This window comes from Podarcis tiliguerta (assembly GCF_965153285.1).
Source record: "Podarcis tiliguerta genome assembly, chromosome: 4".
NCBI classification, from domain to species: Eukaryota; Metazoa; Chordata; class Lepidosauria; order Squamata; family Lacertidae; genus Podarcis; species Podarcis tiliguerta.
This window is the reverse complement of record NC_139537.1, coordinates 56,284,749-56,573,106: the sequence shown is the minus strand read 5'-3', so window position 1 is coordinate 56,573,106 and position 288,358 is coordinate 56,284,749. Positions and strand designations below refer to the sequence as shown.

Below are 288,358 nucleotides of genomic sequence, written 5' to 3'. Positions count from 1 at the left end.
GCATTGTCTTGCTTCAACCCCAACCTTTCCCCACTAATTTATATATACCAGCCTTCCTCAATGTGTGCTGTGCAGATATTTTGGACTACAAGTCCCATCAGCCTCAGCTATTGTAGCACACAACGACCCCCTCCTCAAACAAGAACATCCACACACCCATAATGCAGGGCCAAAACGGAAGACCCATTGACACTCCCCCCCCCCACGAAGACCCATTGACACTCCCCCTCCTGATGCGTACACAGACAGACAGACAGACAGACAGACACACACACACACACACACACACCTCAACACATTTATTTGTAAAGGGCATAAAAAGTAGGCAATATATCATTTGAATACAAAGGAATCCTAAGACTGTATGATCAAAGGGAAAATGAGCATCCTTTCCAGTAAAAGCAAATTGTTTGTCAAAAGTAAAACTTCCATGTGCAGAAATTGTCTATCTGAGGTTAGGTTTTGAACTGGATTTATTTGGTCACATGAGCATTAAAAGATTGCCTTTCCATAAGATCAGCCAAGACCCTCTGGTTTCCTTTTATTAAAAAAAAAAAAATCCCATTCCTCTTTGAGGCTTTTTGCCACCCACCCCTCTTCTTGGTTCTGTGCAAATCCTTTTGACATGTAAATTTACTCCTGAATAAGCATCAACAAGATTCCTTTCCATTTTATTTTTGTTTGACTACTCATTTCAGGAAATGATAATTTTGTATACATTTTAGGTTCCATGTAAGGTGAAGAAATGCTTTTTGCGAGTCTAAAGTAGAAAGTGCCCTTCCATTACAATCCTAATGCAGCTGGAATGACCGGAGCTTGCCAGGCAACTGTCTTTGGCAGGAAAAATACGTACTCACATACCACATTTTACCAAATTCCTCGCAAGAATATCATGGGGGACTTTGTCAAAAGCCTTACTGAAAACATTTAATCCAAACAGACCCCCACACCCACAGAGAGAACACACATATTATAAGCAAGCAATACACCAAAGTGCTCATCTTGTGAACTTGCCATTTAACTTGTTCAATTCTGACAAAAGCTCCTGTTTCCAAAAAAAAAAAAAAAAGGACAGGGTGAGGAGATCTGATCTCTTCATTATCACTTTTAACTGATGTCTGAGACCTGGAGGAGAGGGGAAAGGAAAAGGAAAAAGGATATTTCCAGGGTTGGGTCCCTTCCTACTCTGCAATTCCATGATTCTCTGGCAAAACCAGCGGGGATCTTGTCTTCCGCTTCACTTGGGAGAGCCGCACAGCCTCTCCAGATTTTCCAACTCTCCCTCTCCCAGCATCGCATTGTAAATGAGCCTTTCTCCGCTTCATGGGGAAAGGGGAAGGACGGAGAGCTCAGAGCTCGCTCTCCAGCTGAAGCCCAGACATGCTGGGAGTCTGAATGCCACCCCTCTGGAGGCTTCACCCAGGGCAGAAACCCTGGCTAGAGTGACCCCGCCAACCCCCCTAGGGCTCTGCATAATGAGACTCAAATGTTAGGCTTAGGATTTGGGAGATTCTGCATACTGCCCACTTCACCAAGTGATGAAAAGTTTCAGGGGCAGCTTTTATCAGTGTTTGGCAGCCTTGATTGCTAGAAACTTGAGGCATTTTTCTAATCTTTGCATGTTCAGACCCAGAAACTTCCCCCCTAAATAAATTCACACGACTCAAATGTTGGTTTGGTTTTGGCAGAATTTAGGCCACAACTTTATTGATTACAGAAAGTGACTGGTTGCATAGGCTCTGGTTCGACTAGCTGCCTGCCATGCAGGTAGTGCTGACCCAGGGTTCTAGCATAGGTCAGCCAAGGGTGAACACCTAGATAAGCGAAAAGCTGGGAACGGGCTAACTCCGCCACCCAAATGTCCCCCTGGACTCAGGCACGGACACAACTGTCTCTCAGAGGTTGACCAAACCATTGAGTCCCTGGATTCCTTTAACAGAATACCCTTCACATAGGGATGGCGAGAGCGTTCCCCTATTCCTATCACCTGAACCAGAGGCTATCCGCAACCTTACAAATTGTGATGATTTGCTACGCAGCAGGCGAAACCCAAATGGCAACAGCCAATGAGCCAAGTGGGGGAAATTCCTGCCGTGCCCCTGTCCCAACGACAGACGATACACGATGGCATAGCGAGGTCAAGCACAAACCCTAAAAGTAGGGAGAGGTGGGTGGGTGTTCCGAATGCATGTGCCGAAAGAGGAAGATCTGGGTCACGTGCATGGGCATAAATAGGTCCCTCTAACCGTTTGGACTTTGTCCCATTGGCCAGATTGCACCCAGCTTCGAGGGACCTACCAATCAGGTGTTGTGGCTGACCATTCGTACCCACCCACAACACAGGGTGTCGGTTTTTCAGGTCTCACCGCAATACGTGCCTTTTTTAAGGGAGGACCCGATTTATTTACAAGCATACATCAGGGCTGGGGAACCTGTGGCCCTCTAGATGATGGACTACAACTCCCATCAGCCACAGCCAGAATTGCCAATTATCAGGGGTGATGGGAATTGTAGTCCAACGACATCTGAAGGCAACTACAGGTCCCCCCATAGAGAATAGATCATGGGTCGGCAAACTAAGGCCCACGGGCCGGATCAGGCCCAGTTGCCTTCTGGATCTGGCCCACGGATGATCCGGGAATCGCAGCGTGGATCGCCAGCACATGCGTTCTTTCCCTCTCCCTCACACGGCACCGGTGCCAGCGCCTCCTCCCTCCCACCTCCTGCCTTCTCCCTGCTCTGCCTAGAGAAGGAAGGGGGCTGGGCTTTGTTGGTGCCAGCAGCAGCAGTGCTCGATCGGCTGCCATTTTAAGCAGCCCCTCTCCAGAGCCCTTTCGTGCGCTGCTCATCGTCCCTCCGCTGCTGCTGCTGCTGCTGCTGCTGCTGCTGCTGCCACCCCCAGCAAGACACAGGTTCAAATCCCCACTCTGCCATGAAGCTCACTGGATGGCCTTGGGCCACTTACTACTCTCTTAGCCTAACCTACCTCTCAGCGTTGTTGTAAAAAAAAAAAAAAAGCGAGGGTGAGGGAGAACCATATACACAGCTATGTGCTCCTTGGAGAAAATGTGGGATAGAAATGTAATAATCTGAATAATTTCTGTAAGCAGCAGATCCATCCCCACAGCAGTCTCCACAGAGGCAGCTCTGCACGCAAGATGCTTTCAGTTTTCCACTTACTCTGAAACTGAAATTTCTTTCTCCCAGTCCCCTAAACCATGGGTAGGCAAACTAAGGCCCGGGGGCCGGATCTGGCCAAATCGCCTTCTCAATCCGGCCCGTGGATGGTCTGGGAATCAGTGTGTTTTTACACGAGTAGAATGTGTCCTTTTATTGAAAATGCATCTCTCGGTTATTTGTGGGGCCTGCTTGGTGTTTTTACATGTGTAGAATGTGTGCTTTTATTTAAAATGCATCTCTGGGTTATTTGTGGGCCATAGGAATTCGTTCATTATTGTATTTTCAAAATATAGTCCGGTTCCCCACAATGTCTGAGGGACAGTGGACTGGCCCCCTGCTGAAAAAGTTTGCTGACCCCTACCCTAAACACTTCTCTTGTTACCTCTATCATACAGAAACCTATCATCCCCTCACCTCAGTAGGGAATGGGAAAGGCCCCGTTTTTTTCAAGCTGAGGCTTTCATATTCCAAACAAGCAACTGAGTTTTCATATATCCCTGGCCATTAACAAGTAATTTGCCTGACAAAGGGTATGGTGGCAGCCAGCATTCATAACAATAGTTTCCATAAATCTACAAAGGAAACTCTTGACAGCCCTCAGTTTATTAATAGAAAACTAGTATATTTGTCTCCATTAGGAACCAGATCTTATTAAGCCATGTTCCAACCACTTGCAAAGACAGGTCCTTATGTGGTCTGGCTGGTACAAAATTCCCTGCTAGGCCCGTGTGTGTTGTGGGTAGACCACATTTCTCCAATAACTTAGTAGCATGATGGCAATTTCACAGGCAATGCTTCAGTTGGTGGTCCCACATTTCTGTCAAAAGTGTGTTTAGGGGTGCTTCACCTTGGCTGCATTCACACAGCTGTTTATTCCATTTCCCTCAAATATCCCTATCTGTTCATTATGCTGAGCTTTCAGACAACATAAATGCCACTTCCAAAAATCTAGCAGAAGACAGTAGAAACTCAGCTCTCGTTTCTGTGTTATTAGCTTCCAGAAGAAATCCATTTGTAATCCCAGGATACGACAGCCATGCTGCTGGCAAAGCAGTGGTACATCTGCCCCCCCCCCTTGCACTTACCACTGCTCAACCCAGCTGCTCTAGTGAATTAGATTCATTCACAGAATTGCAGAGTTGGAAGGTACCCCAGAGATCATCTAGCCCAACCCTGTGGAATGCAGGAATCTCAATTGAAGCATACATCATTCAACTAGTCAGTCATCTGCTGGAGTGTGGGGACCCAGCAAGATTCTCTTCTTCATCTTCTTTTAAGTAACTGTGAAATTAACCAAGTAGCCATATTAGCATGGGCATATGCATCTCTTGAGTTACTGGTGTTAGAACCAGTATAATTTCCATGCTCTCTACGCCGCTGTAACTGGTTCCTGTTACAGGTGTTCTTTGATGGCAGCGATAATCTATTTATGGGTCTTGTGCTTTATTTGTCCTGTTTCTCATATGACAAATAAATAAATAAAGAGCATTTATTTATAAATAAAGAGTCTATGCTAACAGGTACTTCTGATTCATCCACAACTAAACTAAAGCCCTTGACACGCAAGCAGTCCTCATGTTCATCTTCCACCATTGATCAAAAAGTTGTGCAGATGTGCTCCTTTGTGAAGGCGTCATGCCTGGTCTGTGCTATTTAAACCTTTTGCTATAATCAATGTACACATGATCATAATGGTAATCTTAGTCTATCAATATAGCCACTAGGTTGCATGACCAATGAGTGAAATTATTGGCAAAGTGCTTCTTATTTATTCTTACACTTATTTATTCAATTTACCCGTATTTTTCGCTCTGTAAGACGCACCAGATCATAAGACGCACCTAGTTTTTGGAGGAGGAAAACAAGAAAAAAAAATATTCTGAATCTCAGAAGCCAGAACAGCAGAAAGCAGCAATCCCACTTGCTGTTCTGGCTTCTGGGATAGCTGCACAGCCTGCATTCGCTCCATAAGACGCACACACATTTCCCCTTACTTTTTAGGGGGGGGGAGTGAGTCTTATAGAGCAAAAAATACGGTATATAGTGCCCTTTATCAAAAGATCCCAGGGTGGTGCACAACATTAAAGACACATTGCAGAACATCAATGATAAAAAAGCATATTGACCGACAGCCTAATAATAAAATAGTCATCATAATAACAGTCCACTTTCCCACACTTTCACAGGCCATAGATTATTTCATAGCCATAGGTCTGGGTAAAGAGGAATGTTTTTGCCTGCCTGGCACCTAAAGACATGTAATGATGGTGCCAGACAAGCCTCTCTGGGGAGAGCATTCCACAATCTGGGAGCTACCACAGAAAAAGCCTGTTCTATTGTTGCCACCCTCTGAACCTCTCTGGGATGTGGGACATAGAGAAGGGCCTCAGATGACAAGGGTCCAGGTCTGTGGAGTACAGGTTGGTATCTGTGTGTGCATAAAAAGAGCCCTTTTGCTGGATCAGAGCAAAGGCGCTTCTAGTCCAGTGGCCAACCAGATGTCTCCAGGAAGCCCACAAGGAATAGCCCACTCTTGTTGCTTGTCCTCTAACAGGTGACTTCAGTAGAGTGCCTCTGAACCTGGAAGCCCTATAGAGCTACAGCTGAGAACGACCATAGATATTATTCTCCCTCTGCATGAATTGATGTAATCCTTGTTCCAGCCTTAGGTGCTAATAGTCCTTGTCACATCTTATGCCTGTGAGTTTCATAAACCAATTAAACATTATGTGAAGAAGTCCCCATGGATGACCCAAAGTTTTAGTATTAGATGAAAAAAGCTCCTCTTCTATCTACTTTCTGTCCAAGCCCTTGATCATATTGGCTGCCTCTTTCCTGCTCCTTTCCTAGCTGTTATTATGTCATACAATTCACTTAACTGCACAGGGAATGCATGAAATGAGAGGGCTGTAGCTGCAATTGTCTATTAGGCTGCCCACATTTCTGTTCCAGCTATTCTGCAATGATACCCTTTCTTCTCCAGACACTTCCCCCCACCTCTCTCTCTCTCTCTCTCTCTCTCACACACACACACACACACACACCTCACAACATTCACATTACAGGCTTCTGTCTCACCTTCTCCCCCTTCCTCATCTCTTATAGGCTCAGGCCAGAATAGGAGAAGGAGCCAAGAAGTGACCCCAGGAAACCAGACCAGCTGTGGATTCAGGTGGGCAGGTGCCTCTTATTTTGAAGTAGGGAAGGCAGTTAGCTGGGATGACAGCTCAGGGTATAGGATGGGGGACAGCCAGGGGCATAGCTAGCTGCTCCGGCCCCTGGAGTGGTGGAACCAGGGCGATCTGCCCACGGGGGTGGTGGAGCGATCTGCCCAGGGGGACACTGCGGCGAGCTGCCCACGGAGTCTGCCTGGTGGATGCATCACTCCCAGTGGCTCAGGCGCACTGCAGGCCAGGCCCCGCAGTAAGTGCCACCCCCCATGGTGTGCCATTTTGTCACCCCCTCAGGGATGACACCCGGGCTGGGCCGCACCCCCTGCGCTCCCCTTCCTACACTCCTGGGGGCAGCTAGGAAGAAGATTTTTTTTAAAAAAAAGAGCCTGCTGAATCAGACCAAAGGCGCATCTACTCCAGCATCTGGAAACCCAGCACAATGGCCAGCCAGGTTTATGAGATCCAGTGAGGACCATATTGACTGATAAATAAGGCATTGTACAGAGAAGGGTGCAGAAAATAACCTTTTCTGTACTGCTACACATTTTAGGCTCCCATTCTGTCCATGTGGTGTATGTTTTTTCAATGATAACTACCATACAGTGCTTTTTTGCCATCTGTTAACTACTCTGTATATGTCTAATATAATGCAGACGCTTCTAACAGGTCATTCACTAGCACAAAGATTCATCTGTTTTGCGTGTCTGGCTGGACTAGAGTGTGGGAATTGGATAGACATTTTCATTCTGGACTACTCAGCAAAACCATTAAAGGGGAAATGTATGCAAGATATTTTTATTGCTTATTTAGGAAAAGTGTAGTATAAATATTAAAAATGATTATAATTATCATCACTATTATTACATATGAGAGAGCGACCCTGTTTCACATTTGGCAGCTGGTTTATGTTTCCGGTACACCTTTACATGCAAGCAAGAGTGCTGAGACAGCAGCAGCTGCACCTTATCAATTCTCCGGTGTTTAATGGTTTGTGACTTTACAATATTCCAATTCTGTCCTGTCAGAGAAATAATCAACAATATTTACCAAGGACTAAAATGTGCCTGTTCAGGAAGAAGATAATCTTAATTAACAATACTGATTATAAGCCACTGTCTTCATTTAAAATATTCTAAGTTGAAAATGCAGTCTTCAAAATCATTCTGTGACTAGGGAGAAGGAGAAGACCGAAGAGAAGACATAGGCTAGTTCAGACATAATGCTAAACCAGTGGTTACCAAACTTTTCTTCCCATGGTTGCTCAGCAGTCTTGGAGGACCCTGTAATGAGTTTTCTGCCTGATCTAGCAATTCTAATGCACTGTGCAAGCTGCTGTATGATGTTTAATTGTATTTTTGTTGCTTCTTTTATTTCTTATATTGTACTTAACAGTGTTCCAATTTGCATTCCATATGTTTCACATTGTATACAATAAAATACAATATAAGAAATAATTAGAGGTAAAGGAAATATAAAGGTGCCTTTCCAATAATCTTGAAAGAAAGAGATAGTCAAGTGTGAACTAATTTAGGATTTAAGGCACAAAAGCTTTAAAACTTTCCTGGTTCTTATGCAACTACATGGAAATCTCATAAGAATCCTGTGATCCTATAACATTTTTTATTCTTAGGCTGCAATCCTATGCACCCTTATCTGAGACTTAATCCCACTAAACTTAATGGGACTTACTTCTGAGTAAACACACATAGAATTGGACTGCATAGCTCCTATATCTCTATGCCTTAGATCCAATTCACATCACCTTGTTCTGGAATATAGGAAGGTGCTTTTTGCTAGCTCAGACTATGTGTCCAGCATTGACCAGACTCTGACTGGCAGCTGTTCTCCAGGATCTTACATCACCTGTGCATTTAACCGGAGATGCCAGGAATTGAACCTTGAACCTTCAACATAATTTCCTGGTAATCTTATGATTGATATTATAATTTTTTGGAAATGGGCTGACGTGACTTTGGCTCAACTGAAAACCAACATGAATCTAAGCCTTTGCGGCTTATTCCAACTTCAGCCTCAAACCCCAAATCAAACTATTGCATGACAGCTTGTCCAGCAGACATTCTACCATAATCTTCTCTCTGTAGGCCAGTGAATGATTTTCTGGAGAAGAATTTTTTGGCACATCACGTGTCACATTTTCCTGTAGTGGTGGCAGAAAAGACCACAAAGCTATCAATTTACTTCTAAATCCATTATAAACCACAAGCTTTAGAGAAACAAAGCGTTGTTCCAGTGAAGCCAGGCAAAAGAGGCAGGCCATTTTATTTATGGCTTTAAGCTGAACGTACATTGAAATAATTACAATGTGCATTGAACGTGTTGCTTTCTTTTAGTATCTGTTTGCTTACTTCCAAACACACGTGGCATTGGGATTCAAAATAAAAAGATAACAATTGTGACCATCTGCATGAGGCGTGGGTGTCAGATTTCCGACCCGCTGCTAATTGTAAATCATTGTTATTTATTCAGTGCAATAAGTGTGCATCCGTTAGTCGTGATTGCAATACATTTAAGAAGAGTGATCGTTCCCAGCAAGTGACGTTTTTATGGTTAGCAAGCAGGGGGAGGGAGGAAAAACATCGGACTATTTGCTTGGGGAAAGCCACAAATAGGGTTGCATTTCAGACTCGACAATACATTACGTTAGTTTAGAAATAGATCAAATGCAATAACGTTCTCAACGTTTAATCATGATATATAGTTGTTTAGAACTGGAAGATCTGTAGGACTATAGCAATGTCAAAAGTTGACATTATAACCATTGCATTTTATTTGTTTGTTTGTTTGTTTACCCAGAGCAGCTTGCATAAGATAATAACAAACGAGGCTCCCCCTGTCCTTGCATTTACTATCCAAAATAAGATTGGTGTGATTGCTTTGTGGTGCCACCTGTATTGTTTGATGTGCATTCTTGGGCTTGTTTTACACTGTTTTATTGGTTTTTAATATTATATTATGATATAGTTGTAACCCACCCTGGAATCTTCTGCTGAAGTGTGGGTAAGAAATATCTTAAATTAAAATAAATAAATGATACAACATAAAAGGAAATGGCCAAAAAAACCTTGAGAACTGCTGTTTGTTAAGGGTGCTGGGAACTATAGCTCTGTTAGGAGACCTCCTAACATCTGTCAGCATCTTTAACAAACTACAGGCCCCAAGATTGTGAAATGATGTTTTTTGCATGTCTTTATTTGCTATTACATTGTAGTTTTATTATGTGACTAAGGAATTGTTTTTGAGGTGTTTTCCTGTTTTCTTTACTGTAAGCAACTTTGAAAGTGATTCTTTTTGTGGAAGAGTGGCATACAACCAGAATTATGAATGAATGAATGGCTGTTAAAGTGGTGTAGGATTGATTTAAATGCATGGTGGGGGTGGGGACACTCTTTCTCTGTGCCAGCCAGTGGTGGCTGCTCCTCATAGGATGGAAGGCAGGGAGACCAACAGCAGGTGGAGCCAGAGCTAACAACATGCAGAGCCAATTCCTTCCAGTTTTTAACTTGTGCTCCTCTTTGCTGAGTTCTATAATGGGGCGCGGGTGGCGCTGTGGTCTAAATCACCGAGCCTAGGGCTTGCCGACTGGAAAGTTGGCGGTTCAAATCCTCACGACTGGGTGAGCTCCCATTGCTCAGTCCCTGCTCCTGCCAACCTAGCAGTTCAAAAGCATGTCAAAGTACAAGTAGATAAATAGGTACCGCTCCAACGGCATTTCCATGTGCTGCTCTGGTTCGCCAGAAGCCTCTTAGTCATGCTGGCCACATGACCCGGAAACTGTACACTTCCTCCCTCGGCCTATAGAGCAAGATGAGCCCCGCAACCCCAGAGTTGTCCGCAACTGGACCCTAATGATCAGGGGTCCCTTTACAAGGGCAACACCCAGACTAAAGGAGGAGGCAGCTGACAAGCAGTGGCACCCTCTGTGCAAGTTGTAAGTCGGAAAGCAGGCAGGTGGGCCCTGGCTGAGGGCAGACTGAGATTGGTGGAGAGCACTCCATTCACCCGATTGGAGGATCCTCCAGTGCTAGCAAACTATCTCTCTGTGTGTGTGTGTGCTCCCACCCTCCCATTTCTCCCATGAATACAGGTGAGAACCGCATTCCCCCTTCTTCCCAGTTTACAGGTGAAACCTTCAAAAAGTACTTATTCATTCTGTGCATGTATGTTTGTGAAAGTGCAAATCATAACATTTCCTCACATTCTTAAAGCTCATGCACTTACTGATCCCTGTATCCATGTGCTTTGACTATTTTGAATGACTTTTTTTAAAAAAGGAAGAGCATTCTTTTAGGTATTTTCCACAAATGCAGAGACACCAGCAGAATTTTATCTCAAAGGGGCGCAACCACAGCTATTAGCTTTGGCTTTGGACTATACTAGATTTGATGTTCAATGTGTTATTTAATTTAATAGGCATTTTTTTAAAAATGAAAATCGCCCCAGTGGGGAAACCTTTCCCACTGCCATAATCCTAACAAAAACCCCTCCCCCAAAATCACTATTTGAATTTGGAGTAAAGCTCTCATTAGTGCTTGACCTTGAGGGATCAGGGTGCCCTGCCCATGCATTATCTGAGGCCAGTTCAAACTAAATTGTCTGTAGCAGAAACTCTCTATATTTGGGGTGAGAATTAGGTTATTGCTTAAGGAACATTTGCCCAGAAATGGCTATTGTGCCTCTGTGCCTGGCTTATTGCATGCTATAAAGATGTAGAGAACCCTCTAAGTGCTCCTTCTTTGCTAGCACTGCCAAAACGTGCAGTTTTAGGCAGGGCTTGTGCTGCATGATTAACAAACTGGGCTTGCCAACCTAGGGTTGTTGCCGTTGTTTGTTTTATGAGGCAAATCTTCTTAATATTATGACTGGTGCTGGGTCCCAAACACAAGTCTTCAACCAGCAGCTTCATCCAGCCAGTCCACAGCAGCCAAGCAGCCAATCGCTGCCCTTTACAGCAAAAGGCTTGACCATGATGTTTGCAGCAACAGCAGAGGTCCAGCGTTTTCAAAGCAGGTGTGTATTTGTGAGGGACTGACTGCAGTAGGAAACAAGCCGATGGCACAGAAACGGGGGGGGGGGGGATTGCTGAGGGAGGCAAAAGTGAAAAGTGTGTGTATGTGTGTCAGTTTACAGACTAAAGTACTGAATTTGGGTCTAGTAGCCAGATGCAGAGACAGGGAGACATCTAGAAAGAACGGTTGCCAGGAGACAGGAGAAAACCCCATGCAGACAGCAACTTTTGTCTTCAGCCTGGCCCAGTTGTGGTTACTCCTCTGTCGCACACCAAGCGCACTGTCTGGCTCATTCACCACAAGCAGAACCTCACAGTCTTGTACACCATCTACATTGCCGTGGGATGGTGGCAGCATGCACAGCCAACACCTTCAGCTTCTGACAAATGTGTTAGATTTCCATTCGTCACAAGCAGGGACCCTCAGCACACTGAAGAGAGAAGTAGAAGCAGCTGCCACACAGAGAGAGAGAGAGAGAGAGCGCTGCCACATGAATCGGCTTTGAAAAGCATTACTCACAGTACACAGAACTGTTTCATAAGATGAATAAGTCTTCGGTCTCATTGCCAAACTGTTAAGAGGAGGGATGGCGGTCTATGGTTTGTTTATTTATAAGTTAGAAAACTCTCGCAAAAAGCGGAAAGTTCTGAGGCGTGCAGGGAGGGTTGCACAATTACCAAGGCCTAATTCTCGCAGCCACAAGACCAAACCACACGGCGCAGAGCAGGGCAGAGGGAGGATAGAAGTATGAGCACAATTAATTTAGGTATGACAAGAAAGATGAACCAGACAGTACATGGAGCGAGCCAGCAGTCATTTCTGTAGTTGCATTTCCGCATCCTTAACCAAGAAAGCATCATTACAGGACTAGCAGCGGCTGAATCTGTGCAGAGTTAGATGCACACTAGCATTCCTCACCCCCACCCCCAAAAAATGCATAGTGATGCAGTCAGGTAATTTTAGACTCTGGACTTAATGTTCTTATGGGAGGGTGGAGGGGGCTCATTAGATTGCAGTTGTGTGCCTTCACTTACTTCAAAAATGTGGTGAGTTGGTTTTGCTGCATCTGGGGAGTCCTCATGCTCATTCTGCTGGACCTCTGCCCTAAGGGCATCGTGGCAGATGCGTGGCAAAGGGGCGGAGTGGGGCGGGGGGACAACGACATAGTGTACATCAGGGATTCTCCTGCTTATTGGGACTGTGGACCCACACCAAGTTAGAAAAAGCCTGCCTGCCCGCCCTGTGCTCTTCTTCCCAAAGACACAGCTAGGCTGAACTACTTGGAGAAGACCAAAATAATGTATTTTAATTTAAGCCTTTAAGCCACAAGTACGGTATGTTTGTTTGCAGCTTTCAGTCAGGTCCTCAATGGGACCCAGTATGTCAACTAGATGACTCTAAGATTTGTTTTAGGAAGCCAATGGCGCCACAATGGCCTTTTGAATCACCACTCTTTCTGCTTCTTCCTTGAGCTGCAAAAAGCTGCCCGTCTCCTGGAATAAATTACCCACTGTTTCTACTCTCCGAACGCTCCTTAGCTATTTCTGCTCTGGTGGGGAGGTGCAGCCAGTTGAGTCACATAGACCTGACACATTGCTAACAAAGGACCTGCAGAATACATAGAGGCCATTGGTCCGCCTTCCATTTGTCTGTGTGATCCAATTGTGAAGCATACAGTTTCTCATGACCTGGTTAGCAATGATTGTTGATCCATCTGAAACCGAAAAGAATCAGGCATAAGCAATATTGTTTAACCTGTAAGAAGTTTTACTATCCTACTGTGGTACAGAGACAGTAATCATTTCTGGAACACAAGTAGAGATGCTATACAGAATCCAGAAGTATCCCCAAATTCTGAACAACAAAAAGAAGCTTACTCACTATTCCAGAGCTTGTCTCTTTCTAACGAAGGACATCTCTGTCTCACCTGGATTAAATTAGGCTATAAAACACTAGGCCCATGATTGGTTTTTGATGTGTGTTTATCAGACACTTGTTGTCAATTCTGCCTTTTTTTGTGGTAGCTTTCTGATAATAGGCTAATGAAATCATGAAGAGTGCTTTTAAAATACCCATAATGGAAAACTGATATATCTTTGTTAACCCCAGAAATGAAGTGTGAGATCTAAACCTGCCTGTTTGGGAGTTTCAAATATTGACCATTTTAGTATGAATGATTTTTTCCAATTACTAAACCTTTTGCCCATTTTCCTGTTTGTTTTTGCCAGGTGTGAAAACCAGTCCCCCTTTTTTAAATTTCCCCCAGCTCCCTTTCAAAATGGTCATCTAGACTTGTTTCCAACTCTATGATTCTATGTAAGAGTTTAGTATTTAGCCTGGAGAATATCAAATGGTGGTGGCAAGGTGAGGGACAGATGGGCATGCAAGACAGCAGTCCTCGAAAATCTGAAGAGAAGTCATGCAGAAGATAGAACAGGCTTATCTTATGTCGCTCAGGACTAGAAGCAGTTGGTGAGCATTGTCAGAAAACAGATTTTGTCTAAACATCAGAAGAAACTTACTAATGGCAAGAGTATAACAAGGGATCCAAATGCCTTGGGAGATGGTGGGCTCTCATTTGCCAGAGATATTAGCAGAGAGAGGGGAAGCCATCTGTCAGACATGCCGTAGTTGCATCCTGCATTGCATGGGGTTGGAGTCAATGATCCCCAGTATATTTCCCAACTCTTGTGTTTCCCTGATTCCATGAAACTGGTGTATGCCATCAATCTGGCAATGAAACAATGTGGAGCAAACTGAAAACTGTATAATAAACATACAGTCCCTGCATATTTTCCGATTGCCTTGATTCACATGACTTTGGTTCACCACACATGGTTACATTGTATATTATCATGAGGAATCAATTATAGAATCAACCAGTTGCATATTACTGCATGACATTATACACCAAGGTCATTTCCAGTCATGAAAACAATGAGCACTGTGGAAATTGTAGGTGTGGTCATTGTTGTTTTCTTAAAAGTGCCAACTATGTAAACCAATACCAAACTTTTCAACACAAAAGGTCAATATTTTGTTATTCACTTTTTATTGAAGGTTTCTCATAGTAACAAATAAGATTTATTAACCATTCAATAAATTATGTTCATCAGGTTTTTGCATGCTGTGATTAATACCAGTCAAACAATAGGCCTTAAATTCTTTTTTATGCAACCATGGGTATACTGTAACATTACCCACAATCCCATTGTCCCTGGGAGATAACAGTTGTTTTTCAATAGGAGCACAAGACATTCACAAACACACACATGAATGTATTTTTCAAGGGATGAATTTTCATACGGAAAGCAAATCATTATGAAAATTGGCACAAGGTCTTTATTAACATGTTCCAGTTCCACATTTTTGTATCTATTGCTGCTCATATATACACCCTGGTTCACAATTGGATATTAATTAGTATAGTATTATTTACTTATTCTGTTACTTAATTAAAACAACAAATGTCTCAGACACGGCCACAGTTCTGGTATTCTTCTTAGGTACAAGGGTTCTGTAGCTATCTGACTTTCTCAGTAATCCTCCTCAGTAACAATATAAAATGAAACTATTTAAAAATAAAGGGACATTTACATTTGCCAAAGATTATTGATATAAGCGCAACAACACTGCATACTAAAGTTAACATTCTGTTTCATCCTGGGTTCAAAAACTGCTTTATAGTCACAATTATCAGTCTAATATAGTCTAGGCCAGAGACCACACTGCTGCGTATGTAAAGACCAGCTTTTGTGCTGACTAGAGGGAAAGCAGAATCATTATTCCATTTGAAACTTTGCTGGAGAGGGGAAGGGTTAGTTGTCTCTCACTGACAGACTGATGAAAAACATAAACATATCTGAGGTTGTTTCTAGACCCCTGCCCGTGGTTAATTGGCGGGTTTGTGCCTGAATTAATAAACGTACCTAACCATTTCACAGTGTTAAGAATCCACAGGCCTTTCTCCTGGTGGGCACAGCGTGTGCTAACCAAGTGTGGATTTTATTAATTCCCATATGCAATCAGTTGGCATCCCAAGCCCCTTGAATCCGGCAAGTTTATCTGATTGGAGTGCAGCGCATCCGAATGTACCCTTCATCCTGCTTCTTCATGCTGTGCATGTTCAGAGCGCTTTGCAGTAATACCATAAGCCCCTGCAAACTCGCAGCGTGATAGGAAGGAGCAGAGTAAGAAGCGCTCCCTCGTGTGCCACGTCGCTTGGAGCAAGGTGCTGAATTTGAATTGCTCCTGCCCACTGACCCAGAATCGGAATGAGAGCTTATTTTCATTTTCTTAAAGCATTCTGCTGAATAAACTGATACTAAATCACCAGAGAACTTCTGAATGAGGCCACACATTATCAAAAACGCTGGCAAGTTATAACACGGGGGGGCGGAGAGGCATCTTTCACCCGTGGGGTAAATGCCTATCAGTTCTTACCTGACCACACACCCAGTGGGGTTACTCACAGGTAGCCAGAATTATCAGGGCCCATCAGCAGGTCTCTGTGGCCAAGTGGGTAGCCCCCAGCGGTAAGGGCACAGCTCTATAGACACTACCAACTGAGCTTAATTAACTTTGGTATTATATAATTGCTGGTAATAATTCCTGCAAGATACTTAATGACCCATGCATCTCATTATCACTGGAGGTAATGTTACTCCTGTGTGTCGGGGGGGGGGGGATTGTATTCTCCCTGAGCAGCTCTGTTCAAAGTGCATGCAGGCTGAAATAAGAAAGAACGCTGGTGCTGTTCTCTCAAGTTACCAGCAGGGATAGTTTGGCCAGCCATAAGCAACTGTGCCTGCCATCATGTTTCAGTTTCCAGGATAACAAACAGTAAAGGTTAAAAAAAAAAAAAGGTAAAGAACCCCTGGACAGTTAAGTCCAGTCAAAGGCGACTATGGGGTTGCAGCGCTCATCTTGCTTTCAGGCCAAGGGAGCCGTCATTTGTCCGCAGACAGCTTTCTGGGTCATGTTGCCAGCAGGACTAAACCACTTCTGGCGCACTGGAACACCATGATGGAAGCCAGAGCGCATGGAAACACCACAGCAGTACCTATTTATTTTTTTGGACTGGCACGCTTTAAAACGGCTAGGTTGGCAGGAGCTGGAACAGAGCAACAGGAGATTCAAACCGCTGACCTTCCGATTGGCAAGCCCAAGAGGCTCAGTGGCATGCTCACTCACTTCCCAACATTATCTCCTCACAATGTTTTGGAAAGCTTCAGTAGAAACACTTTCACACACAAAAACCCCCCATTTTTACTGTACCATTTTAGTTTTGACAGAAGGTGAAAGAAAGTACACTAAGATCTGCAAACTCAGTTTTTCTAGTCAGCTTCAGTTTTGCTATGGGCTGGGAAGGAAGGAGCATAGTGGGGGGGGGGTTCCTGTTGAGCACTGGAAGCCATACAGAGCTTTGGCTCCAGTTTCAAAACCTGCAGCATGCATACACTGCTTCTAGTGTGCTTGCTTCAGGTTGTTTCGCTGCAGCCACGAGAGCTGATGTTCTCATGCTCCTGCTATGCACAGGGCATAGATTTTGTTTCTCCTGTGAGCATGGCTACAGCCTTGACTCAAAAAAACTTTTTGATGCAACATATTGGCCATATGCCAGCATCTTTCCACTGGAAACCTGGGCTCTGTGTTTTAGGGCACCATCTAGGCTTCAGTACCACCTCCTTGAGCACTTGGTCCGCTGGTCCCAAAGGCCAACCAATCCCTTTCCAGTAGACTCTATAAAGCCCCAGGATCAGAGGGTGCTCCAACCTGTCTCTTGTGTAAGGCTGCTTGAGCTCCTGTTGTCTTGCCCTGATTGCTTCCTCTCCTGAGCCAGAAACAGGCAGGCCCTCAACCCCCTGCTTGGTTTTAACTATGCCCCTCTTCTGGCTTCATTGGACTGACACCCAGTTCCCTTCCCCAGTTCCAGATCCTGACTGCCTAGGACCAACAGGCACATAAGGGCTAGTTAACCTTGCATTTGAGAAACTGCAGCTCTTGGGACAGAGGCCTCAATTCCAAGGTGCACACACATACACGCGCACACACTTTGGAATAGCCCAAAGGCTTTCACAGTCCACTGGGAAGCTGGAGCTCTTAGGAACATTCACTTGCATGCCAGACCCCAAATTCCACACTGCCCTTTTCTTCTGCATTGTATGGCTCCCTCAAATACTATGTCAATGTGTACACTGCATCCTGCTATTAATTCTAGTTTGCAGGTCCTATGTTCTTTAAATAATGTAAACTGGTGGTATTCAAATCAGATTTTCGCAAAAGTGGTCTCTTTTCATGGCCTTAACACCAAATCCTTTTTTACTTTAAAAGCCACAAATACAAACCTTGTTTGTATGCTAAACACTTTCCTAGCATCTCAAGCCCCTGGTTGAATTCACTCTGAACTTTACCCTGCCCTTGGTGATTTTTGACATTCGTAAGTATTCCTACAGTATCGCTAAGTATACACTGCTTAGCAGTCATGATAACCAGCAAGTTATTTGCTTTCAGCAAGGACCACAAATGATCCCCATAAGCAAAGTGCTATAAAAGCAGTGATCACAGGTGGTACATGCCCCTCAGAATATTTATAGGCTCTCTAGATGCAATCCTACTTGGCTATTCTGGGGAAATACCTGGGCCACAATAATAACTGGGTTTTCCCTTGCCTATGCAGTTGCTGCTCATCCTTTGCACAGGATCAAGGTATCTTCCCTCAAAAAAATATTTGTAATTATGTGTCCTTTGTATTTCTCCAACATTCAAATCACACTATATTGGTGCAAAACAAGTTTGGCCCTAGAATCACTGCAATTTGGAGTGTTGCCTTAAATGTGGTTATGTTCTACTCCAAAAGACACATTCGCCACCTTCCCCTGCTATGACCTTAACAGGTCCTGTAAAAATGGAACTTGTTCAGGAGCTGAAATCTTCTTACGTCAAGGCAAAGTTTACAGGTGTCTGTTGTCCTAGGCACAGCAGCCTGTGAAGAGCCCTAATGTACTTAGAAGCCTCCGAGTGCCTGTAGCAGCTCTTGGCTCTGTCAGCTACTACATGCACCTCTGAAGAGAACTCTCAGAGCAGACACAGCGTTGTTTTCACTCACCCACTCATCTTCTAGGATTCACTCACCCACACATCTTCCAGCGTTGCCTTTCTTAAAGCACCAGAAAGAAACAGATTGCAGAAAAAGGAAAGTATTCAGGGATATTTAGAGAAGCCTTTTTCCCATTGCAGGGTGTCATTTTCAGTCTACATGTGAATGAATTGCCCCCCACCACTGAGTTGCTCAAAGTCAGAGATTATTAAGCACTGGGCATCTATGGCAGGCAACAGTTGCACAAGGACTCTACTAGTCAAAGAAAAGCCTGGATTATCTGAATTCACCTTCAGGTGGCATTAGGCAGGCATGGTTCTGTCTTTTCGCAATCAATTCTTGAAAAACTCTCAGCCTAAGAGTTGCATATCTAAAATCTCCTATCTCCTTTTCCTTTTTCCTTCCTTCCTTCCTTTTTCCTTCCTTCCTTCCTTCCTTCCTTCCTTCCTTCTTCTTTTTTTGCAACTGACAAATTCTGTAGCTGTAGCACAAAGTGGAATCCAACCTGCAGGTAACCATATCCAGAAACACATATGGCCTTTTATAGTTCACATTGATCCTGCCAAATTTTACAACCCGCAATGCCTCCTCACTGTCATAGGCATCAGGTGGTATTTATTTATTAGCTTTCGCCATCTTCCCTCAGCATTTTTGTCATGTTAATCCAGTGGTAAACCTCCTCTAGATCCTTAAACACTAGTAAATGTCTCGTTCAATACAGATCTCAAGGATCTTGAATATTATTTTTTTAAGTTAACATGCACTGATTTGTAAGAGCATTATGACTGTTTAGCACACACAGAAGTGTAATAACAGCCTTCTAACTTGGCTTCCACTAAAGTATTTTCAAGTAAAGGGATGTGTAGTAAAGGCTAAAGATAGCTTTAAAATTGCTCACTCCTGCGAATTTTCACAAAAATACAATTTAGGATTTAAGGGAAATTATAAGTTACTTTAATAATCATTCTATTAAATAGTAAATTGTACAGGAAGTTTCCGACAGTTTCCCTCTGCAGAGAACTGCCCATTTAACTACAGTCTATTTAGAAGAGTTTGCAGTTATGCTAGAAGGAAGTAAAGGTGAAATTATCCTTGCAGTGGAAGAGGTAACAATTCTAACTGTATGATGGGAGTATGAGAACTATCCAGACCAATGAACATCTTGGTACTTTGCACACATTCCAGCTTGCCAACATCCTTCTTAAACTGTGGTGCCCAGAACTGGACACAATATTCCAGGTGTGGCCTGACCCAAGTCAGAATACAGTAGTACTGTTACTTCCCTTGATCTGGACACTTCTGTTGATGCAGCCTAGAAAAGCATTAGCTTTTCTTTGCAGCTGCATCACAATGTAAATTGCAGATATAGGGTGTAGAAACCTGTGGCTTTTGTGTGGCTGTTGCACCAACCTGTAAGCCTGCTCACCTGGGCCTCTGACCCCACCCACCACTGGCACATGGTGCCTCAGAAGGTGGCTTGTGAAGGAATGCAGCTGTTAGGCTGAAAAACTTTCCCCATCCCTGTCTATAGGGGGAATTATACTGCCAATGACACAGTGGTGTTCAGCTGCTACTGGACCTGGAGGTGTGATATTAAAACATGGTCTGAATGCAGTTGTATCAACCGCTGAGCTTAAGCTGGTTCACCTTCACCATTCTTGGCAGCTGCCATAATAATCAGGGCTAATAATTCTAGTGAGAAAGAAAAGTGTGGCTTTGCGTTCTTCGGGGGGGGGAGGGGAAAACAGCATTTCATGGTTCGTTTCTATAAAGCTCAATGCATAATGCATTATCTCATTCAAAGGTAAATAGAGGATATACACAGGGATGAAAGATTAAATCCTGGAAATTCTAAACAATTGAAGGGAAGCATAACCATAGCAAATTGATTCTGCTAGCTGTCTACAAGAAGAAATTGGGGAGTGGGGGAGTGTTTGTGTATTATTTAATCACAGGTAAGATTTAAAGTGCAAGTAGATAAATAGGTACCGCTCCAGCGGGAAGGTAAACGGCATTTCCATGCGCTGCTCTGGTTCGCCAGAAGCAGCTTAGTCATGCTGGCCACATGACCTGGAAGCTGTACGCCAGCTCCCTCGGCCAATAAAGCGAGATGAGCGCCACAACCCCAGAGTCGTCCACGGCTGGACCTAATGGTCAGGGGTTCCTTTACCTTTACCTTTAAGATTTAAAGAAAGCCTTTAGAAAGCTAGGCCATAGCAACATATTTTGACCATTGGAAAGTTAGGTAGGTTAAGCAGGTTTTTAAAAAAACAACATGCAGTTGTGTGTATGTGTGTGTGTGTGTGTGTGATGTCTTTCGTTGTCTGCATAATAGCAGTGGCGATCGCAGTGGGGAAACGGAGTACCTGCCATCACAATACCCTTCTCAATAGCACTGATGTAAGAGAAGGAAAACAGACAGCACATGGAGTGCTGTTCAAGGGAAAAGAAATCCTTGAAGAAAATTGTATTCCCCCTTCATGGGGGGGGGGGAGAAAGATTAATTTAAATACCTAGGTGGTCTTGGTTGATTGGTTGGTTTTATGTCAGCATTGACCCTACAGTAACCCCAGTCTTGCTGATCAAAGGGATTATACTACAGACTCCAGGGTCGAGTTTGTTGTCTATGAGGTTTTGCCAGCTCTCCATTGGCTCACAGAGAACTGCTGTTCGCCTCCCTTTTGAGGGCATGAGCGCTCATTACCTGCTGGCTTTTATTGACCTTCATTTAGAGTCAAAGAGAGGTTTTGGCTGTTGATTTACAGGCAGGGATCATCAATAAACTAAATATTCTTTTGTGACAAACAGCCAGTGGGAACAGGACGTCACGAGCAACAATAATACCGTTGAATGCACACAGCGCCAGGCGAAAAAGTAACGGCCGTGGAAAGCAAGGGGAGTCATTATTTTGGCACCAGCACAGATTTTAATGTCAGATTGATCAAGCAGGCAGCCTCGGAAAACTGGCCTTCCCTCTCCTACTAGAAGGTCTTGTGAATCTTGTGCTGTCCGTCTATGAGCAGAAGCCACAGCTTCGTGGCAGCATGCTCTGGTGGTGGAAGCCTGAACTGGATCCAGGAGACCTCTGCTGTCGATTAGTACGTAGAGGTCTTTGGTACGTCACCCCAATGAGGCTCGCTTTCACATCTGTGTGCAAAGTAGAAATCTTCTACATCCTAGTGTTCTTGGGAGATACATTTCCTCAGGACTGAGAGAACTTGAGGCATTAAAAGTGCTACAGAATTTGGTATTGGTTGTTATTACTGTAAGAACTGCAGTTTGCCTGTTTGCTTCCAGGCTCAGGTCAAGGTGCTTTCCTTGAAAGCTTTCCTGGGTGGAAAATACCATTTTGGCCCAGAAGGCAGAATCACATTGTGGTCAACCTGCCCAAGTGATATCAATAGGACCTCTGGCCAAAACCAGTGCAGCTTGCATTCCATGCCAAATTTAAACAGTGCCAAATGCAAACTCCTGATTGTTCCCTTGCAGCCATGGCTTTATCTGTTGCTCTGCTGACATCATATGACATCAGGCAAATGACAGCTGGGCATGGTCTGAATAAAATAGCCTGATGGGCCAAATTGGGAGGCCAGGTGAGCCTAATTTTATTTATTATGATGATTTATTGATTAAATTTGTATACCTCCCTATAACTGCAGGTCTCATGATGGTTACAACATAAAATCACAATATAGAAGCACAAAATACATAATAAAAACAAGCACAACCCAATAATCCACTCCCCAAAAATCAATACTGTAACTTGATTTGTGGGTCAGAGCCTCCTCAAGCATTCCCTGCATGGTTCAGAACCCAAAACACCTGAAGAACACATCTTCCTAAACTGACTGGCTCATGTCTTCAGACCTTCTGCTGAGGCCATGTTCCAAATGTCTTCCATACTGGACAGACACTATATATTTTTTAAAAGGATAGGACTTTTTCAGTGGTGGCACCCCAGCTTCAGATCACTCTCCCTAAGGAGGCATGCTTGATAACTACTTTACCAGTGTTTGAATGTCAAATGAAGCTATTTTTATTTACCCAAGCACAGAATAGCTCAGCACTGTTTTGTGATTTCATTGTTGTCTTCTTATGATTCTGATCATTCTGTTTTATTCCACTGTGATCTGCATATGTTCTACACCACCCTGGAGTATGATTTGATGAAGCGCAACATATACATGTTTAAAGCAAACAAATAAATTAGTGGAGACCCACAACAAAATGCGACAGTCTGTCCCAAAGCCCCTAAGAGCAGGGCTGCTATTCAGGGCTTTAGCCAGGCTTGAACATGAGACTGGCAGTATTATATGGGGCTCATAAAAGAAGAGAGGGGGGAGGTTTGCACATGGAAGGGGGACACACATTTTTTTCTTTGTCACCCTCCTAAACCCTTCCTCCACTGTGTTCCAGTGCTCAGTTTCAGATGGGCTGACAGCCCCAAACCTGAGTGCTTGACTGTTTTATATAATGGGTAGCAAGTAGTTTCTGAGAAGCAGGAAAGTAAAAAAGGCTTGATTGTTGTTTGGTTTGCTAAGTTTGTATTCCACCTTTCCACCCAAAGGGTTCAAGGTGGCTAATACCGATAGGAAAAATACAATGAAAATTAATTCACCCCCTGACTACATTCTGAGAAACAGACAAAAATGGTGAGCTGATTCTTGTTTTATTATTTATACTCAAGCAAGGTACAGTACAAAATACATTAGGTTGTTATCTAGAATGAAGGGCGTGTGCATGTAAAATTGGTGTTAACCCTGTAAAATACTCAGAGGCTGTTGTCCTTTTTCTGCACCCTACTCTCTTCTGAAATTTCCTGATATAGCATGGGGAAGAATATTTCGGCCTTGTTGCAAGTATCACTCCACACACCTAATCTCCCCCTCCAAGTTTACTGAAAGATGTTGGCTGCTCAAGCCCCCAATTCTATTTTCCTCCGCTCCACACACTTTCCAGCTGACATCCTCAACTTTCTGTGGTTCAGCTGTCCTTAGCAATCAGTAGATCCTGAAAATAGGTTGTCATCAGCTCCACATGGTAGGTATTTTAAAAATCAATTTACAAATTAATATATTTCTGCATGGATGTGAAGGCTTTGGAGAATGCAGAAACCACTATCTTGTTTTGAGTAGTACCTCTCCCCTTCCAAACTGAGAGGCACAGAGGACTACCAAAATCCAGCATTAAGATGGAACAATTATTGTTAATGCAGCTGTTAGGAGATGAAAGATGAATTCCTCTCTTGTTCTTTCAGAGTTCAATATACAATCTGTGAGTTTTTCAGCCGTCTCTCTTACCATGATGGAGAACTGCATGTTATTTGTCTCTTACTCATCTCCACCATCTCCATAGTAGGTAGATCACTGAGAAGGGGGTCATTGAGTTCACCACCATCACCACCCACAGGACTGACCTAAAAAAGAATAAATGCATCTGCAAAAGAGAGAGAAGAGAGAGAACAAGAGGGCACAGATTTGCATTCAATTTGAACCGGGCAATTTCTATGTATAGATGCAGCATTTGGGGGGAAGACTATAATTTAAATAGGGCTACATCCAGGGGAGGCTGGCCCATTAAGGTGAATGGAGAACTGCCCCGCCTGTCTGCCTGCTTTCTTACTTACAACAACCAGTCCAGGAGATGGCACTGCCTGCCAGCTTCCTCCTCCTTAGTCTTCTTCTTGCCCTTGTGGAACTCAGCAGGGAAGAGGAGGATGGGACAAAAGTAGAATCAGTTGGCTCAGCTTCCACTTAGTGTCGGCCAGCATGCCCTCTGCCCTGCCACTCCCAGTGGGCACCAGTCACCACTTAATACATCTCACAGTAGTCATGAGCAGGTGGTCTGTGAACCTGCTCAGTCTGCTGCCCAGGTGCTTTCCACCAGCAATTTCAAAGCCTCCAACTCTTCCTGCCGGTAGTTCTTTGTTATATTTAAACCAATCAGCCCTTCAAATAGAGGGTGCCTTTCAAAGGAAAGGCTGCATGGCCATCCTAGCTGAGGCTCTGCATCCTGATCATGGCAGAATGGAAGTGGACAGAGATGGAGCAAAATGTAAGCCAACCCAGTGCATGGCCAGATCAGAAAGGCTATTGCCCTATGACTGTGTGCTCCCCTCTCTGGTTGGCTGTCACACTGTAGCCTCAGGAAGGGAGGGAGATTACAGTAAGTGATTGGATGAGGGGACCCCACTTGGGCAAGTCTGTTTTTCCACAACAGTCAAGCTTTTCAGCAAGTTCCTTTTCTAGTGGCTGGGATCCTGGGTATGATGCATGGGACTGGGTAGAAGAAGCAAATTGTATCCTGTGCCTGACCTACAAGAGGCCTACTAAAGCCTCGTCACGGGTCTTCCTTTTTTCACTTATATAAGTAAGGTGTTGTTCCATGGAGCAAAATTTCAGGTGGTCTTCCTACTGGAAAACATGAAAAATGCGGTGGGTGTTTGGGGGAGGTTGAGTCTCAGTGGTGGTGGTGGTTTTTAAAGAAAGCACTGTTGTTGTTTAGTCGTTTAGTCGTGTCCAACTCTTCGTGACCCCATGGACCAGAGCACACCAGGCCCTCCTGTCTTCCACTGCCTCCCACAGTTTGGTCAAACTCATGTTGGTAGCTTTGAGAACACTATCCAACCATCTCGTCCTCTGTCGTCCCCTTCTCCTTGTGCCCTCCATCTTTCCCAACATCAGGGTCTTTTCCAGGGAGTCTTCTCTTCTCATGAGGTGGCCAAAGTACTGGAGCCTCAGCTTCAGGATCTGTCCTTCCAGTGAGCACTCAGGGCTGATTTCCTTAAGAATGGATAGGTTTGATCTTCTTGCAGTCCATGGGACTCTCAAGAGTCTCCTAGATAACCCCAATGCTTTCTTGTTGTTTTTTTTATAAAAAGGAATTAAAACGTAGAGATGCATTTAGTCTATGAGTGGACTAAGGGTCAGAACTGTTGCTGCTATTATTTTACTGCATCTATCTCAACACTTCCTCCTCCCCCCCCCCTCACAGAGCTGGGCTTTGAAATTAAAAGCAGTGACTCCTCCTGCCCCAAGAATGTGGAACAACTGGCGTGCCAGACCTTGACCTCTCCATCTCTCCTCCCTCTACTCAGTCACTAATTTAGTGAAATTCTTTCAAGCACATGGTTAATGCACTTAGTTTATTGGAGCCCTAGCAAACAAAACCTCCATGGTGGCGGTCACACAATTTTAAGAAAATTGCTGCTTCAGCTAAGTTGGTTGGCTGCTACAAGCATTCACTGTGCATGAGGGAGGCTACAAGGCCAGCTGGGAGAACGGACGTTTAAAGACAAAGCAATTGAGAGGTATGATATTCTGCCTTTAGTCAAGAGTGCAATGTAATTGTGCAGACTGTAAATGTCATGACACTTCAATCTGACGAACAGAACCTAGAACTCTTCCCACAAATCAGCACAGGTTTGGAGTATCACTTATGTCTGCATTGTTATGATAATGTAGCATAGCATCTGAATCATTCCATTATTGTAGCTCAGTGATAAGCAACACACAACAAGCAACATAAAGAAAGAAAAAAACTAATTATTTCAGCTGATGTGTCTCTATTGACAGGTTTTAATGGCTGGTTGGTACCCTAAATAAATAATGAACAGCATTTATTGTTTTTGTTGCTGCTAAAAAAAAATTTTTTTTCAATGAAGAGATGCAATCAATCCTTTTTCCAACATAAGGTAACTTTCAGGAAGTGGGACACATTGGGATTCTGTTCACGACAGGAAAGGTGCCGCATAGATTTCTATGACAAGGTAACTGCTTGAAAGACACCTTGTGGTAGAAAATGTATCAGCTCAGCCTCATTTGTTGTGTCATTTAGAACTCCTATGAGTACAATTGCTGCAAAAATGAAACCACTGGTGGCCAATCTATGCAGTCATCTTGATATGTGGAAAGATACCAATGACTGCCTGGCTAGAATTGGGTGTGATTTTTGCCAACAACAACAAAAAAAAGGTTAGGGAGTGGACAGCTCCAACGGCTCCTAACTTAGCGGGCCTCCAGCTACCAGCACCAACATCCACATTGTCAACAATAATGTGATAGAAAAAGAGTAGAGCAGTTGGGTTTCACAACTGAGTTTCAGCAGCTGCAACAGCAGCCCATGCAGCTCAAGCAGAATGATCAAAGACAAGTTGGAAGGAAACCACAAGAAGTGGCAGTTGAGCCTGATTAGTGCTATAAATCATCAAACTGGCTTCAATTCCAGAAGGTCCCTTTCTGGCTGGCGATGTGCCTGCCTCTGGCCTACTTAGCTCAAAGATTCTGAAAAGCTTCTGGCGCATGCGTGGGAACACCCGTCCCCATGCACCGAGAGAAGAATTTATTAAAACAAATACAACTTACAAAGCAAACTTTAATTCTTTTCCATTTAAGTACTTTCCTTGGCTCTTTGAACTTTGAAGAGCAGAATAATAACATGCAGCCGAAGCTGGAGGGGTAATGGCCTTTTAAAAATACACTGCTACTCTCTAAAATGGCTAAACGTTCATTTGCATTTGAATCAGAATAAATCACAAGCAGGTTATTTTGTAAAATGACTGCATACTTCTGAACTATAGGCAATCCTTGTTTTTGCATGGTGATTATGTTCCGGACCCCAATGCATGACCCCGGGGCCTGCATAAAGTGTTCCATTCCAGCCCATCCCAATTCCATCCTTTTACTGATATTTTAGTGATGTTTTGGGGTCACTTCCGGGTTTGGCACCATGCTCACATGAGCAATTACGCATCAATCAGACATTCATAAATCTGGATCTGAAACACAGTATTCTGGCTACGGAAGTCAGTTTCTTTCAAAATTGTTCAAGACAACCTTTCTAGGATGCAATTAAGCCAATTCATGGAAGACTGATGGATCAACAGCTATTAGCTTTGACATACAGATGAAACTGCCATAGATTTAGAGTCAGGTAATCTCTAAATATGTGGACTGCTTTGGTTTGCTGTGCATTGCTCTGATTTGCCAGAAGCAGCTTAGTCATGCTGGCCACATGACCTGGAAGCTTACACCAGCTCCCTCAGCCAGTAAAGTGAGATGAGCGCTGCAACCCCCGAGTCGTCCGTGACTGGACCTAACGGTCAGGGGTCCCTTTACCTTTACCTTTAATCTCTAAATTGTAGCCTTGAAAACCTGATGCTGCCGGGACAGAGGGTTGTTTTGGCTGTCCACTGCTAGAAACAGGGGACTGGACTCAATAGACTTTTCATCTGATCCAGCAAAGTTCTTTTCTTACAGGGGAACATTTGCTTCAACTTGCTGGGGTTTCCCCTCTGCTGTTAACACTGTGACTCTGAGGAGAGATACCTATGGGATTTTTTAATGTATAAATCAAATCAAAAGGGAGGGAGGGAGGTGGAAGCAGAAAGGGACAGGGAAACCAATTTCTCTGAGTAGATTCTATGTGTCCACCTTAATCAATAGGTAGCTGTGGTCTTTCGTCATTCCAGAAAACGCTCAAGAGCCGTAATCAGACGGACTGGCATATCTGCTTCAGAGAGCTGACAGAGATGCCAACCGCCATGCTTCCTCCCAAAGAGTTCAGCCCACACAATGGCAGTCAAATACTAAGCGGGCTCAGAGGAGAGAAAAGATAAAATGCACTTGGAATAAGAGATTTCTTGTGGCCAAAGTAGACAGTACAGCAAATCCCTAGCTGCCCCTGAAAGCAGCAGCAGCCTTTCATCTCTTTCCCAAGGTATCATTCAGTGTAGGAGTAGAGGGCCACATTCCCGCCTGGGCAATTTCCAAGGGCCACATGCCAGTGGTGGGCGCGGCAAGAGGCAAAAGTGGGAGGGGCAACACATGTAGATTTTACCTACTGTAGCACAGGCTAGTTTTTACAGACTAACACAGGGCTCTGTCCTCCATCCAAGAGCATACCTTCTAACATTCCTGATATGAAATTAGGGACATATCTCACTCCCCCACAACTGACCCTCCTCAAACCCCCATTTTTTGACCCCCTGCCCACAGAGCATTTCCTATCAGAAGAAGAGCTAGTGCCACCACCACTCCATCAATGGGACACAGCAGACACACAACAATCCAGGTTCAAGTACATAAACACAAAGCAAAATAAGAGATAACTGATTATTTGGGCACTGGTCTTCCTGCCTGGCCTGGCTTAAATACAGTTCAGAAGGGAGCAGCTGTAAGTATCCTTATTGCAAATGGGGCAAGCGTCCTAAATTCTCAGGCTGTTCTAAGCCATATATATATATATATATATATATATTTGCTTTCGTAGATTTTCACGGGTACAGGAATGCAGGTTTTGGTGTCCTCGGGTGTCTTCCCGTGTAAAAGTTGGGGTGTCTAGGCGACGTTTCGACGAGGTCTCACTCGTCATCTTCAGGCTGGTGCTTTCGGCTTCTTGTTACTGGAACAGAGCAGGATCTCAGTGTTTGAGTTCCTATAAATACTGTTGAGGAGGTGTGGTGTATAGCCTCCAATGTTCTGGGCAGAGAGGAGGTTCCCAGGCTAGTGTGCCTTTTCTTCTTTTGTTCCTTAATTACTTGAGGGATATCTTGAGTGATTTCTTGAGTGATTTCCTGAATCCCACTTAGGTGGGTCATTAGGTGTGGATTAGTTGCTAAAGCCTTCGTGTCTTGAACTCTTGAACTTTGTGAAGAGTTTTTCTGAGAAGATGGCTGTACTGCACTTGGTTGTGCTCTGGCTTGGCTTCGTGTATAGGGGCGAGCTGTGGTTTTGTGGCCTGTGCCAGCCAGATCTGTGTAGGGATTGCACCTCCGGATGCTGCACCCCCCTGCAATCCCTACACAGATCTGGCTGGCACAGGCCACAAAACCACAGCTCGCCCCTATACACGAAGCCAAGCCAGAGCACAACCAAGTGCAGTACAGCCATCTTCTCAGAAAAACTCTTCACAAAGTTCAAGAGTTCAAGACACGAAGGCTTTAGCAACTAATCCACACCTAATGACCCACCTAAGTGGGATTCAGGAAATCACTCAAGAAATCACTCAAGATATCCCTCAAGTAATTAAGGAACAAAAGAAGAAAAGGCACACTAGCCTGGGAACCTCCTCTCTGCCCAGAACATTGGAGGCTATACACCACACCTCCTCAACAGTATTTATAGGAACTCAAACACTGAGATCCTGCTCTGTTCCAGTAACAAGAAGCCGAAAGCACCAGCCTGAAGATGACGAGTGAGACCTCGTCGAAACGTCGCCTAGACACCCCAACTTTTACACGGGAAGACACCCGAGGACACCAAAACCTGCATATATATATATATATATATATACACTTCTGTTTTACAATTTAAAATACTCATTTAAACATTATTAAAATATCAGTGACTTCCCTACTTCTCTTTCCATGCTTCATTTTGCATATCATAAATGCCTGCATATTTTACAAAAACTAAACCATTCAGTATTCCATTATTGCATCCATCAAAACTTATTTACACTGTTGAATTTATCTTAATGCTTAATTTTTTTCCAAGTGTACACAATTTCCCTCCGTATATGCAATAAACGTTTTTCAGTCTTCTCTAAACCTATGTTCTTCTTGTTCTCTTATTCTGTATGTTAATGTTCCAAGCCTTTAAGCTCCTGTCTGCAGCTTTTGTCCCAGACTCGCAGACTGGACTCTTCCCACAGGCTCAGGCATGCCGTTTCAAGTCATACCTCACACCCTGCCTGGCGTTTGCTTCAGCAAATGCTCACCTTGCCTTAAGAGGTAAATAGTCTCATCACTTCCAGCAGACAAGCCAGGTAACCCCTGGCGGAGGCATGGCGACTCTCAACTCTCAGCAGCGTTTTGTGGCATCTGTGTGGCAAACGTAGCTTTTGGATAGCTCTGAGCTACTGACCATCAACTCTCATAGCAACAAAATTTCAGAGTCTACCATGCATTTTCACCCACCATGTTTAAACGCACAACACTGACTGACCTGCATATTATGCAAACGAACATTGTAATGCATCCTGCTGCCTTCCAGGCATTTTGACTACAACTCCCATCAGCAGGCTGGCTGGGACTGATTGGAGTTGTGGTCCAAAACATCCAGAGGGCAGGGGAGAAACTAGGCTTTATTTCACCCGGGTCTACGACAGTTTGGCACCACCCCATGCACATTTGCATACACACACACAGAGGCTGGGAGCCTCAAAGGTACCCCTCTGGAGGCTTCACCTGGGTGGGGGGGGGGAACCCCAGCTATCCGCCCCCACCCCACCCCCCGTAGCTACAGCTCTGCAGAGGGCACCAGCTGGAAATGTTCTGTTAAGTAATCAGAGCCCAATAAATGCTAGTTTTACAAGTTTGTGGAAAACCTAATGCCTGGCCCTTTGTGCATCTTCTCCGTGCATTAAATCAAATGGAGTTCCTTTGGGGAAGAAACGACAAGTGGTCTTGTAATTAAAGATGGTATCATAAAGTATATGCATTAAAGTGGCGCAAGTAAGGTTGCAGGCAATTCTAATTTTGGCATTTAGTAATTTTTTATTGGAAGACTTTGCAGCCTAAAGATCATACATTTTTTTTATTTTTAAAAAAGTGTGCACGTGTGCATCATTCTTTACCAAGATTTTAAATTAGAAAAATAATGTCTAAAAAGAGGGGGTTGGGGTGGAATGCCTGTCATATTAGGTGCAACTGTTAAACCACCTAACCCATTAGTTAGCCAGCAGCAGGAGCTGAACTCTAAATCTTCTGGCATCTCCATCAATGTGTAAATGACAGAAGCTGCTTGTATTCTCTAGTAGCAGAAAGCTGTTTCTACAGACGGTGAAAATAACAAATGGGTGGTCAGAGGTTGGCATTGGCTTCATTTCCACTTTGGGGAGCTTGAGAAACCAACATGCTCTTAAGCAAAACGAGGAATGAAAGAGCTACCAAGTTCACGCGTAAGGCCTAGTTATTTATGAAAAGCTCGTGTATTCTCATGATTTGGCTTCGAATACTGCAAGTCTCCGGACAGATCTAATGTAACACCCTACACATGCCAACTTCATCACAGTTCTTCTGGCATGTTAAATCACAGCGGCCTATCCCCAGATTCAGGCTTGGTTTCAACATCTAACACTCACAGGCTGTATAGACTCGGTAAGGTAAGGTAAGGTAAGGTAAGGTAAGGTAAGGTAAGGTAAGGTAAGGTAAGGTAAGGGACCCCCGGACAGCTAAGTCCAGTCAAAGGCAACTATGGTGTGCGGCACTTGTAACCTCTAGGGTAATGTGTTATATGTTGGACTACTTTTGAAGACAGTTCAGAAAACACAACTAATACAGAATTTAGCAGTCAGATTATTGGCTGGCACCAGACGGTCCTATACAAACCAGCCTGGACCCTGCAGTCTTCATCAGAGGCCCTTCTCTATGTGTCCCATCCAAAGGAGGTGTAGAGATGCAAACAGGCTTTCTCTCTCTCTCTCTCTCTCTCACACACACACACACACACACGGAGGAATTCTCCGCTAGCAATGCTGAAAACACTGCCCACCTGACAGATTAACCCCAGGGGAACTCATCCCTCAACTTTCGTCATCCCTATCTTAGACGCTGTTTGGACAAGCACTCTCACCCACCCTCCAGGGTACAGGTGGCCCAATTTACTCCTCTCACAGACACCACAAGAATGCTTGCAATTTTTGCTGCAGCACAAGCAAAAGGAGCTTCCAGACAGGGCTTAATTTGCCAATGGGTCGTAGGCAGGTTTTTGGCTTTTTTTAACTGATCATATCTCTCTCCACTCACAAAAACACCGTATATATGCAGACTGACTTTTGATGTCAATGGCATTGCATGGATGCTATAAAAAATAAAAACTTGGGTCTGCATGAGGAACACAGATCCCAAAATAAGCACCCATCTGGAAGCACCCAGCACTGCAACCTTGCTGGGAATTGTTTTCATAGTAATTGCTGGATAGAGTTGGATAGAACCTTCCAATCCCTCCCCCACCAACAACCCCCCCCCCCAAAAAACCCAGGTGCCCCATTTTAGGAAACCATGCATGAAGGCACCTGGCCAGTCTAACAAAACAATCAGCTGTGCTTTTCTCACCTCGTCTATAAATATTCCTGTATTTTTATTTTTATGCAGGTGTTGGCTGCTTGGAAGAAAAAGCAGTGCCTTCAAACCTTGGTGTTTTGCCTTGTTCACACTACTGTATTGTTTTCAAAGGACCCCGTTTTGCTGTCACCCACTGAGTAGAACCAGAAATCAGCATTATAGGTTTTAAGGGTACCATATATACAGCCCCTTTGCTATTCACAGCAGAGAGGGGAAATAGATTTCTGGCTCTTAAACCTTGCATGCCTTTTGTGAGCCACTAATAATCTTGCTGTTTTCCTGACATGAAGCTCACTTGGCACCATTTTCAAGGTTTACAAAAGGATTGTCTATTAACGGTCTTGTGAAAACAGTAGGGGGAACTATGCATCTAAGGAGGGGGGGAACAGTCCTGGTTGGAAGATGCAATTTCATTAGAAGGCACTTATTTGTAAAGCTTTATGAAGGTGGGAGCCCCAAAATAGAATTACATTATTACACTTCCCCAATGCAATGAGAGATGGACATTTTTGCTTCTCCCCACCTTCCACACATCATTTAAATCTAAACTACTGCAGTCCTCATTGATTTTCTTCTTTTTGCTATAGTTAACAGATCCAATGCATGTGAATTGCAGTCCAAATGACCAATATGGCAAAATCATCAAAGAACGTGTTAAGAATATATGTTATATATTATTACAGCACGCACACACACATATATACATGCTGCTTGTGAGATCTGTTAGATCTTCAGACACAAGAAATGGGGGTGCTTTGTAGCAGTAGTCCTGAGCTGCTGGAATTCCATCCCTAGAGATACACTGGCATTTAAACAGACCCTCAAAGATTTTTATTATTATTATTATTCAAACTGTTCGGTTTTTTAAAAAAAAAATGATGATGATGTGCTATTCTGTATTGTTTTCAACTGCAGCTGTTTTAATGTCATTTGGTTTTATTTTTATGTTGTGGTTTTATTGATCTACCATGTTGTGGTTCTTCAAGCCAACTTGAAGAAAAATTTGCCCTGAAAGCTGGCATATATTTATCTATTTCTGACATTCGTTGGCATCCATCTATCTCAAGAAACAATGGAGGTTTTTGGGGGTGAAATTAAATAAATAGCTGTGCACAGAGAAGTTAGGTTGGCATTTATAAACTGTACTATAATGGAACGGCAGTGCAATGTTTCTGTAGACTGCCTCAGCATGTTATGAAAATTACAGACCCTAAGGCAGGGCTTTGTTACCCTGTTCGATAATCTAGTCGTAGCCTCAATTTCTTTCATGGGGTGTGGGGACAGGGAATCAAGTGAAGGACCAAGTACAGATACACTTCAATGTTTCACATCTTTCTACAGACTGCAAGGTAGGAACTTCTGCTGGGGAATTTCTGTGCTGTCCCTGAAACTTACCTTTAACCAGGGCTTTCCTGAGGCCCAGTAGAGTAGGAGGAAGCTTTTTAAGTTCCTACACTTTCTCCAGCACCCATTGGGGTGAGCTCCCGTTGCTCGGTCCCTGCTCCTGCCAACCTAACAGTTTGAAAGCACGTCAAAGTGTAAGTAGATAAATAGGTACCCCTCCAGTGGGAAGGTAAGCGGCATTTCCGTGCACTGCTCTGGTTCGCCAGAAGCGGCTTAGTCATGCTGGCCACATGACCCGGAATCTGTATGCCGGCTCCCTCGGCCAATAAAGCGAGATGAGCGCCGCAACCCCAGAGTCGGCCACGACTGGACCTGATGGTCAGGGGTCCCTTTACCTTTTAAATAAATTGATTTTCCAATTCAAAGTTACAGGTTATGAGGAGCAAAGGCAGGGGGTATTTCCCCCCCCCAAAAAAAAAACACTTCCTTGCTCTAATCTGACAGTCCTAGCAAGAAAATGTTTATCTTCACTATTTAAGGTGGTGTCCCTAGAAGATGGCATTACCTGAATGAGAAACTGGGCCTTCTAAGCACATTTAGACTCTAGACCCATTAGCAGGGCAAAAACCACAGCATAGGGAACGCTTTGCACAGCTCAAGCCAATCTGCAGAGGCCAAACTGTAAGGAAATAGGGAAACTGTTTGTCATGCAGAGTACAGTCCAGGGCAAGTTTCTGAAGTGGGCCTGAGGCAACATGAGGCCCAGACAGGGCAAGACTGAAATTGAGAGTCAAATATTCGTGCCAGATGAGGAGGTGTCAGGACCCAGACTTGCTGCAAGTGGGGGGCAGGGAAATCAAGCTAGATTTAGTCACCAAAGTGTCAAGCTAAGGGGGCAAAGAACAGGATATGGCTCCCCCAAGAAGAGGCTAAGCCCATGAAAAGGAGCAGGACAGATGGAACAAATAAGTTAGGAGGAAAAGGGTGTCAATTTCACACTCAATCCAGGAAGCATCCTGTGGTGGAGTAATAGCTTTGCCTTGCAGCCTGCATTCCTGCATCCATGGCTAGTCAAAGGAATACAACCAGTCTCAACACAAGAGGAGGAAGTCTAGTAACTGCTTACTAGTGCAATGGATTATCAGTAACCCATTCCTGCTGTCTCTGTGGCAATGGGGATGTTAGGGGTGTTGTTCAGGCCGTGGCCTTAGGCCCTTCTAGTGGGCCCGATTCCCTGCCCCTTCCTCTCCTCTGTAAAACTTGGTTGCTTTTTTTTTTTTACTTTGCTTACAGGTATAGCAGATGCACTATAAAGCACAGCTCCTGTAAGACCCTGACACATTTCATCTTTATTTGCCCAGGCACAGTTGTTTTAAGCTTTTAATATACACAAGGTCCACATAAGTGCACTCAGCTCAAACAAAAAATAAATCCTGTTGATACCCCATTGTTCAGAATAAGCTCTATCAACCACAGATCCCTCCCCACAACTTGAAAATTCAGCCTTAAATTTGCATCTATAAATTAGCCTATGCCAAATTTATGCAAAGTTTTACCATGGCCCTGTACCCCCATGTCTTTGAAGTACACCCCTAGCAAAACCCTGCTATATGGCATCCTGCTTTCAGTCTGGAGGTGGGCATGGCTTCAGGCTCCAATACGATCAGACGTTGTACATATCAGGCTGGAGAGCTGGAACAGTGTAGTGGCTAAGACACTAGGCTGTCCATCAGGCAAATTCTGATTTGAGTATTAGCTCTGCTGTGAAATCCCTAGGCTGATGCAGAAAAGCCACACTCAGTGCTTTTTTAAAGAGAACAAAACAGTGCTTTTTTCATTTTTAAAAAAGGTGCTCGTACTACTATGAAGTTGTTACAGTAAGTGCTATACTACTTTTAACATTGGGGGGGTAGAAGGTGCTGCTACTATGTACCCCTGAGTACCCCCAGAAGAAAGCACAGTTCAAAAATATGTATTATAATGCAAAGCCTGCTATATGAATGGGCGATTTTCAAAATGTTAGTTGAAGTTGTACGTTGTTGGCAGAGTTTCTGACTAACGCAATGAGTTTGTTTTTAGCTTTTTAATGGTTTTTGTTATATGGCATTGTGTTTTCGTTGCTGTAAACTGCTTTGATATATTTTTAGTGACACAAAAGTATAGAAATGTTTTTACAAATTGTTATAAGAAAAAACTGCTCCTTTTCCCTTATGGGGTACCCAAGAGCCCGTATAGAGTCCTTATGTAGGTTCTCTATTGGTAGGAGAAAATAACAGAGGTAACCAGAGAATATTGAGAAGCAAAGCAGCTAGTAAGCCTGATCTTTATTAAACTGTTGCAACAGGGTGCTCACACACCCCCACGCAGGAGGAGGAACCCAGAGCAATGGTGTGCAAGCCCTTATACAGACTATTGAAATTGCCACCCTGTAGCTCAAGACCCCCCCCCCAAATACATCATGTTTTTTCTTATAACAAAATAAATATTGGGATCCAGGACTGCCTGTGTAAGTGCTTGGCTGTTCAGTCTGAGTATTTGTAAACAGATATTACAACAAATAAACTGCCTGGGATTCTCATACTTACACACACACACACACACACACACACACACACACACTACAGGCCAAACTAGAGAAACCTTTCTCCTCACCACATCACATTTCTGAAATATTTTCGTAAGGACAGCGGCAGTGGGGGGAATTAAACTTCCCCTCCCCCGACCCTGGAAGAGTGGAGAATGAAGCTTATGGACTATGCAGAGTTGGACAAACTAACTGGGAAGATTAGATACCAACGGGATCACAAGTTCATTGAGGACTGGGGAAAATTCACAGAATATCTGAAAAGTATATGTGATGAACAAACAACGCTAGTGGGATTTAAAGAAGTTTTGTGAAAGTCAGAGAAATATTGTTTAAAAGAAACAGGATAGTAAGGGTATGCTAAAAGGCAATATTATATATTGGAAATGCGTAAAGTATGTAAAAATATGGATGATTTGCAGAGAAGCTGATGGAAGTCTAAAAAGTTGAAATTTGTGAAAAATTTGTAATATGCTAAATTTGTATAATGGAAATTTGAATAAAAATTATTATATATAAAAAAATAAACTTCTCCTCCCCATCCCCTGTGCAGGTTTCTCCTGTTTACATATCAAAAAATGTGCATTGACACAAATAGTGCCACATCTAGTTCTCTCTTCCTCTTTCTGAATCTCTCTGCCAAACAAAACTAGCCCTGCCCATTTGCCCTCGACAAAAGAGCAACTCAGGGGAGCGCATATGAGTATTTAAGATGCCAAAACTAGCTTTCCAGATTGCTGCCACATACACAATAGCTAAAGTGCATTACCCACAGTCCTCTGGGCTGCTGAAAGCTGCCCTGAAGGCCAATTTGGCCACTGGCGATATTGGAAGGGGCAGAGCGGAAGGAAGCCAAAAAACAAAGCGGATTACGCTCCTTTTTTTGCAACCAACGACTGGGCTGTGAGGTGGGCCGGCCCCTGGTCCACGATCAACAGCCCTGGCTGACCCGAGGTCCCGCTTGCTCGTCGGAAAAGCCGCCGGCTAGGCCTGAATTTCCATCCGAAGCGGCAATGGAAGCTATTTTCATCTTCAGCTGCTACAGATTTGTTCCTGCGATGTTGGGCGCGCTGAGCGGCTGACACAGACCTGGGAATCAATCAAAAGTAATTGAAACAGAAGAGGCTTCGCAATCAACCAATTAGGTTGCTGGAGCCAGAAGAAACGGAGGGAGGGTGGACGGGGACTAACACACGCACACAAACCGTATAATGTATATATAAATATATAGAACTTTCTTCCTGCCAACTTGATGCAGGAAGGACGCTTTTGTTATTCCTTCCGAGGCGGTAGGAGGGCTGATTAGCTTTCCTTCTGTGACGAGGAACAAAGGGAAAAGGCGGCCCATTAGCGCGCACCGTCGCCAATCAACATAATCTGATTTGCTCGTCTCTCGCCTGCGAGCGAGTCTCGGCGTCTGCTCAGAGAAGCCTCTGGAGGTGCTGCCTTTTGTTTTCTCCTCCCTCTCCACCTCGCTGCTCCTCGGTAGCGGAACCCGGCAATTTGGAGCAACCCCGTCCAGTCCGCTCTGCCGCCGCCGCCGCCACAGTTTGGCTGCTTCCTTGCCCCGCTGCCAATCCGCTAGAACGCGAGCCAAACCCGGGAGCCCAGGCGCAGCAGGGAAGCCGCGAGGCCGAGGTAGGCGACGGCAGCCTTTCTCGGCTTGCTCGATCTCGGCCACGCTTGCGCCCTGCCTCCCTGGTTTCTGCCTCTCACTCTCTGCAGCTACGCAACCTCGTGGCTGCAACTTCGAGGGGATTTACGCAGGAGACCTTACATATTTCACCACCTCAATCATTAGAGGGATCAAAGTTGGTCTGTTGCCATGGGAGGGAAGGGAAACTCCACGTCGAAACTCTACGCGTCTCTGAGAAGGAGCACACAAGCCGCGCAAAGTGGTTTGGGGCGCGGGGGGGGGGGGAGAAGCCCTTTCCATTTTTAATTGGTGAAAGGGTTTGGTGCGCTTCGATAGGCAGCCGCTTATCCGACTGTATTTGGAGGGGTGTCAAAAGCTCCTCCCCACCCGCCCCCTCGAGGACGTGGGCCACGTGAGCTGCTCCTTGTAGGGTGTCAGATGCGGAGAAGAGCCCAGCACCACCACCCAGGCTGGTCGAGGCAGAAATTCCCGACGACCTGTTCTCGGTGGCTCAAAACTAAAAACAACATATTGCCATTTCCGTCTCTTAAATGGCACCCCAGTTTGCCACCTCGAGCTTTGCCCCCACAAATCCAAGAGACTGATCTCTCTCTTTGGTAGTCTGCATACCAGCCATGGAGGAGTGGGAGAGTGCTTTGCAGGGGGTGGGCTAGATGATCCTTGGGGTCCTTCCCAACCCTACAATTCTAGGAGTGTCTGTGCTTGGGCCAGATCTTGAGCTTTTTTTGCACTGGAGCAGAAAAGTCAAAACGATGCCACTCCACTGTTGTTATGCAATAGTGTAATGGTAAATGAAGGGGACGCGGGTGGTGCTGTGGGTTAAACCACAGAGCCTAGGGCTTGCGGATCAGAAGGTCAGCGGTTTGAATCCCCATGACGATTCAAAAGCAAGTAGTGCAAGTAGATAAATAGGTACCGCTCTGGCAGGAAGGTAAATGACATTTCCGTGAGCTGCTCTGGTTCGCCAGAAGCAGCTTAGTCATGCTGGCCACATGACCTGGAAGCTGTACGCCGGCTCCCTCGGCCAGTAAAGCGAGATGAGCACCGCAACCCCAGAGTCGTCTGCGACTGGACCTAACGGTCAGGGATCCCTTGGTAAATGAAGTGCCAAGAACTCATCATGATCGCCCCCACAGGAAAGTAAAAAATGCAGGCAGCTGTGCTGATCTGCTGTACGCACTCATGTATAGTGTAGGTACTTGCTGGACTAGGAGTTGGGAGGCCACGGTTCAAGGCCCCACTCCAACATGAAGCTCGCTGCATGACCTTGGACCAGCCATTGTTGCTCTCAGCTGAACAGGGTTGTTGTGAGGATAAAATGGGAAGGGGAACCATGTAAATAAAAACACATCCCAAGCACTATATAGCATAATACTCCATTTATTAGGGTTCATGTGCCTGCAAACCTGTGCACAGTTTCTTGAAGAAGCAGCTCTTCCAGAGACCACAGTGACCTGCTTTATAAGGGACAAGGCAGTCTCAGGTTATGTATTGTGTGTCACTTGTTCCTGTTCTGAAAAGAGCTCAGTAGCTGCACCTCCACTGCCCTGACTAGATTATTGGGAGTAGAATTTTAGTTAAAAATGACCCTGGAGGACATCTAGCCTGACCCCCTGTTGAATGCAGGAATGTTGCAACTGGAGCATCCTGGCAGATGGCCACTCAGCACTGAATGCCGCCAGTGGAGGAGAGGCCCCTCTGCTACACTGCTCTTTTGGAAGCCACTGCTTAAAACACTACTTGACAGGTCAGGGCTTGCTTGAGGGTTTTTTGTGGGGGCCTGGGCAACAGGTCGGTTTCATTGCCAGTGAGAGTGTGCCAGTCACTTGCTTCTGTACCTTTTGATCCGCCTTATCCACTGATCTTCCAAGCACCACAAGAATTGTGAAGCATGTGGATTAGAACAGTGCATGGTCCAGAGATTGGTACCTGGGCCTTTCGAAAATCCACAGGCCAGAAACATGCACACAGAGCTTCACACAATTTGGCTTCCTTTTTCCTGCCATTGCTTCTAAGATGAAAGTGAAGAGAATGGGGCGATACTGTGCAGACACACCAGCGGATTCATTCTACTACTGAACAGCTCTCATCAGACACGCTGAGCCAATCTGATACGATATTTCTGAGTGAGTGACTAGCCTATAATCTTCAGTGTAGGAGAGAATAAAAAATTGTAATTAAACCTTATCAATTTTAGCTGTGGTGCTTAGTAAGTTCCGTTGAAAGCGATGAGATGTACTTCCAAGGTAATGTGTTTAGGGGTTGGACTGTGTGTCTGTTTTTAATTGCTTTGGGAGCATTTGAATTTGTCTTCCCTTCCAAAAATAGTCATCTGAAGACACGTTTATAAGAGTTTCCAGCATATGTCAAGTAAGCATGATGAGATTTTATTAGGGTATTTTCAGCAATTTCTCCCGACTCAGAAATTGAAACTCTCTCAAGAAATTCCCAAACCCAGTGATGTGCATTTTATGGACATCTAGGCTAACTCCAAGAAAAGGGTGGAAAATGTGCTGTTGTGTTCACTTTCATAATATTATCCCAGACTATATCCAGGAACAACTTTTTGTTGGCTGCCAACACTAATACTGCACCTGATCTTTTCCAGGAACAACTCTCTGAGAGACTTGGCTTGAGCTAAGAGTTCCTCCTCCCCATTGGTGCGGAAATATATTTAACTTTGTGCTTAGGACTTGCTTTTTAAACCATGGCACACATTGGCTGCAGCCCTAAGAGTTATCGTTTAAAGCTGTTTAAACTCGAGATTCCTCAATGAGCTTCTTATTCTGTCCTAAAACCATGGAGATGATTGACATAGTTTACTATGAAGACTACTTTGTTATATATGTAATGTATTCTGACTATTAGTGTCTGTTTGGGCAGAATGGGGGGATGACTTTTGTGGCCTTAGCAAAAATTAAACGTGTTGGCTGCTCTTTCTCAGTCCTTCCATACAACATTCTTAGCTGTAGTTTTATTTGTCATAGCTCTGCATAGGCTTCCTGCTGCTGCTGCTGCAGCAAACAACCTGCCTTGATATGTCAAGTCATAGGAGAGGCATTCTTGAAGGACTTACAGAAACCTTCCAGTGAAACATCCATCCTCTGGAGAAGGCGACAGATGAGGAGGCGCTTGAAAAGATGGGTTGGCATTGCATTTTTCACACCACCACCACTACCACACTTAGCAAAGATTTAAAAGCAGAGTAAAACATGTTTCTATAAGATGGTAAATGTCTGTATCTCCCCACCGGACAGAATATGACTGGTCAAAATGTACAGGGTTCTTTCATCAGAAGTGCAAAAACAAAAAACCCCAAGCTTTTTTAAGATTAAAATTTCTTCTCGCTCTCCTCACAACAAAGATAACTTTCTTTTGTGGTGCCAAAAACTTCTGCCAAAGTTCTAGATGATCCTGGGGGTGCCTTCACAAGACTAAGATTCTACAGTACAATTTGCCTATTTCACACACAGCCCTCAAGAACTTTCTATACAATACAGATAAAGAGACAGGAGGGAAATCTTTGAGAAACATCTAACTTACATACGTATGTTTAATCCCTCTATTTTAAGTACAATGCAACACTCTTCTTTCTTCTGGCATTGCTAAAGTTCTTGTTAACTCCCTCATAATATCTCACCGTCTCTATTGTAACATCCTGTTATTTCTTGGTCTTCCTGCTTCTTTCCTTAAATGTCTTCTGCTTTGAACTCATCTGCATGCTGGATCTATCATGCTCATCACTTTGATCACCTTTCTTCTCTCTTTTTGTTCTCCTCATCTGCTTTCTCTTTCTTCTGGCACCCTCCTTTTGTTCGGCTTCAAATGCCCCTATTGAATCTAGAATCACATCTTCTGTCTCTTGATTGTATGAGCCTTTCCTGTTCCTGGCATCCAGCAATAGAGGCAAGAAGCACACACATACTCCCTTTCCAAGCCAGGTAAGGGCAAAGAGACTTAAGGAACAACCCAACCCACCCAACTCCTGCCCAGAACAAGCGGGGGGGGGGGTGTTGCACCAGATCCCACTCTTTTCCCCAGTGCCTCTAGGGGTGGTGCAAAAAATCAGGCCGGCTAATAATTTTGGTGATCAGTAGGCAACAGAGTCAAGGGACGCGGGTGGCGCTGTGGGTTAAACCACAGAGCCTAAGACTTGCCGATCAGAAGGCTGGCGGTTCGAATCCCTGTGACGGGGTGAGCTCCTGTTGCTCGGTCCCTGCTCCTGCCAACCTAGCAGTTCGAAAGCACATCAAAGTGCAAGTAGATAAATAGGTACCGCTCCGGTGGGAAGGTAAACAGCGTTTCCGTGCACTGCTCTGGTCCGCCAGAAGCAGCTTAGTCATGCTGGCCTCATGACCCGGAAGCTGTACACCGGCTCTCTTCGCCAATAAAGCGAGATGAGCACTGCAACCCTAGAGTCAGCCACAACTGGACCTAATGGTCAGGGGTCCCTTTACCTTTAGGCAACAGAGTCATCCCTAAAAAAGAGCCCTCCTTGGTGCAACATTTGGTAAGCAGACCACAAAAAGTCCTGTACTGGCATAATGATGGACAGAGCCATGATTCTTCTTTCCAGGGGTTGCTGCTTTGGGGCATTTAAAAAAGTTTTTTAGTAGTAGATTTAAGAAAATGCAGCTCAGGAAGCTGAAATCAAGAACAGAGGGGTGGTGTAGTTTAATATAGTCCCTTGCTACCATTTGTTCACTCTACACCAGCCCCTCCGCTGCTTTCCCACATATATGGGGAAGATAGGGGGACCACATCCTTCTTCCATAAGGAACAAAGCAGCTGAGAGGTGAGTTTGAGCATAAAGAAAAAGCAGGTGCAGGAGGTTACTTGTTAATACAGGTGTCATCCCCAACATGTCACCCATGGGCATGCATGTGCCCTCAGATTCTCCCTGGCACCTCTGGGATCCCCTCCCTGAAACTGGAAGAGACTTGGAAGACGTACAGTGGGCGCTTGGGTTGCGAACATGATCCGGTGCTTCTGCGCATGCACAAAACGTGATTTAGTGCTTCACATGCGCAAGCACCAAAACCCAGAAGTAACCCATTCCGGTACGTTCGGGTTCAGCATGGTGCGCAACCCAAAAACACACAACCTGAAGCGTCTGTAACCCAAGGTATGACTGTATTCTACTGTATCCTGTAGAAAAAGGTGGGGTGGGCATGGCAGTTTTTCCAGTTTGCAAATGGGGCAAAAAAAGTTGGCGACCTCTGTGTTAACAGATAGCAAAAAGCAATCCAAAAACAACACTGCTTAGATAGCACCCTATAGCTGGCATGCTACAGACTGACATCAGCAAAACCCACAACAAATAAGAACCTTCCCCAAAGAGCTTACAATCTGAATTTTACCAATTAGAACGACAACAGAAGGAAAGGACGGTGGGGTTAGCACAGGAGAAAATTATAAGGGCTGCACTATTGATTTTAACAAAATGACCTTGTGTTTATTGGCTATTGTGGTATATTCAACACTCTATTTGAGCACGCTTGCTACATTCTAATAACGTAGCTGTTTTATTGCTCCGCGGTCACTTCCAGCAGCTTTTCACAGGCTGCAGAACGGGGCTCGTGGTCATGAGTTCAAGACAAGACTAGTTCCTTTAACCTCAGGCCACCTGATCTGAGCCACAGACATGATACTCAGCTGCAGCAACGCTGAGGATAGGAGGAAGGCGAGGGCAATCTGCCTTGTGCATTACTGTCCCCGGTAAATTATCCAACGAACAAGAGTGATAGAGCTGCAGACAGAAGCTGTGTCTCCGCTAACATTTGCGACCCACGTAATGCGGCAACTGATGAACGGAAAGCAAAGCATCTATGGGTGGGAAGCTTTGGGGATTTTGTGGGAAACCCAAATTGGAAGCTGTTGTTTCTTTCCAGTTGCCTGAGTTTGCATGGTTGCACAGAATATGAGAACCTTTTATTCTTCTTTCAGGGTGGGGGAGGCCTGCATTTTCTCTGTTGCCATGCCTTTTTTTTTATTAGCATCGTACATTATCTCTGCCTTTCTTTTCCTTTCGCAATAAATTGCTTTTCCCCAATCTAATCTGCGACAAGGCAGAGGGAGACAGACCGCACATCGCAGGGGCTCCACAACAGACGAATCCCATTCACACAGATGACACCACTGTGTTGTTTTTCATACCTCCCCTGACCTTAAAGATCAGAGGGCCTTGACCACACTGCTTAGGCAGGGAAAAAGCACCAGTCCTGCTGGACTTGCAGACTGGAAGAGAGAGACAACCACAGGCACTGGGAAAGGAGCTGTCAGCCTTCATTATTAATATCCCACTGTTAATATTTAATGTCATAAAACTGCAGCTCCCTCTGCGGCAGAATCATCAGACATGCAGGGGTCATACCAACCAGAATTCTTTAGACGGAAAATTCAGCGTCCCTGTTCTGTTGCTTCATGCTGGGACTACTAAAGATGCTCTAGATGGAGATGGTGCGGTGGGTAGCTTAATAAAGCTCTCTTTAAAAAAATAAAAAAGGGGGAGGGGAGATAGAGAAGAAAAAGAAACCTTTTTGCCACGTGTACTTGGCACTCTCCCTTTATTGTTATCTCTGTTTTCAATTATACTTTTCAGTAAACAAAGTGCTCTGCAATTTTTGTCCCATTTATCTTCACAGCACTCTGGGCAGTAGAAAAGGGCCACAGCCCTTTGCACACCAGGCTAGGGTGCATTTTCAAGCATGGTTGGTGATGGTCTGATATTGTGCACGGCTGCTTGTCAGTTTCGCTAATGCCAGTTTTCTTCATTCTTTTGTCTCTGGAGGAACTGACAAGCCTTATCAATTTCACCGATGCTTTCTTTGAATATCACTACGTGCATCAGCTCTAGAAGAGGACGCTATTCTTAGACTGTGTACACACAACATATGGCTTTGGAATCAATGAGGACTGTGTACTTGGGGGTTTTTTTCTATGTAGTCTACCCACAATCTAGATCGTTGCATGTATATTTTTCTCCTGAAAAGTGTTTCTTGATTAACTAGTGCCTGAAAACAAAATCTCATTGCAGATTGATTCTGCATTAACCCGCAGTGTGGCCAGATGCATCCAGATGTGGGCAGCCACAGCAATAGTGGGTGTATCCAAACTTGCCCAATGGCATTTTAGGGTAACATGTACCAAGATCTCAATCACCGTTTCCTTTTTCATTCACCTGGGCATGTGCAGGGAGGAAGAGGTATGGCTAACCTAAGCAAGGAGAGGGGTTTCAAATGCTCACCAGGTGTTATGGAGAGCAGGCTGTAGAATCAATCTGGGCTGGAAACCAGCATATTGAGGACAATAGCGAATTAACTTGGATTGAGAGAAACTACATTTTTGTACTACAGGCAGGTTACTGTGCATGCAGCCTTAGTCTTTTCATACCAGTGAAATTGGCAAGACTTTGTGAATTTCACCAGAGAGAGTGGAAAAGTAAAAATAAATGACTGTATAGCAGATTCCAAAAAGAATGGAAGAATCAGGTAAGGGAGCCATGACGCGGGTGGCGCTGTGGGTTAAAGCCTCAGCACCTAGGGCTTGCCGATCGAAAGGTCGGCGGTTCGAATCCCCGCGGCGGGGTGCACTCCCGTTGTTCGGTCCCAGTGCCTGCCAACCTAGCAGTTCGAAAGCACTCCTGGGTGCAAGTAGATAGATAGGGACCGCTTACTAGCGGGAAGGTAAACGGTGTGTCCGTGTGCGGCTCTGGCTCGCCAGAGCAGCGATGTCACGCTGGCCACGTGACCCGGAAGTGTCTTCAGACAGCGCTGGCCCCCAGCCTCTTGAGTGAGATGGGCGCACAACCCTAGAGTCTGTCAAGACTGGCCCGTACAGGCAGGGGTACCTTTACCTTTACCTATAGCAGATTCCAAAAAGAATGGAAGAATCAGGTAAGGGAGCCATGTCTAGTAATAGTGGTCAAAAATACACTTCTGCACTGGGAGGAATGTGTAAAATGTAAAAAGCCATTCCAAATATATATACAACTCTATGGAGAAAAACATGGAAGGAGAAGTAAAATTGTGCTTCGGACAGACTGCATCTATTCACAAAAGAAAATACAGGAGGTTGAAATGCAGTTGTCAACACAAGAAGGTGAATATACACCACACACTCAATGCAAAAGTGCATTTTAAACTGCATTTCTGTCTTTCACGTCTGAGCACCAGCGGTGGGTGAGAGGCCCAAAAGCACTTTTAAGTGTTACGTGTGAAATCTCTCAAGGACTGAGTCCAACTGAAATCAGTGGGGCTTCCTTAGGAAGCATGGTTAGGATTAAGGATACCAAGGATACTAGCAAGTCATGTTGATTTGGATCTAGGCCTCCAACATCTACACCCATGCTGTCTGACTCCCTTATCTATGACGATAGAAATTGCATGCAACAACAACTCATTTATTCCCCGCCCATCTGGCTGGGTTTCCCCAGCCACTCTGGGTGGCTACCAACAGATTATTAAAAACGTGATAAAACATCAAACATTAAAAACTTTCCTAAACAGGGCTGCCCACGGATGTCTTCTAAAAGTCAGATAGTTGTTTATTTCCTTGACATTTGATGGGAGAGCATTCCATGGGGTGGGTGCCACTATCGAGAAGGCCCTCTGCCTGGTTTCCTGTAACCTCACCTCTGGCAGGGAGGGAACCGCCAGAAGGCCCTCGGCGCTGGACCTCAGTGTCCAGGCTGAACGATGGGGGTGGAGATGCTCCTTCAGATATACTGGGCCGAGGCCATTTAGGACTTTAGAGAACTCTGAGGGTACCAGATACATCAGGGTGGCACTGACACAGTAAAGCAGGCATTAACACAAATCCAATATCAGTTTAGAATCCCAAATTGTGCACAGAGGAAAGCAACATTTCCATGCCAAACACAATAAAGAGGAAATAATAACAATTGCCTGGAGTGTGGTGATGCAGGAAAAAATGTGGTCTTTTAAAAAAAACCCAGCTGATTGATGTATTCAGTTTTGGCATCAGCAGAACACTGCAAAGCCTCCTTTACTCTCCAGCTGATCCTTTTGTGTTGCAAGCAGGGAGGAGAGGGAAATGCATTTGTTTCTACCTGGGTGGGTGCCGGGAGTGCGCCTTTGAAGAGCTGCTGCTGTTTCTGCTTCACAGAAAGGTCACACACAAGTGCTGTTAGCGCAGGGCAAGTTGCTTCCCTCTAGCCAGCAGACTTAGCAGCACATCACCTCACTTGGCTCCCTGCCCAGGATCCTGAGTCCACTTCACAGGAACGGGTCTTTCCTGTTTGCAGCGTGCTTTGCCTTGCCAATGTGCCGCTAAGCTGCCTTACAGCACTTGCTCTTTTCAGGCATTCTCTCCTCTGGGCATAGATTCAGCTTCAGCTCCAAAAAACCCCCCACAAAAAAAAACCCTTGCACAGTAGTTTCAGAGGAAGCATTAAATGGCAAGGAAAATGGCATGAAAACGATGAACACACGTGGCATCCCCAGCCTGTCACTTTAAGGTTGCCCAGTTTCTCAAGTTCTCCATCATGTCCAGGCAAAGAAGTCTGTACCATCCTGCAATTTCCTGGGCATAGCAACCTGCCGCTCTGAGCCACTTGGCCACAAAAGACCATAAATATTGATACGGTCCCTGTATTTTGCTGTCCATCTAGACTCCCTCCCCCCAAAGCTATCATCACCAGAGGTGACCAAGGAGAGCAAGTTTTGCTACATTAGTTTTGCCTGGTGTGGGATCAGATCAGGGACCTGCCACCGCCACCAGCGGTGCCTCTCTTACTTGCATTGTGCAGTGACACCCATGAAACAGCAGCAGGGGTGCCAACGTCCGGTGAGATCTGCCAAGATTTTTGTGAGATCTTGGTGGAAACCAGAGGTGCTGCCAGCACCACTTCTCCACTAGTGAGGCAGGTCACCTCTTGGACTTCTGCCACTCAAGGCAGAAGTCTGCCACTCAACCTTCCTCATCAGTGGGCCAGGCCTGGATCAGTTGGACCAATGTTCTGCTTCAGTGGACTGGTTTCTGGACACACTCAAGGGCTGGTTGTCCCCATCCCCACCCCACTGTCTATGTTGCTGGGACCTTCTGGGCTAAGCTACTGGTGGCTGAAGTACCTGGGATTGCTGAAGTTACCAAGCCTGAATTCCGCCATTTCCCTTCCCCTGAATATACCACTGCAAGGTAGTGGAAATAGCATGTTCTTTGCCTTGGATGACATTTATGCAGGTAGTAGCAAGCAGACAGAAAAATAGCATAGGGCATCTGTCGCTGCTGGGCTACACTACAAGGGTGGTGCCGGAGCAGGCTGGCACTGCCCACAACAATGCACCATAGTGTTGTGACATGCAATTATTGTGATACAATTTCCATCATACTACTAACCCTGGTCTTATTTTGGCTCCAGACAGAGTGAATCATGGTAATTTTAAAACAAGCAACATGTTTTGCAGGCCTTAACGCTTTTGCTTCGTCACAATCTACTGTTTATTTGTTGTGATTCCTATTTTTAAGACTAGGCAACTTCGTCTGAGATTCAGGTATTTGCCCCATGTTATTCAGTGAGAGTCAGCGGACATGGTTAGTTTAGGGATTGGTAGCTCAGTAGAAAGCAGTGTCCTTGTTCCTAGAGGGGGACTGAGCAAGAATTGGATTTCAGATTGTCGCTGCTCATATCCGGCATCATGCATTATAATCATGATAAAATGTGTCATGAATTGGTACACTAAAAATGATTTGTCTGTGTTAAATGGGAGGAGGTATTGGTTCCTTCACAACAAATGACACCCATCTCCTAACCCCTACCTGACCCTTGATGTAGAAGATGTGTTAATTAAACCTATTGCAGCTTATGGAAACTAGCAAGTTCTGATCAGAGCTACAAACTAGGCCAACAGGAGTACTTCACCAGTTAATTATAGTAAATATTTACATAATGGCAGGGCCCCTCAAATTTAGAAGGAAGAGTTAATGCAAGGACGTGCCCTTTAACTATCCCATTTTATTGCCTGAACCACTAGGGAGCCTGGCATACCAAGATTTGCAAATGAAGTGTTTGATATTGGCTGAGACATTAAATTACTTATCCAGTGCTATAAAATGCATAGGTCTAGTATATCATCCTTGCACAGAAATTTCATCTCCACATTTCCCAGTTAACTCTTCCCCGGCACTGCTCCACATTGTATCTCCACATTGTGCTCTCTCCCACACTTGGCGGAGGGGGTGGGGAGGCACCCACTAGGGCTTGCCTCATATCAGTCTGCAGCGGTGCCCTCTCAGGAATATTTCCTGGTTTGTGTTGCTTCCTGAAAGGTTGTCTATCATCCTTCTGGAGACATCACAATAGGTAAAGTAATGTTATTGTATTGGGTTGTATGCAAAGGAATGCAGTCTTTCAAATTTTGTATAACTCAAAAGCCTTTGTGGTTTTAAATATTTTCAAGCTGGTCTACTAGGAACTGATTTTTATGTTACACTGCCCTTGAGCGGCAATGGCTGATGTTTTTTTAGACTGGTAGGCATAGCTGTCAAGTGTCCCTTATTTGAAGGGACAGTCCCTTATTCCAGCACCATGTCCCGCTGCTGTCCCTTATTGATGGATGCCCCTTAAATGATGTCCCTTAAATTTCAAAGGAAGCAGCTCCTCTTCCTCCCTCCCTGCCAGCCAGGGAGGAGGGAGGCTCCAACTGTGTTGCTTGGCTGTGTTGTTCACCCAATAAGAAGTCTAAGAATGACTGGGGGGTGGAGCTTGCATGCCTTGTGTGTGGCTAGTTAATGCAAGCTGAGGGAGTTTTTGAATGCTGGACGCCATTTTGTTGCATGTGCTGCTGCAAACTTTGCAGTGCAAAGCCAGGCCGGGGAGCCATCTTAAGTTGAGGCTGCATAGGCCTTGTGGTGCATGCGATTCAGATTCTATTCAGTTGAACCTCTGGTTACAAAGTTGGTTGAACAGTGTTCTCGAAGCAACCAGCATGAGTTTGACCAGACTGCAGGAGGACAGGAAGACTGGAGTGCCTGGAACAGGTGAGGCTGCGGGTCCCTTATTTTCAAGGCTGCTGGTCCCTTATTTTCAAGGCTGCTGGTCCCTTATTTTCAAATCTGTAAGTTGACAGCTATGCTGGTAGGGTGGAAAGGAGAGACGCCAGCAGAAGCCAGAGGCAGACCCAATGAGTGGCAGAGCCAACAAATGCTAGTCCCACCCCCCTCGAATTCTATGAGAGGCAACACTGAGGAGGAGGGCAGGCAGGCAGGTGGCTGACTGCTGGCAGATTGAGGCTAGTGGCGCAGTCACCCATTTGTCCTAATGGACCAGCCACCACTGGGTTGAGGCTGCTCCTGAAAACACAAACCAGGAAGGTTTGTAAGCACCTGAAAGACCTGCTCCATGGGATTGAACAATTTCAAACACACCAGTCAAATACTTTGGGGAGTGGGGGCAGTGGGGAGCTGATTTTGCTGGCATCGTACACTGACACAAGTCTCATGGGAGTAATGTTCTTAGTGGCAACCACATCAACATAATATAAGAATGAAGGCAACAACAAAAAAGTTTTGGTCAGGTCTTGGGGAACTGCTACAGCAGCAATGCTATTGTCTCAAAGGAATTGACAGTTTCAAAGGAAATTGGAGCAGCCTCAAAATTCCATCTTAGAATCATGAGTTGTGACAAAAATCCCACAAGTCACTCCTGTGATGAACACAAGAACACAACTGGAATCATCTCGGGAGCCTGATGATTAAGTATGACAATATTTTTCTCAGATCTCTGCAGGGCTTGGCTAGCTCCTCAACATTTGAAATATTTTCCAGCCCTACTTTGAGAATTTATACCTGTAACTTCTCGCACATCAGGAATGGCTCTTCCAAGTCACTTCTACACTCTTGACTTACTAACCAAACTTGCCCCAGAAACCAATACAGGCATGATTCCTTCCTCATTAATAACTCTTATTATAATAAACAACAATAATATTTCCTGCTACTGTCATCACACAATATTACAGGACTACACTTACAACCAACCACAGAACTGTCTTCCCAGCAAGAGTCCTAAATTTTTTCTTAAATGCAGTAGCTTGTTAAGGTGCTCAGAGGAGGCTACCCTAGATGGCTTGAACACATTGCAAAATCTGTCAAATCTGTCAAACAGTTCAGGGCTGACAGATTTTTAGTATACTGCATCCAAAATATTCTGCAGGACTCTTATAGAACTATAAAACTGTAGAGTTGGAAGGGACCCAGAGGGTCATCCCATCCAACCACCTGCAATTATTGTGGGTGCAAGGGAGAGCAGTTCTAAGATGGCCCCATGCATGTGTGTTGCACACATTTCCTAGGGTACAACAGCATCTCTAGAGGAAAGGCACCTTACAGCTGTTCTAAGGTGGTGTATTTTGCACCTTCTTGGAGATATGAATGTGTCTTATACAAAATCAGACAACTGGTCCATCTGGATCAGTGTTATGACAGTGCTGACTAGCAGATGATCTCCAGGGTTTCAGATAAGGACTTTTCCCATCTGGAGATGCTGAAGATTGAACCAAGGACCTTTTGTACCCACCACATGTGCTCTTCTACTGATCTCTACCCCTTCAAGTTATCAGTGGAAGAGGAAGCCAATGCAGTACAGGGACCAAGGGAAATGTAACTAGCTAAGGTAGGTCAGCAATTTAGCCTTTTCACCTGTGGCAGTGAAAAGACTTAGGCATGGAAGCGTATGCAAGCAAAGCATCACTGAACACTGAATAAAGCAGGCTGTTTTTGGCACTGTAGAACAGACCTGGGAGTGGGGCTGGTTCCCTAGGTAAAAGCAGCTGCCTTCTTTCCTGGAGCACCTCACATACTGATTGCAAGGAGCTAGTGCTACACAGCCCAGCCTGTTTCTGTCTCTTTTACAAGCTTGTGGGGGTCTGAAACACAGCGGAGCAGCTCTGGACTGTGGGGATGAGGAACACTGAAGTGGAAACTGCACAGCAAAAATGTGTGACAAAAGTCAAGCACTGAGAGGACTAGAACATACTGTATTTTCCCGTGTATAACATGCCCCCGTGTATAAGACGACCCCCATTTTTGGGGACTCTAAATGGGAGGAGATTGACCAGAGTTGTTAAGCTTTTTGGGGGGTATTGCCTAGAGTTGTGGAGCTTTTTTGGGGGGGGGGGAATCACTCACCCACCTGATCGACACTGCCAATACCACATGTCGCAGAAGCCACCAATCATCCGCCCGGTCGCAGCAAGCAGCCACCAATCAAACACACTCTTGCAACAGCGGCAGCCAAACAGCAGCAGCCCTTGCCGCAGCCACCAATCACACGCCAAATCGCCGCTGACAATTGCCTGCTGAAACCAATCACCCATCTACCCTATGCACTCTCCGTGTATAAAACAACCACCAATTTTTTACATACTTTAAACAAAAAAAGAATCATCTTATACACAGAAAAATAAGGTATATGAACAGTCAGAGCCACATCAAATTAAGCAAAGAATAAAAGACAGCTTAGAAAAATAAACAAATATAAGGTGTCCTTTCCTTTAAAGCACACTTGACAGGTATGCCTGGGGTAATAATTCCATGCTTTTCTTGTTATAACTCTCCCGATTTAATTAAAATTTTACTGGTAGCATCTCCACTGAGGAAAGTATTTCAACTCCCATTTGAAAACACTACTGGTTGAATTTCCTCCCCTTGTATATCAGTTTTTACTCATCAAGAGGCAGTGCCTGTGCTGAGGCAACTAGCACCCCGACCCCAAATACAGTTCATAGAAGTAAGTTCTGTTGAAATTACTGAAGACATATTTCTATGGCATGTTTTTTGGATGGGGGTGTAAGGCTCTTCCTTCCTCTGAAGGAAAAAAAATTCCCCTGCAGTAAACTATGCTTGGCACCCAAGCCTGGATCCCTATATTATAGCACTGGCCTAGCCACCTATTATTTCCTAACATAAATTTATTTTATGGAGGAATAAAACCTGCCATTCCGAAAAGGTGGGGGAGTCTTTTCATACACCTGCTTCTCATCGAAAAGAGCCATGATTTGGCATCTCAGGTTAGAGTAGGAAATTATGACACCAGAATTGACTTTAGGTGTTTCTGATGCCTCCTTGGATGATTGCGTCTATAACTTATAGAGACAGTGGAGCTTTTGTATACAAGTGAGCACATAAATTAATATCCATATATGAGAATGATGCACTGCGAGCCAGGCTGGTTTGAAGAATGGCTTTTGTGCTCAACACTTGTATAAGTTGTGCCCAACCCAGTTCGCCCGGTCTACTGAATGTGTTCCAAAGGGGAAGGTATTTTTGACTTTGAAAACACATTAGCGAGGTGCTTAGGGCAGCACTGGGGGAAGAGATCAAACTGGTGGAAACAATGGTCATTTCTGCAGTAGACAGAGACAGATAAACAACAATACTCACTGCTGCATAGTGCAGAACTCTGTCTACATCCTCATAGAATTTAATTAACTGGGAGTATGTCCATCCTGCTCCCTGAACTCTGAATACGGCCATGGTTCCAGCTTCTCATGAAAAGGGAATGGTGTAATGGCCATATTCCCAGCTTCAGGGAAATTTAACACCCTGGAAACCTTCCAAGCATCATAGCACAAGGAGCAGAATGGCCTGTAACCATGCTGCTGATTAATGTGTCGTATGAAATGCTTGTTTGACGTGCTAAATGCATTGGGATTCAGCCACTGCCTACGTGACATGGTGACTTAAGTATATTCACAAGTATGATTTTTTTTTCAATGTTTTTTTTTCAATGTTTACAGCTGAAAATGCTTCTTTTCCATTCTGCCTGATGAAGAGATCTGCGTAAATCAAAAGCTTGCACGCTCTACTTCAAAGAGCAATTAGCCTAATTAAAGGACTTTGACTTTATTAAGTTGTCCAAAGCAGCTGGACGTATAGCTCGAGAGGACAATTCCAGTCTCTTGACAGGATTTCACTTATTTTCTGCATCTGTAACTTGAGTAGAATGTACACTGGATTTTAAAATGGATCTCATTGGCTATCTATCACAACACTTGAAACATTCATACCACGCCCAAAAACAGTAGAAGAGAGGTTTGAAGGAAGGTGCTTTTCAATATCATGTGAAAAGGCCTGTACAGTATTGTCAGCGATAGTCACCATCTCATCCTGTATCATTCTTTAATCCCTTTTTGAGCTTTTACACAATATCACTATGGGGCAGAATTTGCAGATTGTTTGGTAGACTTTTCTAAACAGCGAGTCTACTGTTTGGTTGTTCCTGTTGCCAAACCTCAGCACAAAATGGGTTTTGGCTCTCATCTGAGAGTGTAATTAAATTTATTAACCTTACCACCCCAATTCTCTACAGGTTTCCTCTGTTAATTGTAGCAGAGTGGAATGTTATCAATGGCTCCATATAATCGCATCTTTCCCTGTTAAAGAAGCTTATGAAACAACCGTGAAAAGATGATAGATAGTTGTAGGGAAGGAGAAATTCTCAGCCTCTGGATGAAAAACCTCTCCTATAAATTTAGTCAGCCTGTTAAAAGACAAAAGAAAATTGAGAACCACGTGAAGTTCATTATGATCATTGTTTTTCTTATTGTGTTTTATTTATTTTGATTCACATGCCTGGCCTTACCAGGAATGAACTTGAAGCAGTTGCTTTAGGCAGCATATTTCAGAACAGTGTCATTTCCCCATTTCCCTGCCTCTCATTCCTGTGTGTCATTATAAAAATTGAACTCCCATTGGGAGGGGGAAGAATGAAAAGAGGTAATTTTTACTTTTTGCTTCAAGGGCAGAAGTGTAGAAGACTAGTATTATTGATTCATATTGTGTCCTGCCCCAAAGATCTAGGAGTCCATACCACAGCATTTTAAAAAACAGTTATGTTTGTTGTTTAGTCATTTAGTCGTGTCCAACTCTTCGTGACCCCATGGACCAGAGCACACCAGGCACTCCTGTCTTCCACTGCCTCTCGCAGTTTGGTCAAACTCATGCTGGTAGCTTCAAGAACACTGTGCAACCATCTTGTCCTCTGTCATCCCCTTCTCCTTGTGCCCTCCATCTTTCCCAACATCAGGGTCTTTTCCAGGGAGTCTTCTCTTCTCATGAGGTGGCCAAAGTATTGGAGCCTCAGCTTCAGGATCTGTCCTTCCAGTGAGCACTCAGGGCTGATTGCAAAAGCCAATACTTTCCTCCAGATGCCCAGCTAGTGCGGCAATATACATGTGTGGGTTTTGGTGTGGTTGTCATGCGTGCCTGAGAGATCAAGCTCAATACAGACAGCACATTCCCCAGTCTCTATAGAGGTATAGGGATGAAGCTTTTAAAAAGACGGGCATTTTAGTATCTAAATGAGTACATTCTTTCTTATCGCAAAAGCACTTGTTCAGCTGCCAACCTTTATCAGCAATTTCCCACCATTCAATAATATGCTCTTTTTCTTTCCTTCTTTCTTTCAAGTGTCATGGAGGAGTGAAATTGACTAGGCAAGGGGTGGCTTAGTCAATATACACTCCACTGACCTGTAAAGGACAGGGGGCATGGCTGCAATTAAGGAAAAAGGAAAAATTAAAAAAAGCAAACTGACTCCCACCCCCACAGCAAGGCTCCCTTTTCCCTCTTCAGTTACATTTGTTCAGGACTGGGGCTTACTAATCAGTAAACACCATTCCAATTGGGTTTTTCAAAATAAATAAATAAACTTAATTTGTACCCAGATACTAAAATACCCAGCTAAAGCAAGGATGACCAACATGGGTGCCCTTCAGATGTTGTTGAACTCTAACTTCCATCAGCTCCAGCCAGTCTGGCCAGTGATCAGGGATGATGGGAGTTGTAGACCAACAACATCTGGCAGGCTAACCCTGAGTTAGGGCATGGCTACACACAAGGACTTTCTACATTCCAGTTTGGTGCTTTAGTACTAAACTGAAATATTGGATAAATCCCTGAACAGCAGAAATAATATGGCATAGTGGAAAGAAAATAAGGCTGATAACGTTTTTTTGATGGTACAAACTGTGCTGTCCAAGATCTCTTAGTAATACTTTGGCCACCCCACCTGTCCACATTACTGAAAGGTGTTTGATGATGGGCCAAGAAGATTTGCTGGAGGTTTCCATGGTCTACCCCACCCAGCTGCTGGAAAAAATCACATGTACCATTAGGATTTATCCCTAAGCTCTTATCACGATGAGCTTTCAGCCCATTTGCTCTCAGAAAGACAATCAAAGCTGCATAACACACTTTCAGTCTTGCGGTGCTGTTAGGTGCTTCATGAAGAATGGAAAACAGATGAAAGGCTGTCATGTTGGCAATAGGTTGTTGACAGGGATGGCAAGAGCAAGAGACGGGGGGGGGGGGAGCCTTCTCCATTTTCCACCGGCAACATCTAGCCTTAGCTGTGCATGAGCAGCGTGAGAAGGCTGACAGGCCGCAGCTACTCTTCTCTCAGCCCACATATTCCCAGATGAGGGAAGGAGAGGACAGGAGTGTTCCACAAAGGCTTCTTCTCCATGATCCTGTTCCTACATAATTGTTTTATTTGTATGCCATCTTTTCAAAATTAATACCATGCTCAAGGCGGCTTAAAACATACTACAAAATTACATAACTGAAAATCTAACAAAAGTAGCCATAAACAAAACATCAACAAGTACACAATCAAACTGAACAATTGCCACATAAATTATAAGGTCCAGAATAAAGGTGCAAAAAAACTAACAACAGCAGCAACAAACCCCCTGCCAACAAAACTTCGTGATTCTGTTCAGCAGCCTCCATTTTTGTAGCTGGAGTCAGTCAGGCCCTGCCCTCCCAGGCCAGGTGGAAAAAGGCAGGAAGCAGGTCTTCCAGGACTCACAGCAAGATGAAATAGTGGCGCTCTGGAATGGGATCTCTTCTTCATTAGGGGTACTACTACCATTTTAAACATTTTTTGCAAGAGCACCAGAGGGAGGGAATCACAATTAATGCAATTAACATTTTTCAACCACATATTTTAAAAAGCAAAACCAGGCTTCACAAAATGGCAGAGTCATACTGTAAATCAGCCAGAGGGGTTAGTGCAGGCTGCAACATCAACCACAATTTATTATTATTTATACCCCGCCAATCTGGCTGGGTTTCTCCAGCCACTCTGGGCGGCTTCCAACAAAATATTAAAAATACAATAAAACATCAAACATTAAAAACTTCCCTAAACAGGGCTGCCTTCAGATGTCTTCTAAAAGTCAGATAGTTGTTTATTTCCTTGACATCTGATGGGAGGGCGTTCCACAGGGCGGATGCCCTCTGCCTGGTTCCCTGTAACCTCACTTCTCGCAGGGAGGGAACCGCCAGAATGCCCTTGGAGCTGGACGTCAGTGTCTGGGCAGAACGATGGGGGTGGAGACGCTCCTTCAGCAATGAATGGGGCAGCACCTGCCGCTATTCACCAGGGTTGTGGTTTTGTCCGTCTGGATGCAATTGCAAGGAATTGTGATGGACGGCTAACCTGAGCACTCCTATCGGCTTCATACTGCTAAAGTCAGAAAAACAAATCTTAAAATGTTTGAAAGCCCTTGAGGCCCTTTTTCTGTTTCAAAGCCCGGATGAGCCCAGATGGAGAGGGGAGTGTGTTACTAATGACAAGGAATGCCACGGGCACAACCTGGAAGCGACTGCCACTCTGCTCCTACAGCTGCATTCACATAGAAGTCCGATCAGCAATGCCAATACCAGCTGGGAGGAGGGAGAGAGTCACATTTCCCCAGAAACAGCAAGCTGCACTTTTGAGTGCGACATGAAAAGAAAAACGGAAACGCAACAACATCAAGACTAGTTGTTCAAAGAAAGCTATCAGAATTCATTGCATAGACTAGGGAGATCAGATTCGTCCTGGAGTATTTACGAGCATAAGCCGAAGGCCGGTAGGGCAGAGGGGCGGAGAGAGAGACCAGTCACTATAATTCTTTTCCTTTGTATCATGAATGCAAATTCTTTCTTGACTAAGGTAATAAAATAAAGCCCAGGTATGTCCCACGAAGCATATCCATCCCCCACTGGTGTCACCAGGGCAGGACTTTGGGGCAAATGTTTTGGGCCTCGCTCAGCAGAATGAACAGAAGGACCCTCAAACCATACCTTCCAACATTTCTCCAATGAAAATAGGGACGTCCCATTCCATAATTATAATTTTACTATTTATACCCCACACATCTTACTGGGTTGCCCCAGCCACTCTGGGTGGCTTCCAACATATATATAAACAGTAAACATAAAAAACCCCAACTTTCCTATACAGCAGAGCTTTCCAAACTTTTCACATTGGTGACATACTTTTTAGACATGCATCATTCTGCGACACAGTGGTTCAGTTTTACCAGCAAACTAGAGGTTAAACTAACCCCTTTCCAACCCTGGGAGGAGCATGGGAAATGTTCACACTACACACTGCAGCCGACACACTAACGTGTCGCAACACATAGTTTGGAAAGCTGTGCTATATAGGATTGCCTCCAGATGGCTCAGGGGTTAGTTAACTCCATACCCTCCAACAGTTCTCCAATGAAAATAGGGACATCCCAAGGAAAAGCGGGACATTCTGGGATGAAATCAGCAACCCATACAGCTTCTCTAAATCATGGATATCCCTGGAAAATAGGGACACTTGGAGGGTCTGTCGAGCTAGTGAGGCAGACACAGCACATTTTGAAATAAGAAGTCATACATGTTACCAGCTAAGGAAGAACACATCCACCCACCCAATAAAACTATTAAGTGTGGAGTCCAAAATTACCTGGGTGACAGCTGTCTTTACCAGCTCTGTAATCCATTCTCTGCAGGTGTTTTAACCCTGTGGTCCCCAACATGGTGCCCATGGGTGCCAAGGTGCTCCCAGGCATCCCCCTAGTCATGCAAAGAGGTCCCTCCCCTTTTAAAAAAAACTATTTGAAAATGTATTTTTTTCTTTCTTTTACCTTGGATGGTCCAAGGACACCCAATGAACTTCATGGCCAAGTGGGGATTTGAACCCTGCTCTCCCAGGTCCTGGTCTGCCACTCCGACCACCGTGCCACACATTCGGAAAGCTCAGGACCAAGAGCATATTTTAAAACAGATGTTAAACCATAGGTTAAAAGTGCACATGACAAACTAAGCTCACCCATCTCCATTGCCTCTTTGCCCAATTAAGAAAAATCTAGTCTTCAGAGCTCTTTCCTTCTGGTGGTTTCTTATTGGTGGGTCTGTCTCTTTGTAGAGTATGGAGGACGTAGCAGAGGAGCGGTGCTTTGTAAATTACAGACACAAAACAGCTGCTCAATAGATTGAAGGCCTTCCATTTGCTGTAGGCTCTGCTACATAAAACAGTGGTAGTAAACTGGGGAACGAACCCAGGTACCTTTGAGGTGCACATGGAGGAACCATAGCACTGGAAGGTCCTGGCTGTGCTTTCTAGTCGAAACCGGCTGAGCTGAGAATCCTCCTCCTGTTTCGCAGATGTGCTTTGGAGTCCTGACAACATGTGGGAACTGAGATTCTTGGAAATTTCTTAGTAAGGAGGGAAGGTGCTTCTTCCTAAAGGCTGCTAATAGAAGTGTTTCGCAAAGTTCACCTCTATTAATGTGAATGCAGCCACAGTTAAAGGGAGAGGGGGTGCAGAGAGATGCCAAATCATGTTTCAAATCAGTCCTGGAATTGCAGTTACCTTATTTGTGGGAGGAGCGGGTATTACCAAAGTCAGTTTGCTCTTTTACACTGGGGTGAACCCCTAATAAATCTTCCACACAGATCTGGAGAGAGTCACAAGTGTTGTCAGCTGGCAGCCGCCAGAACTCTGGTTGCCTTGTCTATTGGACATAATCGAATTATTTTAAGCTGAGAGAAAAGGACGTGGTGTGATCAAGTAATTCCTATCTGAACACAAGATGGCAGCCTTAAATACATGCAGCCCCACACAGCTTTTAATCTTACACATCATTAAATTCCTAATTTACACATTATGTTTTCGTGGGCCTGCCCATAACTCATTAGCGTTGAACTCACGAGTTGTAAAGATCAGCACACATGACAGGTGCTGGTTTCTCTACCTGTTTTCACCTTCGATGGTGCCTTGTCTTGCAAAAGGAATGCTGCTTTTAATTTAGCCGGAGGTGGGTTTTCACATTCAACAGCATTTTATTTTTTTTAACTTGTTCCTTTGTATTTTGCACAGCACTTTAAACAAATGTAAACATTTCTGTTTGGTTTAAATTACCCATGAATTTTACTGACGGTACTAAAATGGAGACTATGGTAACTAGCAAGCTTTTTATTCTGCTTAGTTCTGGGTTTTCTTGAAAGGCAGCATTCAGCTGGATAATTTCAAATATGGAATGAAGATGGGAACTAAATAGACAAGTAATGGACAATGCCTAAATTGTTTAATTTCTTCATTCACTTTAATGTATCACTTGAATGTAAGATTAAGTTCATTCACCACATTCTTATACCCAACTTTAATCCAAGGAGCTCTGTGGGTGAAAACTGACATTGTCCCATTTTATTTCCACAACAACCCTGTGAGGTAGGCCAAGCTGCAAGACTATTGTCAGATGCCACCTAAAGACTTATGTGTGTATGTGCAACAGCAGACCCTCCAAGTGTCCCTATTCTCCAGGGATGTCCCTGATTTAGTGAAGCCGTCCCGGTTTCTGATTTGATTCCAGAATGCCCCACTTTTCCTTAGGATGTCCCAATTTTTATTGGAGAAATGTTGGAGGGTGCACAACAGCTTGGGAGCTACACTGCAGACTGTAGCACAGCTGCATCACATACGGCTGCTTTATGTTTTGGAATTTATTCTCACCACCACCATTATTAAGTTTATTTGTTTTTCAAGAGCCTATTCGGGAAATGTAGAATTCCCCGAGCCCAAAAGTCATATACCTGAAAGCGCAGACTGCAAATTCAGAAGGATTAACCAAAAGGCAGTTTGGTATATTTTTGTGTAGATTATCTAATCGTTAATGCAGGGCCCAGAACCATTGAACCTGTATGATGTTTTCGGCGAAACTTCATGCTGTTCTTTGGAGCAGCATGAAAAATGAGCATTAGAAATGGAGCAATTTGCCCTTCAGCAGACAAATAAGAAGGTTGGGGAGTGAGCAAAAGCAGTAGAGACAAGAGTGACAGCACCAGTCCTCTTAGACTTAGACTAAACTCAGGGATTGTATGCAATGCCATTGGGTGGCGAGTGAGGGCTAATTCCCTTCTGGAAACCTGCTTTGCCCATCCTTTGCCCTCCTTAGCTGGCAGAAATCCATGGCAAAGACAGATTCCCAGCCATGCTGCTTGTCTTGGCGGCGGCTGGCTGGAACTTAGGACTCTGGCAGAATATATTAAATAGTTTATGAGCTCGTTCTTTCGAGCCCCTTTGCAGATAAATGACTTGGAACATTCTGCCTGTGTTCCAGCCAGTTGCAACAGCTTCCTCCAGGCGCTGCGCAGATTTGTGCAGAAAGGGCGTTCGAGAAAAGGGGCCAAGCCACTTCCTCATCGGATGCTTGGCACAGTCTGCGCGAGGAAAAGGCGGGAGAAGGAAGCACAGATGAGCTGGAAGCAGCAAGGAACAGAAACGTCTCAGTTGCCAGCAAGGTAATAATATCCCAAACTGAGATCCCAGGGACTGTCTCCCCTGCTGCAGCTGTGGTTTAAGATTACCTTGCTTTGCTTCGGTTTATTGGTAGCTTGCCTTGGAGGCTGCCTTATCATCAGTCCAAGGGCAAGACAAAGGGGCCTGGAGGGGCCACATTGGGCTCCTGGACCTGAGATTCCCCAGCTCTGAACATCAGCAAACTGTTGCAGGGAACCCCCCTGCCCCCAATCATTTAGTTTGTACAAACTCGACACACACACACAACATACGCGATGTTTCTGTTATAAATTCTTAGAAAATCAACCGTACATCGCATTTACACCGGTCCACTTTTATTTTGCTCCATGAAGGAAGGACTATCAAATGGGGATGGTTTGATACAGGAAGGCCATAATCCCTTGAGCGTACCGACACGTGGCATGCCAACCTTGATGATCCTAGACAGAAGACCATCAAGGACACAAAGAACTTGCATATGGGAGTGGATTCAACATGGACTGAAACAAAGGACAGTGATCAGCTCTTCCCTCTGGGGGCAGGAAACTGCTAGCTCCCCTTTGTCCTCTGGAAAATACTCATGGGGAGGGGGGAAAGGAGGGACCAGCCAGGTGACAAGATACTCAGGTTACCTCCACAAACCCCTCCCACAGCCCCTCCTTTTTGTGATGTATCAGTGATATAGTCATGATGGAGTTGTGATGTAGTTCTAGGGGTTTAGCTTGGGGAATTAGTAGCTAATAAAAGTTGGGGTCTTCTTTTGTTCTGGGCTTCCATATTGTTTCACCTGATGGCAGGTGGGAGTCCTGTCGCAACAGTCTTCAATAAAGACCAAGCCTACTGGCTGCTGTTTTGCTCTGGTATTCCTGGCTGGTGTCCTTGTTTTATTTTTCCAAGGGAGCCCTCAGATTTCTCCGTTAACATACAACTCTAGCCATCGTAACCATATATGCAAAATCAGTTTTCCATCATGCATAGGGTTTGCTGCCATCAACATACTTTAAAGCGGCTCTCCAACCTCTTGCACTGCCAACAAAAACAGTCAAATAAAGAGCCAATTCTCATGATGATGGCACAAAAACTTTACACATGCACTATGACAGGCATATCCAACAGGTAGACCGCGATCTACTGGTAGATCGCAGAGTGTTCCTGGTAGATCTCTGGCCCCTCGGTGATCTCCTTCTCCCCCCACCCTGGAAAAAGCTCAACAACCTTGCCTTTCCAAAAAAAAGCAGCATCTCACACCGAATGTAACTGACTTGTAAGTACCTTTGTTATCCATGAAAATCTTTCAATAAAACAAATTACACACACACATATGCACACTTTAAAGGGAATAAAAGGTATAAACCTGACCACTCTTTGAATCCAGCCTCAGAGCTTCTACTTGTGTGCCAGAGAGAGCAATTAGATTGGAAGGCATGTGGGGCAGAGCCTTTTCACCTGTGGCCCCACAATTGTGGAATGGTTTCCTGACTCAAATCTGTAAAGACTTACCAATTATCCCGAAACAGACCAAAGGTTCATATAACTTCTGAATACACTGACTGGAAGCAGGCCACTGAAAAGCAGATTTTTCAGAGAGGGTCCTCACCCCCGCAAGTACTACCTGAAGAATCCAGGGATTGAATGTGGTCATGCTCTGCTACTGAGCTACAGTACAGCCCTTCTGGACTCAGATGTTTATTGGGAGAAAACACAAAGGGCACTTCCAGACTGTCACTATTTTCAAGTGGGATTTAATCACATACTGTACTGGCAAGTTCAGCCTGCACAATTATAGTTGATTGGGAGGTCCTGCACAGCAAAGCTGCTTCCCCGAAATATCAGACTTTTTACCATAAGGAAAGTCACCTAACCAGACCTTGGCATCTCAAATTTCAGCAGTGCCTTTTGTGACACCTCTCCCCTTCTGTTTGATGCCATTGCTGCAGCCCCTGATGCAGCACCCCAAAAGCTCTGCGCTCGGTGCAACCGAACCAGCCACACTCCCCTGGATCTGCCTTTGACCTCACCTGCCCACAAACAAATCAGAATGAATGTTAAGTCAATACTCAACATTGTCTATTCTCCCTGCAAACAAATCAGGATGAATGTTCAATAAACAGATCACCTGGAAGCATCCAAAGTCTCAAGTTGTTCCAGGCTGAATACAGACTAGTGAAGGGCGCAGTCTTGCATATATGGCTGTGTAGATGAATGTTTATCAACCTTTCCTCTCCACATGGCCCCTGAGAGTCTAGTTTGCCCCTTCTTTGTCCACGCAAATATAACTGAAGAGGATGTGCTGCTTGAGAGACTTCTCTTAGCAATGTGAGCGGCAAGAATGAATGAACTTCCCACTGCACTAAACATATAAAGCATCAGCATGCCACTTTGGGTAGTCACAACTGCCTCCAAAGAATCCTGGGAACTGTAGTCCGTTAGGGGGGCTGAGCATTGTTAGGAAAGCCCTGTTCCCCTCACAGAACTACCATTCCCAGAGTTCCCTAGGAAGAAGGGTTTATTGTTTAAATAGTTCTGAGAATCATAGCTCTGTGAAAGTCTCCTAACAGCTCTCAGCATCCTTAACAAATTACAGTTCCCAGGATTATTTGGAGGAAGCTGTGACTGTTTAAAGTGGTATGACTCTGCTTTCAATGTTTAGTGCAGGTGGAGCCTCAGATTCTTGCAGATAATAGCAAATAATGAGTTCAGAGACAGTGAAGAGGGAAAGGAAACCCTGAACAACCAATCTGCCAGCAAACATTCAGTTCAGCTGATGATCAGTCTTTCCTGCTGTATAATTTTTCTGCTAATGGTTGTTGGAGAAAGAGTATTTTAAATAATTTTAACACAATGTTATTTTAAATCTGTTATAAACTGGCCTGATAACTTGGCTATGAACAATAACCGTGATGTACTGTTTCTGCCACCTGTGAACCCGCACAGTCTTAGGCTGGCACACAAACCCTATTTCTATATATCAGATGTTGCTGAACTACAACTCCCATCAGCCCCAGCAAGCATGGCCAATAGCCAGGGGTGGTGGGAGTTGCAGTTCAGCAACATCAGGCGGGGCAAAATTTCCTCACACCTGCTAAAAATGAAACATCCGACTCTATGCTTTAGTGTGTGGTGTCTTCCAATCTGAAACACACAGGTAAGGAGGAAGGAGGGGACTAATAGTAAGGAGTTGATTGCGAACACCAGCCTTTTTACATCATCATGAAGGCACCTTACATTTTAAAAGCAGCTTCTGTGTCACCTGTGAAGGCTCCCTCAGCCACTTGAAAACAAACAAAAAAGACTTCTCATCTATCAGCTTTGGAGAACATGCTCTGCTTTAAGCACAGCCATGCAGGAGAACAAGAAAGGTGTCTTGGTGGTTGTCACTCAAAGAAGACCCACCTCCCTGGGCATTTTTGACCCCAAACCGCAGCAGCAGCAAAAACCAGACAGGCATGATGCGCTGGACTTATGGTGTTGCAGTGACAGGGGAAGAGAACTCTGCTTGGAGCTGTCAGCAGAAGGACATGATGGGTAGGAGAGGGCAAATGCGGGAAGGAAATTCTGAAGGTAGAGGACCATGTCAAGAAGAGAGGGAAGCAAATGGCAGGAAGTGAAAAATGTTTCTCCCTCCTCCCCACGGTGACAGCATAGATACCTGGCAGCCAGTTACGTGATTTAAGGAGGAAGAGAAACCCCAATTCTTCGCAGCACCAGGGGATATCTAGGCTTAGCTGAAGGTGGGAAATGACACCTGAGAGTGGGGGAAATTGCTGGTGAGCAATTGGATCTGCTAGGCTCATCTTTCTAATTAATGAGCCCATTTGACCTGGAGAGTGGAAATAATAGTGGAAACAATGGCCTTAGCACAGGGGTGACTGTGGCACTGAGTAGGGGGCTTCCCTACAAAATGTAATGGCACTTTGAGGAATGTGGCTGCTGTTTGCCCCGGAGACCAGCAGCGTGTTAACGGTGGCATCTAGCCTTCAGCAACTTGAGGAATTGGTTGCTTAGCTGGTTCAGGTGGGTTATTATTTTGCAAACTGGAAACATTTGCAAGCGCTGATATTTTCCTCCTGCACGGTGAAAACAGCTCAGCCTACTCTGGCAGAGTTCTTCTCTTAGAAATAGATATGCATAAATTGTTTCTAATGAGACCATCTGCCTTTTATAGCCCCCTTGGAAATAAACAGTACCCAAAGACCACTCTGTCTTGTACAGATCGATGGCCCAAAAGCCTGCTCTTGCCGGTGGGGGGAGGGGAAGGGGGAGACATGAATTGGATTTGCTGAGAGGGAACACGTTTTGATTACTGCCATGCAGAATGGCTGGACTGCAGCGCATGGAACAGTGGGAGGGAATTGCTAAACATCACTGGACATCCGCTCTCGAGAAACAACATCTGGTGAGTCTTCTTCAAAATTAGACAGTGTCATTAATTTATAGCAAGTGGAGGAAAATAAAACATCGTATTGTTCAATGTTTCCCCCTTAAAATAAAATAAAGGGGTTTTGAAAGAACATTTGAAATATATTCTGTTTCTTATTAATGGCTCAAATGTTTAACATAAGTACCTTTAACATGGGTTTTTCTGGGCTTTCAAAGCCCCCATAGTGTACTGCAATGCTTCATAGGAGATTAAGGATGCAAAGCTTTAGACCAGTGGTTTCCCTAAGTGGGTGTTACTGCCATCTGAGGGCAGTGAGATTACTGGGGGGGGGAGACGCTGAGGGGCAAGGGGGTAGTAGGGGTGTGCTGAAGGTTGGTAAAGCATGAGACTCTTAATCTTAGGGTTGTGGGTTCAAGCCACATGTTGGGCTAAAGATTCCTGCATTGCAGGAGGTTGGAACAGATGAGACTCAGGGTCCCTTCCAACTCTACAGTTCTATGATTCTATTTTCTTGAATTCATCGAACTAAATAGTTCTAACTGAATTTTGAATAAATGGGCAATTAATTGTTAATACTTTGAATTTTAATGTGTTATTATCTTCCTTAGTGTGCAAACCGCTGTTCTGAATAATTCTTTGTATCGAGTAAGGTAGGAGCCACTGGGAATGAGTTTATAGAACCAGGGGGCCAGTAGCCCGCAAAAGTTGGGGAACTATTGCTACAGTGGAACCTTGGTTTTCGAGGGTTTCGGAAGCCGAACAATTTGGTTCCCGAACTCTGAAAAACCAGAAGCAATTGTTTCCGTTTTTTGGAAGTCAAATGGCTTCCAGTGAGTTTTTCCTTCTTTTCTCACCATTGACTTCGCAGCCAGCCCATTGATTCTCCGTCTTCGAATGTTTCGGAAGCCGAACGGTCTTCTGGAAAAGATTAAGTGTGAAAACCGAGGTTCCACTGTACTCACCTGAGATTAAGTCCCATTGAACACAGTGGGCTTACTTCTAGTAAATATGCAGAGGGTTGCATTGTAAAGCAGAGAAGTCCCTTCCCAGAGGATCGTTGTTGCATATGAGGAATTTCAGGGTACAATTTCCAGTCACCATCTCTTGTTTTTAGATAGTGAGTGTATAAATACCTTCTTAGCTTTAGGCATGTGCCAGAACTTTCTAGCTACACTACCAGTGATCTATGAGGAGATGGGATAAAGAAGAGAATCAGAGAAGAACATTCCAGGAAGCTGGGTGGTGTTTTCGGAGGCTGCAGGGAGGTTAAGCACCACAACTCCGTGCCGTATTAATTCTCTTCCTCACAGTCCATTGTGCTGGATGATCGCGAAAGCCTCTCCAGAGAAATGGAATTGCACAGAATCTATTCCCACTCACGCAACTCTGGCAAAGGGAAGCCTTACACAAGCACTCCAAGATTAATGAGATTAATGATAAAAATAAAAGCACCATGCACCATACTGAAGATTTTAGGATTTATAAATTTTTATTTTAGTTAACGAAGCAAATCCTGTAAGGCACATGAGTTTTACACACAAATGTATCCCACTTGCTTTATCCCATCATATTAGAAGGTGAGCCAAAAAAATGGTGACAATGAAAGGAAAGGTGCAACCACAGTGCAGCTTCGCATGTTGTTCATTCTCGTATGACCTAGAATGATTTTTCTCAACAAAACGCTTTGCATGTGAGAGAATTTTTTCCCCCGGGTATAAGACAACTCCTATTTTTTGGGAACCCAAATTAAGGAAATGGGGGAGATTGCCCAGAGTTGTTGAGCTTTGGGGGGGGAGGCATTGCCAACAATCGCTCACCCGCCTGGTCGCCACTGCCAGTCGCATGCCTCACTGAAGCTAACAATCGCCTGTCCATTCACTGCCAGCAGCCGGCAATTGCCTGCCCAATTGCCACAGCAGCAGCCAATCGCCAGCAGGCCTTGCCGCAGCCACCAATCACCCACCCAATTGCCACTGACCGTCTCGTGCTCACAGCTGCCACCAATCGCCAGTCCCCCCTCTGCACTATCCGTGTATAAGACAACCCCCCCAAATTTTAACATTTATAATAATAATAATAATAATAATAATAATAATAATAAATAAATGATCTTATACATGGAAAAATACGGTAACTTGTATTGGTCATTAGAGACCAACTAATGGAATAAAAGAATGCACAGAGATAATTGCCATCTCTTGGCAGGAGTATCAATATTCTACACTGGAATATGCTCTGCCACCAACATTTCACACAGGAAAACATTAAGTGGAGTGTACTTAATAATGAGCTATTTGTGTAAGTTTGTATCTTATATAGAAAACAAAATAATATTTGGCTTATAGCCTGAGAGATGATTCAGTACACAGTGGTACCTTGGGTTACAGATGCTTCAGGTTACAGACACCGCTAACCCAGAAATAGTACCTTGGGTTAAGAACTTTGCTTCAGGATGAGAATTGAAATCGCATGGCGGTGGCGCAGTGGGATGCCCCATTAGCTAAAGTGGTACCTCAGGTTAAGAACAGTTTCAGGTTAAGAACGGACCTCCAGAAAAAATTACGTTCTTAACCCAAGGTACCACTGTAAAGGACTTTGACCAGGGAGACCTAGGCTCAAATCCCTGCTTGCTCTCCTGGCGGGTCTTTTCATGTTCATTCGGGATAATTTGTAGTCTTGACAAAATCAGGAGAATCATACACACTCCCTCATCCAAGCGAATTGGCATACTGAAAACTTTAAGGGCAGCCACATGGCATCATTGGCAATCGCTGCATAGCTTCCTGCTGAAATCCTGTAGCTTTTCATACATGAAATACTATATAGTGCTAGGGTGCCCTGGCAGTGTGGCAAATTAATTTGGCTTCTTTGTGATGTAGTCACTCACACATACTTTATCTTTTTGTAGAAATGAGCAAAAGTGCAGTGCGGCAAGTACAGCCTGGACGTTAAAAGTTGAAATAGGGTGATGGTGGGAAAGTGCAAATAACTTATGCTTGGGGGGAAAGAGGGAAGAGCTTGTGCTAAATTCCCTGGCAGTTTTGCAGACTTAAAATGGCTGCATTGCTGCTGGGCATGCTGGGCCAATATATTTCGCTGCTGGGTTTTCAGGCACTTGTGGAGCTGGCTAGCAGGTGGGTGGGAGGGCAACAAGGAAGGGCCCTGCAGAGGAAGGCACAGCAAGGGTTGTCTGTGTGCAGGTAGTGGAGTGTCAGAAGAAATCAAGTGAGTAGTGTTATGTACTGAAGTTCTCACCCTGGGCCAGCAGGGGGATACTATAGATAGTTTTCACTCAGGTCCGCATATGCAAATAAGGAATTGAAAGTGACATTCAGTGATTGCATAGTTACAGAAAGTTGTTACTGTTGCTTTGTAGTTGAACGCTATATAAGCAGGTTGGTTGAACCCTTCAGCCCAGTTCCGTTCTGGCCTGCGAATAAACAAGAGCTGTTTGAAGAATCGCTGTGTTGTCTGATATGTTCACCCACAACTTAACAAGTAGCAGGGACCAACCAGGTAGCTTCTCCCCATGCTTTCTTCCTCCCTTTCCTCTACGCAGGACTGGAATGATATGTGCTAAGGCCCTGAACTACGTCAGATTTAATGGAAAGTACAAAGAAAAATGGAAATAATGAAATTTTATATTTGCACGTATGCTGATAGATAGGCAAGGACGCAACTAAGAACTTAAGAATCTAACAAGTTAACATACAACTTGCAATACACCTATTTGCATATGAAATATTTTTCAAATGAAAATACCCTACGAATTCTCACTTAGCGTAAATGAAAACTATATTATAGTTATCTCTGCACAGATTTACAAACAACATGACAGATAATTGTGCAGCCATTGGGTGTATTTTTGTCATATCAGAATGATAACATCTGTTTTAGAGTCTGTTTCCCCTTTATTTTTTAACCAATTATGTAAAGCTCGAAATTTATTTATTTATTTTCTTGTATTTTGAGGCCCTTCGTAATTGGAGGCCCTGAATTGTAGCTTACTCAGCTTGTGCAGAAAGCTGGCACGGCCTCCTGGAGGGGCGCCAACTATAGTGGGCTCTGGGTGCCCAAGCACCCACAAAAACATTGTTGTAAGTGCTCACCACCCACATCGCAAGGCCCCCGCACAACTTCCAAGGTCTCGCAAGGCCTTGGACAGCATCTCTTGGGCCTCAAGAGACCTCAGAGATGCTTTCCATGGTCCAGGAACCTGACTTCCGGTGGCATCGGAAGTCAAGTTCCGAGGCCGGGGGGGTGCGTGTAATGTCATGATGTCACATCACAACATGATGTCATGCTCACTGGGCACCCATAACTTGGGGCCCAAATGGGCTCCCCTGGCCTCCTGGGTCTGGGTCTGCATCTTTGCAGGCTGGGGTGGGAGCAACCAGGCTGAGATTGCTCAGTAGGTAGAGCTTGATAGGGCAGCCGCATGAATTCACTTATGAAGCTTTCAGAAATTTCTGCTATTCCAGCTGGGCTAGGATAAAAATGGTTAAAGCAAAGGAGCAGCATGAATTAAATTGAGGGAAGGGAACCTGGTGCTGTACACTCCCCTGAGCACTTCTTCATTTGTAACAAATAAACCCACCCCTGCTTTATATGCAGAGAGGGCAGAAATGTCGATGGCTTCCTTGCTGGCCCCTGACCTCTCTCGTTTGGCCCTGAGTGTGCCTTAGCCAGCAATGCTTCTCTTAGACCTGTTTCCAGACCCCTGTTGTCTGCCTCCAGCCTGATTTCATGAGGGGGGTTGTTGTTGTTGTTGTTATCTTCTTAACTGGGCATGAATAATACAAAGTTGTATGCAAAATGTTATGTCAGAGGATGGAGTGAGAGCTAAAGCAAAAAAATCTAATCTAAAACCAAGCAAGGAAACAGAGAGAGGGAGTATCTGGAGAAGAAATTTTGTCACTGCGAACATCTCCAAGATGAAAAACTATACACACAACAAGCAAACGCATTTGAATTCACAGCAGGTCTCCCGAGATCAAGTTGTGAATTTCTGAAAGCGAACGCCTGATCAAAATTTTAAATATGGTAATAAAGAAGACACTCATAATTAAGAAGGCAAAAACAATTAGAGGATCTTTGTTTTATGGAAGTTAGAAGTTTTCACAGTAACATCATCATTCTTCACCCCCCAAAATTATTGACACTCCACATTCAGTTGTATTAAAATGAACTAAGGGCAGCAATAGGCTGAGTTGTAGCTGTTTTTCTTTTCTTTTTTTCTTTATTTTATTTCCTTTTCAGTTCTAACTTAGTTCAAGATGAGCTCAGTTAGGCCAGTGCTTCCTCACAAACACTTGTGCTCCAATGAAGATTGAGATATACAGTAAATACTTTAAATATTGCCTTTCGCGGGGGCACAGGACTCCCATGCTTGAAACAAGAGGAATGTTCAGCTGGCCAGTATTTTCGAATTATAACGCAAGCCTCATAAAAGCTGCGCCTACTGAAATTCCCGCTTTTACGCTGGAGCCTTTTAATCATTTAAGGCTTCTTCATTTGGTGAGTGTCAGTTCTTTTGAGGAGCTGGCCCCCCCTCTCCCTTTCCCTCCCCCAATCTCCTCTAGGCCCTCCTTGAATCTTGCTCAGCATGATCCTGCCTTCCCAGGAAGAAGCTGCTTTGCTTTTGCTGTGATAAGGGTTGTTTTCTGCTCAAACATTCCACGGGCAACTACTATACTGCTGATTTCCCCACCCCTACTCCCAGTTTTGATAATGTGCATCGACTCTCTGAGATTCCTCTCTCCTAAAGTCCTGCGGTCCTTCATTTTTCACCTGGAGTGACTCAGAAAAGTTCAAGCCTGATTCAATATTTTGACAGGGAGGGGGGGAATCTTGAGATTTTAAAAGGAGCCCAGGCTCAATTTACTTTTCGTTGGAAGCCATTGAAAAGTTAACATTGGCAGAAATATCTATCTGAGATTTACTAGTGCCTATATTTGCATAAGTGGCTTCCTCGACTAAGATGTCAAGAAAATCTGTAACCTGGGAAAGTCAACTGTTTGTCTGACACATCTGATTCTATTAGCAAATAGTTTTCACATATATGCTTTTGCTTCAAATACTATGTCCACTGTCTGAGGGCACTTCCAGGCTGTCACTGTTTTCAAGTGGGATTCAATTATATACTGGCAAATTTAAATTTCACAGAGTGGAAAATTTCCAGCTAAAAAAATAATAAAATTAAAATAACGGCTTCCAAGAGGAAACAGCTTGAAATGAATGGGTCTTTGGAGTGTGTTGAAGGCCTGAATTGATTATACATATTGGAGTTGTGGGGCTAAACCTTAAAAGGCTCTGCCACGCATGTCTGCCAGTCTAGTTGCTCTCTCTGGCAGGCACACAAATAGGAGATTAAAAGCTGTTTTCAAAAGTGTAATCGTGCTTTTTCCTTTAAAGTATATTGCTGATAGTGTACCTACGCAACATGCAAAACTATATATGCATGGTTACTGGGGCTAGAGTTGAATGCACTAGATCAGAGGTAGGGAATCTCAGATCTAAGAGACAAATTGGGCCTACCAGGCTTCTCTATCCGGCTCTGAAATCTTTCCTCAGGCCACACACCGTCCTAAGCCACATGTCTAGTTTGTGATGCATCACATCTACCTTGAGTGTTTTTGTCTGCCTAAAATGTGTCACTGAACACTCATAATGCCTTTGTTTGCTAGGACGGATGACAGAAGCTGCATACACACCATACATTTTTAAAAAAACACACCCCCCCCCCAAGAAAAAAAATCTGGGCACTGTAGTTTGTCCCTCAGAAAACTACAATCCCCGGCACCCTTAACAAATCACAGTTCCCAGGATTCATGGTCGGGGTGCTTTAAATATATGGGATGAAAATTTGTGTTGAAGCTACCCTACTGTACAAATATAAATATTACATTTTCTGCCCCACCTCCTTTTGTCTCTGGCTCTGCCCACTGCTAGATACCAAAAGCAAACACAAATGCAAACAAAGGGATGCTAAGACAAAATGTGAGAGCATGTGGCAATGTAAAAAAAACAAAGTTGTGTTGAAGAAATGAGATAAAGCTGGTGTGGTGGTGGTGGTGATATAGTCTACCTTTCTTTATAAATGTGTTTTAACTGTTTTTGATTCTTAATTTTAAATTGTTGCAACCTGCCCTGGGACCTGCTGGTGAAAATAAAATAAAAATACTAATAAGACATGCAACAAGTTAAACAGATTAGCAAATAATGAAACAAAACATATAATAACAGTGGGAAGAAGCATGGGAAATAGAAATACCCACAAAATACAAGTTTCCCCCTGGTGCTGGAAGACATGGAGTGCTGAGAGTAGGCAGTGCCACCATTGAGAAAACATCTCTCCTGGGGACAGGAGGACTTCAGGTGTTAATTGGGCACTCAAGGGTATGACACTCAGGGAGAGACAGCTCTTCCAAGTTTGTTGTTTAGTCGTGTCTGACTCTTTGTGACCCCATGGACCAGAGCACGCCAGGCACTTCTGTCTTCCACTGCCTCCCGCAGTTTAACTCATGCTGGTAGCTTCGAGAACACTATCTAACTATCTCGTCCTCTGTCATCCCCTTCTCCTTGTGCCCTCCATCTTTCCCAGCATCAGGGTCTTTTCCAGGGAGTCTTCTCTTCTCATCAGGTGGCCAAAGTATTGGAGCCTCAGCTTCAGGATCTGTCCTTCCAGTGAGCACTCAGGGCTGATTTCCTTAAGAATGGATACGTTTGATCTTCTTGCAGTCCATGGGACTCTCAAGAGTCTCCTCCAGCACCATAATTCAAAAGCATCAATTCTTTGGCGATCAGCCTTTTTTAGGGTCCAGCTCTCACTTCCATACATCACTACTGGGAAAACCATAGCTTTAACTATACGGACTTTTGTTGGCAAGGTGATGTCTGACCAGGACTTTATAGGTAAAATCCACCATCCTGAACTGAGCCTGAAAACTAATAGATAACCGCTACAAGTATTTTGGAACAGCTGAGGTTCCTGGGTGTGTCTCAAGGGTAGCAGCATGAAGAGTGCATTGCAATACTCAAGGCAGGAAGCTACTAAGACATGGGTAAGTGCGAACAGATCTGACCTATCCAAGAAGGATGCAGCTGGCATGCCAACTGCAATGGAATCCAAAGCATGAACCCTCTTTTCACTATATCTGTCCTTCCATAACAACAAGGCGTCCAAGTCATGTGGCCTGAGCTTTATATAAATCCTTTAGATAGTGCTTTCCTTGGGCTGATCCTGTCTGGCAGGATAGCAAACATCTCCTGAAGTTTACACCTTTGAAAGTTACTTCCACAGGGGAAACAATGTGTGAAGTACCACTATGCTGTGTATGCATGAAACACAAGGAAACCCAGAACACACACACAGAGAGAGAGAGAGAGAGAGAGAGAGCGCACTGGCTGGTTGCTCACATGCTTTCTACCCTGTCATTACCCCGGAACGCAACATAAAAATGGACAGTTTGGGACATGCTTTTGTCTGGGTAATCTCTGCCTGTTACCTTCCAGAATGGAACCTGCTCCATTGGCATGTAGAATAATGCTATGCTCTTTATATGTAAGTTACTGAAATGGGTTTTAGTATGTATATCATCAAATGTAAAAGCTAATTAGAATATACTGGTAGCTGTAAAAGCTTATTTCTCTCGCTTGCTTTATGTTGAACCATTTAATAAAGTTGACTGGCTTGGTGCTAGCTTAGGATTGGTCTCACCCATGCAGCTAACCAGCTTGTATTTGTGCTATAGATTTGTAAGAAGCAATAAATGGGAATAACAAGGCTGAGTATGGCTGACAGCAGCAACAGGCTTGAAAAATGTTATTTCCCTATATTCAGAAAGCCCCATAGATCTGAAGAGCTTTGGGCTTCAAAGCCAGGGAGAGCTCAGAGTGGTGGCAGCAGTTGAATATTAAAGAGATATTCTACCCGGGATAACCTACCCGTTTTTCACACCAGTTTAAGCTGGTAAAAGACATTCCTAGTCACTGCTGCCATCTGAGTTTCTAGAGGAAGAGTGGAGAATCTGTAGACCTCCAGAAGTTGTTAGGCTCCAATCAGCCCATCAGTTGTAGTCCAACAGCATTGGGAGGGCCTAAGCATCCCCATCCCCATACAAGAAGCAGTGCCATATTAAGGAGAACCCGCAGGCTGTAAAACTGGTTATTCAGGAAGAATGCAGCCCCATTCAGTTTGATGCCACATTCTGGAACCAGAAACTCCCACCAAGATCAGTACTTCCATGTTATCTGTTTGTTGCTCCCCATCTAGTCCCTCAATGCCCTCTCACAACTATTCAGGCTTCCACTACCTCCCTAAATTCAGCTGAAAATGAGAGATATTGCTGAGTGTTATCTGCATACCAATGACTCTTCAGACCAAACTGCCTGATTATTTCAATCAAAAGCTGTCTGGAGAGACATCTGTGGTACCCCATTGGCCAAAAGGCAGAGTTGTAGTCCCTCAACACCACTTTCTGGGAACTATGGTCACAGAAGAACTAGAGCCATGTCAACATAGTGACCTAAATCCCATCCTCATCACATGGTCCAGAAGGATACCATGGTTGATGCCCCTGAGAGATCTAGGAGAATCAACATGGTCCCACACTCCCTGTTCATCTCAAAGCACGAGTTATTGACTAGGGCAGCCAAGGCGGTTTCTGTTCCAAAACTGGGCCTAAAAGCTGACTGGAATTGTGCCACCATTATATGCTTAAGCATATTGCCCAAGAATTGAATAGTAACTATTTGGTAGTAATTCACCAATTCAGAAGGGTCCAAAAATGTGTTGTCCCCCCCTTTTCTTAAATTCTGCTGTAATCTCCCCAACTCCCTCTACCACCTCTGAACTTAAAAGCAGCACTGTGCAGCTGCCTCTTTCTCTTTTTCTGGGAAGTTACATAAGTAACCATTTAATTTCTGTTTGTTATACTCTTCCAATACAACGTTTATCTTCTGAGAAATAAGCTTGTCTTGGTTGCTTTCTGAGTACCTTACTAGAGCATTCTTGTACCCAAACGAAGCATTATTAATGCTTAAAAATGCTAGCTGAGCCATGATAAAAGGAAGTTGTAGACAACTTAAGTCCATGTCAGCAATTTTATCTGTAAAGTGTTTTGAAAATTGGTTGAAGCTAGCTTCCAGGAATTCCATCATCTCCTGTTGAGGCCCAGCTCTAAAATAGGTTTCTCACTGCTTAGAATAGCTCTGCTGGATGACACTGAGCAAATGGGATGGTTGGAGGAAACTGTTTGCTGCCATTTCATTGCAAAGACGTTCTAGTCTGTGTTTGGTCCTCCACTGTCATTTGTCCAATACCACTCTAACCCTTGGCTCTCTTCTACAACACTTCTAGCTCCATAGTAAACCAAAGAGCCATTTGTTTGAACTCTACTAAAAATGAGAGATATTTAGGAGATATGGTGTTGGCTGTCCAAGTCTTCTGTGCCTTCCAGAGACTAACAAGATCATCGACAGAAGAGTCGGTCATGGTGGTAGGAAATTCTCTTAGCAGTGGCGGACTTTGGGCTCACGAATTTCAGTAGCAACTTGTGCAACACTAGAATTCGGTCCGCCTTCCCCGGCCTCTCACGCTCCATTCTACAGCATGGTTGTGGCACCCCCTGCAGCAAGGCTCTGTACCAGTTGTACTACCCTAAACCCACCTCTGCTCTTAGCACCATTAAGAAGCTATTTGATTCTATCAGTTTCTGGGAGTCGACAGTTCTAACTGGTTTCTCACCACTGGCAGAGGTGGCTCATCAGTGAAAGCTGCAGTGATCACATCAAGGGAATCAAACCAACAGTCCAGACAACCAGATAATTCTCTCTCTCTTTCCCCCCCTGCCATATCATTTTTATTAATTTTACAATAATGCTTTCCATTACAACCTCTTCTCTTATATTATACAATTTGGCTTTTTAGGGCCATGACTTCTTTCAAACCTTCCTTATGATTTTCTACCTTTCATTTAAAATTTCTGCATTTTCACTACTTAACCATTGCTTTCAAATCAAAAACATCAAAGCATCATATTTTCTTCTTCTTCTTCTCTGCAGTGATTTTTATACCTTTCCTTACAAAGCTTCTTGCAATCCTACCAACGTGTTTGATTGACTACAATTGTTTGGACAACCAGATAATTCTCATCCTGCCCATCCCATACAAAAAACAAACAAACACACAAATCAATCAAGGGTATGACCTGCCATATATGTGGAACTATGTATCTGTTGGCAAAGGGTCATGGCTGTCATGGGAGCCTTGAAATACTGAGTAACACCAGACTAGTGGGGCATTTCCATGAATGCTGGCATCTCCTGCGACAATAAGTCTTGGGGGTTCCAATACTGCAGCTGAGATTACCTGAATCAATGGCACCAGGTACATATACTTCAAAATGGCAGGCTCTGGGACAAACTTTTACCTGAAAAGCCAAAGTTGAAGCCCTTTAAAAGGTAACAAAATCTGGATACTTTTTGTTAACTTTATAACGTTGATATTCTACAGACAAATGTACAGTGGTGTCTTTGTGTGCTATCATTACCAAGGTATGATTAATGATTTAACGTTTTAAACTTTTAAAAATGCATAGACCACAAAGGGAAAATGGTGCAGCATAGAATCAGCATGATAAAAATAGATCATGCCACACTAACGTGATATCTATTTGCAGGGAAGGTATTAGAGGTGAAGCGGATACAAAGTGACTTGTCAGCCAGAGAGATCAGGCTTGCATGCCAAGGTTCTTGTCACTCACTGAACTCCTTATCTGAAATGGAAAGGAAAGTTTCTTCAGTGGATCACATTGGCCACTGTGGCCTGCGAGTCTGTGTGTTTCTCACCTTCCTTCCTTCCTTCCTTCCTTCCTTCCTTCCTTCCTCCTTCCTTCAGCATGTGGCATAACACATTTGCTTGAGCCATCTGGATTCATTTTACTATTCCTATACTGTATCTCGTTTTACAGGTATTTCATTTCCCTTTGCTCTCTTTGCAGGACTCTGTGATCAGAATGAGCCAGACTAGGCTGTGTTCTATTAGGTGGGCTCAATCTCTTAGGAGTGTGTGCGTATGTTTGCGTACTTGTGTGTACCCTTTATCAATAGGTGCTGTGTGAGCCACATCAGTGCCACCATCCCTCTCCAACTAAACCCCTGAGTTTACACCTCTTGCCCTCCCAGCTCCCATAGCCCCCACATCTTTTGCTGGTCCCCATCCTGCCAACTCCTATCCCTCGCATATTTCACTAATGCAAATAATTGATTTATTTACTGCCTTTATACCTCCTCACCAAGGAACTCAGGGTGGTATACATGGTTCTCCCCCTCTTCATTAAATCCCCACAACAACCCTATGAGGTGGGTTAGACTGAGAAGCAGTGACTGGCCCAAGGTCACCCAATGAGCTTCATGGACCAAGTGGGGATTTGAACCCTGATTTCCCAGGTCCTAGTCTGACGGTCCTTGCACTACATCACGCTGTCTCTCTATGTATGGTATCAAAGCCAGTGGCAGAGCTTCGTGCTCCGGCACTTGGGGGCGGAGATAGAATTCATAGAATAGAATTCATAGAATAATAGAGTTGGAAGGGACCCTGAGGATCATCTAGTCCAACCCCCTGCAAGGCAGGAATATACAGCTGTCCCATACAGGGATCGAACCTGCAACCTTGGCGTTATCAGCACCACACTCTAACCAACTGCGCTATTTGTGGGAGTAAGGCAGGTGGGACTGGCACGCGGCCTGCGGGCGTGGTGCCCATCGCAGGCAGGGGGGCAGCCACGATGGCACCCCACCGGGATCACGCTGCCAGGGCCGGTGCTCTCACCCCCGCACTCCTCTTCCTCCGCTAGTGATCAAAGTGACTATGCTGGCTGGGACTCGGCTTGTAGCAGCCATCATGGCGAGCAGGTGCACAGGGCAGGTGGCAGCTTTTGCAAAAGCAGGTGAGGCTAGTTCAGCCCACAACTGAAAGGTACCACAGTAGTGCATACTCCTTTCAGATGGTTGAGCTGAATCACCTTCAGACTCACTATATCACTGTTTTGACATTTTGTGGTTAATGCTGATCAAAGACTGAAAGGGGGAAAGGTTAAATCACTGTTCATCTGAGCTCCCTTTGCCCCATCCTCAATTGCAGCGACACACTTTGTCCCACAACAACCCAGTCCAGATGGTAAAATGCTTGTCATTCTAACCATTTTTCAGATTTTATGCAGCTGCTACCTGGCACTAAACCAGAGACCTGCTAAGCCTCTTCTGCACCTAAACACCATCTGAAACAAATACATTTTTTATGCCCCAAAGTCAAATATTTTATGGCTTTTGAATCCCATACCAAAAAAGAAGTCATTTCAGCAGACATGTGGCCTGCAACTGGTGCAGAAAATAGCTGCAGATGTCTCTTGACACAGATTCATATTTTTATACTAAGGAAGGTATCCCAAACATTTTATTTTTTAAAAAGATTTATACAATGTCCTACAACAAAATAAACCAAGGGCTCTGTGTTAAATTTTTGTTTTGTTTAACTCTGCCAGCTTCTAGCACAACTTCTCAAGCACCCAGAAGTTTTCAGAGAACATTTAACTAAAGTCAGAGGAATACCTGTACTCCCTCACTGAACCACCCTCTAATTCTTCTTCCGGTTTTTTGTTTTGTTTTTAATCTTCGTTGAATTACTACCAAATGCTCTTGAGTTTTCTGAAGCTCTCTGTCTCTCTGGCTACTGTTGCACAACCACGCTTACAGTCTCTTTACTTCCCCCATTCAACTGTTGCATGTTCCCTAAAATACTCCCACAAGAGGAACCGCCTTAGATCTTTGTGCAGGCTTGAAGAAGAGGTCAGCAAAGGTCACAAAACTGTGCCTCTGGTGTTAATTTGCAGATTGGCACAGGATAACTGTTGCTTCATCATTATTGCTATTCTAGTAATATTGTTGTGCCTTTATATAGAGCTTTAGTGTTCAAATCACATGCATTGCATGAAGCAACTGATCAAATGATGCAACTGATCTTATCACCCTAGAAATTGCCCCTGTGGGGGTTGTTATGGGGTGCTGATGTCAGTTTATTTTCTGTCTTACCTGTACTTTGTTGTCTTATGTAGAAACCTTCACTGAATCTGTAATGTTGCCCTATGCCCTGCAGTGCCAGGAGACACCACAATGCCCACAGCGGCCTCTGGGAAAATCGGGACATCCCGGATTGGGATCAGAAGCTGGGGCAACTTCTGTAAATTTGGGACGTCCCAATTAAATTGGAACAATTGAGGAGTCTGCAGCTGTGTTTCAGCATTTGGGGGAATAGCTTGATGTTGTTATGATCTGGTTCTGTACCTTCTAATGCCTGTTTAACTTGGGCCAAATCCACACCATACATTTAAAGTATTTCCAAGGCACATTTACAGCATATTACTTCCCCATAAAGAATCCTAGGAACTGCAGTTTCACCCACAATTTCCAGCACCCTTAACAAACTGCAGTTCTCAGGATTCTTTAAATGTACTGTACATTGGATGTACTTTAACTGTAGGGTGTGGATCTGCCCAAAGTCGTTCAACAAAAGAATACAAAGACTGGACACCATGACCACAATCCAGTACGGAATTAAATGCACAGAAGCCCATTTATTTCCTTGAGCTGGATCTATCCTTCTCACAGAAGAAGCTTCCTTGTATGGAAGAATACTTCTGTGAACTGAAAGGGTTTCTCAGTGGACAGAAGGGTCCCTTCCATGATTGGAAGCCGCTTGAGTAGAATGCAGCCTTTGGGCCCAAGCCACCAAGTTTAAGTGGGTCTAGCTCTATGTGGAATTTGTCATGAAATTCTACTCAGTATTGATCCAGAGTAGATTCCAATGTATAGTTAGCAGAGTAAAAACTTAAACACATTGCAGGATATCCCCCCGCCACCGGGGGGAAAAATAGATCAGAGACCATTGTATTTCATCCAGCAGAGTTTTATTGATACTGAAGGCAAATGAGCATAATGGTCACAAATCCAATGCATTCAGGATTGGCACTGTCCATAAGAAATCCAATTGCAGTAAACTTAACTTAAACCTACAATAACTTGTAATAAGTCTAAACCTTAACAGTAAGCATACTATTTACAGAACACCACACCAGAAGGAAAAGAGATAGAGAAAGTGAAACCCAGGCTTCTTCTGACCTTACTTTTATAGTCAACATGACCTTGACAAAACAGATAACAGAACCAGTTTAAACCAGCTGTACTCAGCTTCTCTGAAGGTATATAACCCAAACATCATGAACCTTCTGCTTGTTTCACACAGAGAAGCTTCCAGAACCCTCTTGAATTAAGTAGTTCTCTGCACATCAGATCAATACTTTCTGCACTAAGAAATGCAACTAACAGAATTATGGCCTGCATGTCTCCAGCAATCTCTCCTACAGAGGTGCTCACAAGCCCTGTGGATGGCTCAGTTGGCAGAGCATGAGACTCTTAATCTCAGGGTCATGGGCCCCAAGTTAGGCAAAATATTCCTGCATTGCAGGAGGTTGGACCCTTGTGGTCCCTTCCAACTCTACTATTCTAATGGAGATCCCTTAGGTCGGAAAATGTGTTTCAGTTTACTCTCTGGCAAGGATGTGCCATGAGATGATCATTCAGAAGGCTTATTGAGTTGATATTCATCAACATTTCATACCAGGGCCATTTGGGGCCTCCTTGGGGCAGGAAATGTGGTGGCACTGCCCCAAGCACCAGCCTTTTTAAAGGGGTATGCTAATACATAGGGACAGATATTATGCCAGAGCATGTTCTTGGCAGTGGGCCACTGTGCCAGAAGAATTTCCTAGAAATAGCATGCATCTGCCAGCCTCCTGTTCAAACTGTAGAGCCTGAAAATCACACTCAGTATCCATCCATTCATCAGTGGCTCTGGGAATCTCTTCAGCCTTAGTCAGTCCCTACCATGCAGCAGGGTGAAGCACATTGCTTTGGCAGCAGGAAGTTTGGGGGAGATGATAGTGACAGGAACCAGTGTCTGACTGGTGTAGTGAGATTCTCTAAGTTGTTGCCTATAGCACACAGGGCTCTGATTTAAGCAGTGAAACATATTGAGCCAGTACTCAATACCTTTGTGAAAATCAAGAAGGAATGGCAGTTACGGTAATTATTCTTTTTTTAAAGCATTCACAGTTCTAAGCTGACAGGGGACTTTTGGCTCTCCAGAAGTTGTTGGATTCCCACTCCCATCTGCCACAACTACTACGGCCACTAGTCTGGAAGATGGGAGTTGTAGTCCAACAACATCCAGAGGGTCACAGATTTCCCATCACCACTTTGTGGACCGCAGTCCTACTCTCTTAGCATGCATGGAAATGTTATTGGTTTTTATAGGATTCGGGTTGTGGCAATGGCCATGGATTAAATGGCTTTCCAGTTCTGCACAAGCTATCCTTAAGATAAAAGGGATTCATAAGTTGGCAGTCAACTTTAGGATGGACAATGATAGCAAAAATATTATTGACCTACTTGAGTGAAATACATTTCTCTTAATTTTTTTAAGGGAAATAAAAGAAGTCTAGCAAGTGATCCCAAGTGGTAAGAGGATAAGAGTGTTGCATTTGGCCAAGGGGAATGGAATTCAGGTGCTGCTCACTCCCATTACTAACTGGTTGACCTTGGGTTATCCAGGCTGCCTTTGCCACACCTTCCTCACAGGTTGTTAAGGGGATAAATGAGATTAGAATGATAAAGCACCTCAGGCTGAGATAAAGTGACACAGAAATGATTAATAACAATAAAGGAGGCAACCTCTCTTTCAGTGGAATATGGTTACCATGCTAGAGTTTTATCACACTGCTGTTACTATTATCATACACCAAATCATTAAGTGCCCATCCATAGTTTGTAAATACATCTAATTTTAATTACAGTGATTTATGATTTAAATATTAATTTGCATTTGATGAGCCAGCAGCACTGCAAACCTCAAGGCATGTGGAATAAGAAATGCTGTTTAACTAAGGCGTTTGTGTTCCCTGTCCCCAGTGGACCCGGGCATCCTATTGGAAGCAGTTTCTTTAACCCTATGCTGTTCAGAGTCCCTTGGAATGAGGGGGAAGGTAGATGGGTAAATGAATTCAAAAGGACCCTCAATAAATAAATAATAAAAAGTAGTTGTTTAGCGCCATAAGTCATTCCATGCAAAAGAAAAAGAAAGTGCTGGATTTCACCCAATTTAATTAATAACATTTGATAAAATGTATTGTCCAATGATATTATCATCTAGGCATGCTGCCTGCATATGTGGGTCTTTTCTTTTTAATTCTCTGTGGGGTAGGTTAGGCTGAGAGAGAGATGCCCAAGGCCACCAGCTTTATGACCGGGTGAAAATTTTGAACCAAGTCTCCCCAGTCAACTTCCAGTTCCAGTTCCACTGTGACACAGGTGGGAAAGGTGACCCTCCAGGCCTTGTTATCTGGCTCTTGGAACTCTTCCCAGGCCAGTCAGCGGCCCCACTTCTGACTCAGAGTGTTTTTACCTGGCTGGAGAGTGCTCTTCAGTTCTGACAATGCCTTTTGAATGGCTGGATAGAGGAAGGGTGTGTGTGTGTGTGTGTGTGTGTGTGTAGAAACTAGTCTCCTGTGCAACAGTAGAATCTCCATCCTTTCCTTTGTCCACATTTGCCTCTGGCATGTGGCCCCTAGAAGGCTGCCTAGAATTGAATGTGGCCCTTGGGAGGAAAAAAAGGTTTCCTACTCCAACTCTACATGAAAAGTAGCTTAGGATGCTGCAACTCTGCAGGTATTTCTAACGGGAAGGCATAAATAAACCTAAAACCCTGAGGTCAACAACTTCTGGTCTGTAGTATTAGCAGGGAAGAGGAATCTAGGCTTCTAGCTCAGTTCCTGGAAGTTAGCCCTCCTGGTATTGTGGGGTTAAACAAATACCTGATAAAGAAATAAACCTGTCAAATAAATTTTATTTTACAGAAGCCCTGGGCATTGGAGAGGTCTATGGTGTGCATTGAAAATAATCTCTTACAGGTTTGTTCACATGAAACACTCTATATCACTTTGGGATGCTTGTGACAGTGACAAGAAGTTTAGTACAAGAACTGGCCACAAATCGCCAGTGAAACTTCTTTCATCCAAATGGCTTGAGAGACTTCGTTTCAACTACTCAATAGTTGGAGAGGAGCTATTGACATGATTTCCACATGACTAGATCCCTGTATTCGGGAATATGAAAGAACATGTGAGGCACAAATTGTGTGCAGTGTGTGGGGTTGTATGGAGGGGTGGCTTACACTCCAAATCATTGTGCATTGAGTGTGAGGGTCTACAGGGGTATTCTAAGTACTGTCTATAGGGGTATTCTAAGTACTGTACTAAGTACTAAGTATGAGCGGGACATGGGTGGCGCTGGCCACATGACCCGGAAGCTGTACGCCGGCTCCCTCAGCCAATAAAGCGAGATAAGCACCGCAACCCCAGAGTCGGCCACGACTGGACCTAATGGTCAGGGGTACCTTTACCTTTACCCTTTAAGTATATGCGAACAGGAAACAAGCAAGTTCACTTCATTATAAAAATGAAGTCCTTTATCTTCTTCAAACATGGTAGCAGACACATTTCCTTTCTTCACTGGGCACTGTAGTTTGTTAAGGATGCTGAGAGTTGTTTGGAGACCCTTTTTCCCCTCAGAGAACTACAATTCCCAAGCAACCGGAATTGATTGTTGAACCACTCTGAAAATTGTGGGGGCTTCCTAACAACTCCCTTTAACACCTTTAACAAAATACAGTACCCAGGATTTGCAGGAAGCCATGGCTGCTTAAAATTGTATTATGCTGCTTTAAATGGTTAGTGCAGACAGGCCTAGGTCTATAAAGTAACACTATAGATAACACCTTTGCCTTCACTTGTATCAGCTGGTCTTGAAGTGATTCTTTTACATAGCTCTGGGCCCAGGGCTTTTTCAACAAACCACAGACTGAGAGGCAAAATGCATATGGGATTTAGTTGGGTCCAGATCTGGGGAACATGGCCCAGCAAAGATTTACCCAACTGCTCTGCTTAGTAATATTTAGCAGGAGAAGCTGGAAGTGATTTTATTCTGTGAACTGCCCTGAAACCTGTGGGTATAGGAAGGTAGATAAATTCAATAAATAAAAATAAATAATAGTAATTTTACTCTCTGTACTAACATTTTCAATATTATACTTAATTTAAAAAAAAAAAAAAAATTGCTGCAAGAGCAGCTTTACAGTGTTATAATCCAACCAACTTCTCCATGCTGCTGGGCTTATAGCTCTTTTCTAAGAAAGGGTAGCTTCCAGGACCCTTGCATACACAGCCCTATCTTGGTAATAAAGTTTTCTAATCACCTCCTAATCTTGCCAATGTTTTTTAATCCCTGCTGCAACTGCAACAGAGGCTGTAAATTAGCACAGAAGCACAAATATTTTAACAGCCCGAGGCTCAGATGGATATATTTTTATTTCATTCCAGTGTAATTTGTTTATTTTTCTTGACAAACCATAGCGGCAGATAAACAATTTTGTGTGGCTGGCCTGAGTTACCATTGTTTCTAGATTAAAACTAGGGCTGTTGTGATATTCCAGGTATAAATTCCAAAACTGTGTTTTTTCAGCTGTGAATTTGTCCATGCAAATCCTTTGGTAGGTGTCCAGTCTCCTTTCAATATCCTTTCAATATCTCCCATACAGAGAAGAGATAGGATTTTGAAGCAAGCAATAAAAGTGATTAAATGAGCTTTTTATAAAAAAAATTAAAATTTCTCGCTGCAAACTGCAAACAAATTAGCTGCTGGGTAAATTTCTTTCCCTATTTTCAGCCCAGTATATGTGTAATTGGACATGAAGAGAGGGAGGTGTCCAGCTATTTCTGAAACTGTGATTTAACTCTCTCATTCAAAACAATGATGATACGCTTTTCTTTTGGCTCTTGGGAGGAAGGAAGGAAAACAGGCTTCTAAAATAAATCTCATAGGATACTGCCCAAACAGTCCATTTCCATCTTGCATACACCAGAAGTTTTCAAACTGTAGCCGGTGAGTCACTGGCTAGGGTTCCATGGGATTCATTGGGACAGTCTGTGGAAAGGATTTGGAGCAGGCAAGAATATCCTGGGAATGAAGCACAACAATGGCATAGTGCTTCTATGCCATTCTAGCTAATGGAGACAGTAATCCTGGGCTAGCCTCCTTACTGGGCTGTTGCAAGCAAGACTGAGATAATGTAAGTGAATCATTCATATATATATATGAATGAATATATATATATTTAAAGATTTCTTGGTTTACAAAAGTATATGCAAGTTACGTTTTCTACAGATCAGTTTCATTTGTTGTGAGACATTAGTGTTACGTTAGGAAGAAAAGGGGGAAAGAGGTGGAGGGGGGAATGGTGAGTGGGGTGAGGTTGGGTGGCAATGCTTCTGTTCTACTTAGTGTATGTGTGTGGTTTCGTGTCAGCGTCACTTGTGTGGGTTCTCTTTACTATTCACTTGTATTTCTTTGGTGGTGAGAGAGGTTGGGGTGGTCTAGGGCGTGGTTGGTTGTCTTTGATTGGCTGTAGTGAAATATGTTTTCATGTGTAAGGGGGGAGTGTTTGAATCAGGTTAGCCATACTGATTTGAATGCTGTTGTTGTCATCTTGTTGGGCTGTGTATGTGATAAAAGGGAGCCATACCGGGGTGAAGGCGGCATCTTCTATTGGTCCCCATGTCAGTTTCAGTTTGTTGGTTAGTTTTTCTAATAAGGCTGTTTCCCATACAGTGGGCACTTGGGTTATGAACGTGATCCGTGTGGGAGGCATGTTCACAACCTGCAGCGTTCGCAACTCACAGTGCCATGTCTGCGCATGCGCAGGTTGCGATTCAGTGCTTCTGCGCATGTGTGACTGCCGAAACCCAGGAGTGGCCTGTTCCAGTACTTCCGGCTTTTGGTGGGTCCGTAACCCAAAAAAACGCGACCTGAAGCGTCTGTAACCTGAGGTATGGCTGTACTATTTGATACCATTGGTCTATGCTTGCTCCTGACAGGTCTCTCCAGTGTCTGCCTATGATGTTTCTGGCTGCTGAAAGTAGGTGGGTTATGAGCTCTTTGTGATGTGAGTGGGCATTATTGTCTTGGAAGATGTTTAGCAGGTCCAGTTCTGGGGTGACTTCTAAAACTTTTTGCATATTTCTTGTATATAAGTGAATCATTTTGAATGTTCAAAAGCCACATAGAATCACAGAATTGTAGAGTTGGAAGGGACCCTGAGGATCATCTAGTTGAACCCCCCTGCAATGCAGGAATATGCAGCTGTTCCATATTGGAATCGAACCTGCAACCTTGGCACTATCAGCACCACGCTCTAACCAACTGAGCTATCCACACAGGCACACAGCAGTACAGTGGTACCTCGGGTTAAGAACTTAATTTGTTCCGGAGGTCCATTCTTAACCTGAAACTGTTCTTAACCTGAGGTATCACTTTAGCTAATGGGGCCTCCTGCTGCCACCACACAATTTCTGTTCTCATCCTGAAGCAAAGTTCTTAACCTGAGGTACTATTTCTCGGTTAACGGAGTCTGTAACCTGAAGCATCTGTAACCCGAGGTACCACTGTATTGTTGTTTCTATGCTCTGGCAGCTTGCAACAGAATTCCCTATGAAAGAGCAGCATTTTATTCCTGCCTTTGTTTCAACTCCTTGCTCTGACTCTCCCCTCCGCTCTTGCTCTTGCCGTGCCACCTCACGGCCAGATGTTGCAGAACCCATCCCGAAGCTCTCTTTTTATCACCCTGAGCCCTCCGCTCTCGGTTTTGGTGGCTGCGCTTGTTCAGCTGCCGTCAGCAGCCTAGGAGTGCTGATCCACACACGGCTACTTCAAAGGCTGCAGGCTCCGGCAATCTAAAATAGAAAAGAGCACACACGTTTGTCAGGGGGAGTCTAAAAATAGGCGCTGATAAAAACGAAAGGCCTTTATGAGGTGAGGTCGTTTGGAAACTCTCTTCGAAGAGTTGATCCTGTATCATTTGACAGCTCGGCCAAAAAGGAAAGGATCAGTGAGAGGAGTTTTGCAAGGTGCCTTCTGTGGGCTGGGAAGGATGAAAAGAATGCTTAGCAGCCCTGTTCCTGCTTGGGTCCAGGTTCAAAGAGAAATAGCTACAAGATAATTTGAAGAGACGCCAAACAGATTATGACTTGGGACTGGGCCCTCTTGAATAACTGTGGGCCTTAGCTGGCATGTTGGGGGAGATCCATGCTTGGATAACCTAGTATCCCAACACTTAAAAACAGCTCCAGCCAGGGATTGAGGTGCGGGGACCAGAGATATTTCAATCAGGGCTGTGGTCCTTTCCCTCCTGCTGCTGCATTTTCTCAGTTCTGACAAAGGGTGCTGTATACCTTTTAAAATAAAATAAAGCTCCCTTGAAGCTTTGCCATAGAAGAGGGAATCCTTTTCTCCACTCTGTGGCTATTAGCTTTTAAGTTTTTCAAATTGGTGCAGGGGAAAGGATAACCCTCTCTCTGCTCAGCACTGGGCACTTGGTCCAGTTTCGGGGCCCCAGGACTTATGATATTGGATCTCCTGCATTGTATCTTGCCTGACCCTTAGTGTCAAACTCCAGGTCCTAAGACTGAATGTGCAGTGGGTAGTTCATTAGGGTTTTAACCCTTATATACTTATGGACTAGACCAGGGGTGGCCAACTCCCGAGAGACTGCGATCTACTCATAGAGTTAAAAACTGGCAGTGATCTACCCCCTTTTGGGGGGTTCAGGTCAAAGTTGCTGAGTTTTTTCAGGGAGGAGGTAAAATGTTGAGCTTTTTTAAGGGGAGCCACAGTTGTTCAGCTTCTTTGGGGGGAGCCAATAATCTACCAGTGATCTACCATAGACGTCCATTGATCTACTGGTAGATCACAATCTACCTGTTGGACATGCAGCAGATATAACTATTGGAAAGATTTTGTGACCATATAACTTTATCTCAATTAATCAGACATGGGGACAATTTTAAATCTGAACTCTTGCAACCTGAATTCAATTTTCTGTCAGGGTCTGGTGGGCTGATAAATATGCCCCTGAAATTTGTGGGGCTTCAGAATACTGCCCTCTTTTTCTCTCTCCTTCTCTCTTGAAATGCTTTCAGATCCTACAATATTAATGTACAATTTATTAGAAAACAAACTACTGGTATGTACAACTTACTATCTACAGAACCACTGGACTTTGCAATTAACTATTCCAGTTCAGAAGACTGCAGAACATTTTCCCACTGAATCTATAAAATTAATGACCCTAGATTTGAATTTCAAAGTTTATCCACCCCAAAATGGCATTCCAGATACATTGGGGCCTATTAAATTAAACCAGCTGAGCAATAAAGATTATTAGAGTTGCTGTGAAGATTAATAATGGCCATTTGGTTCACTTGTTTGGGGGGGGGCATCCTAAAGTAGTACAGTTTTGGTCCTAAATTAGTACTACGTTCTTTGGCGAGCCTTCTCTTTGTAAACCTGGGATATCTTTCTGTTTAGAGAGCATCAGATTCAAAGGTGGCCAAAATGATCATTTTGCAGTCCGGAAGTCCCATGTTTCCCCTTTGGCGGTACTCTGTGTTAGTGGTATGCTCAATGCTTTTGCCAAGGTAAGCATCAGCTAGAACAGGGAACCTAAGGCCCAGGGACGGATGTGGCCTAATTGCCTTCTCAGTCCGGGAATCAGTGTGTTTTTACAGGAGTAGAATGTGTCCTTTTATTTAAAATGCATCTCTGGGTTATTTGTGGGGCCTGCCTGGTGTTTTTACATGAGTAGAATGTGTCCTTTTATTTAAAATGCATCTCTGGGTTATTTGTGGGGCCTGCCTGGTGTTTTTACATGAGTAGAATGTGTCCTTTTATTTAAAATGCACCTCTGGGGTTATTTGTGGGGCATAGGAATTCGTTCCCTTCCCCCCAAAAAATATAGTCTGGCCCACCACATGGTCTGAGGGATGGTGGACCGGCCCATGGCTGGAAAAGGTTGCTGAACCCTGGGCTAGAATCAAGGGACACCTCAGCACCTTCCTCTGCACATGGCAAGAGATATATATTCTCTGTCTCCATGTGCTGCTATTGTACTTCCCTTCTGCCTTTCTCTCTTCTTACCTTGTTTCCCTGATTTGTACAAGATCAGTACAAACCTTAATGAAAGACCATTTTTCTGTGTGCCTTTAAAGAAAAAGAGAAGCAGATATTCTTATTCCCGGAAGGAACGCCTCACATAATGATCCTTTCTTCTGTATAGATATCCTATAGTTTTTCTACGTGGAGATCAGTTGCGTATAGGAAATAAGATGAGCAATGCATGTATGCCATGCATGAAGAACGCACACGCAACTATTTTACTATGTGCATTATTTATTCATTCATTCACTTAATTATTTAATGTAGGCATTTATATCCCACCTTCAAATTAATTCTGAGGATGACTAGGAATGTGTACACATTTTGGGAAGCTATGGTCAGTCATGTCAACTGGATTGTTTAAATGATTCTGAATTTTTAAATCACAGGTTATTTACTTTTTTTCTTTAAACCAGATGCATCTATTAACATAATAAAGAGAGAATGAACCATCCAAGGCTGTGTGATGTACTGTGAAGCATTACTTTGGGCACTTCCTAAGGCCAGGGAGATCTTGTTTGTTTAATAAGTTACTCATGAATATGCAAATTTGCATCAGCACAGCACCTCAGTTCTGTCACAATTAATGAGTTGCAAATTAATGTGACAACAAAAGGAAAATCTATTTAGTGGCAGAACTGTGGTTCATACCTAATGCAGTGATTGTGGGTGGCTCTTGCCATAGGAAATACCTGGGCATTCTGCAATTTCTTCCTTTCTCATTACTGCTGCTCGACATTCTCCATAGCTAATCTTCTACAATGCTCCTACAATTGCGTAGGTTAAAAAAGGTAAAGGGCAAAGGACTGGATGGTTAAGTCCAGTCAAAGGTGACTATGGGGTGCAGAGCTCATCTCACTTTAGGCCAAGGGAGCCAGCGTTTCTCCACAGACAGCTTTCCGGGTCATATGGCCAGCATGACTAAACCGCTTCTGGCGCAACGGGATACCGTGATGGAAGCCAGAGCGCACAGAAACGCCATTTACCTTCCCGCTGCAGTGGTAAATCTAAAAAATGTAGTATAAACACCGACAACTGGGAAACACTGGCTTGCGAGCGCTCCAATTGGAGAACAGCCTTTACCAAAGGTGTCATGGGCTTTGAAGACACTCAAACACAGGACGCAAGGGAGAAACGTGCCAAGAGGAAGGCATGCTTGGCAAATCCACACCGTAAACAACTCCTGCCCAGAAAACAAAGTCCCCACTGTGGAAGGACGTGTGGATCCAGAATTGGCCTCCACAGTCACTTACGGACTCATTGTTAAGACCGAGTTTATGGAAGACAATCTTACTCGGCTACGAGTGATTGCCAAAGAAGAACCACCTATTTATCTACTTGCACTGGTGTGCTTTCAAATTCCTAGGTTGGCAGGAGCTGGGACAGAGCAACAGGAGCTCACCCTGTAGAGCGGATTCGAACCGCTGTTTCTGCAATTGCGTACTAAGTTGTAGAAAAATAATACTCTAGGTCAAATAGCCAATGTGGTGCCCTCCCAATGGTGTGAACTCACACATAGTTCCCTACCATTGACCAGCCGGGCTGGGGGTTCTGGGGGTTGTAGTTCACATTTATTCCTGCACCGCAGGGTGTTGGGACTAAATGACCCTTGGGGTTCCTTCCAGCTCTACAATTCAGGGGTGCCAACTTGAATAAAATCTTGGGGGAGGCCTAAGTAAGCCCCACCTCACATAATCACATGACACAGTGCATGCTCACCATTTGAATGACAATGCCATCAGGTTTGGGAGGCTGTCCCCCTCAAATATTTTGTGGGTGGCAAAGCCCTCCAAAGCCCCTAGGGGCTGGCTCCTATGCTACAATTCTATGATCTGGAGAGCAACACAATGGCTACCTCTGCTCTAACACTGCAGCAACCAAGCCGTACATTAATCTGAAATAAATACAGCAAAGTCACTGGGACTAGTCTACAGCCAATTGCGTGGTTTTCTTAACTTAAGCCCTGCTTCAATGGAAATACCCAATAATCCAGGTAAAGTTTCCCGTTAGCTTAAGTTTAGCCTGAATTAGTACATTGTAAAACAGAGAAGCACATGTTTACATCCTAGATAACCTGTACCATTTAGGAAGGCAACCCTGCAAGCAACTAGTTGGGGAAGGGCTGCCGCTCAGGGGCTCCTGCTGCCAAAAACTCCCCCCTTGGTCTCTAAGGACTCCCAGAGCAATGCAAAGAGCTGAACGGAAGACAGAGGTGCACAGACACAGTTTTGAGGCTGCTTGGGAAACATCCAGGAGAGGAGGAGGCTTAGAGAGGTGTGGAAGTTGAGGACCTTCAGTCCTGGCAACTGGTCTGTAGGGGCAAGGCCTGTTGGGAAGTGCTGCTGAGGCTACTAGGCTGAGTGTATGTTCATTTCCTTGAACAGTTAAAAAACTTCACTGACAACAGAGATCTGCTTCCTTTATTGCTAACCTGCATCTGACTCCAGCCCTGGCAGCGTGGCCCTGGGGGCAGCACTTCCTGTCTCCGCTGCTGCCTTTTGACAACGAAGGCTAAAAGGTACCTCTCCTTCTGTCACTGCACTGTGACCACCAGCAGTTTTGAAATTGCAACACTGCCCAGTTCTGCTCTATTCAAAATGGTGACAAGGTGTTTTTAGAAGACAAACCTGTACCATAAGGAGCAGCTAGGGGGATATGGGAAATTTCTGGTGCAGCTTTACTCCTATGAAGGCATGGGTGGCGGCTGGGGTTGGATAGGGCCCCTAGTTCACTTGAGGGTCATGCACAAAACCAAGTTACATCAATATAGTTTTCAACAGTTTTATTGCCTTTAAGGGTTTTTTTTGTAAAATATAAATACAAAGGCAGAAGAATTTACTTACAAAGTTAAAACACGGATCTCAAACATAAACACACAATTCAGAAAAGATTTAGCTTCTGTACAGTTTTAACCTCAACATATGTTAGTTTTCAATATTTTACAAGATACAGAAAAAATAGTTCAAAGTCTTCTTTTAAATAAAGAGCATCAAATGTTTAAACATACATATATATATATAAACAATCCAGTTTGCCTTGTGAAAACTAAATTTCACATCTTTTAAATTAAGATATAAAAGTTCACACAACTAGCTGATGCGCATGGATATGTTTTAAATTTATATTACAGTCTATTGAATTATATTCAATAGGGTTTACCTGGCCAAAGCAGGCAACTTTGTAAACAAAAATGAAAATTTTATGAAGTGCCTTACCCAATACAGTCTCCCAAGACAACCATATGACTTTGATCACACTGCCTGTCACAGGCATCTCCTGTGAAACCAAAGCTTTGTGTGAAGCAAAACCACTTCCTTTATTTAAAAAAAAAGTCCCAAGTAAAAACAAATTTATACCAAAGTTTGTGTGCATTTGAAGGAATATTATATAACAATTTGTAAAAACTGAATGACATCTCTAAAAAAAAAGAAAAAGAAATCTTCCAAAAGTCCACCCATCTGGAATTTATTTATATATTTATAATATGTATATAAAGGAAAGGTATCTTATTTAACAGTGTCCTTTATTTACAGAACTGGTGGCATTAACACATATACATAAAGACATAACTTTACAGAGAACTGTACATTAAAGCGGCCTGGAAGTTCACCAATGATCCATATCCTCATCTGGATGCAACCACTCGAGTGAAGCTCCCAGCAAAGTCCGTAGCTCACTTGTATATTCCACCAAGTCCAGCATTTCCTTGCCTTCCGGGTTGAAAGCTTCTAGATCCTTTTGGCAAGAGAACAGCTGACTCAAAGATACCTGTTTGAAAAATTCCGCCTCCATGATGCTGACAACTTCCACGCTTGGGAAACTGCTACGAAATATCCGGGGCGACATTTTCAGCCTCTTTGCTGCATCAGAAAGCAGCAACCAATTCCGTGGTCTATAGAACAAAGTAAAGAAAGAAGTTCAAATTACCAGTAAGATGGCACAAAGGCTTCAGCCATTTCAATTATGTCAGTAATAACTGCGTAACTGGCCACATTCCCTTTTTTTGTGATATTGACGAGAAAGAGCTCTACGTCAGGCAGCCAATGCTGTATACTTTACTTGGACCTTGCAAAAATGTGAAAAGAACTCTTAAGTAGCCAGTTGACAGGAATGGGGACATTTAATAACAGTTCGAAATACAGGAGTGGATTTTGTTCTGCATGTAGCTCTAAATCAGCACACAATCCATGCAGATACAGACACACAAAATCATCACAAACAATTTCAATGGGTGGATTGTACCCTCCCAGAAGCTGAATATAAATAAAAAATGCAAGCCAATGCCCATTTCCGCCAAAACCAATGACAAAAGAATCACAAAGCTCATTTAGAGAAGCTACATGAAAATTACAAGACTTCACAACTACCTCAAATATTTATACCATCTCCATTTCCTTACCCTTGAGAAAGAGACACTTGGATGTTATAGCATGGCAACAGAGGTACATCTGAAAATTCAAACTCAAAGATGTCACTGAGACCATCTTCATCCTCATCACTTGAGCCAGGTGGATTAGATAGGATGTCAAAACCTGTTTCCCCCTTTGGCTCTATTTAAAAGAAAAAGAGAAAAAGAAATGAGAACCAGCGTGAAACATACAGTAAAATGTGCATCTTGCGTGGCTTTCCACCTGCACCTCCTATACACCCACCCACACAAAAAACCCCATGCATAATACAAAAAAGGAATGTTTGCTCACCGCACACAGAGCTGCCATAGAAGTCCCAGGACAAGCCAGGGTCATCGACACTTCGACCTTGCAGGTCAGTCAAGTACTCTAGGGGCAGCAACAATAACAACAAATTTAGTCAAAACAAAATGTCGGCAAGTTTTGCAGACAATCTTGTCATAAAGCGTCACAATATTCATACTCTAAGAAGTTTTGCTTTTGCAAAGCTCTCGAATACAATGCAATCTGTTTTATTGATCAGACCACTACAGATGCCCAAATGAGACATTATCTCTCATCTTACTTCCTTTCTAAAACCCTTCTCCTGTTTCCACCTACTTATCTCTTCTGTCCTTTTCCATTCCTGTCCTCGGCATTCTCATTTGGCACATTCCTATAACAGCCTCTGAACACAGAGGCTACAATGACCTTAGATTAATCTTGCTATAGATTACATGTGCTCTATATGAACTCACCCAGCCTCAAAGACACTTTTCCAGACATCCCTACATTATTCTGAGGTTAGAGGAGTAGCTACCAGAGAGGGGACCTTTTCAGTGGCTGTGCCCAAACTTTGCAAGTCCCTCCCCAGCACATGTGCTTAACATCTTCCTTATTATCTTTTAGGTACCAGGCAATATCAAGTCATGTTCCTTAGGCTTTTGAACAGCATCTGATCTGACCTTTCAGAGTATCAAGTCCTTCTGCTTGTACCTTGTTTTATTGCTCCAGGCCTGCTTTTCTTTGATTTTATACTGCTTGTTATTTATTTATTTATCATTGCTGGTTTTGATTAGGTTTTATTATTTTGTTTTGTTTTAATTCTTAACTGCCTCAAAAGTAACCCTTGGAACCCTAAAAGTAACCCTTTAAATAGGCAGGATTTTATTTTATTTTTTAAAAAAGGAAAGGAAACAAAGCCTATTACAGTGAGCTGGGCTGCTCTGTAGAAAACGGTTCAAATACTCCCAGCTGCATGAAGCTTTGCTAGGCAGGAAGGAAAAGAAGCATATGGACCATAGTAAATCTCTGCCTTCTTGCTGTAAACTCCCCTGAATTTTGCATTTCATCCCACCAGAGCCCCAAAGGATTGTAATTTTACCCTCACCACTTTTGCCAGATGGGTGGGAAAGACCCTTTGACCTGCTAGCAAGACCAAGTTGTTGATACTGCATCTTTTAATGCAGCTAACAGCACAATCCTGGGTCTGGCTCTCTCATAAATGTATTGATGGTTGCAGCCTAAATCCAATGGCATATTATTATATAACATAGTGGTTATGTTTTCATAACAGTGCTTCTGAAGTCCTAAAAGACCTGTATTTCTGTTCTAAACTAGCCAATTAATGGACTAAATTTTACAGCCTGAGTTTGTATTGCTGTTCCCTAAGATGAGTCATCGACTTTGGTAGAAAATTATTTATTTACCTGTTGCATTTATTAGTTGCGTTTTTCACCAAAAAAATGACCCAAAGGGACTCACATCGCAAAGCAAACATTAAAACAAAGTAGAAATAAAAACCTAAAGAGCACACCATGTATGTGGCAGATGAACTCAATCCACTAAGATGAGCAAAAAAGAGAGATATACTTAATACCCTCCATATTAAGAGGCAAAAAGCTTGAGTGAATAGAAATGTTTTTGCCTAGCATCTAAAAATGGATACTGACAGCATCAGGCAGGCCTCCCTTATGACAGCATTCCACAAGCAGGGAGCCACCAATGAAAAGGCCCATTCCCGTGCTGCTACCCTCCACACCTCCCTCAGAGGTTTGCCTCAAATGTCAAACACAGGCCCAGGTAAGTTCCTCTACAGAGAAGCAGCAATTTGGGTACCGGGATCTTGAGTAAAAACAAGCACTTTGAACTGAACCCAGAAACTAATTGGTATCCACTGCAGTCATACCAGAATTGCTTTTATAGGCTTCAACTGTCTTGCCCTGGTCAGTAGTCTGACCGATGACTTCCATAAACAAAGAAACAAAGTAATAGTGTTGCACACCTGTTAGAAACGTTTCCATTAGTTCGCTGTGTGTCATTTTCACAATCGTTCGACCAGAGTACGTTGCAAGCGTTGGATCAGCACCATACGAAAGTAGTAATCGGACAATTTCCAGGTGATCATTTTCCACAGCATCATGAACAGGCCTGGGGGCAGGAAGGGGGAAAGGAGACCTTCATTTAAATTCACATACTGTACCAAGACACGTTTTGTTTCCATCTGAAGCAAAAACACCATTATCTTTATCATAAGGTATGGTGGGTGACCATCTACTAATTGCTTGTCTCAACATTTTAAAATGAAATGTTAACTTCAGGAAGTAAACAAAGCTTACATGGCAAATGAATACACATACTATATTAAATGGCATGCTCCCTTAAAGATAGGCACCAGAGATGAATCCCTACTGTGATCACTTTGACCAAGTAACTTCAATCTCATCTTTTAAACAAACTCCAATTTTTAACAACCACCGAATTCTATTCAGCTTCCATGTTTGGTACCTTGAGGTCACTTAATAAAATTGTTGTACAGGGCTATGCAAGGTGGTCTGGGTGTGGGTGTATGTGTGTACAGGGTGCATTTGTGTATGTGTGTATGTATATGGCCATGATCATCAGTGTTAGACTTGGATATGAAGCTGGCTGTGATGATACAAATGCAAGGGGAAACACTTTCAACACTCAAAAAAACTTTTCTTAGTTTTCCCCATATGTCTGATAACAAAATAGGACTGGAAGGCTCTACTGCCAGCCTCCTTCCTGCACATAAAAACCTGGAGCTAGCTTAGGAGAGCAACATTCCTGAATTCATAGAAACATAAGAGTTGGAAGGGACTACAAGTGTCATCTAGTCAAACCCCTTGCAATGCAGGAATCTTTTGCCTAACATGGGCCTAACTTATGACCCTGAAACTAAGAGTCTCATGCTCTACCAGCTGAGCTATTTCAGAACATAATGTGCCAACTCTAAATGCACAATAATTCCTAAGATTTTCACACACACACTTTTATTTAGGGCTGAGGTCTTAAGCTTCAAATGCACAGAAAGTAGGAAGTTATGAGCTATATACAGATTTGCTATAAGCAGAGCAGCACAGGTTTTGAAAGCCACCAACTAGGGAGACAATAAAATTCCTGCTCTTGCTGTTTGCCTAGGATAGTAAAAACGGGATTGTGAAGAACTTGGCAGGCAGCATGCAGAGCTGGGGGGCTGCATTTGTTTGGGAATGGCAAATTGTTCAGGGCTGCTGTGCACTGAATATACAACTGTCTTCCACACATTTGCTGTATAGGAGGCAAACGCAGCAGCACAGGGAGCTAAGCAGACAACCTTAATGGCCTGGCAAAGCATCTACACCAGTGCAATGAAGCAGCAACACACGTATTTTGCACAAATTCCCCCCAGAAGTGCATATGGGCATCATGCCATTCAGAGACAGAGAGATGCCTGCAACCTTTAGATTGGTGACCAGCAAAACAAGGCCGACGAAAGCAAAAACTGGATGCCCCTATGAACTGGGGAAACGCTTTAGAAATCCCAGTCCTTGCCACTTCTAGAAAGGGCAAAATTTATCCAGCAAATCTGTGCAACTCTGATCTAGCGAGTGCTTTCTCCCAGTTTTAAACGAGAGAGCAGGTTTTTTTCTGGTACAGAAAACAGGAGTACCTCAAGACCACAAGGCATGCACACCTGCTCAGGCTTAAGAGAGGGGGAGATACTGAAAGACCCCGCTGTGCTCATGGTAATTCCTCTGGGGGAAGACTTGGCCTGAGTTCCCATTATGGCTGCGGCACACAGAGTCGGTTCTACTGCAGTCGCTCCCCGGCTCCCTGCCTATAGAGATCACATCACTCTCAACAGCAGCTGCCTTTCCTAGGCTGTAGCTTCATTCATCCTCCCACCAGCCTCACGACCTGCAAGAACTGCTTCCTATCTCAGCTGTTGCAGGCAGCCAGCACAGGAAGCAGCTGCTCTTCAGGCCTCATAACCCAATCTCTCTTAACACACACACACCAACCAGTGGCTAACCAAGTTGTCTGGGTTTCCTGACCCCATTGACAGGCTCCATCTTAGTGTATGAGAGCCAGAGGACAGGAAAGAGGCTACGTAAAACTGAATGGGGAGCAAACTTAGAAGTAATGGAAAGCGACAACAGGAGCAAGGAGGCAAGGGAGAGATTATACTAGCAAACATTTTATATATCCAGCAAGTAATAATAAAGCCACCCTAAAGTAAATATAAGACTAGTTAATATTGGACCACATAGCTAGGTAAACTCATTTTAAGTTTCTTAGTGGTTGAGATTACATGCACAACACCATCTTTTGGTTCATTTAATCTACAGCAGCTACCAAGCACCAAAGAAGCACAGTGGTATTTTGGGGCATCAAACAGGACAGGGCAGCTTCAGTATCAGGTTGCAGAGAAGTTAAATATCCATACAGAAACAGAAATTGAGCAATGGTTGTGCGAGTGGGATGCAGTTCACCATAGTTTAAGCTGTGGGGAAGCTGAACCTTTTGATCTAGAATCCAAATATATATAGTGGGAGAGGGAAGTCACGGAGTGCTAAGGGAAAGGCACTCTGCATATGCTCAGATGCCATACCTTTAATTACAACTTCCCATGCCCCTGGCATCCAAAACAAGTTTATCAAGCTAGGCCCTTCCCATGAAGCTCTACACACACCACTAGCTAAATTGCCCTGGTCCATTTACCGGACAAGATATTTCACATGACATAAGTGACCTCTTGATTTGGTTGGCGGTTTTTAATATCTCAGTGCAAGGCTTCCCCTGAAGAACATTAGGTTAGGTGTAACCTAGTGGCAATGTCCCACCCCGCTCCTCTCATAAAAATTAGCTGTTACAGGATGTCAGCTCATGAGCCAGCAGACCTACAGTAAGAAAAAAACACGAAGGTGTTTTGCCATGTTCCTCTCTTAAAGGAAAATGGGCTAAATCTATCTGCCATCATGATTGCTGTGCAGAGATAGTAACATGGAAGGTCAGGGCAACAGGATAAGATAAGATAAGATAAGATAAGATAAGATAAGATAAGATAAGATAAGATAAGAATATAATATAATATAATTATGAGAGGCATAATAAATGGAAGAGTATTGCCTAGAAAAAATATATACCAATATATAAAACAAGTCATACATAGTTGTAAGTAAATAGAGTATGTATACTTTCCTGTGAAAAAGTCTAGTTCCTTGGGGTGGCGTGGGGTGAATTGAAGACACTTTTATGATGCCCAACTTTTAAGGTGAGACCTGCCCCCCACAAGCTGCTTGAAAACTGCCCATTTAAAAAATCACATTCATCTTCCTAACCCTTAACACACACAGCTGCCAATCACAATGTGAAAATGGCAAGATGGAGGCTGAAGAGGGAAGCAGTCCCTGACTCTTAAGATTTTTTCCAAAACGTGCTGCTGGGTTTTTGCTTTGGGTAGATTTTGTTTTATATGGCACTGTGTTGTTGTTTTGTATTGTATAAATACTAGTTTTTCCCAGGTTCGTTGTTTGTTATATATATACATGCTGTCATTTGTTATTTTGTAAACTGCTTAGAAACTGATTTACTATTAAGCAGTATGCAAATATATGAATTGATAACAATAGGTTATTTCACTGATGAAATGGGAAAGGAGAGAAGGAGAAGCCGGTGGGTCAAATGCAGCCAAAGCAGCTCCCCTCCAGATGTGTTTGGCAGCTGCAAGAGGGAGGGACAAGGCGGCAGGGGAGCTCAGTGCGGATGCAGATGTTCCTGATGCTGCAGCCCACACCACACACACATACACACACGCCTTGCCGCTCCTCTTCTCAGTAACTGGCAGTGAAGTGCAGGGTTTGGAAGCAACACAGCCCTGTCCTGCCAGCCACAAATGTGTTTTGGACTACAACTTCTGGCTGGGGCTAATGAGTTTTAATTCAAAACATCTGGAGGGCACCAGGTTGGGGGAAATGAAAGGCATAAGTGGCCTGGCATGATGAGTCGTGGCTTTTCAGCATCTGTAGCCACATCAATGTGAATCTGAGTGAGATGGTAGCTCATTCAAGCACATGCATTTGTTACTGTGAAGGGAATTAGGAATTTCATAAAAACAAATGCATCTCAGCAGCAAATTTTAAAACCGCACGGAAGGGGAGTGGGATTGTGAAAGTAGGGAATGAGAAGCTGGGGTCCTTCCACTTCCCACTCTGATAAGTGCACGAAAGGTTCAAGATTACAGATAAATAGAAAGACATCCGATGAGAACTCTCAAAACTCTCAAGGACACTTACAGAGGACAGATCAAGTTGCACGTCAGATGGAACAGGGCAGAAAACCCTACTGGATTTTCTCCCAGCTCCTATATGTGGATGATTTGGGGATGCAATCCTACACACGCTGTTCAACACACCAACCATTTTGGGGCTTATCCAGACAACAAGCCACGTCTCACTAGGAACATGGGAGGGTGTTTCTGCTTCAGCATATCCTTGGGGCAGTGACAAATTGTTGCGAGGAGCCTGAATTTATTTCCTGTTTCTTTAAAATTCAGAACAGTCAAGGACCCGATAGATTCTGATTGTATTTTATATACATAATCTCTGTTGAACGAGTGAATCTGATTGCATTTTATATATATAATCTCTGTTGAATGAGTGAATTTGTACTATCTAAAAACAATCGAAGTGCAACAAAAGCCATACTTGGAAGACCTGTCTCTAAAGAAAGAAGACAGCCTTGATCTGCTCCTTCACAGACATTCCCCCTTGAAATGATACTAGCTTTTTAGTAGGGTGGGGCCTCTTTGGCAAATCTTGAGAGAGAGAGAGGAGTGTTTGATGGGCCTGCTGGGCCCAAGACAAAGAGGACTTAATAGGTCAAGATAAACTGACTACTAGCAGCTGTTTGAAGGCTAATACCGATGCCTTTCTGTGCTACACTGCTACACACTTAAGTCACAAATATGAGGAGAGGTGCCAGCCTGGAGACCATAACATGCTTGCTAGGCTCATTCTCAGGAGACGGCAGCTCCCAGAATACTATAGTTCCAGGAGAGTAGCTGTTGTGGGGATGGCATGTGAATCATGGAAGACAAACTCTCACCACTGAAAACAGCGCATGGACACAGGATTTCTATACCACAGCTGGTGAACGTACAAAACCTTGCAATGTGGTTTGCACCAAGTGGTCCCATTGCATGGATTCTACAGCAGGCTTCCTCAAACTCGGCCCTCCAGATGTTTTGACACTACAATTCCCAGCATCCCTGACCACTGGTCCTGCTAGCTAGGGATCATGGGAGTTGTAGGCCAAAAACATATGGAGGGCCGAGTTTGAGGAAGCCTGTTCTACAGAGTTGTGCTGAGATCTCAAAGTACCCTCTCCCCCTGTTTTAAATTCTGTGGTTGCTGGGATCCCCAATTCAAACATGCCCACTGATAATTTGCATTTCCTTTCCTTGTCAACATCAAATTACAGAGTTTGCACAACCTCGTTCTATGCAATGCTAGCACTGCTGATGCCATATTCACTTTGCCATAGGATGGTTCATACATTGGTTTTCCATAGCAAAGCATTGATTTACGGTAAAAAAAAAAAAAACAGTAATGCAGAATACCATTGCATTGCTGCTTGGGGGCTCTGAATCTGCGCCTGCTACCTTGATAAGAGCACCGTTAAACCCAGACATACACGTGCACTTCCTTCCTGCTGTCGCCTGTGTCACTTTCGTGATGGAGTGGGGAGCCATGGAAGTCACGTTCAAATACATGGGAGAGGAAAATGTAGAGGCAGAACATTGCGGATTTGATTCTCCGGTCCAGCAGGAAAGGGAGACAAATGCATCTGCTGAGCTCCACTTCACAGCACATCATGCGGCAGCAAAGGATGGAAATGGAAGGCCCATGCAAGGAGGGTGGTGGGTGTGTACTTAATCCAGTGGTTGCTGCTCCTACATCGTGGGAGGGCAGGTAGAGGGCACCCTAGCACTAAGCAATGAGAGATTCTGGTGCTTGGTAGGTGAAAGGGTATGTCAACCTTCAGCCATGTAAGAAATGCTCAGGAAGCTGGTGTTAAGAAACAGTGCTAATGTAGAAGCATAAGAACCCGCTGCCTTACCCAAAGTCAGGCCATTGGGCCTATCTAGTTCTGTATGGTCTATGTGATGACCAGCAGAAGCTCTCTGGGGTCTGAGACAGGAGGACATTCCCCGTCCTACCCGGGGGGTTGAACCTGAGACTTTCTGCATGCAAAACAGGTGCTGTCTACCGCTGAATTATGGTCCTGGAGCTTTGCACATTATAGAAAAGAAGCGGCTGCCGAATCTCCAGTTTTCAAGGAGATACAAGCACCTTCTTTTTATGGTGCTAAGGAGGTCTGAGTGGCTTGACCCGCTCAATAAAAAACCCCACACAGGGGGGGGGGCTGCCCAGCCTCAGAGATTTAGTTAGATGGGGAGAAGGGACAATGCCACCCACCTGCTTGGGCAGGCCTTTGACCCACCCTAGGCCAGAGAGGACAATGGATGGATGGCCAGGGGGTGGGCCTAAGACCAAAGGAAAGAGGCTGACCCCCTTGTCCAAGCCTCTTTCACTGTTCTTCCTTCCAGGAAGCATGTTCCTATAGACCTGATAAGGTGATAATGACAGAGTGCTCAAGAGTAATAGGCCACCTTAACCAAGATTAAATCTTTGGTGTGTTTCTTGAAATCTTTTGACTATTGCAAGTTGATAGGCAAAGACCAATAACTTAAGAGCTCTTGGCTCACAGACATGCTAATTTAATGTCCTTGGGCTATCAGGTTTGGTGGTAAATGATAAAACATTAACATGGAAGAACTCTAAAAGGCACCCTTCATCTTGTATCTTAGTACAGTAATTTAAAAGCAACAATTATTTAAAAGCAACAATTATCAACATTATGCACAGAAATGTTTAGTGAATCAAAAAGAAAAAGAGGAAGGACTTAATAATTAGAAAAAGACATCGCCATTTGAGGGCAGGGGTAGAAGGATAAAAAGTTGAAGAAAGTGATTTGCCTGCATATCACTAAGAATGAGTAAAATTAAGCAATGTTGTACACTAAATTATAAGGTGTGTGTACAAATTACTTGCACTTTTGACCAGTTTGATATTTTAAAAGATATTTAGAAGTATAAGTAAGATATAAACAGGACTAAAAAGTAGTATCTTACAACTGTTCAGTAAAACTGCAAGAGATCCTATTCCTATAACAATTATAGCCACAAACAGTTTCCTAATGGAAAAAGAGTTAGGCACATAACAAAGAGAATTAACACAGAAAATTAAAGCGTACAAGGTAGGGTGAGGGGAGGAATATATCAGAAATTCTTAGCAGAATGCTATTGTCCAGTATAGTTTCTCGAATACCAGAACAAGAATTGTGAGTGACTAGCCACCTGGACCTCCCACAAAACCAGGCTATATTGTTTCCAGTAGGATTTAAATGTGGATAGATATGCAGCCTAAATTTGCAAAAGGAGGACACAGCATTTTTTGAGGAACCCAATTTTATGCAGTAGAATGCAATTAGCAAGTTCCGGAAGTTTGAGAGACTCCAGGCCTCAACTGTTGGAGAAAAGCGACATTTCTTTTAAACATAATTTCAAAGCCATTGGTGACATCAACCCAGCTGTGTATTAATGCGGGACAAAAGCAGTGGCCATTTACTCTTAGTAACTGAAGTGTTGCTAACCTAGTTCCATCCTGAGCGCTGCAGTTCACATCGGCTCCATATTCTAGGAGATGTCGCACAATGCTCAGCCAGCCTCTGGCACAGGCCTCATGCAGGGCACAATAACCAGCATTGTCACGATGATTTACATCACAGACTTTGTTTTCCAAACAATACAGAACCACTTCCTGGAAAAGAGAAGCAAGAGAAAACAGACCATGTTGTTTGTTGCTGTGGAGACATGCATACCTTTACTTTAACATGCTGGGAATACCCTTCTCATTGGGCTATTAAGGAGTAACAAAAGGAAGAAGGGAAGAAACCATACAGCTCTTCTCCCCGCTGAAGAAGTCGAAACTTAGAAAAACAAAACAAGCCACTAGCCCCCAAAGGAAGATTCAGAGAACCAAAACAGCTCCGCATCTCAAGCCATTTATTTATAAGCAAGTCTCAGGAGCAGAATGAATATGCAAATAACATACTTAAGATTGTGATGTAGGGTGTCCACATACTACAAGTAACTTTCCAAACTAACAGAAGGGTGCCTTGGCGATGCCAACATTTTACAGCTGCTATTGTAACCCTGAATATTTCCCCTATGGAAGAATGGAACGTTGTTAGCCGCTGAAAGTATAATGATAAACCTTTCTCTTCTTTTAGATTCTGAAGAAAACAGGTCAGCTTCTACTTTTGTTCGACTAAACCTCTTTGCAGCATCCTGTATATTAACTACTGAAATCTTAATTCCTTCCAAATAATGTTAGAGCTGATCTATACTTTAACTTATCTGTGCCTCAACTGCTCCCTGGGGTCACTAGTTTCACCCCAGAGCCACAATGTGTACAAACACCATGAAGACATGGAGCAGCCATCATGTTGTGAGTTTCCCTGCCTCTGCTCCATGCCAATGGCAGCCACTAGCATGAACAAAGAAACACAACATCATGATGCTGGACTACACAGGGTATGGTCTGTGCACATTGCAGTGCCAGATGGAAATTTGCCATGAGGTAAGGTAAGGAGTAAAGGTAAAGGGACCCCTGACCATTAGGTCCAGTCGTGGATGACTCTGGGGTTGCGGCGCTCATCTCTCTTTATTGGCTGAGGGAGCCGGCGTACAGCTTCCGGGTCATGTGGCCAGCATGACTAAGCTGCTTCTGGTGAACCAGAGCAGTGTACGGAAACACCATTTACCTTCCCGTCAGAGCGGTACCTATTTATCTACTTGCCCTTTGATGAGCTTTCAAACTGCTAGGTGGGCAGGAGCAGGGACCGAGCAACGGGAGTTCACCCTGTCGCGAGGATTCAAACCACCTACCTTCTGATCGGCAAGCCCTAGGCTCTGTGGTTTAGACCACAGCGCCACCAAGGTAAGGTAAGGACTAGTCTAAATACTGTGGCCTTTGTATACATTTTTATCACTGATTTGAGATGCCTTTATGGAAACAAGAACGACCAAGATAATTGATTGGGAGTGTGTGTCTCACATACACACTCCTTACATTTTCATAGGAATGTAGAGTTGGGAGGGATCCCAAGGGTCATCTAGCCCAACCCCAGGATTTATATCTTTCCTTTCTTGCACCATGGAACCCAAGGTAGTGCTTTGGCAATAGTGATAACACAATCAAGCTCACAGGCAAATTTCCCAAGCTCTTGACAGTCATGGAAACATTTCATTAGTTCTTTTATTAAATAAAACGTGTATACCGCATGACTGTAAGGGGGGGTGGGGACCAAAGCGGTTTTGCAAAAATGAGACTGTGATCCTTCAGTCACCTGGAACAAAGGCCTGGGGTAGCAGATCCTGTTCTATTGGCCCTCAGTAGGTGACAAAGTGCTGTGAAAGGAACCCGATACAAATGCTGTCAATTTAGCAGGACCCTTCACAAGTTCAGTTAACCATTTTGTTCTCAAGTAAAGGCAGAGAGAAGAAAAGAGAATAAAGAGCATTGTGGCGCCTATTTTATTACGGCATAAGCTTCCACGGACTAGAGTCCACTTTGTGAAATGCAGGAAGCCCATTTCCCCAGCGCCGCAGACTTATCCTTGCAGTTCCAAATCTGCCGGAAAGCCCACAGTAATCTGCACTCTTCACATACCCGACCTGAGGAGTTGGTAGCTAGGATACAGCATGAAGCTGTTCGTGTAGCAGGCCTTTGCTAACCAGGTTAAAGTGGATCGCAGGAATCTAATGAACTGGCTGTCCAAGCTAAAGAAAGAAGTCCAGTCATATGACTTTTAGGATTACTAAGTGCTTCAGCCACATACTATGAACAAGGTCTGTCTTGTCAAAATGGGGAAGACTTAAAAGGCTCTCCCAGATAGTGTTCCCTGCCCACCCCACCCCACCCCAATGCCAGCCATGATGGAATCTGTCAGTCTGGTACCCAGGCTTTTCTCTGCTGGTCCAAACAGCAGGCTGGGATTAACAGCACCGACATGAGCAATATAATTCAATTAAAATATAAAAATCTGGGGAAAGTTGTTTCATACATTTCCTTCCATTTCTGGCTTGCAGAAACAGTACCAAATCATCTGTGAGTGGGCAGTTTGTTAGTACAAACAACTGCCACTTGTTTAATTTTAAACTGAACTAAAAAAAGGGTGCTTTTAAACATATGAAACTGCCTTGTAATGAATCAGGCCATTGGTCCAGCTAGCTTGCATCATCTACTCTGGCTGGCAGAGACTCTGCAACAGAGCTAAGCTCGACAACTAGCTCTTTCTCAGCCTTGCAACCCCAAATCCATTGCCTGGAAATCCCAGGGACTGACAGTGTTGTGGGATCAATGGAGCTCATCCATGCAAGCAATTCACAGAGGCCACACAATGTCATTGGCATCTAATTGTTCAGCCCTTATTTTTCTCCATTTAAGCTGGATTTATCCCTTCTGCAGAAAATTCATTAAGGTTGCAAATGAACCATTTGCATGTCTAAATGATCCATTTGAGATTGCAAGACCTTATCTAGATGCACCCTGGGCCTCTTTCTGTGCCCAATCTATGCATTGTGCCACACTGAGCTGTGGACCATCCAGAGTTTTGGCTTTCAAACAAAAAACATTAGCACAGAAAACTCGGGACTAATTCCGAGTTTTAAATCAACAGGCAATAAGCATTTGCCTATATTTAAGTGACACGTACGTCAGAAATTGTCAGGGCTAGTTGTCATTCCCCCAACCCCACCCCATAAACCCCCAGCACATGCCTTTGCTTAACTCCCATTCATTCAATCTGCACGAAGATCCCTGAAGGAGGGCACCCATTCTGCATACACTCAGCCTCTTGCCACAGAACTAGAGAAGTTCCCAGTGGATTTCATCCAGTGTCATTAACCATGAGATGTAACAATGTAGAGTTTTATGGTTAATTAATTAAATGCCTCATTAACTCTTTAAACATGATTTATTCAATTCATAGAAATCTCAGCCTTCTCTGTCGAATTCCACAACATGTGGCTGATAGCACATGACTAGTTTGGATCTGAAATTGGGAATCCTGGAAAAAACACATTGCAGAAGCTTGTGTAGAACAATTAAGATTGATGAATATAAATATGGGTGTAGCCAGGATTTATTTTAGAGGGGCAGGCTTTATGTTTGTGGGGGCGGGCAGAACAGAATTTTCTGTGATGCAATTGGCCAGCTAGTTAAGTATTTCTATTTATTTACCTGGTTTATTTACTCCCTTGGCTATGCCCATTAATTCCCCAATTCCCCATTGTGATGCCCTCAGGCACCATGATGCCCACTTGGTGACCACCATTGCACCCGACTCTCCTAATTTTTTCTATTAAAAAAAAAAGCCTTTTTCATTACCATTGGTGATGCTAAACTGACTGGAAAGCCACCCTACCCTGGCTCTTTTACCTCCCTTTCCACTAGGAAAGCCTCTGGGTCCCAAATGGTGGCACTTTGCCAGAATTTTTTTTTTGTTTCTTGGTGTGTGTTTCACCTGATTTCTGTGTTTGTATGTTGGGGTTATCTGCTTTTTGGAGGGGACTCTGTGTGTTTGTGGTACGGACTCATTGTTAAAACCGTGTTAATGGAAGACAATATTACTCAGCTATGAGTGATCACCAAAGAGAGAGAGAGAGAGAAAGAGAAAGAGAGAGAACTGATTTTTCTTTTGCTTGGATGCAGATTGCCTTGCCTGGTTTTGCCGTTGGATTGTGAGCATTTTGCTTGGGAGAGGGAGATCTCAGCTTTTTGTGTTTTATTTGTTTTAGGAAGTATGTGGGTTATTTGTCGGGTTTTGGTGCATCACCAGCTTTTCTTCTGCAACACGTGTATTTTGTCATCACGTGGCAGTTTCTAACATTTTCCAAATGTGCCCCTGAGCCCAAAAGGGTTGGAAACCCCAATATAGAGAATTTAAAACTGCATTCACCATGACACCTACTGGCCAGTTCTAGCCCATATGCCATTTTCATGCAACCGTGCGTTGTTATTTATAAGATGCATAGTTATTTATAAAGTCATCTCAGTTTCCACCAACCAAAGCACAGAATTATTTTCAATGCTTCCGTGACAGCTAGAAAGTGATGCATTCTAGCCTAGTACAAATGTGAATCCTATTTAATGTGTGTGTCTGCGTGTGAGAGGGGTGTGTGCATGTCTCATTTGCTGCTTTAGTACGTGTGGCAGGCTGCCTCTCTAGATCCATGTTCCATGAGTACGGATCCACAGAGCATTCTGTGCATCATCCTCCGTCCAAGCCAGCAAAGGAAATCACTGAAAGAATAATGTGCCTAAAGTCTCTTTACAACGCAACAGCCAGCCCTGTCATAGTGATTTACATCACAGACCTTGTTTTCCAAACAATGCAGAACCACTTCCTGGAGAAAGGCAGGAAGGGTGGAGAAAAGAAACTGTTTGTTGCTATGGAGATATCTTTAACACCAGAGGTTATCACTTAAAGAAAACAGGAGGGAGGGGCACAATTCATCTGGGAAGTGTTTCAATTGGGGAGGGGGAAGAGAAGAGGAATGTTCCAGGGGGAGTCCTTCTATAAAGCAGTCAGATAAGAAGGGCATTTGGAAACGCAACGCGTATGAGCAAATATCCCTCGCAGCCAAAGTATCATGGCAGACAACAGACTTTCCTAGGCTGAGGCCTGCAACACATTCTACCAGCAAAACCCCATTCCTCTGGGGAAACCATGAAGAAAACCTCGGATTTCCTGTCTACAACCCTATCCACAATGCACACACCCGCCCCCTCACCACCGCTCCCAAATTCACTGACTTTTCTAGCATGTTCCTGTACAATAACAGAGGGGAAATGTTGAGAGCACACACTTGGGTGAGAAATTTTATTTTTAAAAAAAACAACAAAAAAAAACTAGAAAGGTCATACAAAAACCACCACAAAAAAAACAAGTTATTTTAACATCCCTCAAGATAATATATTCCCTGTCAATTTATATTTAAGAGATGAAGAAAACAAGTTTGTCAACAAACAAATCTCAAAACTTTGTTGTATTGTGGGTCTGAGACACTTTTCTGGCTGTCTTATGGACTACAGCATTTCAGCTGATTATGCCTGTCACATGAGAGAGGTCATTTGAAAGGTTGACAGCTGCACACCAGTGCAGGGCCAATCTAGTCCTGACAACAGTTGTGCGTGTTGTAAACACGTAAACTGTCCAAATCACAGAGAGAGAAAAGAGTGTGCATGCCTGACTTTAAACAATGTACAGGTGTTGAGTACAGACTTTCCCTCACCTATGGCTTATCTGCCATTAACTTCTGCCTACACATCTGCAAGGTGATGGGTGGGAGGCGGGGGAGAGAGTGTTAATTTATTACTCCAAAGAAATAAATAAAACATAGCTAGCATCAAACTAGATCTGTTGACTGAGTAGTGGCAAAGAGACCTGGGTAGATATGGCCTCTGGGAAAACTGGGCTCCAGGTCTATTTCTCTGTTGTTTTTCAATTTATACATCCGACTTTCTTCTAGGCAACATCTTTCCACTCAATGCTGAAACCTGCAATTCTTTCCCTACTCCTTTCACACACCTCCAGCCCTTAATGAATGGCACTGCTGCTATAATCAATTTCACAACCCTCCCTGCCAGCTGCATCTCTCTCTAAAAAAATAAACCGCACACACCAGGATAGCACTGGACAACATTTGAGGGTTGACGTGCACTACACAAAATCCCTCCAAAATAAGTGCAACAACACTTTATTCCCCAATCACAGCTACACACAAATGCTGAATAAACGCATTGTTTTCTATAGGGCAGCAACCCCTTCTCCACCAAAATAAAAGGTGGAAAAGTGAAAAGCAAGCGAAGGTGTTTCTTCTCTAGAGTTTCCACAATCGGGCTGCACATTTTGCTTCACAGCTTGGGTTCTAAAAGTGCCATAAACTTTCTTTTTCTTTTTTTCCTTAATGAAAGTTGGTGATCTGGGCATTACGGTGCATCTCTTGCCCGCCCCAGCCCCACAGCCAAGCTCTGAAACACAACCAAGCAAAAAGCTTCTGGAGAGAAGGTCCACGAAGAGGTAAGCAATAGGCACATAGTGGAGTCGGCACCCAACCTACTACACTCACATTGCTATTAAAATCCTCCTCCTACAGAGTGTTTCAATACACAAAACTGAGCTGAAACAATCACATCTCATTTGGCCCTGAGCAGACATGATGAAGGGAAAGGAGACATGTAACTGATATCTCCGAGTCAAGACACAGAGAGTACCACCTAGGAATGCCTCTCCCTTTCCCCCTCAAACTGTGCATTCAGTACAGCTGTTTCAGGAGGAGTTTTAATCTGGTATTTGCCGCTGTTTACTCTGGAAAGGGCCTTCAGCACTGTCCTTATTTGTTTTCCTTGAAGCCTCGTGGAATACAGTTGGAATTAATTAAGCTATGGGACACCTCGTCAAAGTCAGAGGCAAGATTCCCAGTGGCATGTGGTAGCTATAAAAGCAGAACGTTTCCAAGGGCGTCTCATGTAAAATGTTGTTACATATATAAATAAGGTGGTGCTGAACTCTTGTTGTTCGTTCTCAATGTCCATCCTCAGAAGCCCAATGTGGCTGAAGAACAGAGGTTCAGAACTGTCTCCACTACTAACAGCTATAGATCCTACAGAGACAAGTGGGTCCTGCAACAAAATGCTGCAGCATGGGAGTGCTCCTAGTCAGCCAACCATTCCTTTTCTATTCTGTTCCTACACACCCCATCGACACTCAGCAGACACAACTAACATACATAAAAACAGCTCCAGATCCACCACACCCTGCTAAAATTAAGATCCCAAGGCCTAGGTGAATAAGAATGGCTCTGCCTGGTACCTAGAAACAGGCACGGGTGTGCCTCCCTGGAGAGAGCACTCCACTTACAGGGGAGAGGGGCCACCATGGAAAAGGCTCCTTCTCCTGTTGCCACCCTCCACACCTCCCACAGGAGGTCACACAGAGTAGGGTCTGGGTTGCTTCATGTGGGGAGAAGAGGCCCTTGAGGAATTGGGGTGCTGAGCCACATAGGTCAAAGCCACATAGGTCAAAATCAGCACACGCCACCCTCTGAAAACAACCATCCAAGTCAGATTGGTAGTGGTGCTACCTAACCCCAGCTCAGACAGTCATTCCAGAAGCATAGAATGACCAATGGTGTCAAAAGCCCTTGAGAAATAAATTAGCGGCAACAGGAATACACTCTTCTGTCTCTCTCCTAACAGGGTCGCCCAAAGCAAGCCTACATCCCAACTGAAATGGAACTAAAAGATTGGTTTCACCCAGGATACCCAAGATCTGTCCTGCAACCCCACAAGAACCTTGCCCAAGAAGGAAACATTAGTGACTGACCAATTTCTATTTAGATTTTCTGAATCCACAGAGTGTTTCTTAAGGAGTGGTCTTAACACTATCTCCTTTTGACAGGTGGGGGGCCCACCCCCTCTTGCAAGGAGGCTTTAATCACCTCTCTGATGTGGTCAACCCTGCTGTTTTAAAAAACCATGAGCATCAAGGGAGAAGAGCAGAAGTAGTTGCCCAAAGCAAGTCAAGCACCTTGTCCATGTCCATAAGTCTTGCTAACTGAAACTCATCCAACACAACAAGACTAGAAAGTGCTCCATGATGCATTGGAGAATGAAATTGTCTGTTGTGACTTTAATCACTGGACTTTTCCCATATACAAGATGCCACATTGCCCTACCACACAAGAAGTTAAATATATCACCACTACCCGTATTTCAGTTGCCACATTGCTATCTAGCCCCTCAACAAAGGCTTCAACATACTGAACTGATTCTCTTCTCTTTTTCATCAAGGAAAAGGGGTACAGCAAATTGACTACTTCTTGATTAAGGATCAGAACAGGTAAAGTTCTGATTGACTTGTGCTTGACTAAGCTCTATAACCACCACTGGAAGCAAGTCATTCCCATCATCCCTGCAGTTTATGGGAGCTGGAGTCCAGCAACATATGGAGGGCACCGGTTCCCCAGTCCACACCCCTGCTTTTGAAGATCTCACATTTTATTGCTACAGGTAGAAGTAAACAAAACCTTTCCATAGAACAAAATCAACAGAAGGATTCGTCAGGACCCATCCCCCGCCCTCTTTCTCTCTCTATATATAGCATTTTAAGGATGGCAGCATTCTTACAAGCAATGTCTAAAAATGTAGAAAGGAAAATAAACCCAAAGACACAGGCACCTATAGAGCTGCTTTGCTAATAAGTCTGATCTCCAAACTATTTGTACATATGACTATTTTCACCTGAAGTCTGTAAGTCCCAGTGATTTACCAGCTCTAAATGCCAGTTTGTTTTTCAAATATGGGAATGCATCACAAAATATATATTCATAACATTAAAATGCGAAGTTCAAAAGCAGCCCTGAAATGAAGCGTGTCCACACTCTGACGCTGCCAAAGCTGTGCCGGTAATTAACCTTCCTGAAATGTAGCATATATGTTAACTTTGGCTGTGTATCGGGGTATCTCTCCCCATCCCCCACTACTTACTCACGATCCCCATCCTGCAAAGCACATCAAGAACTGATTTCTTATTGAAAATGACTGGCGCCTATTCAGGCTCAAGGTTATTAACTTACAGGGGTTTATATTGTTTCTTTCCTAGCCCTGCTCACAAAATATACTAATTGCACGCTTGAATAAAGAAACAGAACAGAGAGCCTGGAGATATTTCGACATGTTGAGAAGGAACACAAAGAGAGACTCCAACCACGTGCACAGTTAGAATTATGTGTGACACCAAGCATCTTCCACATTGTAATTCAGAGTAGTGAACTTCAGAAACAATGCTTGCCTCGTATCCCAGTCGGGCTGCCCTTTGCAGAAGAGTTTCTCCAGCATTCTTATTGACAATAAGCCTTCGGGCTTCTGGCGGCATGGGACGACTTGGGGGAGTCTCCTGAGGGGCACTTGCAATCTGCAGCTGTGAGGGCTGAAGAGACAGGCAATAATGAGGGACTCTGCTGCTGCAGGCGATTGTACAATGCCTGCTCATGTGATTTGACTGGCGAAGAGTCACAGTCTGAAGGAGCCTCTGGTCGCTTCCAGATTCTCCTCATTAACTATGACCTGTCAAAATCATTACTGGATTCCACACCCCACCCATCCATCCTTAATAATTCATTGAAAATCCATTTTCCTTTCTCTCTCTTTTTAAAAGTGTAGTAGTGTCGGCTTCTAGATTTATACCATCTAAAAGTTTTAAGATCAAAATCCTGAAAGAATCTGAGGAGCCCTCACAGATTTGTCCTGGAGTAAAGTGGATTGAGCACTGCAGAACAATACAATGTGTTTTAAAGTAAACAGAAAGGGCTTGGAAGGGCCACTACATAAGACAACAAGCTAAGCGTTTAAAGTGGCTGATATTAGCCAAACCTGAAATATTAGTGGGACAACTGGGTTAGAATAAAGATACCTTCTCCTCAGCACTTTCGAGATCAGTGACATCATCTCCTGTCAGGGATGACCTCCTTCTCCTCTCCTGCAGTGCCAAATGTTTTGTTTTACACTGACGTTTCCCTGGTGGCTTCTCACAGTCGCCATGTTTCTGCAGCAGGGATGCAGCTTGAAAATCTTCTTCCTCGTCTGTGCACAGCACATCTGTCTTCCAGTTTTCTTTAATTTTCTGCTGCTTGGCAGCCAACCTTGAAACTGGAGTACAGCTTGGCTGGGCTTGCCTTTTGCTGTTTATATTGGTAGATGAAAGGGTCTTCATGTGCGGAGATGCTGGGAATGGAGGGATACCTAAATGGGGAGGAAAGGCATCGTACATTGCATAGTGTGTTGAAAGGAAAGAGAACACACACACACACACCTAACACATGACACATTATTTTAAAACTTTTACATTTGCATTAAGCAATTCCACATTTGGACTATAAGCGATAAAAACTAATTGTAATGGGCGGGTACATCTGCTAAACAAAGTTTGCTGTTCCGAGATCTAAGCACAGTAAACAACCAAACAGTCTAACACTGCACCATCTAAGCATAGTAGCAAAGTAGATATGAATCAGGCCTCCTTCTCAGTGTACTTGTTTATATGGATGCAGATGAGAGAAGAGGCTTCCTTACCTGTAATGACATGCTAGCAAAGTGGGAATATACTGCTCTTTCAGGTATAGAACTGCTGAAACCTTTCCACCTCAGGAAACCCATTTTTGCTTTTTGTAGAGCAGAGTGGAGTGTAAAATTCAAAGGACACAGCAACGGCTTCCATAATCAGAAACGCTGGTTGAGTGCCCAATTTCCCATTTCTGCCTTTGAAAAAGTCTCCCTTTGTGCACCAAAAATGAGGAAAGCATTGGGTCTGTTTCTTGCAGCATTCTGAAAAAGGGATTCATAGATCCAAACAGCAATTTCTCAGTGTTGTATGGCTCTTAACCATTAAGCAGCTGTCTCTCCTGTTTGCTGCATTGCAAGGACCTAACTTTCAAGAGTTGCCTTTTGCAAGGATGTCGTGTACAGAAACAGGATATATTGACCCTAAGTGACCTTTTCAGCATCTCTAAAATACCAACAATGCATTTCTCATAGCTTCAATGTTCATTCCACTTTTGTAACATTCTACTGACCATGCCTGAAGAGAGAAAAGGATTCCCTAAGACATGAAGGAAATGTAAAGAAAGCAAAGAGGTTCATGATGAGTTTGTTTACATGACAATTTTCAGGTAAGAGGAATCAGAACTAAACTTCTTCAGAACCCAAAAGGGACCAACAGAACAACTAAAATGAATAAAAATGAATGACTAGCTGTGGTTTTAAAGTAAGAACAGTACAGTGGTACCCCAGGATGCGAACGGGATCCGTTCCGGAGCCCCGTTCGCATCCTGAATGGAACACAAAAGACGTGACGGCGCGTCTGCGCATGTTACGTTTTGCCGCTAACGTGCATGCGCGTGATGTCATTTTGAGCATCTGTGCATGCGCGAGCGGCAAAACCCGGAAGTAACACGAAGTGCATTCAACTCAAGGCATGACTGTATCTGAATTCACAGTGCATCAGATCAAGGTTTCTTAAATTCTGTTTCTGTAAGATCAAGCAATGTCTGAATGGAATAGAAACCAAGGGCTTGACTCATGAGTCTGATCTGTCTATCTAATGAAGGATTCTCTCTCTTGTCTTAAAAAAACTTTTTAAAAAACGTATAAGAAAGTGGTGAATCCTCTAGCTGTTGTAGACTTAGGCCTAGTTTTCACAAGGGTGAAACTTGTGGCTGGACTTTTCAGGCAGGAAGTAGGGGCTTGCACTTCCATGCTCCTCTGTTCCAAAAATAAATAAATATCCCCATACCTGGAAAACTAGCATGTTGCAAAGAAGGCTCATTTTCCATATGATTGCTTTCCGGGCGCAGGGAGTCTTTTTGTATGGGAGAACATTCAACGATTCAGATCTCTGCTCTCAATAACAGAATTTTCTCCCATATAAAAACAAAAAACCAAAACTCTGCCTATCACGGTCTGAAATGGTAGAGGCAAGCTATGTGTTACATTAAATGCATGATTTGATTTAATATGTTTCAGGTTTTGTTTTTATTTTAAGACACAGCAGCTGCGATCTGGAGTACAGCACATGGGAAGGGCATTGACCCTTTCCCCCTGCACCACGGTCCTGATTAAAATCCCTCCCTTCTCCAGCTGCTATTTGCTCTTACAGGGAACCTGCTGTTGGTACCTATAGCAGCTCTGAGGAGTGATGTTAGTCAGAACAACAGTGCAAGGAGAAAGGGTTAAACAAGAATTTAACATAACATATAATTTGACCCTCAGAAGCTCTTTCCCAAAGACCTGCTCCCAGTTGGAGATGAAATCTTATATTCCAATGTTATAGTGGGTTTCTATAGACTTTTATTGTGTATGACAGCTACGTTGCTTGTCGTTATATTTAAATTGTCATTTTATTTCCTGTGAACTGGTTTCCAGTACAATCTATGTGTAGAAGATGCATTATATACAAAAGTGACGACGACTAATTAGGAAAGAGAAGAAAGAAGTGGTAAAGCAGGCTAGGTAGAAGAACTCAGCTAGTCTGCATTTAACCACAAAGCAGAAAAGATTTGGGGAAAGACACCTGTGCACCTTTCCTGGCATAAAGAGAATGGAACACAAGGAGGCCTCTTCCGTCCCTCCAGCTTTCCAGAGGAGGGAAAAATTAACTCAGAAGTTCAAACCTAATGGAGCAGTGAATTCCCACACGTGGTTAAAAGACGCAGTACTCTTCATACTATCTTCCTTAATCTACACTCATTCATACGTGTCAAAAATTGTTATGAAATCAAAATCATTCCTGACTGGTAAAGATGAGGGGGGGGGGACTGTTATGAAGTCAAAAACTGTTAAGAATATCAAAAAGCAAAAATGACCAAAAAGAACCTACAGACAAAAATATTTTAGGTTTTTGGTATTCTCTTCCCCGCCCCCCCAATTTGTAGCGGGGAGGGAATCACACGACACAGACAGCACACACATCTAGGATGTGGCATTAAAACACAATTAGCACCACACACTACAGATTTGGCAAAACAAGCATAAGTGGTTTAATAGTGGCACTTTAAGTCCTTTATATGATCATAGTAAAATTTTATATTATATATAATATAATATAAAACTTCTACCCAAAAAACTACTGACAGCTTCTTAGCACTGGTGGCAGCATGCGTCACTAAGTAATGCTAGATTTCCCTAGTAATCTCTGCATACCTTGTTCATTGTCACTTGTTTTGAGGGACTCTTCAGACCAACTTCTATTGCTTTTGACCTCTGACCTTTTCTTGGTGTGCCTTTCTTCTGTGCAGTCTTTGACCTTTGCAGTGGCCTCTGGCTGAACAGCCTCAGCTAAATCTTTCCTGCTTTGCCGGCCCAACTTGCCGGGTGGGGATCTCTCTGGTGACACCTGCTGCTCCCACAGTTCCCTAAGATGCTGCAGGTGACGCTGCTTTTTGGGATGGAGCCCTGTTAATTCAATGCACACCTTCAGGTTGGTCACCTCATTACAATTGGGCTCTTCTAAGTGGTTAGAGGAATTGTTTGTCATTTCCCTCTCAGGCCAGTCATCTAATGGAAAAATAACTAAAAATTAATCAAAAGGCCCTCAACTTGAAACAAAAGCTATAGTTCACTTGTGGGGCAGATTGTTTCAGCTTCACCACCACACTATGCATTTTTAAAAGATTAGCTCAGGAGGGGTTTGCATGCACTACAGCAATTTGCATTGGCCAAAGATTACGTTGTCCAATGACTATTCTTGTACCTTGTAGGTACCCAAACATAATTCAGGCGAGGATTTGGGATTGGCACAACACAGGTCATAAATGGACATAGGTTAATCCAAAGAGTGTTCACTTCACAAGCCATGCCTTAAAGAGTGACCAACTTGGCCGGGTTACCTTTGGAGTTCTTCCTCTTTTTTGCTTTTGATGCAAATTCATCTTCCTGCTCCTCTACAAAGCTTTCTTTAAGGCTTCCATCGTTCTGCATTTTCTCACCAGAATGTTTACGCTTCCTGTCCTGTTGGGGGCACAGGGCCTGGTTGACATCTTCTGCGGACTGGTCGCTGGCCTTTTCATATACAGTAAGTCTTTCCACACAACTGTCTGCTGGAGGACATTTCTCCTCAGGAACTTCAAAACCGTGGTCCTGGGTGCTCTCTGTACTGTGAAAATCACCTTCATTTAAAACAAAACAAAACAAAACAAAAAGGGTTACCACATCACTAACTCAACGGGCATCTCGCACAATTGCTTCCATCTCTTCAGAGCAATTGTAGCACCAAGTGCATGCTTGTAAAGAGAATTTACGAAGTAGATGAAAAAGTTTAGACACAACTATGGATTTTTGTAAGGATGAATATTATTACATCAAGGACTAATAGGAAAACTAGACATACACTAATATTGCTGGTATTTTACTAGGAAAAGAAGGTATGATGCAAAATATTGTTTTTCTCATCATGCAAAATAACCAGTAGCCATGAATTAATTCTAGTGGCTCCAAGTCAAATTTGCAAACCCAGGGAATGAAAGGCTACAGAGTGTGACGATACACCATAACCTGAACTGCTGGAAACACTTATTGCAGGGATGGGAAACCCTTTTCTGTTGAGAGTCACGTTCCCTAGAGAGTAATTAATCAGGGGCCACATACTGAGGGCCAGAGTGAAAAGGGAGAAGGGCCAATCTGATTTGCTCACTCTCTCTGCTTCTCGCCCCTGAAACCTGCATGAAATTAGGCAGACGTTGAAGGTGGCCCTTTCTGACCTATGACACCACCATTATCCACGTATTCGGGGATTTAGTAGTGCAGTTAACATATTGCAATGCCACTCGTCTTCAAAAAGTCTACAACTTTCTTCCTTTTGTGCAGCAGGCCTTGAAAACCTGGCTGACATTTTGTATCCTCAAGGTTATGCTTAACCTTAGTCAAGGATATATACAATATAACAAAAACCAGTCTTCAACCAACAGACAAACATTTCTGAACTAGACCTAAAAAAAATCAAAGTTGTATATCAACAATGCATAAGGATCCCACGCCTTGAACCTGAAATTTTTAAAATTTTTAAACTCCCCCCCCCCAATGCAATCCTGTTAAAGCTTCTTTGCCCTTCCCACATTATCTTTCTCTGCAGATAAGGACTTTTTTAAAGGATGCAGCCGGAGCCCTCTTCTCATGTATCTGCCTCTGGTCTCCTTTGTTCCCACCCTCCCGCACATTCCTCCTCTAATTTATCCCATCAATCTTATCACCCGCTTAACTTCCTCCTCTTCCATTTTGCTGCCTGCCTTATCTTCTCCTTCCATCAGCCCCCTTCTTAAAAGTTTGCCTGACACCTGCTACTTCAAAAAGCAGACTGAAATGAGTTTTGAAACCCAGCAAAGGAAGATTATAAAACAGTGAGGGTTAAACTGAGCCAATTTACAGGAGCTGCTCGTTTACATTGAAACTTGATGATGTCAAAGCACAAGAATCTACACAATATTTAGTGTTGTTGCCATTATTACGAGTTAGATTTACATGCAGATAAAACTGACAGCAGATTAATAGGACTAGGTTACCCTCCTATCATAATATTTTTAGTTACATTGAAACAAGTTTTGCCTGGGACTGGTTTATAGGACGGGTTCAACATGTATTGAGATTATAGGGTGAAGAGAACAACATCATGCTCCAAACATTAGCTTTGATGAACTCATGATGACCAGCAATCTAAACAGGTGTTTCCCTTAACAGAGTTCTAGGCGGTTCTTAGTGTGATTTATTTTTTTAAAGGGGGTGTATATCTCAATATGACACACATGAGACTTCCTATTTTAGCATGTGTGATTTTGCTGAAATATATGATCTCTTACAGATAATGAAGAAAATGAGGTATAGAAATTTGTTTGAATTCAAAAATGATTAGCAAGGCACACAACACTGGATCAAATCTACAAAACGTTTGGATTTGCAAACTTGGAAAGAAGGAAAATACTACAACTTATTTTTCCTCTGGTATAAAGACTTGACTGGTGGTGTTTCATAGTCTTTATTATTTGATGCTCTATTGACTGGATGCTGGAAGAAAGCATCCGCTCTAATTTTGTATAAAGCTTCATTAGTGAATACTAGCAAGGTTCTTGCAAATATTTAGAGGATTGGGATGTTGCTAGCCCAGAGAAAAGTCCTTGTTTTGAAGATTATAAGTATACCTGAAATATGACTCTAGAGCAGGGGTCAGCAAACTTTTTCAGCAGGAGGCTGGGTCCACTGTCCCTCAGACCTTGTGGGGGGGCGGACTATATTTGGGGGTGGGATGAACGAATTCCTATGCCCCACAAATAACCCAGAGATGCATTTTAAATAAAAGGACACATTCTACTCAGGTAAAAACACACTGATTCCTGGACCGTCCATGGGCTGGATTTAGAAGGTGATTGGGCTGGATCCGGCCCCCGGGCCTTAGTTCTGGAGCTTATTCTTATTCATAGTTAAATAAGAATTTTGCAAACGAAGCTTAAACCAATAGACCAACCATTTAAAGGAAACACTAAGGCATACAACCATCAAGCACAGCTCCCATATAACCATCATTAGTTCCAATGGGCCTAGAATAACAAGAGCTCCAGTGGACCTCAGATGGATTACACTCCAGGCTGTTAACCTGCTTTTGACCTGAACCATAACAAAAATCTGCTGAATAGGTTCTCTACCATTTCCTCTGATGCCACCACCTTCTCACTTAGGCTGATTCACATCTCTAACCCAAATCCTAAGTCCAGTTTCTAAAACAAGTTCAGGTGTTTGGACCAACCCCTAACCCCCATTCTATCAGCAGTGGATTTTTAAAAAACACATTATGCCCACATGTATGCTACACTTGCAGTTCAGAATCAGCAGTAACAGAAGGGCCCAGAGGGAGTGGGGGGGGGGGCAGGAATACACACAGGGATTTGGTCAACAAACCAGTCTCTATGTGAAATTGAAACAGGGCTAAAAACAAAACAAAACCCAACTGACTGATAAGTCCAGCAACTAAGAAGTCAAATATAGGGGGAAAGTTTCTGCTCTACCACAAGAGCCTGATAGAAGATGACTTCACTAAACTTTTTTATTAGCATTCCGTACCAGTTTGCTACCTACTGAGAATCTGTTTGGGGAGGGAAGGAGCTTTAAATCAAAGACAGTTCTTCTTGCAGATAAGAAAGCACACAGGAATATCAGCCTACAACAAGGTCATTTCCCTCCTTTAACAATCTGGGAATTCCCTACATCTAAAAATCAGGCAAAAAGGAGACCCTGAATTTACAGAGATGGTGAAGTCAAGTAACCATCCGCTGCATGTGTGTGTTTTATGCAAGCTTTCCTTACAACTCCTCAGGATAAGGCCATTTCAGGTCTTTCTTGCATTCCAAATCTACCACCACAAAATTGCATGAATCTTCCAGCTTCAGTCCAACCATGATAACACAGAAACTAAAATATGACCTTGCATTCCACAGCAAGAATGAAAATAGTCTACTTCAAGGACTATTTGTTGCCCACAGTACACTTATCATACTTGGAGCAACAAATAATTTTTAACTTTGCCTTAAGTATACGTGAAGGGGACGTGGGTGGCGCTGTGGTCTAAACCACAGAGCCTAGAGCTTGCCAATCAGAAGGTCGGCGGTTTGAATCCCCACGACAGGGTGAGCTCCCGTTGTTCGGTCCCAGCTCTGCCCACCTAGCAGTTCGAAAGCACATCAAAGTGCAAGTAGATAAATAGGTACCACTCCAGCAGGATGATAAACAGTGTTTCCGTGCGCTGCTCTAGTTTCGCCAGAAGCAGCTTAGTCATGCCGGCCACATGACCCGGAAGCTGTCTGCGGACAAACGCCGGCTCCCTCGGCTTATAGAACGAGATGAGTGCCGCAACCCCAGAGTCGTTCACGACTGGACCTAATGGTCAGGGGTACCTTTACCTTTACCTTTACCTTTCAAGTATATGCGAACAGGAAACAAGCAAGTTCACTTCATTATAAAAATGAAGTCCTTTATCTTCTTCAAACATGGTAGCAGACACGTTTCCTTTCTTCAGTTTAGTTCTGACCCGGGGAACTTCTTTAGGAAATGTTATTAGACCACCCAGACTCTAAAATTATCCAGTGTCCTCATCCAAAAGTATATCACAATTGGCAAAAGCCAGCCTATGTTAGTCACAGCTAAGCCCAACTTAGACTACATTCCTATGGGTCTGAATTTAATGGAAGTTACTTCTCAGGGAAACTTACACCAGAGTAAATACCCTAGGACTATACACCATTCACATGCACTCTTACCTGCACTGGAAATAAACGGGACCCAAACTGCAAGCCTATGACACTTACCTAGAAGTAAGCCCCATTGAACTCAATTGGGTTTACATCAGAGTATGCACTGAAAGTCACGTCTTATCTATCAAATAGTTATAATAAATATATTACCCAAGTCTAGGGAAAGGGGAGAAATTTGTTTGGTAATTTTCACTTCCTGAATCCGTATGAAAACCAAAGCACAACTACTCATCAAATTTCATGCTTTTCTGAATTTTACAGTGCAGCTCTCCAACCAAAATATGCATACAAAAATGTGTATTGAGAAAAGCACAAAGAAAAATGCTTATGTTAGTGAAGATAACATTAAAAATGTATTACCTATGGGAAAAGTGCTTGCAAAAAATATGTATAGTAAGATAACTTATTTCTTGCAAATTAAAAAAACACACATGAATGACAACAGAAATTGGCCAAACAGAATTTAAGACTGGAAAAATAAGAAATCGAAATTGACAGAGTAATACATCCCTATTCCAAGCCCTACATGAAGGGATACAAACTATCAGCTATCCTTTACTTCTGCCACATGCAGGATGTTTCCACCTTTGTTTATTTCTTCCTCCACAACAAATCATGGATTTGGCTTTTTTTATCACTGGCAAGCATGCAAGACAAATAAATGTTTGTCACTTTGCATTTTCATTGTGCTTAACAGTCTTGTTCATTCTGAGCAATCTCCCCAAAATGGCCTTGATCTTCCCAAAATGAGATAAATGAAAAGTATCTGTCAGAGCAATGGAGAAACACTGAATTAGTCTGTTCCTCCCAAAAGAATGAACAACTTCTGTGTATGTCTCTTCCTCATGAACCTTATAAAGCAGCAGAAAGAGAATGCCAGCCCTGGAAAAATATTCCTAGACAGGTTGAACTTATTGTAGAATGAATGGAAAATATCAGAGGCACAATGTCAAATGTAAAGATCATAATTTAGTTCCCACCCACTCACCCAAATCTCCTAAATTCTTGGGTTAAAAATAAAGAAGTTTGGTTTGAGGAATCCAGATATTTCCAACATGCTACGGATTCATTCTCAATATAATTCCTAACAGCCTGACAGATATAAGCATTTCTCTTCTGCTTGTCGTACATTATACCCACTGTTCATAAATTCATTTTAAACAACAAGTGCATTTTAAAATCATCTACTCCAATGTTTTCTTACATTCTGGTAGTTGAACAACACTTATCTCTTGAATTAAAGTTGATATACATCACCCTTATACCTGAAAAATGTAGAGGTTGAAGGCAGGAGTAACAATTATCCCCCTCACTGGAAACTATGCCTTTGTCTCAACAGGGTCATGAAGCCAGCGGTGTTTCTTGACCAGAAGGGCCAGCTTAGAGCAGCAACTCTTGCAAAGATGCAATTGGCAGCCTCCTCTTGAGCTTGAGTAATGCTGCTGAATTTCTGCATGAGGAATGATTGGAAGATCCAATGACATCTGAAGCAGAGGTGCAAGAGGATCACTTGCCAATCAGCAGAGGCTGATTGGAAGGAGGCAAGTCCACAGCAGGGAATCATGCAGAGACCCAGCCAGAGCTTCCTCTGCAAATGAGCACTTGGTACTTGCAAGAGCTTTTTAATTGGTTAATTTATTTCTTGCAGCAGACAGGTAGTTTAGGAATCATCCTATACTTCAGCACTCTGCTTTCCAAAACAAATAGGAAAAGGGTTATGGATCTCACTGCTTTTGCTACATGGCCTGCGGGGAAGATTCATTGTTCCACTAGTTGTCCCACTTTAGGTTTCTTTGGTGCAGAACGGTGGTCATGCTGCAGCAGCTAAAGCCTTAAAAAGGGTCAGGTTGCCTAAAAATTATAGTATTTATCAAAGAACGAATGACACTTCCTTTTAGCACTATTAAGCCGCCATGCCCATTTCAAATGGATCCATATACCAGGCTGCTTAAATCATTCCTCTGCTGAACACATCCCATAATTTATCACATTTGTGGGAAAGAAGCTCTCCATAGCAACGTTTACAAGTCTCCTTGGCAACAAAGCAGTTTTTGCTATGGCTCTCCCCGTTCCTCCTGATTTTTAAACTCCCTGGAAAAAAGAATACAGAGGCTTGCCTCTCATTTCGGTTTTCGCATTTTCAGGTTGGATGTACCTGGCACCGTTTGGCCCTCTACCAACCCCCCCCCCCAAATTATGCAATTCACCGGTAGAGAATTGCTACGCATTTTCAAATGCAGTGGAAATATCCTGGGGGTCAGATGAATCATTGGTTTTAGGAAACTTTCTCTCTGTGCCTCAATTCTAAGTCTGCTTCAGTACAGGTCGATGCATGGATAAAAATTATTTAAAATGAAATAAATTTGCACCAATCCGTCTGCAGGCAGCACAATGAACATTGCTGTAATTTGTTTTGCACCACTGCACCAGAAAAAACATTCAGAGCACACTTATGAGAATGAAAATAATTAGCTGATTATTAAGGACGAATCTAGAAAACAGAAATTAATACTTTGACCAATCCTATGAGAGCCACTGCTTTTATTCAGACCATTTAAACTTAGCAACCAGACCTAGTAGTTGGGCATTGCAGAAACTTGACTCAAACTGCCGGCAAGTGTTACAGCCTTTCTTCCACTATATTAGGCATGTTCTAGGCTGCACTTGAGCAGGCAGATGCTTCTACCTCCCCAGCATTTTGCTTGCTTGAATGAGACTCTACCTGAGTGTGGCAGTTCCATATGCACACCACAAAAGACTCCACTCATATAAATCCACAGTAGCCCAACTACTCTTGCTATAAGGAAGAGAAGTACAGACAGTTACCTGCAGACATGCAATCTCTTCCTAGCCTAGACTTTCCCTCTCACCATTTCAGGTCTGCTGCAGTGACCCAGGTGGCTGGCCTCTAGCACCACCTAATCCTAGATGCTTGAGCAAGTGGCTCCCCAAAGGGTTTACTCAGCCAGCACAACTCTGCACTGACAAAAGGGTTCCTATGGAGTTTTTTAAAAACCACCCGGACCTCATAGGTTCCCCGCCCCACTCACTAATAACTCACGTGGCTGCATGTATGGAGTGGGCCCACAAAAGGGGGGGGGGACTACCTTTGTTCAGATAATTAGCAGCACTGAGAACCAATAGGGCATCTTACTTCTCCACAGACTTCCTGCTTTGGCAAGAACCTTCCCTCAGAGAACTTAAGACATGCCAAAGCCTTTCATGGCCTCAGCTAATTCCACTTCGGTCAGAGATAAGGAAAATCACCAGTACTCAGTCTTTTACTATCACATCTAACTTTGTTTTGCTGGTATTTGGGGGGGAAAGGTGAAGAAAAGAATGCTTTTTACCAGGATTTTTTTTATTTTTAACTTGGGTTTTTTTAAAGTAATGATAATAAAAGTTTGCCATAGGTATGTAAGAGCCCCAAAGGAGGCAGCTAACAGTTCCCATAAGGGCCTGAGAACATTCTGTCCAATCTCAGATCTATAAACGAAAAAAGCAAAGCAAAGAAATCTACCAATCCAGAAGGTAACAGGCAGCAGAATTAAGTGGTAAAGTGGACTATAATATAGCACTTCAGATGGCAGGTGAGGTTACCATTTGTAAATGCCCCCACCTCACGGGGGGGGGGGACACTAACATAGTAGAGAGAAAGGATCTCACTGGCCTCTATAGTTTTCTAATTGTAGACGGTTGTATTTGAGGGTCTTTTTACACATAGAAAAACCTTCAAAAAAGAAACCTCACCTCACTATAGTCTGTGTACAATCCATTCTGTTGTATGTGTAAACCCCTTTTCCAAGTCACATTGTACATAAGAATAGTGAACTCTCAGGACCCGTCCTTAAGTTGCCAAAAAGAACCACCATCCACACACAAGAGGGAAGTATCAAAAGGCTTGTGGAAGCCCCAAGATTTGTGGACATATAACAAAAAATATTTAGGGGGTGGGTGAGGAAGCGAATGGAAAACCACCCAACAATGAATGTCTGGCGAGAGGCAGAAAATTGGGGAACAGCCAGAATGGAGACCATTGGGAGAGACATGGCTGGCTGGAATCCTGAATAGGAATACTCCACACTGCAATGTTTTGTTAAGCTCCCAGCTATGCTACTAAAGATCAAAATGTTATCCAGATTTAAGGCTCTCAAGACTGACTATAAACGTGGTAACATTAGATGTAAGATACTGATCAACTGAATAACAGCAACTCTCCATGGGAAAAGCTGAACCTGAAAACTTTCTGACCACATCAGGTACTTATGCCAATTGGCATGATGAATGTCAGGTGCTTAGGTTCAAAATGCCCTGAAGTACCAAAAACCTAATGCTAAAGGCTGTCTGCTCAGCTGTCTTTACTAGCTGCTGTTGCAAGGAGCAAAAAGTGAATAGACGTGGCAAATTTTGTAGTGATGCTGTGAAAACTTTCCGTGCTTTGCAGGCATAGTAGCCATAGACATCACCACATCAAAGAAAAATGCACTTTTAAGCATCTCGTCTACCACATTGGTATTAATTTGTTTAATAATTTTTAAAAACTTTATGCAATCAGCCTTCCTTTGCCACCTTCAGACGGCTTAGTCTGCAGTAGTCTCATTCTTTCGTTTTGCTGAAATCAATACAGTCATACCTTGGTTCACAAATGCCTTGTGAGTCAAACGCTTTGGCTCCCAAACGCCGCAAACCCAGAAGTAAGTGTTCTGGTTTGCAAATGTTTTTTGGAACCCGAATGTCCAATGTGGCTTCTGCGGCTTCCGGATGGCTGCAAGAGCTTCCTGCAGCCAATCAGAAGCCGTGCTTTGGTTTTCGAACGTATTGGAAGTCGAATGGACTTCCGGAACAGATTCCATTCAACTTCTGAGGTACCACTGTATGTCTATTCCCTAAGGCCTAAGCTGAACAGAATTGACAAGATTCCAGCCTTTGTGTGTTGAAACTTTTTTGCAAAGCTAAGCCCTGTGATGTGCACAAAACTTTTATTTTGTAAACACCTTATCAGTCCACACATAAACAAAAATCACAAACTGCCACGTCAAAGTAACCTGAAGTTAATCACATTACACGCAAGTTAAGAACCGAGCTATATAGGACAGTCACTGTGGGGATCAACAACCCTATGGCACCTTTGCCTCCCTGCAGAGATAACATTTGATAGTATTTACTGTGTGCATCAAGATAATCAGGTAGTGAGTTGTCCTGCCCCTCCCCCTTCAATGGCCACCAATTGTGTGGAGCTGAAGCAGGAAAATTCTCCTGATGGCCCTGATTGATGCAGTGAGTAAAGCTGAATCTAATAGCCACAGGAAATGAAAACCTTGCCACAGGATGCCAATCCCCTGGCAACAGCAATATGTAATCTGGCTCCAAGACATAGTGTAATCCATTTTATCAACTATTTGTTTCTTGCGCACAGGTGTTCTAAATACTGCAAATTTTAAAGAACTGATAAAATCCTGTTAGTTCAGCAAACCTAAAAGTGCAGATACTCCACCCCGCTCACCTTTTGCAAAAGCAAATGAAAATAACAGAAAACATACAATGCCCATTTTCATTTTCAGGGACCCTGTTGTACGCTCCATCCTCAAGAGAGGCTAGATTGGTGCATCCTATTTGTGGCACTCACTCCCTAGTTTTAGGCAGGCTATAAAAACTGTTTATACTGCCTGGTGTTCATTGAGTTTGAATTCCACTGATTTTGTTTTGGCCACTCCTTTTTTTTTAGAGAAACCACTCAATAATAAAAAATAATAGTAATAGCAACTACTGAAATCTTTGAGATGTTGTTGGTGTTGTCAATAATAAAAAATAATTTTAATAACAACAACATCCCAAAGATTTCAGTGCCTTTGAAACAACGGTGCCTTGAAGAATGAGGCATCATAGCAGGGAGTAAATGTCAACTTGGAAGAAAAAAATGCCACTGCTGGATAACGTAAAGTGTCAAGTTACGCTCAATCTTACATAAAGCTTGACACTTGCATGCATACAAGAACAGTTGCAGTGGAGTAAATAACCTGAATTGTGTTCCTAGATAACCCATTCCAACAGAATTCGTCCTCACATCCGCACCCGCAGGATCACAGCAACGTGGTGCTCCCTTCACAAAACTTGTGTTTGCCTCCCTGCAGCATGCTATGCACCCAATCAACCTCCATGTTGAGAGACCTTTTTGTCTCCTTCCTTCTTTTATTCAAACCCTGATTTGTCCTTCCCTCCCTTCCTCACACCATTAGTTTCTTGGGCTGCAGCTGCCTCTGAAAAAGACAGCTCTTCCCTTCACCCTATTGCTTGATGAGGATGTGTATGAATCGCCCCTCCACCCACCGTATCAGCTGGGGGAATAGACACAGACTGCAACTGCTTTCCTTTTAACTGAACAGCACTTTTGAGTTTTCAGGGCTCATGGGGAGTGCACTGAAACACAAGCAGTTACTGAAACTGAAGGAAGCCACAGAAAGGAGGAGGAGGAGCAAGCAGAATGGGGCATCAGGTCTCCAGGTTCAGAAGGAAGCCTAGGATGCATTCTTCAACTACCTGAACTCTGCTGAGCATAGCTGAGAAGAGAAGACTCTCTTCAAGAGTCTTAGCCTAGCCAAGCGCTCCCCAACCTTGTTCTATGCTGGATTAACAGTGTTTATCAAATACAGGCAACAAAAGGGGTTACGTTCCTGCCTGCCCCCCCACACACATTGCTGAAGCGCACATAAGCCCGCTCCACTCTGTTATGCCCCCACCCTGCCCCCTTTTCCCAGGCACGCATGCGCAGTTGTGCGCCAATTGGAAGCGCACAAATCATTGCCTGTAGATCTGAATTTTATAGATGAATATATGAATTTGTGGCTAACCCATTATGAGATGGCAACTTAGCAACTTGTAACTAACATCTCTTATTGACTCAGTTTACCAGCCATGGCAGACCAGCCCAAACAAAGTTACACACACTCTAAAGAACACCCATTTTTCTATTAGCAAGTTTGTGGGAAGGGAGAAGTAATAGGTTATCACATCTGAAGAGGTTTGGATACACTGAGGTGACAAACCCTCCAATCTTTTTGTTCATTGCACACTTACTGCTGCTGAAATTACTAGAAATTAGCAGGTACTTCTTCCTTTCTAATGGTGGGAAGAATACAGCCAAAATAAAGAACAAACCACTCCCAATTTTACAAGGTAATGGGCAGCTGTTGGGGCACTAGATTGGCTCCACCAGTATGGCCAGGCTGCGTTGGCGTCACCACTGCCCAGCTCCCACATCACCCTGGTAAGCAGCAAGCAGCAGTGCTGGCAGGAGTTCAGAACTACGGTGCTGCCACACCAGCTGGCCCTGTTGATTCATGGCATAGTTTTATTCTTTACTGGTCTGATGGAAGTTGACAAGCCTATGAATGGAAAATATGTGCACAGAACAGTTTGCTGATATGGAGGGAGAGGGCAGGCTTCTACTACACAATACAGATCACCACATTGCAGTGGCTTTCTGCAAAAAAAAGCAACAACACACACACAATGTTAACGTTCACACTCTTCAAATAACTAAATGGAAGGTTTTCTGATTATATGACTTAGCTCAACCCTCCCATTTCCTGTCTTCCTTTCTCCCTGCTTAAGACAACAGAGAACCCACACTAAGACTAACACAACTTTCAAGCTACACAAAGGACGAGCTGCAGTTGACAAATGTTTACATGAAAGAAACTTGTTTTCACTTCTTGTCAAGGGAAACTTAGTAGGCGATATGCAACATTAGTCATATTCAGAGAAGACCCACTGACATCTACTGTTATCAAATGGTCTACTCTATGACTAATGTTGTATATCACCCAGTAGGTATTGCTATGACTGTGCAGCAGCTTTTTGGAGCTGAATGCTTTAACATCTACGTACAGTGGTACCTCGGATTAAGTACTTAATTCATTCCGGAGGTCCGTTCTTAACCTGAAACTGTTCTTAACCTGAAGCACCACTTTAGCTAATGGGGCCTCCTGCTGCTGCTGCACCGCCGCCACAGTGTTCTGTTCTCATCCTGAAGCAAAGTTCTTAATCCAAGGTAATATTTCTGGGTTAGCGGAGCCTGTAACCTGAAGCGTATGTAACCCGAGGTACCACTGTAATGGCATCGCCATGTTTTGCTCTAAATGACTACAGGAGGCACACAGAAATTTCAAAAAGGCATATAAAAACTTTGCTTACATCTGTCATTGTCATTTTGCCCAGCAATGGCATCTTCCAAAGTGACAGACTTAGGTTTCTTTTCATTATTTCCTTTCAAGTTTTCCCAGTCTGCTTGGTTGAATCTGCAGACCTCCGGGTCTTTGGTTGCTACGTGGCCTTCTCTCTCTTTCATCTCCAACTCTGAGAAGCGCATCATTGCACGCTAGAAAGAGAATTGATATGGGGAAGAAAGACACCTCACAATAAGAGCTACTTCATTTAGCTTACCTTCTATGAAAAGTATTTCCAAAAGAAAATATCTGCTCAAACCCAAGGTTTTGAGATACACGCAATTCTATATAAAGTTTTAAAATGCCATGTGTTCAATATGCAAGGCATGTAGTATCTATGCACAAATGATATACAGTTCTTCCATATATAAAAGTAAATAACATTATATATATATATATTTATTTATATATGTGTATTAAAAAGCATTGTCTTTTGAGAGGTATAACAAAGAAACAAAACATAAACTGCACAATGAATAAAGACGACCATGGCCCACAACTTCCCTTTGTGTACTTGGAAATGAAATTTTAACTCAAAGGTTTATGCAAGATTCTAGTAATAAAAATTTGAAGAACTGACCTCACAGTAAGCAGCAGGTAGACATAAAATACTGTCCTCTTGTAATCCTTCCATCTATGTAATTAAAATGGGCACTCAATGGATCATTTAAATTTTAGATAATTTCATCCATTTTTATAAGCATCAACTAATTCTTTCTTTTTTTAACAACGCAAAACAATTTGGCTTAACTCATTCTTTCACAAATCTAAAAAATAACCTACAATACTTGCCATCATTCAACGTCAAATTCACTACAGCTTCTATTCCTTTAAGCTACATTTCTGCTTGGTAAAGACGTTGCATTAAACCCGCTAACATATGGCTGCTACTCCTTTTTAATCAAATGTCCTGTATGAAATAATCATCAGAACTTCTGCCTTTCCTTTGGTATTTAATAGTGCTAGCCAAACACAGGCAAGCTATAGCAAACTACCTTTAAAAACAAACATGTCATGCATTCTTCAGCTTGCTTTCACTACTATATGCTATGCTTATGAGATTAAATTATTTGTTACACCAATTAACTACATATAATTCTTATCTATTAATGCTCCAATACCCCTGGCTTCATAGCAGAACCCGAATATACACAAGATTACCACTGCTAGTTAAGTTCAAGATAGACTTATAGAGTTGTACATATTTCATTCTCAACTGTGAACTGTGTTTTTTAAAAAACTGCTTTGGTAGTTAAGCCTCAGAACTCACCTGCAGAGCCCGCTGTTCTCGACTAAGTTGGCTAGAATCTGCATACAGTTCTGTCGTAACACACTTGAATCGATCACCTACATAACCAGCAGAGTTTGCGATTCTCTTTGCCAGGTTAGATGGCTTAGGTTTCAGGAATTTGCCATCATTAGGTTCCGTGCCCTCAGTTCCCTCTTTGGCGTATGCCTGACTGACTTCCATACTTGACTGCGTGTTTCCCATACAAAGCTGTTTAGCATCATCTGGCATTTTGCAAAAGGACATAGCTAGACCATCGTTTCCGTGAGCAGCCTCCAAGAACACAGAGGAAGTGGGAACCGTTAACCTCTCCCTATTCTGGCTTAAGGAAAGGTCCTCTTTCCTTAAGTTGAACATCGATGGGTGTGGGCTCTGGGCTTGCTTGAAGTTATAAACTTCATGGAAATTGCTTCTCCCACAGTCTTCTCTCATCACAATGAAGTCTCTGTGGGGGAAGCCTTGTTCTACCTTGTGCTTTGTGGGGTCGCTTGCTTGATTACTGCTTTCAACAGGAAAGCTAGGTTTCGTCAGGTTCGTTTCACCTTTCACATCTTGCTCCTCTCTCGGTTCTGCAAACAGGTGCTTGTCACTTTTGGTAGTATTTTTACCATGACTTGAACTTTGGTGCAATTTCGCGTTTCTGTCTGCAGGTACTTCAAAATGTAGTTTTGTGCTGGTTTCCAGCATCTCGGGCAATCGGTTTCTCAAGGCAGGGTCTTCGTAACGGAGCCGTTCATGCGATCTAGACCTCCTTTCCGATTTCTCATCTTTCAGCTCCAAAGCTGTATGGGGTAAGAGCATTGGGTGCACCATGCCCATACCCAAAGCATCCTGGTAGGTCATGAACTCACCTCTGCTGGCTGGCAGGCTGTATGGAATGGTAGGTTTGGGAGCTAGATGTCCAGGGAAAAGACTCCCATTGGGTAACAGAACAGGGTGAGGATATACAGGTCCTTTCCCATGTAGAGACAAAGGGCCTATAGCTAAGCCTTCTGGAACTGGATATGGGAGATAGCTTCTCGGATAGGGCAATGGTGGAGATCGGAATGCATCATTGGGAGGGAAAAATATGGAAGTTGGTGCAAGGGTGTTCTCATTTGCTTTGAAGATAGGTTCTGGATTATTGCATTTAGCTGCCTTATTACTATGCTTTGAAGATGCTGCTGCTGCTAAAGGTTGTCCTATGTGCTGTATGACAGATGCAGTGGTCTCTACTGAGCTAGTCGTCTTAGGGCAATCGACATTGGCATTTGGGGCAGGAGAAGCAGATGCTGGGCGACCTCCGCTTGATACAGACCCGGAAATATTACTGACAACTGCTTCTGTACCCCCCATCCTAGGGCAAGAAGAACTCCGCTGTTGTGGCGTCACCCAGTCCAATGCTTTGTTTTTCAACTGCATGTTTTTACCACCGTTATCTTCATTGGGTCCTGGACCAGGAACAACCCAGGAGGAAGGCGCCGTGCTGATGATTTCAGGTCTATAGACAGGGCAACCGCTTCCAGGAGAAATGGTTTCTTTTGGAAGATCACCTCCGGGTAAAACCAAGCCACTTCCGGCCCTGCTATGAACCAGCACAGTTGGCGCCATTTTCTTAACATGATCAGATTTGGTTGTCTCCATGTCAACAACTTTTGATGACAAATCCAATGGTTTGTCTATAATCTCTTTGGTAACAGTTTGTTGTTTTTCTAACAGCGGAGGGGATCTGCTGTCCTTCCTGTCGTGACCTGTTTTCCTTGCATGCACTGTAGGCTGCTGAGAGATTTCGCCTGTCTCGTGTGTTTTAGGAGCTTTCCCCCCAGAGACTCTTGGAGGAAACTCATTGCTTACATTCACGTATGGCTTTGGGAGTGTAACTGAAGAAGGAGACGTCGAAATCCTGGAAAAGTGTTTCTGAAACTCCGAGTAAGCGTCCCCAACCTGCGTCGGGAGGTGAACTCTAGGTGATGGTCTCGGTGAATGAGACAAGAGAACAGTGGGGTCTGTTGGCATATTACTAGCCGCTGGCTTTGCAGAAGGGACTCTGGGAGGCTTGCTATTCTGGATATGTGGATAGGCATGAGAGTCCACAGGAGTTCCGGGACCGACTCCCATCTTCCAAGACAAGCTCTTTTCTGGACAGTGTCCTAGAGGGGGAATAGCTGGAGCTGCGGTTGCAGCAGAGATCCTCATTGGTGAAGCTAACGATGACGGAATGTGGGGAGAAACGTAATGAGAAGGTGGCAAGTATAAAAAACGTTCACCATTTGTACATACAGGCGAGTAGGTCAGATGCTGTGGCAAGCTGTAATTGGACTGCTGAGGTAGCAAGGCCTTATACATGTTCAACGAATACTTATTTGGTGATTCGAGAAAAGGATAAATAGCACCCTCCATGTAAGGATTTACCCAGGGTAGCCTTAGGTAACTAGCACCATTGACATTGAGAGGACTCGGTTTGTCGCTTGAGCTTCTGTCCAAGCCTAAGGTCTCCCCAGTCGGAAGCGAACTTTTTTGTATTCCAGGTGGCGTTTTGTACATAGCACTGAAGCCATTTGGGGGTTTTCCAGCTGCATTTTCAATTGCTTCAGTGGGATTAGACTTGAACTGCATCTCTGGATTTCTTTCAGGAGCAAATCCAAGGCCAGCAATAGCACTTGTAGTGTCCCGGGGCTTGTCTGAGCCAAGTCCACATAAACTGGAATAGACAATACTGCTGGGGACTCTAAGCCCTTCCCGCATAAGTCCAGACCGGTCCATGCTCAGAGCTGCAAGGCTGTCAATGCGATGCACTGCCGTGGCATCCACCTTTGTGAAATAAGAGAGAGGTGACTTTGGCATTTAGTCAAGTACTATTCAAGACTACAGGTACTTAAAAAAAAAACATTGTGGGAAACAAAAGGAAGCAAATACATTGTTTTCATTGTGAAAAACTAATGTGGGCTGATTAAACTGATAAATGCAGAGGAATAAAGTAAATCAAATTTTAAAATTTTAGCCTGCTTCATTCTTCTGTCTGTGGAGTCTGAGTCCTGCCAAGTTTGATTATTATTTTTTAAGTAAGATTAGTTTAATAGGTCTCTAGATCCTTTCATACCTAGCAAAACATCTACATGGATTTTAGGATAATATCCTTAAATCTTTGCTACTCAACCAACTGTCCCATTTTAAAAAATTGATTTCCAGAACCATGTGTGTACTCGCTTCCAACAAGGGACATTTCATAAGGTATGCTTCCGGGGGGGGGGGGGGACCCTCAGATGCAAAGTTATTTATATTCCAAAAATCATTTAAATCAAATAATGACACTGAGTCTTTTTTTTTACTTCTGTTCCTCTGCTTATTGATAGCCAAAATAAGTGATATTTAGGCTGCAATCCTATATATACTTACCTGGGCGAAAGTCCCACTGAACTCCATGGGGCTGACTTCCAAGTAGACACATATAGCATTGTGCGTTAATAACTTTCACAGGCCAGCAGAGGAGCTAAACTACTGCCTTTCCCAGCATCCTCATATGAACAAAGAGGAGCTTGCGGGAAAGGAGATCGCGTCATGTAGTTGTATTACAGGAGACCTCTGGGTATAGGGTGGTGTATAAGTTGGAAGAAGAAGAAGAAGAAGAAGAAGAAGAAGAAGAAGAAGAAGAAGAAGAAGAAGAAGAAGGGGGGAGGAGGAGGAAGAAGAAGAAGAAACAGAAACACTGGTCTCTCCTCTGTTCCAAATGTTTGCTCCTACACAAGATGAGAGAAAGTAGGCTACCCAATTCTAAGAAGCAAAACACTACAGTGAAAGCAGGCAAAGGCCTTGCCTCCACAGTCCTTCTAAGCCCCAAGAAAAAACAGCAGCCCTGGGCAGTGCTTTTTCCCGGGGTACTCAGGGGTACGCAGCCCCAACACCCTTTTTTTCTAGAATAAAAGCATTGGCCCTGGGGCACTTTCTCTCCAATCTCATTCCTAAACACTCAGCCAGCCCTAAACTGCAGATTGTACTACTTCTAGTTCTTCCAATTTTCTTATATTTATATCCCACCATTCTTTCAAGAAGCCTGTGACATCTTTAGGATCATCTTTAGGTGGTTCCTCTCTAGACACTGAAACTATAGCAAAGGCTCACACACCCCATTCTGTCCACCCAAGGCTACCAGCTGTCAGTCACTGAAATTCTCAAAAGGCTAACTGAAATATGCCAAGCAATGTTATTTAGAGCAATCATGACTTAGAGTGTTCATGATGTGCTGTTAAGCATATGACGAAGTAAAAAAATGCTTAAGACTCAGATACTAGAAATATATACAAAAGGATGCAACCGTAACCCGATATTTGAATGCCACCTCTGGTTTAACAGCAACTTTCATTAGTCCCAAATAGTTATTTGAAACTGAAGCCATAGCACAAAAATCCAGTGAAAAGCCAGTGTCATCAAAACGGAACTATCAGTTTCTTACCACACTGTGGTTCAGGTGATTTTCTTCCCTTAATTCCAACCTGCTTTTCGAAGCATCTCCATCATTAACTGGGATTTTCCTATTTTCAAGAGATATTTTTAAAAAGTGACTTACAGACACAATGTTAATGGTTTGACATTTTGATCTGACTGCAGTGTTTCTATTAAATTACCTTTATCAATACATCAGTGCAGAAGAAAATTAACAGATTTGCCCTCTAATTGGGCTTTTTCTCTATAGAGTTCAGGGATGAAAAAATGTTTTTGGACTTTATTTCCAGTTAAGGAGTTGGTAAATACTCTTTATTTATTTGTTTGTTTGTTTGTTTAGAAACAAACAACCCTGTATATTTTCATTTATATACATATATATATATATGTACACACACACACATACACACACACACATATACAGAGACAGGAAAAACCCACACACTTCTAATATCATACAAATGTCAGCTGTTCAGTGCTGAAGAAGGAACCATACATCTGTGTGTTAGCAGCGTAGCAGCTCAGGGACTTGTTATCACAGAAAACACAGATAAAAGAATGCACCTCAGTGCCAACTTTCAAATCCCAGGGACACAATTGCTGACATACAGCAGAAGGGAAGTTTCATCATTACCCAGAAGGATATTTAAAGTGGTGGCACTATCAATTTTTAAAGCAAAAGCAACACCCACATTTTTGCCCTGTTTCCAGCTATTATTGTTACAACCTACACCTACTGGAATAGCCACAGGATGCAATTGGATAGAAACAGAACAATAGCATTTTGCTCATGTGCACCTCCTTCCTTGGACATTTGATAACAATATACACAGCCATGGCATTCCCCCTCAGTGTCTCGGAACTCATAATTTTCAAACTATCTGAGAAAGTTATTAAATGACCCGATGGTGTCCTGATTTTATTTTCTATAGCGCACAACTCTGACCAAAAGTACTTGCAAACACAAGCAGTGTGCTTGCTTCATTTTAATAATTAGAAGTAAAGAATTATAGCATTGTCCACTATTTTGTAAAGTCTCTTTAAAAAACTGTATTTGGTGTGCTTTTACAAGGCCCCAATCCAGAGAAAGTTAGCCCTGCTTCAGCCTCGTTGCAGCGAATGTGGCTTAGATTAATCATGACTAACTTGCCCCATTCATTTCAACGAAGAATGACGAATGGTTTCTGAACTGGGGCCAAACTCTGACCTTTGTGCTAGTTTATGGAAAGTTATAGAAATATCTAATTGCTGGGCAAATTATCTTAAGTTGCAGGCCACGTAATGCAGACCAATTAAAATTAAAAACCTGAATCCATGTTGTTCTTGTCTTTTTCACAAATAAAAATAATAAAATAATTAACTTACAGGGACAACCTTAAGCACGCATGCCATGAAATAAGTTTCATTAAAAATCACAGACGTTTGCTTTCCAGTAAATACACTGAAGATTGGGAGAGAATGCATGTAATATATGTGAGGAAGAGGTGACTTTGGGAGCTAATCTTTTATAAGCCCCCTTCTGGTTTCCTGAGCAACACTGATTGTTAAAACAGTACACGAAGGGAGAGTCTGCGGCCATAACATCTCTCTTCTCCAACTCTTGTCTCATAAAAGCGCCCTCCATGAGTTATCTCCATGCAAGCTATTAAAAGAAAGCTATACGCTAAGACAAATTAACGCTGAAGCCCCCCCCCTCCAGAAACACCGCGTGGTTTAACTTTCCTGAAACTTAAAATATTTACCTCTCTTCGTTAATCCCACACATGCGGACTCTCTCATTGCTCATCCAGCTATGAACGTTGCCATACAGGGGAGTTGCAGAAAGCATGACTTCACCTTAAAACAGAGGCTTTTCTTCACACGTGTGTATAATCTAATTGGTGGGAAAGAAAAAAAAAGAAGTTGAGAAGATTGACCGCGGAGGAAGGGCAGACATCATAGTGGAATCACCGGTCTCCCTCGAGATAATTAACAAGGAGTATAGGCTTGGTACAAGGTCGTGAGCAGCCAGAGTTAAAACACATGTAACAAAAAGTAGGAAGTTGAGGGAATGCACTGCTCAGATACGCTATAAATCTAACGTTGTGCGGGACGGGGGAAGAATGTTACTCCCATTGAGTTTAATTTGAAATAAAAACAATTGCACGCCCATCAGCAAAGCACACCTTACTTCTAATGAAGCCAGAGGTATTTGCTTGATACTCAAGCAAATTACATCTCAGGAATTCATGGTGCACACAGACAAGCAAATGAAAACCAACTGGGACATGATAGCATTTAGTTACCACACTACTGATTAAAATTGCTTAAGGTGGCATACAAAAAATAAGAGACTTTTGCAAAAACAAAAGCATACACACAACAATATACCCATAAAACTTAGTAAAGAAACAGGACCAGCAAAAACCCACCCAAAAGTAAATGCTTTTGCATCCTATTGATTTCACAGTCTAGCACATTGTTGTGGTGAGATTGTCTGAGTGGAACCTTGGAAACCGAGGTTCCAATCCCTACTTGGCCATGAAGCTCACTGAGTGACCTTGGGCACTCGCTTTCTTATCTCACCCTAACCTACCTCACAGGGTTGTTGTGCGGATTAAATGAGAAGAAAGAGAACCATGTATATACCACCTTGAGCTCCTTGGGGGGAAAGGTAGGAAATAAATGCAATAAATAAATAAATTCACTGGGAGTGTTGGGCATCTGTGTAACTTCTACAGGATGTAAGAGTACTCGACTTTGGCGGCATAATTCTGTCTGTGTGTGTTTAACCCTTCGTAAGCAGCAATGTATCATTTTCTTTTCAGTGGATTTTCTTTTCCACGTGTAGCACAACCAGTGTGTGTGTGTGTGTGATCCAGCGGCAATTGTGACACCCCCATCCCTCTGAAATCAATGGTACCTAGTGTCACTAAATGCACTTTTTAGCCTGATTGTCCCCATTATGTTGAAGTAACTTTCAGTGAAACTTTAAATCCAAATAATAGGGAAGATCCAACCAAAATTAAGCAGGACAAATTCCCGCAGGTTTGCATTTATTCACAAAGCAGGGCTCAACATTGGCGGGATCTTACCCAGTGCACAAAAGAACTAGGTTGTGTTTGAAGAGATAACTTTAGCAAGAAGGAAATCCAAATATGAAAACACTGCCTGGGAGTGGGAACAGGGCCAGACTAAAGGCACAGAGTGATATCCTAACATTCACTTTTTTAAAAAAAGCAAGGTGTCAAATGTCAGTTTCCACTTCAAATGAAGTTTCTAGCGTTTCTATCTCTGAAAACAAGCTTTAGTAGAATGCCAGAGACAAACAAGAGCTCCTATTTTTAATAGGGCAACCATTTTCCTAGAATTTCGTCTCCCAGCCCAGAAAAGGGTTAAGGGGAGGGGGAAAAACCATTAAGTTGGTTGGTGAGATCCCCAGCCCTTGATTTGATTAAGTAACCCAACCCTGGTGGCTTCCACCATTGGAGCTGCTGTTGTTGCGCCGCCGCCGCTGCTGCTTTGAGTGCTTTCAGTAATTCAATGACGCCTGCTCACTCCAGGGAAAGAAATCATTAGCGGGCTCACTGGAGAAGCATTAGCAGTCCGAAAGGATCGGCGCTGCGTGCAGCAGGGAAGGCAGGTGAAAGGCAACCGGATTTTCGCGTCCAGCAACAGAAGGGCCTCGCCTGCCTTTCTTCCCTCCCGAACGCGCCATCTCCGCCCGCGTTAAATTCTAGTTTGCTGCATGAGTGAAGTGTCAGGACAAGCTGCGTTTTATTAACACGATTATCGCGGCGCGTGATTTATTCCAGTGCCGGATTTTAATTGCTCTTTGGAGGTTCAGTCGTTTCTTTTGACTGAGCTTCAGCCTGCATCCCGCTGTTAAATGCTGGGTTAATAAGTAGGGGGAGCCTTTAATGCACAGGATACCCCTTCAGCTCTTCCTCTCACCAAAATGGAAAGAGGGGAGGGGAAAGTGCGCGCAGGCACAAAATGCCTCGCCAAGCGGAGGAACGGCGAACGCGGGACGCGCCGCGCTAAATTGCTTTTCTGCAGAGAAGGGAGGCTTCCCGGGCTTTTTCGGGTTTTTTTAAACTATGAGACGTACTAGGGCGCAATCCTTAACGTAGCTACCACCGAGGAAGCCGCCCGCACAAATCGGGACCCATTCCTAAGCTAAACGCGTTTAGGATCGCGCGGAAGGGATGGAGACCTTAACCTGTGTATACCTAATAAGGGGCCATCCTACACACGGTTAATAACTTGGGGATATAGCATCACTGAAACTAACGCACTATCCAATATAAGTATGCGATTAGGATCGGGCTCTACTGCTGCAGCCCTTCAACCCCTGTGGCTCAACCAAGCCCAGTGGGATTACCCGAGAGTAAACGGTGCAGGAGCCCCGGGGTCTGGTCGGACCTATCCACGCAGAGGCCAGTGGAGAGCGCCACGCACGCACGCGCACGCCTCGCGGTTTAAAAGCCCCCGTGCTCCTAAACAGACGAATTAACCCTTAAAACAGAAGCGGAGGCAAAACCTAGGGTGCGTTTGCGCACAAATGCTCCAACCACGAACAGAGGAGGACCTCCGTATAAGCGCCAAAGAAACCCCTGTGTTCTCTCAAGCATTTCATGAGCCCTTCTTGTTCCCCCTCCCAGCTCCTTGAAGAAGCCTTTTGTGCAGATCCCCACGCACGGAACATATTTTACTGAAACGGCACCGTCCCCTCCCTCCCTGCCTCCCTCCGCAGCAGCTAGCTTGCAAGAGCTGACCCCAATTGCTGTCAAGGAAGAGGAGCTGGCCCCTTCTCCTCGCACCGCCCCCCCCCACCACCGCCCCAGTAAAGGCTAGGACGAAATATCGCCCTATCATTCAAAAGTTGTTGTTCCAGGGGAAAGACGGGTTTTGCTGACCAGATTTAGTGTTTTCCAGATGCACGGCTCGTAATGTTTTCAAATGGAGCAGCCGCAGCCTGGAGAGTGATTGAGAGTTTTACATACGGTTAGTAGCCGCCCAGAGCGCTGCCTCATCTGTAAGGAATGGAGGGGACACAAAGTCCAAAGAGATAGGGCTGTCTGCACGGAGGGAGGGGACGCCGCTCCCTCTCCCCTTTCCCCCACCCCTTTTCTGAAAAGCAGGAGACATGCCCGGGAGCCTAATCTTGCTTTTTATAGGCTGGAACTGAGCTACGGCTCTGGGTTTCCTCGCGGGGAAATGTATCGTTGGTTGCCATCGGCTGGTGCTCCTGAGATCTGCAAAAGTCGACCCCAGGAGCGCGATCTGAGTCGACCCCAGATACTTGGGGCGCTGTGTGGGGAGGGGGAGGCGTTGGCTTCCAAAGGCAGATATGCAAGCGAAGCTACGCCCTGAATGCAAAGGTTTCCTAAACTGGGAAGAGAGGAAGCTCAAAGGCAAATTGCCAAATAATCGGCCCAGATTATGATAGCTCCCAAAACGCTACAGTGCGTATTTAAAAATAAAACAACAAAACAAGGAGAAAAGGAAAACTATGTTGCCTTCTGCTGCAAGACAACCATCTCTCTTTGCTAGTCCACGCCGCGAAACTCGCCCCGGGCAAAGGTGTTTGCACAGAAGGGGCCCAGAGCGAGGCTGGGATTGCTTAAGGTCTGCCGCGGAGCTTTTGCAACAGAAGAAGTTGCCAAATTCCCCTTTGGAGCGTCGCCGCTGCATCTCAGCGACACGAGGCGAAAGGGAGGCGGGATCCGCGAGCTGGGAGAGAAAGGCCTTTTCGGAGGCCCGGAGAAGAGTTGCAGCAGCCGGGAGCGCGCAGCGCCTGAGCCGGTTCTGTGCAAAAAGTACAACCGAGCGCCCGCGATCCCTTCCCGGGAGGTGGGCGAGGCGAGATGTTTGCTCGTTTCTGCTCGTTTTCAGGGTCGCGCTTCCCAGCGCATACATACGTTGTTTATAATCACCGCCGCCCTGATGAACTTTTTGTGAACTGTTTAAAAGTGGAGGTCTGTTGAACAAACAGCGGCGCCACTGCCAGCCATAATTTCATTGCAACAAGCAACAGACTTTTAACCCTTCGGGCTCCAGGAGGAGACGTTGCTGGCAAAGCAGCAGCCCTCTCTGCTTTGTGGCTGTGAGCCCCTGGAAGGTTACATATAAGCAACCACTCCGCTTACGGAGCAATGGATCCACAGCTCAGTTAAGCCCGAGCATTTGGATCTAGGGTCCAGAGCAGGCTTTACCCGCAAGTCCCAGTGAAATCAAAGAAATGCGCTCAAGGCTGCAATCCTACCCACTACTCGTTTACCCGGGAGTAATCTCCAGTTAACGCATTGGGACTAGAGTAGACATGCACTGGTTTACCCTGTAACTACCCAAACCTTCCTTTACCCTCTTACCTGAAGGTAAATCCCAAGAGGTCCACTAAAACAAGGATGGGGGACCGGAAGCCCACTCTCCTTAGGCCGCACCCCACTGGCCCTGCCCCCACAAACCCTTCGGAGCGCTTTTGTCTGGTTTGAATGTGTCCTTGGCCGAAGATAATGCCTCTTCGCTTGCCTTGACGCACTTTATAGAGAAATAGAACACAGAAACCTTTTGACTCTTGCGCGGTTAGAATGTAGGCTACCGTAACATCCATGGAGCCACCGCCGCCTCTGGCCTCGCCCACCGCCGGCCCCGGAAGGCTCCTTCAGGTGGGACCCTCAGGCTGAAAAGGAGTGGCCCCCCCCCCCCGCACCGAAATAAAGACAGACCCAAGTCCCGCTTGTATTTTGCGAGGCCTAGTCCCCAGAAAGTGCACGCAGAATCGGGGCTGTTCAGGACTACTTGTTAGCTCTAGGTATTAATCGCCTGCCTTGACATGCTAATAAAAGGCGACATATATAATGCACAGTGTAAATTAAAATGCACAAGCGTCTGAGAAAGTCACGCTTAGAGAAACTGTCAAAAAGAAGTGGGGTTTGGGCATAACGAGGGCGCGTAGGCCGTGGCTGCTAAAGTTTGTTAGTGTTTATTGCGATTATTTCCCACCCCATCCCCAAAAAAATCAGTACGTTGAATTGGTGTGTATGCTTTTGCTGAGATTCCGGCTACACTAGAGAGTTGGACTAAAGACCGCAGTTTTATCTAATTCGTCCTGAAAATTAAATAAACCACCTCCCTGGCTGTTTCTCCGCCTCCGTGGAGCGATTCAGGGCTTGGCACTTTGCTTTTCCGAGTCCCCGCAAGTCTCCTTCTACCTTCGGGAATCTCCCCGTTATGTAACACTCTTTTGCTTTATACATATAAGGGGGGCGGGCGGAGGGGACGTAAGGCAGGAGACAACAGAAAATAACAGAACCGCACATATGTCACGATTCCCCCCCCCAAAAAAAAAAACTTGATTAAAAAGCTCTCCTCCGTGCCTCCCCCTCCCGCATGCTACTTTGGAGAGCACACCCGCTCCACCTCGTTTATATGCTGCTAGCACATGCCCAGCACCTCGGCCAGAGTTGCTAGAAGCTGCCATAGCTGCAGCAGCTTCCGACCGTACCAGCCCGCGACGGAAAGCAAAACCTCCTCCCCGGGGTGGGGATCGCGCCGCGCCTCCTGCCGAGCGAGGCGAGCTCGCTGGCTGCGCGAGAATGTGACCTAAGGCAGCAGCAGCAGGCAGGCTCCGAGCGCCAAAGAGGCCACGCGGAATTTCCTCCCCGGAGGTGTCCGGCTGACAAATCCGTCAAGCTCGCCTGGGAGGAAAAGGGGGGAGCTGCACGGCGAGGGTTTCGCTGCAAAACCTGCTCGGTGTCCGCTGCCGAGAGGAGCCTCCTCTCTCTCTCTCTCTCTCTCTCTCTCTCTCTCTCTCTCTCTCTCTCTCTCTCTCCCCCCCCCCCCCCATCAAGCTGCTGCGCTCATGTTACAGAGCAGACTCGAAAGGAAAAGAAAAAAGCGGCCCCGGCGCTCGGCGTGTCTGGCTGAACACCCAGTTCTCCGGGCACCACTGGCAGCCGCCGCAACTCCACATCATTGGGTGGGAGGCAAATGCATTCACGCAGCGCCCTGCTTGGCTGTTGGATCCTCCTCTGCCCTCCCCTGTTCTCGTTCTCTCTCTCTTCAAAAAGGGAACCGCTTGCATCGCCCTCGCAACGGCAACAGACTCTTGGCAGCCACTGGAGGCGGGCGCAGGAGCAAACTTTTGCTCGCACGCTCCTGCCTTCGCGAACTCAACAAACCTGGTGCCCGCGGCCAGGGGAAGCAGCCGCAGCGCTTTGCGCTTCGCCTCCCCGGGAAGGAGGGTCCGGAGAAACCATGCCGAGAGCGTTGGCGGCCTCTCTTTCCCGCCATTCAAGGTGGCTCAGGGGCCTTTCTTGCCAACCAGGGCACGAAAAAGGGTGCAAGCAGGAAAAATAACCAAGAGAGTAAGCCCCAGCCGGGCTCCAGCGAGCCAGGAAGGAGAGCGAATGCCGCGAGCGCACACGAGTTCCCTGTTGGCGCCTTTCCTCTTTCCACCTCCTGCTCCTTTTGGCAGCCGGCCACTTTCCACTGCATAAACCACAGGCCCGCCGTCAGCTGCACGGCAGGCGGGTCGGAGCCGTAGAGCAAGCGGACGTGGATGGCGAATGTCAGGGGGGAATGGCGCTAACCCAGCGGGGCTTTCGCGTTAATCAGAGAAGGCCCTCCTCTGTAATCAAAACAAGACCACGCATAGTTCGCCCATCTCTAGCTCCCTGCCCGTTTCAGGTCTCCCCTAAACAAGCTGCAGAGCATCTCATGGGGAGGCAGCCTTTTCTCCTATATTTCAATAATGACGCGACGTACACTTAGCCTATTCATGAGCCTGCACATGTACTCAAGCCTGAACTCGGGGGCAACTACACGCTTTCTGGCTCTACATTACTGGAAATGTATTTATTGCATTTATATATCTCTTCCAAGGAGGTCAAGGTGCCAAACGTTCCCCAATTTTAGCCGCACATCAATCGCGCGAGGTAGGATCAAAGGAAAGGGCAGGGCGAGTCAAGGTCACTCAGGGAGCATCTTGGGCTGCACTAAGCACTACACTGTCCTGGCTTCCGTTTAAGTCAAACCACCTTTTCTTCCATTTACAATTTGAACCAAGCCCCGCTGTGTTAAACGGGCCTCGCCCCACGGTATTAGAACTGTAACCTTAAGATATTAGTGCAGTTTGCTATTTTAAACAAGGCTGCAGTCTTGTGCACACTTGCCTCGGAGTAAGCCCCCTTGAACACAGAAGAATTTATGAATAAGCATGCACTGGGTCGTGCAAAATACGGTGGCATAAATTTGAACACGCCGTTGCGCAGAGGTGGCGGGGAGCTACGTTGTACGAGAGAGCTTGAAGCACGTTTGTTAAGCGAAGTAGGAAACAGCAAACTAAGTATCCACGGCTGCGAGGAAGGCGGCTGACCTTTAGCCGCGACGTGTGGCATTTTGTCTGGCCACAAAGCTAAGCACAATGTGCCTGCGACGTCTCCAACCCGATTTTCTCATGTGCGTATCGGAGGCGCGCAGAACGATGCCCAAGTTTGCCCAAGCAGCGCGCGGAAAAAGAGAAGAACCGGTTGGGTGGCTATTTCAGGGGCTTTTAAACTTCCTCTTTCTTCTGTCTGCGCACGTTCCTCGGGAGGCTTCCTGCGCCGTCACGTGCGCCTTCGCGATCCGGACTTTCTTCTCATGTAAACAAAGCGCTGTGCAGGCATTACGGGGCGGCCGCGATCGATTGGGCACAGGCACAGGCATCCGGAATGGGGGATTCCGGACTCGAGACTCAGATAAAACGGGACGAGATGGAGAGAGAGAGAGAGAGAGAGAGAGAACGATCTTTCCCCGTCTCCTGTTTTCCCTTGGCTTTTGTAAGGAACAGGAGCTCCAAGCCTCGGGGAAAGGAGCCGTGTGCATTGCAAAAGTGAGGGGTGAGATGTCGAGAGCAGGAGGACGAGGGGAAGCGAGGACTCCACAACCCCAGCCAACTGCTGTGTAGCCGCAGGAAAGGAAAGGACTTTGCTGCCGTTTGCCAGGGAGACCCTGCTTCGAAGGGAGAGAGTGGCTTCAGACAGCCTTTGCCTTCGTTTCCCTGGAAGATCGGGGTTCAAAGGGGGCGGTGCACAGCCCGGCAGCGCATCCAAAAACCTCTGGCAGCAGCCGGTCGTTTCCTCCACCGCCGTGCGCAAGGCTTCGGACCGCAGCAACCTCCTTGGCACATCAACCGCGAAGCAAAGCGCAGTGACTTCGACTCCTTACCGCCATTTGCCAGGAAAACTTGTGAATAAGTGATGTTCGGGGACGGGGAGGGGCGGGGAGAGGAGGAGGACGGAAGGCCGTCAATAAGGGAAAGGTAAAATGGCTGGCGAGCCTTCAAATAACCCTGCCCGCCGTCTCTGTCTCTCTCTCACTCTCTCCCTCTCACACGTCGTCTCTTGCCGACGTTTTCTGCGCGGTGGAGAAATAGCGCCCCCGCTTCTCCTAGTACGAGACCCGGGGGAAGCTGTGGGGCCCGTTTGTTCCACCCAAATGAACTCGAAGGTGGAGCGGCCACGCGGGGGGGATATTGGGGGGTCGTCGTGCGCCTTAATAATCTGGTCCCTCGTGAAATAGCCCGGGCACACGGGACGTTGCAGGAAGCAGAAACGAAGGCAGCGAAACAGAATGAAGGGGAGAGAAGTATTTCTCTCGCGACCTCGCGTCTCTCTCTCCCCCCCACCCGCCGTTTGATCCGAGAAAGTCCCCGAATTGACTTGTGCCATTAAGGCCCAGTTCCCGCACTACGTACACGGCGAAAAGCACCTTCGCCTCGGGCGCCGATGTGGGGGTCTCACCCCGTCCCGTGGGGTCCCCTCCTCCACCCTTCCGAGAGGATTATAGGCTCGGCAGCACCGTGGCGAAGGGCGCTCGCCTGGTCTGTACCGAGCGCAGGCACCTCCTCGCGCTGCCGCCCCCTGCAACTCTCCTTCGCTCTTTCAGCCAGACCGAATGAGTCATCCCAGCCCGTTTCGTCTTTGAGATCCCCGACCGGCCGCGCCATTTTAGGCGCGCGCACAGACACGGGCTCGGTTTCCGCTGCTGCTGCTGCTTGGAGAGACAACAAGCAGGCGGTGACAGAGGCGGAGGAGGGGCGGCGGCAGCGGCAGCAAGGGGCCAGAGGAAAGGAGAAGGGCCTCCGTGGAGCCTGCCCGCTTGGCACTCAATGGGTCTTTCAGGTACCTAAGCGGACGCTGCCTCCCTGAGTATCAGCCAAGCGAGAGCGGGGGAAAACGCAGGCAAGGCCCCGTCGGCGCCTGCGGCCCATTAACCCCTCGCACGCCCCCCAGCCGGGACAGCAGCCAAGCTGGCTGGCTTGCAAAGACAGAAGGAAGAGGTTCATCCCAGCCCAGTTTTGGTCTCACAAGGGTGTGCTAAGGATCCAGTGACTTCTTGGAAAATCCAGGTTAGGGAGGGAGTAGGCTGAAAGAAATTATTTTTTAAAAAAAACCAAAACCGTGTTTGCTAATAGGAAAGTTTAAGAAGGAAAACCAACACAAGTATCGAGCTATGTGCGTGACTGGTACACATAAACAAACTAGCCCAGACCCAAGGTCGGTTGCTGTGAAGACCAGGATGAAATGGTAAACCCGCCTGGTCCACACCCTCTTGCTTTTTAAGCCCCACGGTCTACAGCAGCGCGCGTGCACGGGGGAGGCGCACACCCACAGCCGAGTTTCTCCCCACCCCCTTCGTGATGAATGCGCTCGCCGCCCTTTCTCTCTCCCATTGCCTGCCCCGCTTGGGTCGGCGCTGCCCTTTGTGGCTTTTCCGGCCCGGCGGCCGCGCTGCGAGAGCCCAAAGGAGGTCGGCGTCGGCCCCCGTATTCACCGGGGAAACGAGCAGATATTGATCACGGGCGAGTTGATTTTGCTTAATTGTGGCTGACAGTGCCTGTGGTTTCCTCATTTACGGAGCAACAGCATCGAGGGTCTGATTGATTGGGAGCGCAGCGCCTCCCACTCCCCGCTCTCCCTCCCGGCAGACACACACACACGGGGGGGGGGGAGCGAGCAGCCACCTCCGAGAGGAGCCTGTGTGAAGGCGAGTCCCCCGGGAGGGGAAGGAGCAGCTTCTCATTATTCAGCAAATGGCCGGCGCGCCGGCAGCTAGAGATGCAGCTTGGTTGGTTCGCTGTCGAGCGCTCGGGCGAGCTTAAGTAGCCTTAAATCCTCCCGCTCCCCCCGCAGGACCGTCTGCCTGCTTTTGCTTGCGTCGTCGGCCCCTTCGCCTCCACCGCCGCCGCCTCCTTCTCCTCCTCTTCGCCCGCCAGCAGATTGGTCCGCGAGTTAAGCGCTCGCGAATGGAGAGCTTTTAACAGGGCGGGGGGTTGCAATCCTCGTCGCCTAAGCGCTCGCTCAGTCGAAGTCCCCACGCCGAGGTGGCGAGCTCGTCCCCCGCAAACTTAACTCAGGAGCAACCTCGCTCTCCTTTCAATGAAATGACGCCATAGCAAAGCAGCTTAAGGCGCAATCCAGCGCTCACAAGCCCCGGTTGAAATTAATTGCTAAAGAACAGCAGCCGCTCCCTGCGCAGCTTTGTCAGCCGGGCTTGCGCAGGAGACCTTCCCGTTGGCTTGCGCCCTTAGCCATCTTCCTGCGGAGAAGAAGCGAAAATCCAAACCACCAGCACCATCACACTTCGTCTGTACAACTCCTACCAGTAAGGAGTTTTGGTGCCAGCGCTTTCTGGAATATGTACATTAAACGTGCCTTTTAAAATAAAGATGAGCGCAGCAGACTTAAATGTCAGAAAAGGAGCTGTGTGGCAACCATCTGCAAGCCGCTTGATCCAGGATGACTTCACAATTGCCCTGCGACCCTTTTTATATCTACTCAGAAGTAAACCTCGTTGAGCTGAATGGGGCTTACTCACAGGTGAGCGCGCATAGGATTGCCGCCTTAAATGTGAAATCTGGGCCCAGTCCCTAAACCTGCCTATCAGTTGCAGGAGGGTTTCTTCCACGAATCATGTTCTCCAATCCAGATTTCCCTACATTAGCATTTCTAGCTAACTGTCCCATCCCAAGTGCTTTCCGCTCCTTTAACTTTTTTTAGCCCCCCCCCCCTAAAGTGCATTCCTGCACCCCCGGGGTGGGTTCCATCGTAAAGCAAATGAGCACAGGATTGCAGGCGGCCCAAGGCTCACCGAGAGGAAGACACAGAATACACAGCGACACCTGCTTCCAGGTAAACATACATAGGATGGAGCCGAAAGACAATTTATGCGACGACTAGGGCTTCGGCATCACTCATAGGAACAAAGGCTTATCATGAACCAGACCATGGGCCTATCTTGCTCATATTGTCTACACTGACCGGCAGCAGCTCTCCAGGGTTTCAGGAAGGCCTACCTGGGGACGCCAGGGACTCCCCAAGTCCAAACAGGGCCGCTGGTGGGGATAGGAAGCGTTCTTCAATTCTAACTGTACATCGCCTAGCACCTTAAGGAAAAACCCTCCGGTCTCCCAGAGGCTTCTTCAGCAGAATCTATCCCGCCTTTACTAAAAGCATCGTACGTGTCCTCAAGCAGCAAGCAGCGATCTAGACGAATCCTCCGGTTTTAATATCCCAGCAATGCGCAGGGCCAGAACCGGCCGAGGGAGCACAGAGCAGGGCCTCGCGGACAAAGTTTCACGGCGCAGCTGGGATTCCTCCTCTGGCTGCGAAGCTGCGCGCCCCCTCGGCCTTCCTCGGAAGACTTAAGGACCCCGGCGCAGCCTGCCTTGCCATCTTGAAGTCGTCGGCTCCGAAACGGGAGGGAGGCAAGGGGGGCTGAGCGCGGAAGCAACTGCGCTGCAGATGGGCGGCTATGAAATTTTGCTGCTGCTTCGAGCCTTAATTACTGGCTCTTGATCCGTGGGACTACGACACGACACCGCCAAGGTTAAAATGCCCGGAACAGCTCTGAGCAGATGTGAGCGAGTTGGCAGACGCGCAAATGAGGTCTGCCTCCAAGCACGATAACAAGTGACTAATACATTGCATATCGCTGAAAGAAAATTATTTTCCTCTCATTTGCATTAGCTCTCTCTCTCTCCCCCCCCCCCTTTAAGACCAAAATAAAAAGCCAACGACAGCACCACCACTCGCGCGCCCCGCTCAGAGGCAGCAGTCTAATCCTGGGGTGGGGGTGGGGGGGAGAGAAAGATGCTGGGTGACTTTTAGAAATTTGTGGAAGCAGGAAAAGATTTGCCAGTGTTTTGGCAAGGCAGCCGTGTTTATCTTTCCGCCTTTGCTCCAAGGCAAAAGTAGTTTCGCAAGCAACATTCCTGCAGAAAATGGCAGACGTCACGTTAGAGCTCGATTTATTGCTCTGGCGCTTAATGAATGACTGCTGGGGGTATCTTCCACCCAGAGTGCCTCGTGCACAGAAACTGGAGAGTGACAGATATGCCGCATGAGAGTGACGAGGAATGAAATTCGATGTACAGTTGCCAGTTGCCCTGAAACAAGCCGGCATTGCCCAAAACAGAAATTCTATTCACAAACAGAAGTGCTCGGATTGAAGACGATGGGCGCCACAATCCAAAACAAAATAGAATAATCCTTATTCCCAGGTTTTATATGACTTGCCTCCCCGCTGCATGCATGTTAATTCCGAAGCAAGTCCCACAGTGCTGAATGGAGCTCATCCGCTTCCAAGCAGGGTTAGAGCTGTATCGCTAATGGCTTTCCGTTGAAATCAAAATGACATATTTCCAAGCTGTTAAGGGGGGGGGGGGCATTTCAGACAGGCTGACCCCTCACTTTAGCGAGACTAATCATCTCGGTACTAAACCAGTTTATTAAACAGATCCCATTGAAATCAATTGAACTTCCCTTAATGTGAATCGTACTGGGATCACAGGTTCCTCAAAAAGCATTGAAAGGTTTAACTGCCAAGTGTAAATCTACTTTCCTGCATACTCGCAATCAATTTGAAAACACTAGGACATTTTCACACAATATGTTACAAGTTTTCTTTTCTTTTTTGTTTCCCCCACATCTTTAATTCAAATATAAGACCTAAACAGGCTACAATGCCTGTTCATTTTAAACATGGCTCTTTTTCTCTCTTTGTCACACTTTAAGTGTTTTTGCAGCCATTGTGTATCAGTAGTGCAAGAGAATACTCAGAATTATATTTCATGTTGTGTGCATGTGCCCTTATAGGTCTTTCCCAGATGCATTCAAATGGCACAAGTGAGATGGAAAAAACATATTGAAAACTGCTTCAGCTTCACTTTATGATGTGTGGGAATTCAGACACACTTTTGTACTTCCAGATTAATGTGTGAAACAGGAAATTGCACGAGTGAGATGCACAGGAAACATATGGGGGGGGGGGGCGGTTCATGTATTCCATGCAAGGAGAAATTGGGTGTATTCTTCACATATTACACCAAAGCATTAAAAGACCCCTTTGCCATCATGCCTCTAGCCATTCTGGGTTATTAGCAATAAGGCCCTGATGCACTTTCCAAGGTGGGAAAGCTGCATAAGCTACTAATTGGCTATATTGATATAGCTGATATACAAAGAAGTGCTCATTCCATTACCTACATAAAGGTAAAGGGGACCCCTGACCATTAGGTCCAGTCATGACCGACTCGGGTTGAGGGCTCATCTCGCTTTAATGGCCGGCGTACAGCTTCCAGGTCATGAGGCCAGCATGACTAAGCCGCTTCTGGCGAACCAGAGCAGCACACAGAAACGCCATTTACCTTCCCGCCGGAGTGGTACCTATTTATCTACTTGCACTTTGACATGCTTTCGAACTGCTAGGTTGGCAGGAGCTGGGACTGAGCACCGGGAGCTCACCCTGTCGCGGGGATTCAAACCACTGACCTTCTGATTGGCAAGTCCTAGGCTTTGTGGTTTAACCCACAGCGCCACCAGCGCCAAATTTCTGTAGCAGAATGATTCCCACCTAATCTGAAAAGTTTATGAAGAGGAGTGAAGCTACCTCACTCTGCTAGGGGGACAGGAAGGCTGTGGCAAAGTAGAGTGTTTCTTGCGCATGTGTGATCAAAGAGCCACTCTGGATAACAGGTTTCACTCCCGCTGAGCCAAAGCAAAGTCTAGGAACCATGTCAATGTGATGCAAGTAAAGCAACAGTCCAGGCCACAGTCCCTAACTACATTTACCTGTAAGTAAGCCCCATTAAATTCAATAGGATTTACTGCAGAGTAGACAAGGTTAGAATTGCACATTGCTAAATTTCATAGAACTGTAGAGTTGGAAGGGACCACGAGGATCATCTAGTCCAACCCCCTGCAAGACAGGAATCCTTTGCCCAACCTGGGACTTGAACCCACAACCCTGAGATTAAGATTCTCATGCTATACAACTGAGCTATCCCTCAGGGTTTTGTTCTGTTTACTGTTATGCAAATGTTGGTCACATTGAAATAAGCATTGTGTAACCACCATTTTTGAGGTCAGTATGCCTCAGTATATCAGTTTCTGCTATTAAACGTATGGCCTGCTTTCATGCTTCCCATAGATATCTGGTGGACCAGTCTGAGAAAAGGATGCTGTACCACATGGGCCATGCCCCTGATTCAGCACTCATTTTCTTATTAAACCTGACTCTCAATCAAGAGAATCAGGAGCCGGATCACACAAACAGGATGTTGTTGCCCCTAACAAAATTGGTGTACCTCGGTCATTGACATTACTGTTTATGTAAAAGCAGGGAGAAAACCTGCAAACAAAGCATCATGAGATGATTCCTTTTGCTGCAAAAGTAGTTTTGCTCCACATTTTAACACTTAGACATTGTGAGAATAGCAGCCTAGTTTTCTCAGAATAGATTCAGTTTATTTCAGAACTTGATCGTACAATATTTAAAAACAATGGAAGGTTAACAGATTTGTTCACTAAATACAATGGAAATTTCCTCACGTTACAAACAAATCTAACTCTGTTTTTAATTACCATGCAAATCAGAACACACTAAACACACTGTGTGTAGCCCTGTTCTTCTATTTCTCTCACTCACTATTTCTCAAACCTTATCTTTCTTCTCCTAGGAAAGCTAGGCAGTTTTGACTCAGTCTTCAGTAAAAAGCAGTTTTCTCCCGCTATTTGCAAAAGGTATGCCTATCTTGAACTCCTCTATCACTTTTAATACCAGTTTGATTATTTCAGAGTGATTAGAACACAGTAAATTCATGGATTTCACTTGTAAGCTTAGGATCACAGCCCTAGACCTCACCCATCTTGGATGAGCTTTCCTTGGTATTTTTTATGTTCTGGTTTCAAACAAAGCCATACTCATTTAGCAAGGGGTGTGACTGCATACTGGAGCTGGTCTTGTGCGAGGTGAAATACTCTTTAATCCTGAAAGAATGTGAAAATTTACTTCCCACTTGCCTCCCACAATCTAATTCTCCCCTTAATAAACCCATTTGGAAATATCAAATGTGAGATCTGCCTAAAATTGTGCAGTTTATACTTGGTTTTAGTCCTGAATTATGAAAAGGGTTTAATTTGAACCAGGAATTTCCCTTTCAGTGCCTGCATATATAAATTGCATTGACATTGCTAATTGTGCCTTGGTATCTGCTGCTAAAGGAGAAGGTCCCAGGCATGCCAACTCTTATTCCAGAAGGAGATACTGGAATAGGTTGGTTCCTACCCAGGGTGGGACAAAAACAGCTTCAGTGCTTAAATTCAGATAGGACTCTCCAGGGCAGAAACCTAGTTGCATTGACATCTGGAGCCAGAATCTGGTGAGAGTCATTTTTCTTTGCACCTGCAAGCTGCCTAGGGACTACAGTTAGCATACATAGAGTGCACCTGGAATGAAAAGTGAGGCTTTTGGATCAGAGAGTTTGGCTACTACAATTCCTGAGCATTGGCAGACTATGCACTGGAGGCATGTGAAAGCTGAAAGCATTGGGGTATTAGTACACAAGTCACTACCTACAGTTCTGCCTTCAAACCATTTCCTCTAGAATTTTTAAGAACATTTCTATCCTGCCTTTCCATTATACAGTGTCCAAGGCACTATATAACTTAAGATCCACAGAATGTTAACACCTGGATTTCTTCCTAATGAACCAATATGGTTATATATCATACATGTATAAATGAACTTACTCTAAAATCTATGGCTCGAGTATTGCAGCAAAAATATCAAGAAATCAGTGATCATCCAGTCCTGCTAGTATGTCCCTCTCTGAATTCAGTTTGAGACACCTAGACTGCAAGTCACAATTTGTGTGTTAGAAGGTGGAGCACAACTATTTCCACAACAGAATGAATCCTGCCTAAGTGCCAGACATGCCATGCTCACTGGCAGGAGGACAAGCAGAGCCTCCCCCAGAGATCTTAAGGCACAAGTTGGCAGGTGTTAGTGAAGGTGCTTTGGCAAGTACTTGTAATAAATCATACAAGTTTAACAAAAGCACTTATTACTGAACTATTTAGACTGTCTTGAACAACTTTCCAGTATCCTTGACGGACAGGGGCCTTCTCTGTGGTGGCTCCCAGATTATGGAACACTCCCTCCCTGTAAAGTTGCATATGTCTCCCATGTTGGCATAATTTTGCTGACAGTTGGGTGACAAGGGTTGGCAGTCTGTTATTCCTTGCCTGCTGTGTTGTGAACCAAAACTGTTTTGAGTATTTTTATATAGAAAATATATGGAGGTGGGGGGAGGGTGCTGAGCAGAAAGCAAAAACACTTCCTTTACTATGTGTGTGTCTCCATGGGCTCCTATTGGAAGGAGGACAGGGTAAAAAATATAACAGTTTGGGGGGGGGGGGAGAGAAAATATTGTGGGATGCATTATTACTAGAGCAGTCAAGTACAACGTTTTCTTGTTGCCTAGAATGGACGCACAGCGGAATGTGACTCCAGACAGGGAGAACTTCCTGTCATACCTTCTCTGGAGCTTCTTCCCTCTGTGTGTGACCCTAGCTGACCAGATAAAAGGGCAAGCCACGCAACCATCTATCTCTTGCTCTCTTGGACCCTGGCTGTCCTGGCTCTTATCCAGCGCACAGCTCAACCGTCAAATAGGATGGAACCCAAAAGCAGAAAGTCTGAGATGTAGCTCAGACTTATTTTAACTGTAGCCACAAGATAAAACCTGCCTTCAGATTGCTGCTGTGAACTGAATGTGAGTAAAACTTTATTCTTACTTTTAAAGAAGACTCTGTTGTGTTATTCTTATTTTAAAAGGGAAATAAAGGGGAAACTTACCAGGAACAATCCAAACTGGACAAGCCAGGCTGGATTGCTTAATTAAAGGATTATAACGAATCATCAACCTGCTTCCAATAAGTTGCAAAGGGAATGTGCTCTGCTGTTTACTCGCTAGCGTGAGTGAGGAGGGATAATATTCAAACAATATATCCTCTCCTACCTTCCTTAACATTCCCACAAATCTGAAATATTATGTGCCATTTTTAAACATAGTGAAACAAACAGGAATCAACTGTATCCTCAAGACAATTATCCTGGAGAATAGTCCAATGGGCTTCAAGGAGAGAATCCTGAACTAAGCCATTTGTAGACTGGAAATTGTGTGTACAAAAGTAACTGAAGCTGTGGTCCTGAAAACACCTGCAAAATTGTGCATCTTCAGATTTTTTCTTAGATGCAAGTGGAATGTGTCCTTTGGTAGGCCCCCCCTCTTCTGTCAGTGGGCCCATGTGGATTTATCTGGCTGTGGTGGGCAAGGCTCCAAGGAGAAGCACTGTGTCTAGCCTCTGTCTTAATTTTCCACAATTGCCCGTAACAATGCTAGGTAGGAATTATTATCATAAAAGAATAGCTAGATCCAGGTCCCCGGCACTATTTTGAATGCAAGGCTGGGTAGGTGGGTAGGTGTGTGTGTGTGTGCAAGGGGCAGGCATCAGCAGTGGGCCCTGCCAGGTACTTGGATCCTAGCAACTGGATGTGGTTGGGGAAGGGCCATAGTTTAGCGATGAGATGTATGCTTTGCATACCCAGGTATGTCCAGGTAGGACTGGGAGATCCCTGACTGAAGGAGAGTAGCTGCAAATCTCTGTAGCCAGTGCAGATCTAGATTTACCCAATGGCCATATTCAGTATAAGGTAGCTTCCTATGTGCTTCTGCCATCCACACCAGGAAGAGACTGTAATCCCTACTTCCTAAAGAACAGTGTTCCTCCCTGGCTTCAGGTAGGTGTTCCAGGACACTGTGTACTCCATGCAGGATTATCTAGCCCAGGGGTTCCCAGAGTGTGGTCTGCAGGTTTCATTCAGGTGAGCTGCAGCATGCCCACATTAAATATTCATAATGATTTTTACTGATATTTTTTATTGCTTCTTTTATTTCTTATGTTGTAATTTATTGTATTACAATCTGAGTTCTATGGAATGTGAGTTGTAATATAATAAAATACAGTATAAGAAATAAAAGAAGCAATTAAAAGGCAATTAAAGATCATACAGCTTCTAGCATGGCAGAATACAACAGCTACAAAAGGCAGAATATCTTTAAATGGTCTGTAAAGACCATCAACAATTTTCAAGAGGTCCACGGTGCGGGTGGGATTTGGGAACCAAATATCTAGTCTGGCCTAGGAGCAGGCCAGTTGTTTGTTTTTAGGTGAGTAAATCTTTCAAAAGAGTGAATTCACAGGTGTGTGTTCTCAACTACATGACCTCAGTATCAAGTGTTCAGCCATCACAATTAGAATCATAGAATTTTAGAACTGGAAGGTACCCCAAGGGTGGTGTAGTCCAACCCCCTGCAATGCAGGAAGAGGACACACAGCACTTCCACGATGGATGCTTTTCAAAGGCGCAGGTTCACACATTTTATCGGAGGCATGAGATAGGCAGAAGTGTGTGTGCATGTGTGAATCAACCCTCAGCTAAGCTGCTTACAAGGAACTCTGTAACATCCTCGCGGGGGCGCATACACCCTTTCCCTACTTTCAGAGGAATAGTATGCAGTTGGGGACACGCGTGCTAAATGAATGTTGCAGGTGAGGGTCGTGTCCCCCCTCCTCTAACTGGCCCCCAAAAGCTCATTCCTCCCAGCAGCCCTGGGAGGTGGTGTTCTTTCAGCTCAGTTTTGTGGTTCCGGCAAAACCACCGGGCACACTTACAAAGGAGTAAGGGCCATTGCACCCCGCAAGACTTGAATTTCCAAACAGGCTTGGTTGGGGACTGCGCCGCAAGCTATTCGAAGGGGGAGGGGAGAAAGGGGGAGGGCGGGCCTCAAAACCCCATCCCAGGAAATCGACGAGGAAGATGATGCTGGGGTGGATTTCTTGTGTTTAATATTTGTTTTGTTTTTCCCTCGGGTATGCTCGCTACTTTCTTTACTATGGCCCGGGGCGAAACCGTTGTCCCCTGTCGCCGCGCCGCCCCCTTTAGTTCTCTCTCCCTCGCCATAGAGAGAGCTTTGTGTAAAAGCCGAAGAGGCGCTGGCTGCTCGCGCTCCAACAGCTGTCACATTATTTGCACTAGTTGTAAACAGCCTTCGGGGCCCCCCCTCCGCCTTTCTCCCTCCCTCCCCACACCACATAGTTAAATCCAGACTAACAATCCACAGTTAGAGATCAAACCAACAACAGCAGCATTGTGTCTGCCCTTCCTTGCTCTAGCATCACTCCTGCAGCTGGTTTACTCGAAACAAGGAGCCCCCCTCTCCCCTCCCCCGCCTCCCCCCAGGCCAGGGAACTATTTGTATCAGCCGGTCCCTCACTCTCGCGAACTCTCCTTGGGCAATAAATGGGGTCTTTTAAAAAGTAAGCTTTCCTCCGCCTCCCCGCGCGCCACCCCCGTCCTCTTTTTGCTCTTTTTTGACGCGTCTCTCTCTCTCTCTCTCTCTCTCTCTCTCTCATTTCCTCCCCAAGTCGCCCTCTCCCCGAAGGGCCAGGTCAGAGCTGGAGTCCTCTTCTGCTTGCCTCCAGTCCAGCTGCAGTAGCTTAGCGCGCCCCCCGCCCGCCCGTGCCTTTGCCCGGGTCTCGCTCATTGTGGCTCTTAGAAGCTTTAATGCCTCTCGTTCCGCAGGAGAAATTCCTCAGCTGGCTGCATTTGCAAGCGCGGGCGTCGGTGGGGGGGGGGGGGGCGCCGAGCAGAGAGCAGAGACTGTTGCTTTCTTGCCGTGCTGCTTTTAACAGTTTCTTTCCCTCGTGGTCCTTAAGAGACGCACCCCGTCGCCGCCGCCCCCCCCCCCGCCCCCAGCGCTTCTCATCAGCTCCCCAGACGCTACAGGCCCCGGACAGTGACGTGGACCCGATTATTTGCATTGAGTGACACGAAGAGACGCCGTGTCACTCAAGCGAGAGGGACGCGGAGGGAGGGGTGGTGGTTTGAAATCCTCTTTTTTCCAGCGCCAGCCGCACCCGGCGCCCGCTACCTGAAGCGAGCACTTGCAGGCCGGTTTTCTGTTCCCCGCACCAGCTGAGGCCCCAATACTCGAGTCGTAGCTGTCTGGAGAACGAACGAGCTGCCAGAAAGGGCGCCCGGGGGTTATTCTGATGCTGGGAAACTTCCACCCGGTAGAAGAGATAGGGGTTACTGGGTCGGTGATTGTCGGGGCGAAGAAAGGGGTAGAACCATAGAAGTGTAGAGTTGGAAGGGACCCTGAGGGTCATCTAGTCCAACCCCCAATGCAGGACTATGTAGCTCTCCCATATGAAGGTAGGAAGCAGGGCGTCCACATTAGTGTAGGCGCAGCTCATGGCTGCCCATGACCTTGCCTGGGTACCACCTTCTGGCTTGTCCCAGTTCAGATGAAAGGGGGCCTCGCTCAGCCCTTAATCCCACGTCCCACACCCTCTAACTGCTCGACAATATCCAAGTTGACTCGGTCCTAAATCCCTGTGTTCAGTTAGGGTTTGCTCTCAAGGCAAGTGCATATAATATTCCCCCTGTTAGAGCGACCCAGACCCACTGGATATTGCTCCCGGACATCCTTGCTGCTGCTGATACTCCGCTATGGCTTTGGCCAAGCCCCGAGCAAAAAACGGAAATGGAAGATCTTATGCCGCATGACAGGAGCAACCTCAGTGAGGCCTGCCATATTTTCTTGGACTACAATTCCCATCAACCCCTAGTCATTGTATCCAGCGGCTAGGGATTATGGGAGCTGTAGTCCCTGCCCGACGGTGATCCCAGCGAGTGCCCCTCTCCCTCACACACACACACACACACACACACACGTGTCCTCCTAGGCACCCTATATGTACTCATTGAGCAATTGAACTATTTGCCTATCCTTAAAAATAAAAAACCCTGCTGCGTAAAATACAGCTCTTGTATGCCAAAGTCCTCAGTAGCCGGAGGAACAGCTGCTTAGGTGTCCTGATCTTTTGGGCAAATAGCTGAGAAGGAAGCTGCTTTGGTCTCTCTGGGCCAGCGGGCAATTTGCCACCAACTACTTGTTCAAAGCCCAGGCGACCCTCACCGCGGAACAAACACACAGCCTTTTACTTGGGAAAGGGACCCCGGTCCAGCCTGCGGCTTTCCTCCTCTCGAGTAGCTGGCCTTTAGGTTCAGTGCAATTCATCTCGATTTTGACGGGGAGACCAGGTGGCTGGAGCTGTGCAGGCCGAGTCTCAGCTGCGGTCTCCAAGAGTGCAGCTTTGGGAGGCACCAACAGCCGCGAAAATTAACTCTTGACCCTAAACACATTTACATGGCAGCCGGCCCTGCTCAAGTCAAGAAGGCTGGCTGGCTCCAGTGTGCAAATGCAGTTAACTCTGCAAAGGGAGTAAATCTCGTGGTTGTACCTCCGTAGACCCCTGGCAACTGACAAACAGGCCTGTGTCATAAGCAACCACTTAAGACCGTTTCTTTTTGTTTTCCATTTCGCCCGTTTTTTATTATTACTGTTTTTATAAAAATATTTTTTAAAAAAAAACCTCTCGAAAATACAGTTGAAAAACTAGGATACGAAAGAGGCGCAGGGAAACTAAAGCGGGTGTGAAAGGAGGAAATTGGCGGCGCATTTCCTTACTTGCCAACTCCTAAATTTTATTAAACCATTGGGGCTTACTCCTAAAGTGTGTCAGAGATGGCAGCCTAAGCGTCTTGCTTCACCTTAGAAACTGTAACAGCTAACCCGATGCAAGATTACCCGCCGGAAGCAAAACGCACAAGAGTCCTTAAATGGGCCTTTCCCCCACGTTAACTGCGCGTGGGGTCGCAAACGTAGACCGCAAGACTTCTCTGGAAATAAGTCCCATTTAACTTACTTCCGAGTAACCACGTATTGGATTGGGCTGCCGCCGCGGCAAAGGATTGTTTGTGCCATCGCCGCCACAGAAAAGCAGGGAACTTGCTCCACTGCAAGCCGAAACCCCAGGCGACATCTCACCCCAACCAAGGCAAACCAGTAAGCTCGAGGGAACTTACTTCCGAGGGAGAAGGCATAGGATCGGCCTGCGCGGGTCTTTGGATCTGGGGCTCTGCCTGTGCTCGAGACAGCGGGAGGCGCAGACTCCAGCTCTAGCTACTAAAGGTTAAAAGGTTTCGCTAGCGCAGCTCCTGTGTCTCCGACAGACGAGCCGCTGCCTCCGCAGCACCCAACTTCCGAGCCAAATTCTCCCGGGCGAGCGATTCCAAGCATCCGCGTCTTTGTAGCCCTGCTGTGGTCAGTTACAACCGGTGCCTCAGCCGAGCTGGCAATTTATTTGCTTGCCGCTGTACAAAGTGGGGGGGGGGGGCGGGTGGAGAGAGGAGGGAGAAAGAGAAAACCATTGCTAACAAAATAATGTCAGCAAAGGCTGCAACACATTCTTGCGAGAGAGCAGCGCTTCGTGCCTACCGAGGCTCTTTCAGCACAAAGGCTTTTAGAGAGGAAGACGGGAGGGGGCGGGGGAGGGAGAGGAGGGAGCGAGAGCGCTCTCGTATTTCAGGGCTGTTGTCCCCCTGGGAACCAAGAACCAAGTGTAGCTTCAATCAAATGCTGACTTCTCCTTCGGGAACTCAGCAGGAAACCTGATCTCACAAGTTTATGCCTGCCTCCATCTACACGGGCTGGGCTCCCCCCACGCCCCCATCCGCCTTCCCTTTCATACCAGCAATTTGTATATAGAGACGAGATCCAATATTCCTGATTGAAAAGGAGATGAGGCGGGAGGGCGGGGAAATCAGGTCGGGGACTCTCCGTTCTTGCCAAAAGCAAAACAGCCTCGAAACATCCACGCAGGGCAGCCTCGCGTCGCATCCACCGGGGCGAAGCCGTTGTTCCAAGCTCGCAAGCCGTCTCCTCCTCCCACCCGTATTCTTTATGCTCTTGATTACACGTACAAGGAATCTCCGGCGCGTAAGGCTGCTGCAGCCCTCTCGGGTAGACTTCCTTGAGAAGAAGTCCCACTGAACTTAGTGGGGCTTACCTCCAAGGAAATGTGCCTGAGAGCGGACCTTTGGATGTTTGCTTCCGCACCCAGATCATCGTTACTCAGCAGTAAGCAAGGATGCTCAGCCGATGGTACCGGCTTCCTGGCCATTATTAGGAGGGCTGCATCACAGCCCGAGGACCCCCTGCAGGATTTAGGCGCGCTCAACTGTGTGTAGGATCGGGCTCTTTGGTCAGGTATAGGAAGCCACTGGAAACATATTTACGGTTCGCTTCGTTTCGACCCGAGACCAGATTAGCCGAACCACTTGGTTTCACGGATCCGGTTAGTTCCACTAAAACAATGCAACCTGATCGGCGTAATAGTTTAAGCTCTGTCTAGAACGGGAGCCCAGGCATGGGTCAGGTGGAACGCGCCCAAACAGCAACCTTGTGGCGAGAAACAATGCTCTCAGGAAGGCCACTGTCCACCCGGGCCACCCCATCTCCTCCTCCTCCTCTCCAATCAATGATCAGGAAGGATTCTTGATGGGGAACTGCAGCTTCTTGTGCAAGACCAACTGCGAGTGTGGTTTACACAACCCGCCCGGCCAAGAAGCAGCCAGGAGGAAAGGGAGATGACAGGAACCGAGACTCAGTGGGGAGGAAGGCGCACCAGTCACTTCCTGCTCTGAGGTTCCTGAACTGGGGGGAGGGGGCGTTTCAGCCACTCCTCTCTCTCTTTTTTACAACTCTGCTTGGCTTCTGCTTGTAAAGGGTTCCTGAAACTAACAACCCATGGTTCAAGTAACATCTCAGCTTGCTCAGAGCACAGGGGACAAAAGAACTCTCCCCTGGCCTACCCGAGATAGCGGATACCACAACAAACATATCAGCCTGAAAGCACCACCAAACCCTTTGCTTATTTTTTTGTTAAACCAGAGTAGAGTCCTTATGCATGTCTACTAGAAAGTAAGCAAAATAAACTTACTCTTCAGAAAGTGAATAGGATTATTGCCAAATACGCCTTTTTCACCACCCCCATATATATTTTTTTCCCAAGTGCTCCCCTTCTCTTTAATGTTGCAAACCCGGAATTCGCTTAATTGCTTTCTTTTGGCCTCCCCCAGCAACTTGCTCCTTTTGAAAATGCTGTAGGCACTCAAAATCATGCACACTCTCCAATCTATCACTATGTCAGGAAAGGCCTTGCAGAGGTGGCATAGAACTACTGAGCAAACATAGCTCATGGATTGCAACCACACGTCTTATTTTGGGTTTGGGGTTTCCTTCAAGGAAGCCAGTCATCCTCCTGATAAGAATTTGCCTATGCCAATTATAATGTGCAAATGGGTAACCTGAAACTGCATGTGTATTCATAAGTGAGCCTCAATGAGTTCACTGGCACTTACTCCAAAAGTAAGTATAGTATTCATCGTATTGCAGCCATTACCATGTTGCCCAAGCCACAGTAATCCAGAATCACTTGATTCATTGATTGATTGCTTTGAACTCAGTGTACCTAGAAGTACATGCGTTAAGCTCTGTTGCCACAGTGCACACCCTGATAACTGAATCCTGATCTACAGGTTAAAGTTCACATTATGGAAGATGCCAGCATGGTTAAAGAGCAGTGTAAACAAAGGTATAAAAAGGTAAGAAGGTTCCCCTATTCCAAAATGAAAGTCTTGTCCTAATTAGGTGGTGGGAATTAAAAACACACAAGTTGTGGCAAAACCAATGTGCTGGGTAAAAGAAGCCAGCACAGCAATTGAGAAGCAAAATTCTAAGTGCATATAACAACTAACATTTATTAAAATGATATACGGCTTTATAAGGCTTTGGGCTGGCTGTCCACCAGTATGCAGATGATACCCAGCTCTACCTCTCCTTCAAATCAGAACCAATGAGGGCAGTGAAGGTCTTGTGTGAGTGTCTGGAGGCGGTTAGCGGGTGGATGGCGGCTAACAGATTGAGGCTGAATCCTGACAAGACAGAAGTTATTGGGGCACAGGGGGCAGGTGGGTGGGGGGGACTCCCTGGTCCTGAACAGGGTAACTGTGCCTCTGAAAGAACAGGTGTGCAGCCTCGGAGTCATTTTGGACTCACAGCCGTCCATGGAGGCACAGGTCAATTATGTGTCCAGGGCAGCTGTTTATCAGCTCCATCTGATACGCAGGCTGAGACCCTACCTGCCTGCAGACGGTCTCACTAGAGTGGTGCATGCTCTAGTTATCTCCTGCTTGGACTATTGCAATGCACTCTACGTGGTGACCCAGAATGTGGCAGCTAGACAGGTGACTGGGAGTGGACACCGGGACCATATAACACCGGTCCTAAAGGATCTTTACTGGCTCCCAGTACGTTTCTGAGCACAATTCAAAGTGTTGGTGCAGACCTTTAAAGCCCTAAATGGCCTTGGCCCGGTATACCTGAAGGAGCATCTCTGCCCCCATTGCTCAGCCCGGACACTGAAGTCCTCATCTGAGGGTCTTCTGCTGGTTCTCTCACTGCAAGTAGCGAAATTACAGGGAACCAGGCAGAGGGCCTTCTCAGTAATGGGGCCCTCAGTAGTGGTTCCCTCCCTATGGAACACCTTCCCTTCAGATGTCAGTGAAACAAACAACTATCTGACTTTTAGAATACATCTGAAGGCAGCCCTGTTTAGGGAAGTTTTTAAGGATGTTTTTATTATGTTTTTAGATATGTTGTAAACCACCCAGAGTGGCTGGGGAAACCCAGCCAGATGGTAGGGGTGGTATTATTATTATTATTATTATTATTATTATTATTATTATTATTACCATCCAGACAAGTCTTCTTAAGGATTGGTAACTGATTAAAGTATGAGTAGCAGAGGGTACAAATAAAGGAACAATTTCCTACAATTGAGAGAAATAAGCAGTGGGGTAGGATCAGACTTGAGACGTGTAACCCACCCCCACAGACAATCTGAAATCCAGGACAAGTAACAAGGTAGCCAGGTTTATGGATAACATCCAAATCCTTCAGATTGATAAAATCCCAAGTAAACTATGAAGAACTCCAAGATGGGCAACTGGCCGACAAGATGGCCAACAAGATTCTATCTAAGTGCAAAGTGATGCACACTGGGGCACAAAATCCTAACTTCGTATGATGGGAGCTGACCTAGCAGTGACCAACCAGGAAAGATCCAGGGATCATGGCAGACAAATCAATGGGGGGGGGGCAGACGGACCCAACTCAGTCAGTGTGCAGAAGCACAGTGGTACTTAAGAACTTAATTTGTTCTGGAGGTTTGTTCTTAACCTGAAAATGTTCTTAACCTGAGGTACCACTTTAGCTATAGGGACCTCCCTCTGTGCCGCAGCAGCGCAATTTCTGTTCTCATCCCGAAGCAAAGTTCTTAACCCATGGTACTATTTCTGGGTTAGGGGAGTCTGTACCCTGAAGCGTCTGTAACCCGAGGTACCACTGTATTGAAAGAGGCAAAGTCAACTTGCCACTCTAGGTCATATCTGGACAATCATACAAGGAGGAACAGAGACAGGCTTGCAGGTCTTTGCCCTCTCCAGTACATCACCTTTATCCTTTTTGCAGCCCTCCATGGACTTGAGGGGAAAAGTCTAAAGCAGGGAACCCTCCTCCATGCAAGAAGGCTCCCAGCATGACGTAGAAACGGCAGGGTTCTGAGCTGTACATAAAGCCTCCATGAGTAGATAGGTGAGGCTCCCTGCTTCAGACTTTTGCCTTCAAGTTTGTTGAGGGCTGTGAATAGGCTGAGGTGACACACCAGCCTCTACATCACTGTTTACATGCAAGCGTGCCGAACAAACAGGGCTAGAAGTATAAGCCTTTCAGCCTTTATGGATATTTGTGGTGTGGCCACCTTGGGAGCACTGCATGCAATTCTATTGCCCCCTCTAAATAAGGAAACTATAGAATTGGAAAAGGTACACAGAAGGGGGACAAATTCCTTACCAGGATAAAGACTTTTAAAGTTGTGAATAGTTTGAAGAGGGTGCATGTTTTTTTAAAAAAAGTTTCTCCACTCTCAAAATACTAGAATTTAAGATTGCCCAATGAAATGAATCAGAAGTCAATTCAGACCTGACAAAAGTAAATACTGTACAAAAGTAAATTTATGGAACTCACTGTCACAGGATGTGGCAATGCCACTAAATAGGATGGCTTTTAATGTGTTAAATAAATGCATAAAGATGATATCACAGCTCCATCACATGATAGCTAAATGGAACCCCCATTTTCAAAGGCCATTGTACCAGAATATTTTCTGCTGCCAGCTGGAGACCTACTTTTTCACCCAGGCATTTGTGGGTATTAGTGCCAGTAAGACTCCTTCTATGCTATCATTTGCGCAGAGCTGCTGGTTGTGTTGATTTATTATCTGCTCCCCTTTTTGTCTTATAGAATACTGCAATTTTTATATATTATTAATTGTATCTCACACTGGGTTTGTTTGTCAACGACGAGCAGGCCACATATATTTAAAAAAATTATTATTACATAAATACCAGAGTCTGGGGACAGCTGTGTTGCCTTCCCGCCCTGCTTGTAGATTTCCCAGAGGCATCAGTCTGGCTACTGTTGAAAGAGAATGCCGGACTAAACACATCTCCCCCCACCCCCAGTCTGGTCCAGCACTGCACTTCTTAAGGTCTTATTATAGGCTGTGCATGCTCAGATCTATATATACAGACATCAGAATTGAAACCAGCACAGCCCCAAATATAGTGCCCCATCAAACAGGGCCATTACAAGCCCCCAGGAATCTGTCAATCCCTGTCAATAATCTGGGCTCCAAATCTCACTTTCTATGAATGTGGGTTTAATGTGGCTTACATATCCCTGGTTGAATTTATGAAAGGGAATTATTATAAGCTACCCTGTTTTTGTTTGTTTGTTTGTTTAATGCTTGGATAGTTTCAATCCATCCTAAATATTTACTCTGAAGAAAGCCCCAAGGATTTTAATGGAAACTACTTCCAAGGAAGTGTGCATAGGATGGCGGATATGACCTACTTCCAAGCAAGCAAGTTTGCTTCTCTAAGCCTGCACCCCCTCCTGCATTTAATAACACCACTGAAGTCTTCTGAAAAGCCTAAGCAAGATTGTCTTCATCTAAGCCTACAATTCACTTCCTTGATGGAAAGCACAACCTTGCAGTGCAAAAATAGACAACATCCGCTTACTTCTCCCCCCCCCCCCCACCAAAACAAGCACAAAGTAAATATAGCCTGAACTCTACCAATTCACTTTCCTTCACTTTTCAAGAGCCTCCCATCCTAAGGGCAGCTACAACTGCAATTTTGTTCAGATGTGGGAAACTGATTTTATTCCTGATCGCTAGAGCTGTACCCCTCAATACAAACATTAAGTCGGCATGCTCTCCCTTCTTAAACAAAAGAAATAGCAGCAGAGTATTCTGTTCCTGAAGTCTGACAAGTATCCCAGTTTGTGCATTTTTAGGAATCTGAAGTTGCAGTCCTTTGCGCACTTCTTTAAGGAGAAGGCTTAACTGAGCAAAGTGGGCCTAGCTTCTGAGTAAAACAGGATCTTTCCGTGCTGCCGTAGCCCCCGGACTGACTAATAGCAGAATGCTTTCAAGTTAAACAACAACAGCACACAAATGAAAGCACTGAGGTTTAAGACATCAGCCCTAAAGACTTGGATGGAAGCCCCAGTTATTTTAGCAGGCCTGCCTTCCAACTAATTTGTTTCGGATTTAGGTGTTAGAGGAGTGGCCAGGTTTTTTGTTCTGTTTTTGTTTGTCTCAGTTTACGGTAGTCAGGCATTACGCTCAAGGATCCCGCCTAAAGCTAAAATCGCATATAGTCAAAACATATAGGGTGCAATGGTGGATGGATCGCCAAAGTCTTTCTGTCTAGACACAGGCACTCTTTCCACCCCCTTTTAATTCCCACACACCCACCTCAAATTTTTGGCTAATCTTAATGCCCACAAGTTAAATGTGCTTAAATTGCAAGGTAACTGAGAAGCTAGTCTCATCGCCTTAATTAAAGCTTACTCCCAGAAAAACGTACACGGGACTGTAGCTTTAGACACTAAGTAAAGCAGGTCAAAGCTGCAATCCTAGCCATACTTATTTGAATGAACCCCCACACACCCCAATGAACAAGCTTGCATAGGATCCAACTGCACAGAGAACTTTTGCGAAGAGAAGTGCCCCCAACGCTGTTTCGTGGCTTCTTTTGCACGCGTGTTCCGGAGAGCGGCTGCAGCGCACTTTGGGAGGAAGTGGGGTGCCTCCCCTCCCCCGCCCAGCTCTCCTGCTGCTACTAAATTAAGGCGATACAAAGTGCACGGAATGCTTTCCTCTAAGGAGATGTGCCGCAGAGCGGAACAGTCACCCACCCCCTTTCCTAACGGTTCGCTGACTACACTCAACTCTCCGCACAGCCAGTTTCCAGGGAAGCGACTGCTGCCGGATTCTGTATTTTTCTCCTCTAATTGCCTTATGATCAAATTAAAACCTTGTCCTTGCCTTCTGGAAGACAAGACTCACTCGCGATCCAATATATTCTTTTTACTTTATAACGTATGAGAGGACACGGCCGAAATTCCATCAAGGGTCGGAACTCTTCCAAGGGACTGGCGCGGGTTTCCACGGTGGGATCGCTCAGGATTCCCACTCTCGCTCTCTGTCTGGAGCAGAGCCGGATAACGTTCAAAGCGACCCAAGCCACCTCCCTCTTCCTCCAAGTTCCAGAGTTCTAAAAATAGGCGCCTAGCTAAGAACCCAGGAGTTTAGCAGGTCTTTTACGTTTGCGCCTAGACATTAAATTTAGTTTAATTTAGCTTCCGGTGTTTAATTTTAGCCAGCCTTCCCCTTCCCCGCCCCCTTCTCTCCCTCTCATGCAAATCAATATGGCAATTACCATCTAAAAGCTTGCCCAGCCCCAGGTCAATGTAAATTGATCATTGTCCGCCTCCTACAAAATAACACCGGGAGCCTGTGGTGCATAATGAGATTATACTGGAAAGTGTCTTGCAGATCACGAAATTATATTTCATGCAGCCAAAGGGTCGTCTTCCACGCGGGCTTCCTCCTACCTGCCCTCCTCACAGCACCGCAGCGGATGAAATGGGCCAGGTGTGTGTGCATAATTTAAATGCAAGCGGAAGGGCCAGGAAATGAGCTGCTGCCGCAGCTATCACCGCTTTTCTGCCCTGGCTTTCTAATCTTTGACAGGTAACCACGAGGCAAGAACCGCGCGCATAGGTTTCTCAAGTGATGAGGAATTTTACTTTAGCCGTGTGTGTTGCCTAAGCTGCAAAGTACTTCGGTTCCCTAGCAAATAAGGAAAACGAAGACGCTTCAAGAGGACAAGCTGATTTTCTACGCGGTGTGGATGGGGGGTGGGTGCTGCTCGCTCCTTCGACTTGGTGGCCTCCTTGCTTTCTGCCCGAAAGTCAGCTCATCCATTAAGGAAGAGTCACCGCGCACGCCAGAGGAGCCCTTGTGAAACATTCGTTAACTTTTGCCAGGAAAGCACGCCCCGGCTGCTTGCTCGCGATTCAGGGCCCGACAGTTGAACAGGGCCGAGGAAAAGGGAGGTCGCTTCAGCGTAATTCTTGTTTATCAGCCCGGCTTGGGGGAAAGGACACACAAGGATTAAACGCAGCCAGCGCTGCTCGCGGAAATGGGAACTCCCCCTGTCTGCAAACGAGGCCTCCGCTCCACGCTCGAGTCAGGGAGGGCTCTAGCGTTCTTACTCCCTCCCACCCCACCTCCTTCGGATGTAGTACACACACACACACACACACACACACACGAACGACGTTAGTCTGGCTCTCTGGAAAGAATCTGCTTGATCTATTTAACTGGCTAGTGCAACATTGCGCGGAGAGGAAGGAAGAGGAGGAACATACGCACCCACCCACCGCCTCCCCTCCTCCCCACCTTCTCTCTCCCACCCTCGCTACCACTAGCATTTATTTTTAACAAGCAAGCCCAGCAGGCGAAAGCACCGGAGGCTGCGGTGCCGATCGTGTTGCATGGCTGTTTGTGAGGCCTCCCTGGAAATGGAGGGCTAAACGCGAGATGGTGCGTTGCGCCGCGACGCCTGGTATGTAAACCAAGCAAGCAGCCGCTGAACAGAAGCCGGGACAAGCCTGCTGTACAGGATGGATAGATAGATAGACAGATAGAGAGGGGGGGCTGATCCAAGGGGGCTTCTAAAATGCTTCAGTTCATTTCTACATTCGGTTAACACCTTCCAACCCACAGCAAAAGCCAGACCATTAAAAATAATAATCAGAGAGCTTATTTTAAGAAGGAGGGTTGTCTCCAGCCTAGTCCCCAACTCAGCTATAACTAAATGCCTTTGCCCCAGCTGACCATTAAAGCCTTTATCAGAGACGTATCTTCCGGTGGAGAGCTGGTGTTGTGTAGAAAGGAGTGTCAGGTTGGAAATCCTCTGCTCAAATCTTAGCTCACCTAGTAGGAACTCACTACTACACATATCATGCCTTAAAAGCACATATGAAGTGCCCACTCCCAAGTATCCTGGGAATTGTAGTTTACCCTCTCAGAGCTACAATTCTCAGCAGTTTTAACAAACCACAGTTCCCTGGGTTCTTGGAGGTGCGTGCCTTAAATGTATGTTGTGTAGGCAGCCTAGGTGACCTTGGGCAAGCCAAACACAATACTAGCCTACAGAGGTGTTATTAAGGAATACTGAGGAAGTGCTTAAAGCACTCCCGATGGTTCAAAATGGCTGCGCAGGTTGCCTCTGATAAAATGCACAGGACACTTTAGGAAAGAGGTCTTGCGATATAAGGTCTTTTGGGTTTCTCATCCTCCCTCCAAGGAGCGAATAGCTAAACTACTACAGTGGTGCCTAGGGTTAAGAACTTAATTCGTTCTAGAGGTCTGTTCTTACCCTGAAACTGTTCTTAACCTGAAGCACCAGTTTAGCTAATGGGGCCTCCTGCTGCCGCTGCGCCGCCGCTGCACGATTTCTGTTCTCATCCTGAAGCAAAGTTCTTAACCTGAGGTAATATTTCTGTGTTAGCGGAGTCTGTAACCTGAAGCGTATGTAACCTGAAGCGTATGTAACCCGAGGTACCACTGTATGCTGATATCACCTTCTCCTCATCAGGCAGATAACCGTATACAGAGGCGGAGGGTGCCCCGTCAAGACTAAACTGGAGAAATTAATTTTCCAAATTTACATGGGACACACCAGCCGCTAAACCAAATGTGTTTTGAAGCCGGGGTCTTTTGACTGGCCACAACAGAAAACAGGCGTTGGCTGGCCTTGAAAATGGGACTTGCTCTCTTCTTCCTGAAGTTAGGCAAGCCACGCAAAAAAATACGCCCTGCATCGTAGTGTCTGTGGGGAGCTCCCTTTTCAACCCTCCTGTTTACAGAACGATGTAGGAAGCCTGTGGCGATTGCAACAGGGACGTTTAAATTAGAAGTGCAAACTGGCCGGATGAAGGTGGGGGGAGGAGAGAGATGTAGCGGGACTCTAAGCCCCATGCCCTGAGCCCCTAAACACCTACAGTAAAGCCAGAGATTGCTCGCTGCTCCTTCAGTATTTCTGCAGCTGCTACAGTTATTTAGAGCCAAGGGCATGCGAAGCGCTGTGGAAAACACTGAAATAAAGGGGGGGGGCGGGAAATCCCATTAGAGGGAAAAGGCTAGGCTGGGAAAGAGGGAGCGACATGCTCCCAAAGCAAGTACTTCGAAGCAGCGCCACGTTGGACTGCCCACAGCAGGTTAGCCCTTAGATCCTAAACAGAAAGAAGTGAGGAAGCCATCAGATTTCCAGGAGAGAAAACTTCCACAGGCACAACCCGAGGCCCTGAAATGGACGGGGTTTGCTTCCATCTACTATCTTTAGAATCCAGGCGCTAGCTGCTCCGCCGTTTACGACTCCCTGGAAAGGCTTCCTGTGCCTGCGATCCAGGAGGCGCTTAAATTCCGTCTGTGCAGCGAGGCCCATTAACGTCGCAAAGGGAGCTTAACCGGCTTAAGCGCAAGGGTGTGGGAAATGCAGCCGCAGGGACTGAGGCTTGATTAGATGATCGGATTCTCACCCCCCCCACACACACACCCGCTCCTTCCCATCCCTCGCTCGCTCTCCTAGGTGTATATATTTAGCTAGCAGACACCCAGAGGGGTTTAAAAAGACTCCGAGTTCCCTCCTCCCACAATCATGCAGCAAACACGTTCAAGAAGAACTGCTTGCAGGCAGCAGGGGAGCAACCGAGACTCTCATCTGCGTGGTTGATTACAGCCCTAAAACGGACGACGTGTAATTTCAGTTCTCGCTCCAGATCGTGGGCTTGATTTCCAGGGGCCCACTTATCCGAGGGAGGGAGGGAGCAAGCGAGAAGAGGGGAGAAAGGGGAGGAGGGGGGGGGAGAGACGCTGTAGGCTTTATTTGTCCTCGTCCCTATTAGCTATGCAGCCAATCTATCATTTCCGGCGGTGCTTCCATCTAATTACCGATGTATTTAGATGTGACGTGCAAAGAACTGTCGAGCTGCCTGCTTGGCTCTGCGCGGACTCCTCGTCGGGAAGCTTTCCAGCGAGGGCTGGAGCGCTGCGAGCCAGGGCTCCAGACAAAGAGGGAAAGAACTGAGCCGCGTCGCGGGCAAATCCAACGCAAAGCAGCTTTCCTCCGGGGTGATAAAGGGCCAGAGAACCTCATTCGGGGGCAGCCGATGTCTGTGGGAAGGGGGGGAGGGGAGCTCCGAAGGCAGGCGCGCTTATATTCCGCAGAGAAGGGCTTTGCTCTTCCCCTCCCAACCACCAGCCTTTCTCACAGAAAGGAGACCCCAATCCGAAGCGCTCACAGACAGCCAGAGCCCCCGTTTGCTTCTGTCAAGTCTAATGTGTCTCAAGGCAGCCGCAGGTAAGTTTTGCCCCGGCTCTCTCAGCTTATATATTGACCAAACACAGGTGAGGCTCGCCCAGCCCCGTCGTATGGAACAAAGTCAGTCCCTACTGGACACTCAAAAAACAAAGCACCCACACCACCCACTCCCCATTTCTAAGAAAGGGAGAGCTGGATTCTGCTCCTAAGGTTGTTCGCCTGGAGGTCTTTGGCCGGAGTGGCTCCGAATTCTCCGCTCTGGCTTTGTCCTTGTGAGCTATCCCTCCCTCCTCCTCCCTCCCCCCTCCCCAGAATGGAGAAGAGAGCGCTGAGTGGATCTCCTGCTCCAGCTCGACCCCCACCCCTTCTTCTTCCTCCACCACCACGCCTGGCTCGCCTTGTGCTTCTCTGTGCTTGCCTGGCTCTGCCCCAACAGGACACGGGGTTAAGCGCACTCAGCGGAGTTCCCAAACGACGAAACTTCTGGGAACGGAAGAATCTGGCACTCGGCTAGAAAAGGAGGTTCCTGATGGTGGGAAACTGATCTTCACGGAGCATCTAGAGCAGCCCGAGGGATCGCGCCTCGGTCTCTCCCAACTTCCCCTCCCCCTGGAGACAGAAGATTTCTGCAACTGCCAGCCTCAGCCCTTCACGCGGAAAAATCTACCTCGGTTTCTGACTCCTGAAGGGTTAACACACACATCCACACGCACCGAATCTCGCGGTGACCTTTTCCTTTGCGACTCCCCCACTCTCCCTTTCAGGCTCCGGTTCTTCCGCTCGCAGGGAGCTTGGACGGCTGTCTAGACCGATCTATCACAGGCGAGCGAAACAATACCGGGGGGGGGGGGAGAGAAAAGCCGCCTTCCCTTTTCTCTCCTCCTCCTCTAGCACCGCACCTCACCTTCGAGATGAAATGGGGTAATAAAGAACCATCATCCGCAGTACCAACAGCTGGTGGGTTTGCAGAGACCCCTGAAACAGCCCACCCTCATGGCTGACAAACGGGGTTTTGTCTGTCCCTGTTTAGCGCACGCTAAATGCGCGCGGCACGTTTCGTGTCCCGCAGTTGCCCTGGGCGAAGGGCCTGGGCTCCCCTCGGAGAAAGTGTGGGGAAAGAGGCGGAGAGGCGAGATTCCAGGCCTTCCAGAGAGTAGAGAACTTAATCATTGCGTCGGGATGGCTGGTTCCCAGATTCCACTCTTCTTTGCTTGTCCAAAAACTCCTTGACTCTATCTGACCCCAGCTCGAAAACGAGGCAGTTTCCGGCTTAGTAGATGGAAAGGCCGATTCTGCAAAGAGCTGGGAAATAGCTAATGGGATGTGCGACTCATTGATCCAGAGGATACTTCCTAATTAACTCTCAGTCACCAATTCAAAGATCTCGTCTACTGTGGCAAACCTTGCGGGATGGAGAGCGGGGAGGAAATTCCGAGTCCTGCTTTTTACGGTCCGCCGAAAAGCCATTAAGGTTGTCTTGTTCGCAAAAAGACAAAACCCACCAGCTGCCTCTTAAAACACCTACATAACACCCCCACAAGGCTGATAAAGAGGAAACAAACAAAAAGACAAAACCTTAATTGAGCCCAGTCCTCCTGGCCTGCTTTACTCCAGAGCAGTCCCACTGGCCTCAATTAAGGGAGCACAAGGCAAGGGACGGAGCTTTTATAACCACCAGGCCCTATTGCGAGGGCACCGCATCCCGCAGGCATGTCTGCCAGCACCAACGTTGCCTAGACGAAACTGTGTGTGTGTGTGCGTAAGAGAGAAAGAGAGCGCAAAGCTGGAAGCAGCCGCCTCCAGGAGCGGGACTCCCAAGATTAACAGCATGCAAATATGGCGGGGGGGGGGGAGTGGGAGCGGATCCACTTCGGCAATGCTGAATGTAGACACCACCCCCACTCCCCGGGGACAACTTAGTTTGGCCTCGGGGCTCTGTCTCCAAGGTCCCAGGGCGATCGTGCAAGGGCGCTTCGCTTTACTCCCTTTACAATGCGGGAGGGGAGAAGTCTCGCTCTCCTTATCTCTGCTGGCAGATAGTCTTCGTGGGGCCCGTCTAAGGAGCCCTTTGGCCTAGGCCTCATGGAAAAGTTTACAAAAGCTTGACAGATCCAGCCCGCGCGACCAGAACGAGCGCAGACCGCCCTTTTGCCAAGGGAGGCGAACGCGAAGCTGCGGGGCTTCCACCGAGCAGATGGAGAGCCGAGGAGGGAATTGCTCGGGAGAATTAAATACGGAAACAAGCTCCGAGGCGATTGCCATTAAAACACCAGCACGTATTTCCCTCGCAGCTTCTGATTCAAGGGGTTTTGGGGTTTTCCGATCGACGCTTCCCTCCACTCTCTCTCCTCCCCCCCCCCCCACCGCTTCCTTCCACCCACATACCTCGCTTTTCTGAATCTGAGACGCAGCCGGCGAGGCAGAAACGAAAGGCGAAGGCTTCGCAAAGCTAGAGATCGCCCCCGGACTGGCTTCGCAACAAACAAGCTACGTGCCTCAGATGCCGAGCACAAGCAACCCCGGAGTTGGCTAGGGTTTTCCAGCCAACAGCCTCCGCCATCCGCTCCTGGGAGGCAAGTTCTCAACCTCCCCGGAGCCAGAAATGAAAGGTGCAAAGGACGCCCGAAATTCCTAACGGCGGCGCTGGACCTCTTCCCACCCCCACCCCAGACTAGCAACACAAAGTCTTTGAACTGGAACCACCAGCTCTAGAACATCGCCTCTCCGCCGCCCCCGAACCTTCTCGTTTATTCCCCGCCCCCCCAACCCGCCCAACCGACTCCGACACCCCCCTCAAAAAAGTGGCCTCGAAAACAACCGGGAAGAAAACCTCCCACAGCCTCCGCAGTCTCTTTCCAAGAGCGTTCAGAAAAGCAACAAATACGCCCCACACACGCACCGAAAACGAGAGCCTCTTTTTACCTCAATCACGTTGGCTGTCTCTTCCCGGTACTCATCTTTGAACTTCGCTGCCGGTGGGCCAAAAGGAGAGCCAAGCAGCTCTCCAAAAACGCTCCTTTCCCCTCCACCCACTCTCCCCTTTCCCCCTGGGAGCCCAGAAGTGGCGGCTGCCAGAGGTGGGGCTTTTATAGCCCTTTCCAAATCCGAAAGATAAAAGAGGAGCGAGACGCCGGGAAGCCTCTTCTCTCGATCCCCCTCCGCCCGCCACCTCTTTCCTGCCGGAGCAGACAGAGCGCGACCGGCAGCTTCCCCTTTCCTCGTCGCTCGCTCGCTCGCTCGCTCCCCCCCCCCCCCCACCTCGCGCCTCTCTTCACAACCCTGCAAACTTCAACAAACCCGCGCAACACACCCGCCCCTCGGAGCACTCCCCCCACCCGACGCCTCCGCGTCCCGCCTCTCCCCGGCCAAGGCGCATTCAGGCGGTGACCGCTGTTCTCGCGAACATCTCCCTCGCCTCCACGCCGCCCTCCTCCTCGGAGCCCGGATCGTTTCAGGTTGAGAGACATTCTGGCAACGATCCCAACCGAGGAGAGGCAGGCTGGGACCAACGCGCGCGCTCTCTCTCCTACGCACACACACACATATACGCACACACACAGAGAGAGGCGCACCCCAGCCAGGTCTGGGGGCGGGGGGTGTTGAGGAAAAAGGTCGCCTCGTCGAGGTCCCCCCTCCCCACACACGGGAGAAGTGTACCAAGACTCAAGCGTACCGCATGCGATCGTCGCCCTTTTTGGTACTTGGCCGTCGCGGCGTTTCCGCAGAGAGAGAGAAAGAGAGACGAGAGAGAGAGAGAGAGAGAGAGAGGAGTTCAAAGGGGAGAGCGCTGACCTTAGCCTCGGCTCCGGAGATGCCGCCGCGGAGTCGCTCCGGCGTCGCTTATAGCGTGTCCTCTCGCCACTCTCAGTCCGGGTGAGCGAGAAAAGTTTGCCAACCTCCGAGCCCGGAGGGGGGGGAGAGACCCGGGCTGCCCCCACGTCGGACAATCCGGCCGGGCAGCTGGGGCTGCGCGGGTTGGAAGAGACCTACGGTCACTCCGCTTGACTATCGCTTGGGCTCAGCACCCCGCCAGCAGCAGGCTCCCTCCGACTGCCCTCCGGCTCGGCTCTGGCAGCGCCATGTTGCTGGTGTGCCTGCTCCGGGCTGGGCTCGACGGCTCCTGGCGACGGCGCCTACATGCTCTTTCTTCCCTGGCGAGAGCCCCGCGTCCTGGCGGCGGCGGCAGCGGCGTGTGCGTGTGTGTGGCTGGGCTGGCTCTGGGGATTTAATCCACCGGGAAAGCCGCTCTTCCTCACCTTGCCGCTGGGAGAGCAGGCTCCGTCTGCTGCACGCTGCCCCCCTTCGCCTCCTCCTCCTCCACCGCCTCCTCCTTCCCTTCCCCGCCCTCTCTTCTTTCCCCTCCCCTCCCCCCGGCGGGCTCAGCACTCAGGGAGCCGCCGCCAGTAGAGGCAGCGGCAGCGGCAGCACAGCCACCTCCACTCCGCTCTCCCAAGCAGCAGCGAGGCTTCTCTTTCCCCCGCGCTCTCCCGGAGCTGCCTCTTTTCTTTCCTTTTTTTCCTTTCTCCAAGGCTTTTCGCTTTCTCTCCTTAATTGATTCCCCCTCCACTCCGCGGCGTTTCCTGGCTGCTTCCCCCCCCCTTCCCCCTTCGCCTCTCTCTCCTCTTTGCTCTGCTTGCCTTGCCCTGCCCTGCCTGAGGGCGCCCTGAGGAGACTCCGCTCTCCTTTTTGACCAGGCGAGGTGGAAAAAAGGGGGGAAAGTCTCTTCCCGCCCCCTCGCCAGACTCCCTGCTCGGCTCGGCTCGCTACCCAGAAGGCCAGTGGAGAGAGAGCCGCAATTACCATAAAGCTCCTCTCCCTCCGCTTCGCCAAGCTGTCAAAGCCCCGGCAGCAGCGGCAACGGCAGCAGCAGGCGCAGCCAGACCCCCGCCAGCCAGCCCGCCCGCCCGCCCGGCTTCTTCTCCTTTTTTCGCCCGCGGCAGAAGGCTTCGCTCTCCCCCTTCCGCGACCTCCTCGCCAAGCCGAGCGAGCGCGGGCTCTTCTCCGCCTCAATATCTGCTTCTCGCAAGAGCACCTTCCCGCGTGTCGCGTGTGTGTTGTTCGTGACCCCTTTTCTCCCTTTTCTTCAGCCCTTCATTAAGAGTCTTTTCAAACAGGGGGGGTGAGAGAGAAGGAGAAGCCCTCCACCTCGTAATCGGCATCCTCATAACCTTGTATGAGGCGGAAGGAGGACGGCGCTGCCTATCCATTCCCCCTCCCCTCACGCGCCTAATATATATATATATAATATATCTCCTCAGGTGTGGAAACCGGCGCTCTTCCTCCTTCCCCCCACGTTCATCTGCCTCTCTTTGCATTTCCCTGAGAACCCCAAATGGGCTGTTTCTTTGTTCCCCTCCCCCTCCCTCCCCTTCCCCTCACCCGCGCGCGTTCCATTGTCGCGCACAGCCTGCCCAAAGTGGAACGTCTTCTTCGTGTTCTCTCTCTCTCTCTCTCTCTCCCCCAGTCTTATCTGGCCACCACTCTTCCCCTGGGGGGAAAATGCCTCTCCAGCCCTTTCTTTTCTTTCCTTTTTTAAGATAACTGTGTGGTGTCCCGCTTTCATCCCAACCTGTATTTAAAGACTCCCTCCAAACGAGCAATTTCCCTTTATCTCTCCTTTCCAGAAGCACGCAAGCCACCGTTCCCCTCCAGTGTACCCCTTGCACCCACGACTCTTCAACATCCTTCATTTTACCACCAGTCGCTGTTTTCACACTCCGACGTTTCTTTCTCGCCCCTTTGCCCTCGAGCCTTTCTGGGTGAGGAGAACCATTCGGTTCTCAAGAAGCTACTTTCCGGAGTGCCCCCAAAACCGATTCCCTCCCCTTGGTGTCTAAACAAGGTACCTCGTGGTTCCCACCTCTGAAACTCCCAAACACGTTTTTTTGTCACGGCGTGTGAATCGCTCGGGAAGGTGGGGCGAGAGGGGTCCCCCCCCCCTTCGCTGTAATTCTAGTACCGGCTGGAGATTTCTCTGCCGGCCTTTTGATCTCTCGTTCGCCGGGATGGTCGTTATCTTGCGTATCTACTTACTTTGGTAGCGCTGACTCGGCAGGTCAGCTAGTAAATGTCGGGTTCAGGACGCCCATCTTGACTGATCCTCGCTTGTTCGGTTCTCCCTCGCACAGCGCGTGATTCTTTATGGCTTTCCTAGCGATTGCTGGAATTAACAGCAAGGCGCCGGCTACAAGATTTAACCCTATAGACTTCGGGAAGTGGTGGTGTGTGTTGGGGGTGCGCGCTCGCGATCGCGCGCCCTCGCTCATTCAGGGACACTTCTTTAACCAGGATGGTGTGTGCAGCATCAGGGGGGGGGATCACTGGCTCCCACTGCAGTCCTCCTCTCTGCACGTTTACTTTGTAGTAAGCCTCACTGAACACAGTGGAACTTGCTTCTGAGGAAACGTGCCACAGGATTGCGCTGTAGAGGTATCGGGTCCCTACTCGCGAGAGAGCAGCTTCCACTGGTAATCCGACAGGGCTGCAACCCTAAACATGCTGGTCAGGAAAGTTTGGGGTCCCGGATTTATCTGATTCGGATTAGACGTGCCTAGGTTTTTAGCTATAAGAGGAGGGCGTGGGGGGAGGGGAGCACAAACCAGCCGGGTGGAATTGAACGGAATTTTATTGTCACTGACGACAGAGGTGATTATACCAAGCCCTCGCTCTTAATTTTCGCTCCAGCGTCCTTAAAACACTCTTATGTTGCCTGCATAAGCTGTTTATACCTAGGTAAGTATGCTAGGAGCTGCGGCATCCCGAGCGATTAGCTATTTCAACGCCGACGAGCGCGCCAGCCTGTTCATCGCGAAGTCCAGGAATCTGTGGGAAAGAAGGGGAAATGTTTAAACCCGGTCCTTAGCAACATTTGCCTTGATTAAAAAAGTTGCTTACTCAGTATGCAGTTTCCTTCTTTAATTATGCGAATCTCTTACGTTTTAATGGAAAGCAGGAGATTCTTAAAAGTAGAGTCTGCTAGAAGGATTTGGAAACCTAAACCCCAAGTTCTTATCTCATGAATAATCGCTCGATTGTTTTGATACCTATTTCTAGCCAGAAAGCTAATATTCTGTTGGATTTTATTTTTAGCTTGCATCTATACAAGAGAGAGGGAGGGGTGGAAAGCCTCCTCTTCGCTTTCAAAGCAGAAGTGAAAGATATCTACCGTTTGTAACCCGAAACGCTGGGCACACAAGCTTTTCAGCTTCTTAAAACCAGCTGATAGAAATGGCAAAAAGGCATCGCTTTCCCAAGCTGGAGGGTAAATACTCTTAAGGGGGAGGGGAGGGGAGAGTAAAGAAACAAGTTGCCAATGAAGTGTGTGCATTGCAAATGCGTCGGGAAGGTTTTCCCTCAGAGGTGCCTGGAAGTGGAGTTTAAAATCCGATATGGAGGGGGGTGGGTTGCATATTGTTCCCAGTTTATGAGCTTTGCATCTGAAAACCATCCTACACGTTTTTTCAATCTCCGGCATCGAGTGCAAGGACACCTGGCCCACTACATTGTAAAGCTATTTTTTATAAAGACGTTTTAGGGCTAGACATTAAAAGTTATTAGACGGAGCACACGTGAGGTACAGACATGCAGCTGGATGGCGGTGGGGGTGGAAGGCCTCTGTTAGATACATATGCATTTCCCCGGTATCCAGAGATAAAAAAGGGAAAACTGGGAGAAGGAAGTCCTTGTCGAAATGTCCTGCTTTTACTTTCACTTCTTTTTTTGGACAAGCAAGGGTAGATGTATGCTTGCAAAGTGGGTTGATTCTGTATTTAAAACGGTTTTAAAATCATATCCGTTTAATTTTCTGAGGAACCTTTGAATATGGTCACGACAGTATGTGCGGCGACCCTAGCCAAAAAAACCAACACATTCTGAGTCTCTGAGTGTGTATGGTCGAGCCTTCAGAAAAGGAAAGGACAAATTCCTTAAAAATAAAATAAAAAATACAGTTGAAATACTGAACCTGCCTGCCGAGCAACACAACTGAGTCGAAGTCCTCGGATTGTAAGACTGGTTTCATTAACGCCATTGTTTAACCAGTTTATGACGGACTGAGCTGCCTAGACGTTCCGCGTCTCAGAGACCCGGAACATTTGCTGGCGCAGGGTCTTTCCAAGCAAGTTCTTAGCGATCACACGGGTTGTTTTTGTTTTCAGATTTTATTTTACGCTCCTTGAGTGCCTGTCTTCCCCATCCTCACCCGGTGAGGATTCCCAGAGGTTGCAAACGCAACGCCTCCCCAGCTCCCCAGGCATTGTGTGTGGGGGGGGGGGGGGTCGTCTCGGTCGCTAAGTCTACCCCCTGCCCCGCGTTCACCCCGCCTGTGTTTTGCTAAGCAGAATCGCCGAGGGAGCCTTCGCCGAAGGAACTGAGGCCGCAAATCGCCAGGCCTCTTTCCCTCCCTTCCTCCCTCGCCTCCTCGGAGAGCTGACCCTCGGGTCAGGCCGTTGTGCGTTGCGCTGGGGTGGGGGGAGAGAAGAGGAGCACTGGAGAGCGAGCGGAGCCAGCGAGCCGTAGACGCTGGTGCTCCTCGGGACCGAAAGCGTCGGAGAGGGAAATCCACGCCAAAAAAACAGCCGCTGCGGGCACGCCGAGCGTTTAAAGACCTCCTGAAGGCAGCGCTGCTGTGGAGGACGGGCCAGAAGCGCCTCTCTGCGGAGCTGGGAGGCGAGGGGAACCGCGTAGCTGCAGCCTTTCGCCTCGCTCTGGCTGTTTGGCGCGACAATGGATTCACACGGCACCGGCCCTTCTTTTCTGAACTCCACGTGGCTCCCCGCTGGCCCCTTTTCCAGGCAGCGCTGCATCCCGAAGCAGCAGGCCAGTCTCTTGGCAAGGCACGTAATCAATCACCGGAGCCGCGCCGCGCTGGAGGCCCCGGGCCTGATCAACCTCGGCCCGTGACTCAGTCCTTTTCTCCTTCCTAAGGGTGTCGCCAGGATTAAATTCATTAGCGGTCTGCTCGGCTACGGCGGCGCACAGCGCCGAGGAAAAAGCCTATAAATAACCCGGCGCTCTCCCGAGCTCTGAATGGCCCTGCTTGAGTGTGCGTTAAATCAAGCCGTTGCCGCCGCTTCCTGGGAGCCTGCTTTAATGGGAGTGTAGAAATCTGAATAACAAAACAAGGCCACCTTGGCTTGGCCTTAGACAGAGGCTCTGACCACTCTTGCACGCCTGATTTCACCATCAGGAAAACAAAAGACATTGAAATTAAGATTTTTCCCCCTCCCCCCACTTAAAACACACACACACCTGGCGCGGCAGCAGAAGGGGGGCCGGGGCTGGAAGTCCGTGCTGTTTTTCTGGGCCAATGGGTGGAGGAGCAATGCGTGGCTTTCTGCTGGCCCCAAAGTGATCGAAATGTGTGCTCGCAGGCGAAAAACCTCTCCGGCTGCCGCTGCCAAGTTTCTAACAGGGATTGTGTTCCGTCCTGGAAAGTCACACACTTGGGCTGCAATCCTAAACAAACGGACTAGGGAGCAAGTTCCACTGAAATCAATGGGGCTTACTTCTGCGTAAACATAAGTAGGCGTGGGGGGACGACCATGTTTTCAACTCTCAGCGGTTGCAGTTGGAGTGGAAACGTCGGCCGGCGTTGGCCCTGGCGCACACAGAGCGCCGGTGCGCGCTCGGCAGACAGGAAAGAACATGTTTCAGATTTTGTGAGGCATGTGACACAGATGCAGCGCACCGGCAACTGAGAGAGAAGCCACAAGGCCTCGACTTCTAACCCTGGAACGTTAAAAAAAGAAGCAGCTATGAAAGGCAGACGAGTCACAGATAAAGTTCTGCCTCCTCTAGCTTAGTATGCATGTAAAACACTCTCAACCCTAAAAGTATACGTATACTATTGCGAGGATTCTTTTTATTCTTCTTCTTTCATGAGGCCTAAACAAGAGCCAGATCCATTCATTCAAGCTAACGTCTTCTCTCTGGTTCAGCACCACAACCAGATAGACTGGAGCGAACCAAGGCGAACCTTGGATAGCTGAGGAACAACTGTTTTACTCTGCTAGCCGTCACAATTATAATACTTCCTTTTATCTGGATACAAGGAGTCGGAGAGGGAGGGGGGAGGAGGAGGAGGAGGAGGAGGAGGAGGAGCAGGGGAGGGGTACACCCCATGTACAGATCTACGGGTCTGTTGCTTGCTTTTTGCGCCTGTGGTGTACGGACCCTGTTCCGCAGGTTGTTGTGAGGCTGTCCCACAATCCACTCGAGCTTCCTAGGGAGAAAGCAGCCATTCTGTCTGCAGGAGACAGAGGCAACCTCATAATGGGTGAAAGTGTCAATGAACAAAGGGTTCCGGAGTGTGTGGGAGGGGAGTATTCCTGTTTCACCTACATTTTCCAGTCTCCTCCAGGCCTACTTCTCACAAACAGCAGATTGTGTCGCTGGCAATCATTTGTCTTGATTTCAGACAGTACCTGAGGGCTCGTTTGATGGAATGCTTCGAGACACCATCACCCTGCTAACAATAATTTTAAAAAACCCACCTATTTCTATACCATGTATTTAAAGTACATAGCTTCCCCCACGGGGCGCGGGGGGCGCTGTGGGAGGGGACGCGGGTGGCGTTGTGGGTAAAACCTCAGCGCCTAGGACTTGCCGATGGCATGGTCGGCGGTTCGAATCCCCGCGGAGGGGTGCGCTCCCGTCGTTCGGTCCCAGCGCACCCCCGGGTGCAAGTAGATACCTTACCAGCGGGAAGGTAAACGGCGTTCCGTGTGCTGCGCTGGCTTGCCAGATGCAGTTTGTCATGCTGGCCAAGTGACCCGGATGTGTCTGCGGGCAGCGCTGGCTCCCGGCCTAAAGAGTGAGATGAGCGCACAACCCTAGAGTCTGTCAAGACTGGCCCGTACGGGCAGGGGTACCTTTACCTTACCTTTACCTAGCTTCCCCCACATAGTCTTGGGAACTGTAGTTTACCCCGACAGACTGCAGTTCCCAGGAATCTCTGTGGAGAACCATGCACTTTAAATGTGCTTTAAACGTATTGTGTATAGAGCCGCTGCAGGATAGCACGTTAAGGAGAAGGCTACACAGAACCTCTGTCCCTGACATCTGGTTGCGCTGTTTTTATTTTCAAGGAGAGGGCATTCAGTCAAGCTGGGTACCAGACCTGCAGTGCTTAGTGGGGCAATTCAGGTGTCGGTTTAGCACCTCATCTGCCATTTGTAAGAAAATGACTTAAAGCATATTAACAATTGGGTATTTTTGTTGTTGAAATCGGAATATAGGGGTTTCTGTGGACATGGCCATAAACCTGCATTGGAAACAGTGGAGTGAAACCGCCCCTTTAGCCCTATTGGAGACAGAAATTGGTCGTGCCAGGAGGCCAAAGCAAAGGAGAGAGCCATTTCCAAACAGCTCATCCTCATCCTTCCCTCCGATAAAGTGGCTCTCCCACAAAGATGCAGTATCGGATGCTTCGAGGCATATATTTTATTGAAAGAGCAGAGCCTTTCAACTACACGGGATTTTTCTTCAGGCAGATCTACCTGAGGAAGATTTCCTTGCATTGCAGAAACTGGTTCTCCGCCTCAGGCAATGCAGCCCATCCTGCCTGGTGTGCCAGAAGAACTATCGGGGATCTTAGGTTTCCTACTCTTGAGGTAGGAACAGGAAACACTTTTGTTAATTGGGAAGGCTTTAGATGGAAGGAGGCTCAATTTAAGCCCGCTTTTGAAACACCAACAGCACCACCACCACCACCATCATCATAACAATAACAACAACAGCAGCAGCAGCACACCGTTGATCGAGGGCTGAACGGCAGCCACTTGTGGCTGTTTACTACCTCGGCCATTTTGATTGTCTTGCATGCTGGGGCTGGAAATCCTGGGAGTGTTTCCAAGGGGACTCGCCAAGAGCAGCTCTTCCCAGCAGAGCGCACACCTCGGCCTCAGCCTGTCTGTCACTTCTGGGGTGCAGTGACATGCCTTGCAGGGCGGCTCGGAAGGGGGGCGAGTGTAGGACAAGCCTCGCGCTGCTCTGACAGCCAATCACGGAGCGCTGGTGACAGTCTGTGAAAGGGCTACTGTCTTCAACCCTGTCCAGTTCTCCTCGCAGTCAGATGCAGCTGCGACGCAGGGCCCTGCTGTGCCGTGGGGTGGGGTGGGGTGGAGGAGGCGGAGAAGATAAACAAGGAGAGCGCAAAAGGATCACCTCCTCACATGTCTCGACCTTTGCCTCTCAGCAAAAGGCTCAGTTCCTGCAGAAACAAACAACAAAAAACATCTCCCCACCCCCCTTAAAACAAAAGCAAGAGGCCAAGATGCCGAACAGCAAGGATGGCTGATCTGTGCCCCCCAGCTATTACTACTGGACTTCACCAGTTCCAACCAGCACAGCCGATGGTCAGGGATGATGGGAGCTGTAGTGCAAAACACTTGGAAGGTCCCACAACCACCACTGTCACTGTGAGAACAGGATACTTGACTAGATTAGCTTTCCTTGGGTTCATAAGTATTAAGTAGAATCCTGTTAAGCTGGATGGGTCTTGCTCTCAGGGAAGTGTGTATCGCAGGGCTGAGGAACCTCCTCTTCTACTTGTTGTTGGACTACAGCTTCCATCCTCCTTGACCACTGGCCATGGCTAGGTTTGATGGGAGCTGGGAGTGTCACTAGATCTGGAGGATGGGAAGTTCTTCAGCCCTAATGAGTAGGACTGCAGCCTTTATCTCCACATCGAGTAACCTCTGACTCACAATGTCTAACTGAAATCACTTTCGGCTTCCCCTCCAGCTTAGACTGCAGAACCATCCTAACAGTCATTACTTGGAAGCAACTCCTACTCAGAGCAGCCCAATCTATTCTTGTGCATGTTGAGTTGGAAAATAAGTCCTGGGGAGTTCCATGAGATTTACATCTCAGTCCGTAGAGCAGAAGACTCTTAATCTCAGGGTCATGGGTTAAGCTCCATGTTGGGCAAAAGATTCCTGCATTGCAGGGGGCTGGACCAGATGAGTCTGTGGTCCCTTCCAACTCTACGATTCTATACATATCCCTCAATTTGTGCACAGACAGGGCTCCTTCGAGAAAGCAATCACTTTGAAGTTGGAAGCATTGTGAAAACCAACCAACCAACCATGGGCTGCCTTGCACATCTGGAAATAATGTGCAAGGCAGCCCATGGTTGGTTGGTTGGTTTTCACAATGCTTCCAACTTCAAAGTGATTACTTTCTAAATGCCTTATTGTGTGAACTTTATGAAGCGGGGCTATGGAAAGTATAGGAAATTTATTTGAATCACATATTTAGTATCTGAACCTTCACTGACATGTGAGGGATCTCAAGGAAGGTAGGAGCATTTGCCAGCACAATGGACGGGACTCATTTTGAACCAGTGGTCACTTTTACCCTGCTCTCAATGTCTGCTGCAGCCCTTCACCACAATAACTTATGGGGTGACCCTGAACTTGTGCCAAGTGTATTTTTGGCATTATCCAAGAGTGACCGTAGTTAGCACTACTTTACAGGCTGGAGAACAAAAACCTTCAATCATAAATACCCTTAGAAATTGGGAAGAGGCTACAGCCAAACTCATAAATGTGCAGTCGGCTGGGAGGGGGGGTGGAGAGAGAGACAGCCCTCACCCCCTCAGGCCAGAGCCTAGTTCTCACTGTGATGGTAAAATGTCTTTCTGGGTTGTGCCACTTCACTCTGGAAAATACAAAATGCTCCGTCATGGAAGCATATTCTGTGCACCTAGAAAACTAGCACGCTAGGTAGAAATATAGGCTAGAATCCTTCTCTATGGCATGCTAGTCTTCTGGGTGCAGGATTTGTGTGTGTTCTGTGAAGGAGCATTCGACCGCTATCTGCTCTCTGAGGTGACACAGCCAGGCACAGGTTTATCACCTCACTGTGAAAATTAGGCCCGGAAACGAGCCATCGTGATCCCTCTACCAAATTGCATTCTCAACTCCCGGGAAAGGGAAATGTTGTTAGTTTCCAGAGAGGGTTTCTTTCCGCCGACACTGGCTTTTGTTTTAATTATTGGATGCAGGCGATGAATCATTCTCTGCCACCTTCTGCTTGAAAAGGAGGGGAGGAGGAAGCCATTTCTTTTCCTGGGCTGCCCTTGTGTGCAGCTGGTTCTCTGGAGCCACCATGGTGGTTGTATCTGGGCTCCTTTTTATTGAGAACTAAAGGCGGCGGCGGCGGCGGCGGCAGAAGCAGCCACAGCCGCAGCAGCAAGCAGGCCGGAACACCAGAGAGAGAGAGAGAGCGCTTAGCGCTGAACAGTCCTTGTGGCCAAGCTGGATTTTCCGTTCATGCTGAGGAGCTCACGCAGCAACAGCAAATTTTCTGGCCTGCCTGAGCACGAAGGAAATGACAATGCGGATTGTTAGAGCAGGGCCGGAGAAATTGTGTGAAGTGGATAAAGCCTTCATTTCTTCAAAAAAACAAAAATGTGTTTTAAACAGTGTGCTAGTTAAAATAAAACCACTGGTTATTTTGAAGCTTTTAACAAAGACACTTCCTGGCTTCTTTGTGTGTGTTTTTAAGTTAGAGAGGCAACACCAGTGTAATAGCCTATTAGCAAAATGTCCTTGGGAACTTTCTAAAGTAAGGAATGTGTCATGTGTGAATGCCATTATTTCTAGATACAAAACATGGACATTCTTTTCAGAACCTTACAGGTCTAGGGATGCAGATGAAATAGTTTAGGTAGTCAGTGGCTACAATCTGGCCTACAGTGATAGAAGGGACCCTGAGAGTCATCTAGTCCAACTCCCTGCAGAGGGAAGGACTTAAAGAAAAATCAACATGGGATTAAAACCAAAATATGTTTTGTTACGAGGAGAAATTTTTTCTGCTTCCTTCCCCAGTCTAAAAGCAGCTCAATACACAGACAGGTTAACAAAGAATCCCATGGAAATTCAACAGAGCCGCATGGACACAACCTCAGCTGCACCCTTCTTAACTAGGTTGTGAGTTTGGCTATGAATCAAGCACACTGGCTATCCCTGGAAAAACATCTGCTTACAAGCACACTCCTTAAAACCACAAGAAACACGATCTAAAATTTCAAACTCCTTATGCCTGATTAATCCTGGCCAAGCCAAAACGTACCCATTTCCTCTATTCCAGGCCATAACTGGCCACATTAGGGAGTAATGAAATTACAAGGATTTGTTAATCTAGCCTCTGGATCTCTGAAACACAGAGACACAATAGCCAATTTCCAGAAAAGCTGTGCAGAAAGTAGGGGAAGGGGCTGGTGGCTTGATCACTTTGTAGAAACTGTGTAGGTAATTCTTTGTCCGCAAGGATCCTGTGGGAGTGTTAGCATGTGGGGACTGCTTACAGCAGAACTGAGGTCTCAGAAGCCATTATAAAGGAAACACCTTTCCTCAGGCACCTGGGACCTTAGGTATGCTGAGGCCCAGTAGCTTCTTCACTCAGGGCCAGCCCAACTCAGGAGGCTTGGCAAGGCAGTCACTGCAGACAGCAGGATGGGAACAGCTGGGAGGGGGCGGCAGATTCAGGCCCCCCAAGGAACGTACTGCTTCCTGCTTCCTGTGCATTGTCACCTACCTTCTCCCCACCCCTTCTCTGGCCTCTTTTTCCCCCTCCCCCACCTTCTTCAGCACACTGGGCTTCTCCAGGCTGCCTCCAGTCACCTCAGGTAGAGGCAGCACGGGTGGCAGAGGAGGAGGTTGGGGGCACATTTTCTGTAGCAAAACATATTGGGCTGGCTGGTCCAGCTTTCCCTCTGCTCTCCTCATCTGAACTAGAGTTGTGAGGTAAGGCAAAGGCAGCTTCCTTCCCAGTACCAACAAAGAACCAGACGCGCAAATCAGAATTCCTCTGCAATTGTGGTTACCTAAAACCCTCCTCAGAAGGATAAAGGACTAAGGAAGCAGGACCATGAAAAGCCAAGCTTGGAGGTTGTCCGCAGACCTCTTACCAAGCTGAACCTTAGATGCAATACTTTGAAGTAAAGCCCATTTGTTTCAAACTCCGGTGATTGTACTCAAATGGGCAACCAGGATAAAAGCACAGGTATGTGTCACTTGCTTTAAAAAGTGGATGTAAAGGCCACAGTGCTCCACACATTAAAAAATGTAGCCCAAGCAAACTTGCTAGTGAAATGAGGTGGATGGAAGCCAATATTCACATTGATCTCACTGTCACACGTGAGGGTATCACTGTTGACTGTGAAGTCATAATTCCAATACTTTCCAACGTGAAACCAACAACACAGATCAAGCATACAGGAAGAGCCATAGCTTAGTTGTAGAGCATCTGTTTTGCATGCAGAAGATCCCTGGTTCCATCCATCCCTTGATCTCCAGGTAAGGCTGGAGGAGACCCTGCTATGAAATTGCCAGTCAGTGTAGGCAGTACTGAGCTAGATAGACCAATGGTCTGACTCTGCATAAGGCAACTTCCTATGTTCCAAATGGTTTCCTGACACCCCCTCAAAGACAATGCTTTTCAAAGGAGGCAGTGAGGTACACCTTAAGTGAATGGAATGAGCCTTCAGACCTCACACAACCACCACTCCAGTTGTTTTTAGCAACTCATTTTTACTGCAGCTAAGCTTCCTCTCAAGGACAGGGCTGTGATAAAAATATTATTTTGAAAGCACTGCCCCATGTGCAAGAATAATAGCAGATTTTATAAATTCCATATAATTCAGCTGATTTCCACAGTATTCCTTAATGTTGAGGTAGCAGGAATCAGGTACAAAGTGCTTACTCCAGATCAGAATCTGGAGGATTACAGTTATAACAATTAATAAAGCAGGCCAGGTAGTCTCTGAAGACATTAAAGTCAACTGAATATTTGTCCTTAGCTCCAATGTGGAGTGAAGGGGCCCTGAAGTGTCAAACTCTGGCATTCAGAACCTAAAATCATTACTGTGCTTCAAAACAGGTTCCACTGATGTCAGTGAGACTAAACAGGAGGCAAAATAATTCTAGATAAATATGTGTTCATAAACATGCTCAGAAAGGCATTCTGCTGCCTGAGGAAAGGTCAAGATGGCATCCCTCCCCATTCCACATAGAGAAAGAAGAAAGCCAAACTGGAAATCAGATCTTGCTTCAACACTGGGAACAGATAGCATCCACCACACCTGAAGGAAAACCTTCCATGACACACACATCTGTCCCCTGACACCAACACCTGCATCTATTCCCCAACACCTACCACCCACTCCCTGCCCACCCTCTAGCATCTGCTGCCTGAGGCCGCTGCCCCATTCTTCCTAATGGTAGTGCTGGCCCTGAACATGATAACTCGGAAGGAAATGTCAATTACGTTTTCATGAGACATCCAGCCATGCCTACTCTGTGTTGAGAAACTAAATGAGGATGAAGTCCGCATCAGTGTACATGAGATCTAAGTCTTAGTGTATAACACTGGTGTTTCAAACACCTCTGATCGGTAGGTAGACCAGCGAGGCTTCCTTCCAAGTAAGTGTGATTAGGGATTGCAACGTAGTATGGACGCACATCGATTCAGCTATCTTCTTCTTTGACCGTGTTCCCGCATCGAGGATTGCAACCCTAAGCACGCTGCTGAATAAGCCTTCCCCCGCCCCCCCCCCCCCGGAGTACAGCGGGAATCGACTTCCCTGTAAACAGGCGTAGGATGGCACCGCATGTGTTAGCCCTGCTGCCTGAGGGCTTTTGCTGCGGCACAGCCAAGCCGCTGGCAGGCGGTGAAAGTAAACCCTATTAAAATGAGCAGGAGTCTGCGAGGAGGCAGCAATTCCAGAGCCTCCCTCTTTAGGCTGCAGCCCTTAAAAACTTCCGAAGTGAAAGTGTGCAGGAGAGAGGGTACTGCAGAGCAACGAGCAAGACTTTGCGCCCGGGTAAAGGGCGTCCGAACAGGCTGGCAGCTTTCGCCTGAGCAGCTCCGCGCCGGAAGAGAGCCGCTCACCCCCCTCCCCCGATCTCCAGGCTCTGGCCTTGAGCTGCACCTTTCTCTCCGGGGTTGGCGAGGGAATTTCCCCGCGGCCCAGACTCGGGCTCCTGGCTGTTCGGCCTTCTCAGAAGCCGCCTGTCGCAGCTCCTTTCTTGGAGCAAGCGGGGTCAGCAACTGCGGGTGACGAGAAAAGAAAACCCTTGTAAACCCCAGCTTGGCGTGCGATTAGTCATCCCCAGAGTTCCCCTAAGTCAAAGAAAACTTGGCAATCCCCCAAAGCCGGAACCGTTAGGAGGGGCTACGCCTCCTGTTTCCCCATCACCACCAGCACCCCCCTCCTCCTAGGAAGGGCACGGTAGGGGCTGGGGAGCCGGGGGGGGGGACAGTGTGCGTTTCTGCCGCCGCCGCGTGTGTCAAAGCTCCTGCCGTCTTTCAAACATTCGCGAAAGGTTTTCATCTTGGCAGCCAGATTAGCAACTAACGAAGTTCGGCGGCTGCAGCCCACACGACTTTAGTTGCCTGCGTTTATCCTTCAATAAAAGCCGATTCCTTTATTAGAAACAGGAGGCGCGTCTCCTACCGCCCCTCTCAAATCCCAACTGGCGAGGCGCAGCCCGACACCTCTCTACGCGCCCTCCTCGCCCCTCTGGCAAAGCCACCGCCAAGCCCTCCCGACGCCGGTGGCTGCCCCTGCTTCCACACCGGGGCCGGCCAGCAAGGCACACGGAGCCCCTGCCAGCCTCTCCTCCCTGGTGCAGGGAGTTAGTAACCCACAGCACACCCTCGATCGCGGGGGAGGGGGGCAGCCAATGGCTCCCTTGAAATCTCCCCTCGGGGGAGGCAGCCAGCCCGAATCTGCAAACTATTAATCCCTTTCTCACCGGGGGCAGCCAAACTACCAGTAGCAAATCCCCAGCTTCCCTGGGGCAAAGGTTTGAAATCCGTCGCTCCCCCCCCCCGCAAAAAAAAACAACAAAACCACCCCCCCACTCAAATGCTCTTCCCTTCCCCCATTCTCTCCCCATAGGTATAACCAATCTATTCATTTCTAAGACCATACAAACACACACCGCTCCCTAGCAAGGCATCCAACACCTCCATCATCCTAACCAGCCCCCCCCCCCTCCGGAGCACCTTCGTTCTTCCTTCGAGAAAAGTCGCTTCCTTTATTAGAAACAGAAGGCACGCCTTACCCCCTCCGCAACCCCCTCCAATTAAAAAAAACACACAAAAAACACCAAACCTCGGGCGCAACCGCCCCCGCTTTCCCACCCCTAATAGCAGGGGGCCCTCCCCTTCTCAGGCGAAGCTAACACGCCCTTCCCTCTCCCTCAAATCCCTCATTACCAGGCGCAGCCAACCTCCCTCCCCTCCCGAAGCGCAGCCAACCACCCATCAAATCCCCCTTCGCCAGGCGCTGCTCCCGCTCCCTCCCTCCCTCCCCTCCCCCCGCATCAGCAGGTCTGAGAGGCAGCAGCAGCAGCGACGTATTTGCTTGTGCTCGTTCGCCAGCGCGGCCAGATTGAGCGAGCGAGGCTGCGAGGTTTTCCCGGGCGCCGCCGGGAGAGCTACGCTTGCTCTGGATGCCAACGGGCTCCCTGCCTATCCCTCGCGCTCTGCAGCGCGCTGGAGGCCCTGGGGAGCTTGTCGGTGCCAAAGCGAGGGCAGAGCCCGAGCCGCGGCTACACGGCCGCTGTTGTGCGAAACGCCATTCGGCAAGCTGTGCTCGCAAAGCAGGCAGGTGATTCTGCCGAGCACAATGAAAGAGACCCTTTTCCCGGTTTAAACGGCGCTGAGCTGAAGCGGCTGGCTGGCTGGGGGCGGGGAAGAGAGCGAAGCGAAAGCGCTGGGAGGCCAGCTGCGGTGGCGATACCCTCCGCGAAGCGGTTTGGCCACGTCCCGGGGCGGCGGGACAAGCGAACTGGGGTTTTCCTGCGGGGAACGCGGCGGCTCTCGCCGAGTCCTCCTTGGCGCAGGCCCCAGAGCTCGCGGTACAGCGAAGCCTGCCCCGAGGGCGGGAAGAGGCGCGAGGAACAAAGCCCGGCGGCAGCCACCTCAGCCGCCCCAGGGCTGGCTGGCTGGCTGGCTGGCGGGGGAGGGCTAGGGAGGAGCACTTGGGAAACGCCACCCGGGCGGGCGCGGGCCTGGCAGGGCTTCCGAGGCCTTCGCCGCGGGGAGCGAGGAGACCCCTTGCTGACGGCCAGGCTGAGCCGGGCAGGGGGAGGAGGGCGCGAAGACAGGCCTCTCCAAAGCGGGAAGTTGCCGCTTGGCTGCCCTCCCTGGCGCGTCGCCTCGCTCCTCTCCTGAGGCCAGGGGCCTCCGCCGCCCACGGTGAGAACCGAAAGGGGCCAGCCGGCAGTCTCGGCAGCGCGGGGGTGGGAGAGGGGAAACCCAGCCACGGCGTCTGGAGACAGCGCTGCCTCTAGGCCTCCCGCTCTTCTCGCCGCAGCGCTCGCTAGCCCAGCTGACGAGGGCGAAAAGAGCTGCTCTGGAGAAGCGGACTCGCTGCGCAGCTCCGCACCAGAAACGGCTGGGAGCGGGAGGCCGGCGCGGGAGGCTGGCGGAGCGGCGGCTGCCGCCTGCTCTATGCCTTGCGCAGCCCTGAGCTTCCACCTCTCGGCCTGCCTAAGGGCGCGCTTTGCAGAGCGAGCGAGGCAGACACCGCCGCCGAGTGAGGCAGTCAGTCTCTGGTCCTGCTGCGTGACACGAAAAGATGGCGCTGCCTCGTCTTCCCTCCCCCTCCAGCAGCCTCCTTCCCTCTCGGCTGCCACTTCCTTCCCAGCCGCCTCGCCGGGCCGTTTTAAAAGGCTTTCCCTCATTTTTTATTTTTATTTTTGCAGCCGGACACTGGTGGATCTCTCTTCTGCCTTTTCTCCCTGGCTCAGTGTCCTTGTTCCCCGCTCCATTTGGCTTGTTAACTTTCCTTCTCTTGCCCCTCCCCCAGCCCGCTTTTAATGTCAAGCAGCTTGCCGCGTGGGGGAGGGGAGCAGGGGGAGCCGGTGGACAAAGCCCGAGAAGCGAGAAAGGAAAAGTTCCGCCGCGGCCTCCCTCCCTCCGTCTCCGCTCTCCACCCTCCTCCGTTTCCTCTCCCCCTCCGCCCCCCCCCCCGAGCCACCAGGGCGGGGAGGCCAAAGAGCTCGGAGCGGGGGGGTGGGGTGGGGGCTGCTCGAGACTCCCCGGGAGCAGGAAGGAAACCTCGCCAGAGAGTTTTGGCTGAGTTTCAGAGACACACACAAACAGAGAGAGAGAGAGACCCGAGCAGGAATCAAAGCCTTGCGGATTTGGGCTTCAAGCTGCTGCGAGCGCATGGAATAATGCGTCAGATTGGATCTGGGAACAGGCCGTCGATAAAGTGCCCTCTCCATCAGGTCCACCCCTACCGCTTCCCATTAACTGGGGACGGGGGAGGCAAAAGCCACCACACACTCTTCCGGTCATGGCAGCCCCCCCCCCCCCGCGGATCTTGGTGTGGACTTCAATCCAGGGGTTCTTCCCTGCTTAGCGGAGTTGTGGACTAGAGGCTGCCGTGGGCCCAAGTGGCTCTGGTTCCCCCTGCCTGCCCGCTTTTATGCGTCTGTGCCTCCCACCCCCCACCCCTCTCTCCGTCGTGCTCCTCTCTCCCCCTCTTCCCCCTTTCGGTTGTTTGATGTTGTTGTTCACTTCCTCCCCACCCATCACCTTTGCTGATGGATGGAAGGGGGTTGGGCTGCTAGAAGGGAAAAGAAAAGAGTTGATGCGCCAACGGCGCACTACAGATGTCACAGCCGTCGGAGAAGTTTAACTGCCTGGAAATTCGGTCACAAAAGGGAGAACGAACGAGCAGCCCTTTGAATCGGTTCCAAACTACCTCCCCCCTCGCCCTGCTGCTCAAACCCCAGAAATCCCCCGCCCCCCGTGTACACGCAACGCAGTCAGATTTGCCCTAAAGTGCTAAGAAATTTTTTTGTTTTGTTTTTGTGAAGACTGCAAATGAAATTCAGCGTGGCGGTCGCCTATTTTAAGGGCCTGATAATTGCACGTCGTGGTACTGGGATGCTGCTTAGAGAGGCGAAAAGGCCTCGCGTGCTCTCTCTTTACCAGCCCCAAATATGCGGACAAGTCAGCGGTGAGATCCGACTCGCTCCCCACCCCACTCCCTCCAAATTGTCGCATAAACATAATACATGAGATTGTAAATCTGCTGGTTTACAGAGGGAGTGTGTGTAAATTAAACGTTGCCAGAGCTTTGCCTTGTCTGCCAGCGCTTCGTAGCGGTCTGTTTTAAAGAAGAGCAAATATTTTCCTTTTGGGATAGAAAATGCAAAATTAGGAAAAGACTGCCACCCAGAACCACATCCCAGTTAATTAGAAATCGATAAATCGTAGCAAGAATGTCTATAGTAACTGGGGGGTGGGGCGCGCGGTTTGCATACACTGATTTCAGTGAGATTTACGTACTTCTAGGGAGTGTGTTTTGGATCCAAGCCGGTGGTGCAGTTTTGTTCCAGGCAAGTGCCCATCGTCTCTAAAGGCAAACTGATTTCTTAATTGTTTTTGCTGCTTGGTCTGATTGCCAGTTAAATGGAGTATCCATCGTTGTGAATGTGCGTACAAAAGTGGAAGGAGCCAGATTTGGTTGTTTGCGACTGACAAGGTCAGGAAAATTCTGACCTCTGATCAGATGCGCTCGAGAGGCGCATGAGTGACGTCCGCCAGCATGTTAACATTTAGCAGTGAGTGGAGCAAGTCTTCCATTTGTGCTGAAGAAATGGGGCAGGAGGCTTTCAGGAGCTCTATGCTTCTTCATTTCGAGACGATTGATTTTTGCTGCCAAGGCACCCGGGTCGCAAGCGCAGTTGCTCTTTCACCTCCAGACACACGTAATGAGAACCGTGTTAGTCGAATCCCGCCACCCGCTCAGAATGCAAATGTAATTTTAGCCTGATTTCCAAACAGAAATTATCTCGAGAAGCCTCAGGGGCTGCGGTCCTCAAGTACGTTGTTTGGCAAGAAGAAAGGCGGACCAGGAAATATCGTATTTCCTATTGTTATTTTGAAGTAGTTATCTGATTCCTAGCAGTTTGCAAAGGGGGTTCTGTGCATTAAACTCTTGGGATGACGCGGGAATTCCGTCTTGTCTCGAGAGAAATAACGTTTGTCCTTCATATTCTCATTTGTTTTTTGTTTTCTCTTTATGTTTGCTTGATCGTGGTCAAATTTGAGGAGCGAATTCAGCTTTGCATGGTGATTTGATAGTGGGAATGCGGAGAAGCGTCTTTCTTGTACCTGTTATCTCGCTCCGGATTGAATATTAACAGACATCAGCCTCCTGCGGTCGGTCCCGAGGCCTTGCCTTCTAGACCTTTGTCTGCTTTTCTAAAGGCAAGCAGGCACCAGGCACTTTCCTCTTTAAATGCACTGGGGCTAATCGGATTACAGTGGGGCCGATGGGGAGGAGGAGGAGCGGGAGAGCCAATTCTGACTATTTAGAAAGCGGGTGCAGGGGTCCCCAAGGCCACAGCACCTACCTACGCGGGCCCGTGGTTTGGCCGAAGGTGTTGATTTCTTTCTCCAGCGGCGTTTGGTTTGACTTCCTAACCCAGGAGGGTTAAAGGACTTCCACCACGTGCTAATTAAATCGCAAGTTCTTGCTGGCACCCTTGCAGCCGAAACGCATTCACTGGAAAGCCCGATCCACCACTCTGCTAGATGAAAGTCCTGAAACCTAAGACGCCAGAAGCCTCGGGTGGCAAACCCTTTTGTGTGGAAGTAACTCTTATTCATTTCAGTGGAATGTAAGGATTAGGGGGAAATACTTTTTTTTTATTGAAATGAATGACACTTCCAAATAAATGCGGCGTAGGCTCTTCCTGCACTCCAGCAGCGATCTGTCGAAGTTCTCGGACTTAAATGGCTTGTGGATCGTTGGGAGGCAGTAACAGATGAGCAATGTCAAATAAATACCAAGTGGAGCTGTAAAGTAGAAGTTTGGAAGCTCCTTCCCAGGGCCAATTAATCTTACTGATGGGGGCGGGGGGGGTAGAGAGCACGTACCCGAGATCCCTTCAGGACTGAATTTGAAGCAGTGCTTAAAAACGGCAGCACGTGTTTTCAATATTTGGGCTCAGATCTGGTGCGTATGAGCTGGAGACAGATGTTTTCTTCCTTTTAGTCTTCTGAGGTCTGGAAGCAGGGCGATAGAATCTTCTTTCTTCGCGGGTGCGCACTCGTTTCTCTCCCACCCCGTCTGAGCCTTGTGCCAGTGCAGACAGGTTTTTCAGGTTTTAGCTGTGCTTTGTCAAAAAACCTGCAAAGCCTGTTTGACCGGTGACGATGGTGCGTTCGCCACGGAAGGGTGGGGGTGGGCTCTTTGGTGCTACCTTGGGCTCCTTTAAATAAAACCATAGCCTAGCTCCAGGCTAATGGAGAAAGCTGCTTTTATTCCGTCCTGCTTTAACCACAAATCTTCTCCCTACTCGCTATGCAAAGCACACCCGGGGCTGGGCACAAAGGCTTCCAGATCAGAGGGTGCGGCTCTCAAGAAGGACGGAACCCCAACACCTTACTTCGTGGTAAACAAGAAGGACCGTTCTAGTGGACTAGTTATCCCCACGATTAGGACGTCAAACGGAGGCTTCCCTGCTCATTTTTTCCCTTCAACATATGTTTAGCAGCGGTGTGTGACTCCAAACGGCCTGTGCGATTTGAGGAAGGGAGGGGAGGGGTGGTGGGAGAAGCAAGTATTCTGAATTAATTAATCCGGGGCGAAAAGGGCGTGATCCCCTCTGCACCCTCGCCGAGTCGGCCTGGTTGCCAAGTGCAGGGGAGCCCCCAGCTCCCGGGCACGCTGGTGAAAATAAGAGCCCCCGGGCCAGCTCTGCCTAGTAAACAGCGAGCGCGTTTGTGCAGGCGCGCCGAGTAAACAGTGCCTGGCAAACAGACCACCGGCTTGGCTGGGGCTGAAGCAGAAACCTTCCACTTCTCAGCACTTAGCAACCGAGCCAAGCGTTGCTCGCCCGCTCTTTCCCGGAGCCAGGCAGGCAGGCTCGATTTGATTTACTTTCTGGTTACGACGCAGAGATTTCGCCTGGCAGTTCAAGGGCAGGACAGGAATCGTGGAAGCGGAGTCTTGTGAACGGAAATCTCTCATTTACAAGGTTCTGCTCCGCCACCGAAAGCCACCCTCGAGCACATTTGTTCCGCACGCAGCTCCCTTTTATCTTCTCCACTCGCTCCTTCTTCCCACGTCTCGCACGGAGGGGGGAGGGAGGGAGCCGGTGGGGAACCGCAGCGCAAATGCTACAGGAGCGAGCGAGCGAGCTCTGCTTGGCCTCTCGTTTAGGCCCAGGGCAGGCGGAATGTAAATAGGAAAGCGAGCTCCGGCTCCACGCGTAGACTAGATTCTCCAAGGCCAGACAAACACAGCAGAGGCACGTGATCAGGCTGCCCTACGAGCCTGTAAAGGCAGCAGAAGATGAGAGCCAAGGATCTCCCCGCCACTTGGTGGGCTTAGAGGAAGGTGAGGGATGAGCAGGAGGACGTGCGTCTGACCAAGAGAGCCTGGCTGGCCTTGTGCAGACCCGAGAACTTGGCGCGCTAAATGAACACTTTTCGAGCCCCCCAATCTGGCTGTTGGGTTGATGGGAATAGAAAATGGAGGCTTGGCATTATTGTGGTTTTCACTCAAAGGACTGCAGAGTCGTGTCAAAAACTTGTAATTAGGCCCTGCACTCAAACAGAAGGATAAGGTATTGATCTTAAAAACAGGAGCGGGAAGGCTGAGATAAATGAAACATGTTTTCAGTCCTCTCCTTAGGCGAGAAGCCTTGGATGTCATGCCCTGTGGAAAGCCAGTGGGCCTTCACTGCCAGTGTTTATTAACCCAAATGGATATCACAGAAAAAGAAAACTGTAGAATGAACTCTCTATCAGAGATTAGGATATGAGGGTATGTTTTGCCTTGGCTTCCATATTTGGAGTTCTGAGATCCTCCAATCCTGCCCCCCTCCAAAAGGAAGTTTCAAAAAGCCCTCTAGCACCTTTGTAAGGTAAAGGTAAAGGGACCCCTGACCATTAGGTCCAGTCGTGGCTGACTCTGGGGTTGCAGCGCTCATCTCGCTTTACTGGCCGAGGGAGCCGGCGTACAGCTTCCGGGTCATGTGGCTAGCATGACTAAGCCGCTTCTTGCGAAGCAGAGCAGTGCATGGAAACGCAGTTTACCTTCCCGCCAGAGCAGTACCTATTTATCTACTTGCACCCTGAGGTGCTTTCGAGCTGCTGGGTTGGCAGGAGAGCAGGGTTGTACCTGGTGCTTATTAGGTGGTGAATGCAGGTTTTTTTTTTAGTGTTTCTGGAGTATGAAACTGCTAGGTAGTGGTAGTTACTCAATACAGTGGTACCTCGGGTTACATATGCTTCAGGTTACATACACTTCAGGTTACAGACTCCGCTAACCCAAAAACAGTACCTCTGGTTAAGAACTTTGCTTCAGGATGAGAACAGAAATCGTGCTCCGGTGGCGTGGCGGCAGCAGGAGGCCCGATTAGCTAAAGTGGTGCTTCAGGTTAAGAACAGTTTCAGGTTAAGAACGGACCTCTGGAAGGAATTAAGTACTTAACCTGAGGTACCACTGTAATGGCTATGGCTTTTCCTTTAAAAAGAGGGTGGGTTGAGTTTCGAAACCCTGACTGATTACTTGCCCCTTTTGAATGGCCCCCAGTAATTCATTTTCATTCATAGGCTCCCATTGTCTTTTTCTCTGTCACATGCTTTGGGTGAGGAGACCTATCATTTCAAAGAGCAAGTTGAGAATAAAACTCACAAACTCAGTGCATATTAATTTCTTTGCATATTTTTTATTTTTAGCCTACAATTGTGCTCAGGGCCATGTTAGTAATTTTGGGTCTTGCTCAAAAAACCCATTTCCATTGGGAATCCTGCCACATAGTTATGAATACTTTGTACCATAGAGGAAAAGCAGGCTGTGTGAAATCACCTCCTAATTTTCCTTCTACAAACAAGTGCTAAAGCAATGGGGTCTTCTAAGCAAGAGAGAGTTTTAAACTCTACATAACACTCAATAAGCTAACAGTTTATCCTCAAGTCTTGAAAAGTTTATTCTGCCATCATTAAAATAATGTGCCTAGACAGGGCATTATTTCCCCCTTTTCTTTTTAAAATGAGACTGTGTTTAGAGACTGGCCACATAGTTGGTTTCACACTGCCTAGTGAAGATCTATAATACAGATTCATACAAATATGTGAATATACCACATAACCCAGTTATAGGAAGTTTTAAATTATTTGCAATTTCTTGGGAGGAAGCTGTGCAAGTCATAGGTGTGCTAAACATGGTGTATGCACATGTCACATAATTAGAGCACTGTGCAATCTACAATAGTACCTAATGAACTATACAGAGGGAGAAAAGGAACCAATTTTGCCTGTCCACTAGCACCTCTGGCATGTTCTCTGTCTAGGCTAGCCATATGACTTACCAAAATGGTCTTTACTTAAAGGTAAAGGTAAAGGTACCCCTGCCCATACGGGCCAGTCGTGTCCGACTCTAGGGTTGTGCGCCCATCTCACTTAAGAGGCCGGGGGCCAGCGCTGTCCGGAGACACTTCCGGGTCACGTGGCCAGCGTGACGAAGCTGCTCTGGTGAGCCAGCACCAGCGCAGCACACGGAAACGCCGTTTACCTTCCCGCTATAAGCAGTACCTATTTATCTACTTGCACTTAAGGGTGCTTTCGAACTGCTAGGTGGGCAGGAGCTGGGACCGAAAGACGGGAGCTCACCCCGCCACGGGGATTCGAACCGCCGACCATACGATCAGCAAGTCCTAGGCACTGAGGTTTTACCAACAGCGCCACCTGCGTCCCTGGTCTTTACTTAGCTTTTGGCTAAATCCTGCATGACACCTTTCCATATGCAACCTTTTGATTCAGAAGAATGTGTGTGTGTATAAAAGCATTCATTGGATGCCAAGATCCAAGTTTGGAGAATGCACTCTTTGGTGAGAGAACCCCAGCAGATATTTAAAATCACGAAATATGTAGCAAAGCAAAGCATGGAAATTTAGGCAGTTAGACCTTTTAAAAATGCCTTTCCAAGTGAGTTCCGAAATAGTCTCCTCTTCTGCCAATATAGGAAAATACCATATGTTTAGTAAGTTAAAAATGGTTTCCTTACAAACTCTCTAAAGGTCAGGTTCATGTGCTTTTCCATACATCAGTATGCGCAGTTGCACAGACAGTAAAATTTAGTTTAGTTCCCAAGTGGTGAAATGATTTATATACAAACTCAAGAGTGGCTTGTGAAAGCCATCCAATATGAGCTTGGACAACCAGCTCAGACTTCCTCACACATTGAGCTTGTTAGGTAGACTGAGGGGAACAAATGCTTGAATACCTACTCCCTCCAAAGGTGAGCTGAGCCTGGCAGGACAGTTTGCTCTATGCTTTTAACCCTTTCATGCATTAATTAGACTTAAGCATGCTGGTTTTGTGACAGTTATCCTACATAATTGGGTTGAGGGGCTGATGGGAAATACAGGGTGCGTGCGTGCTAAAATAGAATCATAGAATCATAGAATCATAGAGTTGGAAGAGACCACAAGGGCCATCGAGTCCAATCCCCTGCCAAGCAGGAAACACCATCAGAGCACTCCTGACATATGGTTATCAAGCCTCTGCTTAAAGACCTCCAAAGAAGGAGACTCCACCACACTCCTTGACAGCAAATTCCACTGTTGAACAAAATATCATGGATTAAATCTTGCCTCTCTTCAGTTCATTGTCAGTTAACAACACCAGTTTCACCACAGTTTTACCCATAGAGTAGAGGGCATGCTGGAATTCTGCTTTTTGTCTTATTTAATCTGAAGCACACTTACTAGGAAGGAGTAAGCCCCAAGGGAAACCCCTAATATGTGTGTTTAGGATTGCATCCTTAAATAAAATAAACATTAGTGGTCCCATCATGTCCTTTACTCCATAGGGAAAGACTGTGACCAAACCGAAGGAATTGCCACTGAATTTAACCATAGTGGGGCTTATAAACAAAGGAAACAAAAGAAGCATGCAGTATGGCCTTTTATCTGAAACCATTTGAACTACAAAAAATAGCATTACTGTTGCAAACCAGGTGAACTACAACATAAAACTATCAGCTGAACTTGCAAGAATTTAATCATTCAGTGTAATGTGAGTGTGGTATGAGACAGCTACTGGAGAATAACCAGTTGTGCTGTCCCTAAATCACCACCTTAGTCCTCAAATCTGTTACTTTGGAATATAGTATTGTTGAAACGAGAAGACCCCAGAGTCAGCAACTTGCAGGTTTTCTCCCTACCATACCTTCTGACATCAGAAAAGCTTGTATATTTGACCTAGAGGCTTTTCTTCTCCTGCAGCCCTGTTTATAGTTTAACTTTCCATCCAGTTCATTAACAAGAAAAAGAGCTGCTTTTTCAGGAAAGGCAATGTTCCTAAGGACAGCAAAGTCCTTCCTTTCCCTTCTTGAAAATTCTCTACTTACAGGCAAGGCCATTCACTGCCTAATGACCAGAGTTTTTACCATAAGGCTGTGTGTGCTCCAGAGTTGGAAACCGCTAGCTAAGCGAGTCTATTTTTAATTCTTTTTGTCACAGGAGGCCTGGGTTATTTTTGTAACTACCACATCTCCAAATCCCCCCTCTCTGGCCTCCAAGAAGGTCTTGGAGCATGTCAGTAAATATACATCCTTACCCTAGATATTAAGATGGGCAGAAGTCCTAGATTTATGCCCAGCTTCTTAAGCAGCCTTGGCTTCTTAAGCTTTGAAATGCTGCAATTATGCAAATATTTGTGATGCTGTCCCCTTTGATCAAAACTTTCTCAAAATGATCCCTTTCCATTATGGAGCAGGAAAATGTATTTTGGCCATGTAAAGTCAGGTACGGAGCCCCTTGAACCTTTTTTTAAAACAAAAAACCAGAATCACACTAGTTTCTCATGCCATGCATTCCCACATTCCCCAAAGTTGAATGATAAAAAGGTGTCATTCTCCTCACTCTTCTTCAGGCCTCAGTTTTATCACAACTAATATGCAAAAAGTACAGGAGGTTTACAGTCTGCTTTTGTTTTCAGCTGAGGTTATCTAGTTGATATACCCTTCCAAGGGATGTATTGGGTGTTAGGGGTGGGGTACTACCTTTGGTCCCCACCCAGCATTCAACTCTCACCTGTGGCTCCTAGAAGCTGTAAGCATGAGACAGCAGCTACACCCGGGGACATGGCTTCGACTGGCTAAACCAGGTGAAGGTAGCCGATGGGTGTCAAATCCCTGGCAAGTTAGGGACTTTCCCTGCATGGAAAGACAGGCTCTGATGGATTGAGAGGAGGAGAACAATAGTGGGTCCAAAGGTCAAGAAGGTGGTTTTTGTACATGCTGTAGAGGGAATTGAGGGGCAGATGGGGCTCATCAACCTGGGAAAGTAGCACATCCAGGAGAAGGAAAACTCTGACCCTAAACCTCTGCTGCCTTGTGAAGAACAGGCTAAGGAGAAAACCCTACACAAATCTAGAGTGGAGTCCCTAAAACGGTTGGATGGTGCCTTGTATGCCTCCTTCCACTGATGTCACTGAGACTAAACACGAGGCAAAATAGTTCTAGATAAATATGTGTTCATAAACATGTTCAGAAGGCCATTCTGCTGCCTGAGGACAGGGGCAGAGCTACCTGCCCTGGCACCTGGAGTGACGTGGGGGCAGGGCTAGCCGCCCGCGTGGCGAGTGTAGGGGGTTTCTGCTAGCTGCCCATGTGGCAAGCATCCCTAGCTGCCTGCCACCCACACGGCGAGCGTGTGGTGGGGTTGGGGATGGCATGGGGATGTAACCCGCCCTCACAGCTGACACCCCCCTCACCTGCCTTCCTCCACCAGTGCCTGAGGAAAGGCCAAGATGGCATCCCTCCCCATTCCACATATAGAAAGAAGAAAACCAAGCTGGAAATCACTGGGAACAGATAGCATCCACCACACCTGAAGGAAAGCCTTCTGTGACTCACACACATCTGTCCCCGACACCAACACCTGCATCTATTCCCCAACACCTACCACCCACTCCCTGCCCACCCTCTAGCATCTGCTGCCTGAGGCCGCTGCCCCATTCTTCCTAATGGTAGTGCTGGCCCTGAACATGATAACTATGTTTTCATGACGCATCCAGCCATGCCTACCACAAGCTTGTATGCCTCCTTCTGGCAACTGCTGTAGCCAAGCTGGTGTCAAATGTATTTCTCTGCTTTCCTTTGGACTACATAAGTGAGACCGAGAGTGGGGTCTTGTTGTCTGGGCAGCCCAGGACCTTCATACACACTGCCTAAACTTGCACTCTGGGGAGGTCATTTCGGTGCTACTAATGCAGTTGTTTGACTTCCCCCTTGGAAGTGCAATCCATTGTCTCTTGAGACAGACAGGTGCCAACAACATATCCCTCCAAGTGCATCACTAATAGATGTAATCCAATCCAATAAAGCTATTGATGATTCAACTAAATTTAGCAGGGCTATTGTCTAAATGTGCTGAAGAGTTATGTGACAGAACCAGACCACCTTAAGTCCACCATGCCATCTTAACAAGTTTCTGCAGTAGCTTTAAAATGGATTGAATGCTGATTCAACTGGTTTGCTGATATTCTCTTATTCCTTTTCTGATTGACAAGGTAGGAAGCAGTCAGAGAAAATTTCCTTCCAACTTTCTTCTCAGGCATACAGCCAACCTCTTTATCTAGTCTTTAGACTTACAAGGAGTGTTGAGGCAGTTGCTAGGTGCCATTTGCAGTTGTGGTACTGCTTGCTGCAACCAAGCCTCAGCCTACTGGGATGATTTTACTAGATCCAGGAAAGTAGGCTGCTGTGTTGCATTTAGCAGGTGATGATAGGGCACAGTGCCAAAAGCCCCCACAAGCCAACTTGGAAATGCCTGTGGAGCCTATCCAGAAGTTGTCTAGAAATCACAGTGCACATATTTATTCTAGGATCCAGCAAATAGCTAGGGCGAAAATGTGGCTGTTTCCAAGAGCAGCCAGAATTGGAGTGTGTGCATCAAGGAAGGTGGAAGGAAAGAAGTAAAGATAATATGGGGGTGGAGGAAGGCACCAGGGAAAGGATCTTATGAAATATAGGCTCATGAATATGAAAACATGCCAGAATGCTATGTAGGCCTTCAAGGTGCCACAGAGCTCTTTGTTTTTGTAACAATGGACTAACACATCTTCTGTTCTGCTGAACAATGCTACATGTGCGTCATACTTTAACCACAAAACACATTATATAGACTTGCTTTTTGGCTAAATGACAATTGGAAAGCTTTAAAGCCACCTCTTGCTAGCTCTGTGTTACTTTTTGTTTTAAACTGACAATTGCTGGCCACAGTTGTTGGCCATTAAAGTTTTCTTTTAACTAGGCGTGGGTATGTTTGTACTGTATAGGTGGATGCATGGATTTAATAATATTTCCGTCCTACCTGTTGGTGTAAAATGGCCTCAAGGTGACTTATAATAACAAAGTACAATAAAGCTAATACAGTATAATTAATGCAATTACACCAACCAAACACAGAAATCCAGTAGATAAAGGGCCATTAAGTGATCACATATAGCACTAAACACCCGAGATAACGGGCTGGACTTTACTTGGTGCCTAAAAGGTAAGAGTTGATGCTCACTGAATGTGGGTTCCATAACTTGAGTGTCACCCGATAAAAATCTTCTCCGTTATTCTCCCATTCAACTTCAGAAGGTGGGGAAATGATTTCTACGCATTATTTTGCTGGCTGGCAGGTTCAAATGCGAGAAGAAAAACCATTTTTATACCCCATCGCCACACCATTGAGGACTTTGAAGGCCAAAACTAGAACTTTGAACTGAACTTGGAAATTAACTGGGAGACAGTGAATATATTTTAACATACCATGTGCACTGTGCAGTTGGCTGTGACAGTAGAACTTTCTAGATGTGTTTCAGAGGCAGCATTACAATAATCTAGCCTGTATATTACTAGAGTTGACTAACTACGGTCCAATCATCTTATCTCCAAAAGGTGTACGCTCAATCAAAGTTGGTAAAAGTTATGGATGCCAACAGCAATTGTACATTTCATTTGTTTTCAAACAAATTATTTTCTGCTTGAGCCTTCTAGGGGAGATACAAATTTAAATAAATATTGAATTGCAGATAGAGAGCATGCTTGCTGTTTCTGTTACTTCCCAGGGAGAGGAAGGCAGAGCAATCTGGCGTTTACTGGGTGGGAGACAAAACTGAAACACTCCCAGGGATGACACCACTTCTGGGGATAACTAAGGAAAGGAAATATTAAAAATAAGCTGATGAAGAATGGTAGTATCTCACTATTACTGAGAAAGCACCCATACTGAGACCCTTTTCATTCAACAAAGAATCTTGTGACATGTTAAAGATTAACAGATTTATTGTGGCTTAAGCTGTTAGTTTTATTATTGTTAGTCTTATTGTGGCATGATCTATTTGTCTTTAAGGTGTCACAAGTCTCTGGATGCTTTTGCCGCAACAAACACAACTACCTTGCTAGACATCTTCATACATTCATTATTTATTTATTTTTATTCATTTGGGGTGCAATACTATACTGGCTGAGAGGCTTTCAGATTTGTGAAGCTTCAGAAAAACAACAGCAGAATAGCTGAAACGGGGGCAGTCTTTGGCTGAGATGCACAAGAAAGGAACACACTTGCACCAGATCCTATTCTCTCAATCCATGGCCATGCCCCCATTGGTGACAAAACTTCACTCTTCCATTGATCTCAGTAGGAGCGGCGCATGTAAAAATAGCTTCCCTTGCACTGATGACCACACTGCTCACACCTCAGTGACAGAACACAGGATATGGTATAACTCAACACCCCATCACAGGTCACCACAATTGGTATATAAGCCCCACACAGTGAGACCATAACTCAACTATTAGGCATGTGACATGGGAATATACCTCTCTGGCCTTATGCCATACATGCTGAATGGGGGGATCTGGTTGTCCAGATTCTTGTGAGAACAGGATGCTAGACTAGATGGGCCTTTGGCCTGATCCAGCAGGCCCCTTCTTATTTTCTCATACCCCATGGTGCACCTGATTGCTTTCTGCCGCTGTGACTGAGTGGTAAGATTATCGTACTCCATATGTGGGCATTTGATTTCCTTGATCTGCAGAACAAGTGCAGATCTTTTTACAAATGCCTCATAATTTTTATTCTACACATGCAAGGAGCCAATCTTTCAGTGTGGTAGGACCTAGACTCTGGAACTCAAGGACCATTTGATATTAGGTGAGTGTCTTTGCTGTGTATTTTTGGCACCTGCAGAAAAACAAATTTTTTAGGCGAGCCTACCCAGAAATGTACACTTGACAAGCATTTTAATATGTAATTGTATTTTATCACAGATATTTTTAACACTGCTGATCTTACTTATATTATATATTTTTTATGGTCAGCTTGTTCTTAATGTTTGGTTTTTATCAGTATATTTAATGTATCTTTTATATAAACCAATTTGAGCAGGTATGGGGATCTTAGTGGATCCAGGTGTGGCTGAACTACAGCTCCCATAAACCTTGACCATTGTCCATGCTTGCTGAGGCTGATGGAAGGTGTAGTTCAGTAACATCTGGAGGGCCAAAAGCTTTCCACTTCAGGCTTAGATGATTAACTGGTATACAAACCCCGTTAAGTAGAAATCCCGGGAGCTGCTCTATGGTATTTCCAGCGTGAATTTGAGTCCGAGGTGTTCCCTCTTTTTTGCCCATAACATAATTCTCCCCTCCTCAGCATGGGAAATATGATTGGGAGTATTGAACTCCTATCTCCTGCTTCCCAACTGGTGTACCATGCAGTGAACCACAGCAGGCTGTTGCTGTCAGTGTGTATCTACCCTTGTTGCATGTCCTGGTCTCTGCTTTCACCTGTTTGTTAAAAAAGACCTTTCCCTTCCCAGGTGGATCTTGAACCCTTATGCCAAGAAGCGTTGCATGTGTCTCTTTCTCTGTGTGAGTTCCATTCAAGCCCCTTGCCCAGGGAGCTGTGTGGGTGCTGTGTTTTGTGACTTCTCTTAGGATATGCCGTGCTCCACTGTAGTAACAAATAACATAAGGGGTTCTAAAGCCCCTGACTTAGAGGAATGCCTGGGGACTGGCAGTAGAAAGCCCATTTCTAGCTGTGTCGTGGGGTCTGATAAAGTGAGGGTGCTGTGGCATCATCTCTTGCGTATACAGTGGTACCTCCGGTTACGAACTTAATTCATTCCGGAGGTCCGTTCTTAACCCCAAACTGTTCTTAACATGAGGCATGCTTTCGCTAATGGGGCTTCCCGCTGCCACTGCGCCGCCGGCACAAGACCTCCACTCGCATCCCAGGGCAAAGTTCACAACATCTACTTCCAGGTTAGCGGAGCTCATTACCCGAAGTGTTCGTAAGGAGGACGGTACGTAACCCGAGGTTCCACTGTCATGTGGTATGTGTACTGCAGGTGTTTCCCATCTTCATGAGTTCATTGGTTGTCTTTGTATGTGGGTGGTTATATTTCCCAGTCCTGCATAATTTAGGTATAGAATAGATCTGTATGAGGTGCATATCTTATCCTTACACTTAAAAAAACCCAAAAAAAACCCTACCCAGAGTGACTAACAAATAGATATCAATGGTTTCTATGTCACACATGTATGTTGGGTGAACCTGGAAAATATATATTCCAGCTTTATACAACATACATGGTCAGTAGCTGCAAAGAAGGTAGTACAAGAAGGAATCTAGCACCTCTGGCATGAGTTTACTGTCTGCTGCATATCTCCTACAGTGAGAGGTATGACTGGAAACATTTAAGAGTATTTATCAGAAGCAGTAGGGATGATTTACAAGGCTCTGAGAGCTAGCTGGGTTTTTTGCCCATTTAATTTGCCTTAAACATCCATAATGCATTGAAAACTTTGCCCCTTCTACGCAGTCATGACAGAAGCGGTGTGCTTTAGCAATGAGTACCTGAGCTTAAATACCTGAACTTTATTTGCCCCAAAAGCTTCAGATTGTTTAAACTCTGTGTAGGATTGATTCTCGTTGTTCAGGTGACTTGCCTAGAACATTACACTTGATGCCATGTGGCTGCTTGTTTGTGTCTATGTGGGAATACATTGTGGGAGACTGCAGTCAAATACAGCTAGCAAGCATAGTGCATGAAGGGGTAAAGGACCACAGAATTGTATTGCTAGATAGACTCAGGTCATGCCCCCTTTCTTCTGGAAAGGAAGGAAGTGAAGCATTTCTACTTCCTCTGTGTGTGTGTGTGTGTGTGTGTGTGTGTGTCATGTAACCAGTGAAAGAGGACACGTGTAAGCTTTCTCCTGAGCTTACAGCACATGTTTGGAACTATATTCTGTTATTTTCTACCCAAGCGTATTTTGCCTGTATTATCCTTGCTGCTGCATGGAATCATGCAAGACTGAGACTGTGAATCTGTAAGTAAAGCTTTTTAAACATACTTAACAATGTGTGGTCTGCTCATTGCAAGAGACGTGGAAAGAGGTCAGGTGCTGTGTGCATCTGAGTAGGATAAAAAGGTTTAACAACCCGTATTCCTGATGCTATACTGCTACTTAACTTTTGTGCATTAAACTTTGTGAGTTAAACTCTGCTACCGGGGCTCTCTCCCCACAGGAGAGTGTGCATAGCCCCATGTTTTGAATCCAGGAACCCAGCTATTTTCTTTGGTTGTTCACCTACACATGTGGGTCCACAGAGATTCATATATTAAATTCCCCCACATACATTTTTGAACAAAGGATTGTGGAGAGCAAAAAAGAAGATTTTGGGGGGGGGGGTTTCACTTCCAAAGATCAAATCTCATCTGATCTGATAAAACTACAGTATGTCTAGAGAACTAATGTTTTCATGATGTTGCAAGACTTAGCACAGAGCAGCTGATAGAAAAGTTAACTGTTTATTGCAACTGACAATAGATGGTCCCAATAGTGTGATTCAGGGGACCTATTGCATGATCTGTGAATCCAGTGACCTATCAAGTGGTAGATGGGCAACAAAATTGCCTCTTAAAAATCTGAGGTGAGATGGGGATATGATTCACCATCCACTTACAGTGGAAGATTAAAATGGCATGCATCCAAATACTCATTCCTTTGTGATTCAGACTATTAGCCACCAGTCAATTGCCATCTGGCACCTTGTCCTCCAAATTTACACAATCTGAAATTGGCCTTGGGGATACCCTGTGCTAGGTTGATCTTGTGCCAGTTTCCTGAAACAGGGAAAGTACTTTTGGAGAAATGTTTGCACCAGCACGAATCCCCAGTGTTGTGTGTTGGCTGCTTCCTGGTGCACATCAATGTGCGAAATCTAAATGGGCAGACCATTGATTGGCTACAGCTTATACTTTCTTTAGAGCTGTGTTATGATTGGCTTATTGCACAGCACATTTTTTCTTGCTTAAAGAGGTGCCATGCCAGGGAGGGAAGGAAGAGAGATGGCTTTAGTCTTGCATGCTTATAAGATATTAAGATCCAGTGCCTAATGAGATCATTGGGAGGTTATCTACTGAGTTAAAACATTAATGTAAGAAATTATACAATGTACACATCTTATGACACAGATAGCAAAGCCCAGAATTATGAGAGTTGTATTATTAAAAAGAAATATAAAGCGGTACATGCTACTTGTTTTGGCAGAGGGGGGTCACGTTTAGGTTTTCTTTCCACATGACTCTCTTGCACTCTCTTGTCATTTTGGGGTCATTACCTGATGAAGTTTGAACTAGTAGCAGCAATCTCCCTCTCTAAGGGTAGTGGACCCATTCACATTGCCCACCCTCAGAGGCTGATGCAACTTGAGGGGTTCCCAAATGCTTTGACGGATCTTCCAGCTGATAAAGCTGATGATCCTGTTAGAGCTCTGCTTTCCCTATGGGATAGCAGGATGTAATGGGCAGTTGACACAATCACTCACTCTCCCATCTTGTAGAGCCAGAGTGGCTCCTTGGTACTCCGGAGAGCTTCAGGCTATGAAGCAAGTTGGGCAAAGGCTAGAGTACAACTGGCATAAGTCTCACTCTGAAACCCAACAAACACTGGTTTGGGCGTATAATCATGCCTACCATATGGCAGTGCAGACTATGCAAGAAGCCTCATTGTGCAGCTCATTTTGCAGCTTCCATTGCATCCTCTAGCAGCCAATCCATGGAGTTATTTTGGATGACTCCCACCATGGGTGTGAGATCTTTGGGACGTTCAAGGGCATTCTTTGCCCAACTGGCTATACATTTTGAGGATAAAATTGGTCTACTTCTAATGGATTTTTTGTGTTATTTGTTCCTCATGATGCAGTCAGACTTTCTAGACATCTTTATTCAGGACTTTCCATTGCCTGGGCATCTATTAGGTAGAACTCCTTATTGAAGCTAATAGCTTCAAAATTAGATATAAGAATCTCCACTCCCATAGCTTGAACAAATGCAGTGCAGAAAATTGCCACAATCTAGTATTGGAGGGTGGTGCTTGTCTGCCTGTGTGGCCATCTGTTCCCAGGCCCCACTCCCTTCATATAAGAAAAAATGCGGGTCTCTGGGAAGTCATAATCCACTGTTCTGTCATCTAGCGACATCATGTTCTTATAATAGGCAGGCACTTCCTCTGGCTTTGAGCTTAACTGGAAGAAGGAAGATTGCTGCCATCTCCCCGCCATTGGCATGCAATTCTATATTACGGTATTTGGTAAACACAAACAGCTCCCTTGTTTATTCCCCCTTCTCAAAAGTTCTGTCTGTCATAAATCTGCAGATTCGGATTTCAGACCATAATATGTAAACTGAATACGTTTACATTTCCCCCTAAAATCATGCTCAATTCTTTTTATGATATATATTTCTTACCTCAAAATATTAACAGCCCTGAACATAGCCTTGTATTTCTGCTCCCCTTCTGCTCATCTGTGAATGACCAAGATCCCGCTCTAGTCAGGTACAGTCAGTCACTTGCAACAACTAATAGGTCCGGATAGAGATGCGCATCCTCATCTGCATTAAAAGCTCCTTTCAGCCATTTTAACAGGGCCCCTATGTGTTGCGTGTAGCTCTCCTGGTCGTTTATCTAGAGACCAAACAGGCTTTTCTTTTTTTAGAGCTAGAAACTAACAAGAAACAGCAATAACAATAAACAGTGGATACATCTTATCACCTCCAACTGCCCGTTTGTTCTGACCCCATTTGTCCCTCAGCATACAGAGATGTGTCTCTACCATGGCATGTGCAGATACACATCCAGATTCACATCTCCATCTGTACTAGCTGTGCATGCAGAAACCTGGTTCTGTAAGCAAATCTCCATTCCTGGATCAGAGGGCATTATCAGTAATTTAACTGAGTATCAGAAATGAGCTGTGTTATGCAAAATGAAAGATGTATGTACAGTGGTGCCTCAGGTTAAGTATTTAATTCGTTCCGGAGGACCGTTCTTAACCTGAAACTGTTCTTAACCTGAAGCACCACTTTAGCTAATGGAGCCTTCTGCTGCCGCCCCGCCGCTAGAGCACGATTTCTGTTCTCATCCTTAAGCAAAGTTCTTAACCTGAAGCACTATTTCTGGGTTAGCAGAGTGTGTAACCTGAAGCATATGTAACCTGAAGAATATGTAACGCAAGGTACCACTGTACTTATTATTATGTTTTCATCTGCTTACATAGTCTTCCAAGTCTCATTTTATCCTGTAAATTAGGTTAGGAAGAGAGATAGTAGCAGGCTCCCAATGTCATCCATGGTTGAGCAAGGGTTTGAGCCTGGCTTTCCCAAGTCCAGGTCAAATCCTGTAATCAAGATCATAGAGCTTCTCTAGCAGTATAGTAGGTTTTAGCCAACATTTGATGCATATGCTCAGGAACAGTAGTGGATTAACAGCAAAATAAAGTTTCACCCTGTTGGTTTTCTAAATCTACAGAAAACTATTTTCTCAACATTTTTGACATTTATATTGTAAGAATTCCCAGACTCTGTCATATCAATAGTTTGACTTCACAGTTTTCATCACTATGATACTTCTTTAGAAAAATATTCATTCTAGAAATGCAGGTGTGTTATCAATTCAATACTGCTTTTTTATGGCTCATCTATTATTATAGGCCACTAATGTACACATTCAAACTAAATGAATCATAAATGTATGCATAATGAGATCATGGAACAAACAAGACACTGCCTGGGTTACGTGGTTTGGTAGGTCTGAAACCTTCATCACTAGTTGCTGTAAAGCTGGTTTATCAAGCTCCGCAGGATTTCCCATGACATGTGGTGGACCCTGCTGTTGTGAAGAATGGATTTTGCACAAGGCATTTTCCTTGTTGCAGTGCACTATGGAAGGAAAAGAGATTCATTTTGCACTTCAGCCCAGAGTGGGGGGACATAGGGAATTTAAGGTGCAAGGACCAGTCCTTGTGTTCCTTAAAATTAAAAGTTGAAAAGCAGCCTCTTTTAGGAACATTGATATGATAAATTCTGTAACATCCAATGAAATAAGCCAGGGGCCAGCAACCTTGTTCAGCAGTGGGCCGGTCCACCGTTCCTCAGACCATGTGGGGGGCCAGACTATATTTTGGCGGGGGGTGGGGATGGATGAATTCCTATGCCCCACAAATAACCCAGAGATGCATTTTAAATAAAAGGACACATTCTACTCATGTAAAAACACGCTGATTCCCCTACCATCTGCGGGCCAGATTTAGAAGGCGATTGGGCCAGATCCGGCCACCAGGCCTTAGTTTGCCTACCCCCGAAATAAGCAATGCAGGGCCAATATATGACTTCTGAAGTCAAGCAAATTGCCTCTTTAGCATGCAGACTAAGTGCCAAATAAATTCAGGCATGTTTAAAAAGAAATTCACAGTTCACAAAAGGCAAACACAGCATTTATCCAGCAGCCATGACATTTAAATGCAGGAAATTGGTGCCAGTAGCAGTGAAATCCTGCAGCATGACACACTGGTAATTCTTCAGCTGAGAGAAAACAACAACAATTCACTTAAATTTCACTCCTGTTCCAGCAGCATGCATGAACAGCACTCAGGATTGTGACCATCTACTATACTATTCCCAAGCTATCGCTTTAATAATTTTTAGAAAACAAAAAAGTGACAAATAATACTTTACGTTGTGCACTGTAATTTTCAGGTGGATAGGCAACATTGTGTGTGTAAGCAGGGGCAGCCCTACCAAAATGAGGCAACTGCTTTAGGTGGCAGATGTTGGGGCAGCAGTGGCAGCCCCCTGTCTGTTCATAAGAGCCCTCTGGGCAGTTCAGTCTATTGGAGGATAGAGCTGTGTATGTTAAATAGCCTGTTCTGGCCACCCTAAATTAGCCTGCTACCGAAGGTGCAACACTGCCAGCATGGTAGTAATATTCAACAGCCAATCTAGTTGACTTCTGCATGTGGAATGGGGAGGGATGCCATCTTTATCCTTCATTTTATTTTTAAAATAACATTTTACTTTTATTGTATTTTATTTTTGTTTTTAAGTTGTAATCATTCATCTTGTTTTTATTATTGCTTGTAAGCAGCTCTGAGCCCAGCCTTGGCTGGGGAGGGCGGGGTATAAATAAATATTATTATTATTATTATTATTATTATTATTATTATTATTATTATATCTCGGAAGAGGGAGTGAAACTGGGCTGGGGATTCTGTTCCTTCCTTCCTCCCTCTGTTCTCTTGGGATTAGTGTTCAGATTATTTAGTTTGTCAGGTAATCCCAAGAGAACAGAGGAAGGAACTGGGGCTCCCAGAATTAACACTATTTTGCATCCTAGCAGAAGAGGTGCCAGTGTGTTCTCACAAACCCCATTCTTGCTCTGGAGAAAGGGGTTCTTTCTCCAAGTGAAGCATTCTGAGCAATGTGGCCCAAAGAGTGCAAGTGTTTCCACCACTCATGGTGGCTAGAAAATATTTCAATACTGTATTGTATTCTGAAAACTAGCACTCTTCCCACTGATATACTTCCCAGATGTAATTCTCAGACCCATAAACAGATAAGGATTAACTTCTGTCCCCAATAATTATATGTCTTTGTGTTATTTATCAGCCTCTGACCCTTTTTCATGGTGATTATTTACTCCAGAACAGAAGTGCCAGTGCAGTGCTGTCTAATAAGCAGGCTGACCTGGAACTTGAATTACAGGGGGAAACATAGGAGACCGTAATGAAACAAATAAGGTCCACTTCCTGGTTCCACTGAGTTTTAGCCAAAAAAAAATGTCCCCAAAGCCTTCCAAAAACAGTAGTTAAAGTGGCCATCATAAAAGATAAAGGGGGCAGAAACTCTGGTGGGCATCATCCCTGCCCTGAGTAAATTGAGTACTGGGTTGATACTATGTACAAATAGTATACAGGGCATGGCAGTCTTGCTTTAAACATTAAATGAAGGGCTAGTCTTCCATGCATGGGACCATAACAGCTGTCAAACAGTACAGAGACAGGGGCTTGCATAACTGTAGCATTAATATGTTTCTTTCATTTCAAATAACTTAATTTGGCCAATGCCATTTCCTGATCATTGCTACTCACTTATTATTTGTGCATATTCAAAACCTGTTGAGTGCCTGACTTAGCTGTGTTTATGTGTTCAACATGCATCTCCACACTCAGCATGCGGACATTGAAGCCAGGGCTAGCCCAGGAATGTGACGTGTGGGCGGGGCCAGAAGCACAGCCCTACTGCTTCTCCAGTAGATTCACACCCTACATCCATGTAATGCATGAATGGGGTTCATGTATCACTCTTTTCATCATATTCAGAAGCCATGACGTCATGATGGTATTGCAAATGTTTACACCCACTGAGTGAGTACAGTGATACCTCGGGTTACATACGCTTCAGGTTACAGACACTTCAGGTTACAGACTCCACTAACCCACAAATAATACCTCGGGTTAAGAACTTTGCTTCAGGATGAGAACAGAAATCCTGCTCTGGTGGTACAGCAGCAGTGGGAGGCCCCATTAGCTAAAGTGGTACTTCAGGCTAAGAACAGTTTCAGGTTAAGAACAAACCTCCAGAACAAATTAAGTTCTTAACCCGAGGTACCACTGTATAGGTGGGAACTTAGCGCGGTTTGCAGACAAGCATGTGGTGAACTGTCTGTTTTCCGTACAGAGAACTGGCTGGTTGGCTACAAGAGAAAGCATTTCCCCCCAACTCTGATTCAGCAGGGGAGGGGCAAGGAAGGAAAAATGTAGAGTTGGTGGGAAGGCTTCAGCAGTTGTATTTATGGTAAACTGCTGGGCTGTAGCATCTGTGAGGACCACATGCCTCTTACCCTGCCTTACATTTTACCAGTAGAAAGTAATGGTGAAATTCTCACCACCCTCTGGAATGTTTGCATTTGGTGTAAGGTCACCCAAATTCACATATGGCTCATTTATATTTCAGAGATAAAGAACACTTCAACATGATGCCAGATCTGCTACTTATTTCTCTCTCTGAGGATCAGGCCTCCCCTCATTCTTTTTCACATCGATAAAAAATGTCCCCATATCCAGCAAAACATGTCAGCATACTGGATACAAGTTCAAATGTCATTATACTGATCATATAGCTATGGTTGAAGGGACAGGCCTTGGCACTTCACATGATGCCTGTCGATTTCCCCACTAACAATGGTCCAAAATAAGTAGCCCTTGTACCCTTGAAACCTGAAAACTCTTCCTCTGATTCTAACCATGTAATATTCATCTTTGGATTTAGAGAGAGTTTGATGCTTTCACTCTGGCTGGGATCCAAAGTGCTACTTTAGGTATGCCCAAGGGCTTGTACATACGGAATAGGATTTAAGACTCCCCCCCCCCCCGCCACTCCTAATGCCAGACCCACCCATTCTGTGTTAGTGATTGCATTTGAAAAGTCAGTCAGTTTCAAAAGAGACATGCCAGGGTGGGGGCTGGTGTTTGATAATGACTTCATGGTTGATTTCCCAGTTATCTGCAGAAAGCTCCTGCAGTTGTGAATGATCCACTTGTGTATCTCTTATGTATGGTTTATTTGTTTCATTGGTCACTGAGGATTTAATATGGTCAGCAATACTACAGAAGCATGGGTTAGGGAGCATGTGAACTGAAACTTTGGTTTTCTAGGACTTTGCGATGGCGGGTGTGCCACAACTGTGGTACAACTCAGGAAACCAAGGAGTTTTCTTTGTATGGTGAACAGTGTAGTAATGCAGAACAGTAGTTACAAATGTCACATTTTCTTATGTAAATATTATTAGTAGCTGTATTGCTGGTAAATACAGGCAGTTGCCCTGGTCAGGGAATCATGCAAGGTGGATTACGTTCTACTAGCAGAAAAGTACTCTCAAGTAAAATTTGATTTCCCAAATTGTTGTCATAGTTTTTAACCTTCTGCTAATCTATTACATTGTATCTCGTATGGAGAATGCTTTCTGAATGCAAAGCAAGTGTCCTTGAAAGTAAGGCTCACTTTCTGCCAAATCGGCATATAAATTAGGATCATATACTAAATATTGTTATTAGTAAGCATCCTTAATCTGGATACAACTGAGAATCTCCTCTCATCCCCAAATAAACCAGACAAAGAGCCCCGAAGAACTCAAAAGCCATCACTAGAAATGTATGTAGTTAAAATATATGTCCTTTTGTATGCTCTTTCACACTACATATTACAATGCAATACTTCAACGTTACATGGCATGAGAATGATATTACTTTTCCTATATGTTTTACTCTGATTCCATATTAGAGAAAGGAGACGGGTCCGAAGCAGGAATGCTTTCACTTCAGCCTGAACAATCAAGGCTTTCTGGTCCATCCCTGTGAGCTTAGGATAAGCACAATGTGCTTAGGCCTTGTGGAGTGCATTTTTGCTGAATACCAAACAAAGGCTTTCCCAGCCCCTCTCTTCTCAGTTAAAAATACCAGAGCCTGCTGTGGATGGTCAATAAATCTTTGAGTTCTCCTATTAAACCGAAGGATTCTGAAGGACAAAGTGAATGGGAAACTTCAAGATTGGAGTTAATTGTATGACTTTGCTTAAATTATTAAGGCACTGAATAAACATTACAGGTGGTTCTCTCACTTCAAAAAGTAGCTTGTCTTGTGTGCATGAGAGATTTGGCAATTGTCTAATCCATGAGTTGTCTTGGGGTTCTCACCTCTTCAAGAAAAAGGAAATTCACAGACATATGGTCATCACTTTTGATGGCTGAAAACATCAGGTGATAATTTGTATATTTGAAATAGGCACAAATTATCAAACATCTACAAGAAAGGGGTTTCATACTACTCGTAACAGAATTTAAAACCAAATAATTGCAATGAGACAGCTCATTCTTATTGAACAATATGGTGTCATATGACCTACATTCATACATCTGCAATTCAGCCTTGAGACAGGCTACTACTGGGTATGCATTTTATCACATCAGAATCTGCAATTGTAACTCCTTTTCAGTATTGTGGAAAGTTTCAGCATCTTGCCAGGATAATCAAAGTAAAGGTAATAGCAGCAGCAGCAGCACACATGCACACCTTAATTTTCAGTCTATGTATGTAACTGGAACACACTCTTTTCTCAGTTTACCAGCAGCTGCCTGGGGAGATAGGATTGAGCTTAACAAAACCAGGCCTCCAGATAAACCAGCTCATCTGTAAGGTGCTACTGGATGATTTATCTTTCTACTACCAACAGAAAGATTAAGAGGACTCCCCTCCTCTTTTTTAGGAGGCCATGAAAAATTCCAAAGGAAGAGACCCTAGTCCCTTTCCTAAACAACCTGGTTTGTACTGTATTGCCAAAATGTTACTGCCATGTTGGAACAGTGTTCCTGCACTGTGCTTTAAAATCACTGCTTTTTGCAGCAGTGTGCAGCATTTAAACTAGCTAAACTTCAATTTACAGCCAGGTCCTATGTATATTTACTAAGACGAAAATCCCACCTAGTTTAATGAGGCGTGCTCCCCCAAAATTCCAAATAAGATAGTCTGGTCCCATCTTATCTTATGCATGCTTACTCAGAAGTAAAAACCCACTGAGCATACTGGCAACTGCATCCTCAGGCTTCCGGCTCTTCCTCCAGGAAATTCTGAGTAGCACTTTAGCCTCATAACAGCCTTGGGAAGTAAGTTGGGATAAAAGATAAAGTCTAGCTGAAAACCTGGGCTTAGTGATTGAACTTGGATGGGACCGGAATATCCCACAGTGAAGCCCCACTGAAGCCAAGAAGCCACTTCTTTCCATCTCGCAGGAGGCAGGCACTAAACTGGCATATATGGATATAAGCCCCATTGATTTTAAATTAAATCTTATTTCCATCTGCGCCTGCTTGGACATGGTGTTAACACCGGCCATCCCCGCAAGCCTGGCTTTCCGAGATCTTTGCTCACAAACGCATCGTCAGCCGTGATGATCTAGTATTCGACTTAAGCCTCCCCACCCCAAAGTTGGTGGGTGTCCCCCTCCCGCCCTTCTCCTTCTCCTCCTTTCCTTTCGCTCCTTTATCCAAAGGCTGCTCGGCTCTCTGTCATCTCTCTCCTGGTAATTGGCAGCAACATCTGACAAGGGATCAGCCGTTGCTTGCAATCTGTTCAGTGACATTGCACACCTGGTCTTCGCATCCTCTCCCTCTCCCACTCCAGCTATTTATACCGCTCCGGCACCAGACGCGTCCGTGGCTCACAAGAGCAATAACTTTGGGCGCAACAAGGGCACCGCGAGTCATTTTTCTCTTAGCCAGCACTGTCTGTTCTGCTCTGCTGAGGATGACACAGGGCTCTTTCTCGGCGCTCGTAAGCAATGCCCAAAGAAACGCGGCGGCTGTAAGAGACCCGCTCTCCCTTTGCGCAGAAAGGAGTATGGAAAGGCGGCGGCGGCGGCAGCTGCCTCTTCCGCAGTACACCTCCATACATCCCCTCTTGCTCCATACAACGCAAGGATTCTCCCCACCCATCTCGCCCCTTCCCACCCGCCGCCCTCGCCTAGTGCACAGCCAGCCGAGCTGTCTCTGCTCTTTTCCCCTAAGGTCTCGCGCCGGCAGGCAACAGCCCTCAGCTCTCTCTCGCGCAGCACGCGGGGCTGACTGATAGGGCGCCAGGAGGCAGGCAGCGCTTGTCCATTCGCAGCTAATGATCCCCGCCGGCACTTGGGCTGGAAAATGCGCGAAAGCTGCACTCACGCCCCGCCCGGCGCCTTCTCCCGCTGTGAAATCCGATCCAAGTCCGGAGCCTTCGCTGCTTCCATTTTCAGCCAAGGCTGCTGAGGCCTGAGCCTCCCTAGGAGGAAGTACAATGAGCACCGTGGGATCGGGCCGGAAAGCTGCTTGACCCCTACGGCCAAGGAAAACAAGCGCTAGTGCAATGGAGAGGCTGAGAGGGCAGCGCACCGACCGAGGAGTCCCGGGTTCAAGTGTCGCCTTGGCTACTAAGCCCACCATCTTTTAGCATCAAGCCCACTGTCTACTAGGCCGGCGGCCGGGAGGTTCAGAATACCGACCGACCGCATAAGTCTGCATCCAGGGGTGTCAACTTGAATAAAACATTAGGGGGAGGAGGTAATGCCCGCCCCACATCACAAGACACCGCGCACGCACACCATTTGAATGGCAATGCCCATCAACTTGGAGAGTGGGGCTCAAATATTTTACATCGGTCCCTAAGAGTTGGGTTCTATGGTTGCATAGGAAGCTCTCTGAACACTCTAGAAGTCAATGCCAAGCACTGTTACTATAAAAGCGATAGAAATTAGTGAGTCGTGCGCTTACTTCCGAGTCAACACGCCTCAGTCCAGGTTTGTGTGATCCGATCCTAAGCACGTTTACCGAGAGAAGCACGTCCTGGGGCATTTAGAGGTTGTAGGTCGATCCTATGCTTGTATAAGCGAAAGGAAAGCCTGGTGCTATGTCTCTGTCCTCTGCGCGTTTATTCGCCAGTCCCCCTGAGCTTAGTCATTTGAAATACAGGACAGCGAGTTGCCTTTCGGTGGCGACGAAGGCGGGAGGGGCAGGAGCGGCCGGGCTCGCTGGCTATGGCAGCCAAACGCGCGAGGCAGCCAAGGGAAGCCACTTTTGCAAGCGATATATAATTAGCCCGAGCTGCGCTTTCTTCCTCTTCCTCTTTCCATGAGCTTTCACCTTCCGATTCTGAAGGGAAAAGAGAGGGAGACGACGAACGCCCTTATCAAGATGGGATGGGCTCAGGGAGGGAGGTGAGTGCGAGGCGTCGCTTGGAAGCGGGCCAAGAGGAATTCCTGAAGGTTATTCAGGCTCCGGGCGGAATCCTGCTCTCGTTCTCCAACGCAAAAAGGAGGGAGGCAAACAAATGGCTGTCATCCTCACCACCCAGATAACAACAACCCAGATTACAGACTGCAGGCAGAATCCTCCCCCCACCCCCGCGTTTCTGCGTTTCCTTGGACAAGACGTCAAGGCGCCCATCAACCGCGCGCTCTGCTCGCAAACTAGCTACCGAAAAAAACGAGTTGTTGGGCCACCTTTGCATCGCTTGCTTCTGTGGAGCAATGGTGGGAAACCTTTGGCCCTCAGCTGCTGTTGGACTACAACTCCCATCCTCTTTGGCCGCTGGACATGGTTGTTGGGGCTGATAGGAGTTGTAGTTTAGCAATGGAGACCCACAGGTTCCCCGCCTCTGCCGCAAAGGGTCCTGAAAGCAGGATCCCAGCCATTCTTACAGGGAAGTTAACTCGTTTCAATAGGTCGTATTTACGAAGAACGGTGGTCTTAAGAGTCCTAGTCCTGGACTTCTTTTTGGCAAACCCTGCTTACCTCAGTTCCGTTCTCCGATAAGAGAAGGCGGCAGTCCTAAACATATTGACTGGCTTTAGGTTTTAGCACGCTCTTTGTGGATCGAAGCCACAGCTTGCTGCGAAGTCCTTAAAACTTGTAAGGCAATGCCTGAAGCCAAGTGAAACCGGACTCACTGCTAGGTTGGCAGACACCTGAGCCAGAGGCCTTTGCTAGCCCTGCTACTGGTCCTTGTCACAACGTGATGACTCGGAAGTGCCTGTGAGTTCCGTGGCCCCCTCCGAAATCAGCTTGCATAGCGTAGGACAACCAAAAGCGCTGAGGACTGGAGACGGCCCTTTCCCCCACAGCCCATACTCCATCTCTGAGGCCTATATTGACATGCTTTCCTAGCCCTATACCATTTAATTTTCTCTGTCTGCCTCTCCCTCCCTCCTTTCCCAGCCCCCGATTCCCAGAGGCTTCCATGTGGTCGAGATTGCCCCTTAACAAAAGTATCCAAGCGGGGCGGGAGAGGCAGTTCGCACGCTGGCTCTGCTCCACTAAGTCTGCGCAGCCGGAGGAACCTTCAAGGACCGAGCCGCCACCCCTTTGATGTGCGACGCCGCCTGGAAGCGACAAAAGCCGAGCTCTCCTCTCCGCCCGGCCTCCTTTCAAAGGAAGGCGCTTAATTGTGCGGGCTCCTTGTTTGGGGAGGGAGCGGCAGGGAACTCCGCACAAAGTGGCGGCCAGCCGGAGCACGGCTACATCAAAGGTATTTATTTTGATTATCTCCTGGCTATTTTTGGCAAGAACTTTCCTCCTCTCTCGCTGCTTAAGTTTTGCCGGCAGAAGTGACTGTAATGATTCGTCTTTGTTCTCCACTGGATGTTTACGTTGCTCTTAGCATCACGTGCCTTTTGCTGGGACCACCAGCCCGCGGTTGCACTGGCTTGATTTGGAGTTAATCCTGGAAGGGGAAGGTGGGGGCGGCGGCGGCGGCGGGTAACCCTGCTTTTATTAACTGTTTAGGTGTCAGCTAGTTTTTTTGCGCCGCCAGCTTCTTCTAACAGCTTATTGAAACTTCTCTAATGGTGGGTTTGACTTTCCATTTGAAATGGTTCTCTTTACCTCCCTGGAACAAGCCCCGGATCATCAAGTGTCACGGAAGTCTCATTCATTGACTTCCAGCCTGCTTCTTGTTATCAAAACCAGGAACCAAACCCCAAAGATGGAACCACCTTGTACTGGTTGTTGACTAATCCGGGTTAACCACATTTCTGCTCACGAGTCTAATCTGGGGTTATAATTCCTCGCGTAGAAGCATGAATGGACAGAAAACACCCTAACCAATCTTGAATTAATCGACGGCTAGTAGGATCTGTAGGTGACTCTTATTCAGAAAATGCCGTGATCTTGACATTGGACCTAAAAAAACCTCCATTACTGCAATTCTAAGTACACGCTTACCTGAAAGTAACTCTCAGTTAAACCTATAAAACAGAAGCAGGAACAGACCTGCTTAAAATAGGCCTCTTGTGGGCGGCGGGGAGCCCGTGACAGAGCATCAACTGAAGGGGTAAGCAGCTATCCTTTGGTAGAATATATCCAATGAATTCCAGTAGACTTATTTCCAAGTAAGCACACATGATGAGATGGGGTCTTCAGCCCTACAGAAATCAACGGAAGGAACTCGGTGAGTGCTTAGGGAACTTAGGGATGTCCTGATGGAGCCAGCCAAGTGGGGGGAGGCGAAGGTGGCCTTTCCTATCCCAGGAAGGAGCGACAGCCACCGCCCCCCTTCCTGCTGGGGGTTGGCTCGCGTTCTCCAGGAGGCTGGAAATACCTCCAAATTCGAAACAGCTGCTGGCCTTGCCGTGGTCTGCCTGCTAAAATATGCCGATCTCCTTTTAATCTGTTTCATATTCACAAATTAAGCACTTAGCCTAGGTAATAAATCATTAGCAGTTTACGAGACGAGGCTGAGACACACCAGTGAAGGGAGGTTGGGGGTGGGGGAACCGATCCCCCTAAAAGCGCAGCAGCCGTGCCTGGAAAGCAGCGCTTAGCAAAACACTGCCTGGATTCTCTGGGGCGCAGAGCGCCCGAAGCACGTAGTGTCGAGGATGACGCCTTGCCAAAAACCGCTTTCTCGAGTTCAGGGGTGGGAGGTGGGGACTTGGCCTGGAAAAACCCCTCCGCGGCAAGCGGAAGAAGCTGGAGGTCTGGCTGGAGACAGCTTCCCCGCACCCCGCCAAAGCCTCCTGCCTCCTCTGAGCAGGTAGCGCCCAGCTTGGCTGCACCTGCAAACGCGGCTCCGCTGCAAAGGATGACTCACTGGGAACAAGCAAGGCGCGGGCGCTCTCCCTTTCTCCCTTCCCTTTTCCTTTCTGGCTGCGAGTCTCCGTCTCCTTTCCAAGGGCAGCTCGCCCATTCCTGGGCCAAGCTCTCCACGCAGCCAACCCCCCCCCCCCCAAACACCGGGAGACACAAGACACCGGTAGGACTGGGTTGCAGTCAAGAGCGAGAAGGCTGTGCTCTTACCGGGACTGCACGGGAAACAATCGTGGAAGAGACCACCAGACAGCATTAGATCACATTGAAACAAGATAAATATTTTTACTAGCCTGCTTAAAAAATAAAGACCGGTAGCTCAGCCTGCTCACTGACGCCACAGAACAAAGCATATTGAGGAAAGGAGGGGTGGGGTGGGGGTGGGGTGGGGCTTGCACAGGGGCCACACAGGGAGCCTGGTCTGGCAACGTCAAAGTCCCACAACGTGCTTCCGGTGCCAGGACTCAACCCTAGGATACTGTATTTGAAACCAAGCGCAGAGTGTTTTCGTCTCAGCGCTGAGCAGCCAGACCCCTCATTTCTGAATACGTACTGTATTAGGATCTCCCGAGCTTGGTTAGCAGGAATAGCAAGTCCCATTGCGCCCAGGGAGACTTCCTAAAGGGAGACGGCATAATGAGCGGTAAAACACTTGTTGTTACTGATAGCCTCTGATTCTTTCCTGGATGGGACTCAAGGCGGCTTACAGGTTCTTTGCATGTTCGATCCCTGACATTGCCATTTAACTGGAACTCTGGTTCCGGGCCGTGGAAAGATCCCTCTCTGCTTGAGGGCCATTTAACAGAGCCCGAAGGAGAGGAAGGATGGTGGACCGGTGACCCTCCAGTTGCTTTTGGGCTTCAGCCGTAGCCAGCATAACCAATGGTCAGAGATGATGGGAGCTGTAGCGGCGTCTGGAGGGTCACCGCGGAGTAGGCAAGGTTAATTCTAAACTAACGAATGCTCTGTACAAGGAGTTCCACGTATTGTATGTACTTCGAAGTAACCCTGTATTAAAATATGGCTTCGTTCTCTTGAAATAAATTTCTTCTGAAACTAGCGTGTCTTGTGAGGATTATTACCATGATTTGGAAAGGGTGGAGGTAATAAAAAGGAACTCATTCCAGGTCAGAGACGGCGGTCCCTCGAGCCCGAGCCCCAGCACCCACCGCCAGCCCTGACGGTGACATTTAGCAGCCTGATTATGCGCAGGAGGGGAGGAGAGGCTGGCGGCCTGCCTGTCATTACATCCCTCCCTCTTCCCTCCTCCCCCCCTGCCGAGGAGTCGGGGACTACAGGCTGGGAAGGGGAACCGGTTTTCTTCCGAGCCTTCTTCCCACCGCTCTGCTTCAGGTCCGCTGCAAGACTCGCCTCTGCTGCGCCCCTCCAAGTTCCCTCCACAGGAAAAGCCTGAGGATAGGATTTTCTCCGGGAGCCTCCCGCTTGACTCGTCTGTGGCCAGACATGAAACGGCTGCCTGCGAGCGCGCTGCAGCCAGGAAGAAAGCGAGACCAGGACGGCGCCGGAGTGCCATCCGCAAACGAGTTCAGCCGGAGTTCTTGCCCTAAAGGCGAGTCCTTCTCCTAGGCTTACAGAGCCGCTGACACTTAATGAGTTACTTGGAACGCTTCTTATCTACCGCCTTAACCCTATGGACGTTTACTCAGCTGCAAGCCTAGGGCTCATCCACAATGCCCTTTAACGTAGATAGCAAGCTTCCTAGTCCGTATCAGGTTCCCCTCCAGCAGACTGCCTTCTCACACTTTCCCGTCCCTCAGTCCGGATTTTCTCATAGCCTTCTTTTCGGAGCATTCTTGGTATGAGAAAATCCGGATTGAGGGAGGGGGAAGTGTGGGAAGGCAGTAGTCTGGAGGGGAGCATGATATGGACAACGGAGAACTAATGGAGGTACAGGAAGCTTGCTATCTACACTAAAAGACAGTATGGATGAGCACACACACACACACACACACACACAGGGGGGGGGGGAGAGTAGAGTGTCTACTGTGCCTTACTCCCAGTTCGAGCCTATTTAGTGGGTTTTGCTCCAGTTTAAATGGGACTTTTCACTTCCGGCTCAAGGGTGCTGCCTGGCCGGTCACTAAACACCCTGGGGAGTCGATTTCATTGCGCACTGCAATTCCAGTACTTGGGAGTAAGCCTTACAGAGTTCAAAGAGGCTTACCTCCCAAGTAAGACTGGGGGTCTTTTGCCACTTTAGGTGCAAGGGCTGCTGCATGCAGAGGGAGCTGTTGCTTCCTGTGGGCCAAACTGCTTAGCGAAATATCAGTGTGGGCCAATGCCCAAGTCTCAGGAAAGGCTGCAAGGCTGCACCCATTGGAAGGCAAAATATGGAGCGGGGGGGGGTGTTCTGCGCGCACTCCCAAAGCATTGCTCCACATGAGGCCGGGCACGATACTCCGATGAAGTTGCATTCAGTCTCCTGGCTTTGGAAGGAAGCTGCTATATATAGCCAAGATGGCTGGACAGGACGCTGATGGGAAGAAGGCCCGTCTCTTTCCACAACCGTGTTTAAGGCACCTTTCTTTGTAAAGGTGGGCTGACTTCTTGGGCTCCAGCTCAACTGGGAGGCGGATCGAGATGTCCGCTCAGGCAAAAAAAGAAGAAGTTTGTGTGTCCAGGATGCCTCTGGGAAACCTCTTATCCTTTCTACAAGCCCTGCTCACCCTCCCCTCGCACCATCGGGAAGGCGATCGATTTCCGTTGCCAATCCATAGGGATCTGCGATCTCGGACAGCACTAATTCCAGCAGGGAGCGAACGGAGGGCTGCGGTCACTCCTAATCATTATAACCCTCGCTTGCCAGGGTCATTTTTAAAGGGCACCAGGAGCCTGCAGTTCTATGCACACCGCCCAGCGAGTGAGACCCATCCAACTCTATGGGAGTTACTTCCATGTAAACAACGGGTTGCGCTGTTCGGGTCTTTCCTTAACCCGCTCCCCCGAGGCTACCGCTACCCAGGAAAAGGATTCCGAGAGAGGAAATGAACAGCTCCGATCCACAGCACCATTAAGACGAAATGAGATGTGTGAAGCGACTGGTTTCAGGGGTCGTAGTTCAGGATTGTTAGGAAAGACGTCGACTTATAAGGGGCTTGTGTTTGGTATATACACCAAACCTGGTGGATTAGCTGAACGGATTTGCGGACCGGGCCTTCCTGTGAATAAGTAGGCTTTCGGCTTATTGGGGTTTGTGGATTTGAGCTGTTTGGGGTTTTCGGGGGCTCCGTGACTAGTAAGGCTTTGAACGCGGAGGTGGCCAACATCAATCGCGGCGGCTCCGAAAACCTCGCTGTGGTGAAGCGAATGCAGCAGCAGGGCGATCCCGGACTCCAAACACTGAAGGGCGGGGGGAGGTGCGGGAGGAGGAGGAGAGAGAGGGAGGGGAGGGGAGGGGGGAGGGAGGGAGGGAGGGAAATGTAAGCGGGGAGGGACGGGGCCAAGGGAACGAGCGACTGCTGAGTGCATTAAAGAGAGCAACACCGACCTGGGTGCATCCGCCGCGTGCAATTGGAGGCGATCCCCTGGCGAGGAGGCGCTGTCAGAGGCTATTTATCTCTTGCCAGAGCTGAGGCTCCGGTTCCCACATCGGCCGCGTGTAACAATGGCAGCGATCAGCAGCCTTTCACGCGCTTCAGTGCCTGAATGGATTGCGGAAGGTGCCCGCGCTCCGCTCAGATGCCTGCTTGATTCATCCCCTCCGCTGCACAGTGACGATCGCCACGGCCGCTCTGCCCGAGGGACGCGCGCGGGAGGGGAGGGGGGAGGCGGTGGTCTGCCCCATTTGCCAGCGGAACGCGCACCCCCCCACACACACACATACACACAGACGCACACCCCGCTCCACTTCGCCTTCCTTGCCTCCCTCAGCACCACCTGATTTTCCATTTGCAGGACTGTGGCGTTCAGCCAGAAATGTCAGCGAGGACTGAAACTTGACACACAAATAGGAGCCCGAAGCAATTTCCTGCCTCCTCCTCCTCCTCTCCTCCCCTTGCTCTCTCTTTCTGGTCCAGCACACGCACCCCAAACGTCTCCATCTTGTCTTCTAAGTTCACTTTGAATAGTTTGGCGCTATCTTATTTTCTCCTCTCTCCTCTTAAAATGCTTGTACGATCAAATAGATGTATTTTGCAGCCGGGTGAATTTTGTCACTGGAAATTCTCCCAGGGAAGAAAAGGCCTTCCGTGCGCTGGCGGGGAGCTGCTCCTCGAAGCCGGAGTAGCCGTAAGGGAGGGGGCTCACCTGCTGTTTACAGGTAACGAACCAAAACAGAGGAGAGGGCCTCGGCCCATGAAGGCACTTAAGTCTCTGAAGCAGAGAAGTGGGAGCCTAGCACCGCCACCGCTCTGACCTGGGAGCACTGTTGGGTTGATCTAATTCGTCTCAAATTCCCTGACTGTACTCTGGCACTGAAAGAAAAAAAAAGGTGGGGAAGGAAGCTCAGGAACCCGAGCGCCAGTTAAACCCTGGGTGCCAAAGGCAGTACAGGAGGAGAGATTCTGAAAGGGCCCTTTCATAGGCATTTGCCCTGCTCTGACCATTGGTCCATCTAGCTTAGTATTGTCAACTTCGTGACTGTAGTGGGTCTCCAGGGTTTCAGACAAGGAGTCTTTTCTTGCTCTGCTTGGAGATGCCAGGGATTGGACCTGAGACCTTCTGCATGCAAAGCAGATGCTCAGCCACTAAGCTGCAGCCCTTCCCTAAGGGACCTTGGAGCTCAGCCATTTCCACACACACTGCTCAATACAGAAATCTTGCGATTGCATTGTCCTTTCCAGCCTCTTCAGCAAAGGAGAGAAACCACCATCTCCGGGGGCAGGCAGACAGCATTGGTTGATAGGTTCTCCTAATGCTTGGCCAAACTCTGCTTCCTTCCAATTTCCACCGCTTCCTTCTACTCCTGAGCCTTTCACTTGTCCATCAAATCTCAAAGACGTGTGATTGAAGGAGGTCTACACCAGACTGAGCTTCCTTGTGTCTCCTGTTAATCCATTCAGAGACGAGCCAAGTGCCGACTCCTACTAAACACTATAGGAAGGGAAGCAAAATGAAAATCCATCCCTTTACCACAGGGGACAGGGACATGGAAAGGATGCTAAGCGTGTGCGTGTAGGGGGAATCAATCTGTATAAAGACCCCAAACCCCAATGCTAAGCACATTGCTTGGAAATATGCCCCGCTGACATAAATTACTCCCACTCAAAATGTGTAGGTTCGCGTAAGAGATGAAAGAGGATAACAGCGCAGTCATTGCCGAAAGGTATTTTGCTTAATTACCTCGCTAGGTGAGGAGCTCTGGCTTTGGGCGCCATCCGCTTGCATTAATTTCAGTGTTCGGCATCTCAAAGGTCTGTGAACTGGTATCATCATAATCACTGCTATTGTTATTATGTTAGGAGAAGCGCCGCCCCTAATTCAATGGTGCAGCATCTCGTGTGCATGCAGGAGGTTTCAGGTTCAATCACCTGCCTGAAATCCGGGTGGGTGTGTGGCGCGGCACGGCGGCTCTGTCAATGAGGGTGGATGACAATCCTGAGGACGCGTAAACTCTGTTCCTTTGCAGCACACCCCAAATACCTCCTTTCCCTCAAGGAATTCTGGGCACTGCCATGTACCCCTTTACGATTCCCAGCAACCTTCAGTGCCCCTAATCATTTGAGGGAAAGGATATGCTTCGACTGTAAAGGTACACAGTGTGTACACTGTACACAATCTAGGCGGGCCAATGGTCTCACTCGGTATAAGGCCGTTTCCTGTGTCCCTGTTGTTGGGGCTGGGGGCTACCCAAACGCCTCTTTCAACTCAGTGGCTCCACCCTCATTGACCTTTATTGGGGCATCAGAGATGGAGGCCTGAAGTCTGTTGCATTAGATAGCGGTGGCCTAGAAAGCCAAGGAGGAGCCCCAGCGAGTCCTGGTCCTCGGGTTCCCCTCGGGAACAGCTCAGGTCGAGGTGGGGGAAGGAAGTGTCCACGTCCACCTCTTTCTTCCTTTTTCTTGGTGTCTGCCCATCGGCTAGAGACCCACAACCCTGTCCAGAATTAAAGCTGCTTTGCGTCCCGGCGACTTCTCCGTGACCTGAACCAGACGTAACCTAAAACGCGAGGGATTGCCTGCGTCATGAGTCTGAAACCTATAGGGTCCAGCCAGGGGCATTTGGCCAAGGATTGCATCCAAACCCGAAACAGATGCAGTCGGAAACCGCTCTCATTCAGATCAACGGGACCTTTCATCCAAACGGTTAGGATGAGGAGGTAAAACAAGCAAACAAAAACCCGGGGGCTGGTTGAGCGCTGAATGTTCCGACTCCGAGAGCAGTGTTCGGGAATGCTGTTTGGTTTAATTAAACTGAGCGCTCCGTCGGAGCTTGTCTCTCAGCCTCGCTTGACGCTCCTGTGACCCAGCTGCCTCCCTCCCTCCCTTTCTCTCTCTCTCTCTCTCCTCTCCCACCCTCCTCTGCGGGGGAGGTGGGGGGGAGAGAAAAAATGCGTCTGCGGGAGTGAGAAAAAGAAAATCCGCGACAGCACCGGAGCAATCAGAAAGCCTGGCGTGAACGTGGCTAAACGGCGAGGCAAGGATGCCTCAGCACTTTCCTTCCTCTTGTGCATTTGCAGCGCAAGGCAGGCTAATTCCTCCGCTGAGGGCCTCAATCAGGCATTTATTTGACACACATGATGCATGAACGGTTAAACGCTATTCTCAGCAGAGGGGGGATCAGCCAGTCGTTTCGTGGCGGAGAGTTGCCGCCGACATGCGGCTAGCTGGAGGAGGCTGCCTTCGCTCGCGTCTCGAGGCTTAGGGGAAGGAGAAGGGCGGGCAGGAAGGCTCAACTTTTCTCAGCCTCCTCTCCAGCGCAACCAAGGGCGAGGTGATAAACCTCCCGGCTCGCAGCCAGCCCTTCCCCTTTGCTCAGCGATGCCAGATGACCCCCCCCCCTTCCTTCCTTCCTACTTCCTCCCTCCTCCCCTTCTTCTTCTTCTTCCTCCTCCCCCCCCCCGGCTGTTGTTTCCTCTCGCTCGCTCGCTCCCTGCCTCTCTCTCTCTCTCCCTCCTCCCTTCCCCGCTTTGTGTTTCCCTGCCGCACCGCCTGTGCTGGTGGCCACCAAGTGAAACTGACGAACATGCAAAGCCTGGCAGCGCCAAGCTTAGTCAGTTTCACGAGACAGAGAGAGAGGCAGGCAACCAGAAAGGGCACAGGAACTGCAGGGGGAGACAGGGGCGGCCAATATGGAAGGCGGGGGAACCAAGAGATGGTCCTCTTCGGAATAAAGCATAGAACTAGCTGCGTGTTTCCTCCTTAGAGCTTTTGATTTTTGTCGAAAGGGCTCTTGGCCTGAGCGGGGAAACAATTGGCCCGTGTTTCCTTTTGGTTAAGTTATGTTCCATGTTTGAACGAAGAGAGAATCAAGTAGGCCCCAATCCCTGCATGTTGCTCCAGCGAAGGCAAATCCAGCAGAGACTGCTAATCCAGAATTGGAATGAAGTTACACTGAAATCAAAGGAAATGTCCTGATCCTACACAGGCAGTTCTGCAAGAGGACTGTAGCATTTTCAAACAAACAAAATGTTTATACTCTCACGCTAAGTGCTTCAGTTCAGCTCAGTGCTGCTCAAGGCTTTTAATGGGCCTCATGTTAAGTGGGTGTTTCCTGAGAGGAGCAATGGCTCCCCAAAACACCCTTTCTATTAGGGCAACTAGCTTGTGGAACCTTCTCTCCCCTGGAATAAAGCAGGGGCCAACTCCTTTGAGCTTTTGGAGCCAGGGCGGCAAAATGCAAGTGGCCTTTTTCTCAAAGTTGTTTGGCTACCGACTACAAAAATGATCTTCCTTCAGTTAGCTTTAATGTGTTTTTCTTTTTCAATTTCCACTTTGATGTTATTTGTGCTAGGCAAAAAGACGTGGAACACAACTTTACTTTGAGGCAAGGTTACCAAGCACTTAGCACTTCAAATACTATAAATGCTATAAGCACTATATAAGTGACAATAAAATCAAGACGTAAGCTGTAAGAGGTCAGCTGGATACCATTTTTGTTTATAGCTTTTCTTCATTATTTTCACAGATATCAAAACAGATACTCTAAAACAAATAAAGCTTACCAAAAGATGGGAATGACTACAATACAAACAAAATTAACAGTAAAACAAGGCTGGCTTGGCCACATGGTTGCTACAGTTCTTTATTTGGGGGGCAATGGTAATGTTCAAAGTTGAAAAACAAAAAGGAAGAAGACTGAAGAAGAAAGTACAGCATAGGAGGCTGTAGTACAGTATATGATATATTGTTGCTTTAAGGCTTGTTATACTACTCCCAAAGAGGGCCTGCTTCTTGTAGCTGAGGAGGGAATGTTTAGAGCTGGCAGGGAACTTATAGCAGCCCCCACTTTGTGTGTTTGCTGAAGAAAATGAAGAATGTTGCCCTAAAAAACCATGAGATTCAATATTTGAGAGCCACCATACCACATGGCAGAGACTTCATTGGGATCCTAGCAGGGGCAGCTCATGCATGATGTCAGGTGAAGCCATTTCAGGCAGGGGATCCAACCCCTGCTGTTGCATCGCTGCCGGCCCTGCTGGGGCTTCCTGCACTGACAAGGCATCATTGTCCTTGACCCGACATCCACTGCATCATCACCACTGCCGCTGTGTCATGGGGGCAGTCACAGGTGAAGATACAGTTGTGGCAGCAGTGTGGGTGCAGGGAGGGGACTGGGTGAGAACCTAGATCTGTGGGGTGGGTGACATTGACATCAGGACATGGGCAAAATGCCTTGGGTCAGCCCTGGCTTCTAGAGCTGGTGCAAGAGTGCATTGAAAGCAGAACAGCAAATAGGAAGTTGAGTCTGGGCCCTTTCACAAACATTGTTGAGGAAAAGTCTGGAAGTAGACCTGCTACACTGATATGTTTTGCAATTCTGCACAAGCCATACAACTTGGTAGCACTACAAAGCCACAGGACTGCTCAGAGGATGGGGCAATTGCCCCATGCATGCAGAAAGCTAGGGGCCCCCTGCTTCGGGTCCTGTGCATAACATTGGCCGTCAATGGTAAGTCAACGCACCTAATATTTCAAGGCAAGGTGCTACCAGAGAGTAATTTTCTGTGGCAGTTGCCACAGGAAAGCTGTAGGAGTGTTGTGAGGCCAGGCCTTAAGGGAATAATTCTTCCTGAGTAGTGGAGAAGGCAAACAGCAGCCCAGAACCAGAAGACATGTGAGACTGAGCCCCAGAAAGCAGAAAAAATCTCTGCCACAAGGAGGTTGGAATTTGGAGGAGGTACTCAGGCAGGAGAAGTATAACCTAATCCCTATTCCCTTAATCCCATGTAATAAAAAAAATAATGAAGCACATCTGTCATTCTGCTTGATCCCAGGGCAAGGAAGATCTGCAGGTGAGAATTTGCAGCTTGTGCGTGCAGTAATTCTTGTATGTAGACTCCCACATTTGTGCACACATGCATGGGTCCTTGCAGGGGGCATCAGCAGGGATCCCAACTTCACACCTGTACCAGGCCCCATAAACCCTCTGGGTGGCCTTGTAAAGCTGACCATGGCTGGGGGGGGGGGGTTGGACATTGAAGGCACTCCACACCCAGGCTGCTATTTATCGCAGGGCCAGTCCCAGTCCTGCTTCTGAAAACCTACATGTTCACTCAGACCTTTGCTGGTCATTGATTCCAGTACTATTGAGATTTGTCCGTCTTCTGTAGTTGTTACTGCTTTTACTATATCTGTTGGCTTTTAATGCGCCATTTTATTGTTATGTACTGCAAACCTCCCTCGGATTTTTTAATGAAGGGCAATGTAAAAATACTTGCTCAAATAAACAAGGAAACAAATCCTAGCATATGTTGTACCTGCAAAGTAAATCACACAGATAGGGCTTGAACCTCTTGTTCTTGTGAATCTTGTTGCCTTCCATATGTTTAGAATTGTGGCTGTTGGAGTTCTTTCTTAGTTGTGGATGAGATTGTTAGCTTCTCTGAGAGACCACTGGAGTCCACTGGTTTTAGAAGCCTTGATTGTCAAGCAACTTGCCTGCACTGGAATGTACCATCTGTTGGACTGCTTCCTTATCCTAAGCACATTTATTGGCTCATATTGGATCCCATTTGAGACATGAGATCATAGCATTGCGGAGTAGGAAGGGACCACGGGGATCATCAAGTCTAACCCCCTGCAATGCGGGAATCTTTTGCCCAATGTGGGACTTGAACCCACGACTGTGAAATTAGCTGCCTATGGGTCAGTTTTAATTCTTGCTATTTCTTCCTGGTGAGGTTGCATTGTCATCAGTGGGGAAAAATACGTGTCAGGACTTCAGTGAGAGACAGAAAATAAATATGCTTTATTAAATAAGTAGATTTGGTGGGAGATTGCTGCACCCAATTTTATAGTATCCTGTGAAATTCCCTCAAAACATAATTTGTTCCAAACTGATACGAGTCAATAAAAAAGACTGAGCTGATTCACCAAGGCTGCTTCTGCATGGCCTGGGCAAATGCTTCTTCCATCATCCTCTCTCATTTCCCTCTATGCATCCCAAGTGTCAAGGACTGTGTCAAGTGAAGAAGAGCAGAGTGGCCTTGCGGAGCTTGCAAATTGCCAGCATTTACTGCCGGGATATGACATGGTTGTGGCCTGGAATCAGAAAGGAAAGATGGCAGGGCTAATTGTCTGGGATGATTAGGTGGGAGGATGTTGCAGAGCATGAAAAGGCACGTGGGAAGGGATTTAGTGATAGGGAGCTGGGAGCTGCAGGAATAGATGGTGAAGAGACCAGGGAGAGAAAACTGAGAAAGGGCATGTGAGATAGAAAAAGAGCGCTGAAAGAGGTGCTGGATGGTGAGGTGCTTCAGCTGGCTGGAGAGCTTTGATGGGTGTAGGTAGAATGTTTTGACCCAGGTGTAAAGGATCAACCCCTACCACAAACCTGTATCTCTCTCCTACAGTCTGAAAGATACAATCTACAAAAGCTGTGTAGTATAATTATTCTGAGTGTGCCTTCTATCAGCGTAGGCTGGTGGCCCACCTATGCCCCTATCTGGCCAGGGACAGCCCAGCTATGCTCTGGTAACCTCTAGATTAGATTACTTCAATGTGTTATATGGTTCAGAAACGTCAGCTGGTGCAGAATTTGCCAGCTAACCAAATTGCTCATAAGGGCAAGACAGTTTAAACATATTACACCAATTCTGACCTGACTGCACTGGCTGCCAATTTGCTTCTGGGCCCAATTAAAAGTGCTGGTTCTGACCCATAAAACCTTACAATAGTTCAGGATCACAAAACCTCAAGGACCACAGTCTCCCCATATGAACCAACCCAGACCCGGCCTGCAATGATCATCTGAGGCCCTTCTTTGTGTGTCTCCTCCATGAGAGGTTCGGAGAGTGGCAGCACTAGAATGGGCCTTTTTCTTCCTTCATTATACAGTGGTACCTCAGGTTACAGACGCTTCAGGTTACAGACGCTTCAGGTTACAGACTCCGCTAACCCAGAAATAGTACTTCGGGTTAAGAACTTTGTTTCAGGATGAGAACAGAAATCGTGCAGCGGCGGTGCAGTGGCAGCGGGAGGCCCCATTAGCTAAAGTGTTAAGAACAGGTTAAGAACAGATCAGGTTAAGAACAGTTTCAGGTTAAGAACGGACCTCCAGAACGAATTAAGTTCTTAACCCGAGGTACCACTGTACACCTTTAGGCACCAGGCATAAACATTCTTCTTCAACCAGGCCTTTTGCTGATTAAGATCCTTTATTTTTTTTAATGAGTTTGTAGAATGGGGGAGTTACTGGTTTGCTTTGTTCCTGTTTTTATTATGTATTTTGTGTTTTTATCTTGTATCTTTATGCTGTGAACCACCCTGAGATCTTCAGATGAAGGACAGCAGACTGACTGACTTGACTGTATAAATAAAAAAAATGGTATTTGTAGGAAGCTTCCTTATAATGAATTGTTCTACACTCACTGGCAACAGCGTTCCAGGGTTTCATTCCCTGACCTTTGTAGGCATGGCTGGATTAAGGTGGTACAGTCCCCAAAATAGGGACCCCTTCCCCCAAACTGAATGTGTGAAATAAGGTACTGCAAAAAAGTATTGTGGTATCCTAAACACTAACATGCTTATAATGTTGTAAGTTTTACAACAACAACAAAATTAGAACACCTCAGCACATGCCATTTAACAATGCAGCCAGCTGAAAACAGGTTTTTTGCCAACCTTGATGACAATAATAATTAGATATAATTACAATGTATTACTTGTCCTTTACCCAAAGCTCTCAGGACAGGTTACAACAACTTAAACAACTTATGGTCTTTTAAAGCAACTTACATAAAGAAGGTGGGTCTGGAAAACATACATATGAAATGTCAGAAGCCATGGTAAAAAAACAAACCTGCATCTTCAGCGTTTGCTGAAAGCTGCATGATGAAGCTGGAAAGAGAGTTCCACAATTTAGGGGCTGCCACAGAGAATGCCCTTTCCCAAGCTGCCACCACTACTTAGGAGAAAATACAAAAAGGAAGTACTCTAACCATGTTCACTTAACACAGTATCACTGTTTTTGCACACTTCCTGCCTTGGGTAGCCTAACCTACCTCACATGGCCATTGCTGTGATATAGAAGGATGAATAAAATGGCTGAAAAATGGACGTTAGTGCTGGCATCATAGACACCAGATGTTGGTTCCTTTAACCAGACTTATGCATCTCTATTCTATAAACAGTCATGTTTTCTTGTGCACCCCCCAAAAAAAATTGGCGCCAACCAATCTTAATCTGGCTTGATTATTGGATGTTTTAGATCCCTTCAGTTTTGGGCCCTAGATTTCAACTGATAGTGAATCACAACCTAACTGACAGGGGCTTCTCTTTTGACCAGAGCAGCAGCACTGCATGAAGGTTCTTTTGTCCCCCTACACTGTTTTCCTGATCTAAACTGCATCCTCACCAAGTACTATTAATACCACTCCGGGGGGGGGGCACTATATAATGCCTACTGTTTTTTCTCAGTGATGCTAACAGGAACATCTAGCAGTAATTATGGTTGGCTGGCTGGCTGGTATGGCTTAAAATTCAGGTAACCTTGTCATTTTTGTACAATACTATGGGTAAAGAATTTGGCTCTTCATCTCATTTGATACCCTGCATGACTATTTGAAGCCATATCCCCCTTTGGTACTCAATTGCACAAGGCCTTCTTGAGCTACCAGAGTCTCATATTTCCTGTACTTCCTTTTGTCATTGAAATGACAATATTCTACTACTCATGTATTCAAAACCTGTCTTCTCTCCCATCTTTGTCGTGTCCATGTATATCCTTCTGGGCATCTGTCTCCTCTCTGGACATCTGCAATAGAACACTATATGCAGCAGGGGAAGCATAGCTGTGTCTGCAATCCATAATCAAGACTACTCTTAAATTTTTAAACCTACAGAACTGCTTTGAAGTAAGTAGTTCCTTTACAATCTGGTGTCCCATCATAAACACATTCATTTAGAAATAGATGAATGGAACTTACTTCCACTGAAAGAGCCACAGTTCAGAGAAAGTTCAGCTTGTTTTTAAGACCTTTGAAATAATGCAAATTAAGTGCATTGTTAAACCCTTGTGTTCTGATAATTTCAACAACACTGGTTTATGGATTTTACCCATTTCAGTTGGACCCCCTACATGTAGCACTTTCACCCATGGCAGAAGAGGACAGCCTGCAGCCCAAGTGCCAACTAATTTCATGAGGGTGCCAAGCAAGGGGAAAGGGAAGGAAGAGAGAGGGCAACACAGAGAGAGGTTGCCTCTTCCACTTTGGTTCTGACTTTGGCCCTGCCCATCACTGGCTGCAGCCTCACCAACCTCAAGCAAGTGGCCTTCAACAGATTTCCCCAAGCCAATGTGGTCTTCAACAGAAAAGGGCTTTCCACCCCTGATGTATGGGATGCAAGCCCTTATTTACACATCAGCAGACCAGCATCCCTGAAGTTCAGTGGCACCAGATCAGCATTAGTAGAGGCCCATATCCCTTGCTAGATTTAGTACAAATTAGTTTCAAATTAGATTACAATTTCCCCTTCTGGTTGTTACAGTTATGGAAATGTCTGCCCAGCCACAAAAGTTCATTGGTACTCATTTAGGGCCTTGGCTTGTATGTGGTAGGAATCTATTGAGTTTCACAAACAAACGTTCAGCAAGAATAAAACAACTTGGCAAACGGAAAACACTAATGCCAATAAAGCAGAAAGCTGCAGAGTACCTTTTTCAGATTATAACAGATGCAGGATCATATTTATTTTTTAAAATAACATTTATTGATTTTCTGCATACATCAATAAAAATGTAACTTTTACAGAAAAGAAATTTAAATATACTATGTGGAAAGGTGATCTCACTAGACACACTGTGAACCACTGACAACTGGACATTTAATACAGATGGATATTGTATTGAAGATTTTTTGATAGGTCATCATTTTCTAAACATTTTTAAGCCAGTTGCTTTTGTTGTTCTTGTTCTTTCCTTCTCAAGAGTTTAGCCAAAGGCATTCTGGCAGCTGCCAGTATACATAACTGGAGTTCTTAGATGCTCACTGGTAACACCATTGTTTCATAATGATGAAGACAGAGTAAAGGATCTATGAAAGGTCATATTGCTGCCTTAAGTTTAGTTCTGAAGTGTTTCAAAGTTTCCTTCTAACCCACAAGCATCCTAAGTAGTTAGTGAACTGCCTGTCTAAATACATTCTCATTGACATGGAGCGTTTGATAATTAAAACAAAATGTATTCATAATGTAGACATTCATTTTAGACAGATCTACAAACATATAAATGTGATATATTTTTGCTTAGGCCAGTCCACAGTTGCAGAAATCAGTGCAATTAAGTCAGCAAAAGTGTGAGCACTGTTGGTCCAACAGTTTGAGGAATGCATAGTAAATCATCTCTCAAATGCCAGTGCTTTTTCTATATTTGTTTTTCAAGTAGAGGTTGTACGGAGGAGTCAATTGTAGGCAAGAAAATGAGGGCTTCAAAGAATCTGAAGAGGTCTAAGAAATGACATGCAAACTCAGCAAAGGAGGTGTTATTCCATCAAAGTGAGCAGAGGGTCTCAGAACCCTATTAAAGAGGCCCAGTTCTCATTGAGGTGCTGAACCTGTGTCGGAGCTGCATCTCTTGAGGTCTGGTGGGGGCTCACATTAAATAACAGGAGGTCATCTGACCCAACCCCTGCTCAAAGCAGATATCATGCAACAAGATTACTAAGTGGAGGCTGGCTTGGCCAGTTATGAAGAGGGCAGTGCCCACCAACCTCAGTCTGCTCTCAGCCAGTTCCTACCTGCCAGCCTTCTGGTGTATAACTAGCCCAGGGGATGACTCTGGCTGTCAGCTTCCTCCTCCTTAGTCTCAGTTTTACCCTTGTAGATCTCAGAAAGAGGATGGGGGCAAGCCAGGAAATAGTCGGCCCCATCCATGCATCCATCTTTGCTTTTGGGAGTTATTGGCTCTGGCTCCACCTACCGATGGCCTCCTTGCCTTCCACCCTACCGATGGGCACCAGGCCACCATTGATACTTCCTTGCAGAGTCCACTCCACATAGAAAAATGGAGTCAGAGATCAGGGTTCTCACCTAGCCATTTCCCTTTACATGCAGGAGCTGGGAGCTCTCCGCTCACCCTAAAATGTCGGGAGCATTCAATCTCTTAAGCCCTACCAGGATTCTGCTGGGCCCAGGCCTGTGGCCCTCCAGATGTTAATGGAAAGGACTCCAACGCCCATCCACCCCAGCCAGCATGGTCAGTAGTCAATAGGAGTTGTAGTCCAGCAACTTCTGAGAAGACCACAGGTTTCCCACTCCTGGTTTACCACTAGAGAGAGAGAAGCAGGCCTTGGATTTCACCTAAGCGAAACATTCCCTACAGAGCTTCAAATCCTCCCAGGCATCGAGGGTGTGGCTGGCAAACTGCAGAGCGCGGCTACCCACATTGGCCCACTGGTCTCTCTCCCGCACGTCCGGATAGCCGCTACTCCAAGATGCCTGGAGAAGTTTCCAGGGCTGGGGAAGCGTCGGGACAAGGGACCGGTCTGTTCTGCTTTTCCGACAGGCAGCTCACAAAGCCTGTCGCCCTGCCCCCCTTCCCATCAATTTCCTAATTAGCGACGCCTTTCTGTGTAGCAAGCCGTTTCATATTAATGTGGCATTATGCCTTGCTGGAGCAAGAGGCCGGAGAGGCCGCTCCAGCGGCGGGTAAGGCTCCGGGCACGCTTCCTGAGCAGGCGTTCCTCGGGAGCTCATCGCGCAGGCGCGACGCGGAGGAAGCAGGCAAGGCAAGCAAGAGGGGAATTCTGCAGCAGCTCGGCAGCTGCCACCCGCGAGGCTGGGGCCGCAGCCCCGGGAGCCTCTTTCCCCTTTCCGCGCGCAGCCATTCACCTTAGATCACTGGGCTGCAGTAAATCCACCCATTCCCCGTGGTCTTCCCGGTGCAGTCGGGCGCCCCAGCGCGCACGGATGTATGCGCCTGTATGGACATGTAAATAAATAAATCCTCCCCTCTGCTTGCTCGAAAGCCCCGATTTGCATCGCGATTGGTAGCGAGTCAACTTTTGCTGCAAATCCGCTCGCGCTCCCGAGTTTTGCGGTCTGTTTTCTTGGCTCGGCAGCCAAAGGCTGCCAAACATACGGCGCTCTGCTTTTACATTAAAATTTCAGCGTGTAGGCAACTATTTACATTCTCGGCTTTACGGACGCCTGTGTATATAAAAACCATCGAACATGCTGTCCGTGGGTGCATTTGTGAAAAAGCAGGGATCGATCTGCTGTTATTGCAGAGAGGGCTCACGTCATGGACACACACACACACACACACACACACACACACACCACGCCTCCCCCCCCCCCATCTATTGTTTCATAAAGGTCTCTTTCTGATGCCTCTTGGATTTAGAACGCGAGGCTGTGTTTTGTTCGGGGCTTTTCCCGTGGTTGTGTTTTTTAACTGGTTCGTAGCTGTTGCTGTTTCCCCTGCCCTGGCCTATCAAATGATTTCCTGCCACACAGCGCTGTCGCCTTCCGTCTTGCAGCCCGGCTCGGTGGAGCACGCTTGCATGTCTAAACCAATGCAAACCACGATTTCCGTATGGCCGGTGGGGTTTCCTTGCGAGAAAAGGTGGCCCTGGGATCAGGAGGAGGAGGAGGAGGGAAATAAACGGAGCCAAGTCCACAAACAAACAAAATCTTCCTCTTCGGTTCCCCTAAAATAGGGTTGATTCGGTTTGGTGGTCTTTCAGATAAGAAGAGGAAGCGTATGTCAGCAACAAGGATGAAAGGAGATCCTGGGAGGTGTTCTTCCTTGCGAAAGGTAAAAGCAATACAAAGAGCAAACCAGTTGCTGAAAGGAGCGGCGGCGGAGGAGAGAGACTCACCCTGTGAAATATTCCCTGAGCGGCAGCCTCAGCTAAACAACAGCCTCAACCAAGGCCGCCAAGGTCAAATCCAGCCGGTTAAGAAGGGGGGAGGGGCGGGAGGGATGCAAAGCTGGCTCGCTCGCTCGCTGGGGAGGAAGGCATTGCTTCTTCAACGGTGCATGGTTCTGTTTAGGCGGAGAGCAAAACAGAACAACCTCTGCCTGGCGAAAGGCTTTTTCTCCCAACAAATTTAACAGCTGCTGCCTCTTTGGCTGGAAATCTTCCGTGCGCTCTGCTCGCCCGTGCAATTTGGGGCGCATGCTCAAGGCCACTTCATGCGGATTAGGTACCTTTTAAACACCCTGTTTTGCTGAAACAGGACGGCCAGAGAGTGGATCCTGCCCTGCACTGCACGCGCGCGCACACATGCACACCCACCCTTAGGTGAATACTTAGTATTGAAGTGATGTTTTAAACCCAATTAAGCTACATGCTTCGCGCTAATCTACAACGGCGCTTCCTCCCTCCCGTTCAAACCGCCCCCCCCCGATGCTCAATCGTAGTCAGTAAACCCAGATGAGAATCTCCACTTTATTCGTAGGCTTTCCGTGGGGAGGAGGGTGGGGGAAGGAAATGACTGTTTTAACCCCTCTGGTTGTTAAAAGGAGATAAGGAGTAAGTAATCCACCTCCAGTGGTTTGCCTATATACATCACTGATGACGCGGAGCAGGAAACCAAGGTTGGTAGTCCCAGGCTGTTTAGCTGGAACTATAAACAGGACACCCTTATAGAGACATCTGAAGTACATTTGTTGGAGGGGGCAGGCAGTGCTGAAAGAGTCAGTTGGCTTGTAAATGTGGCCAGAAGTCCGCAAGCCAGTGAAGAGCCTTAAAAAAGAAAGTATACCCACAAGGAATGGAGGAGAGACAACTTGGCTTCCTTGCTAGCCTGCAGACATTTCCATTTATTTATTTCTTAAGCCATCCCCAGGGAATGCACTGCTGCTGCAATTCAGTGGCACAAGAGTTAAGTCTTCAGACCTTTGCCTCAATGGAGAGAGCCAAAGGCCCAGACCTTTGACCTGCCCTGGGACCCTCAGTTCCTTGGCCCTGAGCCCTTGGTCGAAGAACATGGGGCAGTGAGATGGCCCAAGTGACCTCCCCAACTTGAGACCATGGATGGGCTCCTTGCTTTTGAGCTGAAGATACTTAAACTACTAACTAAACCAGCTGCTTAGGAAATGCAAGACTCTCTTCTCCCACCCAGCCCATACTGGACAGCAGACCAGCTAGCCAAATGAAAAAGCTGGTTGCAAACTGATTTGGTGCAGGAGACCTAAAGCTCAGTGGAAAGTTTCCTGAAATACCTAGAAAAGATTGGCCCAAACAGAAATTTCCTGATGATTTTGGAAGGTACAGTCCCACTACCAACAGGCACACGCTCCACCTCATGTGACTGATGCACAACAGTTTCTTCTCGCAATATATCTGTTTGAGTTTTAAATTGTGAGTTAACATTCAGTAAAAAGTTAATATAGTCTGCTGAAAGAAGGTGCCTATTTGTTGAGGACCCAGTCATATATCGAGTGTGTTCAGTATTTAAGAACATAATAAGAGCCTGCAGGATCAGGCCAGTGGTCCATCTAGTTCCGCATCCTGTTCTCCTAGTGCGTGTGGGAAAAGGACAAGAACACAAAGGCACTCTCTCTTCCTGTGATTTCCAGCAACTGGTATTCAGAAGCATTACTGCCTGACAGGGAGGCTGAAGCACAGCCATGATAGCTAGTAGCTATGGATAGCCTTCTCTTCCATGAATCTGTCCAAATTCGTAGTTCTGTTAACCTGAATGGTGTTAAAGGAACAGATTCAAGTAGTCCGAAGTAACTGGGCTGTGTATGTGCCTTTAACAGCTGTGAAAAATCCCTCCATCTCAACCCGCTTCTGCTCTTCCCTTCTCCCTGCCTGAGTGATCCGTGGTAAGCCCCAAGTGGCTGACGTTGCCATCAACAAACCACTAAACCAAGTGATGTTAACGATCTACAAGTGACTTGGGGCCACTTCTCCCAAGTCTTATTTACTAACTGCACAATGACATGGGCGACAAGCAGATTTTGAAGGTCTGGCCACTCCAGACCTTCCTTGGGAATAAGGCCCACGGAGCTTCAAGGGCTCAATCACCGCAGCCACTCCAAAGGGATGTGCTTCATATAGGGCTGTAACGGTGGTCGTCAGCGTCGCTCGCACTGTTAGACACATTCCCATCAGACAGGCCGGTTTAAGTGATTTCAAGAGCCCTCTTTCCCTCGGCAGAGCCCATTGTCTGCACAGCGAGGCCTATTTCCGAGACAGTGGCTTGAAGAACTCAGCCTCTGATTCTGCAAAGCCTTCCCTTAGCCCCGTTGGGCTGCAGTTTCTTTGTCGCGCACTCTAAAGAATGGCTCTTCTCTTGCCAGGGTCCCACAGAAGGGAGCTGTATGGGCTGAATGTAAGCATTGTTCGTGACGCTTCTGTGTGGGAGAATACAACAACCTCTCTATTTTAAAGAGCCAAGAGGGGAGAAACGGCTGGTGCAAGGGGGCTTCTTCTTCGAAGCGTAGCTCTAGGAGCAGAGAGGGGGACAGGGATGGCTTGGGGGGAGGGGCTGCTCTCCGCCTAATCAGCGGTCACAAAATAACAGGCTTCCTGCCCGCAGCAAAAGGCCAGTCGGGAATGCGAGGAGGGGTTGGGAGAATGCAGGCAAAGAGACCCTGAAAGCTTTAGTTAAGGAGACGCAGCATAAATGAAGCTGGGACTGTCATCTAGCAGCACCAGCTCCCGGAACAAATAAAGACACACAGGAGGCTGTGGACCCAGGATATCCTGTGCTCAGAATATATGATCTACACACAGCGGGGAAAGAAGGAGGAAGACCAGTTGTGTACTGTCTTCCTGCCCTCCCAGCTCTGTATCAGGGACTTTCTAACGTCATTACGAAGTCAAACACGTCAAGCACTTGCACTTGTAGTATCTGAATGCTTTTTATTATTATCCTCTTCATCACCATAACTTATTTATGTATTAATTTCAGTATCTCAAAAGAGGTACTTATCCTGAGATTTTCATATTATGAAAATATATTACCTTTTAATTAATTACTTGATGAAAAGGCATATAAAATTATTAAGCCAACTGACATTCCGAACTTTAACTCTCTACTTTCTTGCAATATTTAACCTTTTCACACCAAATCACTCAATTTCTTCCTCTTCCTCTCTTGCTCAGGTTGCAACACTGACTGTGTTTATTTGGAATTTCCTTCGGAGTTTTGTCTTTGTTTTAAGCCAGGCATGGCCAAACTTGGCCCTCCAGCTGTTTTGAGACTGCAACTCCCATCATCCTTAACTAACAGGACCAGTAGTCAGGGGTGGTGGGAATTGTAGTCCCAAAACAGCTGGAGGGCCAAGTTTGGCCATGCCTGGTTTTAAGCCCTATCCAGTTAAGCCTCCTGGATTGTTTCAACCCAGCTGTGGTTTCAAGCAAATGCTGCTGTTTTCATGGACATCACTTAAGAGATCCTCTAAAGTAGAGGTTTTCAACCTTTTTGAGTCCATGGCTCCCTTAACCAACTACCGGGTGTTCTTTCTGCGACACCCTTGTGGGGCTCAGGAGCCCAGTTAAGTCATCCCTTGCCTGCAGAGTTGGCAGCCTCTCATCCTTTTTCAAACACCCTCTCTTGTGCAGTGTTCGTTCCCTCAGCCTCCTCTCCCCTCTCCTTGGGAGTCCTCTGGTCTCTGACCTGCCCCCCCCCCCGCCCAAATAGAGGTGTCTCCTCACACTGCCCCAAACGGGCCTGGGACCTGTCTGTCCATTCTCAACAGCAAGGGCTGGTGGACTGGCTGACTGGGCTCCCTCACCCGCTTGCTTGCTTACTCTGAGGCTGCATCAACTCCTGGCAACCAGCACCCACAGGCCAGCCCCAGAGGCACAATTTGCCTGCAGAGTTTGCAGCCAGGGCTGCTGCAACAAACAGCTATGCAAGAGATGCAAGAGGGCATCAGAGTAGGGAGGAAGGAAAGAGAGACAGAGGCCAATGTTGCGCGCAGCATGCTTGACCATCATTCAAGGCACCCCAGATTGCCATGGCACACTGGTTGAAAACCACTGCTCTAAAGGAATTGTGACTAGGTTCTGAGTGGAGACTGAATTAGCAGTTTGGGGATGGAGCAGCAGACATGCTTCCAGTCACAGTCTTACCTTCTGAACCTTACAGGGTTGTCATATGTCCTCTTTCTCCAGGACACATCCTCTTTTTCATGGGTATGCAGAATGAGAGCCATCATAGCGATCTATAATTAATGGTAGAAGTTGGCAAATGTGCCCTCTTTTTTGCTCTTCAAAATATGGCAACAGCATTGCTGTTGTAAGGAAGAATTCCTACAAAGAGCATATGAGGTTCCTGGTCTGTAGCACTTCAGCCTGCATTTGAAAGATCTCATGGCTGAATGACTCTCCCCCACCCCAAATCTGTAGAAATGAAACTAGTTTATGATGGAAGTTAGGCCACAACTCATTTCTCTAATGTCTAATTTTCTGTGTCCAGGAGTTTTTGATACTGATGACCATTTAGTGAGGGGATTCCCTCGCTACATTAATACAGACTGTAGGAAGAGTGTAATCACCTAACCTCACCTGCTACTTTGTGAACTAGACCTCCAGTCTCCTTAACTTCCATAGGCCTTAGATTTGCTACCTTCATTAGTTTTCAGACTAAGTGTTCTATGCAATTTGTTGGTGGATCTGCATCAAAGTTTTTTCTCTTTTATACTCTCTGTTGTGGGCTTAGATCCCTACACTCATTTCCTCAGAAATTCATTTTTTTAAAAAGTGTTTCTGATGTGAAGCAATGTCATCTTGCTCCAGGGGCCCTATGGAGGGAAAGGTGATTTCAGATGAGGGCTTAATGTTGTGAACAGGCCATTCAGATGTAGCAAATAGGTCCTTAACAAGAGGGGAAGGGGGGGCAGCAGAGTGGTGGAACATCGAAGGTCCTAGGTTCAATCCTTGGCATTTCCAGGTAGGGCTAGGAATGTCTCCTGACTGAAGCCCTAGAGAGTCACGGCCAGCCAGTGTAGACAGTATATGGAACAATGGTCTGGTAGCTTCCTATATTCCCACAGGAATGGTCAGTGTGGTGTGGCAATGCCCTGCCATCCTCCTCAATGGGTGTTGCTGCTGCCTACAGGGATGGAGCAGAGCTGAGCAATAGTGAGGCCGTGGTTATGTGAGTGCACCAGGTTGGCCGTGCCAGGTTGGCCGTGCCAGTTTCTCTTGTGCAGCCACAGCCTTGCTTCTGCCTTGCCCTAAACCCTCTTGGTATATAAGCATGGCGGCAGCGCCACCCACACCAGCCACTTCTGCTATTTTAACTCCAGTCTCATCCACGTCATACATTCAAAGGATATTTAAAGCACCCTGGTTTTCCCACAAAGACTCCTGGGAATTGTAGTTTAAGGGTGCTGGGAAGTATAATGGTGTGAGAGATAAATCACAGTTTCCAGGGCTCTTTGGGGAAAGCCATGTGCTGGATGTGACCTCACTAGGTTTTTTTCTTGGACAGGGTAAATCCGGATTAAATGGGGAAAGATACAGGCGGGACCAACGACCATATATCGACACTGTCATGAAACCTGTGTGTACAGCAGCACCTAAACACCTTAAATCCATATTCTGTCCTGAAACTGAGTTTCTCGGCGCCATGACTTGAAAATAAGAGTCGGGTTCATTTCAGTAGGACTGACTTCCAAATCGTGGTGCTTCAGGTATGGGCTCTTTTATGTCAAAGTAAATTCCAAATAAGTTAGACTTTTATTTGGAGGTTGTGGGAGACGGCATGTCAGCCTTTGCTCCGGGTCCGGGTCCTGCGGGATTTTGGGGAGGCATTCACAGCCCGTGGAGATCTCCGCCGCCCCCCCCCTCCATCCCGCCAGGAAATTTCTCTTTTGGCAAACAAGACCCGGGGCGAGCTTTCCCCTCCCCCAGCGCAGGCGGCGGTGAAGCACTAAGAGCCTCCGGCCTCCTCCCACCCTCTCCCTCGGAGGGGCCGACGCACAAAGGGCCGCTTGAAGGCAGGATCCAGCGCCGATTAGCTCTGGGGGCAGCCACGTCAAGGCCCATTGGCGCGCCGCGCCTCCGGGGAAGGCCGCGCTCGAGGAGAGGAGACCCCGGCCTCTGCTCGCGGTCGAGGTGCTCTGGATGTGCGCGACGCCCCCGAGGCTGCAGTTCGGCCTCGGCCCCTTCTGATCTGCAGCCTCCTTCCTTCCCTTCCTCCGGCAAATCGCGGCGCAGCGAAAGGAAACACGCTGCTCCCTCTGTGCAAAATGCGGACCATGTGTGCGCGAACCGTTCGCTGGGAGGCCAAGGGTGGGGTGGGGGTGGGGAGGAAGACAGCTCCGACCCACACAGCCCAGTGAAGCCGAGGTCCCTGGGTAACTGGAGCGACTTTTACTGGTGCCCCGTCGTATGTAGAGTAGGGAATCACACTTAGATTCCCGTTGGAATCAGACGCATTTCCTCGCCTCGTTTGTGTCTCTGGGCGCAGCATCCAGCCGGTTCGGCTTCGGTCCAAGGACATCAAGCGAGGCGGGTAGGGCAGTGTGTGTGTGTGTGTGTGTGTGTGTGTGTCCCAAATTAGGAGGGCACTGCTTTTCTTTGCCCTATTGAAACCACCGTGAAGCCTCCACACTCAGGACAAACCCACAGTTAGAAACCCTCTGCAAAAGAGCACACATTGGCGAAGATTTCCTCCGTAAGAACATTAAATCGGCATTTAGTGCCCTCTTGGAAAAAATGAATAAATGGGAAAGCCCTGGGCCTCAAGGGTAAGGTTGCAGTCCTAGTCAAGATCAGACTACACGTCTCATTTGACAGCCCCAGATTAAGGCTCCTCTCCAAAAGGGTTTTGCAGGGTTTTGGTTGTTGTTTTTTGCAGGGAGTCTATTAGACCGTTAATCAAGTCATATAGTATTGTGCATACTATGATTTACGATTCACAAATCACTTAGGTCGAAATAACAGATATGTTCTGATTTGCCTTTCACACTTAAACGTATATTTGGAGAAGCTCCCTGTTTCTCACAGAACTAACTCCCAAATACTGTGTTTAGGATTGGGATATGTTCAGACTCTATCCTGAGCACTCTTACTTGGAAGCAAGTCCCACAGAAAGAGATCCAAGTCAAGGATATGCTGTGTAAAAGCCCAATTCTTACTACGATCTTTAGGCCCCCTTGCTTGGACGTTCTTCTCCATTGAACTCAATAGGATTTACAAGTGATCGGAGCACTCTAAAAAAAGGCAGACAATACTGATTAAATCCAAGGTTTTGCATTTAGCTACACCATGGACCAGGCAGGAGGTGACTATTTTACAGCCCAGTGCTCGGATTTTACTCGCTTGCGGGGTTCCTTTCTCCTCTTCTATCACGGGCTAATTCTTGTTTTGTTTTTGGAACCGAGAGGAAATGCCTCTTAGACAGACGGCCTCCTCCGGCTCCCTTCCTTCTTGGGTTAGATGGAAAAGGTGGGGGAGGTCTGCAGCTGACAAATATTATCCCTCCTTGCCATCGATCGGAGAGTGTACAGATGTGAGATCTTGAGGCCGGCTGCAAAGCGGCTGCTCCGCCGTTGTCTCCTCGCTCTCTCGCTCTCCCCCTCAGAGGCTTCGGCTTGTCCTCCTCCCCTCCCTCCCTCCCTCCCTCCCTCCTCGCCCTCCCTCCCTCCCGCCTTCCCTCCATCCATCCCCGCTTTGTTCTCCTCCCCTTTCCCTCTCTTTAAATAGATTTCAAGGCGCTGCCCGCCCGAGAGCAGCTGTTGAGCTCTCCAGAGGGAAAGCGAGCGCTCGCTTCCCTGTCAATAGCCTCCCCGCTTCTCCGATTTCCAAACAGAAAACAATCCTCGGCGAGCTGAACCTGCGGGGAGGAGTTAACCCCAGAAAGCTGGGGAGGCCGCCTGCCCGACCAGCCATCCCTCTCTGGAGCTAACAGAGATCTCTAAGAGATCTCTTTCCCCCTCCCCAGCTCCTCAAGCCCCTTCCTTTGCATCAGCCCGCAACACCAGCCTCGCCGCCTAGCCTGACTTCTCTCGAAAGCAGCCGAAGAAAGGCAGCGGGTGAATGGGCTGGTGGTACTCAGCAGCCCAAGGGTTAATCTGCCCGGGTGGGCTCCCGCTGCTTCTGACAGCCTCCCTCCCTCCCTCCCTGAGTCTCCAGCGGCCACTAACCTTGCTCAATGGCTTAGGGAACGATCCACCAGGCACGACTCTTGCCACCGCCATTCATTTCAGGGGGCTGTGCAGGGCGAACTCCCATGGAAATGAATGGCGCTTGCGCAGTAGGGTCGATCTCTCTCACACTCTCTCTCTCACACACACACAGTCGAAGTCCAGGGAACGTGCACTTGCAAGTTCAGCGCCGCAGGTTTTGTTAGGACTGTGTTCCGATAGCACCAGGTCGGGACCAGAAACAGACTTAAGGTGCCCCCGATTGCGCCTTTCTGAGTCCCGCGCGAAGTTGGAGAAGCGAGTCCTGCTGGTGGCCGAAATGCTCACACTTAGCGCATACCATGCGCCTTAGAGGGTTCAGAGCGATTCTCATGCCTGAGGGACAAGGAACCCGCCACCCTTCGGGTGCTGCTGAGCTACAACTCCCAGGACTCCTGACCATTGTTTGGGACTGATGTGAGCCGGAGTCCCATCAAGGTCTGGAGGGCCGCAGGTCCTCCACCATTCACATGACCTTACAACAACCCTGCATGACGGGTCACTGTTGTGATCACCCCCAGACTGCACAGAAAGTACTCGGGACGATGGGGAGGGGGTTGCCTAAGGCCACCGGCCACTAGCACAAGAATCCCTCTTTCTCTGCCTCCACTTAACTAAGCGACTTTCGTAGGCTGCCTGAGCGGGGTGTTTGAGGTCCGCCCGAAGCACAAGGCGCTGCCGCCTGCTAGGAAACTGGGCGTCCTCGTGAGGGGCATGGAGAAGGCACTGGCAGGGGGGACCTTGCTCGTAAAAGCTCAGGTCGCAGTAAACATTCCCTCCCTTTGTTTGTTTGCTTATGTGCCAGAGGATTTCTATTTTTTGCTCTTTTGCTACGCCCTTGTAATTAGAAATGTGTCATTTAAACGCGCTAAGCCCTTGAGCGCCAAGCTTCAATCATCCACAACCTTTTTTCGTGCGGGGGGGGGGAGTATTCCATTTCCAAGCCGGTCCCATTGTTCAGTGGGGCTGCCCGTGAGGTGGTTGCGGTTTGTGGGCTGACGCTCGACGAGCACGTTGCCCCATTCCAGCGATGCCAGCAGGCCTGACAGACAGGCTTCCTTCCAGACACGGGACCCGGACCAACCGGTTTGGGGAAGGGCGGCCTTGGGAAAGCGGCACGGGCTTCCCTTTCCAGTGGCTAGGGCCCCGTTCCGTGGGTGAGGCACTCAACTGCGCCTGTTCCCGGGTCGCGGCTGGGGGAAGCCAAGGTTAGCCAAGGCGTTCGTGCTTCGGCATTACGAAACCCAGCTCTGCAGGGGGCGAGTCAGACAGCCGGGCCGCGTGCGGGCTTCAGGCCGGGGCCAAGATCGTGTGATGTACGTGTGAAGCCCTTTCTCCTCCCCGCTCCCCGATTTGAGCTGAGTCAACATTCCGCGTGTTCCCTTTCGGAGCTGCGGAGCACGCGGCGGGCAGCGGACGGATTAAGCGCGATGAAAGCCTCTCTCTTCGCCCCACGGCGCTTTTAAAGCCTTTCCCCCCCCTTGTGGGGCGCATCGCGACGCGAGCCTCCGGCGGCGCCTTCGCGGGAGCTGCCAGGGGCGAAAACGTGGGGGGCTGCTGGTGGGCGGAAGGCAAGTGTCACCCGTCGAGATGTTCTGACAGATGCTCAGTGCTATGCCCTCCGCGCGCTGGCTGGCTGGCTGGCTGGGGAGGGAAGGAAGGCAGGCAGGCAGGCAGGAAGGAGAAAGCTAAGGGCAGATTAGCGAGCGAGCCGCTCCTTCCCTCCCTCCCTCCCTCCCTCCTTGGGTGTGCACGGGCAGGCGCCGCTGGTAGAAGCCGTCCATCAGCAACCAGTCCAACCTGCCAGTGATAATGTGCGATCAACACCAAATCACCCCCGCCAGGCACGATCCATCATCCCCTGCAATGCGAGGGGGGCTCGAAGCGGAGGCGTCTGCACAGATTGGGGGGAGGGTGGCGCGGGGGGGGGAGGAGGTAAGGAAGGAAGGAGGAGCGGAAGGCTGCAGCAGCAACGACGAGCACCGGCAGGGTGGTTGCAGCCGGGCTCATCGGCTGGCTGCCTTGGCTGAGATACCGAGCTGCGATGTGCTCCTGGGGCCGCAGCCAACGCTCCGGCCGTCCCGCCTTCTGCTGCGGTCTCCCCAGGGAGAGTCCCCAACCTCCCCCGCCCCGCCTCGTTAGGAATAAAGAGGACATTGACTAAGAAGCCAGGATGCGCTCGCGCTGGCTCAAGAAAGACACCCTCCCCCAGCCGCCAGATAGGTTTATTCGGAAGTCAGTCCCGCTGTGTAGAAAGGGGATTGCTCCCAGGTAAGCGCGCACACGGCGGCAGCATCTTTATCCCTGCAAGGATTGGGGCTGCCCGGGTGCTAAAGCCCGGAGTGACACGGCGGCACTTTCTGGTTAAAAAATAAAAAGGTAGCGAGGCTGGCGCTGCACTAAAGGGGCGAAGCGGCTCCTCCACAGTTTCCCCGCCGCTACTTGTGAAATCCACAAGCCCTAAAAGCCTCCTCGAGCTCCCTGCTCCGAGGTGACTGCTCCCTCCACCCGCTAACAAGCGCCTCAAGTGCTTTTGCGCGACGCGCTCGACAAACGCCGGCTAATCCCCCTGCGAAGCTAGGCCGGATGGATCGAGGCTGCCACCTTCGGCGCGCTCTGAAACCTCGGGAGTGTCGCGGCTGTTGTCTGCTAGAGCAGCGCCGCGAGGCTGGAGGAGGTGGGGGGTGCGGAAAAAAGGAGGAGGAGGAGGTGGGGGTGGGGAAGTAAGGAAGCGGCTGGGAACCCGGCCAAGCGCCACCCGCTGAGCGTCTCCGGGCCCGGCTTCGCCCGGGCTGCTCTCCGCAGCCGGCGTCTCCTTCTCCGCGGAGATCGGGGTCCGCTTAGGGGAGGCGAGGGCAGGCTCGGCTGCTCCACCTTGGCGCTTGTGTGCCTCGGGGGTGGGAGGAGGCGGGCTGCCGGAGCGGGAGCGAAACCACAGCGCACCTGGACTTGGCTCGGCTGTGGAGGAGGAGGAGGCACATCGCGAAGCCGTCGCCGCCGCCACCGCCTCCACCACTGCCGGCTCCTCCTCCTCCTCCTCCTCGGGGGCGCCGTAGTACCTCTGGCTGCGGTGGCAGGAGGAGCGCAGAGCTCGCTCGCCTTGTCTCGCTGCCGATCGGGCGCTCCTTGGCGCTGTCACCCTCTTGACCCAGATAAGAGCGAGGCAAGGCCACACGGCTCTCTAGCTTCGGCTCCCCTGCTGTTACACCTCCTCACACCCCTTCCTTCCTTCCTTCCTTCTTTCCCTTCCACCCGTCTCAGCCGCCAGCCCGCCTCTAGGGCGAGCTTCTCCGGCTTCCTTCCTCTGCAAAAGCTTGGCCTGTTCCCTTCCCTCCCTGCGCTGGGGGCCGCGGGCTGGCTCTTCCGACTCCCCCCGGGCGGGGGGCTCCCTGAGCGGGCAAGGCAGCGGGATCAGGGCCGGAGAGGTGAAGGATCCTCGGGTGCACGCATCTGAGTTTGGCACCTTCCTGGAATCCGCGACAAGAGACTTAGAGGGTGACAACTCTACACACCCTCAGAGGCACTCTTTATCATCTTTTTTTTTTAATTTGACCTATTACGAGTCTTGTTTCACGCAGCCACGTCTCCCATTCCCCTCTTGAGGTGGGGAAAAAGAGGGTGAAGAAGAAAGGAAGGCAGGACTGGTGAGATCTTGGCTGCATGAAATCTCCACTCCCACCCCTCACCCACACAGCCACTGCCCTATCTTGCCCTTCCGACAGAACTGTCTGCGAAAATGCGCTCAGGCTTTGTCTCAGTGCCCTTTCTCATTTGCTCCTTATCTTGCACGTTTTCCGATTCAATATTCTTGATTTAGAGACTGTTCCAGTCCGGGACATTGAAAACAGATCCTTCTATTTTATTCTCAATCCAGTTAATGCCTCCCGTACTTAAGAAACAGCCTGTCGTTTCTCTCCCCGCTCCTGCGACTCCATCCCTCCCCATTTTATTTACTTTTGATAAGGGAGGGGGGAGTCAACTGCAGACTAACAATTGGTCCCCGTCCCCCACGCATTCTTCCGTCTCCCAGGGAGTCCTAAGTTACCTTCGGATCCTGTTGTTGCCTGCTAAAGCCGCACGACCCAAGATAACCCCACTCCAGGACCGTTTGCAGAGGATGTCTAGGGTAATCGCTGTACATATTTTATGATGCGAGATAAAAGGGACCTCGACAGGGATAATACTTCTTACTAGTGAGCGCAGGGAAAGGTGGCGACGGAGCATAGGAGGCGACGCCCACTTTGCCTCTTGCTAAAGAGCAGATTAGTGTGGTGGGTAGCCCCTCGCATATTTCAATCTGACTGGGGCTGGGGTGGGTGGAGAGAGAGAGAGAGAGAGGTGGAAGGAACTAAATGCATAAAATCGCAGCATAACTCACGCTGTCCCTCTCCCCGGAAGCGCGCTCTTCGCACTGCTCTTCACGCGATGCGTCACGTAACCTAGCTAACTGAAAGCCTTAAATCCCAGCTCGTCCGAGTAATTGGGCTGTGGATCGGGCTGGCTGCTAATCCCACGTGCATCGCGTTCAGAGCCAGGATCATCCCCCCAGTGATGACTACGGAATGTCCACTGGGTGGGGGGCAAAAACTAAGAACGTTTAAGTCCTCTATGGATTGGGGCACACCTGGGAAACAAAAATTGTATTCATTTTTAAGAGACTAGGGTCTGATTCAAATAAACTAACTTGTACATCACTCCATGGTTAATCTAGCCTACATGCCGAAAGGTATTGCGATTTGGTTTTTTGTTCAGTTTACCATATTTATATAAGCCACCCTGTAGGTTTATCCTCTGAGTGGCTCACATGATACGAAAGTGGTCTCTAGTATTTGAATGGTGATGGTTCATTCCACAGAGGCAAATCCTCATTTTGCCTTACTGTCATCAAGCAATGAACATGCTTGTGTGAACTTATCCTTACTTTCATGTAACATGATTAGAATCAGAGAGCCAATATTCCTAATTAACAGCACGAGCTCTTCCTCCAAACCTATTTGGATAATGGCTGTTGTATAATTTAAGTGAAAATTAGACTTAATTTTGAATCAGGGCTCAACCTGGGAATGCTTTCAGCACCAAGGTTCACAGTAACGCACATACACACAAGCTCCCACCAGCCAGCCTCTGCAGACTTCACCTCTAAGCTTGTACAGAATGCATTTAACCAAAACCACTCCAGGATCAAAGGTTATTGTGTGTGTGTGTGTGTGTGTGTGTAATATCCTTGGCATTCTTCATTTTATGACAGAGATTTGAGAGAAAGTGCACATATCAGCATCTTAGCATGGTTGATGATGTTCCTGGCTTAAAGAGGACCAAAGTTATATTAGAAAACATGCTGAAGATGGAAGTTCACAAGGTGCTCACAAGCTTCTTCAAGAAATCACTCAGAGGCATTAGTGCAAGTATTGGCTCTGCCCTTGGCACACACAGAGATCAGGGAATTTGCATGATTAATGATCAAATTCTGGAGTGTAACAGACAGTGACATACTTCCATTGAGTTGAGAACAAAAGTACTGAGTTGAACCTGGCATCGTTCTGACAGCGGCAGTCCTGCTCACAAGCAATGTGTTCCACGGTTCCTACAACTTTGCTTTAACTTAGTTGTGGCTGGGGCTCAGACATGTTGGCAAAGACTACCATGTATTTTGTTCCTACAATATATCCACAAGCAAACTATAAATTAGAAATAAAAGTAACAGTTGGCAGAAATAAATATAGTCAAAACCAGATGGATCTTTCTATTGCACCTACTATTTCCAGATGCCTAAACTGGTTAGGAAGCTGCACTTCCTGTTTAGAAATGACCAAAGGCATAATGTCTGGCCTGTCTCTACCACTCTCTCTCCCCTTATCTGTTTTGTCTCATGCACTGGGCTTGGTTCCCCTCTGTTTGCTTTGTGATGCTGTCCAATTTTGCTTTTCCCCCTCCATGGATCACGTCTCTAAGGCAGCATGAGGGCTCACATACAGTATGCTTCCCATCAGCAACACACAATACAACCGTACAAAAGACACTGCTGAAATGGGATTACATGAGCAAAGAAGTGGCCTAGTGTTTGGAGCCAACACAGAACTGAATCACTTCTTATCTTTGGATCTCTGCTACTACAGTGTCTTGGTCAAGAAAAAACCTTGCCAGGAAACCATAAACTCTGTGTTCCTGCTAACGGCAATTCATGTACCACAGAGTAGGCATGCCCAAAACTGTGGCCTTTAGATAGTTATGCTTCATTTCATTTGTTATCACATTTTTAAGCATCAGCCCTACAACACCCCCATTGCCCTTAGATCAGGGCAACCTCTCAGACCAAATGGGCTGCAAGAGTACTTCAACACAGAACCTGCAGGCTGCAACCTGCCATGTTGTTCAGGGGGTGGGAAGCAAGGCTAAAATTGGATGCCCCCTCAGCCCTCATGCTGCCTGCCCAAAGCCAGATGAGTGAGGCACCAGGCTTTAGGAAGGAGTGTGAAGCTCTGACAGGGTCCTAGAGCCCTCACACCTTCTTCCCAAAGCTGGGAACCAGGCTTTGTGAAGGAGGCAGGAGGACTCTGAGTATAGGACACTGTTAGGGCTCTAATACATCCTTCTCAAAGCCCAGCACCTCACTTTGGGAAGGCAGCAAAAGGGCTGGGGGGCATCAAATGTTACCAAGGGCCACCGAAAAAGCCATTGACCACCCTGCCCTAGATTATAATTTCATGTCCTTTTTACCCCTAATTCATAACATGCTTATTAAACTACCCCATGTTTCGTGTTGCAACTTACTTTGTGCCTTTGCTTTTCCGATTTTACTTGGATACAGGGGCATAGCGTGTGGGGTGCTGTTGGGGCAATGGCCCCAGACACATTTTTCTAGGGGGCATTGGCAGAGTGGCATGAGGAGGACACAACAGCCATGTGCCCTTTGATCCCAGCCTTGCAAAGTGGATCGGGGCTGACGTCAGGTCAGCAGCAGGGGCTGGACTGATGTGCACTTGCATGCCTGCCCCAGGCACCATGAAGACATGCTCTGCTGCTGCTTTGACATCCATTGCTGCCTGAACCCATCTATTCCTCTTTCAGAACCTGTCTTAACTTTCATTCACTGTGCAGTTTACTTTGGATCATTTGAAGTTTCTGGGCACATCAATTTTCTGTGATTCTTCAAATCCCTCTCCTCCCCAGTATAGTTTGCTATTGTGCTCTCCGTGTCATTTCTTTCCTACTTAGCTGTTTCATGTCATGTCCAAGTTTTTTTTTTAATAGTTGTCATCTGGCAGAGAGTAAATTGAGATGGTTCCATGTGGGAATGATTTTATTGGGAAGTACTTATTTTGTCTTTGGATATTTCCAGAAAGGCAAATTTCTATCCGTGTCAATTTATGCAGAAAATAATTATCACCCACAAAAACTTGATATGCAGTTCATAGGTTCTCATACACTTTGCAAGACACAGTGAAGCCCTTGATAAGATATTGATTTCTGAGTCCACTATTTTCAAAATTTGTCTTCCATTTTCAGCTAGTGACATCTTTGAGCTTCTAATAGTTTTGGCTATGGCTCAAAAAGGTTCCATAGTTATAAGACAATTGGAGGGTCTGAAATGATTCAGCACTGCACTAGGCTATCTTAGATATGCTTTGAACTATCAGCTATTACTAGGGTGAAAAATAAGCCCTGAATATCAAGTGGAATCTTGGGCAGATTAGCAATGTATAGAAAAGCAAGACCCTCACCCACATACTGATATGCATTTATTTGTAATGTTGGCCCTTAAGATATAATTGAAGCACAAAACAACTAGGGCAATAAGTGGTGTATAGTGGAGCAGGGATGGGCAGGAAGGAAATGGCACCACTTATTTCACAGCATGGACAATGGTATCATCTCCCAAGCACTATTTTACCAAGTCTTCTGCATGCCAAATGAATAAGCTTTATTTCAGAAAGTAACCCATCAGAGGAAATGTTATATTAACATGCATTGCTAAGGGTTGACTGCCACTTTTATGATGGCGGGGGGGGGGGGGAGAAACCAGAGTCCCCGTATAGAGTGGCTGGGGAAACTTACGTGTGTGTGTGTGTGTGTGTATTAGTATTGTGACCAACCAAACTGTTTCACTATTTTGCAATCAATAATGCTTCTTCAGACTGGATGTCAAGCAATGCAGGAGGCAGAGGAAGAAAAAAAATTGGTTTGGTGTTGAAGTAGTAATGTCTGCATTGGTCAAAACTTAATATTTCTTGCATAGTCTTTGATGGAACATGGTGGCTGCAGAACAAGGTTATGAGGGTTGTAATGGAAAGTACTTCAAATTTTGCCTCTGCACCCCTGGCTATAAATGACCAGGGAACATTACAAATGACATAACTGTAACAGCCATTTATGTCCCCTGAGGTTCCCATTCATCCCCACATACTTACAAAACATACTGGGCAGAATCCAGACAAAGTTAGGCATTTAAAGTTCAAATTATTTCAGTGGAAAAGTGTGCACAGCTCTCTCCCATTGAAATCAATGAGACTTAAATGCGCTTAACATTGGCTCGGGCTGTATTGTCCTGAGCTCTATAGCAGCTTGAATAATAAAGTCTTTCTTATCTGATAAACTCTCCTGATTGTCCAGTTAAGCAAGATAGCCTGCATATGAAAAGCCATTGTTTAAACCCACACCCTGAATGGGCCCAGATGGCTAGTTGGCCTTGGCAGAAAAGGAGCTGGAATGAACTAGCTTAGAAAGGGGTCCAACAAGGGGATTTCTCAGGAGGAATTTGCAAGAGAAAAAGGAAATACTCACTTTGAGAACTCCAGAGCAGAGGGCTTGTGAAGGAGAGAGAGAGAGAAACCTACAGAAACCTCCTTTATTTTGTTTTTCCTGCAACAGGCATTGTGTGGACATTTGTTTCATGAAAACAACACTCTAGCTCCCACATTCAGCCCCCATATTTGCCAGATGCTCAAAAGTAACTACTATATTTTTAGTCTATCAAGCACGGTCTAGAACTGCATTTATGAATCTTCTTAATTTAATGGCACCCAGGTTTGATACAGGGGGTTTCAAGGAGTTCCCCAACCCTTTCCAATCCAGGGGACAACCAGACCCAGACCTGCTTAGCTTCAGCATGGTGGTGACCTTAAGGGCCTTCAGACCATAGCTTAGAACTGCTGCTCCAGCTCCTCACCACCACCTTTTCTTATCCAGTTCTTATTAGCGCTGCCCTCAATTTATGCAATTTACTCTTTCTAGCTAAACAAAACACTTCTGAAGCCATTAGCCGGAACTTGTGAAGCAGTTGACTTTGGAGACTTGTGACACTATAGAGTCAATGGTCTTTTTTCAAATTATTTTTAAATGAACCTTTAGGAGAGGCAAACACTCTCCTGCAACCCAGGGAACAGAGGAGTGTGATAAAAAAGGTAAAGGTACCCCTGCCCGTACGGGCCAGTCATGTCCAACTCTAGGGTTGTGCGCTCATCTCACTTAAGAGGCCGGGAGCCAGCGCTGCCCAGAGACACTTCCGGGTCACGTGGCGAGCGTGACGAAGCTGCTCTGGCGAGCCAGCACCAGCGCAGCACACGGAAACGCCGTTTACCTTCCCGCTATAAAGCGGTACCTATTTATTTACTTGCACTTAGGGGTGCTTTCGAACTGCTAGGTGGGCAGGAGCTGGGACTGAAAGACGGGAGCTCACCCCGCCGCGGGGATTCGAACCGCCGATCATGTGATCGGCAAGTCCTAGGCACTGAGGTTTTACCCACAGCGCCACCTGCGTCCCTGAAGTGAGGAGTGTGATAGAAACCCTTTAAAGTTCTGTGAGTGTTTACTTGGAAGCAACTGTAAGGTAAAGGTAAAGGGACCCCTGACCATTAGGTCCAGTCGTGATTGACTCTGGGGTTGTGGCGCTCATCTCGCTTTATTGGCTGAGGGAGCCGGTGTACAGCTTCCGGGTCATGTGGCCAGCATGACTAAGCCGCTTCTGGCAAACCAGAACAGTGCACGGAAACGCCGTTTACCTTCCCACCGGAGTGGTGCCTATTTATCTACTTGCACTTTGATGTGCCTTCGAACTGCTAGGTTGGCAGGAGCAGGGACTGAGCAATGGGAGCTCACCCCATCGCAGGGATTCGAACCGCTGACCTTCTGATCGGGAAGTCCTAGGCTCTGTGGTTTAACCCACAGCACCACCCAACTGTACTGTAGGCTAATTTCTACACCCACCCACTCCTTTCTAACCTCCATCCAAACAAGCAAAAGGCATTACAGTTCAAGGTCACATTCAAGAAGAGTTATGAGCAGGGGTGCCAACTTGAATAAAATCTCGGGGGCCCAGGTAAGCCCTGCCGTACATAATCAATCACAAGATGTGGTGCACCCACACATTTTAATGGCAATGCCAATTAACTGGGGGGGGGAGGCAGCCCCCTCAAATATTTTATTGAGGGAGGGCTGAAAAGACCTCACCCCCTAGGAGTTGGCTCCTATAGTTCTGAGTGAACAGAGAGGCCTTGGGGGCTGCATTTGGCTCCTGAGCCTGAGGCTCCCCACCCTGGATTATTTAGTTATTGCATTTATATCCCACCTTTTCCTCCAAGAAGCTCCTGGTAGCTTACATGACTCTTCCCCACCTCACTCTTTTAATCCCCATGTGAACTCTAGAATCATCAAATATTCATAGAATTTTAGAATTGGAAGGGACCCCGTAAGTCATCTAGTCCAACCCTCTGCAATGCCAGAATATGCAGCTGTTCCATATGGTAGGTTTGGCTGAGAGGCTGTGACCAGCCCAATATCACCCAGTAAGCTTCATGGTCAAGTGGGGATCTGAACTCAGTTCTCTCAGGTCCTAGTCTGACATGTTAACCACTGCACTGGCAGTTGAGGTACCAGAAGGTTGCATAATAACCACATAAGTAGTTAGGCACATATTATGCCGTTTTTGCATCAAGAGCAGTCAGTTTGAGCTAGATATGCATTTTTAGTTACTGCTAACTGTACAAAAATGAGGGGCAAAGCATGCAAAATGAAGAATTTTAAAAATTACATGGATTTCAGTGGAAGTTAAGCATGTGCTTTGCTCTCCTGTTGAAACACACCATTTGGAGTTTATTGCACACATGCTATCAATCTTTTTGGAAATGCTAGAATGTAAAAATTTATTCCACTCCTCTTAAGATCTAGTTCTAATTTCCAGTTAGAGGAAGGAAACCTTTTTTTGGCTTCAAACCTTGAACAAGTTAGAGGAGCCTGTTTGAAGTGGAGGAGGGAGGTTGCTGCAAGCAAAATACAACATAAACAACTCAGACAGGAAACAGTAATTTATGCTAAAATAAATAGACTTCCCCCCACCCCTAATCAGAATATTGTGGGGAAAGCTAAGGAATACTGCAATTTCTCTAATTTATGGTATTGGATGGACCTTTTTAGCACATTTCCAAGGTGGTTTTGCAACAGTTTCTATTTGAGCTGGTCATTATAAGAATTCTGACTTTAAGAACTAAGCTTGCTCCCCTGCACACACTTCATGCTTTCCTCCCCTACCGTGTTAGTATATTTTAGATTGAGCAGGGACCGTCTTACTTCTGCTTTGGGTAAACTACTCTGGGGGGTTTTTTGGGTAAAAAGAGCTTTAAACAAACAATTAAATAAAAGTCCGCTTTGTTGCGGAGGGATTATTAGGAAGAGTGGAGCTAGCACTGGCTATAAAGTCTGTGTTGCTACTTTTGCATATACGTGATGTGTCTTTGTGAGAAAAGTGACTGCCTTTCTCTCAATGGAGTAAATATCTAGAAGATCCAGCCAATAGAAAGGCTATGTCATCCTATGGTACTGATATTTCAGCCATCTTTAAGGGCTTGAGGGTGTTTGGAGAAACAAGAGAGAGACTTCTGAACACTTGGAGCTATTGATTATATGTTGTACAGTAGAAGTCTTTTGACTTGGAGGGAGATCTGCAAGCATAAGGGTGTTTTGGATGATAGCATCAGATGACTAAATACCACCCCCCTCCTCCTTTTTCTAACCAGCTGTGGGCAGGTGGCTAGATCAGTCTTGTCCACACTTGCCCAGAGAGAAAAAGAGTGATGTTTCAAATGTTATTACATGTGGAGGCTTCAAAAGCCTGTGGCCTAGTTTCCAGTTCCTCTTTAATAGGGTGCTATGTTTCAAAGGCACCGGAGCAGGATAGCTCATAAAGTCTTCTGTGACTGAAGAGGTCCTGCCTCGCAAAGGAAAGTTTGGTTGATTCTTTTGCTTGACTGACGAAACCTCACTGGAATCTCATGCATGGTCTGGTTCAGTGTCTCCTTGCCCACCTGACACCACTCTGATGATCTGGTAAGAGGCCTGGTAAGTGGGGGTGGGGCATATGGATGTCAGCACACTGCAACTGTCCATTTCCCCCCACTATTGTACATGCCACTATCATAAAAACACCCACCAAAAAAGCTAAATATATTTGGAGCCAAACTCTTCTTCAAGAGGGTGTCCCCTTCCCCCTTTATGTGCCACTAAGCACATTGTACTCCCACTAAATGGAAATCATTTTTGTTTTCCTGTGTGCGCAGATGGAAGCAAGCATGGCATGTGTGAATCACACGTGTGTATTTTGCCATTTTACATGTACTGTACTGGACCCACAAGACTGGATGTGGGGTGGTGTTGCCAATAGTGCAGAAAAGTCAAGAGGATGAGCTTCTTCCCACGTGACATTTCTTCTTGTGTCACACTTGTTAATTTTCAAAGAAGGAAGTTGAGCTGTAGTAGTGAGATGTAGACTCATTTATCTGATTTCTCAGTTGTACCACCACCACCGAGGTACCCAGAAGGATGCAGTGTTTCGATGGGGATCACACTAGGGGGGTGCGGAGGGCGAACCTGCAACGTCCTCGACCCCATTCACCCTGACAGCTGAGAAGGAAGCACCATTCTCTCCCGTTTCCTCCGTTGCTTCCACCCCCACCCCCTTTGTTGAAAAATGCTTAGCTGCTTCCAGTAGGTTGGCTGGGTACAAGTACGGCGCTTCTCGATTTTAACCTTGGCGTGTCTGCGTGCGCGTGTGTTCAATCGCTGTCTGATGCAGCCGCTTTCCTTTTCCTTTTCCTCCCCGGCGTTCCGTTCTCCTTTATGAATGCTTCGGGAGGAGTCGGAGAGGTTGGCCTGAGAGGAGCCAACCTCCAGGGTGGGCTTTTTTTTAAAAAAGAAAAAAACTGTCCGCCCCCCCCCCCGATAAATAGCACTCCCTCTTCTCTCTAGCTGCCCGTTCCGCCTCCCACTTCACGATTCCGATCTCCTCCTCGCCTTCTGTAAAAGCAGCTTCAGCTTCCGAGAATGAAGAGTGGCGCTGCTTATTTTTGTCCCCCCGCCCCACCAGCTTGTTGTGAACCCAGGGGAGGGGAGGAGGGTGAGAGAGAGAGAGAGGGGGAAGGAGGGAGAGAGAGACTGACTGACTGACTGTAGCCCTTCTGCGCCGATAATAGGCTTATACGGAAATCACCCCCCGCCTATTTACATTTAAAACGCGCAGAGAGAGAGAGAGGGGTGGGTGGATGGGAGAAAGCGCCAGCACACGTCCTCTGCGAGGATAAAAGGGAATTAAAAACAAAACAAAAAACGCTGGCGCACACAGAGCCTGTGACTTCAAATGACCTTCAAAAAGAAACGCAATTACCTGTGGTAATTAGCAGTGTGCAGTTCTTTCATTAAAAAAAAAAAAAGCAACACTCCCCCCCCCCACAAAGGAGGGTGGGGGGGATGAGGAGGGGAAAGACAGGTGCCTGCTCCTCCGCGCAGTCCCACCTGGCAGAGAGAGAGGCAAATGGCAGACGCAGGCTGGCCTGGGACTCAAGGCCAAGGAGGGAGATGTATTCTGCCCCCCCTCTTCGCTCTCTTCCTTACCTACCACAGCCAGCCATCGCCGGGACCTACTACCTACCCCTGGGTGGGGGGGGCCCTGTTCGTTCCCGCGCGCTTCCCTCCCCTCCCCCGCTCTCTTTCCCGCCCGCCGGGCCTGAGAAGGAAAGCGAGCAGAGTCCCGCTCGGCTTTTGTCCATGGAGCGAGAGAAAGAGCGAGAGCGCGCGGCGGAACTCGCTAGCTCTGGCTGCTGCCGAGGAGTAGGCGCCGCCGCCGCAGCGTGTTTACTCCCAACTCCCTCACCAAAAACACACACATTCAGCAGCTCCGGAGGCCCCTCGCCTTCTTCCCCCACGGCTCCCTCCCCCTACCGCATATCTCTCTCTCTCTCACACACACACACACACAGTCCTGAGGAGAAGCGCGGGGGGAGTGGAGGGCGGGAGGCGAAGGCTCATCGCTCGACCCGGAGCTCGGGAGATTTAGGTTAATAGGACGGCCTTCGATCCGCGGTCCCCTCTCGCCCCTAGCGACAGCCACCGGCGCGCCTCAGAGAAGAAACGCAGCAGGCCACGCTCCCGCCAGCACCTCCCGCCTCACAAAAGCCGCGAGGAAGCCGCCGCCTTCTTCTGGAGGAACAGCAGAAAGAGCCCAGGCTTCGTTCAGGCCTACAGACCGCGAGAGAGAAAATGTGCCCTGTCATAATAATGGCTCCCTCGGCTCGCTCTCTCTCTCCCATTCACTGCGGAGCCGAGGAGGAGGGGAGGGGAAATGAAGCGCGGCCTGCCTGCCCCTCTTCGCAGGGCGGGAGGGACGCGCGGAACGACCCGAGGGGGCGAAGTGAGCGGGTGGCTGTGGAGGGGCGGCCAGGGGGTCAGCTACTCGGGGCCGGCGTCGGAGAAGATCTTTCACAGGATTCAACAGGAGAGCCTGGCAAGAACGCAGAAGCAGGAGGGGAGCCGGAACAGGCCGCCCCCCTCCCGCGCACACTCCTTTCTCTCTCTCCCTTTCCTTCCTTCGCAAGGGCTGGGTGGAGAGAGAGGGAGCCATCTGGGGTTGGGTGGCTTCTCATCTCATTACAGGGCATTAGGAGAGCCAGGCAAATATACAGCTATTAAAATTAATCGCCTCACGCTGTCAGCTGAACATAATGGAAATTATTTATAGGCCGCCGCCTACGTCGCGTTTCTCGTCAGAGAGGCTCGGGGTGGTCGGCCGAGGAGGAGCTAGAGGGAGAGGGCCGCGCGAGGCGGGCGGGTGAAGAAGGGATAGAGCGGCCCAGGGGATCCGCGCCAAGTCTAAGAGCCCAGGGGGGAAAGAGGAGGCGGCGGCGTCCTTCTTCGCGAGGAGACAGACCCGAGGCGGCCCCGCCGAGAGCGAGGAAGAGGCAGAAGCTTCGGTCGAGTTGCGGAGCGGGCAGCTCGCAATTCAGCGCCTAAACGCCGCGGGCCGGCCATAAAAGGTCGAGGGATCGCGATCTTCGGCTACGAGCCGAAAAGCAAATGTTTTCCTCGGAATGCAAACAGGGATAAGGAAACGTCGGAGAAAGCACCAGCTTTTGCCAGCCAGAATCCAGTCCGTCCCAAGGCCGCAGTGCAATTTAAAATATAAAAAGGGGAAACAAGGAACACGGTTAAGATCCGGGTTGTAGGTGGCTGTGACTCCGATCCACAGTGACACTTCCGAGACAATGTTCCTGATTTAAAACCCGCTTACTGACAAATGCAAAACATATTTGAATCGGAATGTTAGGGGTCCCACTGAAGTCAGTGGAATTTGCTTCCAGGATCTCAGGCTTTATATATCTATATTCTTTTCATACTTTTATTTCCGAGGAAGTGGGTTCAGCTGGTATCAAGGCGTTTCTGCAGTTCATTATGAGACTGGCTTGGGACCTTGTCTAAAAAATGAGTGAGACGTTAAAATGGCGCTACGTTGTTTTGTAGCGATCCAGACACTGGCCTCGAGATTCGCTTTTCTGCGTTGTGGCCCTGAATGTTTGCAGATCAGCAGACTATTCGCCCTGCCGGCTAGAGATGGAGGCCTGTGTGGTTTCACGTCCTTGTGGAGAATAATCTCTTGCTATGGCTTTGTGGGGTACAAGTAGGATCCAGTCCACCCACCCAGCCAAGGACAGAGGGGCTCTCAGCTCACTACCATATTTCGAAGTAATGTATAGTACACTCCCGTGGGATGGAGGGAGTAGGAGAGACAGAGAAGGACTAGAAAACCTTTTAAGTCCTGCAAATCCTTGAAAATGACATATCTGCACTTGCCTCAAGCGAAGGGAAGTGCCACTACTAGGAAGGGCCGAGGGATTTTTCACCGTTTTAAAAATGTGGCAACGATAATAACAGCAATTGATAAACGTATCATGCACGCAATGCACTCTCAAAGTAGCCCTGCTCCCCGTCCCCGATTCTAGACACACTCGGAAGGCCAGCCCCACATATCTTACTCCTGAGAAAGGTGTTCTCTTCCTGGAGGGGGGCGCGTGGCTTTTGTTTTTAATGAATGAAATAAAACACAGCGTGGCGTTGCACGCGTGCACTTGTTCTGCTTTTCGGGACTGGCTGGCACCAAAACGCAGCCGGCTCTGCCAACACACTCCAGCCTGGCTCCTTAAGGGTAAATGGCCTTCCAGCTGTTAAATGAATCAAGGTCCTGTGACATGACGGATGAAGGCTCCTCCGCTGTGGTCGACCATGGACAGCCTTGCGGCAACGTGTGGCTGGAGGAGGCAAAGGACGGCCATCTGGGTCGGCGAGAGGCGAGGCCGGCGCAGTTTGCAGGAAGCTGCGATGTGGGGGTGGGGGAAGGTGTATGCGAGGAAAGAGGCGGAGGGGATGGGTAGTAGTTGGGAAGATGAGGAAAAGAGAGCGAAAGAGCCTCTGCCAGGCCTGGGAGGTTAATAAGCACACCGTTCTCTTTCACGTCCGCCCGAGGGCTGACTCGCAGCTCAGCGGGTAATTGACAAGTCTCCAGCCCAAATTGAAACATGTGTTAACAACAACGCCACGCATCCTAGGAGCTGCCCGGGAGATCGTCTCCTCGCGGGGTCCTGGTGCATTATCTGAAATCCTTCGGAGGAAGATGTCACGAGGTTTCCCCCGAGCACGTTTCTCCTCTACCTGCAAATCAGCGCTCTTGCTGCTCGGTGATTAATCCGAGAAGGGAGGAGGAATTCTTTATTTAAGAATAGGCCAATTCCATCACCACCCTGCGTCCTGTCTGCATTCTGCTGTGTCCCCAAGGCAAAACATATGATGCTCTGGACCCTCCTATTAATTAGACTTTCAGCGCTTGGCATCGATGCTAAACACTCACCGCAGCATATTGATCACATTCCATATCCCTTCTCACCAGGCAAGCAGAGATGCTTTAAATACAGCCTGTCGGCACGTATGGATCTTTCTATACATACTCTTATGCTTTGCATGTTGATTTCCAATGCATCCTTAATACACATGGGGGCATGCCATATGGAGGTCTCAGCCTGAGAAACAGGAAGGCAAGGTGGGAAACCTGTGGACCTCTAGAAGTTGCTGGGCTCTGTCTCCCATCTGGTCCCAACTAGTATGGCCGATGGTTAGTTGTAGTGCTACAACATCTGGAGGACCACAGGCTCCCCACGCCTGGCAGAAAGATTTCCTGGTGTAAGTAAGGACATTTCTGGCACCACACCAGGATCACACCACACAGCATCACAAAGGGATATCAAGACTCCCTAAATCACCCGTTAGCATGTTTTGAAAGAGTGGGGGGAACCACCCATTTAACAACTCCTTAAGCAAGAGGGTTGTATTTAACACCTCCCTTTGTGTGTTAAAAGGGAAAGAATCATGCATTAAGTGATCTTAACATATGGGCCCATTTGGCATTCAGCTCTGTTTTGGAAGTTGTGTCTTTTGTTTCTTTCCTGTGAAAATCTGGGCAGAAGGAAGAAGCAGAAATAAGAGGACTTTGTTATGCGAGTGTATAGATTATGGCCCCAACTCTGTACACCTCCATCTTAAGTCACATTAATGTGAGTGAGATATGCATATGTACATGAATTTTATAGAACTGCCTTGAGGAGTTGGGCTTAATCTGCAAGTAAGATGTTAAGCAAAGCTCTGCTCAATAAAACAAGGTTAATATTTAACCATTTCATGGACAGTTGTTCATTAACGCTTAGCTTACAAGATGATGGTTTTCCTTTTCTCTCTCTAGGGAGAGAAAACCCTGCATGGTGCAATAATATCCAAGCCTACTAAGTGATAAGTCTCACAGAGTTCAGGGGGCCTTACTCCTAGAAAACTGCATAGGTTTGCAGCCTTAGAACAGAAACATTCAACAGAATCTTCATTGTTAATAGATTCAGGTAGGTAGCCGTGTTGGTCTGACGTAGTCAAAATATATTAAAAAATTGTCCAGTAGCACCTTAGAGACCAACTAAATTTGTTATTGGTATAAGCTTTCGTGTGCATGCACACTTCAGATACCATTGTTCATTGTTAATTTTAGTGGACTCAGAATTACATCATTATTGTTAATGAATGGAGACAGGTTACTGCAGAAAAGAAAGGTAAATAGTTTGGAGACATTTACACTAGAGAATCCCTTCTTCTGGGAATTCTATCCCACCCAAAATATCCCCCTGGAAGATCAGGCACTGCAAATCTGGTGGGGACAGACACTTGCTGGTGCTGCAATGACTCAAGACGAGGCATTTTTGGTTCCTGCCCCTCCACTCCCATTATGGAACTCCCCTCCACACCATAATATATGTAGCATGAGTGTTTGACGCCAATTAAAAACTCCCCAATTAAAGATCTGGCCTTTGACTGAATGTTCTTGTTTGAAATTTGTATGCTATGTTATTGATTGTGTGAGGTTGTTTTAATTGTGTCACTTAAATTTGTTCTGAAATATTTTATACGCTGACTTAAACATACTGTCTGAAAAATGGTATATGAAAAGGATATACTAAATAAAATCCATAGGATCTAGACTGGAAGAACATAAACCCACTGTGAACTCAGAAAGACATTTCTTCACACCACTGCTTTGACAATGGTTGCTTACTGAAGTAGGCTTCCTCCAGGATGACTCAAGTCTCATGGAGTTCAGTGGGGCATAGTCCCAGGTAAGTGGGCATAGGACTGCTGTCTAAGCGATCTGCAGTGCAGTACTGTACGCATGTAGTTAGGCATGCATAGGGCTACAGTATTATATTTACTCTTAAATATTTGGAAAATAGTGTTACCCTACAGCAGAGGACACCAGCAATACTTTTACAGAGGAAAAAACACTCAACCTCTTCCCAGTCCGGTGATCCTTTAACTTTTCATCATTTAATTCATTTGAAACAATCCTTGTGGTGTGAGACCACTTCGATTTTACATTATGTAGGACAGAAATTGAGCAGGCACATGACTGGTCAGCTGTAGAGTACCAGGCGAGCTGGGCAAAGAGATTGACGGGAAATCAGAGGCCAAACTCAACCCTCCCTTACACAGTCACGCGCAGAAAAGAACTGCGACCTTGCCCTCCTCGCTCCTCGCCTCTTTGCAGCTGCGCACTGGGGCCCAGGGCACAGCAAAAGCCCGCTTAAATCCCTTACAGGTCGTCTAGAACTGCAGCTGTCTGCCTCTTACCTTCTCCCCTTGGGGGCCAATCAAGGGCGTTCCCAAGGAGGAAAGACAACGACGACGAGGAGGGGCTAAGGCTACAGCCTCCCTCTGCAGCGGACAGCAAATGCAAAGCAGTGAGGGATCCAAAGAAGGGTCTGCCTTTGCCATCGTCTTTCTGGGAGAAGGATCGTGAAGGAACGCCGTTCCCTGGGACCGGGCACATTCCAGCTCAAGGAGCAGATCTGTCTGCCTTACGTTATCTATTAAAACTTGCAATCCTGACTCACATTCTTCCAGTCTCAGAAGAACCTACAGTGAAAACAAGTCACTCTCATCGCACGGGGCGTGCAGAGTATACACTGTAGTGCGTGCATCTAAGTGATACAGCAGCATATCTCTCTCTCTTACACACCCACACCGCACTTTCGACAGATTGCTATCTTTGGGCATCTGCCCAACCCGCAATTAATTCAAGTGGGAGCATTATGATCTTGGGGAAACTGCCCCACTTCCAAACACATTTACGTGGATGGCCCTTTCCGCCCCCGCAATGTTACTTGTTCCCAAATAAGTATGTTAAGAGCCGTAGTCTTAAGGGAAACCCTGATACTTTTGCGCTGCTTCCCGCAGTTATGCCCCTCACTGGACGACGGCGGCGTCTCGTGGGGGCTTGTGATACATCAGCCGCCGCAGAAGCCACTTGTACACCACCCCAAACGCAATGCTTCCTAATGCAGTCAGTTCACACGTTAAGCTGCCAGACATCCGGCGCTGAGGATGCAAGCGGCGTGTATGAGGAAGCAAACTGCCCTCCAGAAGACTAGCGAGCCGCCTCTTCGCTCCAACAGGACTGCTAAGTCGACTTTTGCAGAGAAATGGTCCGGGGGGGGGCACAGCCTCATTAGGCATAAGTACAACACCCCCCCCCCCCAGGAGACGTGCCAGAAGAGCTTTCAAGCTTGCCCTGCATAGAGATCGCACGCTCCGGGCTGGAAGCCTCGACCCCCTAACCCCAGATACGTGGGGGGCAGCGGCCAAGGAGCGGGAGGAATCTCTGCACGGTCGAGGAGCGAGTACAGCACCTCTCCTTGTTGTGACTCCAGAGATGCCCCGCCATTCCCTCTGCCAGGTTTCGGAGTCCAAACCACGTCGGATCAAATCCGTTCCTCTGTGGGAAGCCCTTCTCTCTCGCGCCCCTCCCTCCCTCCCTTATTTACGAGTCTGGCAGGCTCTCTCCGAAACGTTCAGTCTGCCTCTGCCTCTGCTGCTGCTGCTCTGCCAGCTCCAGCTCTTCGCCTCCTGCCAGCTCTTATTGAATATAATTTGTTTGATCGATCGACTTGCGGGCGGGTGGGGAGGAGAGGGGAGGGGAGCGGGAGTGGGAGAGTGTCAGGCTTCAAAATCTGCATATCGCCCTTCGAGATCCCGCTGCTGACAGAACAAGGTCTGCCAGTGGCGTGGAGCCGCTACCAGCATGTCAATGGGGCGGCGGTGAGGTAATCAGATTCCCAGTCCGGGCGAGAGGGAAGGAGGAGGAGGAGACCGACTAACGAAGTTAGACGGTCCCCGAACTAGCCAGCGGACCAAGGAGTCTGGGTTCCCCTCTTTGGGAAGCTTGACCGATTCACACGCGCCCCACGCAGGCAGCTGGCCGCCTGCGAAGCCGCGCACGGAGTTTTCCCTCTCCGGCTGCGGACTCGGGCGTGCACGCCGCCTGGAAAGCCTGGCTGGGCTGGGCTTTACATTCCGCGACCGAAAGGCCAGCGACGTCGCCCCAGGCGAGGGAGGAGGAGGAGAGGCGGAGGAGGAAGCAGGCGACGGGACCTCTTGGTCCCGGGAACCGAGCCGAAGGCGCTTCTCGTCGCCCACGAGGATCGGGAAAACGATCTCTCCTCCCAGAAGCATCCAAGCCATTTCCCACCCAGGGGCTTCAGGAGTGGCAGGCGTCGAGCCGACCTACAAGTTACACTTTCTGACTGAAGGCACCTTAGGAGCGGGGATAGCTCCTCATGTAGTGCCGTGGTGGCGGCGGCGAGCGCTTTGCACATGCCCCAAAGCAAGAACCTGTCCTTATGGCTCCCCACATTCCACAGGCTTGTGACACTGAAAAGAAGTTCCCTGTCGACCTCAGCCTCACATTTAGTCCTGTCCTACGCGCGTTTGACTGAAATTCATAGTTCAGAGGAGGGTGATGTTCAGTCTACCCGCTTGACTGGAAACTGGAGGGTGGGTGTGTTGGGGTCTTGTGTGGAATGTGAAACACAAGAGGTCTGCCGTGGGTAGACTCAGGCTTCAGTGGAGCCAGCGGCTGAAGTTTCCTTTCCTGAACGCCGCTTTACATACACTTCTATCCCACTTCAATGTTAATACCAGGTCCTTAGCATTTCTGCTTTCCTAAACACGGACCTTCCTGGGAAGCAAATGCCGTCGAGATCTAGCACAGCTAGACTGATGTCAGCATTTAATACCCTCTTCTTATAGTATAGAGCTTTATTTGAAAGTAAGGGTTGTTGACTTCAGTTAATCTCCTTTTCCATTAGGTGGATTCCATTTAGGATTAAGGTGTGAACTTCTAAAACAACAGTTCAAATAGTTCACAACGCTACCCGCATCCTACTTGTTCCAAGATTCCCACAGAAATCTGGGAACAGGATGTGGAACTAGACAGACCAATTCTTCAGATTCTTATGTCCTGAAATCAAGGGCACATTTTCTTACTTCCGAGTAAACACGTAAAAGATCAGGTGGCACACAGTAAGTCTCAGACTCCGATGGCAGCGGGAAAATGGCCCCTCTACCACTTCAGTTTTTAATTTAACCTCCTAGAAATTCCGCTGGGTGTAGCTACTTTGGCTGCCGCCCTACAAATATATTTCCACCTGGCCAGCTTGACCAACTCCTTCTGTACCAACACCACCCGGTCGCATCTTCTCTCCAACCTGAACACCGGGTATGCAACACTTCCTAATGTAATTCAACCCTCGCGTTCCTTGATTCTGACGGGACCTGGATCCACGCTTTGAGAAAACCTCCGCTTTATAGGCCTGTTCCAAAGGAACATACACACCATTGTTTGCACGCCAGCCCGCAGGCCACACGCAAGCCGACCTCTCGCTCGTCAGAATCGCACTGTTCGAGCGCTGCGATTCCCTTTAGTATGAAGCGGTTTTCTAGGCATCAAACCATTCAGGACCATTCCCCCCCTTCCCCCTCACCCCACTTAAAATCCGTTTTCGAGGCGACGTCGAGTTTGTCGTCCGCTGTCAAGCCTAGGGAAGGAAGCACATCCCGCAGAAATCAACGGGAGTTTAGAAAACGGGGAGGAGGGTGCCAATCTTATAATTGTTGGGTTTGTGCCGGAGTTGGAGGAGGGGGTGGGGGTGGAAATCACATGCGAATGTATTTCTCTAAAAAATATTGACAAGAGTAATAGCCTCCTGGCGAAGACCTCGCGCGGCGAGGTTTTGTGCTGGAGAGATATTTTATTGCCGGGTAATTATTCCCGATTCCCCCTCCTAACGAAGGGCTGTAAGTGAAAACGCTGCCAGAATCTATTAAATGTCGCCAAGGCAGAATTGAAGTCAAACTGCTGCTGGGTTTACACGCCCCCTGTTGGAAAAGATCTTGTAATTAGGGAGAGCTCTCCCGCCGGAGGAGGCTGCATATCAGGGCCCGGAGGCAGGGTGGGGGAGGGCTCGCAGGAGAGCCGAAAAACATCCTCCTTTCTTCCTCCATGCAAATAAGGTTGCATTGAAACGGCAAGCCGAGAGATCGTTATGCAATGAACAGCAGATGTTACTTTCCGCCTTGCCTGGTGGAAGGCGGGGGGGGGAGAGAGAGAAACCTACGTGAAAAAGAGAAACCATCCCCTCCTTTTCCCTTTCTTTTTTTTTGGGGGGGGAGGGGAGGGGGTTGTTGGCAAACGCTTCGCCTCTTTTCAACACCTTGATTCGCGCTCGGCGTTGACGTTAGCAGCTGCTAAAAGAGAGCCCAGGCCGCCGTTATTAATGTTCCGCGACTGTGTTTGCTATCCCATGCGAGAGCAGCTCTGTCTCCACGCCAGCGCTCTTTCTTTTAGCCTCATTTTACAGATGGGAAAATCTAGGTCCAGCACCCTGGCCGTTCAGCATAGACAGCCGTTAGACTTCTTGTGCGTAATGGTGTCAAACTAGGACCTGGGAGGGCAGGGTTTGCATCCCCACTCAGCCACGAAGCTCACTGGGTGTCCTTGGGCCAGTCACCATTTCTTAGCCTAACCTACCTCACAGAGTTGTTGTGAGGACGAAATGCAGAGAACCTTGAGCTTAGTGGAAGAAAAGGTGGCATACAAATGTAACTAACGAATCAATAAATGTTAAAAAGCAGGCTGACGGAAATATTTAATTAGACTATAGTTGGTAAAGGAATGTGCAAGTTTTCCAGTTGCACAGAGTTCTTCATCAGAAAAAAATGGCTCAGTTTGCAAGTAAGGCTTAGTAAGTAAACCTCTGTAGCAGTGCAATTTTAAACATGCCTACTCAGAAGTAAGTTGTGGAATTCAGCACGGCTTACACCCATGTAAGCAAGGTTAGGCTTTGCAGCCTTAGTCCAGTACTTAGAAAAAGCAGGCTGTAAGTCTGAGCTATTCAGTTTACATCTCTACAGTGGTACCTCGGGTTACAGACACTTCAGGTTACAGACGCTTCAGGTTACAGACTCCGCTAACCCAGAAATAGTACCTCGGGTTAAGAACTTTGCTTCAGGATGAGAACAGAAATTGCACAACAGCGGCACAGCAGCAGCGGGAGGCCCCATTAGTTAAAGTGGTCTTCAGGTTAAGAACAGACGAATTAAGTTCTTAACCAGAGGTACCACTGTATTCTCTTTATAATCAGTGTGTGTATGCTCAGATCCTAAAACTAATTCAGTAGGTTTTAGATTTGCCTAATGTAGTTTAAGATCAGGGCTGCCTTTCCTTTTGCACTTAACTGGAGTTTGCCATACCCCTATAGTAGCTAGCAAATATCTGTTTACATGAAGATCCCACATGCAAGATACCCTTGTCTTTGATAGGATCCCATCAAATAAGGCTTTTGAAAAGCACCATGGGCCCTCAGTCAGATTTTTAAGTAAGCCCTGAAACATCTCCGCAACCAGCTCCATAGGCTGAACAGATGCTTGCTCTATTATCACCATGGTTCAGATATACCAAGCAGGTAAGGGCTAACAAGAGCAAGTTTTGTTACGGGCCAAATCTAAAGATCCTTAAGGGATAGTTTGAAATTCTGGATTACTAGTTTATATGGACTCCCCATTCACTTCCCTTAGTGTTTGGCAGCAGAAAAGTGAATACTACATAGTCTTATATCTTTAAATTAAAAAAAAAGATGGGAAATGATTACATTAATACTTAATTATGAATATCTTTTACCCAAATGAGTTTGTGTGAGAGAATAGCGTTATATGGTTCTTCTTTAAAAATAAAAACACTCAAAATGTGATTTGAAAGGGTTAAAAAATAAATAGTACACGGTGAAGTGGGATAACCCAGAATTCTAGATAATTATGATTCCGCCAAAAGTAACAATTACTCAAACACGAAAACAAGTACCGGTATTTGTTGTTTACTTCTTGCGGACACCTGCTAGTTAATCCTGAATGAGTCATAGTTACTGAATTTTAGGTATTTTAAATGTTCTGCTTCACCACTAAGCTTAGAGCAAGTAAAGAGCACATAAGGTCTGCTGCCCCTAAATCTACTCTTTAAGATACAGTGGTACCTCAGTTTAAGAACAGTTCTGTTTACAAATGATTCAGTTTACGAACTCCGCAAAACCGGTCTAAGAATGGAATCCGAACAGTGAAAGGGCACCGGTGGTGGTAGACCTCATAAGGGAAAGTGTGCCTCGGTTTAAGAACGGTTTCGGTTTAAGAACGGACTACCAGAACAGATTAAGTTCGTAAACTGAGGTACCACTGTACTTCACTGCTGGGGAAAGTGAGAGACAGTGATTGAAAGGGAAAGGCATTTGAACGTAGGCTCAAGTCATTCCTATCCTTTGAATTCGTACCACCACCACCCCAAGCCAACCACAATGCCTTTCTGGAAGGAGGTAAACAATGGTGGTACCTACTTTCTTCTAAACAAATGTTCCTGATGTTTTTCTCCAATTCCTAACAGTAATCCTTTTAAATTTTGTTTAGAAGCAATCCTACTTCCATGGAGGCCACCGTCTGTGGCATTTCCAGTTTCCTTACCAGAATTTTAATCAAATCGATGAGCTCCTGGAAAGCAAACTATAAGCTCTACAATCCTCCTTCCGGGTCACTGAGCTCCACGAGAACTACTGGAAAGCCCAACAGAATAAATCAACCAAATCTTGTGAACTGCCAAAAAGGCCAGCATGTCGAAACAACGGTGGAGATGCTATTCCGTGCACGAGTACAACCAGTAAGAGCCCTACCGTGGAATCCGCAAACTGAATTCATTTCTGCACTGGAGAGCGAGCAAACACCTCGCCTGGCGCTCTTGCATGTTAATGCGTGGCTGCGTTTAAGAATGCCCAAGGCACTCTCGCCTGTCACTTAAATACTGTCTAGTCGGAGGCTATCACCTCGGGTGTCTGTCTGCAAATGGTATACAATGCTTGCACACCTACGTATTCTTGTCAAAGGAAAGAATGGCCCACGGATGGTAGTTTTCTTTTTAATGGAAACCACCAGTGTGAGAAAAATTCAGCCTGTTTCGTAAAAAGGCCTGGAAATGCTGGGTTGATGGTTCCAGCTTTTAACTACTTTTTTGCTCTTTCTAAAGCAGCATTGCGTACTAACATGGCATTCCTAATCAGGTTTGCAGAGGGAAGACTCTCAACTTTTGCCAGTTCACCGCTGATATGTCGAGTGAAGGGCATTCCTTGACAAAGCAATCTTGTATCCTGATCTGCACCGACTGAAAGACAAGATGCTTCAGAACAATCCACGGAAAGGGAAGAGCCTCAAGCAGCGATCCGCCTTCCCCACTTATCCAGCCAGGACGCCTCGTAGGCCACACACGCCTCCCAGGGTTTTCCCGCCTCAGCTGCCTCTTCAGAAAAGCCTCCTTGCATAACGCACCTTGCATGCTGGCAGTTCCCCTCCCAGAACTATGCCTAAGCGCATTAATGGCGAGAATGGAGTCATTCATTCATAAGATCAATGAACGTACAGTAGACTCACCAAGGGCCCATGCCACCAGATCAAGAGAATGCATATCAACTGAGCGGCTCTCTTGTTTAACGCGCAGGACAGAGATCAGACCATCTCACTTGGGAGGAAAAGCCACGCATGGAGAAATCGCCAAGGGAGGACCGAGCCACTTGGGAGTTTGAACTAAGGCCTCACAGGCTGCCGGGAAAGATCGGATCCATTTATGCATTTTGCTTAAACGGCTGCGGGAGGCTGTGGCAGGGACACGGCCGGGTGCCTTTGTTACATCGGCGCATCCCGAGTCCCGCGAGCAACAGGGACGTCCCTCCCTTTCACCCAGGGGTGCCAACTTGAATAAAATACTGGGGGGGGGGGCAGGTAAGCCCCGTCCGGCATAATCAATCACAAGACGCTCCGTTTGAATGGCAATGTTCATCAGCTTCGGGGCGGGCCCCTCAAATATTTTATTGGGGGTGGAGAAGATACATCGGCCCCTAGGAGTTGGCTCCTATGCTCCCGCCAAAGCCACGCTTTTTCGGGAGGGGGCAGCAACCCCCCTCCCCTTCTCAGCTTTAAGCGGACCTCAGTCGCTGAGAGCGCGAGAGAGAGCCCTTTGCAGCTGGGAGGAGGAGGAGGAAGGCTTCCCGCCACGAGGCTGCTTCTTCTTAAGGGGCCAGACGGGAACTACCAGCGGCTCCCTGGAGCAGGCAACAGAGTCTGCGCCTAGAGAGCCCCGCCGGCAGCCAAGCCCCTCCCCTTCGATTGCCTGGCAGCGGCCGCCGCTGCCCCCTGGAGGCGGCTCCTTTCGGCTTCACCCGCCAGGGATGCAAATGGCGGCCTCGCTCGGAAGCCCCGAGGGCCGAGGCGCTCGCTCTCTTGAAAGGGGAGAGCGCCGGCCGGGAAAGCCTCGCGGGCGCCCGAAGCTCGCCTGCCGCGCTGCCCAGGCCGAACCTGCTGCTGGCGAGCCGGCCCTGGAGCGGTTGGAAGGGGAGGCCGCAGCGCGCCGCGCTCACCTCCTGAGGCCTTCGCGGAGGCCGCCCGAGAGCGGGGTGGTTCCGAGGAGCCTGGTTGCGAGACTGTGGGCGGGGCCGCCGAGTGAGGCGCTGAGGAAAGGAGCCTTTGTGCGAGGCGGCGCTCGGGCTCCCTCTGGCGGCCTCTGCCGGCCGCGCCCGGAACTGCGCCGCTTGGCTCGCCCGCTGCCTGCCACGCCGAGGCGGGTGTGTGCGCCAGAGAGATAATCCCCCGCCACTGTGCAGCTGTCACACATGCCAACTGTCCTTGTCAAGGGAGGACAGCCCCGCTTACGCGCTCGCTTTGCAAGCGCAGCCCGCTCGTCTCCACGGAGCTGTCCCTTTAGCAAGCAAATCGCGCGGCGGGTTTCCATGGAGGTGGAAGGGAAGGGAGGCTGCGGTGTGACCCCCCCTCCTCCTCCTGCCACTCACGTTGCTTCTCTCCCCCCCCCCCCGCCTCCAGCTGTAAATTCTTCTCCTGCTGTGCAGGTTCGGCTCGCTGCTTCGTCCTTAGACCGTAACCGAGTCTCTCAGCTGCGAACTGGGTCAAAAAACTCTGGCACTTCCTCTTGCACAGCTTCGCCTTGAAAGGAAAACCTCGGCTAGTTTCAGTGGAGCCTCTTTTCCAATGTGCTTAGGTTCGCAACCTTACGCTCCAGTGGTAAACACATTAATTTCCTGGCATCCTCTTATGTAAATAGAGATGCTGGAGCTCAAGTTTGTGTTTATCCTGGTTTCTAATCGCAGATGTTTGGCAGGTTGCGGTTACTACCGGGGAAAACAGCATTTCTGCATGGTTATATTGTTTCTTCAGACGTTCATTGAAAACAGATTTTCCGGGCTGACGGGGACTTGCTTCCACAAAGCTCTCTTAGCCAGAATGTCAGGCGCATCACTGTAATTATTGTTCAGTGGCAAAGAAAAAAAGCACTCTGCACCTGCTCAAACACATTCCATTCTCTGTCGGTTCATAAATTCCAGAAAATCCTAAAAACAGATTCCTGGGTGCAGCAGAGGAGCAAGTTTATTATAACTTCTGCCTATTATATTTAAGAATCTGGATGCTAAATTAATCGCTTGTAGATTAAAGCCAGGGAATGGTGCGATTTTATGCATCTTTACTTACGACTTTATTTCAAGTAAATGTGCATGGAATCACAGCCCTAGAGTAGGACGGCACCTCAGTGATACCTCTGTTGGAAGAACAAATCCGTCTGGGGTTTGAAGTTGCCCTACAGCTGGCGGAAGTTGGGGACTGAAAAATGAAGATAACCTTTAACTCTCGGTTCTTAAGCAACATCGTTAAAAGCATGTTCTGTTGAATAAGAAATAGCGCAGTTCCAAGAGTAGAACCTAAAAAGTTTCCCTTATTTCAGTTACAGTTTGCTCCCGAGCAATATGGAGGAACAGAATGTGGTTGACATACAGGCCTTGATTCGTTTCCTGGCGGACTAGAGCGTTTTAGAGGGGATTACCCTAGTACCAGCAAATGCTCTTGGGAAACAATTTTTAGGATTCCGGATTTACAGACTAGCGAGAATTAGAGAAGCCGCTTTGGATTTACGAGGGGCATGTTAAAACCCACCAGCCTTTGGGTTTCTGGTGCTGCAGACTAACAAAGCTCAGCAGAATCCCTCTTTTTGCATGTTTCCGAGTGGCAGCTGAGAAAACTCTGTGGCACATACAAGCTTGGGATGCAAGAGCCTTACTGAATAAAAAAGTCCTCCTTTACTGACCAGTGTACTGGTATTGCCAATCGCGACCTCCTTCGCGACTTCCGAAGGGCACATTCTTGCAAGCCTAAAGCCTGAAATTGTGAACACGGAGCTAGAGCGTGGTGGCTATTCTGAATTAGTGAACTTGAAGTACATTGAGCTGTCGTAAAAATGGATAAGCTTTCCCCCTCTTTTACCAGTTTCTCGGGGTGGCTGTAAGGGGAATATGGTGCAGCTGATCACAGAATGAGTGCGGTTTGCCCTTGCTTGAAGCAAGCAGGTCTGACCTGATAGATGCACCCAACGGTGCAGTCGGAAGGAATGCCTTCCAGTTCCAGCGCAAGCCTATACGTGTCTTGCCATTTACTTCCAGGTAAGTGTGCATGCAGCTGCAGCCATGGGCGTAGCCAGGGTTTTGGCGGGGGGCAGAACCTCAGTTAGCTATGTATTTTTTATTGATTTAGGGGTGGCAGCTGCCCCTTCCTGCCCCTCTTGGCTACGCCTAGGGCTGTAGCCCTAGACTTACTGCGGATGACTCAGCCCAAGCTCTGCAGCCTGCTAAACCGGTCTAGTTGCCCACCAGCCTCTACCTAACTTGGGGGGAGCGACGCCCTCGTAGCCTCTTTTCTGGGGCTTCAGCGGCTCCGTTCTCAGCTGTCGATCGCTAAAACCTCCTACTCTGGGGCTGCTGAGCACGTGACTCGCCCCCCACCCCCGTCCCCGGATCTCCAGCAAAAGCAGCTGCAGGGTTCTGAGCGCAAACAAGCCGTCCCGAGGGCGGCCCCGGCCTGCCTGCCTGCCTGCTTCTGCTTCTGCCGCGGCCGCCAAGCTCATGCTCAGCCCTGCAGATCAGAGTCTGCTTATTACTGGGGAAGGAGGAAGGGGAAGGCAGAGGACTGGAAGGCAGAGTGGAAGCTCGTCCTCCGGAGAGGAAGGCTTTGGCTCCGCGCCTTCCTTGCTTCCCGAGAACCTCGAATAGGAGGAGGAGGAGCGCGATTCTCCTCCTCCGTGTATTCTCTCCTTCGCTTGCTCGCTTCTCCCAACCGACGTTCGGCTGAAGCATGCAGAGATCTACCACACGGCCATACTGGTTTATAATGGGATGAGATGGGGGAGGGCGGAACGTCCGCCGTGCCACTCTGTTCTTCTCTAAATAGGCGGTGGGTAATTGCAGCAGAAAATAACAGAGACCACCACCAGAGCATAGGGTAGATAATGAAAGGAGGATTCAAAAGTCTCCGGGAGGCTTCACATCCGTCTCTCAAGGCCATCGTCCTATTAGTATACAGCTGCCAGGGGGGCCAACTTAAGTAAAATATTGGGGGAGGGCAGGTAAGCTCTGCCCCACATAATCAATCACAAGACGCGGTGCACGCACACCTTTTGAACGGCAATGCCCATCCACTTTAGGGGGCCGGCTGCTTCAAATATTTTATTTGAAACCCCTCAGCCCCTAGGAGTTTGCTCCTATGATACACTTACTTGTGAGCAGGGCAGGCACAAGACATTTTGGCACCTGAGGCGAACCACAAAAGGGAGGCCCCCCCCTCCCCTAGAGTGGACAGTGGGATCGGAAAAAGCTTGCAATTACCAGTTAGGCTTAGGATTTAAATAACCAATGTGATGAATTAACGTGTTTAATGCTGAATTGGGAAGAAAGAATGATGTTAAGTGATTAAGTTAAGTTCATAAGAATTTTGATTTGGAAAACCGTTAAAATGATGAAATTCATTGAAATTCAACCAGGGGGATACGAGGAAGTCACTTGACAATGTTAATAAGATTAGTTTTAATAAGGTTTGATTTCTGTTTGTTGGTTTATTTGTTGGTGTGTTTATAATTTTATGAAAAAATAAAAAATGGGGGGGGGGAATAGAGTGGACAGTGGAGATCTACATCGGGAACAAGGGGAGAAATCAAATCAACCTTACCAGATGGTTGAAGTGGGAACCAAAGTCCACGGTGGAGAGAACGACCCCTGCTCTGAATCACTCCAGATGGAAGCAGAGCTCAGGAGACCCCCCCAAAGGGCAGCACCCACCATTGGGGGGGAGAGATAATCCGTGCTTCATATTTGCTGAGAGATCAGTCCGACCTCCAAGGACCCCACTTAGGCAGCAGCAGGCCATGTATCCTTGGAGCATAGGAGCCAACTCCTAGGAGGTGAGGTCCCTTCAGCCCCCCCAATAAAATATGTGGGGGGGGGACTGGGCTCCCCCAAAGTGGATGTGCATTGCCTCTGGCACTAACTCCAGGGGGCCCAGGCACACACATTTTTTTTCTATGGGCGCCTGGCCTCCACCCCTGCCACCGCGACCCACTGCTGCCACTGCACACGGCCACACCTCGCCATGCACTGCTCTCTGCCACCGCCTGCCAGTTAGTGTATCTTTAATGCCAATCCAACACTGGTCATGATCCTGCCAAAGTTAAGCACGATCCCCAGCATATCTGTGGATTTGTGGTTGAAGATGGGATTCAGCACATCCGTGGCATTGAATATTTGCATTGCGCTTTAATTGTAATTTTATTCATTTTTCTATTTCTTACATTGTATTTTATTGTATTACAATTTGAATTGTATGGAACTACAAAAGGCAGCAAAAGTGGTCAGCAATTTTTCACTGGCCCATTGGGGAAAAGTTTGGGAATCACTGCTTTAGAACCCTTGCTGCATTTGCTCCCTTTAAAATAAAATGTAGATATTGGTTGCTCCTGGGCCAGCTGCTCCTGTATTTGATAGATAGGACTTAAAATATGCTTTATAATAAGATTGCTTGACTAGATCTCTGGCTGAAAGATTAGAGGAAAACTGGCAATGCCACTGAAGAGCTCCAAGATTAACAAACCATCAGCATTGTTTCTATTAAAAACCATTATAATTAAGATTGTCTCCGCCAGTCTTTCTATAGTCCTGATCCCATGAAGAGAGATCTGCCCAGGCAAGGTGCAAGAATAATCTCTGTTATTGTATGTCCTGGGCTCAGCCTACCACACGCTCACTCAACACTGAATGGAAGACTCATCACCAGCTAATAGGAGGGATATTTCATTTCCTTTATCGCTGCTGGCTGGATCCCTTTCTCGCTGACTTTAAGGCCTTCACTATTTTTAATGTTTTGTGTTAAATATTAAAGAGATGTGTGGGTACATGTGCAGTCTAGTTCAAGAAGACATGGAAACTTTCTGATGTTGAATGTGGAGTTGAGAAGATAATGATAACAGAAGCCAAAGTTTTGTCTGATGCTCCAGACATTCATAATTTATCTTCATTTGGTAGTGGTCTAGTATCAAAATGTTTTTTGTATCTGAAATATTTCAGATGGATTGCATTTATGTTATTTTACACAACAAGCCTTTCTTCTTGTTTGTTTTGCAGAGGTGTCTGCTGAGTCAGCTAAGATGGACAAGTTGTGACTGTCTAACTAATACTGAGAAGAAACAGTAGGCTCTCCTCTGGGAAATTCACACTTCTGTTGTTTGCAGGCAAAATCTAATATTTAATGCTAAGGTCCTACCTTGGAAGTATTATTCCGCAGCTCACCCTTGCCCTATGAGCAAAGACTTGCACTGATGAGTTGTAGCAATTTCCTTTGCTAGTTTTGCCATGTATAAAATATCTCTGTTGTTTAAACAATATTTTCCCTCCATCTACTCAGCCATCTGCTGTTCCCATTCAATCCTTCAATGGCAAAACGTTGCATATTATATCACATACATTTCCAAGGCAACAGCGTGATGGCATAAATACCGTATGATGATTTCATGCAGCTGAGTTAGGAAGAGGGACAACCTTTCACGGAAGCAAACATTTGGAACAAGTATACTCAAGCAATGGCTTTCAAATGGGTTTCTCCCCATTATTTTTCCTTCACATTTATCCAAGATTCACTTTAAAGGGTGAATTCCTCTCAGTATGAATTCTTACATATATAAAAAAGGTGTCTCTGTGTATATATTATTAGTATCCCATCCTATGAACATGATCCAGGCAAAGTTAAGTTGGTTCACTTCAAGAGCTAAGCATATGCAGGACTGTGGATTCAGCACTATGTTTGTTCATGACTCCACATCCCACTTGATTAAGAGTCAGTGTGATGTACTGAACGGAGTGCTGGGTTTGGACCAGAGACCTCAGATCATGCCCTTGCTTGGTCACTAAATCCCTGCAGTTGCCTTGTACGAGTCACTATCCTTCAGCATCCAGTCTACCTCAGAGGATAATCATAAGGATGCAATGGAAGGAAATCCCATATACATCACTCTGTGTCCCTTGGAGGAAGGGTAGGATGAAAATGTACGTAATAAATACATGATGTTTCTAAGAAAGCACACTGGAGATTGAGCCTAAAATTCAGTACAGTGGTACCTTGGGTTAAGAACTTAATTCGTTCTGGAGGTCCATTCTTAACCTGAAACTGTTCTTAGCCTGAAGCACCACTTTAGCTAATGGGGCCTCCCACTACTGCTGCACCACCACCGCACAATTTTTGTTCTCATCCTGAAGCAAAGTTCTTAACTGGAGGTACTATTTCTGGGTTAGCGGAGTCTGTAACCTGAACCGTCTGTAACCTGAGGTACCACTGCATTTCCCCCCAGAGGATATATAACACCATTATGACTACTAAAATGGAAATGGAAATGGAAATGGTTATCCAGCCCTCTTCTAATGTACCAACATCACTAAACTTTCTTCTTACATAATGACTTATTTTACTTTATGTACGGTATTGTCAGTGCACCTTGCGAATGCAGAATAATGTAAGGAAAAAGTTCTCTGCTCTGGTGTGTATACACTCTAACCATGCTCATCATCACTCCCAGGTTATATTTTTTTATTTCTGGACAAATGTACAGTTATGAAAAACTGGCCTTTTGGCCTGGAAATTGTGGGATCAGTTAATGGGGTAGCATAAAGAACAGGGGTAGCATAGAGGAAGTGTGTTGGGTATCTGTTATATACTTCAGCAAATATAAGTCCAGGTCATGAGATCAAAAAGAAATAGAAGCAGCCCCTTCCATTTTGTGCTGGCAATGAGAAACCACAAAGCATGGGGGGGGGGGTGCGCGCAAGAGAAGGAAGTGCTTTCTTCAAATTGAGGTTTGTGAGAGTCACAATTCCTGATAGTATTTTTTGTTTAAATATATGTACAGTGAGGGGGGAAAGTATTTGATCCCCTGCCAAATTTGCCCGTTCGCCCTCTGACAAAGAAATGACCAGTCCATAATTTTAATGGTAGGTTTATTGTAGCTGTGAGAGACAGAATAGCAACAGGAAAACCCCCAGAAACCCACTGTTTCCCTCACTGTATTTTAGGATAATCGTTTTTCATTGTAAGGAAGGGGATGGACAACATTTGCCAGTACATAAGCAGCAGTCTTGTCTGGTATTCATCATGGAAGTTGAACCTGCAAACTGAAGGATCTTGTCCATTTGGGTTTTATTATGGGGAAAGGAGAAGACAATAGTATGGAATTCTTCTATTATCACGTAGAAATTGAAGTGGCTGAGGAAAGAATGACATTTGTGAGTTGCCTAATCTGGAAGGCTTATTGCATGGAATCAACTAGTCTTAGGCTAGGTACACATTGCTGGCTTAAAACACAGTGAGGTCCTGTCCCCCCCCCCCCCCCGCTGCATTTAAATTATAATTTGTGCAGTGTTGTACACACCACTATGCTCTGATGTGTTTCTACGCCAGGCCCTGCTGTCCCTCCAAATGAGGGGGGCATCATGTCTTCACCAGATGCAAATTGCTTGGTTGATTTCGCTACCCCTCCTTCCACTCCCAATTCCTAATGGTGAAGCTTTCATCCCCCTGGAAATCATCTGCAGCCATGGTCCTATACATTGCCAGATACAATGGGATTTACTCTTAAGTAAGAGAGGAAACATCTGAATGGACACATCACAGATTCAATGTTTAAACTCCCTAGCATTTATAGCCCCTCCCCCCTCCTTCCCTCTCTCACACACAGAGCTTCCCCTCATGTCACCTTTTTAAAAAAAGCCAGCAATCATTTATTATAGCGAGTGGCACAATTGATGCTCCCTTGTGCAGAGATGGACGGGGTGTTGTTGGCAAGGGGGAGGAAGGGGGAGGGAAGGGGCTGCTTGTGCATTCTAGGCTTGAATTGTTCAGCCTGTCTTTGTGCTGCTTGATTCTCTGCCTTTTTGCAGCACAATCTCTGCTCCCTTTACCCTCCGTGGCTCCTGACTAGAGAGAGTTCTCCCAGTATTGGCACTTTTGAAAATCAAAGTGAGTGAGAGGAGACAGATCTTCCCCTCCCTGTTTGCAGATGCTCTGGGTGGGCAGAGATCTCCCCCTTCTTGCTCTAAGGCAAATTTATTTGGGAGTAAAGATTACATTCCTAACCCATTTAGCGGGAAATAAGTTCCATCAAAATCAATGGGACTTAGTTCTGATTAAACACAGTTAGGATTGCAGCCTTAGTTCTGAGAACAGGATTAGGACAAGGCAGCAGCAGGTGGGAAGTGGGATGTCCCTCTGTGATCCCTCTCTGCTGACATGCAGGACCACCCCCAGCAAGACAGGCAGATGTTTCAGTTATGCCCAACAGAGATCTATGAAGCATTGAGTAAGCCTATGGTTCTTAAGTCAGAGTGCAGCTGGCTTGGGGAAAACTGCATCAGTAAAAAAAATGACATGATACCTGTGGATTGTGGGTAACATCATCGGTCCTAGCAATCTGAACTATAGAAAGCTAGTGTAATTTATGCCATTTCAAATTAACCCTTTTCCAAATCCCCGTCAGGAGTAATTTGGCTTACACCACCCTTTTTTGCCAGCTACGTTTGACTAGGTTGAGAGGTCATGTGACTGAGTTGAAAAGGGTTTGAAACAGATGTAGACCTCCTTGCCCTGCCCCAGCCACGCCCCTGGAACACCCCTTTTGCAGGAGTTCTGCCAGTATGAATTCCGCTGGCTTAAATTCTGCTGTCTGAGCTACAGTGAGGAACATATACCAGCAGGTGGCTCAGCCCAGGTTCAGGACTTATACCAGGGAGGTCCTGGCTCAGGTGGGAAAGCCCAAGGTCCAGTGCATCTAGACTCTCATCTCAGCTCTTAACCTGGCAGATCTTATTTATCTGCTAGAAAGGAGATTGAGGACCAGTTTGGCCTTTGTGTACACAGAGTCAGTTGGCAAGGGAATTTTAGGTTGCTGGTTTTGCTTTGGTTCCCAGCTACACCCTTCCTACTCCTTGTCCCTATAAATGTATAAAGAAACATGTTTTCAAAGACACCATAAACGCCCAGTGTTCACCTTCCAAAATATTGATCTTGCAAAGGTAACCCTGATTTCCCCATTACTCAAGGAAATGAAACAAAGGGGATGTTTACACCATCACTGAAAAGACCAAGAACTCTGGCAAGGTGCTGGGGGAAAAGGATCAGAGAGGTTGCAGGAGGCTGAAATACTGAAGAAAAGGAAACATACTGGTCAGATTAAGAGTGGATTATACTGACATACTCCACAGAAGCATAATCAATCTTTGATTTAATAATTCAATACCCCTGACTGCAACCCCAAAATAAAGTGTATCAAAGCCTGAAGTATCGATATAAAAGAGCATTTCTTGATATAATGACTTTTAACTGTAACTTCCTGTGGTTGGAACACAGAAGACAAAAGAGTTTATTCATGGTTTCATCCAACATCAAAGTCTAGAATGTTCAGAGAAAAAAACTAGAATCCTCAGAACCAGCTTCAATGAGACCGTCAGTGGCCTCTTCAGAGAGACAGGAGGAGACCAGCTTTAGAAAGCTGAGGATGAACTAAGAGCCTACAAAAGCTTTCAAATGTCCCGGGGAAACAGTGGCAGCAATTTTGTGTGGTTAAGGACACCCAAGATGCTCAAGACATTTCAATAGAGTCAATCTCCATTAATTTATTTTTAATTATGTATGCATCATGGGCAAAATCCACATTCAGTTTTCTTGGCCCCAAATCGCATGTGTCCAAAGGGAGACCATTAATCATATTCTTAAAGAACCTTACAGCCTACCAGACTGTTTTTTAAAGCCCTAAACAATTTTAGACCACTTTGTCACGTTATTTGGCTTTTGGGCCACACCAGCATAACCACCTTGAAGGACTGGGCTTTTTCAGCAGTGAGACCTCAGTTGTGGCATTCCCTCCCGTGTATATTGCTTGCCTTGTGTTGAATTTGAATGGCTTTCAGATGATAGGTGAACGTGTTTTTATTTCCCCCAGCTTTTAATGGTGAAAATAATAATTCCTTTGGTTTTGCTCCTGCTTTTAGTTGTGGCTGTGTACTGTCATTTTACTGTAGCTGTATTTTAGTTCATAGAATCGTAGAATTTGAAGGGACACCAAGGGCCATCTAGTCCATGTCCCTGCAATGCAGGAATCTCAACTAAGCATCCATGACAGATGGCCATTCAACCTCTGCTTTAAAAGCTCAAATGAAGAATAGTCCACCACTTTCCGAGGGAGTCTGTTCCATTGTCAAAGAAAGTTCTTCCTGATGTTTTGTCGAAATCTCTTCTTTTGTAACTTGAATCCATTGGTTTGAGTCCTACCTGCCAGAGTAGGACTCATACCAAGCCTGCTCCATCTTCCATGTGACAGATCTTTAGAATCAAGTTGCTGGCACCAAGTACAGGGTGTTTGCTGTGAGCAGAGAGTGTGTGTCTGTGGAGTGTGTCTGTGGAGTGAAAGTGCACGGGAGCGGCACAAGAAGCTGCCTTCTACAAAGTCAGGCCATTGGCTCCATTCAGCTCAGTAGTGTCTATACTGGCTTTCAGCAGCTCTCCAGGATTTCACACAGAGGGCATGTGGTATATGAACAAATGACTATAAATATTCCAGTATTACAATGTAGATAAGAGGGACAGTCTGTATTCCCACCTTGGAGAAACTGAAACCTTTCCCTCCAAAACCATATTTCACACACTGGCAGAGGAAGAGGAGTGCGGGGGGAGCGCACCGTCCCTGGCAGCGTGATCCCGGTGGGGAGCCATCATGGCTGCCACCCCCCAGGATGCACGCCTGCCCCGCCCCCACCTGCTCTCAATCCCCCAGTGCCAGAGCATGAAGCTCCGCCACTGCTTCCTCAGAGAGATTGCTGTGTTGTTGTTGTTTTTCACTGCAAAAATCAACAGCTAGATCAAAACCTAAATATATGGAAAAAAGAAGGGACCAGGAACAGCGCTCTCCAGGGTTTCAGTCAAGCAGTAACTCCCAATCCCATCTGGGTAGGCCAGTGGCATAGCGTGGGTTGTCAGCACCCGGGGCAAGGCAAGTAATTTGCGCCCCCTAACCCGTGGATTTGCGCCCCCTAACCCTAACCCCCAGATGTTGTGACCGGTGCGACCGGCCCCCCCTGCACCCCCCACGC

The 288,358-nt window shown here is 46.6% G+C and overlaps 1 protein-coding gene and 2 long non-coding RNA genes across 29 annotated transcripts; 1 reads left to right on the top strand and 2 right to left on the bottom strand.

Moving 5' to 3' along the window:
- Positions 1-93,020: 93,020 nt before the first annotated feature.
- On the bottom strand, positions 93,021-179,025 carry BCOR (BCL6 corepressor). 26 transcript variants are annotated; one of them, XM_083439118.1, is made up of 15 exons: positions 178,952-179,025; positions 138,577-138,707; positions 136,845-136,923; positions 132,398-135,205; positions 131,708-131,761; positions 131,096-131,279; positions 118,499-118,777; positions 117,813-118,166; positions 114,529-114,857; positions 113,908-114,045; positions 104,641-104,807; positions 96,926-97,071; positions 94,954-95,031; positions 94,653-94,803; positions 93,021-94,145 (listed from the first exon to the last, which is right to left on the bottom strand). In XM_083439118.1, exons 2-15 carry the CDS (start codon positions 138,660-138,662, stop codon positions 93,860-93,862), a joined length of 5,139 nt encoding a protein of 1,712 aa, XP_083295244.1. In that variant the 5' UTR covers positions 138,663-138,707; positions 178,952-179,025; the 3' UTR covers positions 93,021-93,859. The 26 variants fall into 26 exon arrangements, with proteins under 26 accessions (XP_083295244.1, XP_083295221.1, XP_083295225.1 ...); XM_083439095.1 differs by lacking the exon at positions 178,952-179,025 and adding an exon at positions 176,711-177,214; XM_083439099.1 differs by lacking the exon at positions 178,952-179,025 and adding an exon at positions 176,711-177,214 and having other exon boundaries at positions 117,813-118,064.
- Positions 179,026-179,525: 500 nt separating this feature from the next.
- On the bottom strand, positions 179,526-227,718 carry LOC310676933. The gene is made up of 2 exons (XR_014510805.1): positions 227,428-227,718; positions 179,526-179,740 (listed from the first exon to the last, which is right to left on the bottom strand). It is a non-coding gene; the product is annotated as an uncharacterized lncRNA (long non-coding RNA).
- On the top strand, positions 192,916-247,325 carry LOC310676932. Of its 2 annotated transcripts, XR_014510803.1 has the most exons (4): positions 192,928-193,132; positions 222,051-222,360; positions 241,225-241,295; positions 246,938-247,325. It is a non-coding gene; the product is annotated as an uncharacterized lncRNA (long non-coding RNA). The 2 variants fall into 2 exon arrangements; XR_014510804.1 differs by lacking the exon at positions 246,938-247,325 and having other exon boundaries at positions 192,916-193,132; positions 241,225-244,515.
- Positions 247,326-288,358: the final 41,033 nt, after the last annotated feature.

What these genes read in the sequence shown, in the direction of transcription:
- BCOR (XM_083439118.1), bottom strand. Translation starts at nt 138,662, where the DNA reads ATGCTTTCTGCAACTCCCCTGTATGGCAACGTTCATAGCTGGATGAGC. An exon ending in AACAAGTGACAATGAACAAG is followed by an intron (nt 114,858 to 117,812) that starts GTATGCAGAGAT and finishes CTCCCCATTTAG; the next exon opens with GTATCCCTCCATTCCCAGCA. An exon ending in CAAGTGTCTCTTTCTCAAGG is followed by an intron (nt 94,146 to 94,652) that starts GTAAGGAAATGG and finishes TTTGTTCTATAG; the next exon opens with ACCACGGAATTGGTTGCTGC.